General features: G+C 38.1%; 2 protein-coding genes across 11 annotated transcripts; both read right to left on the bottom strand.

The window, feature by feature from the left end:
• Positions 1-27,814: 27,814 nt before the first annotated feature.
• On the bottom strand, positions 27,815-112,330 carry MON2 (MON2 homolog, regulator of endosome-to-Golgi trafficking). 5 transcript variants are annotated; one of them, XM_065654254.1, is made up of 36 exons: positions 112,100-112,302; positions 96,388-96,451; positions 91,921-92,048; positions 90,914-91,045; positions 87,943-88,072; positions 87,293-87,390; positions 86,500-86,625; positions 85,553-85,747; positions 84,711-84,835; positions 84,177-84,316; positions 81,351-81,504; positions 77,765-77,997; positions 76,539-76,620; positions 75,636-75,817; positions 74,224-74,336; positions 73,521-73,625; positions 71,840-71,920; positions 71,678-71,751; positions 71,509-71,599; positions 70,115-70,216; positions 67,855-67,965; positions 66,875-67,050; positions 63,047-63,209; positions 62,243-62,536; positions 61,272-61,470; positions 58,802-59,430; positions 53,839-53,982; positions 53,285-53,302; positions 52,891-53,019; positions 50,713-50,903; positions 42,633-42,693; positions 41,329-41,452; positions 40,292-40,499; positions 39,386-39,468; positions 37,386-37,528; positions 27,815-28,025 (listed from the first exon to the last, which is right to left on the bottom strand). In XM_065654254.1, the coding sequence occupies exons 1-36, from the start codon at positions 112,208-112,210 to the stop codon at positions 28,014-28,016; spliced, it is 5,151 nt and encodes a 1,716-aa protein (XP_065510326.1). In that variant the 5' UTR covers positions 112,211-112,302; the 3' UTR covers positions 27,815-28,013. The 5 variants fall into 5 exon arrangements, with proteins under 5 accessions (XP_065510326.1, XP_065510566.1, XP_065510246.1 ...); XM_065654494.1 differs by lacking the exon at positions 27,815-28,025 and adding an exon at positions 32,554-33,659 and having other exon boundaries at positions 112,100-112,330; XM_065654412.1 differs by lacking the exon at positions 27,815-28,025 and adding an exon at positions 34,774-36,653.
• Positions 112,331-124,636: 12,306 nt separating this feature from the next.
• USP15 (ubiquitin specific peptidase 15) lies at positions 124,637-189,437 on the bottom strand. Of its 6 annotated transcripts, XM_065628108.1 has the most exons (22): positions 189,284-189,437; positions 172,312-172,439; positions 167,448-167,578; positions 164,641-164,767; positions 159,475-159,620; positions 157,037-157,098; positions 149,765-149,848; positions 143,091-143,235; positions 136,036-136,209; positions 135,556-135,714; positions 134,651-134,875; positions 132,925-133,008; positions 132,740-132,834; positions 132,392-132,580; positions 131,404-131,519; positions 131,005-131,280; positions 130,627-130,697; positions 130,146-130,261; positions 128,124-128,273; positions 127,577-127,680; positions 126,912-127,000; positions 124,637-126,523 (listed from the first exon to the last, which is right to left on the bottom strand). In XM_065628108.1, exons 1-22 carry the CDS (start codon positions 189,370-189,372, stop codon positions 126,338-126,340), a joined length of 2,946 nt encoding a protein of 981 aa, XP_065484180.1. In that variant the 5' UTR covers positions 189,373-189,437; the 3' UTR covers positions 124,637-126,337. The 6 variants fall into 6 exon arrangements, with proteins under 6 accessions (XP_065484180.1, XP_065484190.1, XP_065484198.1 ...); XM_065628118.1 differs by lacking the exon at positions 149,765-149,848; XM_065628126.1 differs by lacking the exons at positions 167,448-167,578; positions 172,312-172,439; positions 189,284-189,437 and adding an exon at positions 165,420-165,478.
• Positions 189,438-225,160: the final 35,723 nt, after the last annotated feature.

Raw genomic sequence — 225,160 nt, 5'->3', positions numbered from 1 at the left:
AGGATTAGTGAGGGAAAGAAGGCCTCCTGGTGACCAGTGGAGACAATGATTCTTGGGGACCTGCAAGGTTGAGCAGCGGCCAAACAACAGCAGGTCACACCATCACCAACTTTTGTAAACCTCTCAGCAGAGTCACTGCTCCTCCGCTCTGGAAAACAGAAAATAAACAGACTCGTCTGTCCTTCTGCCCTGGGAGCAGGCAAAGAGAAAAGCACAGCTTTGCTAGCAGGCAAGAACCTGCGCTCCTGCTGCGCTTAAGGTCACGGCTTGCCTCATCAGTGGCGCTTGGTGTCGAGCCTTGAGGTTTTGGGGTCTCCTCCTTGTTGTGCTGAGCTATAGTCGGCACTCAACAATGTCAGTAGCTGTCTCGCAACAGCTGAGGTAGATTTTGGTGCTTTTCACCAATTCTGTGTTGCTCCTAAAAACAAATACGCTGAGGTTTCCAAAGAAATAGTTATTATTTTTAGTTTTTTACATGCATCTGTGTCCACAACGTGATGGTTGCATGCCAGTCGCATCTCCCCCCTCCCAGCAACTGTTCATCCTCTCCTTTGCCCTCCCCCAGCAACATAACACACTATGTGCAACAAGCCACTTGCTCCCAGGAAGGTGATTCATTTCCAAGAGGCATATTTGTAGGAAAAAAACCAAACCAAACCAAAACGCTTTGAGGGTGTTGCTGTGGCACTGTGTGACCTGCATCGGGGATGAAGTAGAAACCTCAACACTGCAGACAGATCCCAGGGTCGCGTTCACAAGGCACAGGGAAGCAGTGGGGGAAGGACACAAGCGGAGCATCAGCAGCTCCATTGCTTCGCCTGAAAATAAACTTTAATAGCAATTAAGGGAAAGGAGTAGGAAATTAATAAGGCAGTAAAGATTTTTCCAAATTGGTCACAAACCATTGGTTTATCCCTTGAAAAGCTCAGCTGACAAGGATTCTCTCATCCCTTTGTCCCCCTATCTCTTTCAATAATCATCCTTCTTCATGCAAATATAGATGGAAAGGGGAGAACAGTGAAAGGTTAAAATGGAAGCAGGCTATCTTTCATCGACATGGTAATTTTGCTGCCTGGCTCGATGCCAAGCGCTCGCTGCAGCCACTAGCTGCCATTCCAACATGAGTGAAAGGATCTTTAATAAGAGTGTAAATAAAAGCCAGGCTGAGAAATGAGTTTTCCATCCCAGCAATCGCTGGCCTAACCTCTGCTGTAAATAGTCTCTCAGAGCAGCACAGATGGAGTACCAGCACCTGGGGATCAAGGCAATCTCTGCGCAGTGCAATTTAAACAGCTGGGTACAATTGAAACACGAATTAGCAGGGATAGACGGAGGGATTCCATTTTGTGCACTAGGTAAAAACAAATAATTCAGTCCTTTTTCCCCTAAAAAGAAAAAAGGGGGGAGGAACTTTTGACATGATCTTGTGGGAGGTGTTCTTCAATGCAGCTGTTAGATTAATTTAACCATGAGAATTTCCCACAAGGCGCTGTAAAAACAGAGCCCTAATTTATGATCATTGATTTAACAGCTTGAAAGTGATTTATCTGACCTCAGTAAAGATAGTGAGGACACCAGAAGAATGATCAGTCATTCTGGGCTTTGTGTGGCTGTGATTGGCCTTATTAATTTAGAGCAGAAGGTCTGTTTCAATGTCTTACTGAGACAGTCAAAAGCAGTTGGCAACTGAACCATTTTAAATACTTTTTTTTTTTTTTTTTTAAGCATTACTAATGCTGCTAAGTACTAAGAATTTATTCCACATGGAAAAGATCCTCATTAGTTAAGAAATGGTAAGGCCTATTTAGAACTGCACAAACAGATGCCGGGTCTCGGCTTTGCAAGTTGTTTTTTTCTTAAGTAATTGTTTGTTTGTTCTTGTTTCACACTGTGAAATAGAATTGTTAAGCATTACAGTAAATGAGAAATAGCTTTGGAAAAGATAAAAGAGGTTGGCATAAGGGATTGCTGGCTCTTGCTCTTTTTAAGAGTAGGTTCAGAAACACCTAAATGCTTCACATATTTTACTATTTGTTATCATTCAGTCCTCTTTATGGAAGTTGTAGAGCATATCTGTTGAAAAGAAAATATATATAGGCTTTTCTCGGAAGAATATGCTTGTGGTTAAAATGAGTGTAGCATCCACTACTGAAATGTCACAACTGAGTGATGCGATTTCTTCACACAAATAAGAGGAGAAAGGCTGAAAGGCGAAGGGAAAGGTGAGTGCTCTCTCTCCAGAAAGAACAACTGTTTTTAAAGAGTGTGAAATGAAATACGGATGCTTTAAAAGCTTACCTACACCAGAAAATTTGAATACAGTATTGTCTGTTTGCGCAAGCATGTGTACATGTATACAAATCATATATGAGGTGCCAAAACTGTTTCATGTATTTCAAGCGCTAACCAGGAAAATGGGCTGGAAACAGCTGAGCACCAATTTATCTTGTCACCTGGACTGACGTGTGACTGGGTTAAATGCTACTGATTTGGATGGGTCTGCATTTCATTCACGGCTGGATTATGCCCAGCTTTAAAGCCCATCTACAAGGATCTCAGTAATTGTCTTGCCACTTTTCAAGGTGGGAGACAGAAATGCTGCAGGGTAGGATTTCATCCGCGGGGATGAGCGCTTACAGTCATTTCGCTATCCTGATGAAACGCTATCTGACCTGAATCTAAGGTAGTCCACTTAATCTCCATACAACAGGGGGAAAAAGCAGAAAACAATATTTCAGCCCTCCAAAATATGAAATAATAACAGTTATTTTAAAAAGTGAAAAGACAACATCAGACAATGCAATGAATTATGAAATGCATAGAAAAGCCCCCACAAAAATCTCATACATGTTGTCAAGAGATTGAAGAATAAATACATAAACAGCTATCCATCTATCTCACTAAAAGGTTTGGGGGCACAATGGTAACCATAAAAACAACCCCAAAAACTGCATACAAATAAGACAAAGCCGAAGCCCAACTTATGGACCCAAAGATTACAGAAAGATATTTGTCAGACGGTGCATCTTCTTGCCATCATAGCACCGCTGTAGTGTTCCCTAAAGCACACTATAGAGACATTAGGAGAATCTGATAAATTATAGGCAGTATTACTTCGTTTAAATCCAAATTTATGGGGGGAAAAAAAATTATAAAGTGAGTAGCACACTAAAGTGTTTCTACACAGTTTTTAACCATGAAGAGAGTCTCTTAAATAAATAAAACAAAGCTGCTTTTTCAGAGTACTGAGCTGCATACCAACAAATCTTGGTTCCTCCAAAATAACACTAGATATTTCTTCCCACTTAAAGCCCATTCTGGATGGGTTCAGATTTAATTCTGGAAAATGGCAAATAAGCATCCTCAACAGCACAGGCATCGTGAACACTCCTAAAGGAATGACTGCTTTTTACCAAACGGATCGCCTCCTTTTTTTGGTCCATTTATTTACCACTGAGTTCATCCTAACACATGACACTATGGCACACACAGATGTAAATGAGTCTTACAGGTTAGTTTAAATGTACAACTATTTTTCATTTATCATCACTTAGAGCTGCTTTCCACATGATGTCCTGGAGCATCATTCATCTCAGTGTTCTCCTGTTTAAAATTCCTAAGGATTGCTTAGTTGGTATCTCAGGGTCCAAACTATGTGACTTATTTACTGCTGAAGCACCAGCAGTTCACACCAGGAATATACAGAATCACATTGGCTTTTTTTTTTTTTTTTTTTTAAAAGCTTCAGTTACTATGTTCACAAACATATACCTGCTTTATCAACAGAGAGGCCATTCGAGATATTACCAAAAATTTGAAAAATAATTCTAATAACCAGTAAGCCTGACAAGGTGATCTTTTGCACATCCTCCTCCTCCTTTTCTTTGAACTTCTAAGAACCATTTGCATGAAAAGATGTCTTTAATTATTGCAAAAGCAATCTGCAGACAACAGGCCGAAGTGCCAATGTGTTTACCATTAAAACAAGGTGAGAGACAGCCCCTTCCTCTGATGCTGCATTGCCCTTCCCAGCCCTGAATCCCAGCCACAACCCTCCCACTCCTGCTCATGGTGCGGCTGCTCCCCACAACAGGGACCAGACCCAGACTTCCCTTTGAATGCACCAGGAGGAAATCATCAACTGCCCAAGCATGCAATTAAAGCCACTCTTAGATATTTACATACAAAACACAACAAAATGGCATTGCAAGTCTCTTAAATATGCCCATAGCTTAAGAACCAACACTGCTTGGGGGGTTGCTGGACTCGGATTAAGTGGTGTGACCAGGAAAAACCCAGTTTTGCCTGAGGAGCGGACAGCATAAATGTAACAGGCTTCACGAGCACCTCGCTGCAATCCCCTCGTCAAAATGCTACACATCTTACAGCAAAGCATTATGTCCGCAGAAACTCATAGAATGCATGTGAGAGTTAAAAAAGTACGGCACTCGCTGACGTAGTGAGGGCGATGGGACCAAGACAGTGTTTGGAGCAAGGTTGGTGCCCACAAAGCGGGGCGCGTGCTCGGTGACACCCACGGCTGCAGGAGCACAAGTTCACCCAGCACCACGATGGCACAGGCGGAGGCGCGAGCAAGTGCCACTGCAGACCAGGCACTACCACGGGGACAAGGTGCTGGCAGGAGAGGAATCATAAACTATGCAAACCCCAAACAAAGCTGCCTGTTAGGGCAGGTTGGGGATGCACTGCTCTGCATACCAACCTCCGGAGATAACTCCAGCAGCTGAAATGAATGCTGTGTTTGTATTCCCTTCAACACCAGGAAAATCGCTAGAATAAAGATTATAGAAGTTGATTAAATAGGGGCTTTTTTTTGTTTGTTTACCTTTGCAGAAGAGAGATCTCCTCAAGAAAGGTTCGCTTCCAATAACTTCCCCAGCCTGACTCGGTCCTCACAAAAAAGCTGTTAATGATTAGTCAGGTGTTCAGCATTTTGCTAATAAATGCTGAGGTAAGAGAAAGCCTCCAAGTAGAGTCTTGAAGCTGCAGAACCACAATAAGGAAAGTCGTTTGCAAACCTCGATTTTGCTTCTACAAATGCATGACAAAGTCACTGGCAGTTCTGCTCAACATGGAGTGATGCCGTCAACAGAGCAATGAGACAACGGGAGGGGTTGCTGGGAGTTTTGTTGGAGAGAGTGTTTGTAAGTCATCAGTTGCCAGTGTGCAAATGCATGAGGTTGCAACAGGTAGGAAGCAGCGCACAACTGGCTAAGGATTAGCAAAGTGAGGGTTTGTGAGATCAAAGATGTATGATCGATCTTGTTTATATTTCAGATGAAGGTATTGACTCCACCTCGTATGCAAAGCACCATCCACTGGATTATAGCCCCTACCTACGGGTATAAATGTGTTGCGGAATTTATGCGCGAGTTACGCATAAAAGCATCTTTTAGATGGGAGGAAGGAAATAGATTGTTCACATGGAATGTATCCATGTAACAGAAGAATGTTGAATACTTTATTTCCTGCTTTCAGTCTCCTTCCTATGGAAAGGAACTAATTGCTGGTTATCATCAGTAGTAAATATAGTCAGAGTTATTTAACTTAAATGTCAGTCTTTAATGGAAACATGCTTCATCTGTCATGTTGTTATTCTTACCATCATTGCATCCACAGCCATTTCTTGTGGCTAGCATTAGGCCACCTTCCATCATCTGCATTGACAGGCAAAGGTAGACACACGGGTTTTCAAGAAACTACTCGGAAGAATAGAATTCCCAAAGTCATAAATTAAACATATTTACCCTATGTCCTTAAAAATTGCACCTCATGAAAGAAGCACCATGAAATATCCTTGTTCTCATCATGTTCTCTTTTCTACTAACAGCAGAATTTTTATTTTTGAACAGAAACTGTTTGGATATATGTTTGTCGTTTACTACGCTAGTTTTTAGCACGCTTTCTGTAGATATTGTCTTAGGTGGTGGGGAGCAGGTAAAACCAGGTCCAAGACTGATTCTTGCATGTATCCCATTAGTTTAGCAAAGCTTTTGAGCTTCATGTTTTTCTTACCTTGCTTTTTCTGTCTTCATCATGTTTTCTCCCCCATCAGTGTAATTAAATTGAAAACTACAGAACAGTGAAACCAGGATTTTCCAGGAAATAGAAGAACATTAAAAAAAAAAAAAAGTATTGTTATAGTAGCAACATTTCTGAAACCTGGAGATGAAAACCACCAGAAGCTGGGGGACAACAAGGACAGAAACCACAGAACAGATGAAGAAAGTCACAGACACTCAAAAGCACAATTGCAGAGACTTCATTTACACTGGTCATTTTCATTTAATATCCCACCACTGCACTGTATCTAGGCTGGCATTACCATAATAGTTCTTGGGCATCTGGCTGTCAGCTGAGGTTTCTCAACCATGTCTTCGGAACACCTGTTCTCCTAGGGTGAAGTCCTGTGGATGCCTCCACCAGGTGCCACCACATGGCAGGGGCTGGGAAGTCTGAAGGAGCTGAACCACTAAACCCTGGTTTCCTCTGGATTTATGTCGATAGGACGAATTCTCATGTGGATTTTAAGGTAACTGATAAATAGTCTTTCCAGCAGTAAGCTCTCCTTTTTATCCAGCTGCCTAGATAAAGGCATAATTTGGCACAATTTTTCCAGAAACTTAGTATTTTTGATTTCTCTTCATCTTGGTCAAATCTGGATGAAATAGGCCAATAAATTCAAGGTTCATAGGGAAGGATTAGCAGATTCACAATCATATAAACCTTGTTTTCTTAGAAAGCCAGATTAAAAGTGTTCAGCCATAGAAAAGTAACTGGTAAAAAAGCAAGTGAAATTACCTTATAAAGCAGAAAAGCTTTTGAGAATTAAGGAACAACAAAAAACCATGTGACTATGGATTTACCTTCCTCTTTCAAATGATGCAGGGAAGCCTGAAGTGCTTAAAAACTACTCAGATGCAATGTTAAGTGTGTAATAGTGGCATGACACTACGAAACGATGGTTTACAAAAAGAAGTTGTCATAAGACAGGATCAAGAGAAACAGTTGGAGAACATCTAAATAAACATTTAAGATCATACAATAGGAAGGGGCTCTTGGAAACCCAGATTTTATTCCTTGCTGGTTTTGCAACTGTCTCACATAAGCCTTCTCATGAGTTTACAAAATGCCTTCTTAAAACCAGCCTCTTTTTTTTTTTTCCCCCTGATCCCAGACATCTGTCTAGGATGACCATTGCTCTAACGGCACCACGTCTGTCTATCTCCATGCCATGCTCTGTGACAAGCCTTCATACTCGATGCCCTTCTTCCCTCTTTCTGTTCACATAGGCATGGATTGCATGTAAATAGAGCTCTGTCTCAATCACTCCCTGCATGGGTCTGGATTGAATCTCAGAAAGTATCCCTAATACTAGCACACCCATTAAGAAATATTCTCTTTCTGTACTGTTCTCGATGATCCATCAATCTTAGCACCAACTCTTGAGTCACCTGTTGATCATCATGCGTTTGCCCTTCCTTCTTCAGGGAATGGGGGAATTCCACGGAAGTTTCTAGGAAATCTCTACACTTCTGTTCACTGGATCATTATAGTTTTCAAATCCAAATCTATAATTTTTATATTAGCAAACATACTTGTGGATCCATTCTCTTGATAGCCTAACCACTTCTCTTCAGGAGGCAATATCAGTTACACACTCGTTCTGATGCTAGTTGCATCTTCCTTAGATTCCACAGGTTTTCTTTTTTCTGTCATCTGTTCTCTTTCACAATCCATTTATCATATTCACTGTTCCTTGTGTCCCTTACAATTTTTCCTCTTTTCTGCTGATGCTGCCTTCTCTCCTCTACTCATCTACTACTCTATTTTCTTCTTTCTTTCTTTCTTTTCTCTCCTACAGTAAAGGAAATTTGTTCCGCAACTTTATTTGTCCTTCACTAGCCATGCTTGTCAATTTGAATTGTGCATCATTTATTCAAAAGGTCACTTCCACAGTTTTCTTGCCTTTTTTCCAAGTATTTTCTTTGGCAAATACCTACAGAAAGTCACCCATCTAATCTTCTCCTCCTTCACTCTCATCTTGCTGTTGTCTTCAAGAATCCATCTAAACTTATGCTGCTGTCACAAGCTGTAGCTAGAATGTCTCTTAGAGGAGATCTGTGCTTATAGAGAAGTAAAGGAAATGGCAATATTTAACTGGAATTACTCACCATTATTTCTTTGTAATCACATTAGGTGAGGTGAGAGAGCTTTGGGAAGTGGCAAGTACATAAACTGCTTCAAAATGTATGTATAAGGACTATACAGTTCAGTATTTCTCTAGAAATACTAAACTTACTGCCAGCATTTCGAGCACCTGTAGGACAACAATTAAGTAATAACCAACTTGCACATCAGAACTCAAGTGCAACTCACTAAACTTGCTTTCTTTGATAGGGAAATAAATGTAATGGAGAGAAGAAATGCACTTGGTGTTAGTATTAACTGGAAGAAGATTTAGGAACGTGTTCTACTAGAATCCGTTCCTGCAAGACATTTCTCTCTGTATTCATTAACAGTTGTGGGCCAGTGTACAGAAAATAAGATTCTTACCAGCATTATTTGAAACAGAAAAGAGCAAAGGTCTAGTCACCATAAATTCAATGTCATGTTGATAAACAAAGAAATCACCTTAAATAAAAAAAGCATCACGAGAGATGCGAAGTAGTCCTGATAGGAAGAAGTAACCAAATTCAGAGAAGGAGGAAGGGATTAAATTACCAGAACATTGAATTAGGAGATATATTTTATGGTCATTACATAGTAAGGTAATACTGTTCCAACAAAAATTAAAAACATGTATTTAACGCGAGACAAATGAGGTCATTAGTTTAAGTTTGAAACTGGTCTGATTTCCGTCATAGACCTCGGATTCTCTCTAGTACAGTGCATCTTTTCAAAAGGCTAATGAAAATGGTCAGATGGGAATGGTCAAAATAATAATTTTTAAAAATGGAAAATAAGATCCATCAGGCAAAGTTGTGAGAAAGTGCTTGAATAGATGCGTTCATTTTAAGAAAATTATTTTCCGCATGTACGTAAAGATCTGTCCTTTTCAAACTGCAAAATCACTTGAAGGAGAATGGAAGTTACGTTGTGAACACAAAAAGAAAAAACACCAAAAATGGAAACTCAATAGAATTGGAATTATTGCTGGAGAAAGTGATTCTACTTTCATCTTACATTTGTGCAAATATTAAAGAATTGTTTATTTGCATACTTCTTGATATTAAATAGCATGTTCTTATATGAAGCAGTATTTATTCACTATCAAGTGAACCAGTGTAAGAACTCAACTTTCTTCCCATTGTTTGCACATATCAACATAAATGCAATGATTTACAACGCATCCTGCAGACTGCCCAAGTCAGGTTGTATTGGATAAAAAAGGGGAGATGAGAGGGGCAGACAATATTACCACATGTGTTGTTTTTCAGGCAGTTCCTTCTTTTGTTCTGTTTCTGATAACCTCAGGTCTGACAGTGAGACAGGGAGTTTGTTTGCTCCTTTATCTTTTTCCTGTAGGTTGCAATACAAGTAAAGCTTAACAAGCACTTACAAGAAATACAAAAACAGCTGAACAACTTGTATTACACAGCAACGCACCTGAACTACAAACAGGAAACCACATTCTGGGTCAGGCTCAATATCAGGATTGTTTTAAAATACCACCTAACAATAGAGGCATTGCACCAGGCTGTGCTTTAGGGGACAATACTGTGGCAGGTGGTTGCAGACTCCTCAAACAAGTACTTACAGGTTCAATAGGAAAGCTTAAGTCATTTTTGACATAGCTTCAGACTACCTCTCCCAAACCACCAGGCTCAGCTGTGCACCATCATGTACAAGTCTTAGTTCTGTCACTGATTCTCCAACTTCACTTGAGGAAGCTGAAAAATTTCGGTCTGTTTTTCCTGAAAATTCTGTAAATGGCTCCTTTCAAGCGCTGAACAGGACAGAGATTAAGTTTAACTGGTTTTGCTGCAGTAGACCACAGAGGAGTGTCCTTGGAGAGGAAGAGCAATTTCTCAGCACTAGCTTAAGAGAAAAAATCTGTTGGCACAAACGCAGATACTTAAAAATAAATATATCATCCATGTAGACAAGAATGAGGAATCTAAGGAAATTAGCCTATATCACAACTTTTCTCAGTTTCTTTTTTTTTTTGTGAGCAGCAGACCATAATGCAGACTGATCTGATGGCCTGATAGTTTCTTGCTGTAGCAGTAGCTCAGATGCTTCTGTAAATGGAGCATATGATCTGCACCACTTCAAAGGGATACTGGCCATACCCAGAAGTGGATCCAGCAATTCTCCACTTGCCTTCTATAGCCAAAAAAGACTTACGTGAAATACATGCTGTTGAATGAAGAATGTTTCTAACGCTTTCAATAATTTGGAAAACTAAACCTGCTGGAACTAAGATGAGAACAAGAAAAAAAATGTGTCTTAGGAGACTAACTTTCCTGGTGCCGAGATCTTGGTTTTGATTGCTCGGTTGTTTTTTTGTTGTTTATGTTGTTGTTTTCTGGTGGTGGCTCTTTTCAAACCAAAGTTTAAAAATTAAACAAAACCCTTTGCAGTAGTAGTACTTGAATAAGCACCCAAAGAGAAATGTGCTATTCACAACCAAAGCCACTGATGAGGGCAAAGGAAACAAGCTTCAGTGAAATGTAATCCATTTGCCAGAGCAACCCCACTGTCAGGCAAGCAAGTTTTTCTTACAGCATACAAACTCTCCATTTATAAGAAAGAAGTATTTTTAAATTATAACACCAACATGTATTTACAGTGGGTATTTGACACTATGCTTTAAAAAAAAAACTAACCAACCAAAAAAAAACCCCAAAACAACAAAATCAAACACAACTCCTCAAAAAAACCCACCCCTCCTACAGTCCAATTAGTGGTGCAAAGACTGTGACTTGCGGAGTTTTTCTGAGTAGCCCTTTTCCTTCAGGGTGGCACCTCCCGCGTCTCTTCACACTCCAATAGACAAAGTCAGGCAAGAAGAGCTGCAGGGTTGCTGTGTAAAAGTGCACAGGAGGGGTGGGCGCCTTTCAGCAACAGCCGCTGCTCTGCATCCTACCCAGGCCACCACAGCAGGAGTTATCTGACCTTTTGGGTAAGTTCGCAGCAGCTGGCCAAGCCTGGGGGATGGTGGGTTTCACTCACTACAACCCTATTAGTATGGGGTAAAGCCTGGCTTTTGGTGACAGGGAAAATTCGCTCAGTAGCTGCTCAAGGAAGGAAAAAAATACCTTTCTTTCATCTCTTTACAGGTCAGGAGGGGCAGGCAGTGCTACAGCTAGGAGGAAAAGAGACCAAAGGTGGGCTTCTGCAGACGAAGCTATGGCTGGGTGCTGCTGCCAGTTGGAGGGCAGAAGGCTGCCCAGATGCAGGGAAGGAAGACAGGACCCAAAAGTGGGTTTGGCGGCTGGACGGGTCTGGGCAAATTCCCTTATGAACATACCCGTCAGATACGTTTAGATGGCCATCAGAAGAGCTACCTCCAGCAGAAAAGATGATACTTAAGATGACTCATTATGGTCTCCAAAAAAAGCAACTCAGTCCAAAGGCCAAAAGAATGTCCTTAAGCCAGTGTGTACATGTGCCTTGTGAACCAGAATCAGGAACATGAGCTTAGCGTGATTTCTAGGAATGGTGAAGGCAACAGCATGTGAAGCCAAGGAAATACTAGTGACAGGCACACAATAACCGTATTTCATAGAGAATACTGTGGCATACAATACTGCAACAGTGCATTGTTAATGATTTTATTTTTCTGCACCACAGGAGAAGAGGAAGGAAAAGGCTGACTTTGACTTTTCAGTTAATAGCCTTAGGCATTCTGCAGATTTTTGCACTACAGAAAGAGAAGACAGCAGCCATTCCCAGGTACAGCTTTGGCCTAGCAGTACCACTGTCATCACTCACTATATACAATAACCATACAGTTTTTTCAAACATCTGGATCAGTGAATGGTGTTTAAAGAAACAGTTGTAAGACCTATAGCATGTTTCAGTTCTACCACTTTTCCCCATCAATTGTTCAAATGTTTAATTAGTCCTAGCACTCAAACTGTAGAAATTAATGGCATAAGATACAATTGGGTCCTCTGTGCCTCTATGAATTATTAAAAGCTCCCCATAATCAGTTGACTTCGCCATATATAAGTGTTGTGTTACCTTCCATCCTTTTCTTCGATCTGCTGAATACTTATATGGCTTGCGTCTTGAGACTTTTTCCCCAAACACTTCATTCTTTGAATTCTCTCCAACAGTCCCATTTTCTTTCTGAATTAAGATGACCAGTCCATCAATATACAATAATCAAGTGCAATATGAAGGGAAGATCACTTTATTTGGCTTAATAGCTTGCTTTCTGTATACTGAAGCACTATAGGAGAAGTCCACTCCAAGGGAACTACAATGACACCAGCCCCTTTTCTAAATCTTTGCTTAATGAGATGTAGTCTCTGTGTTGGCCGCCTCGGTCCATGTATATTGCCAAAATCAGTACAGAGTGGTTAACGTGATACTGTCTTGTACCGTATTAAATGTCAGGGTTATGAGTCCAGCAATCTCACCCTGCTTAATTCTATCACAGACAACCACAGTAGAAATGTGCAAGCCCACAAAGAATGTGGGGGAGGCAGCAGCAAATCCTACCCCTTTAAATCATTCAAAGGATAACCTAAATTTTCAGTTGTATCTCTTTCACACTATTTTAAATATACAAAATATAGAAAAGAAAAATATACTCCTGTTTTGACAGTCCTGAGAAACAAAAATCTTGATAATAGTGTTAACAGTGGTTTTGGTGATGAAAAACCAAATTGAAATAGCCTAGAGTTTCATGCTGTGAAGCCAAAAGGGAGGTATAAACATAACAAGCAAGAAAGGGAGAAAAAAATTCTAAATGCTAAACAAATAAAACGTCATTTAGTCCTGCTGGGTTCTTCCATACCAGCCACTACTAATGAAAAGATGTGGCATCTTTCAGTCACTTCAAGCTCTGCCAAAACTATTATCACATCAAAGACGCTGCTTTTTACCTGGCCACAATGTTGCAGAAGACAAGCTTTTTAAACAAGATTTGATTAGAATAAAAACAAAAATCAGCTTGGCTAGAAAAGAAAGAGGGAGAAACCAAAGCACAAAGGGGTAATCAAAAGTGGCCAAGTCTCAGTATTTCATATAATGGCTGGGACTAGGGCAGAGTCAGTAAAGATGGTGAGATCACCTCAGTCCTTGGCATCGTCAGAGAACTTTGGGATTTCAGTGTGTCACGCTTGAACCCAGAAGTCTGTAGTTGTGGTGACCCACACTAGTGTTGACTTTGCAGGTAAAAGCTGCACATTTTTTTACTCAAAGAATGAATTCCAAAGGAGATTAAGAGAGGGGAAGCCCTCCTCTTCTACCACTTATGCTTAATTTTCAAAACATTGCGTCCACTGCAATCATTCTCCTGTCAAACACTCCCATTGTCCGTCAGATATAGCCTCAATATGTTCTTTAAACCAGCAGGAATTTCTGACTGAATTAATTCTATTTTTATTTTTTTCCTGACGTTTACAAATAATTTTATATAACAGACCGAGAGCTGCCATCTGTTACCTCAAACTACTTTTAGGTCTCTATCCAACACATCCTGTGGATGTAGCCTACTTTTTTGCTAGTAGATTTGGTACTTCATGATTGACAGCATTAAATATGTTGGACTATGACTAACGAAACATTTTTTGATTGCTTTGTAACAGTAAACGCTCCACGTGTGCTGTCCTACCAATCACTGTGTCATTGGCAGCTATCATTATGGATGGTATTTCGCCACCTTGAGCACTGGTGACTGGATTGAACAATACTGGCATCCATATACAGAACTGCAAATTTTAGCCTTGGGATGCACCTGCCAGAGTAGACAGGCCCTGGGAAAATGCCCCATGCACAGCTCAGTTCCAGCATTCACACTCTGCCTCTGTTGACTCTTCTGAAGGTGGGCTCTGCTGTTCCACCGCTGCCTCCAGCCCCTCCTGCCACACTAGTCAATAGCAGGCTGTGGAGGGTACCACAAAGACCTCAAAATTACCATAAAGGGTTTTCTGGGCAAATGCCAAGTCCAGTCTTTGGCATGAGCTGGCCACAGCCATCTGGCCAGGCTTGCACACTGTCATCGCGCCCAGCTGAGCCACCTGCATTAGGGCTTCCTGAAGCAGAAGATCATAATGGCACCTGAACTCTTTGTGTGCTGTCTCCAAATTGAACTTGAAATTGAACTACCTGCAGCTCATGTGGTGGCTGCTGGGGGCTGTCAGGAGCCACAGGATGTCCCAAACACTCCACCATTACCTTGTTACAACAGCAGGGCCGTAGGTAGTACAAGGCTGAGAAAGGGAGGGGAGAACATATTGCATTAATATTTAAGAACCTCTGTTCCCAGTAGACCTTACACTGATAATTTTATTTGGGTTTTGACTAGCAGCACTACTGTATATTGACTTTCTTTAAGCCTTGCACGTTATTGCCCTCTTAGACCATTTTTACTTTTCAACCATTAAAAAAGGATTGGTGAAGTTAAGCACTTGCTTCCTCTGCCATCCTTCCCTATTTTCTTTTCTACTCTAGCCTATAACCACATACTGAAGGAGCAAGACAGCAGCTGGGTAGAGGATGCATGACAGACCATGTACGACATCAGGGACTAATATGACTAGAAAGCAATCTCTCAGGTGCTGGAAAAAAGACAGACACTCATGAGGCTGGGGAGCAGTGGAAAAGCTAAGTCATGAGAGAGAAGAAACCTGGGGGACCTGGAAAATAATGGCATCGTAGCTGGCAGACTGGCACACCTATAAACATTTAATGCATATAGCAGAGCTGGCTGTCACGTTGTACAATTGTATGTACCGTTTCAGACCTACCTTACATCTAAGCATTCTAGACAAACCCGCATGAGGTTGTACAAAAGTAAGCTACTGCATCCTTGCTGACAGAAGCATCTCTTTGGTACATATTCAGGTTTGGCAGCAGGAAAGGCCACCGTGATCCTGATGGCACCAGCAATGAGCCTAGATCAAAGGATTACTATTACACTACTACGACGGTTCTCTAGGCAGGCAAATCTCACCATCTGACTGAAATCACTCTGTAAATCAGATAGGGTTACATGACACAGAGCAGCACAAGACACATATGGACAGTGACATTGCATGTGTACATCCTGATAACGCTTACAATTATCACCTTGGGAAAGAAGACATCAGGAAGCACAGATATCACATATTCAGTACAGCCCAGTATATATATAGATACTGGCCCCTAATGAGGTAAAGGCAGGCAGGTAAGCAGAGGTAAGGAAGTGGTTAATTTTCTACTTAGCCTGAGAACTCTAGAGAAGACATCATATGGAAAAGTAGATCCTGTTTGTAATTCCAAACAAATCGTGAGTTTTTGCATCACCATGACACAAATAACTCAGTAACATGGATTCAGACATCGGATTTACCCATTCTAAAGTACAGGGTGGACCCAATTTCTAAGATGGACACAGTTTCACAGCAGTATATTTCACAATGGCGACATGTTACAATTACATAAAAATTTACAAACGGTTTAATAAGTTATCAAGGTTTAGTAACCTTTTTATAAAATGTTCTACATTCCCTCATTCATGGGTGGTTCATGGTTGCAGAGATACAGTGATTTCAAATTGTGTCCATCTTTTTGAAACACCCTGTAATTGTCCACAAGGTGACCAGAATTGGCTTCACGGAGGGTAGTTGCCCTCTGGACAAGAGGTGTATTGATGCAGTTGGGCAAGTGACAGCTCTTCACCCACAGGTGTGAAAACAGGCTTACTCATGCAGTTGTCCTGGGTCTGCTGGCAATTCCCCCTTTGTTCACCTAAGCCAAAACCTCTCTTTGATGAGGGATAAGTTGCAGTTTGACCTAGACCTGTAAGGAGGTGCAGGCAGCTTTCCAGACAGGAAAGCTTTTGACCGCTAGGATGGTAGAAAAATCTAAGATCCAAACTCCAACCAGATCATCGTAAATGTCCTTGTTCCACCCTGTGTAACACAGATGGCCTTGGAGCAGTCCTTGCTAGATGCAAGCGGCAAGAACTACACACAACACAGCCATGAAACGACTTTGCAGGATGTGCTGAAGGGCTGTTGTTTACATAAGACCCTTATATAAATTACGCATGCTGGTGCAGCCCTTAGGTATTGCAATAGATGAACAGTCCCCTCACTACAGCAGCCTGCATTGCCAAGAAATTTAGGAATAGGTTTCATACTGTAAAGCGCAGCTGCTGACTTGCAGCACAGAGGTGACCCATTAATCTGGAAGAAGCCCAGGGCCTCACAAGCAGGAGTCAGACCGCACCACTTAGCCTGTGCGTCTATTGCACAGACACAGCGTTTCAGAGAGGACTGTACTTTGGCCCTACATCTCCCTTAGCTTCTAATACATGTGATCAGTTTAGGAATAGAGAGAACAAGAATACCTGCCATTAAACATCTACCTCCTTGGCATCACCTTCCTCCCGGTATAACTCAGGGTTCAGCTACGACACATGTAAAAATCATTCAAGGAAACACATAATAGTGGGATCTGCCCTGTCAGCACAGGGGGAATGGAAAAATGGATCCAGGTGGTGGCTTTCGTACCTGAATTAGCGCCTATTACATAGGTCACTGACACAGCAATACTTTTTTCAGAAGGTTCTGAAGGTCCCATGCACAAATACCAGGAATGGAAACATCACAGAGGCTCTCAAAGAAGTGTCTCGAGTTCACTTTCGGCCCCTCTGTGTCACTTCTGTTAGGCACATCACCACACTTGCCACTCCATGAGAGGTGAACATGTCTGTAGCAGCCGCACACACGATGAATCCCAAGGTACTCTGCAGAAATACATTTCATCTCAAGTATCATTTTATTGGACAAGTGATACAGCTTTCACTTATACCTACCTAACAAAAAAAAAGGGGAACCACTTCATACTACAAATACTGAAATGTAATTCGCTATCATAACCAAAGCTTTTTTGTAAAGTCCTCAACTGGACCAATTTCTCCTTTAAGAGCATGGCATAGAAACTCTGGGAGCAAACAAGATCTGTTTTAGACTGAAAACTAAGCTTCAGCCTGAAACAAAACACCTCAGCTAAAACCACACACACAAACCACACTGATTTTACCAGATTAAGAAAAAAAAAAAGTAGATTTTAAAGCGGCTGGAAGTCTGTCACCATTCTTTTTGCTTTGCTTCCACACCCACTATTTTTCTTTGCAGGTGGATTCTTTTGCCTTTCTGGTCAAAAGTCTTGGTAAAGTAACATGCCCCTCCAGGAACATGTGCCACAGCTCATACTAGGTCACTGGTCTATCACTTGAACAGTCCCTCCTAATGTGGTCTTTAAAAAGTTAACCAACAGCAAAACTACCCCCTTTTCCCCCAACACACACACAAACCTTCACACAGAAGGTGGGATAAGTATGAACTCTCCTCACTCAATGCCAGCGCTTTCACACAAGTTCCTTCATCTGATTTTTTTTTTTTGTTGGATAAGACTTAAGTCATACAAGGCAAAATCCTTGCTTCTTGCAAAGGATGAAACAGAGGGCAGAAAAGGCATCCTTCAGAATGGGATGAGGCATACACTGAGCGTCTCCAGGTGAAAGGGAAAGTGGGAAATATCACACCACTTTAGCAACGAGATGTTTAAACATATTTTCATGTAAGTTAGAAGAACATAATTTTCTTTTAAAATTTCAACCTTCTTTCAAGTGGCTGAAGACAGTTCTTGGCTGCAAAAGTTACTGTGAAGGGAGTAGAAAGAAGGAATAGGGTGATCAGGGATTTTGAAGGGATCAGACAACCGGACATCATAGGTGCGATTTTCTCAGCTGGCTTGAAAAAAGAGACTTAGCAGCATTTAGAAAGATGGTGCAAGAATGGATTTTCTTCCATTTGTGTACTGACACAATGGCATCACTAAGTTCTGGATGCTGTTAATCTGTTGCACAAAGACAGACTTTTGCAGCCTTCACCAAAAGCCTACAAGAGGCAGGTAAACTTCTAAAGTTATTAAGTGCAAAGATACCAGCAGCTTTGCCTGAGTTGCAGATGTAATCAGGGTGCACAAACTAACAGGGCAAGAGAGAACACTTCAGGTACAAAGAAAACAGAAAGACAGCAGAAATAAGCAAAGCTGGGATAGGAAATTGGAAGGCCAGGTAAGAGTACCCATTCTGCACGTAAGGGGAAGAAACAGAAGTTCAGTCCCAGCCAAAGGCAGCAGCTTTCACGGTGATGGGGCACTTTACACACCTGAGGGCACACTCCAGCCCCTTCCCACTAAATATAAGCCTTTTGTTTCAGCAATTTCACTAAATCCACAGTAAAGGTAACTTTTTCTGTCTTTCCCCACCTTTAACACTTTCAGTGGCAGGACACATGGTCTTTTTTGACAGAAGTTCGGAAAGCAGCTGAGAGGCTGGAAGACACTCAGCTAAAGATTCGACTAGCTCAGCTAAAAAGGTTGCGGACATTCTCAAAAATAAATTTAAAAATTTGTATAAATTATGATCCAAATATATATTACAAGACTAATGTTCTAAAGTCTAGATATCTAAGTTTCCCAAATTTCACACTTTTGTTTTGAATGACACTTCTATTTCTGCTACAGAAAGAATAAGGCACATACCGCAAAAAATATGTATGTAAAACCTCCTGTAGAAGCAATGTTCTTGAACCAATTTCTATCATTTAATTGCGTAACACTCAAGCACAGGACAGCGGAAGATGCAAGTAAACTTATTTAAAGAACGCAGTCTGCTTTTGTTTATAATTACTAGTGTAAGCATTTCCTTATGTTAATGTAATACTCATTCTTACCGAGCAAAGAAAGCCCCAATGGGAAACCGCATGTATAACTTGTTAAATGCATTGATGTATTTTAAGTAAGTGCTTGTATATTTATAGACATAACTCTCTAGAAACCGGCATTTCCTCTTACTGTCTTAAGCTGCTTCCCGGTGTTAGCGCGAGGTCTCTCTCATCAAGCGCACGGGCCAGGATCTATTAAAGCAGAAGAACCAAGCTAGCGCCTAGTGAAGAAAAGTTCTCAAACAGCAGTTTTGCTGGCCTGGGAACATAGAACTCTCCTTGGTGACAGGGAGGGCAACTGCACCCTGCAGGGAAGCAACTATTTTGAATCTAAGATTTTAGGTTGATGTGTGCCAGTATCTTTAGAAGCAGCATTGACAGACAGTAGCTGGAGGGGTGAGCAGCTGGTGACTGTTCTTCACAAAATAGGTAAGACAATAGCACAAAAAGACATCAAACCAGGGAATAAGAGCATCTAAAGCTTAATTGACTATGCTGTGAGTCTCAATGCATTTTTATTATTCCACGAGTCAAAAGAAGTGCTCAGAAAAGCTACAGAGGAACATTTCTTGCAGTATTTTCTCACCCAGCACAGCAAACAATACACAATAGGGATACTATAAACTAAATAACTTTGCACAGAAATTCCATCAACTCAGCCATGTGCCTATTTTAATGTTTCCATAACAAATTGACACAAGAAGTTTGACTGAGTGAAACCTCTGAAGAATGAAGGGGAAAAAAAAAAATAAGCAAGAAACAATGCCATAGACAGTAACATGCCTGCAGTACAGCTTTTTTAGTGGCATGATGCAATTTTTCTTTCTAAACTAATTTATCAAATCACAGTAAAGCATCACTGAATTTTCAAGATATGAGCTGCTCTTTCAATTTTAAGTTTTCACAGTATTTTCAGAAATGCCAGCCTCAACTTTTACAACATCACCAAGATAGGGCTCTCCATTCCACTGAAGATTAATCTTTTTGCCTCAAAGCACGATGTCACAGCCTGTATATGTCAGACAGTTAAGCAGTAAGGACTGAGACTAGGACAATGCTAAGGATGGAACTTGTCTGGACTAATCTCTATACCCTGAATGCAAGACTGAGAAATGTTCTGAACTAAGAAATGTATGGATAACCCTAAAGCAAAGCTAAGCATCTTGAATGCAACCCTTCAAGGAAATAATTCACATGTATGCAGCTAAAACCTACCAAGCGACACGTAACCACGACCTATGTGGACATGAGAACAAACCACCTCATGCATTACACAACACCTCACCAGCAGTCCCCCTACCTGCATTATTTCAGCAGCACTATTTTATTTTAGCACAGCCTCTTAACCTGCTCCTGAACTCTGAAGTCACCACCCGGAGCACAAAGAACTGACTGCTCAGGTGGCAAGTGAAGCTTAAGGGAGCTATTTCACACAGAAGATAAACAACTAAGTGCTTGAAGTTACATCTACTTGAACGCATCTCCCTACAAAGGGAGCCAGGTTCTAGTTCTACCAAAGTTCCCTAAGCATAAGAAGGGAAAGCAACAGAGAGGACAATTTCACACCACCCACCCACGACCACTTAGCTTAGCTGGAGCTCCTTCACCTCCCTTACGATCAACAGAGACAAGCTTCTCGAAAGGATAATTCAGATCAAATAATGCTAAGGCACTTGAAAGTGCGATTTACATCAGGAATCTATCTCTGCCTTCTCCACTGAAGAGAGGGGGAATAGTGGATTAGCCAGCTAAAACAGATGCCTAAAGGTAGATGGTGAAAACGTCACCCTAACTTCTAGATCAAACCTCAAGGGGCTCCATTTGAGATGTGCTGTTTGTTAGGATGTGAAAAGCAGGCAGCTGTAGTATCCTTTTTGCCCCTTCCAATTAAGGTGGGGGGAAAAAAAAAGCCAGGTTATGCTTTAAATTTGTGTAGAGTCAATAACTATGACAGCTATTCTACTTCAAAGAAAAATGACTAGTAAGAACACTCAATGTGTTAGTTTATTAGTGAGCATGAGAACGTCTAGCTTTTAACAAGTTTAGTTTATGACAGAGCTTGAATTACCAAAATGCATTGCACAGTGTAGAAATGCAGTATCATCAGATTAAACTTGCCTGCAAGTACAATCTTCCATACGTTCTGCAAGGCACTTTACATTCAGTAGAGGTGCAAGAGCAACCTTTACATGTCTTATAAACACATTGAGTTCAAACAATTCAAAAAAAAGAGGCAAAGTTAAATATCTGTAAGTTTGCCCAACTCTTCCCACTATTATATTAGATGTGTGAATTAAAAGCAATACTAAAGCATCAACTTCTTTTCAAGTGTTTAGCTAGGGCTTTAACTTTCACTACAAACTCAAAAGATTAACCATGACCTGTTCATCATCAGGTCTTGTGAAGACTAAAAATTAACTCTCATTTTTAAAAACATAAGAGACAGTTATGCACATTTGTTGTAAATGCTTTAATATATTCCAAGTTTAAGCCATTGTAATAAGTGATCAACACATCAAGATTCATAGCAAAAAAGACACCCTTAGCCACCACTACAAATATATCAGCAATTTTAATTAATTCACAGTAGCAAATTCATGGGTTTGCTTTTCACAATAAGTCAAAATATACAGGAAAAATATCTCAGAAGTTCACCTTAGCTCCAATCAGTACAATTAGTCAACTAGACTGTAAAACTACTATCCTATCAATTTAAGCAAAGTGGTAATTACGTATTTTTCGCTTTTGTTAGATAAATATTTAGGATTTTTTTACCATTTAAACAAGAGCACTTAATTTCACACATACAAGTTTTGCATATGCAGGACACAGAAAACGCAAGTCAGTCATTGATCTCTGCCTTCACAAAATAGAAAATCCACCTCTTTCAAGGGTGCCATGTGAATAATAAGGTCTAAGCACGAGAAGAAATGCAGACACTTGCTCTTCAGCCCAAATTCAGGTACCCTCCAAGCACTGTGAAACTAACAGTTTTTCATCCAGCTCTGCAAAAGAAGCAGCATCCTACGGACAGGGTCGGAGCCCAGACACCTCAGCGGCCAAGGCTGGACTCCTTCTGCAGGAATAGGAGGAGAAGGAATTGTTGCCACCTCAGCAGCGTGCAATCCCGGGAAAACAAAGGGGATTCCCATTGTCATTGTCTTCATCTGCAGCTGATCATCACCAGCACTAGCAAGGCAGTAGCTTGCGCAGTTATCTCCACAGCGGGCAATGTCACAACCCGACCAACAGCACAAACTACTACCTCAGCCAGGGCCCTGGTGCACCCGGCCCCTTCTGCAGGGGGGGAACGAGCAGACAGACAGCACGGCAAGGACAAACGAAATTAGAGGGAAAACCGGCAGGAAGATAAAAGGGCTCTGGGGTCTTTTGATGATCCTCTTGTCTCCTTTATCTGCGGCAGACATCAACCAGACTCCTCTCGCCTGGCTGCGAAAAGCGGAGGGAAACCCCGCCCAGCTCCCTTCCCAGCTTTGCCCTTTTCCTTGCATGACCTGAAACCGACGGGAAGAGCTTCATTTATCAGATACATTACAGACCCCAGCTGGTACAGTACAGATCACGTTTAATTTCAAACAGCCACGGTTCCGCAAGCCTGTAACAGATGGGGCGGGGAGGGGAAGGAGGGAGGGAGGGAAGAAAGGAGAGAAACGGGGGGTTGGGGTGGGGGAAGACACAGCAGACAGACCCCCCCCTACACACACACACACCGGCCCCCCAGCCGCCCTCCTCGCCCACCCTCCGCAGGAGCCGCGGCGACACACGGACCTGCCCGCGCCGCCCCCCCTGCGGCACGGCCGCCCCGCCGGCCCCGGGCAGCCCGCGGCGAAACGGGGTGCGGGGCGGGGAGCGGAGGGAGGGAGAGAGGGAGGGAGGGAAGGAAGGATGCAGCCGCCGCGGCAGCCCGTCCTGCCCGCCCGCCGGGCCCCCGCAGGCCGGTCCGGCCCGCCCGCCCTCCGCAGGGGCGGAAGCCCCGCTCGCCCGAGGTCGCGCCGTGCCGCCGCCGCCGCCGCCCGGGGCGAAGGGGCCAGGGAAGGACCCCCCGCCCCAGCCGCCCCAGCCGGGAGCCCCCGCCGCCTCTCCCGGCGAGATAGAGGAAGCCGAGCCCTCGGGCGAGGGCGTCGGGGCGCAGCCCGGAGGGTCAGGGAAGGGGGAAGCGCTCGCCTTGCCGAGGCCGCAGACAAAGGAGGCGCCGGGCGGGCGCCGCAGCCCCGCTCCCGCCGCGGCTCCGTCCCTCGCCGCCGCCGCCGCCTGTGTGTCCGGCTGAACCATAGAGATCATTTAAGGCGGGGGGAGAGAGGGGCTCATCCGCTGCCCACGTGACTGGATATGTCACTCACCAGGCCGGCGCCATCTTGAAGAGGGAGGGGGAACGCGGCCCCCAGCGAGTGTTCAAGATGGCGCGGGGGGCGGGAGGCCGCTATTCACAGACGGGCGCTGCGCCACTCCGCCGCCGCTCTCCCCGCGGTTCCCGCCGGACTGCGCAGGGGGGAGTTACGCTCCGCCGGGGAATGCCGGGAAGGGCAGAATCTCCCGCTCTCGATCCGGGACTGCGCGACAGCCGCGGGAAACGCTGCGGCCGCAGCGGGGCCCACGGGAGGCGGGGCGGGGGGCAGCGGGCGCCCTGTGAAACGCCCCTGAGGGGAGCGCAGCGCCAGGGCCGGGCTGCTCACCCGGGCCGGGCTGCTCACCCCGGCCGGGCTGTGGCGCGGGGCCGCCGGGGCTGGGGAGGCTCCGCCGTGCGGCACCGGCACCTCATGACGCTTTCTGTTAGATGTGTTCTAGTCACAGGAGTAAAGATGGAGCTCGCAGCGGCTCTTCCGTGCGTGCCCCGCGGGGCGGCCGAGCGAGCGGGGCCCCGCAGCCGGGCAGGGGCGGGCGGCGGAGCTGAGGCGGCTCCGCACGGGGCGCCGGGCGGGGAACGGGGCGCTGGCTGCCCCGCACGAACCGAACCCGGCGTTCAGGGGCCCTGGCCTTCAACTTTGAATCCGCTTTGCGCTCTAAAGCCTTTTTTTTTTTTTTTTTTTTCCTCCTTCCTAATACAAGTAGCAAACCTGGAAACTCTTTTTATTTCTCACTGGAAATAGATCCCAGAACAATTACTCCGTGCCAGAACTGACCTCAAAGAAACAGACTGTGAACATCATTAAAAATTCACAAAAGTTACAAACACTCGACATTTTTAGCAAGTATGGTTTTGCATTCACCACCAACGCACTTTATGAACAAATCTGTGGAAAAAAACAGCTACCAATATACAAGAAGAATCAGACTGCGAGAGCTAAAAAAACCAAGTATCATTGAGTTTACAAAGACTGTATTAACACCGGCGATGCAGAATATGGAAATAACCCATCTTGCAGCCAGACCTCAAACGAAACACAATAGTCTTGGAGTTTCCAGTGCAAAACTATCTACAACATGTCTTGAGAATAAAATGCAATGTGTTTAGTGACAACTTGGGAAGAATGTGCAGTTGAGAAAGTCATGCTAAAAAGTGGCCAAAATATTGCCACCTTAAGAAAAAAAAAAAAAGGGGACAAAGACAAAATACTTTGTTACAATCTTGTAGTTCCCTGTTTAAAAGTTGCTACTTATGTTGGGCATCACATTCAATTAAATCACTGATTGCTTGTTTAAAAGATATTTAAGCCAATGACATTCTGTTGGGGAAAACATGCCGAGAGTTTCTGTATGCTTATAAAGTACATGTTTTTGATACCTACTGGGAAAGTTAAAGAACATTATACAGCTGAGAAAATGGAAGCATCCAGTAACTGAGTCCTTTGCTTCTGGCTCTGGAAGGGGTGGCTTGATCTCCTCCAGACCACTTTCTCGCAATTCCTGTTTTCCTCCATAAAACCTCGTGATGCTGTTTCTCACAGGGACAGTCAGACTTCATTGTTCTGCTATTTGAGGTCAACTCAGGAGAGGCAAAGCATGACGAAGACATCAATGCACCAAGGAATTGTATGCTCTGCTCCTACTCAGTTAAGTTTGTGTATTCATGAAAACCTAGTTATGAAAAAGAAACACAGTCTAAAATTGGGAAAGTTTAAGTGTTTATTAAAAAAATGGACAAAACAAAAAATAATTTCACACCTTTTTCCCTATTAAAAATCAAATTTATTTAATCTAAGCGTATATTACATGAAGTACTAATAGTGGAAGAAATTCTCCATACTTGGAATACTTAAGTTTTTCTGGGTTGATTTTTGCTTTTGCCCTTTTTTTTTTTTTTTTAATTTTTTAACTGTGCTCCCTACTGTTCTAAGACTGTTTCAACTATATAATGTAAAGCAACTTTTACACAGATTTCATGTCTCCATGACTTGTTTTTCTGAATTAAGGCCTCTTTTATATTCATTCGTTAGCAGACTGAAATCCATCTTAACATCATGAATACATTTAGAAAGTTTCTTGGACAAAGAGCTTTCAGTTTCTATATGAGGAAAATCAACACTTCTGGGTGAAAACAAAATTTAAATTTAAACCACATCACTGGGATGAATTTCTTTATAAGAAGGGGCAGAAAAACAACAGTAGAACACTGATCCCTCTTGGAAGTTTGGTGAGTTTATTAATTGAAATACTTGTAGTCTGTCACATATAGACAGGAATTGTTATTCTTGAAACCTTATCATATATCACTAAAAGCTAATGGCAGATATTCAGCATACATCACACATTTATTATATGGCTAATCAGAACGACTACACTGATATTTTCTTTTTGGATTTGTATTTATCTAAAACCTAGAAGTCCAAGAAGTTATTAAATACGTACTGGAAAGTAATGAAAAAGCAATGAAAAGGTGACAAAATGTGCAAAGCTGCAGATGGACGCAGGTACTTAATGTTTGTTAGAGCCGCCCACCTTGCTGCTTCCCTCATTCTGTCCCACACTCTGGAATGCAAAGCTCAGAAAGATTTAGAGGAGTGGTGCCTTAAGTCTTCTGTATGGAGAACGTTCAAAGACGCCACGTTTATGTTATTTTCTCTTTTGTCTGAGAAGTGAGGAATTCAAATGCTGAAAATAAGCATTGAGGCAGCAAATTACAGGTATCAGAAGCAACTGTAACCTCGCTGACCTGAAACAATTGAGTAGAAAGCAGCAGTTAAATGTTACATATATATATATATATATGTATAAAACAAACAAAAACCCCAAACAAACCAGAAAAATTCTCTGATAAGGAGTGTAAAAAAGTGTAGCAAGACTGGAAATGTTTAGTTCAGTTTACCGAGTTCATGAAGACAATAATGTCATGTATTCATACAAATTGGGGAACCTGTGGAAAACCAAGACAGATCAGTAGCAAGGAGAGTTTAAGGTTCAAAAAGGGCCATATTTTCAATGCTAACAGGAACTGTTGAGCTCGTAAGTTTTCGTTTGAGCATTTAGACTAATGCTATGACTGCAAGGAGTATTACCCTTGCAGATACAGGATACAACAAATACATACTTGAATATGATCACAAGGGAAAAAACCAAACCAAAACAAACAACCCCAACACACAGCCAAGCCTCAGAGTCAGCCCTGCAAAGGACATGTGAAAACAAAAAAACCCACCCTGACCCCCTCCTCCCCCATAAACAACAAAAAAAAAATCAGAAAATCCTCTTAGAAGAGGTCAAAAAACCTATAGTACCATCAGCACACTGCAATAGCTAAGTCAGTTGCATTTACCGTGGTTGTCTGAGCCACTGACCAAGATTCATCTTCCCCATTTTGAGACGACCAAAGTAAACTGGAAAAAAACCCCACAGAACGCCAGATGTCTACGGCTAAACTAGTTGTCCTGTGCACCTGCAGCAAGAACTGGGACTTCCATGTGATAGCTTACATGACCTCTTTTAGGATGGATTGGGCCCGCCTGTTTGTCTTCCCTGACGGCAGGTGAAAGCCAGGCTGGTTAATCTTGGGGGAGACCTCAACATTGTATTTACCTGAATCTCAGAAGAGGAATCCAACTTGTGCCTCTCCAAGCAAACACTCCATACTGCCTCTCCTAACTTTGATTACAGGAAGAATGATTTCTGTCAAAAGTGACTTGTTTTTAATAATGATTTAAATAAGCAGGGAACTATGTTTTAAACCTCATTTTGCATCTGTATTTCTCCCTTCTAAAAGATTATTACCTCATTTGCAATTATTTAAATGTTTGTTTGCAATTAAATAGTCACCGCACTAAGACTGGCTACCTTTTATAACTAGGTCATACATTTTACATAGTTAACAATGCTATAGCTGATTAGATGCTAAATGGTTACATTTTATCAGAAAATAGTTGAGTATATTTTTCTTGATTATTTAACACTTCATTAGTTTGCACAGAGCTTTATTTGGACGCAAAGTCAAATAGTACAAAAAATGGCATCCAAATTCTTTTAGGTTGATCTGTTTTAAATGTATTGGATACACCCATGAAATGCATCTTGTTAACAAACTGAGTAAAACTTGTACTATGTGCAGACTTTGTGGCTCATTTTAGTGGTAAGGTAGTACCATATTATGCTACAATGCCAAGCCCTGAGGCATGAACAGACGTTCACTAAGTAGATGTGCAAGTAACAGTTGTGAGGTACTGCAGAAACCAGTTCTTTGTAATGTACGTGCCAGCAGCACTACACACATAATGCTCCTGTCCTCTTCCACGTTTTCTCGTGAGAGAGGCTGATCAAAACCAGACTGCTCTCTGTGCCTTTTGAAGGTCCTCTGTTGGTTGGCAATCCAGTTCTGGTTGCCATTTTTGTATGGAGCCTCTCCATCCATCCCTCCCCTCATGGCCAGGCATTAGTCTGTGATGTGATGGGAGAAAGAAGTGCAAGTCTTCTGTCAAGGAAGTCAGAAACACAACCAATTCCATAGCAACTTTAATAGTTCCAAGTAAGCAATAGTTAACATTAAAAACAACAGACCAGGTGACATGGAGTTTCAAGTTTCCAACAGGCTCTCATCCTCACCAGCCTCTGCAAGTCTTGAAGCTGTCAACTTCGGAAATATCACTGGCCATGGAGACTCATGCCAAGCCTAAGGCAGATATGGTTCCAGTTTAAAGATCAGGATCTTCAGTAACAAAACTGTGAAGATGCCAAACAGATATCTGACTTACCAGGGATTTTCTTTCTTATTTATCTATTGGTAGTTCCTTCTAAAAACGAAACAGACCAAAAAACCCTCAATGACATTAAACTGACAGGCAGCATGGGCTGAGGCCTTTGAGTATGTTTCAACATTGCAGTATTTTTGATTGAGGAAAAAGCTGGCCACTGTATTTAACACGTCCTTTTCGTAAGGAACATGCTTCAGGGGAAAAGAGGATTATGGTGCTGACAAATGACATTCCTTTAGAAGTTCTTAAGGTTCTGGACCACTGGTGGGAATAAATATATTAACATGAACAGAGAAGCACATCATACTGATTTTAAAAATAAGCTTATCTGAGAACTCCTCTAAATGTAGATAATAAAGGAAATTTGAGCAATGAATCTCTTGGTAATGAAATGCTGCAGTTTGCATAGTAAACACACAGGTATTTTACCCTTTTTATCATATCTATTTCATAATCAAGACATAGATGCTAATAAGGACCTCAGAAGCAGAACAATCAGTTTTTAGCATGTTACTGTCTGATAGGACACAAGGACTATGACATTCTGAGTCAGAAAAGTGGATGATAACTAATGCATTGTAGTTTTTCTATGATATTTGATACATTCTACAATACAACACAAAGACCCTATTCTGTTGGTAATACCACTCAGTACTGTTTCTATTGCAAGAATTCCATCCTATTTTTAATATACACCTTAATTTGTTAAGATGTAACATACATTGTTAGTTGAAATGTTTTAAGACCATGTGAGTAGAGATCAGGTGTTTGATACAGAACTGAAAAATGAAGATTTATTTAAAGAAAAGTTTCGACTGGATGCTTTAAAGACAATTACACAATCATTGTACAGATTAAATGTTATAAAATTATGGATTATGCACAGAAATGTAACAGTTCAGAAAGTTGGTATAAAATTTTAGTTTTTAGTTTTAGTTTTATACTTCTATTATTAGAAACTGTTGCAAAATGTGTTCTCAGATCTAGTTCTTGATGGTGGTAATGACAGCTGTTTGCACTGACAGCCATCTTAACACTGGAGCGATTTTCTAAGGAAAATCACCAAAACTGTTTTGAAATTCAAGTCTCCTATACAAGAAAGCTGGCAAAATTAAATGGAAAAAGCTGACTGCTGCTTAACAGCAGCACCTTCCAGTCATCTTGATGAATTGCATCCTGGTTTTTGAGAGACCACTTCACCAGGTGAGATGTTATAATCTTATTTTCTAGCACAGTTGTAATACATCTGTCGATTTGCTACCAATTTACTAAGCACACTCTCTTATCCTTACATTGTATGCAGAGACACTACACGTAGAATCCCAATCTGCACACTCTGACCCTGATCAACTAATACTGACTTTTAGGGTCCTGCCTTCTTGGACAGACTTTGTTTCCCTGGTTTGCTTATGAAAGAGTCATGTGAAACAGTGTCCAAAGCCTTACTAAAATATTTAGCAACTAGTTCTCATCCCCATCCACAAGATCTGTCACTTTTTCATAGAAAGAAATGAGACTGGGTTTCTGTGACTTGATCATAGCAAATACCTATCAGTCGTTATGCACGTCATGGATACCTTTGTGATACTAACAGCAGATGCTCATTTTTACTTGCCAGGAAAAAAAGAATGAATGTCAGGCCAGTTGATCTATAATTTCCATCTCCTCCATTTTGTCCTTAAAAAGTTAAAGCACTGGCTTTTTGCCATTCTTTCAGTCATCTGCTACTTCTCTTGTCTTACATTAGTTTTCAAAGATGATTTTTAAAATGCTGACATTCCTCAGATTAGTTCTTTAAATACCAGGAAGAAATTCTTCGGGCCCAGTGAATTTGATAATATATCTATTTTCTGTCCTATTTTCCTTCTTCTAGGTAAGCTTATTCAGTCTTTGTCACTCAAATTGCATGAGTAATACACCCGCAGTTGATTTTTGACTTTTTGGATCGCTATAACAAATGAAAAAATTCAGCACACAAATTGTAAATCTGAACCAAACACAGGATCACTTGTGTCAATAGCTGTCCTCTTTTTAGTCAGCACTTTTGTTAGCACAAATCTTTTACTACTTATGTATATATCCTCTGTCAGTTGGCAGTTTTATCTCATGTACTTTCATCCCTATCTGTTAACACTGTTCTTTGATGGTAACCGAATTTCCACCTTCTGTAGGCCTCCTCGACTTGTGATTGAAGTCAATGAAATTCCTCATTTAACTGAGCTGGTCTCTTACGACAGCGAATCCTCGTCTCCTCCATGGGGATATACTTTCAGTCATGACCTTCGCATCTCCATGGAACTGTCTTATCTCCTCAGTTCCTCTCTTATCCAAGACATCTGTGAGATCTTACCTAGCAATTTTCTGAAGTCTGCCTTCTTGAAGTCCAGTGATCTTTATTTTGATGTTCTCCCTCTGCCCTAAGAATCACGAATATTTAATTTCACTGTCTTTCTTACCCAAGTTGTCTTAAACCATCCAATTTTTTCATAATCATAGCTGATTCCTTCACAATACTATACACATACTATGCAAACTGTAATGGTTTGTGATACACCTGCCTTGAAAAGTGACAGGGAGAACAATGACAGGATGAAAGATCAGACTAGCTGGACAGAAAATGCACATAGTATATTTTCTGAAATTTCTGCACCTCTGGAAACTAGGGGCATTTCTGCTAATGATAATTTCTATTGCAAATTTGGTTTTGGAGAAAGCCATCCTCATATAAGCAAAATTTTTAGCATGGGCTTTTCAGATTCCTTTCCAGGATCAGAGTTGTGCTCTTGGACAGAGCCTGGAAATTCTGAGTATTGCATTAGATTAGCCCACATTTAGATTCCTCAGCTTTTCATCCTCTAATTTTAGTTGCTTTATCTTTTTTTTTTTTTTAAAGGTAAATTTTTAATAAAACACTGTAGCTTCCAGTGAAGCATCTTTAATTATTCTTTTCCCAAAGAACAACCATATGTATTTGCAATCAATTCTTAGCACTCTCTGTGACAAGACTGCTTCAAAACTTGGCTTTCTGTATTGGTAACACTCAATAGTAACAGCCAAGTTCTTAATCAAATGTTTCTAATGAACATTAGATGTTAAAATAAACCTGAAAGCCCCCACTGGAATGAAAAAAAATGCACATTTGCAAAACAGTTTTCTACAATGGAAGATAAATATATTAATCCTTAAGTGACTTCAAAGGACAAAAAGAGGAAATAATTATTTTATCTTCTCTATGTCCCTTGAGGACTTTCTACTGTAACATACTGCACATTCGTGGTATAAGTGCGAAAAGCCACTGCTCAGTCATCCAGTTCTGATTCCATTTGAAGATTCATGTGATTTGCTTAGCTGATTTTAAGTTTCACCTATCATAAAAAGTTTCCTTCTTCCTGACCATTTCTATATTCATCTGGCACCACCGTCCTCTTCCTACTTTTCATACAATTTCACCACTTTGGGTGATAGACTTCTGTATAATTCAAAATCTAGAGAGATCCTTTCTTTGCACATCACTGCCATCATAATTATCTCTGTATTTTCAACTAAATAAAACTTAAAAGGCTGTAAGAAGCAAAGAAATTTTTGAGTTCTATTGTATTTCTTCACAAGGAATGAGCCACCTTGTCTGATACTTTCCAACATTCAAGAACATTCCAACATTACTGCAACTGTAATATGGTTATATCAGTACTGCAAAACACACATTTATAATAGAAACAAACTCATGAACCCTAAAGAGTATTTACTCCCTAAATGAAGTCTATGTTCCACACAGACTTTTACAGTCATTTTTATTGGTCTTGCTCTTGCCCTGATATGCAAAATACTGTCTAGACAAATAGTCCCTGCCCCCAAAACTTGAAGAAAAGCACACACAGAAAGGTATTGTCAGAAAACGTGTGGGAGATCCAGGGAGAAAGTAGGAGCACTGGCATATCTCATTATTCCTCAATAATGTGTCTTAAAGTAACAGATCAGATAGCAAAATAGTACGTGATAATGTAGTAAATGTTAGTAAGCGCTTACAGGTAAGTCACTTAAAGAGATCAGACAAATGTCCATTAAGAGTTTCCCATCTATAAGCTGGTTAGTAACTAGTTCGGAGGGAGCAAAAGGAAATGTCTACCAGATTGCTCCTGAGTGGTAAAAGCTCATAACACAGGTGTTAAGCTCTGCTTCAACAATAAATGTTTCGTCTTCCACCAGATAGGCAGTCAAACAGGATCAGTAACTGCTCCAGGAGCCTTTGCTGTGTGCATAAACAGAAGTGTAACTTTACGGACGTCATAACTTTCATGGCCCAACGCCTAAGCAAAATAGGAATTATGAAGAATTTACTTTTTATTTCACACAAATGTAGAGATGACTTTATAAATTGTAAACATTGTTAATATTTTTACGTGATTTATTCCTATATAGTTTATTTCACATATAGTAAATTTCCAAAATACTATTTTCAAGAAAAAGAAACTAGAATTTCTGTAGATGTACTCATAGATATATCTAGATAGACAACATTAAGAACAAGGTTGAACAGTATTCTACAATGCATGTTACAATTTCTTTAGGGTGAAGAAGACAGAAGAACCTTGACTAGAGTTGCTGGTTCACATTTTGCTACAATAAGCAAGGTCTTGATTGAATTTATATGAGTACCAGGGCATAGATAGTGAGCTATATATGTAGGTGTACATTCCTTTTTTCAGAACAAGTAATACTTCTTAAACCCTGAAAGAAGAAAGTTGTCAGTACAGTGGCATATAAAGGTACTATAGACAAATGCTTTTGTTCAACTCCAATATGAAATAATTCTGATTTTTTTTCTTGCATTATCATGAAGTAAAAAACAAAAGCCAACCAAACACGAAAAGACATGAGGATGCCAGCAGAACTCACTGCTGCATGTAAGGACACGACTGGAACTCCCTAGCATTGTCATCACGTAATCTGAAAATAACTTCTAAGAATTATCCATATACTCAAAGTTACTCAAGTGTGAGGCTACGTAACTGAGAAAATTCGAAAGAATTAGACACGGTGGACTGGAGTCTTTTGGGAGAGTGCTGATATTTTTTTCTCCTTGTGAAGTCAAACAGCAGAACCTCCACTGAATACAACGAAATATTAATGAAGCCAACTCACTGCTTCTGAAGACACTGTACAATACATTATCACATTTTTTTAAGCACAAAAAGTTACTGGAAGTTATTATCAGCCAGTGTGTTAGGAGGAAAGTCTTTTTACCTATGCAGAAGTCCAACTAAAATTTGTTTTTCTCAGGGAGCACAAATACTCTATCAATGTTTTGCTGAAGGAAACTAAATGCCGTACATGTACAGATGTAGGCCATGTCTGCGCACTAGTTGGGATCTCAATTTAAACACTCCTTGAACCCCAGCTGCCTTATTTGTAACATTCTGACACGCTTCACTGTGAGCAGCCATACAGCCATGCAGCACTATCTGCAGGCAGAATGTGCACCACTCGCAACGCAACTGTGCACAGCGATTCCTTCTTTCGCTTGTAGAACCTCACCTGACTCGGAAGCATTCAAGTTGAAGGTTGTAGAAGGTGCCTGCCCACGTAGGGAATGAGTGGCCAGCTGCAAATTTGAGGTGAACAAGTAGTGAAGGACACAGAACAGAGCTGTACCAAAACAGATAAGGAGAAAACATCCTTTTTCCCTCCTCCAAGAACTTCTAAATGAATTTCCGTAGAATACACTGATGGCTAGTATTGTGTTTGTCATGTGCTGAGGAAAAGAAAGGCATTAACCTCATTAAAAATATCCTGCCTGAAGAGTCCAAGGTCAGCTATGAGAAGATTTTCCATTTGACAAGAAGAAACAATTCATCCTGTTTGAAAACAAACAAACAAACAAAAAGCCCCTCCCAATCTGCAGAATATGATAATAAACTATTGAAGTTTCACAGAGGTACTCCTACTTGCTCTTGTAAAATAACTAACGGTGACCGTGTATTTTATGTGGCTTAATGTCCAGTAACATTCCACAGTTGACCAATAAAGCAGGTGAGGAAGTAAGCGCATGTACAAGGGAACAGAACTGTTAGATAAGCATCTCTGATGATAAGCAAATAACTACTGTAGGTTACTTCTAAGAACGAGATTTTTCGTAAGAAGTTCCCAGCTTCAGGCATCTGTTCCTTTTTTTTTTTTTTTTTTTTTAATCAGAGTTACTATGTGATCTTAAAACCTTGTGTACATTAAGGCAATGGTCATGGCAATGAGACATACAAGTTTTCCCAAGAAATCCAAAATCTTGATATGAACTTTCTAATAATCTGTAAGACCCTCACATGTTCTCTTTGGATTCCCAATCCATATATTTTTTAAAGTTGGGGAGAAGAAGAAAAAGGTGAAGATTGTAGTGACATTCAATAAGCAATTAATGCTTACCCTCTGACTTCCAGCTGACATACTTCTGTGCAGCCAGCTGTACCCCTTTTCTAGCTGATTTTGGTGACACAATGCAGACCCCAATCATGAAAATGTCCACGTGTTTTACTTTTCATGACTACGCAATCCTACAGACTTGAGAAGAACTCGGACATGGGTCTACTCAACAGGTAACATTTCTTCAGGAACAAGATTTACCTTGCTAGAAACATGTAAAAATGTGAAATTTAAATATTCAAAAATGCTGTTTGCATCAAAGAAGCCCTAAAAATATTTAGCAAAAAGTACAGGTAGAAAAAAGAAACTGATACTTCAAGTTCAAAGACATATTTGAGTGCTGGACAAGAAGGCACAGTAAAGCGAGTAATTCTTATTCACGGACAAAATTAGTCAAAAAATCCTCTTTTCTAAACTAAGAAGCTTTGTTTTTAGTTCTTAAACTATTTATACAAAATACGAGAAAGCGGTTTGAATACTGTCAGCCTCAGCTTGCATGTCTAAAATATGCTTCAAATAGCACAAATATTACTCATTTTGTAATTAAGAGGAAAGGAAAGAAGTTTACTCATTGGTAGTTTCTTTCAAAACCTTTTGAAGATGAATGTCCATAGGTGGTAAATTTTCTAAGCTCTAGAGTCAGGAAAATCTTACATGTCCCCTTTTAAAAATACAGATAAAGCTGAAGATTTGCTTCATTGGACAGAATGCTTCTGTGTTGTCACTGAAAAACCAATTAGAAACTAATTAGAAATAAACTCCCCCACAGTTTGGTCTGCACACCTTTTTCCAGAAATTCTGGTTAAGATAAATTCTAAACCAAATTAATACCCTTCTTTCCTGCTCCACACTTTATTTCTTTAATGACCTCATAGACCTTGACTTCCAGTAATTAGGAGAGCAGTTGCCACTTTCAGAGTATGGATGATGTTGTTATCTGTACGTGGGAGCCAGTTCTGCAGTATACTGGAACTGCTCCTCCAAAGAAGCTATTTTGACATAAATTCTATTAAAGGGAAGCATTTGTTTTCTTAATGTAAACCGTTTGTTCTCTAAAAACTATCCACGCTTGACGATTAAGTTCCATGCAACTTTGGCGACAGAGAAATCTGCAAGCTCTTGAAGCCTCTGCAATGTTTACTGTTCCTAGAAACAGAAAACTTTTTACAAGGACCATAAACTGCAGCCTTCTGGGACCAAGCTGTTCAAAGCGGTGCTTGGACAACATTGTTCATGCAGGGTTAGAAATCTAACCCTGACCCCTTCATCACACCTGCTACCTGAAGCTCCTACAACTTTTACTTCTACATATACCAGTCAATGTCCCTTTAGCCAGGAAGATGTAAAGCAAACAGATAAAATGCCATTTCTTATACATGATAATCTCTTTTAATATCTACAAAAGCCTTTAAGGAACAAAAACCTAAAGGAAAGCTCCGAAATTCTCAAATCCATAGAAAGGCACCTGTCTCTCTTTTTTTTCGTTTGTTTCTTTGTTTGTTTACATTTAGCCTTTGTGCTTTCACATCACAGGTTAAAAAATATGTGAATACAGGTGAAACATTATTGAAATCATAATTAAGTAAATAAGAGTTTAAGTGCTAAGTCACAAACTTTAAAAACAATACAGTTAAAAGTGTTTTGCTTCAATTGTGTATTATGTGAAAGTGAAACAAATTCACATTTTGTTAATGACAAATTTTACTGCACTTCTAAATGAGTAGCTACCTTCAAAAATACACTTCTCGTGGTTTTATATAAGACACAGTCGATAATTAAAAGATTAGAACAATTTGTTTGGGTTGTAAAGACATTATAAAACAAAGCACTTAAAATTATTGAACAAAATATTACAGCCAAATATTTCAGATATTTGAAATCACCTTTCTTGAGTCATGATTCAAAGACTGTGATACTTGTCAAGAAGGTCAAAAAAGGCTCACAACCCTCAAATATGCATTTTTTTAAAGCAAGGCTGCAACTACAAAAATTCATAGAGATGAGTAGAACAAGCATCTTGAAACAAATATTTTATGAAGTGAGGTATGGTAGTGTTGAAGTGCTACAGTGGATTTCTGCATATTCAAACTTATTTCAGGTCAACTACTTTGAAGTTGGAGATCAGCAGACTCCTGACTGCTTGCTGCAATCCTTTGTCATATGACCCTTTGTTAGATGTTCACTGGCCACAGAAAAGATACATTCAGTTAAGCAAAAACAACATGATCAGATATGAATGAGCATACCTGGCAGTTTAGAAGGCAAAGTGTAAGTAAAAACGCAAGCATACAACTTATTCATAATAAATACATTTTCAAGCATTTAACATTATCAATATTTTAAAAAGAATTTAAATAATAAATGCAACTATTTTATACAGAACTGTACCATTTATTATACACACAAGTGTATCAGTTCCCTTTGTTTACAAAGGCTGGTTACAGATATATGGAATGTTACAGTACCATCTTGCATAAAATTTTAGTACAATTCGTACTTCAAAAAAAGGGTGCAAAACACCAGCCTAATAAATCTGACTGAATTGAAATATTTTTAATTACATCATTAACACATACACAACAAGCTGTACATAAGCCCACTTTTCAACCACCACTTCAAGATACTGTAGCAAGTACATTAGATTATAAATGATTCCAACTATTTAGTTAAATGTATTAAAAGTTTGCACTGCTACTCACTCTGGAACTTCTGAGATATCACCTGTATTCATTAATTACTGAGCTCTTGTTAGTACAGTTAAAAGGCGGTCAGCACTGGTTGCCAAAGTACTAGTCACAAGAGATTTCCTCAGAGAAACTTCACCCAGGAACAAACATTTTTGGCTACTTTTTCTCCTTCAAAAATGAAAAAAAAAAAAAAAAGTCTTATGGGGTCAAGACTCTCCATTCTGTACCTTGGGTGCTGGTGGATGCATGAAGTCCTTGAAGGGAACCAGTGCCTCCTTCAGAGCAGAACACACTTCCGAGGAGGAGCAGGTGATACATTCTACTAAAGTCGGGTACAAGGCAATAACTTGTGCCCATGTGTTAGCATCAACTGCAATGAAGAACAGATTCAATCACTTAGAACTGTCCAAACTCCTACAATAGATTTTTTTCAATACTTATATAAATAAAGGCACATTCAGGTGCCTAAACACAAGTACCTAGTGCTACACAGACACTACAACATCTGTACAGGGCTCTCAGATACAATGGAGGATTTTTTACAGGAGAGCCATATGCTTTTTGCAGCAGCAGCAGCTGGAAGCCAGATGGGATATTCATAAAATGGTGCTACACACCTGTGTTTCTACACGTGAGTCATTCACTGTGTTTTGTGGATGAAGAACTGACAAATTTAAGATACTACTTTTATTAAATCCATAACCCACATACATTTTTTGCCCACTTTTCTCAGTTATTGACAGAAAATAGAACTGGACGCACATTTAACTTTTGGAAACTTGCCAGCAATGAGGCCTTCTATGAATCTCAAATCATTCCAGATTACTAGAGCTACAGAAAGCAGAGGGAGAAACACTGGACCAAGACACAAAAATATCCACAGTAAAGTTTGTTAGTCCAACAAATGAAATTAAACGTTGTGGCATGAATCTTACTTATTATGTCACTTCCTTTCTTATATCTGTTTTAGCTCTGTTTTCAAAAGGGAACAAAACCCAGATTTCAGACAATGTTGTTAATTTTCTTAAAGAAATAAAATTATTAAAAGCTAGAAGTGGGAGTAAAGTGATTCTGTAATTTGTCCAGTGGTTGTCTTGATAGGAAAGTACACAGCAGGTTTGGCAATCACTGCCACAGATGGACCAGGTGAAGAATCAGGAAGAGGGATGTGGGGAACAGTCCAGAGTTGGCTACTCTACCTTCTAAGAGAAAGGTCCACCAAAGTGGCATTTCGGTTGCCTTCAGGGCTCACCAAAAAGCTTTATGTATTCTGGCACAGCTCTGCCCTCAGCCTTGGAAACCACATTATCAGAAACGTGGCTGCTCACGGACACTGCCAGCGAGGCACGGCCTCTTTCAGAAAACCCTCTTTCAGAAAAAGTGGTTTGCTGGAAAGGCTGGTTTGGTTGTTTGTTTCAGGATTGAAATGTTTTTGCTGTTCCTGATAATGTCAAAAGCAAGGAGGTAGAGGGAAATGTTGCACAGGCAATTCTGTCAGAGTTTCAGAGTCCAATACAGCTGCTTTAACTAAGACTCCTAAGTCTTCTGGTGGGAACTCCCTATGCATATGGTAGGTGCAGCTTACAGGAGGAACAGGGTGCATGATTATAAATGAAGTTAAGGTTTTCCATTTAATTCAGACCTTTAAATACATCTGTCATTCATTTACTTGGGCATCAGTGAGCCGAGACATCTTTCCCAATATGGGAGACAGGAGGTACTAGAGCAGAAAGGGAGGGAAAGCAAGACCGCAAGGGCAGGTATCAAACAGCCTGGCCCTTCGTTTAACTTGTACAGCCCTGGAAGCGCAGAGAGCACCCACATGAGCCTGATCCACAGTGGCCTAAACAGGCATCATGAGAAGAAAAAGGATCTAGTTAGACTACCCATATCACAGAATTCTATTAACATTTTATGGAAGGTTTTTTGTTTCTTTGCTTTTAGAAGAGACCAAGCTCTATCTAATAAGACACCATAAATTGAAGTTTTCTATTTTATTAAACATATCTCAGGACCTTATAATTTTGGGTATATTGGAAAAATGCTGTCATTTTTTTTTCAGCCTACCTGCCACCTACATATACACAGAACTACAAAATACTGAATCTTACAGATTACACTTTTCTTTCAAATTTGTGTGAAAATTACTACAGGAAAGAATAAATATGTCTCTGTGGCAGATAAAATGTTACCTTGTTTAGAACCATATTGTTTAACAATAACTTACCATTTTCTGGTTGAGTTTTTTTCAGTGAATCTATGAGAGTACTGACAGCTTTTAAAACAAAGATGATTTCTGTTACTTGTTGCCTACAGAGGGAAAAATGCAAACAGTCAACTACTCATTTTGGTCTCAAGAATCTAAATTTTCTATGAAAAACTTACACAACTTTTAAAAAAACCCCACGTAATGGAAACAGCTGCAATGAAGACTACAAAAAAAGATATTTAGACATTAAGGATATCATCTGTCTTTAACTTTCCTACCATCATTGCTGCTGTCTCAGCCAGGATAGCTTTAGATTTGATACTGGAAACAGTAAGAGCATACACATCTCAATCTGAAAATACTCATGTACATCATTAACTGTAACATGAAAATAATCAATTTCATCATTCATGATCAAAACCTTCAAAAGTTAAGTGCAATTTAAACAAGTTCCGATGTAAAGAATTTCCTGGTACTTTGGTCAACTTTTCTGTTTCAAGAACAATTACTTGAGTAATGATTCAGAGTGTTGCTGTTTGGATACTTTATCTTATTTTTGAGGCGGCTCTACCTCTCAATTTATAAACTATACACAGCTGTACTAGGAATAAAGGGAAATCAGATTTCAGAAATATTACGTTATAGATATCAGAAACATTGTTTCAGTAACTGAAAATGTTAGTTACTGAGTCACATTCCTATTTCTATGTAACAGCACTGAATCTGACCATTATTATTTAAAGCTTTTTCAAAAAAACTTGGTATCAGTATTTTATTTGAAATGTCTCACCCATAAACATTTCCCTGGCTTTTAATTTCCACACACACACACAATACTTTTTTAATGACTGACTGATATTTTGAATGCAACCTTCTCATAAACTACTGGCAATACCTTTCATCTCCTAAAGACAATGTACTTACCGTGGAAGAGGACATTTGCCACTCAGTCTCTCATCTTCTATGTAGCGATGCAACACATCCTGTGACCTTTTCAAGAGCACAGAAAGTGCCATTCTAGAGATGTAGCCTTCCTGAGGAGTTGTGACTTTATTACTGAATGAAAACTGGAGCAGTGTTTCAAAACACACCTTAGAAAACTCCTCTCTCATTCGAATATCTATTTCAGCCTCTGTCAAATAAGATGACATATTTAATTGTGTAGTGTGCATGCCAATATGCTAAATGTTGCATTTCAATTAGTTCATTATATTTTGCAAAAATGTTATCACTTCCCTAGTATTAAAAAATAGTAACAGTGATATGAATAAATATGAAGAATACATTCTAAGAAAAAGTGACTGCAACAATCACAATTGTTCCAAAAATAAAAGATAAAATATGCAACACATTCAGTAACATGTCACCTACTTGACATTGCTCTAATAACAAAATATATCAAATCAATTAAGAAAAAAACCCAGCAACGGCAGTTCTACATCATAAATACTAACATTTGGTACTGTACAACCCAAATATTTTTCCCTGTAATGGCTTCTATGTCCATTTTTTTCACCTTTCCCAAAAAAACTGTAGATGTTTTTTCTTAAAGGCAAAGAAGATACTGGTTAGATACACCATATATTTACACTAAGGTCATTTAGTTTTTAAGAATGGGATATTACGCCTGTCTTACAATTACCTGAAACTATTCTTAGAACTATTTCTGCTGGCACAGTGCAAAACAAACTATGTAGAAAGTATAAAGTAATACAATACATATTATAGATAATACTGACCATGAAGTAAGGAAATAACTTTTTAAAACTTGCAAGGAATGCTTGGCAACTTCCATGAAATAGAATAGAGTTTATAAAAACAAGCTGGATAACAAACAGTCTATAATAAATACATGGCATCGAACTTCAAGTCTTTATCAGAGTAAGTACTCTCAACACTTCATTACTGTCTAGTAGATTTAAACCCCATTTTCTGTATATTTTGTCATTCGGGTACCATACCTGTAAAGGACGAGGACTGAGAATGTATCGAGCCTTTATTAAGCATAGTCATTATTTGACCAACAAAATCCTTGGGAATAAAATTGGCATATGGCAGTATCTCTGTGCTGATAAGCTGCACCACCTAAAATAAATTAAATATATTTATATTGGTTTTCTGAATATTAAAGTTGTAATTCTAGTACAAAGAAGACAGAAACATTAAACAAAAGAGACATGCTTAATGAAACTTCACAAAATCCTCCAATGCTAGCTTTTAAAATTCGCAGATATGTCAAGAAATTGAGTGTAACATTAAGCTTGACATAATAAACTTTTTTCCCCCCACTTTTATCAGAGTTTCTGAAGCAGTTATCACTCAGATTTCCACTGACATTCGAAGAATATTGTTCAAATTGAATTTACGGTTTCGAAAAGAGAAGATCTAAAATTAGGAGTCTCCCTCTCCCTCCACTCAATTCAATATCCTCACTATGACATTAAAACATATATCATATGCTTACAATGTGGCATCTGCAAGGCAGAACAAGTGAGTTAATTATCTAAACGAGCTTAAGGCAATGCACATTAACTCAAATGCTTTCTATCCTTGGTTTCGATGCTTGCGTTCAGGAACAAAATGGGTTGAGATCTCCATAAATTAATGCATTAGATCTCAGAGTTCTGCTCGCTGCACACAGAGCCGCTCCTGCTTTTCATCTAGCAGTCTTTGTGTCCCAGCTGCCACTCTGGAGCGATGACAGGAGATCAAACCCACAGATACTGCCATGCCTTCTCTGCAACCCCCTTTCCTTTGTACCCCTAATCCCTGGTCTGCCACATCTCTTTGTCTTGGTGTGAAAGGGGACCAGTCCCTCTTCCTTCCAAGTATCATCTTCTCTTAATTTTCCTCGGCCTCATCCAACCAACCATCATCTCTTTTATACTTACAGCCCCCCTGTACTGCACAAGCAATACATAATTTCTCCATTTACACACAAGGTTTTAAATATCGAGAACACATCTGGAGGGCAACAATGTCATTGCTGACTGAATGTCCACCCTCCACACAGAAAGCACTCACTTAGGTTTAATTGTCAGCTTCCTCCATGGTTTACAATTACCTGTGTAATCGCTTGGCAATAACATAGTAAGTAAGAGTCAGATAACGGGTTTGAGGGAGAAACACATTCTTGTTTAGCCACTCTGCGCTGGTGGGAACTTGAGTGGATAAGAAGCAAACTACTTCAGAACCAAACGCAATCTGTGAATGTCACTATCACATTATATTCAACAGTCTAATATATTTTTCATAGCCTCCTTACCTCAACATCAATACTCTCATTCTTCTGAAATTCTTGAATTGAGAGATTATCAGGAGGTGTACTAAAAATAAACATACTACATTATACTTTTAAATTCACAGCATGTATAAGGAGATAAGTATGGGAAAATGCATTACATAAAAAGTTATTATACGCATGAAGTTGGTACTACGATAAGGTAATGATTAACATCCGTGAATAAATCTTACGGATAATGAACGTAAGTATGGTTTAAAGGAAAAAAGTAGTAAAACACAAAAATTGAAGAGTTATGGCTGATGGACCTGATTAAGGACTTGCATCACCAACACGATTTTTCATATGCATCTCAAAGTAATCTCTTTTGTCTTATATTTGCAAAGGTCACAATATCTCTTTAGATGAGTCTGTGAAGGTATCATCGGGGTTCACGGTTTACTACTTTTAATCTCTCTATGCAAGATACTTTTGATTTTCAGCAGTACATTTGTAAAAAACCTCCATTTTTATTTTACATTTTCTTTCACATTAATGAAATATAGTTTTCATTAACGAGACATTACTTTGTCTCTTTCCTTAATAACTGAAATGGTATTTGTTCTCATCCTTAATGAATTTTATGAAGAGGCAAACCTATTTTACAAACAATAATTTTGAATAAATTCAGAACTGTATATAAGGAATTATTTACAGATTAAATGTCCAGAAGTGATTCAACCATAAAGATTACCCAATGCTTTATAAGATCTTACCTTACCTGTTTCTAAATTTGGAAAACTTGTATAATTTCACTGGAAATTTTATGCCAACCATTAGTCACGCAGTTTTCTCTGCCGAAGTTTTATTTAATTCACTGAGTCGTTCCTTGTACTTACTGGTCTACCTGTTAAGTGGATTCAAATTCCCTTTCCTTTACTGGATTGTGCTTCTGATGAAGTATTGGGCTGAGTTCCTCAGCAGGACAGAAAGGGTAAAGGTCTCCTACTTAGACAGCAATCATCTACTTCAGCTGATGTGCCTACATCAGTGTTTTAGTTTGCATCAGACATGGGCTTTTCAAGTTAATCCTTTAGACATTTCTGTTTATAAACCCTGGTTCACATCTGGTCTTAGAGTGCACAGAACAGGATTCCTTTTTTGATGAAACTAAACCAAAAGATGCACTCCAAGCATCTACGATCTTGCTCCTGTGGATGCTTGCAGAACAGGGATCCAGACCTGAACCCCTCTGAATTAAAACACCTAAAGCAAGCACTCTGTGGTTGACGGGTCCTCATCATTAACTGTTTTGCTTTACAGATCTCCTTCTGCTCTACTAACAGAAATGAAGTACCTTGTGTATAATTCCTGCCTATAAATAATGGTTTGAAGGCAGGGAACCAAGCAGCAGGTCCAAAGAAAAAATAATAATTAAAAAAAAAAAAATCAAACCTAAGAAGGTACTTCATACGATAACCTTTTAAATACCTTGCTTGTAATCCCGCACCATAAGGTTGCCTGATAAAATCTACATAGATTCAACATACAGTTGGCCAAATGATTAAAACAAAAAATGGATTATGAGCAAACGACAAACTGTGGCACAGGAACTTTCTAAGCTACATAAATTAGGAGCATATAATGAAAATAGCACTAGGTGTTCACCTTGCACCCTTCCTTGGGTACACCAGTGATCCAACAGAAATCAGCAGATAGGCTGAGCTATGTGTCTGTTCTGACCTAGTTACATTGTCCTTGTTTTTCTGACACAAAGCAGAAGTCGGAATACTCATACCTATGTCCTTCTGAAATTTAAAGACAGTTGCAAAACCCACTGGATTATGAGTTAAGTTTCTCCATACCATCTGATTTACATAGAAGGTAACATCTTATTAGAGCTAATGGAGTAACTAATAGCACTAACAACAAAAATCAGAAACAAGGCACTAATAAAAGGTCAATATAATCTCACATAGTAAATTCTCTCCTCATAATTTTACTTTTTGTCTTTTTAAAATAACTGAGGAACAGTTTGGAAATTTGACCACTTGAAAGGAATGGTTAGGAATACTGGAATTAAGATTGCCTTTGGTAATTCGACTTGCTGTTCCTGTGTATGTTTGTGTGTTACGATGCAGTTTAAATGAGACAATACTTTATTTTCTCCAGAGAAACCATCTGATTAAGTACACAGGATGGCCACTACAGAGAAGGAAGAAAAACGACAGGGTCAATCTGCCACATTCCCTGCCTAATTTATGGCAGAACAGGCAGATGCGTGGAAAACAGAGCTCTTGACTGAACAAAGATCCAAGCTGTTCTGTAAGCAGAGGAATCGGTGCAGCATTGCAGTGACAAGCAGACTGGCATTCTGTGGCTTATTTCCAAACTCTCTCCCCAGCCCTCAGCTTCTTCCTGCACCCCCATATCCCTCCCCGGGAAACAAGAGACATTTTGGGTAGTTCCGAGCTCAGCACGTGCTCACTGGCAGGGCAGCTGCCAAAGATGCCATCGTGGACCTGTGCCAGCCTTGGCCTCCTAAGGGTACTCGTCTGGGCCTGTCTTCTCCATCCCACTGCCAATTATAATGAAAAATTTAAGAACTTTGGAGGCTTCTAAATCTCATTCAAATCTGGCTAGTTTGGCTAACAGTGCTGATTTATTTTTTTTCCCCCCAGTGCGGCTACATGATGCTGACCAAGTCAAATAATACATTTTTCCAAGATAAGGGTTTGTTGGTTGTTTTTTTTTTTTTCCCATCTCGTAAGTGCTTAGCATGAGATACCAGAAATTCAGTCTTTACAGCTACAGATAATTTTCAGTTTTGACAATTATGACAGTATGTACCAATGTTCCTCCTTGAAAAACAAATGTATCTCCCTTCCTCAAAGGGATTTTATGTGGATAACTTCACCACCATCTCTAAAACATTCAGATGTTACATGTATGACTACAGACGTAAAGAAGCCAAAGAAGAAAATATGAAATGTATTTATTATTGGTTTGTGTGTTAGGCAGTCACAAAATCTGGAGTTGTATGTTGAAAACCAAGAATAAAATAATATATTAAGTAGTTGTTCAGTCAGTACCTTTTGTAACATATAGTTAGCTATGCAGAACCTTTAAATAGTAATGTAAACTGTTATGAGGTATACACATGCATGTCATGTTACAATACATGAGAAGGCTTCATTCTGACACTTCCTAATTTATGACTGGCCTGCTGAGCTGAGATTTACTTTAAAGAGGTTTTAAGACCTTTCTCTCCAGTTGTCCATATCCGCTCTGTCATATATGCTACAGATTCTGCTACCCACTTGTTCACGTAGCCAATTACTCCCAAATAAAGTCTTGCAAGTAAGGTGCCTGTAAGAAACATCTATCTAGGGGCCAAAAGCTTTATGGGTACGATGTAACACAGTCAAACTGCACCAGGAGGGTGCAGAGCTGGGGAAGAGAAGAGGCAGCGCGATGCTGCGTGTGGCTGCGCTGGTGCGGAGCTCCCGAGGGCTGCGGAGCCCCCAACACCCAGCAAACAGCCACCGCAGCAGCACTCTGCTCTCAAGCAGCTTTTTGGAGAGTATTGATTTAATTCCCTCATGTAAGCACAGCCTTCTGCTCTAGTAAATTATATATATGTACACGCATTTGTTGAATTTTATTTTCTATAATGGCTTGACACGCTTCCATGAAAGCCTCTGGGAGAGAAGAATGATATGAAATAATAAACAGACCAGCCTCTTACCAGAAGACAATTTTGTGTAAATTAAGTTACATGAAATGTATTAATTTTTAAATGTCACTTTGATTTATAATAAAAATCAAAACTATTGAGCCTCCTCAGCTACAGCCTGCTTAAAAAAAATAAAAGCTGAAGCTTATTGCTCAGAAGCTGTTAATTCTCTCTGACAGTAACATTTTCCTTTTTCATTTACCTGGGCTCTTTGGGCCAAATTTGAAATTTCTTGGTGTAAAAAGCTGCAGAGACCATTTCTGCTGTGCTTTGTACTTTTGAAACATCAATGAATGTCTCCTCTCATTCAGCCCCATAGCTGCCTTGAAAACCGGTTCCCGTCCAAAAGACAAAGGCAAGACCATGCAGAGGAGGTTCAACATTTTTAAACACAGAGGTTCACAGAGCTTTAATTTAAATGTTCTAACCACGATGACCTCTTGCTTAACCAACGCCAACTCAGTTTCACTGGTGGAAGCAATATTATGTTATCTACACATGTGATTTCTAGCACTACAGTGATACCAAAAATTACGAGTTAGATTAGAAAAATGTTTAAAATGTTGATTACAAATTTAGAACATCAGTGAAATAGAAAGAGTTTTATCTTTCTACTCCATCCTCAGCCAGGTAGAGACTCGGAGAAAAATGAGACAATGAGACAATAATGCACTGAGATATTTTAATGAACAAAGATAAAGGGAAAAACTAGCCAAATCTGTTTTGCTAGGAGGACTGTCTCACTGATAGCCTCTCGGGGTGTCTACCTGAATTGTATTTTCCAAATTCTTTGTGCTCCAGAACCTTTTCTGGAGGTTCTGGCCTTCAGCAGCGCAGCCAGATTTGTCACTTCTCCACCTGACTTGGACTCCCTGTCCTGCATGGTATATTTGCAGCTGGAAAGCCACCAGGGACGCCTGCCTCACGGTTGCAGTAAGGCACAGTCATGACCAGCAGGGTCACTCAAACCAAGTTTCCAAGTCACTAATCTATTTAAGAGCACAGGGTGCTCTCATCTTTTCATCTATAGCTTGGTTAATTGATTTTAGTGATGCAGACAAAAATCCAAGTACTACCAAAAGTTTTAAAAAAACCACAACTCATTGCTAATATAAATAAATCAGGGAACGCACTGAAAAACAGCTTTTATACCACCTATCTGGCCTAAAATAATGGACCGACATGGACAGCTGGAAAGGAAAGTACACTCCCATTGCCTTCTCCTATAATCTGAAGGCTGAAATGTACCTCAACTCAGCAATAAATTTTAGCTGTTATTTTCAAAACAGTGAATAGGTTCTCCCACATTACTCTGGAATAAGACACCACTATGATTAATATATATTTTCTATTAGAACTGTATAAAGAATTGAAAGAATACAATAAATTTGAAAATTCTGGATTCGATTTACTTAGAAATGGAACAACTACAAATATAAGAGACTGACTATACTCCAATTACAATCCACCAAAAGACACAACTTAGAAAATTCTAACATGAAAGGGACTGGTTGCCCTATTTGCCAAAGCTTGTTTCACAGCATCTTGCACAGAAGTGTGCAAGGACTTAACCAAAGGAAATCAGAAGAGAATTACGTCAACGTGAGGAACTTCCATAGCTATCTCTAGAGCCCTCCTTGCATTACAGGGAGAGAGGTACACTTCAGGAGCATTGTGGGGAAGAGGATGAAGAAAAGGAGAAGTGACTGCTATTACTAATTGTCCTGACTACTGGCATGAGACAGATGTAGTCCCTTCTTAGCTTTAACTTTTTTTAGGACCACAAGGCTTGGGCTGATAAAGGGAACGGAAAGGCTCTCTACCCTAAAGCTACTAAGGGATAGAGATCTAACTGCAAATAGAAGAACCATCCACTTGGGAAGACAAACTGCTATTTAGAAAAAGATGGACATTAAGGGGGCAAAAAACCCCAACCCAAACCAGACGTTCAACAGCTATACAACATACAACTATATAAGCAAAAATCACCTACTCATAATAAGCCAGGAAAGAGTAATGATAATTGCCATTAATCATAATAACAGGCAAAATTATCCTGCTGTAGCCATATGGTTCTATAAACCACCAGCCTATTTTTAGTATTTTAAATTCTTTCAAATTTTAAAGCTTCTAAGTGAGAGAACAGAAAAGTTTCATCTAACTTTTCTGAGAACATCTTTAATTCTGATGAAAATGCTGATCCCTAAACCACATTTGCCTTCAAAGAGGTGAAACCAGACTAAAGTGAAGACAGACAAGTTTTAGGGGCATCACAAATATTCACAGAAGTACTATTTTTCCTTTACCTCCAGAGAATATTTGCCTATGTATGATCCCTGGCAAAAGCTATCAGAATTAATGCCATCAGTGATTGTTTCTAGCAAGCATCATATTAAGATGGAATTTCTATGGTTGGAACAACTTTCAAGAAAAGTATAAATCGCTCACTGTAAATTAAGAAAAACAGACAACATATTTGGCCAAAATGTAATGCAAATGATAGTGGATTATCTTGAACTACATTGAAGGTCTGTGATAATCTTACTTCTCTGGATTTATGAATGATTAATACCCTAAAATTTTAACAGTGGCAGCCTGGGTCAGCTAACAACACGCAAAATGGATATGTTTCATCTGTTTTGCAGATATTTAGGAATAATTCATTTACAGCAAATAGTAGTACATATTCCCAAAGCAACTTCTAAATGAACATACATTCTTCTACAATTCTCCATTCTAATTTTCTGAACCCAACATTGGTATTGATGATGAGGTGTTAACTGGTCTGGACTGCCTGTCTTAGAATGGAAGCATGGCTACTAACCACAGCTGAAAACAAAACCAAACAAGATACCGCAAGATTATTTTAAATTAAAGAAATAGTGAAGCATCAAAACAAAAGTTGGATGATTAAAGTGTCTCCTATGGAGTCTTGATGAGCTTTTTTATTTTAAGGTCTTCCAATTTAATAATATTTCTCTGAAGTAAATACAGAACCAGAAGTATTTAACTCAATTGTCACATAACCCTATTCATGAAATTCCAAACCCATTCATTATTACAAACATTTTCACTAACGGATGTGTCTCTAAAATTAATTTTCATTGGTATTTATTTTTTGTCTGGTTTGGGCAAGCTGCTATTTACTCATCATTAGTAAGTACAGCTGTGTTTGGTTTCTGATTTTTTGTTTGTTTGAAATCTGTATGCGCACAAATACACAGCATATTAGTGTTAGGTACAGAAGAACAGTACTGTTTTCTGTTAAAAGGATTCACTTGTTACTGAAATCAGCATACACACAGAAAACCAGGGAATTAATTTTTTCATATTCAACATTGTCCTTCAATCTGAGATACTATTAGATATACTCAAACTACTCCTAAAAGATGCTTACCCACAGTTGTTCACAGAAGATGGACATTCCACACTGCTCCTAAGTGACCTTCTACAATACCTACCCTTCCTTACAGTGAAAGGTTTCCTTGACAGCAAACCTGGATAATCTTCACTGTACTGAAATCTATTGTTACCCATTCTCATGGGACAATTAAAATTCTTCTCTGGAGCAATCTTTTACCATATTCTGAAGATTTATCGTGTCTTCCTAATGACATATTCTTTTGATTGAACAAACTAATAGATCAGATTGTCTAAGTCTCTGCTCATTACGATTCTTCACTTCTGGACTTTCTCAGTATGCCCACAACTACAGTGTGCCATTCTTGAGAGATTACGCATGTACTTATACATCTGCCTATCTGTCTAGTTATAAATCCACCTATTTAACTACACTTTTCACAAAGTGTTCTAAATAAAGTGTGGTTAATTATTATGGTGCAGTCAATTTATCTCGGGTAGAAACAAATGCAAGATAACTACGGGCTTCTAAGTGAATAGCAACGTAAGAAACTATTTTCCAAAATTTGTAGTAAGCTGAATATTTCAAGATGGAACTCAAGAGAAATACATACAGTTAATAGTGCTCACCTTCACTAAAAAAAATTATTGCAATTCTGTTCAAAGTGAAAAAAGGAACAAATTGAGTACACATCACTAACTCTTCAGCAAATCTATCCTTGGGAGTCAACACGGAATTCCTTGGACTGGTCAGAAAGGTTATGCCTTATATTCAGAGGTCAGTTGAGCTCACTCTGGCTCTGCTGACATATCACCTTTTAACTGAAGTTTTTTCAACTACTGTCTTTTTTGAAGTTGACAGGCTGGTTACCTTTTATCCTTCAATCATTGAAGTAAATTTCAGATTTAAAATATCTCTAAAGATAGGGCTATTTTTACAGAACTCTACTGACACATTTAGTGAACAAATTACTGAGAAATATTTTCCAGTTATAAAAAGAAAAACAAAAAAAAGGAAATTGTGTTTACCTTTTGGTGAATAAAAAGTCTTCAAAAGTATTTGCTAGCTCTGGCCACATACTGTCAAATTTTCCAGAAGATGCATGTTGCCTTGCAACAGGTAGTCCAATGGAGAGAACTTTGAGAAGAGCGGAAACAGCGAGCTTCCACGTGCTTTCAGAAGGACAGGAATATTTCAGACTAAGAGGTATTCTTAGTGTCTGCAAAATGAAAGTTGAAACAAAATCTATAGTTGCTCAGACAAATCTAAGAATATGACTAGTTTCTGCAGAAGATCTTGTCAGACGCTGTCATAGATGACAGTACACATCCCCACCTTTTCTGCTGGTATATGAGATGGTCTTCCAAAACGTAATTATAAAGATGATTTACCATATACCAGCTGGCTAAAGCACTGGTCTGTTGCCAAGCACAAGGGTAGAAGTCAGAGTTGACCCATTACCAATTACTCTACGAAATTACATACTAACTTTCATTTTCTGTATTGCCATCCACCATTCCTGCTAAGCCTCACAAATCAGCTTGCCTAACATCAAATCATAGAATTGTTTAGGTTGGAAAAGCCCTTTAAGACTGGCAAGTCCAACTATTAGCCTAGTACTGCCAAGTCCACCACTGAACCATGTCCCTAAGCACCACATCTAACAGATTGCAGGCAGTTTGTTATCATGAGTGTATTCTGGAGAGTTTAGTCCCGTTCCTAAAAAGCTATGCCAGGTGCTTCCACAGTAAAGAAAACAAGTCTAATTAAATTTAAACTTTTCCTAATATGCAAAAGTCAAACTGTGTACATAACCACTGCAAGATACCTGCTCATCATTGACTGTTAAACCACACGAAGTTCAAAAGCAAAAAGAGTTAACGAAATTCTAAGATAAAGGCTGCAATACAACTCAAAGGTATAGCAGATGAAAACACAGCAAAATTTAAGTATCTTAGAAAGACTATCTAGAAAATAAAGTAATTAATGGGTTTAAAAACATAAAGCATATGTACTATTTACACTATATGTATTCCTTTTAACATTGTTAGGCAAACTACCTACAACCTGATACCAAGTTATCTTGGAAAACTAATTATTTGATTTACATTCACATACATAATGATGAAATTTGGGTATTACACATATGTTTCCAATGCTTTTAGTGAAGTGTCTGATTTGGTGAAAGCAAAAGGAGGAAAGAGGAAAGACTCACTCTTGCTCAAGAGAGTTTATTGTCAAAAATTAAGAGAGCTAGGATCTAATCCTAGAGGTAAACAGAATATTTTCTTCTGCTGCTATTGTTCACATGGGTCAAATCTAATTCCAATATCAACATGGGCTTTAGAAACATGAAAAATAATTTAAAACTCATTATCATCTACTACAATAGATCACATTATCAATTGAGAACATTAATGAAAAGTGGTGCTTTTATCAGTTTCACTTATCCCATTAAAACAGAAGTGGAAAACAACTGCATTAACTTCAAAATACAAATATTTAATTCCTAACAGATGCCAAATAATACCACGTAACTATTTTAAACACATTCAGGTTTCTAAATTTCTATACAGGAACAATCTGATGTCAGCCAAGTCATTACAAACAAGCCTAAGTCGCAAACGTTTTTCTTCCAGACATTTACTACTACTTCTATTATTTACCAAAATTATTTGTCAAAATGGAAACAAGGTAAAAAAATATTGAAAGTTTGGCAATTTCACCTTAAAGGCACAACTGTGCACCTGTAACTTTTCATAGCTACATCAGTGACACACGAAGTCTTCAAAAACAAATGTAAGCAACAGGTAAAGCACACATCGCCCAGGTATATATGCCAGTCTACAGAGATCTGTCTTTGGCCTTCATTGCCGTATTTACTAAGAGGCCTGCTTATTAGAATCAGCTGCGTAATACTTTCAAAGATCAATATTTTATGGCCTGATACATTTGTTAGTTTTTATCTTAACACTGAAACACTGAGGCTGACATTGTCCAGCTAAAGAACAATACATATAGCCTAATCAACAGCCTTGCAGCTTCGAAAGAAATTAGTACCTGCTGCTCACCTTCATAAAATAACGATTTGTTAACTAAAGCTTTAAGCTTCCCAGAAAGTGCTTATCAACACTAGTGCAAAATAAAACTCATGATTTTCAATATGAACTCATCAAATTCAGAGCATGCACAAGACAAACTTTTACCTTAATAATGTTCTGAAGAACCTTCTCTGTTACCACAGCTTTATGGCAAGCTGTCTTTTGGTATAAGTCCACAACAACTTCCAATGATCTCTCAGCAAATGGTACGTAATTCAATGCTACCCATTCCGCCTAGGAAAAGAAATTAGTAAATTACTGAACTATAGTGAAAACATATTAATTAAGGAACAGAAAATGTATATTTTGCATTGAACTCTCAGTTTAATGCATGCAAGGTTTGCTAAAAATATGGTCCAAGCAACAAAACTGTAAATACAACATGGTCTGACTATGAATATGTACTCTACACTGAAGTAAAGTACATTCAAGTAGGAGAAATGTTGCAGTCTAGGCAAGACAACTACATTAGGACAATCTTTAAGGAAATTTAACTCACCGGTGCAAATAGTTGTATCTAGTGATTCCATTGTGTTGCAGGACAAATAGAATAAGAAAAATTAATACATACATAATAGTTACCTCTTCGATTACACTGATTCAGATGTTCATGCTTAGTGAACAGCAGAGCACACAGATAAAAAGAATTATTGAATATGTCCTACTTCTCTACAGCGCGTGCAATTAAAAAATTTGCAGCTTGAGGGAATTTTCTCCATTCAAAATTATTGTGTCTCTCCATTAAATTTATTATCACATGTAGGACAAGTTATTTGAGATTAGTCGCTGGACACATTCAGACACATTCACTATGTCTGGTGTCCAGACAAGACCTTTCGTACATGGAAAAATAGAAAATATAAAAGCAAAGCAGAATTCAAAGGGAGAAAATGAAGATAAGAAAAGCATGTAAAAAATACTAATAAATTATTACACAACATGCCCAGTGAAGCTTTAACAGATGGAATAAATGCACCTTGCTAAACAACCTATATCTGAAGCTGAATTGGGTTCACGTGCCAAGTGGAACAAGCAAGATTTCTAATTAATTACCTGATTATACTTTGCATTTGCAATGTGCTTTGTTTCCAGCTGTCCATACTGTGGAGGTTTGCAGGAAAATTCTACGAAGGCCAACAGCTGGTCAAAGATTGCAGGATACATTATCTGCATACTTTCTGAGCCCACACATATAGCCTGTATCAAAAGAAAATACAAAAGCTTAACAGGTATCTTGAGCTTCCACATTCAAAAATCTGCATCAGTACAAGGAGCTCCTGAAGAAAAACTGCCAGATAAGACTATGGAAAAGTCACACTGTATAAAAAATTGTGTATAGTCCTAACAGTTTAAGGAAAGTAAGTTTCGTTATTTTATTGAAGTAAATTAAGTGCCAAGATACCTGGGCATATATAGTTTAGTAAATACTCCTATCTTATTTCATCCAATAAAAGATAGCTTTTCTTTACAAACTTTGCTCTAACATGACGGCAAAATGTAAGTCCTGTAAGTCTTGTCTGTTGATCTCAGCCACAACTTCTTTAAGTTCTACTTCAAGGAACACTTAAATCTCAGAAGTAATTCATACAAGGATTTCATAAGTAGTTATATTTGTGTCTTACAGAAAGGAACATAAATAAAATGAGAATGATATGATTTCGGTATAGCTGAAACTCATAACCTTGTTTTAAAATGGAAAACATTTCAGAGAGAGTATACTTAGAAGATGTCAATGAAATATCATGTTGTCATAGGCTAATGATTTCCTGTTGCAATATAAATCCCAAGGCAATCTTAGGGCATTTCTTTTCAAAGCCAGACACAATGATTCTATGAAGTTACTCCAATTATTTTCTGTCATTTTATATGTCTTACTTTTCCTCCCAAAGTATCTCCTCTCAAGGCTTCAAGAAACAGTCTTATTTATTGCTCCACAAAAAGACCTTGTGCTTGAATTGTCATTTTTCTCTGGGGAGGAATCAAATCCCCTTTTCATTAACCACAGATCACCCGTGATGAGTTGCAGCTGAAGACGCTGGAGGTGCCAGCAGCTTCAAAGCTGTTGGAGTGCAGCCTCCATGCTGGGGCTGTGTCGTGAGTGGTGGCAGTCGATGGGCTCCCTGAGAGGGAGCAAGCCAACCAGGGCCACGGGTGCTGTCATCACTAGGTCACTCTAAGACCTGGCTGCACTTTCAGGCAACCTACAGCAGAGCACTCCATGAACCATCAATGGCCTTTCCCTCTCCCTCAGCCTCCTGCAATTCCAAACACAAGTCTAATGCTCAAAAGGCTTAATCAACATTATGAATATAGTGCAGCACTCCTAAAGAGCTGTACTGCTTTTCTGGTGCTCAAGTTCAAGACTGTACTGAACTCCGAAAAAGATGCTTTGATGCTAGATACTCACCTGGTGTGGCAGAAGACTAAAAGGTTAATTGCTGATCTGAAAGTATTCAACACCCTGTAAAGCAATTTCAGCTGATATGCTGCTGCACTAAATTTTAACAGGTTAATGCAAGATTACACACCTATTAGAAAAGGTATAAAAAAATGTTTCATGTACCAACACATGGATTAGAAAGAGAGCATCCACAACCTCCTGGATAAGTTTTGTACAGATGGAACTTACTTGCACAGATGCAACTTACATTACCTACAGAAGACTATCTTAACATCTATAATGGCAAAACTTCAAAATACATTAGTCATTCATTCCATATTGTTATATTTTTATTATTATTCTTCATTTCAGGATCAGTGGAAAATAACTTCAGATGCTACTTTTTCTGTACTGGTGAATAAAAGCAATAACTGCTTCCTATTTGAAGTTCATAAATGAGTAGCTTCTTATTTTCCATTTGTGAAACTCTTGTAGAATTTCTATTTTACAAATAGAAGTGTTTTCTATCCATTCTACTGGGCTATTTTCAGATCTAAAAATTATCCATATAATATTAAGAAAAGGGAGGATTAGGTCAGTTAGCTTTGAAAAGTCATCTAACTAGACTTGCTTTTCAAAGAGGTTTAAGCTTCTGACTGACACCAGGTAACTTCTATCTAAGCATATAAAAAACTCAAAAATAGCCTAGCAAGTGTGTGATGAAGGATGCTGAAAGCATCTTTAAGACCTGCTTATAAATCAGAGTAGTATTTACTGCGTTAAGTGCACTTATTTACATACTTAAGTAAAGGAGACATATAAATCAAAATGTAATGGTCAGGCAACAACAGAACACAATCAAACGCTAAAATAAAATACTCTGAGGATCATTGTTTGTTGTAAAAATTGACACAGTATTTCAGTTCCAGAAATTTATCCTTTAAAGCATTCTGCTACTAACCTTTGTATTTTTTTAATAGTTCAGATTTATTTAACAACTCCTATTGCAACTATTGTCAAGGACTCCCGTTTTTGGTTTTCGGCTCTCTGTAGTTAAATCTCTACCATCTCTGCCAGTGTATGTAAATACAGCCTTGAATTTACCACGCTCAGAGCTCAAGAGGTTTGCCTCCATGCTGCCTGCAGAGGCAGAATTCAAATGTATCTGATCCCAGGTATGTATCTGTGTTCCTCTGATGAGCCAGCTGGCTCACTGTAGAGTTGACCTAGAGTGAATGCAGGGAGGCAGTGAGAATAATCAGATTTTGGGCTTGAGTACAAATTTCAGCTGAGCTACAGTGATGAAGCAGGCACTTATACTACAGCAATGAAAGACTAGAAAACAAGTTCTAATGAGGAATAAAAAGGAAATGAAGAACAAAACAAAGAGCTCAACACATGGAAGTCTGAAAGGAGAACCAAGGTTCCTTTCCAATCCTATGTTCTTGTGTTGCAATGTCCTTTGTTAGTGCAATCACATCATAAAATGGCTTTATTAAACAAGTCAAGGGCTTGGTCTTAAACATGTCAGGGTTTTTTCATGCTATTCCGACTGCAAAGTTGTTTCAGAACTTCTCAGAAAATCAGAGCTGACCCAAATCTTCCTGTATCAGCAAAGATCTGACCCCACATGCAAAAATGTAAGAAACATGTTGTTTAAAAGGCAGCAGCAAATATTTACATACTATTCCTTAACTGTTCTGCTACCTCCTGTGAGTAGGCCTGAGAGTACTAATCCATTTCAACAGAGGAAGAAGATTCTGTGGCCTCCAGCAAAACCATCTGACAGGTGGCCTTTGCCCCACATAGCGCTGGCTGGCTGCCTCGTCATGTGAATGGTACTGTCTTACATAGCGGAGAGAAGCAATCACGCAACTTCACAGAACTTACTAATGTCCAAATATACTTTTACTTCTTTTTTTAGTGATTTTAGTACTGTTCCGTTAGTAATATAAATACAGATGGGGTGAAAGGTACTGTATAAATTGAGGTACCTTCCTATGTAAGCCTGTATTTGCAAAGGCTTGTAACTGCCATGTAGTTTGGGAGGGGGAAGGCGGGATGTCTCTGCTTCTCATGGGGAGTTATTGCTTTTGTTATTGTTTAAGAAAACTTCAGCTAAAATGTTTTACACCAAGAACAAGACTATAAAAAACATGTGCAGCTTTTCCTCATGTTAAAAACTGGTAACTCCTCCTTTGAAACACACTCATGCCTGCAGCCTTTGGGAGCTAAGAACATCTGGATAAGTGAACCAGCAAAGAAATAGAAAAATCTGACAGATTAATATATGGAGTGATTAGGTGGGAAAAACAGGACTTGGGCAGGGCTGAGCTGCTGCAAATGGAAGGGTATGAAAGGGTCAAGCCTGACTGGAAAAGCATTAAAGTGCACTGGATACGACTGATGTTAAAACTTGGTGGTATTTATATCCCCACATACAAAACTGAGATTTAATACCAACTTCTAATCTCATACCTCTGTTCTCAAAATACATTCACGGGTATTTGTTAAACTCATAAACTAAAGGAATGACTACAAGATGATGATTCTGCCTTGCTTGTAGGGTTTAAATAAGTATAAGTCAATACACGCTAAACAGGAAAAAAATACTAAATTGCTGCTCATTAAGTAGGTACTATGTATTCTATGAGCTAAATGAGGTGGTGGGAGAGGTATGACTACATTGTTAAGCAAAGTAGTCATAACATGGAAGGCCAAAAGGAATGAAATCAAGTCACATGGATAGTTTTAATAGTGACATCTCCCAAGTAGGTCTTAGGTTTTGGGTTGTTTTTAAAGGTGTACTTAATATAAATACATTATCTCATTCATGATGAGTTTTGCTTCTTTTGAATAAATAAGTCTTCTAAATGAACAATGTATTTTGTGAGGAGATTTTGTATAACTCCAGAAAGAAAGAAGCAATACCTTCTTTTTTTTTTTTTTAACTCTCCAGTAAAAGGGCACCCTAATTTGCTGTTTATGGATTCACTTACACAAAGGGTGCAGTGAACTCTGAGTTCTACAGTAAGAATTTCTCAAGCAGAGATGCAGCATTGTCCTTAAACAACTGATTAACGACAGGTAAGAAGGTGGTCTGCATGAACGCAAAGTTTGCATGATCACCATTCTTCTAGACCTTGTTTATGGCAGCACCTGGGCAACATAAGGAATATCGTTTCTGGGGCTATTCCCCCACCTCCATGTACAGACCTTCATAACAGTATAATAATTTAATATTAGATGGACAAGTAAATCATAGACTCATAGAATACCCTGAGTTGGAAGGGACCCACAAGGATCATAGAGTCCAACTCCTGTCCCTGCATAGGACAACCCCAAAATTCCCACCATGTGTCTGAGGGCGCTGTCCAATAGCTACAAACAGAGCACTGCACTTAAAGTATTTCAGCAATCAAGCAAAAATGTGTTTCATAAAGATTACACCATTCCTTTCAATGCAGAGCACCTGGGACGCACTAGGAATGGAGATCTGATTGTTCTAAGATAGTGCACTGTGCAATTATAACTAATTAAAAGAATAATGTTTAAGTCAACACACTATAGTTCTGAGAAGAAAGGAGATAACAGTGTAGTTTACCATTCACCATGCATTTGAAGTCACATTATTACCTTTTGTAAAACATCTAAAGCTGTGAGCACCGCTTCCTGTAAACTTGTCAAGACTGCTTCAGTGTAAGATGGAAGGATGAAAGGGGAAGCATCAGAACTGATTGGAACTGAGACAGCACCGTGCAAAATGACACCCAGCTTTTGGAGATCATCCATGCTGAAACCAGTTTTGATGTGTTGGTAAAGAGCCGGGAATATTTGAATCAAAGCTGTAAGAAAAGGCTGGCTGGGAATAAAAGTCAATTTATCACAAGTAATTGGAGGCCTTGTACTTTCTGAACCAATCCTGTACCAGCTGTTCCAGGCTGCCCACCAAAGATTCAAATCTTCAATCTCATCTGTTATTACAGGTGGCTCAGATCCGTTGTATCTTCCTATTCTTTCTCCTATGGAGTCAGTTCTCATGAATGATCTGCCCAGACTAGTGGCTGTTGTTGTTCCTACCACCACAGGTACAGAAACATTGATAGCAGGTGGTGTCTCAGGCTTCTCTGAGTCTCGGGCAGGAGAAACAATTTGTAAGATCTCCTGGAAGCTTTTCAGAGCAGCCAAGGAAACTTCATTATTTTTGCTGAGTGCTGCTGATTGGATGTGATCAAGAAGAACATCCCAGGCTTGGGAAAAGTCTCCTATTTAAACAAAAAGAGGGGGGAAAAAAAAAAAAAAATCAACTTGCAACTGGCCTCCTATTCCCCTTCCCACCCAACCTGTCTCTAAAAGGCTGTTCATGTAGTTGTTATGCTAATACAGAGGAATTTCATGAGGTTACGTGATGGCTTGAATGACTTTCAGAATGTATCTGTTCAACCGTAACCAGAAAGAATGAATGTGATAGAGAAACAAACAAATATGAAGAATGAAACAATATATCAATGTTTATGTCAAATTTGCTACTGAAAAATTACATACCACATCCCATACCACAAAAATATGTTTTCTTTGTTCAGGATAGTGAAACAGATTTGTTCTTACATATATCAGATGCCTGTTGATTTCAAAAGTGTTAAGCACACACAAGGAATTAAGGGTCAAATCTATAGTCATGCAATGCATTTATAAAGAATTTATTTTAAAATGCTCTGATACTTGTACTGTGAAGAAAGATTTCATTTTTGGAGTTTGAATTTTTCATTAAACTTAGCCTTAATCTTCAATTTTCTATGTTACTAATTACTGGGTTTGAATAATTAAAATAGCCTTGTAATGTTTTAATTTTTTTTAAGTTTTAACTGAAGATTAAGATAGTTTAAAATCCACTACATTTCTGCAAATACCCTTAATAGCTATTAATATGTTGATATCCATATCACAAATAACCAAAATAAAACAAAACACAACTTATTTCTAGTTAGATTTATTAATTGCATACTATGGGATGGTGAAGATAAATTAATGTACTGGGGAATTTTCTTTGCAAGGTATACACTCTTTATACCACATTTTCGTTTTTTGAAGTAATGTATTTAAGCAATACTAGTTAACCAAACTAGAAATTAAAGCTGTTTTGAAATGGTATCAGAATATCTCTGTTTAGAAGCCTAAACTGAAACATTTTTTGCACAAAACAGGCACGAATGCTGAATTATATTATCCAGTTCAATACATTTACACATTTCAATTATATGTAGCAATATTTTATATTTTACGACAGCTTGGTAAATGACCTAATGTTTAATTTGTGTAAGGAGAAAGTGAAAAAGAACTAGGGAAAAATCAGAGCCTAAATAAAAGTAAGAGAAAGAAATAAAGATACCAAGAAGTTATAGAAGAGAAATAAAAAACTTCAAAATGAGAAAGGTAAGATTTTTAAGGACGGAGAGGAAATGGGGAACTCACTTCAGTCAGCTGCATTAGGGACAACATTAAAGTAACTCAGACTGACACTTCTGCACAAGACAAACAGTGGAGGAGTATCATGAGGAGAGAAAAAGAATCACTTGAAACAGTGCATAATCTCAGCATTTTTCACGTTATAAGTAGTCCAATCTTTTCATTAAAAAACTCTCTTCTTCTCTAAGCTATGTATTTCACTGACTTTACAAGCAAGTTCTCTTTACATTGTAGGAGCACTGCTAGACTTGACACACTGATGCCACAGAAGAGTTCTAGACAAGTGTTACATAACCTTAGAAAGTCAAGAGGAAAAAAAAAATGTTCTGACAACCAAAAGAACAGAAAAATTATTACTGTTATCAGGCTACTAAAAATTAAAGCTATTTATCACCCGGAACTGTGATGACTGAGATTTAATCTGAAGTACTGTGATACGGAATATGAAACTGGTACTTAAAATTCTTGGCTCTAAGGAGCATGAATTAAAAACTCCATAATATTCATCACACTTGAGGTGAGACGCAACAGGAGACACTTGTAAGCTAAGATTCTTGCCCATTACTTTACTTGAAAAAAATATACGGAAGCCGAAAGTTTATTACTGTATCTTTCAATAACTTTAAACTACAAATTTTACCTAAAGGCTGCAGTAAGTATCTCCTGGTGTTAAATATTCTTGCAACTCCAGCCAGTGTCAATACCCATGTCTCAGCCCACTGTTTCTCAGCTGTATCCCTTGAATGATGGATGAGAATGTTGCCTCCTCCTGATTCAATCTTCTCTTTATCGGCTGTGGTAGAAGCTTCTCGAACCCTATCCAACAGGTGAAATAATACCTGTAATAGTCAGAAAAAGAGGAAAAACCCCAATTTTTCAAATAACATAGTTGTATTCATGGTAAAACAACAAAAAATAGTAATTTTTCCATTATCCTTTCTTGTGACTGTGTCACCTTGAAAATTTTCTTATTCTAAACAGTCTCTGCAACAGCTAAGAGTAAGATTCGGCCAACTGAGAAGGGTTAGAAACACCATGATCCAAAACCACTGAGAACAGTGTCGGCATTTACAGGAGGCTAAAAACGATTGATCTTAGATACCTCATGGGTACAAGAGGCAACAGACTCAGCTACAGCCTGATGTTTTCCATAAGGCTCAACCAACGTGACTGTGATTTAACCTGGGGCATTTGACAGATCCTCTCAAATAAGAGTGCCAAAGCAGAGCGCAAAGTAAAGCTTGATCTAATATCAGATCCATCCAATCAGGTGACTCTCAGACATCATCATATTTTTGCACAAAGAAAGGAGTCAGTTACCTTCATAGGAAGGCAGCCACCTTTTTATACAACTCCTGAGTAAGAACGAAATAGTCAAGACACAAACATTACATTTAAAAGAACTTTAAGGGCCAGAGAAAAGAAAGCATGAAAACAAGCAAACAAAAAAAGCCAACACAAAACAAAAGATGATGTCAGACTTCTGCCACCATATCTGATCTTTAGAAAGTCTTAATAAACTAGTTAACCAATATTAAAATAGCACGTCAATGGTTACCAAAACATGAATGCAATTTAAAAAAACCTTCAGTGGAAGCCTACACGTCGTACCTTCCATATTACTGTGTGCCACGTTGAATGTTGCAATAAAGTTCCATGAGCACCAATAGTGGAAAACAATGTCTGCCCAGCACTCTTTCTAACTGCAGGTCGGGGATCCACGCACAGTTCTCCGAGTTTGGCATAAAGGCATAACCAAAGACAGTCAAATGGTGGTGCAGGATGAAAGGGTCTATTCAGCATCACTCCCTTTTCTTCTGCCTGTTTCTGCAACACTGCTTCTTCTTTGTTTAATTCCTTTTCAATAATTTCACCTCTTTGAAAAAAATAATCTGAAATATTCCACTACAAAATAAATAAGACATATGCTGTTGTACAATAAAAGTATTATAATGTTCTTAATGATCATGAAATAGATTGTTTCTCATTTTCACATTTAGAACTATTTTGCAAAGTATATCAAGATATTAATTTCCCTACACTGAGGGAAGAAGATCAGCACATAAATACGGCAAGGTGCAGAAAGTATTTTTCTTAGCCTCAGCTTTTAGGCCCCAGTTTTACATGAAGTACTACAAAGGGAAACAATGTATTAAAAGTAAGATACCGATGAACACGGTTACAACACAATACTATTTCTTTACCTAACCCTGGAGTCATGCAGGTTAAAGATAAATTCTGCTCACTCAATTTATATACTATTCCAAATGACAGCATGGCATTTCAGTAAGAACTCAAAAAATAGGTTTTGGCTTTTATTTGTAAAATTGACTACAGACTAATTTTCATGTTAAAAAAAAAAAAAGGAAAATGAAAGCCAGAAGCAGCATTACTGTAGGTTAATATAAAACTCACCAACAAACCAATGGAAGTTAAGCTAATATTTAGCTCTTGATTGTGAAGTCCAAAGCTTCCTGCAACTTCAACAACTATTTGAAGACAAGTACATGGCATTGTTGGAAGAAAGTCTGTCACAACCAACTGAAGACACTGGAATGCAGTCCGTATTAAGGACTCTCTTAAAAAAAACCACAAAACAAAATCAAAACACACACATATTTCAAATTTCTTCAAAGCCACAGGAATATTTTGAATACAATACCTCAGGAGATAGTATTATTACCAAAAAAAAAAAAAAAAAAGAAAATAAGCAAAAATCCATATCCATTTAATGCTTTTGAGATGATATTGGAACATTAAAAATGTTTCAGCTAAAGGGGTTTTTTTAAGATATGACATGAAGTTGAAGTTTCAAATTCTGATGAAGTATTTTAGTCCACTTTAAGTAGCTAGTGAAGTTGAAGTTTAGACACCCCAGTGATTCTCAGTTAGTTTTATATAGTAAAGTCTACCTCTCTCTTCTAGAGTTCTAGGAATTGTTAGTTCAAATGTGTCAGCTAAAACATTCTAAAAAAGTCACAATGGACAAAACAAAGCTTAAGTTTAAGCATGATAATCTTCCAAAGAGTAAGCCGTTCTGAACAATTTCTTGTAGGAGCAGTTACAAACTACTTAAACTATGCCAAAGAGGTGAGCAAAATGTATTTTTATTAGGAAAGATGCAGGCTAATGTATCACAGAATCACAGAATGTTAGGGATTGGAAGGAACCTCAAAGGATCATCCAGTCCAATCCCCCTGCCAGGGCAGGAACACCCAGGTAAGGTTACACAGGAAGGCGTCCAGGCAGGTTTTGAATGTCTCCAGAGAAGGAGAATCCACAACCTCCCCGGGCAGCCTGTTCCAGTGTTCCGTCACCCTCACTGAGAAGAAGTTTCTTCTCAAATTTAAGTGGAACCTCTTGTGTTCCAGCTTGAACCCATTACCCCTTGTCTTACTGTTGGTCGTCACCGAGAAGAGCCTGGCTCCATCCTCGTGACACCCACCCTTTATATATTTATAAACATTGATGAGGTCACCCCTCAGTCTCCTCTTCTCCAAGCTAAAGAGACCCAGCTCCCTCAGCCTTCCCTCAAAAGGGAGATGCTCCACTCCCTTAATCATCTTTGTGGCCCTGCGCTGGACTCTCTCCAGCAGTTCCCTGTCCTTCTTGACCTGAGGGGCCCAGAACTGGACACAATATTCCAGATGAGGTCTCACCAGGGCAGAGTAGAGGGGAAGGAGAACCTCTCTCGACCTACTAACCACCCCCCTTCTAATACACCCCAGGATGCCATTGGCCTTCTTGGCCACGAGGGCACAGTGCTGGCTCCTGGTCATCCTGCTGTCCACCAGGACCCCCAGGTCCCTTTCCCCTACACTGCTCTCTAATAGGTCATTCCCCAACCTATACTGGAACCTGGGGTTGTTCCTGCCCAGGTGTAAGAGTCTACATTTTCCCTTGTTATATTTCATTAAATTTTCCCCCGCCCAACTCTCCAGCCTGTCCAGATCTCGCTGGATGGCAGCACAGCCCTCTGGCGTGTCAGCCACTCCTCCCAGCTTGGTGTCATCAGCAAACTTGCTGATTGTACACTCAATTCCCTCATCCAAGTCATTGATGAATATATTGAATAGTATTGGTCCCAGAACTGACCCTTGAGGCACTCCACTAGATACAGGCCTCCAACCAGACTCCGCCCCATTGACCATGACTCTCTGGCTTCTCTCCTTCAGCCAGTTTGCAGTCCACCTCACTACCCGATCATCCAGTCCACACTTCCTCAGTTTTGCCGTGAGGATGCTGTGGGAGACGGTGTCAAATGCTTTGCTGAAGTCAAGGAAGACCACATCCACCGCTCTGCCATCCTCAATCCACCTTGTTACATCTTCATAAAAGGCTATGAGGTTGGTCAAACACGACTTCCCCTTGGTGAAGCCATGTTGACTGTCCCTGATGACCCTCTTATCCTTGATATGTCTTAAGATGGCACCAAGGATAAGGTGTTCCAATGTAGTGTCCATGTGAAGTTCCTTGTCCATTCCTCTGGCCTCCGTATTATGTCAGCTGTTATGATACAGTGAAAATGGTGTTCTAATGTAGTGGTAGTATTACTTGCTTTAATAAAATATTATGTTAGACAAAATCTTTTCAAAATATGTGCCATTAAATAGACCTTTAATAAATACTTTGCCTTCAGAATAAAATTCTGAAAACAAACACAAAATAAAAATGTAGTATGGAAAAGGTTTGTGAGAAGGTCTCAGAAGTAGCATGGTCATCTACAACTAAAACCTTGTTCAGTGAGAGACAAAATGAAGGAATCAAAAGGATAGGTGGAATGTAGATAATATAAAATAGGGAAACTGCATTTAAACATCACTATAGTGGTTTTGTTTGTTTGTTTTAATGCTTAATGTTGACTGTACAAAATGAAAAATTCAAAAGGTTTGTAACACAGAAACTTAGTTTCCTTCAGAATATATATCCCAGGAAAAAAATTCAGGATACAAATATGTCAGTTACATATTTCAGAATCCTAAATAAAATAATGATTTTTTCAGTTAATTCAAAATGAAAATCAGAGGTGGGCCATTTTCACTGTATCATAACAGCGACATAATATGGAAGCCAGAGGAATGGACAAGGAACTTCACATGGACAATAATAGTATAACTAATAATTCTCTACTATGATGCATGCTGCAGACAGACATCCATGCTACCACGTAAGATCAAAGGATTTATCATTGCTGTACTCATGGAGGAAATGCTCACACATGACTTTCCCTCATATTTGTTACATATTTGTTTATAAAGTGAAAACCACCCAAAACTGCTGCAGTTCCCTCTCCACTACAAAGTTTGAGAGGTATGTGACCTTTGAGGACTCTAAGAGAGAAGGGAACGAGCCCGGAAAATATAGTTACACTACTCATTTTGAAGAGCTGAGTTAATCAGAAAGTAACCTCTCTTTCCAGTCTTCAAATGCAAGGCCGCTAGAACAAATTCAAAACAGTTAATTTCTCTTCTAGTGCCTCACACTACTATGTGTTTGGAGAAAGGTTTCAAACTCCTTCATGTAAGTGGCAACAGTAATACGGCTCTTCAAAAAGTAAAATTGTCCTTAATGTTATAGGTGGCCACCAAAAAAGGTAAATATAAATGCAAGATATTTAAGTGTAGCTGAAAAACTTAAGATCATATAGAGCTTTATCAATCCTTCAAATAAACAGGGGCATCTCATTGAAAAATTCTTCAGAGACAGACTTCCTTTTGTTTGGCAGGCTGGTACTGTACAATCAAGAAGTGACCACGTATCACTGGCTCTCAAAATATCATCTTCTGTATTTATAACAGCCTGGCAAGAAGTTCTCCTGGAAGGTAAATGGTTTTCTGTCGTGGAATCCAGGATGTTCACTGACCAGAGGAAAGACACTTGAGAAGAAAGTGTCATGGTCAGCAAGTATGATAATATTGGCCACATCTTGTGCTCACAGCTAGAAGTGAGGTAAGAAACACAGTGGCTTCCCAAGCAAAAGGAGGCTTGCTTAATTTTTCTTCTGCTCTAGTTGATATGATATAGGCAAATAGTGCTATGTTGAAGAAATGGAGATTATTCTATGTGCTTTGTAGGAAGAAACTAAGATATAACACGAGATTTCAGCAACACCTTGTTCGTAAGATAAAAATGACAATGAAAATTATGGCTATTTAAGTGGCTATTAAAGTAGTTCTAACAAAAGTAGATTCTTTCTACTGTTCTTATCTTACATAATTTCAAAATTTTATTTCCACTACTCACCCCTGATCACTTCGGATTGCCCCCATGACTCCAAGCACCAATGGCCAACCAGGTCCTAAGCTGTCACCCTGACTTTGCAAAATCTGTAGGACACACTCCAACTGCTTGATCCTGATATCAGGATGACTGATGTTTGACAGTTCCTTTAGCGGATTCAATAAAAGCAGCTGCAGTCTCTAAAAGTAAACAACAAAGCATATTAAGGATGCTAAAATTTAACTGATCCTTAATTATTTTTATGTATAATAAATGAAAACATACAGTAGCAAATGAAGATGAATTAAATGAATTCTGTAACTCCTTCATTAAATGCTCAAATTCAGTGTCAGACTGGCCTTTTTAAGAAACTGTTTATAAAGGATCCCAGCAGAAAATCTGCATTTTTTTTTCTTCCCCCAAGCCCCCACCCCTCTCATTCTCCAGGTCCCTCAGGAAGCAGCTACAACATGCTGTCACAGTTGCATAAAAAAAGTCATGCAACTTCATGCTCACCCTGCGAGGCGAGACTCAGCTTCCTACTAAATAGACCTTGAAAAAATTATCCATTGAACCTCAGTAAAAATATTAGCGTGTTTTATTAATAATGGATTGAGTAGCTGTGATTTAGAATGTCAGGCAATGTATTTTTTACCTGCCATCACATCACATATATACTTCTAAACATTCTGGAATTGTTTTGCACTCATGAGGGTGATCCATAATTTGTTCCAACAAATGGACACAATATGCAAGCATCACCACTCTCTGTTATGTATATTTGAAAGGGAAGGGGGATAGTTCATTAGAATTTATGAGGTGATTCTCATTAGTTACATCTGAATGTTACAGCTGTAGGCTTTATAAACTCAACAGTAAAGTTGGTTCAGGAGTGCCTCCTGTTCAGAGAATTCTAGAAAACTTCCTCTAGGGAAGATTTTGATTTGATGTTCATTTTAAGTTCCAGAAAAGGAGGGAAGTGGCTGCTCTTAAACTTACTTTACCTGATTTTGAGATAATGGAGGATCATGGCTGAATGTCAGTCCTGCTTTAATAAGAGAAGTTAAAGCTTCTGCTCCCCATTCTCTCATTCTGGAGTTTGGATGCTGACAGACCTGAAAACACAGCAATAGTTTGTTTAAAGTCACTTTTATTTAATCAAGATTTGAATATATGTAATATATAAAAATTGGATATTTTAATTATATTAGAATTTGTGTAAAATATTATAACATTTTTACAACAATACAGTAAAGCTCTAGATGATAAAGTTAGGTTTAAAAGTAAAAAAAAAAAAAAAAATCTTTTGGACAGACATACCTTCTGAATTAGGAAGCAATAGGAAGCAGTGAAAGACAGAGAAGGAAATGTAATGAAAACCACCACAGTTCAAGCCAATACATTTTCCAAAATGAATATACTAACTATTAATTCAGATAACAATTGATTAAAAAAGCACCAAACAGCTCTTCAATGAATGCCTCAAACTCGCAGGTTTATCCTAGCCTTAAACTACTATAAAATTCAAAATTTCATCTTTCATGCACAGCTTAACATAATCAAGTGAGGAAGTATGACAGTAGCCAACATAACAAGTGCCTGCTCTTCTATAGTCTCAAATACAAAAAAAAAAAACAACCACCCTACATGGTGAATGTAAAATAAGCCTTATATTCCATTATTTCAAAAACTTGACAAAATGATAGTGAACACTATTTCAAGCTTAATTTTCAAATGTGTGTCTTCATTTCTCTTTGACTGTTAATTATCTAAACCTAACAGTTTTGCTAATTGCTTTTTTAGAACAGAAAAATTAAAAACATTGTGCAAATCCTTTGCATAGATACTTAGCATGAACTGTACTACCATATCCGATACATTACCCTGAAAGAAATAGGATAAGTCTACAATTTCATTAATCTCTGCATAATTATTTCCACCCACACTTCCAGCCCTAGATCAGGTGGTGTGAGAATCCAAAATCAAACTCCAAGGCAGGATCGTAAGGAAGGCTGATGTTTTTGTTTGGTAGACCATTCCCTTGTCAGCCACTAGCCAAACTGAAAAGGAAGATGATGTAGAAGAGCTAGCTTAATGTTAAAAAATGCAGACATTCCTGAATTACTGACATTTTTGTTACCATATATAAAAAAAGGAGATAATTAGAACTACTTCATGATGCTCTGAATCTGACCAGATAATCAGTTCCAGAGACAGGGAACAAATTCTTCCCTCAGGTTGTGTTTAATTGAATTTGCAACTGGTATTTTCTCCTTCCTTATTGTACCTTAATGTTAGGAAATAAGGCAGTACTTTAAAAGAAGCTGAAATAGGCTCACAAAGTCTTAAGATATGGACGGTGAACCGTATTGTCTTGGAGGGTAAAAAAAGACAAGAGATGCCTATGCTTTAAGTCTTTAAAACCTAAGTATCCAAATCTGTTTCCCTAGATAAAAGATTATGTGGAGAAGATCTCAATAAATAGGGTTAGAAATAACCAATCGTTAACATTGTTTGAAATAATGCACTGGTTCTAAAGAAGCATCTGGTACTTCCCGAAAAATGAGCAAGAAAAGCTTTGTACTTTACTCACTTTAAATCAAACCTTGTTTTTGAATTTCACTGTTCTACATATCCGTGTAGAGAATTAAAACTTCACAATTATATTCCATCACCTGATTTTAGTTTCAAATTCAAAACTTAAGATTTCTTTTTTTTCCTGGATAGACCATGTTTTCACATTGAAGTTAAAATGCTTAAGAAATTGAAACAGAATTATGGACACCTATTTTTATATTTGTACAGTATTATCTTAAAGAGACCATTCCAAATGTTAGCTTTGTTAGTAAATCTAATGGCTTCAATCGATCTGGTAAGGACACAAAAACATATCTTAACACCTTCCTAGATATTTGTACTATGTGAATCCAAGGTGAAACCTGCTGTGTTACCTCAATTTTAACACATAAATGAAGTACAATAAATTGATCATTTTAAACATTGCTGTGTTTAAAATATATAAAGACTGATGGTACCATAAAGACAAAGTCAATAAGAGATATTAAACTACTGTAATTTAAATATATAAATTCATTTTTAAACACAAATAATAACGTGTTCAAGCTGCAAAAACGAAGTGCATAAACTAAACCACGTACATACAATTTAGATTTTTTTTTAAATTATGCTTTAAAAATGCATTTCCATAGATCATTCATTAATACAAAGTAAGTTCTAGTACAACTGATAAAAGCAATTAGCTACCTCCAGAAGATGACCGGTCAGAGGTCTCCAAAGAATCTCGATCCTGTGCATGTTAACTAGTCCTGTTTCCAGTAATTTAGCAACAGCAAAAAGTGATGGTTCCTTAATAAAACGGGATTTGAACACATGACAATGAGGTAACTCAGATAATTTCAAAGCCTTTTTCTACATTATAATGTAGAAATTAAAGTGCAATTAATCTCACTGAAGTATGTTTCATAGGCTGTGAACAGTAACACCAACTTAGATGGCTGGGAAGTTTCCGCAGCATCTGCAGTACTTCAGGAGAAGCCACAAGGGGGTAGCACCAGCACACCATGAAGAACACTTCCTTCAGAATTTTTCATACAGTTTTCTCCAAGTTTGATAATAACCAGAGCACTGATATTCCTTTTAAAACTCTCGTTTTCACACAGTCCTCCCTCCAACCAGTTTTATAACGTTCTACTAGCAAAACAGCCTTTTTCCCATCACAACTTTTAAAGTTAAAATTATATATGAACAAACAATATAGAGTAATTCATTTAAGAATCCCCTTTTACTTCCTTCAGCTTCATAAATGCCCTGCAGGAATGTGATAAATTTTCCATTCACCAAATACATATGCAAATATTTGTGATAGTTTGTCGTTTGGTTTTTTTTTAAATCAACATATATTCAAAATGACTGTTGTGCTGGAATTATTCTCTGTTCCCATTTCTGCTGATTTTTTTATTCTCATTTTCAACTGATTTTAAAGACAAACTTTGCCTATTTTAATTCACTCTTTGTTGCTGTAATTGTCATATAATATAAAGCATATTTTCTGTCATCATTATTTCTAGCATAATAGATCAAAGAAAAACTTTGAGAAACTCTCCTCTGGGATTATAAGTAGAAGAATATATACTAAATCTTATTCAATCACAGGGTGTTTAAACTTTCTTGGCTAAAGGTTGTTTACTGAAGCTGACAGGAATACTATCATTTCCCCAAGTAAATATGAATTATCAGGGGGTTTTTTAATACCTAAATTGTCAGGCTTTTGCTGAAATATATTATTTTTTTAAAAATGAAATTAAAATAAGCACCTTGCAGGACATACTGTGCTATTCAGAATCCCTAATCTCTGAAATCACAAGGGCATTTAAAAGTTTTATCCGCCCACAATCTTGACATTCCTTAGCTAACAAAAAAACACAGCAGGAACACAATGAGAATTTTCAGAGAATTTAGTAACCGTATGAACCATTATAAATAAGACATTCTCTGGTTTGTAATTTATTTTTTACTCTAAAGTATCAAATGTATTACTGCCTCAATATTAGAAATAGTTAGCTTAAAGGACAAATGTACAAGCCTTCTGCCTGTTTCACAAACATACCTAAAAAGAAAATAAAGAACTCTTTTTATACCTTATTGTTTCCATAGGCCATATCCATGGCTTCCAAAGATAAGGAGCAAAGGGCGTTTATTAAGTGATGTAAAGACACATCATCAAGGTATCTGAAAAATAACAGCTATCAAAACACTGCCAAGTTTGATATACACACATTATTTTAACTATAAGATAAGGTTTCTTACTGTGAGCTTTCAAAAAGCCTTGAAAGTATGTTGGATATAACTGGCAGATCAGTCATAACTGCTGTAGTCAGAACCTTGAAAAAGAAACAGAAATGTGTCTTACATATTGCAATAGAAAAATATCGCATAATCATTAACTGTAAAATGAACAGTTGTGCTTACTGTGCTGGGCCCTTCTGCAGCTCTGCCAGGTTTTAATGCACCCCCAACACCAGGCTTCAGCCCCAAAATCCACACAAGATGCTGAAATACAAAAGGATCATTTTCAGAAAAAAAGCCTTTTAAAGCAGAGAGGAAACATTGTACTGGAAGGCCCAGGCCAGTCAGTCTCACCTCTGTGCCCAGCAAGATCATGGAGAAAAACCTCCTGGAAACTGTGCTAAAGCACATGGAAAATAACGAGGCGATTGGTGACACCCAACATGACTTCACTAATTGCAAATCATGTCTGACAAATTTGGTGGCCTTCTAGAGTGAGGTTACAGTGTTGGTGGATAAGGGAAGAGCAGCTGATGTCATCTACCTGGACTTGTGCAAAGCATCTGACACTGTCCCATGTGACATCCTTGTATCTAAATTGAAGACAGATGGACTTGATGGATGGACCACTCGGTGGATAAGCAATTGGCTGGGTGGTCACACTCATAGAGTTGCCATCAACAGCTTGATGTACTAGTAGAAATCAGTGATGAGTGGCATTCCTTGGGTGTCAGTATCAGGACCAGCGTTGTTTCACACCTTTGTTGGCGACATCGACAGTGGGACTGAGTGCACTCTCAGCAAGTATGCCGATAACACGAGGCTCTGTGGTGCAGTCAACACACTGGAGGGGATGCCATGCAGAGGGACTCTGACAGGCTTGAGAGGTGGGACCGTGCAAACCTCATGAAGTTCAACAAGAATCAAGCGCAAGGTCCTGCACATTGGCGAGAGCAATCCCAAGCACAAATACAGGCTGGGAGGAGAATGGATTGAGAGCAGCCCTGAGGAGAAGGACTTGAGGGTGCTGGTGAATGAGAAACTCAACGTGACCCGGCAATGTGCACTCGCAGCCCAGAAAGCCAACTGGATCCTGGGCTGTATCAAAAGAAGCGTGACCAGTAGGGCGAGGGAGATGACTCTCCCCATCTACTCTGCTCTTGCGAGACCCCACCTGGAGTACTGCATTCAGCTCTGGGGCCCCAACATAAGAAAGGCATGGACCTGTTGAAGCAAGTCCAGAGGAGGGCCACGGAGATGATCCGAGGGCTGTCTCCTATGAAGACAGGCTGAGAGAGTTGGGGTTGTTCAGCCTGCAGAAGAGAAGGCTTCAGGGAGACTTTATAGCAGCCTTCCAGTAGCCAAAGGGGACCTACAAGAAAGCTGGAGAGGGACTTTTTACAAGGGTATGTAGCTATAGGACATGGGCTAACTGCTTTAAACTGAAAGAGGGTAGATTTAGATTAGATAGAAGGAAGAAATTCTTCACCATGAGGGTGGTGAGGCACTGAAACAGGCTGCCCAGAGAAGCTGTGGATGCCCCATCCCTGGGAGCGTTCAAGGCCAAGTTGGATGGGCCTGTGAGCAACCTGGTGGAAGGTGTCCCTGCCATGGCAGCAGAGGTGGAACTAGATGATCTTTAAAATCCCTTCCAACGCAAACCATTCTACAATAAACTTGAGCTAGCCAGTAGCCTTCCAGCCAAACAGAATTCAACGGAAATGCTACAGTATTTACTCAAGGCAATTCAAAGTACACCATGCGTAGAATCAAAGCTTCTTCTATTGCTCACATAAAAACTCAAAACCAAATTATGTCAAAAAACCAAGGCATAAAAGCAAGGCATAAGCATTTCCTATTATACCTGAAGAGTAGCCAGGACAAGTTGCCATGATGTACCAAGAACGGCCCCGTGGCAGTGCGCTAAATTAAGTAATGTCCTCATACACTGGATATTTTTAGAAGTCAGCTGAAAAAAAACCAAACAAACAAATGACCACAAATTTTTTACTATTCTACAATAGGAGTGTTTCTAGGAAACTTGCAATTTTTTATTAAATAGCTTAAATATTACATTTTATTTGCAGTGATGGAATGTATCTTTTTTAGAGTAGTAGTTCAGTATCTCCTCTTCTCTCAGTCTTATCTTGCTCTGGTTGAACACAATTTGATCACTGCCCTCTCCTCCTAGTTTCACATTATTATCAAAGACACAAGTTCAAATACTCCAGCTTTAAGGGCATCTTCTCCATAAAATCAGAGTCTATCTTAAAAAAAAACAAGTGAACCTTCACATAGAGGCACATAACAGAGCTGAGACCAAGGGTTTTTCAAACAGAACGGATGGAAGCTGCTGAGCTATAAGTCAGGTAAAAAACAAGAGTAAGTCGTCTTTACAGTTAGAGAACTTTTCTGTCTAGTACTGTTCCAAATTAAAAGCTTGGGATAATATTTCAGATAACCAGTATTTGTAAGAATGCTGTTTATCTGTTGCTTGGTTTTGAGGCACACTGAGATACAGAAATAAGCAGTTAAGCAGGATGAGATCACTTACAAGTTGTACTTACCATTACTGTTCCCTGTGGCTGAAGAGCTAAGGGCTGCCCTACTGCTACAACTTGCTGATGAGACTCGCTTGAGGGACTGATCATTTGAACATTCTGTCCCTGAATGGAATATGCTAGAGGAAAATTGAAAAGGAAAAAAAAAAAATCTAAATTTAAAACCCAGGACTTACCTGTAGTAACGACCACTTTCTGGCAAACATACTCCAGAGAAATTTTTCACAGTATTAGTTTTACTAACTTTGAGACCTTTAGTTACATTTAGATAATTATGTCATTGCCTTTCAGAATTAAAGGAGCCAGTAATTACTCCCTCGCACTATTAGATATTGCTTGCAATACATTAATACATTTTATATAGAGACTGAAATATTTGCACTAAGATACGAGCATTAGACTGTCTCAACTCAGTTATCTGTAGTAATTGTGTGTAAATGGTATCACTGTGTGCTACCACTGTACTAGAGCACTCAGAAAATGAAGGTGTCATAAATGCTGTGTCATGATTTTTTTCCAATACAGGACTTTGGGACACCCTTTTTGTAACTCACCTGTAAAAAGAAGAGTAACCTATATAACATAACTGCACTTCGCTGCTTCATTTCCATAAAGATTCGTGTAAATCAGTCATGCTTACCACTTCACAGACTTATGATCTAATAATACAGTTAGCTTGTGCACTGGAGTAAAGGTGCTAATCATTGTTCCCAGACTAAGGTATTTTTGTTTTTTATTAAGAGGTCTAATGTTAGATCCATCTGCATATTCTCCAGGTAGTTGCACTTCTCGGTACATAGTAATTCATTTTCAAAATTAGAAACAGAGTACACCCTCAACTGGTATATCCCATGAACTACAACATTCTCTCAGGATGTGGGAAGCATCAATTCAACTTCTTGTAAGCTGAAGAGAGCCCAGAACTTAAAACCTTCCATCTACACAGTAAGTATTGCCATCACTAGACAATTGTAGAAAAGACTGCAGTACACCAAAAATGCAGGACGTTCTAGCCAACTCTTGAGTATTTGAGTTGCCCAGAGACCTTTTCAGAATTTGAATGCCTTAATTACATGTTCCAACAGATCCTTAGGATGATAGATAGATAGATAGATAGATAGATAGATAGACAGACAGACAGATAGATAGATCTCCTTAGAATATGAAATTCTGACATATGCTAAGCATTCAGGAAGTCTTAGATTTCCTAGAATGATACTCAACAGATGCTGCAAGACTAAGCAGTTCTGGAAAGCAGGCCATCTAGATCCTTGCCTGAGGATTCTAACATAATTTAGTATAGCCAAATACTACAGTTGCATACTTTAGAATCGCATCCTGAGAAATTCAGGCAAGAGGACAATACATGGAACAAATTTAAACACACTTTAACAATTAAGGAAAACTTATATACTTACATTTGCTGGACAGAGCTGCAGTTGTGCTGTTCAATACAGTAAGAGCATAGTGAGGAGGCAAGGATCCTTTGCAAATAGCAGTGATAAAGGCATCTCTTGATGTTACAAGACCCAATTTTCCACAAAGTGCAGCCATGGTCAATTCTGCTTTTAGAATATTTTCAGTGGCAGCTTCATCAGTGCTGAAAGAGTACACAGCTTTTAGTAAGAATTAACCCATGGCAGAGAAGCAGGCAGCTAAGCAAAACTGAAAGCAATGAGAATATACACTTTAAGCCTGTCAACACTATAAATACTGAAGAGCAAGCACAACCATTCAACAAAATTCTTCAGAACCATTTCCTACAAAACTGGTCTTTAATTCTCAATGACTTGGCAAAAGAGACTACCAGGAGGTATTTAACACTAATTTCAGAAAATGGTGTTTGACAACAAAAGTGTCTTTGAAAGAAACAATTAAGTAACCAAAGTTACTACCTAGTGAACAGCTTTTCCACTTCAAAAAATGCATAGTACTAACATGTACTGCGATATTATTTACTCTCTTATCAACAGTAATGAAGTGACGTGTAGAATCACTTCAATGCGTTGAAACATTGAGTCAAAGTAAAAAGTAATATAATTAATTTAAACAGTTTAAATCCAAACCTTTGAAAATGTAATTAATTGTTCTATACTGAAATACATTAAAGTTTGATGCTAGACTTCTGGAGACTTCCGTGTTGTTTATGCTTAACAGACCCTCACTCCATCTAGCCACCACTAACGTACAAACCTGTCTGGTCAGGTGCTATGAACAACACTCTCTCATTTAATTGTCAACCTGACCAGTATCAAAAGTCACTTCAAAATATAGCTGGGAATCTAATCATCAAAAGTCAAGAGAAATGAAAGACTAAATACCTTGCATCAAGTAGGAGGGATAAAGCAGCCAGAAGACCACACCAACAAGCATTCACCATCTCTTCCCAGACAGCTCTGCTAACTTGAAAGAAATATATATATTTATTTATTGCAGAAAGAAAATATTTTACTTAATGACTTTCAATTATATCACAAACAAAATGCTTGCATACTGCACCTTTTAAAGTGTGTTTTTGTATGTATGTTTACAAAGACACACATGTATATAGACAAACACACACTAGTACCATTTAAACAGTCACATTTAAAGTAACACTGCTAAACTAAAAAATGTCGCCAAGGCAATGCTTATTCTGAATTACATCAAAAATCATACAAAGGTACATACAATTATTTTTAGTCTTTGTAAAAATAAACATTCAGAAGTGTGCAAATGTGAGACAAAAAACTCACTGAAATTTTGCAGTGAAGGAAAAGCACTCTCCCTTGGTATTTATAATTCTCCATATTTTTTAATTTATTAGGAAAAATAAAAATATAGGTCTATAAGACCTATAACCTGCCCGTACGGTTTCCACACCTGACATCCTGTCCCCCGCCACGCCAGGAGCGCGGGCCAGCCGGTGTTCCCTGCAGCACCATGGAGAGTTCCCGCTTCCGCAGCTACTGCACGGGCCACATTCACCACCCAGAGCCAAGGCTTCCGTACATACACATACACACTCTGCATATGTTGCACAAACACAAGCCTCAGTTCATATTAGTTCTGCTTTTAAAGAAGTTCTTCCACAAACACTTCAGTCTTACTCAATCTCTCCATTAAAACGTCCATCTTTTTATCTTGTTACTAGAAAAAACGTTTTTTCTTTTAATATGGTCTTAACTGCCACATTTCTCTCAGTCACGTTGTCTCTTGTGAGTTTGGATCTCAGTGTTAAGTAGAATTAAGGACGCAGGAAGGCAGAGTAGTAGTTCTGGAGAACCAAATGCCTGTTCTCTCTCCCTCATATCCCACGTACGTACGTAAAACAGTTTAATAGAGCATAAGGAGCCTATGGCTAAGGTGGACAGAGGCAGTACATCAAGTATTTTTTTTAGAGACCATTGCTGTTCTGTTACAAAACAAAATCCCCCCAAAACACCTAATTAAAAGTTTTTATATACAATTTAGAAACAATAAATTTAAGCAACAAAGCATGAAGTATTTTAAATCCTGATTTATGTAACACTGCTGTATTTTATACAGTGTTTGCATTTTCAAATACCTAGTTCTTTCTCTGACTGGTCAGATACAGACTGCAAGTCTTGCTGCTCTGAAGACTGTGCTGGTAATGAAGTTGTCTCTGTTGAGGTTTGACTGACTGTTTCTGCCTCTCCCAACTCTCCTTCAATCATGGTAGTGATACCACGGACAAGATCCAGTAAACAGTGAAATGCCACTGACATGGCATAGCCTTCAGGAATCGTAGGTGGCTCTACTTTGTCCAGCATTTCCAAACTAAAAACCAGAAAACACAACAAGTAAGTGTGTAACAGTACCACAGTGATTCAAAACAATAATTAGACAAAATTCCAAATGAATGTTAAATACGAACGGGCCCCAAATACCATCCTTCAAGATTTATAGCAACTCAAGATTAATTAAGTCTTTAAGTAAAAGAGTAAATGAGTCACTAAATAAAATAGTAAATGAAAGAATACAAACCCTGAGTACAATATTTAGATCTGCAAATAAATGTTATAAAAAATTAGCACACAGAAGCAAGCATCACTGAATGAATTATTCTACTTTTATTATTAATTTACCTAAAGCCACTGCCACAGAACATATTCAGAAGAACACAAGTACATAAGAACAACAGAGGAAATATGTCAGAAAGTCATGATACTATGAATATAACAAATGGAGAACAAGTTAGACATTCCATTATCATTATCTTTGAGTCCATGTGACCGGAAAAGCCTGTCAGAGGTAGAAAATATATGACCAAATATTCATCACAGGTAAACAATGGAAATTATTTGTACAAAGAGGAAATGTCTACATGATTCACTGCTGAAAACCACGCAATTAAAACATCACTATTCTGGAACTGCAGCCTTGTTGCCACTTTTCTTCATATTTTACCTTAAAAGAACATTAAGAAATGCTGAGTTACAAATCCATCAGGAAACAGAGTGTAGTTGCCACAGCAGTAGTGTCTACACAAGGACAGACAGTCTGTTACAAAAACTACCTGCTACTCCAACAACCACTATTTCATCATTTGCTCTACAAACTACTCTTAAAAAGGCTATGCATTGCAGCTACAATACACCAAAGACACTTTTATACTGTAGTGCCATCATTCTTTTCTGCACAATGGATTTTCCTTCTCTCAAACATGTAACACTTCAGTTATTATCTCTCACTTCCTGAGAATGACTGCCTTAGATATCTGGGGGCACAGGCAGTATAGGTATATCAAACAGTCAACATTTCACCCTCTATCTACAACTAAGTGTGTGTGTGTGTGTACACACACATATATATATATGGCTCCAACTAAAATTATTAATGGTTTTTACAGGTACAACATACCTCTGAGGTAGAGGTCATGTACTCTTACTTTCGAAGATGGGAAAGCAAACTACTGAATAAATGGAGTGAATTGGTACAGTTAAATAGGAATGAAAAATCTAGAAGAGTTGGTACTGGGGCCAGTACTATTCAATATATTCATCAGTGACTTGGATGAGGGAATAGAGTGCACTGTCAGCAAGTTTGCTGATGATACCAAACTGGGAGGAGTGGCTGACACACCAGAGGGCTATGCTGCCATCCAGCGAGACCTGGACAGGCTGGAGAGTTGGGCAGGGAAAAATTTGATGAAATATAACAAGAGCAAGCATAGAGTCTTGCATCACTGGGGAACAACCCCAGGTTGCAGTATAAGTTGGGGAATGACCGGTTGGAGAGCAGTGTAGGAGAAAGGGACCTGGGGGTCCTGGTGGACAGCAGGATGACCAGGAGCCAGCACTGTGCCCTCGTGGCCAAGAAGGCCAATGGCATCCTGGGGTGTACTAGAAGCGGGGTGGTTAGTAGGTCGAGAGAGGTTCTCCTTCCCCTCTACTCTGCCCTGGTGAGACCGCATCTGGAATATTGTGTCCAGTTCTGGGCCCCTCAGGTCAAGAAGGACAGGGAACTGCTGGAGAGAGTCCAGCATAGAGCCACAAAGATGATTAAGGGAGTGGAGCATCTCTCTTATGAGGAAAGGCTGAGGGAGCTGGGTCTCTTTAGCTTGGAGAAGAGGAGACTGAGGGGTGACCTCATTAATGTTTAGAAATATGTAAAGGGTGGGTGTCACGAGGATGGAGCCAGGCTCTTCTCAGTGACAACCAATGATAGGTCAAGGGGCAATGGGTATAAACTGGAACACAGGAGGTTCCATTTAAATATGAGAAGAAACTTCTTCACAGTGAAGGTGACGGAGCACTGGAACAGGCTGCCCAAGGAGGTTGTGGAGCCTCCTTCTCTGGAGACATTCAAAACCCACCTGGACGCCTCCTGTGTAACCTCATCTGGGTGTTCCTGCTCTGGCAGGGGGATTGGACTAGATGATCTTTCGAGGTCACTTCCAACCCCTAACATTCTGTGACTCTGTGAAAAGTCTTTGTCTATTCATCTTAAAAACACATACTTACTGTATGTGTTCCATGTAAAGAGAAAGACAAAGCATAGTGGTCTAGGAAGAGACAGGCCCACACTGGCAAGAAGACCTCTGCTAGCTCTGTTCACAATTCATATCTCCAATTAGGTCATTGTGTAAAAGTATAAGATGTGGCCATTGTACGAAAATCTAATGGTAGCAGTAGGAGAGAATCAATGCTATGATGTGACCCAAATCCACAGTTAGTCATCTCCTTACATGCAGGGACTACAGACAGAAGTACAAGACAGAAGAAAAACTGCTGACAAGACACACTAGCAACTATTCTGTGATCTTACACAGAATAACATTCATGGCCGCTGCTGGAACAAACAGTCATGTCAACACATACATGTTAAACTATTGAAATCTGAGGATGAATTTGTCCTTCTGTATCTCAAAGGCACATAAAGGAGTTTCTGCCTTAAAAAAGTATTAAGATCCAGGCTACGTGTTGATTTCACTGAGTATTAGTATGCCAAAATTTCACGGGCCGTACAAATAACATCCAATACGCAAGAGATTGACCCTCAATGGTCATGACTGACATGAAAAAACTTCCACTATTTGAAAGTAATGTACTATTCGCAGCTCTAAATTGAGAACATGATCTCCATTACACAAAGTAATGACAAAATAATTGGTCATTCTATGAAGCACATACAGTCTAGCCTTCATATACAGGTCAATACATTTTTTGGAATGACAACCTGGCCAATATCTGCCACAATATACTGTTAAATCAAAACTGTAAATACAGCAAAGCTGGTGTAAGAAAGCTATTTTTAACTCCCACTGATGTCTCATTTGCTTAACGCTCCCTAATGTTTGCCATTACACGAGACAGAAAAAGATATTCTAAAATTGTTACGTATTATAGTAAGGCCTAAAAGTGAAGAGTTTACACAGCAACAGTATGGCCGTAAAAAAATCCAACAGATGCTAAAGCCATAGGGGATATTTGGATCACAATCCAGAGCATTCAGACAAAATAGCAAAAAATCAGAACACCTCAAGGCACTGACAAAAAGGAAATGCACAATATCCCTCAAGGCCAGTGAAATGAAGACCTCAACACTCACTAATAAAAAAATCCTTAAACAATCAAGTTGGAAATAAAATTATTTGTTATATCCATTTTCAAAAAGGTAGAAGTACTTACTAGGTAGCTTTAGCGCTGCCTTGTACAGTTACATTCAGGATGGGTATCCAAGTGCCTCTGTACTCAAAGGCAGGTAATACAGTTGCTCCTCCTCCCATTCCAAGCACCCCTGGATTAGTTTGTGCTGCGCCAGTATTCCCCGATGCATTGCTTCCTGTTCAGAAAAACAGCGTGATAAAATCAACCAATCTAATTTTAATGATCAGTAAACATCCTTTTTCTGTATTTATGAATAATTTTTAAGTTGAGATACATGCATTAATCTGATAATAATAATAATAAACCCTGCTTGATAATAAAAACCACCACCAACAGTAACAACTATTTCTGAGCTCCCTCAGCTGTCTAAAATATGATTTTATGTGCAAAGTAATTAGTTTAAAAGGTGCAGTTAATTGATACCAACTGCCTTGTTTTCAGTCAAAATAAAATGTTTCTGTGAAAGGTATAGCAGCCTTCATAACATTATGTGAATTAAGTGAACCTATGTGGTCTCGATAAAACAATACGTATTTTAGTGAAGATATTTAAAGATGTTTATGATAGATATTTAAAAGTTATGAATTATTTGAATAGTTGTATCTAGAACTCAGTAGCAGGAAAGAGAGGTTAATCATTTCAAGAACAAATATCACCACGAACTTTGAAGGTTTCAGAAATTCAGAAGTCACAAGAAGAAACTCAAAGAGAACTGCAACGTTTGAATCTGTTCCACGCCAAGGTAGGAAAAAAAACCAAAAAAACAAAAAAAACCCAAAAAAACCCACTCCATCAGGGAAGAGATGACAATGTGCCAACCAACAGTTAGGAAGGAACAAATTTGGTTCCAAGATAAGAAGTCAAAAAAAGCAGATAAAAGGACAAAGAATTCTGTATGTATGTATATATATACATACACACACTTCCTACATATAGAAGTAGGTCTATACATACTCCTAGTACGTATATACCTACTATAGATCTATAGACCTACAGACCTACTATACAAACCTACTATAGATCTACTAGGAGTAGAAACTACAAGTTTAGACTCTCAGTACAGACAATGGGGAGGGAAGGGCAGAGTCCCCAGGGTGGTGACTCTCAGCACCTAATACATCAGTGTAACAACTGGCATTTTGTTGTGCTTGCTTTTAATATGTAGAGAGACTAAACTACTAATTTTGGCAATATGAATACACAGAACCTTATACATATACTTTAACGCAGTGAAGTGTAACAGATTGAAATAAAATCATACTGCTAAAGTGAAATGGTTAACCAAGCACTGCCACTAACACACACACAGTAACATGGTGTCATTTTCTGTCATCCCACTGAGCAGTCAGACATATACAACTATTTTTATATCAACATAACTCCTTAAAGTGGTAAAAAGGCTTATATTACACCGGAATAATAGAAGCGCCACCCAACTTAGCTAGATGTAGGTTTCAATTTCTCTTATGGAACAGCGACCTTGATGCAAAACTGACGCTCAAAAGCCATCTAGAGGTAAGAGCCTGCTACGGGAGGACTATCATTATAATCAGAAGACTCAGTTTGAAAATTAGGTTGCATTGATCTGCTCTTCGCATGTTTGACATGGGCACAGGAGGAAAAGAGGCAGAAAGAAATCCATGAGAGAGAGACCTGAGAAACGCTCAGGCAGAAAGTGACAAGGTAAAGGAGAAAACAAACTGGAACGATAAGCCAGAGAAACAGTAACAGCACTAAGGGTATGACCCTCCTGCAGTGCTGTTTCGCATGAGGGCAAAATTTAAGTTTTCAAGAGAATGAGTATTTCAGAATGGCTTTTCATATGTGTGTGTTACACAATGAAAAGTACTTTTCTGATTTGCCTCAAGTGGATTAAACTAATGCAGAAATGCTACTAATAGAAGTGGTCTGTCAGTTTTCATACAGACAGCTGTTGAACTCTAACTGAAGCAGATTTCTTAATGTTATCAACGCTAACACCAACTTTGGAATTCAGATTTCATAAGTCAACCCTGGAAGGTGTGAGTCTAAAACCAAACTTTTAAATGTTTACTATTTAATAGTAGGTATGATAATAATACTTTTATTATCTGTTTATTATCTCTTTTAAGAAGGTAGGTCGAAAAACACCCTTAGAAATTACTTTTATGTTGTGTGCTGCTGAGGCCTCTGCTTCCAGAACCATGAGAAGAAGCAGAGAGTCTTAACTTGGATGTAAACACCTGCAAAGGCTTTGAGAGGAGGCCCATTTCTTCTTACAGAAATAAAAATGTGCATAGTGAAATGCTAAAACCCTGGCTGCAAGAAAACACAAGTTTTCAGTAAGTGACTGTTTTCAGCTTACAGAAAAAGCAAAGATCATCCGTAAAACACAGATCTATCTTTCTATCTTTCTTTCTTTCACTCTTTCTACCTCTTGGCTTCCTCAGTCCACTTTTGTCCCTGAACACCCAGAAGAATTAGCTCTTGCCTCCCGGGAGGAAGCACACACACACTCTGCCTTACTTCTTCAGTTGCACACTGCCATAAACGAGACTCCCGCACAAGGAGACAGAAATCAGATAAACATGTGATAGTCAGAAATCAGAAATAATTCCCTTGGAAAAGTTGTGAACCAAGGAGTTTAGTTGCTGTAGAAGCAGATCACAAATGCGGGAACACAAGATGATAAAATCACCTGTTGTGCCAGACCTGAAAACATGAGCTTGTCTCATGCTACCTTTTCACTTCAATGAACACGGAAATACAGAACTGTATCAAGCCAAATGTATATACTGAATCAAATCAGAATTTATTATTACAAGAAAATGCTGGGAAATTAAAATTATAGTAAGGACAAGGCTTTACCAGTTTGGTTTGGTGTCACTGATGTGTTCCCTGTGCTTGGTACAAGAAATAGTGACTGGATGAAGGACCCCAGTGCATTCACAATATCACGGAAAACTTTAGTGGAATGTTGCTTCATATCATATGATTGACAAAAGGACCTGGAAAGTATTTTATAGTAAGTATTCGAAGAAATATGGTTTTAGTCTCTAATTTAACAGCAACTTTCCGCCCCACCCCACCCATCCCCCTTCAAACTCTAAACTGAAAGCATATTTTAACTGTAAAGATTTAGGTGAATAATCTACTGTAGCTTTAGGTAAATGCTCCTTTGGTACTGGTAAGATAGAGAGGGTTCGTAATACTCAAATAACTATAATTCAGCCCTTCCTGGATAATAAACATTGCCTAATACTTTATAAAAAAATATCTTGAAGAGTTTATTGTATCTAAGTTTCCACATATTTATAATGTTTTAGGAAGCATTTTCCACCAAAGAAAAATAAAAATATTTATTAAATTTTATGCAAAAGTGAAACTCAATATCTTTAATACCTTAATAGCTGAGGTTGCACACAAAGCCTGTGAATAGATTCTACTGCAACAGCTCTTAGCCATTGTGGTTTGTCTGCATCCAGAAACTTAACCAGCAATGACAGAAAGATTTCACATTCTGTTACCTAAAAGATATAGTTTATAGCCATTAAATTAAAAGAAAAAGCCTCCTACAAAATATTTTCTCAAAAAAACTTGTTTCATCTTAGAGGAGTCCTATCCCAGCAAGTTTTGCACAGGATCTAAAAAACCCCTTGAACAAGCATTTATTCAAAGTTATATTAAAAACATACCTAATAATCATAATATTTTTGCCAAGCTAACTCCACATATGTAATTGTATTGAAGGAGTTAAATTCCTCACAGGTGTTGCAGTAAAGTTCTTACACGTACAACAGTAAACAAATGAAATGGAAAAAAATCTTTTTTAGCAAATATCTAGAATTCAGGAGATAACAACAGCTGAACATGTGTTTTTTATGCACATTCTGTCAACAGCTTTAGCAACACAAGTCAAAAGCCCCTTAGCAATTATTAACAAGGCATGGCAATAAACATTAAAGCCAAACAAGACCAAAAGGTTCCCAAAACCTCTGCTGACAGTCAAGTAAAGACAAAAGCTAATTATTCTAAGAGTTTATACAAGCCCATGTTTAATTATACCATACATGTAGTACATATATAAACACAAATACACATAAGAGGAAAAGAATATTTAAACTTTTCTTCCCTCAGTATATGTCAACAGTTCCCAAGGACTACTTAATACTATTACTGATCACAGTACTGGCATACACATGGAAAACCAGAATTGCATAAAGAAAATTTGAACATATTCTTACCAGCAAACTGTAAAACTGCTTAATTAAAACAGAAACTACTCTCAGCAAACGCATACAGATGGGAAAGTATGGTTTTTCCACGGGTGCTGGGGAAGATGACGTGCTGGAACCTTGCCTGAATTTGATATTTGGAGAGAAGAGCTTTATAACAAGAGGGCATACCCTCTCTTTAAGAAGAAAACTGAATTCCTGATGCTGAAAAAGAAAACAGAACAAATTACAGGCAGATAGTCTTTAATTGCTACCAGTAGCTCTGATTACGCATCTTATTTACATTTACTGTTATGATCTAGCACTCTGAAGTTGTGTAAATCTTGGTATAAATTATACGTGCAGGAAATTAAAGAGAAGAATGGCAGACGTCATTGTAAAGCTACCAAAAAGCACGATGAAATGACACCGTGAGGTTCATACCACGCACCCCTCTTCTATTTTGCAAATTGAAATAGGCTGCTAATACATTGTTTATTCTATATTTAATTTCTTAATTAAGCTACTGGCTGCTAAAATGTGTTACTGTAGGATCACAGTGCATTTATATGCAGTAGACCCACAAAATTCATAGTCGTGATTCCCGCTGCTTTGCAAGTGGGGTGAAGTTAATGTTTTTTTAGAAATAGCGATGACACAAACTAAGTTACAGAGCTGTCATAAATCATGCAGTATAAGAAAATGCATCTTTGGAGGAGACATAATGGCAAAACAAAAACTGAAACAGAGTACAACATGCTCTACAAAATAAACAAATACAAATAAAGTGTATGGGATTAGAAGAAAGTGGACAAAAAGCACAGAGTACATTTCTGTCACAAAAACCCAATGTATAAGCACTACTAGTCCTTCTGAAAAGCAGTACTTACGCTAAATTAAAGAGGAGTTAATGAAGTGCAAATTTTACTACACATGTGAACAAAAGCCTTCCTATTTTCCCTTGGAGAACTACTCACTTGTAAAAACACTTGTGGAAAGTCATTCAGGACTGACTCAAGAAGTTCAAGGCCAAATGTCCGGGTCATCTCTGTCATACCCACGAGCCAGTAGGGAGCATCAGCATTAACTAACTGACAAAGATCCTTGAAAAGAAATACAATAACATTTACGTTCTTTGCACAGTCCTGTACCAGCTGAGTTTTCTGAGTCTACAACAAAATCTACACTCTCTCCCTCCTTTGTAATAAGTAATTTTCCAATTCCAACATAATTTTTCCTCAAATCCTTCCTTTATATAAATTATTAAGTAAAATACTTTTAAAAGACATTTTAAACTTTGCTGGTATCCTTGTAGCAATTGTGTTAATTCCTGCCCTCAAAAATATCTCAATACCAGTGAATATGCTAAGTCAAGAAGATTTTTATTGGAGTGATGAATACAACTCCTACTTCTCATTATATAGTCAACATTAATATACAATACCAAGCACCAGAAACAAGGCTGAACTATAGTAGCAGTGTTTGGCTCATGGTAAAAAAGACTCTTGAATTTAATGCTGACATGCATGCTTAGCTATTATTTAAGATTTATAGTAAAACATTTTCCTAGGCTACTTCGTCTTCATTTTCCAATTATCCCCCTGGGATACAGCATATCATTGCCAATTACAATAAATGTGCATAAGAAAGCCTGAGGCTCTGATTAAGGACCTTGTCAACATGCCAACAGCAAATTTTTGGAATTTCTTACAGGGATGTAGAAGCACACAATGGTAACTGCAAATGTATAAATATATGCTCCGTAACTACCTGAAAAAGCATGTATGCATCTTTAGCACATGGCTTCAGCGTACTGACAGATCTTCTGTTACTATTTCCTTGAACTGTAATTGGCTGGTCAATAGTATCTGCATAAAGACAAAAACCAGTTTTGTGAACAACGGAACTGTAGAAAATCAAGTACGCATTAAGCATTCTTAGAAAAATATTATAGGAGAATGGCCAGGTAATTCTTCTGCAACTTATCATGTCTAGAGAAATAAATGTGAGATTAAATACCAAAGATTATCAATACCAAGCAGTTCTCTCCAATAAGTGTTCTCTTCAAAACTACTACTGCCACGTATTTCACACACAGTAATCTAAGTTATCTTCACCTTAAATGACACTATCACTTCAAATTCCTGCATAACGCTAACCTGAAGACCAGTTATCACAGCCTGAAAAAAACCTACATTTTATATATTGCTGTACCGACTTGGACTGACACAATGGCTAAGGATTCCATCTCCTTTGAATACAACTAGATGTATAAAAGACAGTAAAAACTATTAACATCTGTATTTTTTAAATTACATTTATGGACTTTTTACTACTACTTTATCTGAAAAAATATAAACATTAGATGTGTGTCCAAAAAACAGGTTAATACAAGCAAGCAGAGTAGGAAGTATGCCCACCTTTGTATCGTTCATCTTCAGCAACCACTCTCTCAAATACTACAGTAACCACCTGCCGTACTGTAGCTGCCGCAGTGTTATTTGTGATGTTATCTTTTGTGAAGTGCAATCGAAAACAAAGTACAATTGCCTGAAGAGAAAAAAAAAAATAAAAATCACCTTACAAGAATATATTTTCCCCTTTTAGCTTAGAGTCAAGACAGCCGACTGAGGAATGCTTTCCACTACAGCTTGTCAAAAGGTTACCTGAAAAAAAAAAAAAAGTTTAAGCATTTTAAATTTGAAGAACCAGAATAAGTTTTATGGATTACCCAAGCCAAAAACTTCTGTAGTAATCCTCCAAAAAGGTAATCTAGAAATGGTATTAACTGAAGGCACTACAATGTGCCAATAAAACTACAATCATCATACAGAGAACACATAGCAATCAGCCACATAAAAGAACTTGTATGAATCTTAATGTTAAAAGAACATTAGGATTATATGGTTAACCACAGAAAGGTCAGTCAACTCCAAAGTTAAAATGCCACTCCTCTCTTACATTAAATCACAATCCTTTCACAATCATGTTGCCTCAACTGCTATTATTCCTCTCTAAGGCACGTACTTTCATGTGTCATTGTGCTGGCAGTGACCTGAATACTGTTTTCCATTGGATTTCACATTAACTCTAACACATAATTTAATATGTATTTATCGTATAATAAAACTTGAAAATTAACATCCATACGCATAGTGAAACCTGTCTGTCCTGTTCATGTGTCCTTATGCTGTGCTCTTGCACTTGCATGAACCTCAAGCACACCCAGTCACAGGGCTACAAGCTCTAAGTCATACAAGATTTGGAATTTTTTGCTTCTTTTTCTTGTAAATGATTTATGGACTCCGCTCAGATGGCATCCCCATGTTAGTTTGAAATTTTACAACACAATCATGCGCTTCTGGACTTTCAGTAGACACTGCATGATTCTCTAGGCTGATCTAACAGCAATGCCTGTATTAGGGGCTTTTCAGGATGGTTTACCACTAATTTTCTTAATTTAAGAAACATGAATATGCAATACATGCCTGACTCAAACTGACTAAGAACTTTTCAACATGGAAAAAACCCCAAACTTTCAGATATTTCTTGAAATAATCTTGAGGGGAAAAAAAATGCACCATTTTACCCATGCCAATTGATTCTTATATTTGGTTAACTGAGAAACGCCTTTATTTCAGGCTTTGAACACCAGGATATTGCTCTGTCAGAAATGTTTTTTCTCACCCCTGTCAGAGCCTGCCCAAATTTGACTGCACATTTCTAAATGGACTAGATTTTAATGTGCACTGAGGAAACTGTTAGAAGTATAGCAATGAGCTACTCCAGTAATTGTGTTATGTGAGCATGCTTCTGGATCAGGATACCGGGCAGGAGAAAGATGTGCTGGGAAAGACCTTCCCTGCTTATTTGACACTGCTGTGCCCACATGCTCTTGTGGTTGGTGTCCAAAAGGAGAAAGCTTCTAGACGTTAGAGAGGTGAAAAAATAAAGGATGTTGAAAAATATGTTTGGAAGACACATAAAAAAGCTAAGTGAAATGTAGATACCGAGAACCTAAGAATAAGGGGGGAAGAGAAAGAGAGGATACATGGAGGCAGAGGAAGAAGAACAAATGAGGGAAGTGATGAGAGGCAGATATAAGATATGCAGAAGGGAAAAGTATGGTGGACTTTAACAGGGACTGTTTCCTTCCAGAGCCTAGATTAAAACTTGATAAAACAACAACATTGCAGGTTGTTAAAGAACATCTGCTAGCCTGATAATGAGTGATAATCCTTCTTTTGAAAGTTTTTCAATTTTCTTCAAAAATAATGCTTCTGCCCAAGAACATAGCACCTCATTTGGAAAATAAGCGTTACTTGGAACAAAAGAAACAAGATAGTGCTGAAGAGCCTTTGACAATTTGTACTAAAGTCGAAAAAGAACCTACCGACAAACCACTCAATCTGTAGCAAGTTTCTGTTCTGCCATTTATGGGTTTCATAAATTTTCCATTATTTTCCTGCCTTCAGCAGACCTTTGTAACTTAGCTTTGTTTTCATTTCATGTTTTCCCTTTCTTTGATTAAGTAGATCAATAATGATTTTAATATCCACACATTTAAGCAGCTAGGAAGCTATTTCATTAAAACCTTACACTAGAACAGAATGCCTTGAAAAATATTCTTCAATTCTATTCTCTCTCTCTCCCTTAAGGAAAAAAAAATTGCTCTGATATTAAACCAATACACTGAAGGCAGAGCATAATAAAGACAGCAATTTAGAACAATTTGTTTAAAAACAAAAAAAAAAAATCTTTCTTAAGTTAAAGAGAAAACAATATAAAACGTAATGCAGAAAAAGGACTTACTTTAAACAGAGTTTCACAATTAACAGATGGGTAAACGATGCTGCTCCTTGAAAGAGAATTATCTTATAATTTAAGATTAAAATGGATAGGAATAGAGTTTCTTTGTCTTAGTTGAAATTTAATATCCAAAATGGTCCAATAAAGTTATTTCAGTTATGACTGAAAAAGCAATAACTGGACTGCTTTCAAAAGACATTTAAGGCAGGGTGGCAGGCAGCTTATTCTAATATTTGCTTTATTAGTGAGAACTAACACTGCACTATGTGCTCTGATTTCAGCTTGAAAACATACATACAATGAATTTAGCAGATGAGAGGGATAGGCATCAGGCCAGAGTTTTTATTTTAAGTTCCCATTAAGTCAGAAATTTATTATTGTGGAAGAATTAAAAAACAGAATGAAAAGGAAGCTAAAAGAAATCCTGTTTTCAGAATCCGGCTATAAAAACAATAAGGACACAACAGAATCAAGAAAGCCCCCTCCTCTTCCATTACTCCCAAATGTTTAATATTTAAGATTTCTCCCTGGTTTGCCTCCTGGATATTGTAAGTACTATAGTTGGCACGGACAAATTCTTACCTTGGACAGTGCTTCATCATGCACAACTGTATTGGTTGTTAAAAGTACGAGAACTGTCTGGAGCAATTTAAGTTCTTCAAGACTATTTTCCATCAGTTGCCAAAGCATATTAATAATGTTTCCTGCTGCAGCCTACAAAGAAATAATTTTTTGCCAAGAGTTAAGATGTTTACATTCTGGTATATCATGTGTACGCATCTAAGAATAACACTCTCATAAAAGCATATCATAACTGAATTTGTCTGTTTGTCTGTACCATAGGACTGCATTGAGAATATAAACCCAATTTCATTGCCACAGGCTTCCCAAAATATTTTTAAAGAACTGACTGCAGAAATCTCTTACTGTGTAGTCCAAATTAAAGTGCACCCTACATTTTCTACTCAGAAATATAGAAAAGACAGTAAGAAGATATTTTACCTTCAAAATTAATTCATATCAGAGCAAAAACAGTGTAATTTTACATTATGCAAGCAGGATTGAAGGTATATTTTTAAAATACTATTTTCACCAGCTTCTTAACATACTATATATGCAGTACCATAATATATCATGACATTTACAGTTGCAGGAAATGTGCATCCATTTTATCTTATTTTTAAAAGTAACAGGTAGCAAAACCATAATACATAATTATAACACACAGAGTAAATTTTGTGGATGCCATCTTAAGAATGATATTTATCAAGGACCATTACATGTTCTGTGCCTGCAGTGTAAGAATGCAAACTAAATGATCTGGTTTGAATTTTCATGAATTTTCTTCTAGAAGTTACTAAAGGTTCCTCACCTTGTGGGGTTTTTTTGTTTGTTTTTTTTTTTTTTTAATGTGGTCAAAAAGGTTTTCTTTTAAATTACAATTTTTTAAACCCAGATATGAGTAAAATATTTTGCAGACTATGCTCATTATAATATAAACAGCCTCCTAAAAAAGCATTCACCTTCGGTTTGAGGCCTGTATGTCTCACACTGAAATATTTATATGTTTCTATAAAGATTGATCTTACCTCTGAAACAACTTCATGGGACATGAGCCTCTGGATGGCTGCTAGACACAGCTGAGTGATCTTTGGTTCCTTTGTTCCACAACCCATTAAAAAAGGCTGAACTACCTCCGAGCTGTTCTCTTTCAATGCTTTCAAAAAGAGATATGGAAGCAGTCAATGTTTAACACTTTGAAGAATACTATGCAAAATTTGCTTTTTGTTAATAGGGATAATTAACAATATCCAGTCTTGGAAACTTGGGATTTACTTTTGCACCACAGGGAAAAGACTAGTGGAGACACACTGGGCTGCCACAACTCACTGCCACAGGTCCCCTGGCTGAGGCTCAAACCCCAGGCACCTTCTCCTTCACACACTCAAGTGACTTTCTCTTTCCAAATCCAAAACATCCACGTAGAGCACATGTGCTTGGCAAGAGGCTGTAGGGTTCTGCCCACCCCAGAGCTTTCTCTGGCCTTGCAGCAGTGACCAGCCTCAGGCTGGGAAGTCGTCTCCTCCTGCTCTGCTTCACCTCAGCACCCAATTCAAAAGCAACACAAAGTACAGCACGGAAACACAAATCAAAGCACACAGCAAATGTCACTGACAAAACAGCAGCAGAAAGAGACTGGACTGTTCGTATCCTGGCCACGTACACCTGGCTGTGAATTCTTCAATCAGTGTTTTAGTGAGAAAGGGTGGATTCTTAACATGAAGCTTTGTCAGGAGAAAACACAAGTTTCATTAACTTCTCTTGGTTTTTTGTTAGGAGAGAAAACTTCACAATGAATACAACATTCCGCATCGATATTTTAGAAAATTTTTCCCCATGAAAGTAATTCAAGACATCTGAGACAAACTCCACAAAGTGAAAAAAGTAGAAAATATTTCTGAGAGAGAAAAGGAAAGAATGACTGATCAATGAGTGCTGTTCTGTTTGCAGGTGTGGTTGTTGATTCATGCAAACTTTTAAGGTTTTAGCTGCTCATCGTCCTTTCAGATAATAAAAATTTCCTCACAGTTGAATGGTCAATGTGTGTTCTTACACTGCGTCTCACATACCATGTTTTAGCCTATGTGTAGTAAGAGAAATGTGTTCATGAAAAAGTTTCATACACATTTTTTGGAGCACAAATCTTGCCACAAATAAAAAATACATTTTCATATAAAAATACAAACATGATCTATTTTATCTTTTCTATTGAGCAATGTGAAGTTTGGCTCTCAAGAGGGTTTATTATTAAGTATCTCTACAACTAATTTGGAGAAAAAAAAAGAAACATCAAGGTAAAAGCTACAAAAATATATTTTAGTGGTATTTTCCAACTGAAGCAGTAACTAACATGCCTAACAAGATTCTATGAAAAGAGTAGGCTAGCATAAATTCTAGATGCCAACTTTCTATAAGGTAGTAGTTCTTACAAGGTGATATTAATACATACACAGTACTTAGTTTCATCAGCCTCTTCAGAGCCAGTACAAGCTCTGTGTCCAGTTGACAGAGGCTGACCTTGCACCAAATACCTCATCAAAAACAATTAAAATGCCACCATAAATGTGAATGAATACACGGGTTCACTGCCTGTTTAACAATCTGCTTGGATTTCAACAGGTTTTTTAACTTAACTACAAAGCAAATAAACTTGCTTTTAAAATATACAGTACAAACCATACCCACCAATACCATTCTCTTACGATTTTCACTCCATGATTTTCAAATTATAACCAAAACATTGGCTATTTCATCAAAAATGGAAGTTTGTTCCCTGTTAAGACAAATAATTCGGGCATCTGATTATCAGTGTCTACATGTGAGCTACATGTCTAACTTGCCTTTAAAGTCTCTGAACACCTACAACACACGGCCAGCAGAGCCTTGAGAGCTCACTCTAACATGGGCACAAATGCTTCTTCACTCATATATGTTTCTGAATTTCCATTAAATACTAACCATCAAGCAGAGAGAAGAAAGCAAAATTTTTAAAAGGATAACATAAACCAGTTACCCTTAACATAAGACTTCTGAATGGAAAAAAAATGGCATGAGAGTTAATAAATAACAAGACAAAAATTTAAACTTCTTACAGTATTTTTCCTATACTCCACTAAAAACAATAATTTAACAGTGGGATTTTTACTTCATTAAGCTGAAAAATTAATGTTTCATAGATCTGGTTTAGTATTGACCATTATATTAGCTTAAGTCTTAAAATACAGAAAAATTTTCTTATATTCAGATCTGCTTCCATTTTGCTACCAAAATTATGTAAGAATATATTAAAAAGAATTCTATCATAATGAACCACATCAAAAGAGGTTTTAGGAAAGTAAAACTTACACCTTCATTCCCTCACCAAGATAACAATTCTAGTTTTTTAAAAGAACTTCTAAAATGAAAGTGTGAATTGCACATCTCAGAGCCACATGGAAATAATTTCTCACATAATTTACCTCCTGTGATGTAAAGCACAAAATGACTTCTCTTTAAGACCTACTCAAATCCTCATAAATAAATTATACAGCACGTACAGATTGCCAAGAACAGACTTTGAAACTGCTCAGCTTAACTTTTCCAAGAGAAAGAAAGAAGTTAGATCAATGCCTTCAGAGTTCTAGCAAGTTAAACACATCTCACCAGATGTAATATAACCTCTGTGTATTTGTCATTTTAAGATTGCATCTCTTTTTGTAACAATTATAATCCTACACAGTGTAATGTTTCAATAAAGCATCAAGTCAGCTTATTCAAAACAATCTGATAGAGTTGTTCTCATCTATTTTAGTGAAATGACAGTTTACATCAAAATGTAACGAAAAATCATATCCTGATCAAAATATTTATTTAGATTACTAGAATGTCTAGTAGATGTTCTCAACTAGCAGTCCAAGAGTATCTACTTCACTAGATTTCACAATTACAATAGCCTTTTGCAGCTTTGTTATTACTAAAGTACATGTGCTATCTTCCTCCAAAAAAATTACAAGTATCAGATAGGAGACAAGAGATCTTGATATTCACTTATCTACAAGAGTAGGTTACAGCTGACACCTCAAAAAATACAAGAGTCCATAAAAAACTGGGACTGTTTAATGGCATATTTAAACTGTGGAATGTTATATTAATGTACAGGCAAAATCATGTTCCCCTCTGTTCCGCAGTTTCTTACCAGGAAAGAGGTTATTATCCTATTAGCAAAGGTTAACTAATCTAAATAACTTGTAGGACCTGCTGGTTTTCCAAACCTCATAACAACAAATCTGCACTTTTTTTTTATTAATGAAATAAGTACTAGCTACATTCTACTTTAAACCTTCCAAAGGAAAAAAATTTACAAAATTTGACCAACTACCATAAAGGGTTCCCTCAAAAAGATAAAAGACTGTCTATTCATGCCCAAAATCAACGATCTTTCACATCTCTTCACTTTGAAATGAAGATTAAGAAACAAATAATTTTGCAGGATTACAAACTAGCTTTCTAAAATATAAAGTTGTTTGCACAGTAATATGCCAAAGAACGTTGACAGTTTCCCAAAAAGGCTAACTAGAGATTTCTCTTGTTCATTTGTGTATTTTGATATAGCTGACATTACCTGGCATTGTTTTCCCACTTATGTCAGCATTCATGACAGCAGTAAAAAACAAAGAAAATAAACAAATAAAAAAAGAGGCATTAAAGTGAAATATTGAGGGGTGGGACTGCTACTTCAAAAAATTCTTCAAAGTGCCTCCTTACCAATATCTGATTTACATACCTCAAAACAAGAAATAGTTTTACACCTGTTTCATTTGGACCTTTCAAATCATTTAGCATTTGAAGAATTTTGACTATAGCTGGAGTAGACACTAGAGTATTAATACATGGCCATTCAAATCTGGACAAAGGATTTACTGGCAATTGTTGGGAAGCCATCAATTTACATACTATTTAATAAAGCTGAAGAAAGTCATGAGATGCTGTTTTAAGCGCTTACAAACCTGCAATTCACAAGACATTTCCTGTCCCTCACAGCAATGGTACACCTTAAATTGAATGACCTTGTCTCAGATTAAGATGAATTTTTGCCTGCCAGGTACAAGGCTCCAAAGGTTAGACTCTCATACTAAACATACAGGTGAGGATCACACTGCAGAACTCCACACCAAGAACTCAACAACAGCTGTGGTGAACGTAGACAGTGAAAAAAATAATGAGAATTTGGAGTCTAAGCATTTAATGCTATTTTTCTAAGGGAATTATTACTTTTGTAAAGCCACAACTGAAAATGGAGACCTTCCTCAGCATCAGTATAGCACTAACATGAAAAAGCAGTAGTATTAAAAAATTCTCATGCTACTGGTTTTTTTGCTAGGTGCCCAAAGGTAAAGCATCACTGATACAGCACACACTAAAAGACATGTAGGATTATTACACATATCCAAGACATCTTCTTAATATTTTGATCTGTAACACCAGTTTATTTTTCCCATTGTACTGCAAATAATTACCTGCCAAAATATCACTGTTTCGTGCAGCTATGGTTTTCACTTTTATTATTCCTGATTCAGCAGCCTGGAAGAGAAGAAAATAAGTAGTTTAGATGCTATTTCATACATCAATATGTAGAAAGCAATAAGAAAATGGAAGATAAATTAGCATTTATAGTCTCAGAGCAAAAATGCTTTTGTAGTGTTTTCAGTAAGCAGAGCTAACACAGAAGTGAAATCCTTTTAGCTTCTGGAATTCCTTTGCAGAACTCCACAGGAAGGGGTATATTCTGTGGTTCAGAATTTTTAGAAATCACAATTCTCATTGTATTACTTTCCAGTCCTATGAATGCAAAGAAAAATCACTAGTAAACAAAAAACCTGTTAATTAGTCTCTGTACATTTTCAAACTGTGAAACAATTACCATGATGTCACATTCATCCGGTTGAAGTGCTTAAGAAACTGAGAACATCAGTAATTATGTGAATGCTTAATACTTAACACTTAAGCAATGAAATCCAGTTAATAAACTGGATGTGGTACACAACACTTGAATTTTATCACCGATCTGATCTTCCAGTTGGGTAGCAGCATTTTCCATTTGAAAGGTAACACTTTCACTAACGAGTACCAGAACCCTATTTTCCCAGGGATTTGTTTCCCGAATGCCCTACACAAATTACCCCAGTGCAGCACCATGACTCTCTGTTCTTCCCAACACACACAATCCACACCAGCAGTTCCCCCGTCATCCCCGTAACCATGACCTGACAGACCAGCAGCCCCCTCCTCTCCCTCACACCCCTTCGGCGGGACTGGAGGCTGTGGGGACACGGGGGCACAGGGTGGCCGGACCCCGGCCAGGCGCTGCGGAGCTGAGCATCTCACCGAAGGGTCACAAACCGCTGCAGGGAACAGTGGTTCTCTCCTCAGCTGCCCACAAACGCTCCCCAGCGTGAATCACTGAAGTCACATTCTCTAATGAAATCAAGCCAAACTGAAAAAATAACATTGAAGCTTTGCCTTTCAAAATTACAATTTCTGACAAGTTTTGTGTACAAAACACAAGAATACATTGCAAATGGCGTCTCTTCATTTTCTAGTTCCATTATATGCTATAAACCTCTGGAAACAACTAAAGAAATAATGTCCAATACACTGTGCACCAAAATAAATGCAACAGGTTTTCCTAAATGATAGGACAGATTGCTGGAAAATATTGTCCTGCCAAATTTGAAAGTACATTTCCCCTTTTATTTGAGCTTTGTATTTCTGTGTACTTCCCACACTAAACATTACCATTTTCCTCTGATACTACTATTTAAAGAAGAGTGCCATCACTATATAAAACAATTAGACAAGCAGACAAGCTGTGGTAGCAGAAATAAGAAAGCGACAGTAGATGAAGTTCTACCAAGTAGTAATATTCCTCCTCCAGCACAACACTACTCCAACAAAATTTCCCAGAAAGTCAGGTTAAGATGACTGTATAAATTAATAATCAAATATTTTTATTAAGAGTTGATATAAATATTTTTCAAAATAGCTAAATCAAATGCCAAATTGAAAATTTCAAATTTCTTTTTTTTTTGATTCCCCAAAGCAACACAGAAAAGCTAAACACTGCTTAAAGATCATTGAAGAGATCTGTGAAATTCTAGATAATTAAGCTTTGCTGAACACAGTGTTTCTGCTTCAAAAATACAGACAGACTAATATCCACAGTGCCTGAACTAACATACAACATGTTCAAATGAGCACAAAGTGACATACAAATATATCCTTCGCATAATTAAAATGAGGAGTGCCAAATGCAGTCCTCATTTATTTTAATTACACTAACTCAATGTGTTGAAGTGTCTTAAGTTTAAAGTCAATCCCCATTCTTCTTCAGTTATAAAGTGTCAGCTAATTAGAGAGGGTGTCTTGTCACAACAAGTTGTTCCTATTAATTAATATCAAGGATTTGTCACAGTCCAGCTTCAATTATCTTCCAACTAAACCTCATCACACCTAGTGGCAATCGATTTCTTTCTTGCCAGGAGTGACAAACTCACTCTGAGTCAAAGAAATATTAAGCCCGCCCATGGGCATGACATTCACAGACACCGTGCACTCTGCACAAAGAAGGAAAAAATACACCCAAGATAAGGTCTCCCAGTTAGTTGTCTCCATGCTAGCTTTATACAAAATAGCATATATTTTTAAAAACTAAGGTAAAACAAAACAGCTATTAGACTTTCTACTACCGCTTTGAATTTAACAGACAGTTTTTCTCCATGAGATACAGGAAGTTCTATGATTATCTGCATTATGTTATGGTTTCTGTTTACAATCCTAATTCAAAATGTTTACAGTTAAAAACTAATTACACTGCACACATCCCACAAAGAAAAGGAAAAAGAAAAAAGAAAACACACACTCCACTACATATGTAAAAAACCACCACATATTAACATCTACAAAAAATTACCTCAGCTGATCACAAATAACCAGTAGAAAAAATGAGACTATAAACAACCATCTGGCTATTCTGTATACACCAACATAAGTGTATTTGGATTGCATCAATTTCATGAATTTAACTTCGCAAATTAAAAGGGACATTAACAGATTTTAAGTTTACAAATTGACATCAATTACCACAGCACTCTTCAGGACAATGCCCCATTACAGAAGGATCTTATAAAAAGACTAAAAAAGGAGATGGCCAGCATCATACTGTGTATTTATGGCTACAAATATGATAATTGACTTTCACAAAAACATTAGGCAAGATTTTTTTAAAGAAGTTACCACTTTTTAAAGTATAATAACATCATCAGTTTCCCCTAGCACCACAGTTAAAAGTAATCTAATGAGCAAGTCAGTTATGTCTTTAATTTTAAAAAGAAACAAATACACCTAATTCCTGTAACACAACAAAGCTCAAGTGTACCTGAAACCTTCAGTTAATTAGATTTCTTATTCTGCTATTTTAATAACTGTGAAATAAACTGAAATAAAATGTCTCAAACACACAGTTGCCGTTACTGAGTTTTGTTTCATGTTTCTGCTGAAGCAACTACAGCACCCAGTGTGGGCAGGGGAAATACTGATGAAGAACAGTACATATTCAAGTCAATCTCCTCCAGTACTTTGACTTTGTTTTAATCAAATAATCTCATAGCAAAATTCAACAGGACTCTCTGAGCTCAAACACTTGCCCATCATCTTCCTGCTTCCTTGGAACTTACCAAGTATTTGCTGATTACATGGAAATCACCCTTCACAGAAATCAAAGTAAGGAAAATGGAGAATTTACATTTAAAAAAAAAAAAAAAAATCAGGACACACATAGTGCAGTTCCACATAGACTGAAAAGGTGCCTGTGCATAATATCTACCTCCTGGCCTCAGAGTTCCTCTCCCAAGGTACGGTCTGACAACAGCATTCACAGCTCCCCGAGAACCTCACCCTGAGGCTGCCTTATAGCCAGAGGCACTCTACACAAGAGAGACCAGGATGCAGAAAGTCATAGAGGCTTTCAAACCAAGCTTTAAGAGTTTCTCAGATCCAAAACTCTTCATCTCTTCACAGATTTGTCAGTCCTCAGTTCAAACAGGGAAGAACTTCAGCCTTCCTGTCATTAGATGTGCTGTGGCCCTTGTGTAGGGCCAAAAGCACCAACCAGGTAACAGAAACAGGTAATTTTCGCTCAGGCACTCAGCAAGCAAAGACTTGACCCATCCTCAAGCAGAATCAACTTTTTCCAATATCCAGGTGACATTCAAGAGCTAAATTTGTCCACATTACAGTCTGCGTGCACATATTTAAAGATCTATAACTCATAAATAGCATATGGAGGTATCAGGATAACTGAGGTATGCAGTTCTACTGTTCAGGATGACATAAAGGCAAGCCACCCCATCAGCACCAGAGTGGTAAGTGCATCTGAAAGGCACCGGCTCCTCAAATCTGTCTTCCATGGACCCTGTGGACACTCAAATCCAGCTGCAGCGGACAGACTACATTACCAAAGGATACCACTATAGCTAACTCCATGATCGTCATAATGTTAGCTGGGAGCCCAAGAACGGCCACAAGGAATAATGGCATGGCATATGCTTGAACACATACCTGTGTAACTATTTAGCAGTTTACTTCTCCCAGGCAAAGACATCACGGACCTCTATTGCAAAGCAAACGGACAGGCAAGCAAGGTACCAGAGGGGTCAGCTGGGATGTGATCCAACCGCACATCGGTTGATCCACAGTAATCCCTACGGATTTGCCCTTACTCTGGAGTACACATGAGAGAGCTACCCTTCTTTCATTGAAGAATAACAACATAGCTAACAACTTTTCATAAAGGAAAGATGACACAAAATTCTAATCTTGAATCTCTCTCTTAACCAGTGACCCTTTTCAGAATGTGAAAAAAAAATCCACCACCTCTGCCATATCAGCAATTTTTTAAAAGTTTCCAAAAAGGATTTTCAAAAACATTTTTAAAAGGATGAACTTGTTGATCTTCAAAGAAACTGGTATCTTACAATTATGACCAGAAGCCACCATCCGTGGTTTTTTAAACCAAAAATTATATATACACATAAAGATATTTAATGTAACAACCAGGCATGTGCTAATTTCTACTATGGATTGATCTAAAGTTAAATATATTTTTGTATGAATTTCTAAATGTGATACTATTGTTACCAAAAATTAATGAAATAATTTCCACTGCCAGTGCTTTGAATGACCACTTGTGTTTTGATTACATGTTCAGAGCAAATTGCTATCTCCAGAGACACCAAAATTGCTGTAAGGTTTGCAGCTCTTGCTACGCAAGCTTTTGATTTCTCTCTTCTAAAAATAAAACCATTCAGGAACGCTTTTGGGAATTATGCTCTGTATTGGTATCTACATCACATCATTTGCCAACCTTTTACTAAGACTGGATGAGGGTAATCTATGTCATCTGTGGTCACTTTGATATCTATTACATGAAATAAAAGAGCAATTTTTTTCTATTCATCATTATCTGCTTTTCCAACTGGAACACTAACCCTACACCCAATCGTTTAGATAAGAGATCTTCCTGTCTAAAGTACAGGTTCACTTCATTGTTATTCTGACTTGCTTTGCAAAAGCACATTCTGGACCATGACTGTACTGCTAAACTATCATTTGGAAACGGACACACAAAAAGCTCCACACTAAATCACCATGATGAAAGCACTCGAGTATACCACATTTGTGCGAAAAAGCACTGTACTTGCCTTCTGTAATTTCATCTTCCTCCCCAGGAGTACAATCCCTACTCAGACCCTTTTCTTTTATATATGTTCATTCTACCTGTGATTTAAACTCGTGAAACGCCAGTTCTGATATGACAGCACTGCATACTCATGGGGATTTATTACATTGAATGATTGAATGTATTTGGATTAGAGCTTGCTCACATTCTACTGGCTTGAAGCAAAGTCTACCAGCAGAGTCTCTGGGAATGGAACACCACCTGCCGTAAAGGCAGGTACAGGCAGGGAATACACAAATACACAAACCAAATACTTATGTCAACTGGACACATACAAGCCCATGCACCCAAACGCCAATGTCATTGAAAGGACACCCTCTATCAGGGTCATAATGAGTGGGGAAGGTTATTGGTGACTGGGGAGAGGGAAGCACCACACACATTTGAGGGAGGGCATGGAAGAGCATTCAGGGCACTACAGGCCAGTCAGCTTCACGTCACTCCCTGGGAAGGTTGTGGAACAAATCCTCCTGGAAGCCATTTCTAGGCACAGGCAGGACAAGAAGATGACTACAAACACCCAACATGAATTTAGCATGAGTTTCACCAACCCAGTTGCCTTCTACAATGAGATGATGGGCTGTATGGATAAGGGGAGGGCACTACATACTTCATATCTTCACTATAGCAAAGCCTTTGATTCCATCTCCAATTGTATCCTTATAGTAAAATTGGTGAGACATGGACAAGTGGACAGTAAAGTGGGAGGAAGACTGGCTGAAAGGGTCATTACAAATCGTGTAAAGTCCAGCTGGTAATCAGTTACTAGTGGTGCTCCTCAGGGATGGATACTGGGGCTAATACCATTTAACATCCTTTATTAGCAGCCTGGATAAAGGCATAGAATCTGCAGACAAGTATAAAATTTAGGGTACTGTTCAACATTCCAGGGCCAGGTAAGGTGTATTCAGAGAAATGAGCTGGTACAAACCTCATGAAGTTCAACAAAGGCCAATACAAAGTCCAGTCCCATGCACAAGTACAGGCTGGGGGCTGCGGCTTTGCAGCAAATGACCCAGGGTCTTGGTGGACAACAAAGTGGAAACAAGAGCCAGCAGTGAGCCCTTGCAATAAAGGTGGTCAGCTGCATGCTGGGCAGTATTAGCAAGAACACAGGCAGCAGGTGGAGGTAAGGGAGTCCTTCCCTCTCTTTGGCTCTTGTAGGACTGTTGCTGGACTAATATGACCAGTTTTAGCCTCCCCAATGCAAGGAAGACATTGACATGATGGAGCAAGTTCATTGGAGGTCTGCCAAGACAGTTGGGGGATGGACAAAAACAGATGAGGAGATGCTGCAAGAGCTGCACTTGTTTAGCCTGAAGAAGACAAGACTAAGGGGAGGTCTTGTTAAAGTCCATGGCTTCCTAACAGGAGGCTATAGTGAACATGATGCAGTTTGTAACTGCTGTTCAGATGTGTGTGCCCTCCTTGTATATGTACAAGCACAGAAATAAAGTAGGGAACACTGAAAGCAATAATGTTCTTTTCAAATCACTTCGTATTCTACAATTCCTGCACAAGTTTTTCACTGTAATTTTTCTTCCACAGAATCTTACAATCATGGTAAAATAGTATCAATTTTCCTATAAACTGAAAATCGTATTTTGGTAAACCACTTCCAGTGTCACACAATCTTCAATACAAAACCAGCTACAGTTTTCTAGTTTTTTAAGCTTGGAATGTGTGATTCATGTGAACTGTTGAACAGCCTGATGAACCTTTTTGGTTTTTTTGTTTGTTTTTAAATCAAGGAATTAATATATTTGCTGGGTTTGCTTGTATTACCTTTATTTAGCAAATAAAGACAAGAAATTGCAAACGAACCATCAGTCTCTATTCATATACAAAGTAGTTTCTTCAGCTGTCCACACTTTACCTGAGACAGAAGCAAAATTGCTCTGGTTTATTCTACATCATTATCTATTTATGCACAATGTAGGAAATAAATCTTGTACATTTCTGATCCAAATCACAGGCACAACAACAGCTGAAGATACCAAACTGTAATTCCTGCTAGACTTGACTCAAGGGTGGTGCCATTCTCAATTACCAGAGCTCCAATGCTGTGAGAAAAAATAAGAAGGATTAACTGGCTCTATTATACACTTTCTCCACCAATTCAAGATTTATGACATTATAGTTTGGGGTTTTTTTTTTGTTTTTTAAAAACAACCAACCTCATTCATTTCCAGTTTTAGTGCAAACTATATTAGTTGCCCTCATATTAAAAGTGCTCTTTCACATGACAGGAATGACTGCTCCCCTGGTCCATTAATCTTCCGAAATTGCCTTTGCAGCATCAGCAGCCAAATCAGAATCCTGAAGGTGAATTGTCAATAATGCCAGGAGAGGTGCCAGTGTTACCTAAATTGCTTCAGAGCTGTTGCCTCTAGAGGTACTTCATCTGATGTGAGTGTGGAGCTAAAGATAATGAAATACAAATATTTAATATCAGGAGTTCTCATTTGACAATCAAAATATTACACCTCAGCTGGAAAAAACACCACATATAAATCAACAGAAGAAATCAGAATGAACAACATAAAACAACTCATTACTGAACAGCACTGATGTAGACACAAAGAAATAAAGCTAACCAAGTCTTGGTACAGAAGAAACACAGCCAATTAGCAGTAAACTCTTAAGTTACACCTCTCTTCTACAGTCAGAATCAGGATACCCTGTATTTTGAATTATATATAAATTATGTATATTATATTATACATATATATGTGTGTGTGTATATATATATATAGTGCTGGTTTAACTGAAAATGGGTTAATTTTCTTCATACAGTTAGAAACCTTTCTTTTTCATAGCCAGCACGCTCATTATTTGGACTTAGTTTGAGAACAAGTAGATAATACCCCAGCACAAAGCCAATGTTTTTAATTGCTCTGGCCTGAGAGCCAAGGACACTCTGAGTGCTCTGCCCACAGGTGTGAGGCATCAAGGAAGGGGGACATGGATGGGGCAGAGTTTGACTGACATCCAGACTGATCAATAAGAGTATTCCATCCCATTAGCGCCATGTTTCATATATAAGGAGTCAGGGCCTTTCGGTCAGCTCTGCTCTTCCGCTCTTCTCGTCAGAGCCGGGGGAGTTTTTGGTGCGGGACATTTAGTCTGCCTTTTGCCATTTTTAAGAGGCCTCTGGGCTCTTCTGCCTTTTTCCTCCCTTTTCTCTTTCTGGGATTGGCTTTGGGACCAGGTGCCATTTCCTGGGGCTGGCTGCTCAGCGTGTTCATGAGGAATTGCCTCGAGTATCTTTTATTCCTTTTTTTTTTAATATATATATATTTACTAGTAGTGTATTAGTATTTTGTTATTTTATTAAACTGTGTTTCTCTCAATCCAAGTTTCTCCTTTCCCTTTTGATTCTCTCCCCTACTGGAGGAGACATGAGGGGTGCGGGAGGGGGTGAGTGAGTGGCTATCATGGTTGTATTGCTAGCTCAGGTTAAACTGCAACATTTATATATACTTAGTGTATAGATATCTTGAGAGCTCATGTCTACTACTAATGGATTTCTGAGTGGTCTGTCAAGTACTACACAACTGATTATAAATCACTGAAACAGAGCACTTGACTTTTCATGACATACTTTTGTCACAACAACCATCATTCTACATAAAAAAACAACCGAACAAAAAATTCAACAAACAAAAAAACCCCACCACAAACCAAACACCACCATGTTTCAGAGTTTTAGGAGATTTACACTTGAAGTGCAAACTGATTTTGCCTTCGGTTTGTTGATTAGAACAAATGGGACCAGGAAACTCCTGAGGCTTTGCCACAAGTACTAAATTCAGAGTCACCCAGTCAGGTTCAGCAGTGCCCATTTGCCTGGCACCTGGTAAAAAGAAATAGCAGTCAACAGTCTGGGTACTACTTGAGAACTGGAGTCACCAACAATTTCCAGCTTCTGCTTAAAGTTTCCAGTATAATCTTCAGGAAGACACAGGAGGCAGACGAGGATTCAATCAGAGATTAAGATGCACGAATTTAAATATTTAGACTCCCATTACAATGGAGATTTAGTCTCTACTGAATGCTCCTTAATTCTTAAAGCCTCTCCTTAAGCTAATTCAGCTGACCTGCTAGTAGGGGCCCAATGCAGAGCTCTAAGCTTAAACCTCTGTATGTGAGACAACTACACGCAGAGAGCAGAAGACCCCATGCTCTTTTGGACCAGCCGGTGGAAGCCAAGGAAGAAACAATAACCTATCTCAAGTGGCAAAGATACCTACTGTGTAGGTGACAGACTGAATCATTTTTGAACATATGACATTTCTTACCAAAGACTAAAATGATGACATGAAATTTAGGATTTATAATAAATCTTGAAGCTTAGAACACATTTTAATAGATGACAGTCCCTTAGAAATGTAACAGTACACTTTTAAAAATATAATTTTGAAAAAATACTACCGTACATAGATCAATATTAAATTAAAAACACTGTAAAATTAATGGAGTCCAGGCATGAATCTAGCAAACACAGCAATTCATAAAGATCAGGAATTATAAAAAGAATTGTAGGAAATATTACAAATCACCTGTTTCAAGTTACCAGCCCAGCTACTGGCTGGCAACTCGAGAATGCAAGAGAATAATCTCCAGTCACATGCACAAAACACATGCTTGAGTGCAAGCTGCCTAACTGTGGCAATATGGATTTTACAGACCATAGTTTCTACATTTCAAAAGAACCTTCAAATTACTATTTAAGTGAATATCCACTAAAGAAAACAAAAAACTTTAGTTCAGAAGGATGCAAATACTGTAATGTTGTAAAGACCTGAAAATCAACCAACCTGGAAAGTTCAGTGTAGGTTAAGTTCCCTGCAGACTATAGTATCAGAATTATTTAAACCTTTTTAATAAAAAAATTAAGCAGAAACCCCCAAAACTTGCTTCCTCCTACAGAAAATGGTCTACGTACAAAAGTTTGTTCTTTGCCAGGCCACTTGGCTCATCTTTTTACTCTCCAAAACCAATCAATGTTAGCAATATATCAAGCAACTCAAACACTCAAATCACAAGGCATTTCAGAAAGCTGTTTTCTTTCTTAGCCTTCTGTGATTTGTGTACTGCACTACATTCAACAGATTTTCAGAAATATAGCTATTGTTACAGAACAAACAGCTAATATTCACACATTTTTTTAACTGTTCCTTCCAGTTGCATCACTTTGACATTTTAAACCTAATTAACTGACCTGTATCTTTTTAACTTAAGTTTAAATTTTGGAATACATCCTCATATTTAGTTTCATACAGCTACCCAATGACATCAGAGATATTCCCTAAAATAACAAGCTTCCCAACTAATTTTTTGGCATTAGGCCTACGATGTGTTCAGGATCAGTATATCACTGCAAAACAAGAATGATTTAACCCAAGGGATAAAACTGTCACATATGTCACTCACTGCAGACAGGAGTGGACTCCAAAGGAAGAAATGGATGAATAAAACCTGTGTTTAGGGAACCCAACAGAAAGGGTAAATCCAATCTTTTAGCTCAGCTGGCCCACATCACTTCTACTGTAATCAAATAATTTAAAAGTTTGGTTTAGCTGAAAGTCAGTCAAATCTGGATTCTTTAACTTTTGCCAAAAAAAAAAAAAGTAAGGCTACTTGCCTGCAAATAGAGTGGTTTATTAAAAAAAAAAAAGTAAAATTGGATTCTATTATTTTTTCCTAGATACAACAAATTAATTTACAACAGCTTCACAAACAAGTCTGTATGCCAAAGGCACACACAACTCAATAAATAGTTAATCAAAAGCAATGCTGCATTTCAACCGAAGGTCTGGAAAAGAAGCGGTACAGAGAGGCTACCCAAGCCATCTTTCAGGAGTACCAAGAGAGCACTTTATCTGACCAAAGTTCTCAAAGCTAAAACTGTGCTGCTCTTCTAGGTTGAGGGAAGTTGATCTTTTCCAGCCCTACAGTTCCAAGTTACCGCAGCAGTGAACAACCTAAAACACACAGACCCCTGCAATCTGTCACACAGCTGCTGAGCAGAGAGCACGGCCTGTCCCACGGAGGGTCTGAGCCAGGCCCAGCCGCTCCTGCCAAAGGGGGACGCAGCCCCCGCCCGCCCCAAACCCGCAGCAGCTTTTCCTGCTATTTAAAAGTAAAGCAAAATCCTGGGTCAGCGTAGAGACTACCAGCCTACTAGAAAGCTGAGACTGTTGGACTGGATCTGTGTAAACAAGGAGTTACGTGCCACTGGAAATCAGGCTGAGCATAATTTTTTATGTACACTTATTTTCCCTTTTAACTCCATTATTTCTGCTAATTATAAATATTTTCCCCATGTATTTCTAACGTTTCTTACACAATGAAATTGTCTAACCAAATCAGATGCAACACTTTCATTCAGTAATAAGAAACGGCAGGTAACCTGTTTAGCACACTGAACTACTTTCAGTTTTGTGATAAGAAAATTCCTACTCCAGTTCACTAAAGAGAGCACACACCCAGCACAGGACATCGCAACTCCAGGCACCAGCAGGTTAAAATAGTTTATAAGGCTTTATGCATTTGCCACACAACTCAGTCCAGAGTTAGAAGCATCACGATGCTCTCGTACACAGCAAAGTCAGAGCCCACGATATTAAAGCCAACAGAATAATGATCAAGTGGCATTGTTTTCTAGGAGAAATGCCAGATTACTTAAGATATCATGAGCATAACTGATGTCTGTACCAAAGACTGCTTCATCCTCTGTAATTTCAGTCTCCAAAGATACTGTTTACTCTTACCCTGAGAGTTTCTATCACATCCCTGGTTAGTGTTTATTTTTCTAACTGTGAAAATACAAATACATTTTTTTCTCAATGTCATTACGTGTATGTCTGCCAATATAAACGGTTTTGGCATAGCACAGATGTAATCACCAAATAACTCCTTGATCACAGTATATCGTTTTCATGCTTAGTACAATTCCATAGTCAGTGCTGATCTGAGCAAGAATCAAACAGAAAAAACACCTAACAACAAACAGGCATGGGTTTGAAGTCTTATGGTAACTGGTGTTCCCCACACCCTTAAGGAAAATAAATCCAGCACATTAGTTAATCCCGAAACACCATCAGCAACACTGTTTCAAACCCAGAGATTCTTTCTGCAACTCCCATTCTCAATTTATTAAGCAGCACCACCTAGGAAAATCCTACTCAGATATTATTCGTCACACAGAGCAAAAAAGAGGTGTGGATTGCTTTGGGGACAAAAACACATTGTTATTTCTTAGTTAAAAGCCCTAAGTGAGGGGAAGGAAACTTGCCACCTATTTGTCAGAAGTTTACATTGGGAGAAACCCAGTAATTTCAATGCTTCTTAACAGATTATCAGAGTTGGCAAAAACTTCAAAATCCACTGTTATGAGTGACTGGACTTAAAAATACATGATTTCCACATAAATGTGACCTACTAAGAAAACTTTACAGACTCAGAAGTAATAGAAAAATATGAAAGTGCTTAAAACAATGAAGAGTTCAAGTTCCGTTTCAAACAAGAGTTTAAGATCTTACTTCCAGCACCTGAGGTAAGGTCTAAATCCCACAGCCTGTGGGATCCCCCAGCCAGCTGTCCCCTCTTCTGCTGCAGTTCCCCCCCATCAAAAAAAAAAAAATCATCCAATAAAGCTCTTCAGCTCTGTTATCTACCTGCCTGTTGAAATAATCATTTAATATTGTTTTGGTCGCTCCATACCTCATAGATACAATATTAGTTTGTAATAGCATACGCACTAGAAAGATCTTTTAAAAGTGAAAAATAAAACCCTATTTAATTTTTAAAAAGGGCTCTATTTTTCTGATCATACCACTTTTTAACTCCTTACTGTATTGATTAAAAAAAGGATTTGCTCTAATTAATTATTTGAGCAACAAGCAGATTTTTTTTGCAAAATTTTACCAGTATTAATATAAAAATTTAAAAAAATAATAAATATTTTAGAAATGGCTGATGATAACAAATAGCTGTGAGTAAAACTTCAGATTACGTCAGAAACTGAAAAGATTATTAGAAGCAGTTTGCCTTCATAAAGTACATACCAAACCTAACAACTACGATACAGCTCATAACCATTAATTTTGGACTAGGAATGTTTCAATAGCATATCACAGCATGATAAGTTTATTAAGTGACATGGAAGCATACACATCGCTGCAATATAAACTCATAAATTACCTAGCACGTGGTAGTGATGAGAACAACCTAGTTACATTGCAGGTTAAAAAGTGAGATGATAAATAGTGGGAACTTGTTTTAAAAAGCTTATGTTTAAACGTGGTTTAAAAACCTGGTGCTGTTCCAAATCAGTTAAGAAGAACATGCTATTTCTCTGATCACTCTAGCCAACTCCAATCATGATCAGACCAAACATGCCATAGAAATATCTCTTTAGCAGTTGAAATTTGACAGAGAAGGATACTCACTTCCTTTAAAACTAGAACAAAAAAATGGCTTCCAGAAGTGAGGAAGAAAGATCGTTTCCTGCAACTATATCATACATCCTACTATAGGGCTGCTCTCCCCTCAGACCTCTGCAAAAGCCCACAACTCACAGCAGAAAAAGTCCCACCTACTACTCCACAAATTTACCCAAACTCCACACAACTGTGAAAAACTGTTTTCAATGAAGTCATGCAAATTGCTGTCGAGATGTAAAAGTAAACAACACAAACATGCTGAACAAGTACCAAGAACTGCACATGCAGTGGTTACTGTAACCTCCAGCACGGTAAACATAATGAAGCCTCACTAAAAGTACTAGCTTAGGAATTACACTGCCCATCTCCGTCATAGATCTTGAAGAAAGTGAACATGAACGCAGCAGGGAAACTTGTTCAGTGACCAAACAATTTTCTCAGTCACACAGTAATACACAGGAAAAAGTGGAAGCGGCACCCTCACCTCCCTCCAAAACACATACACAGATTTCTATTCCGTAGACCACAACTTTTTCTTATTTACATGTGACCACACACAACTTCTCAGAACCGATCACAACTTTCTCCTGTTTTTCTGTGACCACACACAGTTTCTCAAACACACGGGCATTTCTCTACAACCTATAATCGTAAATATTATAACATGCTCTGCTACAGTGTGTCATTTCATGCCTTTCAAAACAAGCACACCCATAGCTTCAATTCATCTGCTAAAGCATATAATGCTTTATACAACATTAAACATGCCATACTTAATTTGAACTAAAGTCACACTACATACCTAATTCCTTCCTTCCAAAATGACAGAGTCTTTATTTTCCCAGACACCCTTCAGGTTCTGCAGGTTAATCTGAGTTAATACATCGGTATTTTTCCTCCCAGTATTGCATAGAAAAAAATATTTTTTTAATGGTGACAAACTAATGATAAGGAAAAAGTTAAACTGACTGTGTAAAAACACTAGAGAAACACATGTATAATATGTATGTTTGAAATTAGAGAGAAAAATTCTGATGTCTCTTCAGTTAAACCTGCTTATCAAGATTAGTGAAGGCTCAAGCAGAGCACAGAGTAAACTGAGGTTTGAAAAAATAAAACATACAGTCCTACTGGCATAAGCTTATTAAATGGAATTTTTAGAAAGGGAGAAAAAAAAGTAACCTGAAGTTCTGCGTCTCCCGAGCCTCCTCGGTTGTAACCATACCACTGGAGAGCCACGTAACCCCAAAACGACAGATCACGCTGGCGATCACCAGCGATCCCCCCAGTTACCACCGGCGGACACAGACGTGCGCCAGTAAGAGAGAACGCCCGCCGAGTGGGCAGCCCCGCTTGGGAACGCGTGTGCGCTCCCCACACGGTCGCACAGACACCCCGGAACGAGACTCGCGGGGCCCCGCTCCCCCGGGCGCTCCCGCCGGGACCGCGCAGCGCCCGCCGGCGGGGCTGCCCCCCAGCCCCGGCCGTGGCTACCAGAGGGCCGCCCGCTGGGCACCGGCTCGGTGCCTGCCCGCCGTGAGCCCGAACCCTCAGCACCGAGCCCGCCTGGGGGGAGTTTGGTGAGGAGACGCCGAGACAGCCAAGCCGAACTTTGTCTCTTCCCCCGGGCGGGCGCTGAGGGTGGAGCGGGGCTGCCCCCATGTTGCCCCTGTCAACAGCGGATCCCTCTCCCCAGCCCCGCTCCCGGAGCTGACCCAGCCCGGCCCGCGTCACCCCGCGTCTCGGTAACGTATCGCAAACAACCACCCGCAAGCAAACACGCCGGGCAAAGCCGGGGCTGGGCGCAGGCAGCGCTCGGCGACCCGCGGCCACGCAGGACGGACCGCAGCGGAGCGGCACCGGGCGGAGGGCGCACGGGCACGCCGGCAGCCTCCGCTCCGGCCGGGCCCCGCGCCCAGGGAGGCCGCTCCGGAGCGGCGCCCACCGGCCGGCCCGGCCCGGCCCGGCTCAGCCCGCTCTCACCTCCTTGACGGGGGGAAATTTCTTCCGGCACTCCAGGCTCAGGCTCCGCAGGTCTCCCTGCATGTTTTCCAGCAGCTTCTTCACGGCTTCGGGGCTGCTGGTCCCGGCCATGGCGCTGCCTGGCCGGCCCCGGGCCGGGCGCTGTTCCGAGCGGGCAGGGACAGCGCCTCTCGCCCCGCGGCCCCGGCCGACACGTCTGCGCCCGACACCGGAACCCGTCGGCTCCGGCCCCGGCCCCTTCCCCGCCGCTCGGCCCCCCCGCTCCCACAATCCCGGGCGCCGCCAGCGCCGCGCGTCGGGCCGCTTCCGCACACACGGCCCGGGGGCGGGGAGAGCGGCGGCTGCCGGGGGGCGGCACCCGGCCCCGGCCTCCTGCGCCCGCTGCGCCCGCCCTGCCCTGCCCTGCCGTGTCGCTGGCAGCGCGCCGGGCCGGGGCGGGCGGCGGTGGCCCGGAGTGAGGGGAGCCCCCACCAGCGGCGAGCAGCCGCCTTGGTGAAGAGTACCTGGGGAGGGGGTGGTGGCGACCCTTGGCCTCCCCGCAGGTCACCTGCAGGTCGTCTGCGAGGTGGGCGCTGAATGCGGCTTAAAAAAAAAAAAACAACAACCACCAAAACAACAAACCCACAACAGCAACAACAAACACACACACCAAAAAACCCCGAAACAAAACACGCGAGGCACAATGTCGTGTTTTCCCTACAAATCGTGAAGTTCTTCGCGTTCTCCTGCAGGAGCGAAGGTTTGTGGCCATCGCCAGCCGTGTGTGCGTGTACGCAGCGTTCTGTGGTTTTCTCCAGGCAGAGCCAGACTGAACTCTTGGGTGAGAAGATAAACACAGGGCGAAAAGGAGGAGACGGGGACAGTCAGCTCTCGGTACCGTCCTTGTTGCCAGCAGTGTCCCTCTGAAATCCAGTAGCTTTCCAGCCAGCTGGCTTTAACCCGTTCCAAAAGCAGGCACCCGAAGAACGAGCATGAGATCTACCAGTACCTGGTACTTGGAGTGATGCTCCCCGTGAAACTGCAGGCCAGCCTGAACGCTGCCTGGCACTTTCCTTCTGGAGAACAAACACTACTCATCATGGAACATTTCTCAGAGGTTTTGGTCCCTGTTGCAATAATTATTTCTCCATATTCTGGTTGCTCTAAATCCTGTACTGCCGTGGCTGCCTACGCGTAACAGCGTGGTTCTGTTGCCCTGCCATAAACACAGGGAGTTAGAAAACATTCTGGAGTTTCTGCAGTCTGTAGTGTTTAAACTTGGGAGTCTTGAAAAAAAAGTTATGAATAATCATAACAGAGAATAAATTTTTGCTGTCTTACTATTTAAAATAATTTTAAATAATGGCTTTTCTTCACTTTCCTGAAAGTCTTCAGTCTTCTTCAGAGGATGTTCTAAGATTTCTTTTCATCTTTTTCCTTGTGTGTCTTGTAATGAAAAAGAGAAAAGAACTTCTTGTAAATTTCAGCATCCCTACTTGTATGTTTGGGTTCATTTACGGTGGGTTACATTGCAAACCCTATAGTAAACAGGCTCCCACTGGTACAGCATTGTACACGGTACCTGTAGACACGAATCTTTAGGTGTGCTTTATAAGGTGAAAAGTGCAGGATTGCTTTCTCAGTAATTTATTATTTTAAGGTCTTTATTTTTATGTTTTCAAGTTACTGGCTGTTAACTTGACAGAACCGGATAAATGGATGTGAGTTTTTAAAACTGCATGTAGTACTGGCACAACTGAATTAGGTGGTCAAAATTTGTGTGCCTTTAGACAAAGAATTAGGATTTCACCCTTCAGTCAAATCAAACCCATGATTCTATAACATGGTTATGCTTTCACAATGCATTGGTCTGTACATTCTCAGAAGCTCTATACATGCTAAACTATTTACCTGCTTAACCAATAAGCATTTTGCGAAGGATTTTCCTAAGTGCTTACATTCTGGGCTTCGATCCCAATGGCAATTCACAAACCAATCCAATTATCTTCATAAGAAACACGGATGATTTCCTGGGACAATGAGTCAATTAATTATTGACTATGCTTAGGTATTTCTTAGGTAAGCTTTAATGATTTACTTCCTTTTTGCCATTTGGATGTTTCCAGCTGTTTACATGGTGAGCTATGGGCATATTGGTATTCCCTGGGTCCCCCTGTCTGCCTAAACTGAAACTATTGAAGTAGATTGTGGAATAAGGGTCAGTAAGCTTGTATAACACTGCCTTTCTTACGAAAAGGGAGGAAGTAATTTGGATAGAATTTGTCTGAATTTGACATCTTAAGTGAAAGCATCCCACTGTCATTATCCCTGCAATCAAAATGAGCAAGGTGAGGAAAACTGTCATATGGCCATATTTCCTTGATAACAATGTTGAGACAAGTAAGAAGAATTGAGATTAGTCACATTTTAAACCAGCAAATTGGTATGTATGTGCACACTAATTCCCTGCAAATCTTATTGTTTTGTTTAACCGAACAAGATTACTGCAAAGTTTGGACGGGTGGCTACTCCAACATTGTGAATGCCTGATAAGTTAACTTGTATGAAAGACAGATGATGTTTTCTTCAATCAAAGCCATAGCAGTAAATTTGTCCACCCTTCCTCAGGGAGTAATGCCAGCTTCTGAAGTAAAAGTACTGAGGGCACAGATGATTTGAGCAAAACTGACAACTTGTAGCTGTATTATTTTTTTGGTTAAGGATTGTGTAAAAAAATCGTAAAAATAATTAAGAGCCGTAGTGGTAAATATTTTGGAATATAAACTGTTACACCTCTTAGGAAGAAATGTTTTGTGTATTGTTTGTGTTATAATTTATACTATTTGTGTAAAATGGTGGTTTCTTCAGAAAGAGCAGCTTATTTCATGATGTTAATTTTTTTATCTTATTAGCTTTTACCTGCTGGTTATCAGTCTTTTCTTATTCCAGGTGTGTAGTGGCACAGAACTGGGAGCATGCTATAGGCTTGCCATGTTTCTAACAGCTTGATAGCAACCCTGCCACCTCTATCATGTGTAACATATAAAATGTTTTTTAAAGCTGTTTCTGGTTGACGTTCCACCCTTTTCATTAATCTCAGTTTGCTCAGTGCTCTGTTTTGTAGATCAGGAAAAAAAGGGCCAAAAGGACCCTATGCTACTCCTCCCATAAGCAAAAAACATTAACGTTCTTGATTCTTCAAATAATTTTCTCTTATTACATCACAGAGTCATAGATTTATTTGACTGCTGAGATCCATGAAAAAATTTCTACTGCAGCTTTTTAGTTGTCTGTTACAGTACACGATATTTAGCTTTCAGTCACCCACTATCCTCTCTGCAGATTAATAGCACCCTTCTTTAAGTCAGTCAGACAAAAATTGGACATACAGTTGTACTAGTACCCAACTCACGGTACCGGAATGCAAAATTATTTTAGAACACTATAACAATGTATTCTGGGGAATTACATCTGCTTCTAAAACTCAGATCACGATAACTTTTTAGTATAAGGTATTTTCTGTTTATACATTATGATGGTTTTTGAACCAAGTGGAACACTTGTGAATTTGGTGAGACCTGCTGTCAGGATCTTAGGAAATTTGGTATAAAATTACTTCTATAAGCAACATTTCTACTATACAGAAGAGGTTTTTGAGATCAAATGCAGTTTCCTGTGTGTCTTATCTGAAGGCCAATCTGTGTTTGATATTTAAATCTCAGTGACTTAGTTTAAAATATGTTCTGTTTGCTTATTTCACTTTTTATCATTTACATTTATCACACGTACCTTTTCAGGTACCAGAATTGACACTCAGTCTGCTCAGCATTGCCAACCAAATACAGCAAGGTTGTTCATGGGTTCAGAAAGTAGTCATACAAGGGGTTGCAGAATTGAAGGTTTTCAGATCTGCTGAATACCAGAATTTGGAACTATACATGTGCCTGTATCTCAGGAGTGTCCCTTAACATCACATAACATGATCTTTTTCGTTGTTTTGATGTACGCCTTTTGTAAATGCAGAAGATCTAATAGTTAAGCTAAACCAGAGCAGTTAAACTATTTAAACTAGCCAGGATCCTTTTAAGTGGCACTTATTTGGTTGTGAATGTGACTCAACTGTAGTTGCATTTCATTGCAATAGATACTATTGCACATATTCGTATCCTTGAGTAAAAGTGCTTGCCTATTTTTTGGTATGTTTTAAATGCCTCAGTTTCAATTCAAGTTGCTTTTGGGTCAGAAGGTGGAGCAGCGTTTGTGGACATCTCTGAGGGCATGTTTTTGACTAGCAAGCTAAAAGTACTAGTTAGCTGTTAAGCTAACTTTGTATTATGCTGCAATTATTGTAGTTTGCTTTGTTATTAAATTATTTTATTTTGTGATGGGCAGTGAGTGACCGAAATATTTCCCTGTAGCTTTATGGCCCTAATTGCCAACTAAAATGCTCATGAGACCTATTGTGATTCATTAAATTACCTCTAGGAAGCAGCGTTCATGTCCATTCCAAATGATGTGCATCAGTCCTTTTGATTCAATTGAACATGGGATAGTGCTCGGCTGTGGTAATTTCAGGTGTTTCAGTCCGTCCTGGTAGATGTGTGCAGATGCAGGTTCTGAATATGAGAACAGGGTTCTGTCGCTGCGTTTTACAGAGGCAGAACTGTCAGATTTCACTGTGGCAGTGAATTGGTTTCATGCTGATGGGAAGAATCATGGCTTTTCCTCTGAGTTCACTTTTCTAATGATCCTTTATACTTTCGTAACTGATTTGACATAGTACATATTATAACATAGTACCAGTACCAAACAAACATCAGGTTATGAAACACCATCAACTATGTGGTCAAAAGCAGAGGTAATAGCCTTCTGTCTAGTACCTGGTGTTCTTTTAATGGAATAGAAGCAAAACCCTTCTTCCTTTAAGATGTGGTTGTATGAGGAAGTTAGATCTACCAGCAAATTCAAAAATACTTGGTTTTCCAGCATGAACTTACTTTTTGCATAGGTGTGAGTGTTTATTTACATGTTAGTGCACATTTTGTTTGTATATTTGCATGTTAATACATATTTTATTTTGTTTAGTCAACTAAAAGAGCAATCCCAGCTGCTGACTGTCAGTGAATCATCCTCTTTGTCATTAGCAAACTATCAGTAATTATATCACATTACCTTTAATGTGACTGACAAAAATGTTAAGTAGCAATGCCCAAAATGTCAGACCTATGATACGTACTAAATACTCAGCAATGATTCCCTATAGAGTTACAGTGTGATCACTTCAGGGCCTACACACGAATCTCTCAACCAGAGGCTTAGATGCTTCCATGGCTCCTGTATAACCAGCCAGCAAAGCTGTTTTTTCCATTTTTTCCTATTGGACTTTTGTCCAGACAGATTCTCAGAGCAATGGCGTTTGTTTTGTTTTGTTTTCTTTTATTTTTTTGCACTGCCCTTTTGAATACTGGTAATTGAATCAGCTGAGCCCGCTAACGTATTTTCTGAGAAAGAACTGCTGTCCAGTGCTTGAATTAATTTATTTCTGTCTTAGAGCTAGCAGTGTAACAACAGACAAAGAGATACATGATATTCACAAATCTTATCAGCAGCTCTCATACCCTTCATGCTTAAAACCGAGCATTAGCCAGGACATATTAAATGGCTTTTCCAGCTCACACAGGAAATGTGTGACTGGTCTGGGGAATAAACCTTACTCTGTGCATTAAATTGAATGTGTCTTTCATTCCCTTACACAATAAATAGTATTTGTTAGATAATGGAATTATTATCTATTCAGGCTGCACCTGTGAATTTTCCCTGCATGGTAACACAGTCCATTCATATGGGTTTTTTTTCTGCCAAGTGCAGGAAATACCAAAACCATGATGGAGATTTTACTTGACAGTTGTTTACATTGAAAAACCCGAGGCTGGCCGTCCGTGCTGCCCTCTGAACAATCAGCACAGCCTGAGGTCATGGTCAGAGGACAGAGAAACTTCAGCGATGTTGCACTTCTGATCAGAATTTACTGCAATCTTCATGTCCGCTATTAAGAATTCTTGGTTTAGAAATAAAGGCATAGATGTCTCGACGCCAAATAATTTGGATTCTAGACAGTGTTATTTGATCCAGAGCAGACAGTGGATCAGCTGCACTCTGGGGACAAGTCTTTTCCTGAGTATCTCCTTCTCACTGCAGGATGCATAACGTAAAAATGCCCATCAAGAATGTCAGAAATACGCATTGTGCTACAGTCTGTTTGTTTTACTGCTCTCTCATCTATTTGCCAAAAGCCTCCTTGCATCTTTCTAATAATTTCTTTTTTATCTCTTCTTCAGCTTGTATGAAAATTATAGAAATACTTCCCAACACCTAGCAGCCTACAGACAATCTACTGATCACAATGCAACACTAGAGAGGAGAAGTGTGTTCCTCTGTGTAAAAATAATTCTTTTTGGCTGCTGCAGCAGAGAGGAGAATCTGCTGGATGCTTTCCTCAGGCTCTGGTGAATCCTTCTGCAAGATAATAATTCCAGATTGCAGCCTTGGGGCTGCTGAGTGATACTATTACTACAAGAGAGTTTCCACCCACTGAATAGATGTTAGGCCCTGTGCAATAGAGGTGGCCTCTGTCTACCTAGCCAACATTGCAGTAATATCTATAAAATATGGAAGATAACTATAAATACTCACTGTACTTACATAGGTAGCGTGGACACCAGCACACTACCTAGGTATTCTTTTTTCTCACTGCCACAGCTACACTGCCAGCATGACCAACTTAAGTTGTGGCTAACTCTGACCAGCCTAGAAAAGACTCAGTATGGCCATGTACTTCTGAGAGCCTCCAGCATGACTTCACAAAGGTAACTGAAGTGTTACCATTCAGTTATTTTACAGGCAGTTCTTTCTATACACTATAAGGGTCAGAGCTTTCTTATGGAAGAGATCTTGACGAAGAGCTCTTTCCTGTAGAGACCTTGATTTACCTAACATGGGGGCTCTGAGCAAGCTGATCTAGTTGAAGATGTCCCTGCTCATTGCAGGGGAGGTTGGACTAGATGACCTTTGAAGGTCCCTTCCAACCCAAACTATTCTATGATTCTCTGTTGCACTTATCTTTGCTGCTTTATGAAGAGAAAAGACCTCTTCCTATTTCATTCAAAGGACTTTGCCCGTTATATAGATATTTGTATGGCTGCATGTGTGGCTGTGTTTATAAACAGCAGTCTGAAAGAAATTTTGTTACTTGAGTCAAAACAGATAAACAGAATGAACATACTTCGCAGGGGATTTGGAAGGTGTCCAAAGAAATCCAATCATAAAGAGCCAAATGCTTTCCTTTGTAGTAAAGCGACTATACGGCTCACCTCCACATGCAAATATGTATTCCAGATACAGCAGGGCTATAAGATAGTATGTATCTGAGTCCTGGATCGTGTGTAAGCAGGTATGTCCATATCCAAGGATGCATGCCCGTGGCAATTTCATAGTTATTACTGGCATTTCGGGACCATTTCTAGGTGTTGTATTTGGTATTTCACAAATGGGAGCCCCTTTCTAGAACCCGCTCCCAGGGCACAGTGGATGAGCCTGTCCACCTCCTCTTGCTGGTGTGGACGTGATAGGAAATTCCAGGTCTGAACACACACTGTTCCAGCTGAGAGCCAAGCCCTGGAGCTACTGGATGGATCATTAAGTGAGATGTGTAAGAAGCTCATGTGAAACTTGTTCAGCCAGTCTGAGACTTCATTTCCTTTTGGCAGTATGGTCATCAGTAGATTCCTATGGCTGTTTATTTCTAGGGGCCTTACTTCCCTGATCCAGTCTTAACTAACAAAACCATGCCATGGCCTAAGATGATCTGGTACACAATTTAATTATAAAATTAGCAGTTAACATTTACTAAGTATTGACAAATTCTTTAGCAAATAACTGGGCTCCTGACCAGCTCAGCCACACTTTGGTATGGGGGATACAAAAGTCTGGTGGGCTTGAGTGTCTTATTTTGTTGGAGGCAAGATCAGAGAAAGCCAGGACCAGCCTTATGGATGGAGTTACAGCAGGGTTTCAAAGAACTTGACACTTTGGTCTTTTTTTGCCCTTCAGGACATTTGGAGCCCTCCTTTGTAAATCTGTTCCTTAACATTATTAACACATCTACTGCTCTTGATGTTTTCCAATACATGGACACATAAGCTGCAGTTTTCTAGATAATGACTAGATGAGGACTCATGTCAAAATTAGTTTGGTTCTTCTATTACTGCCTTATTTAAAAATGTCCTAATAAGCTGTAGATTGTTTCCTTTCTAGTGGTTTTCTTTATCTTTCACTAAGAAAATAAATCCATTGCTAAGAACCAAGTTACTTTTGTTTTTTTCCCCACAAGGCAACCGACATCTATAAAAGATTTTAATTCTTGGTCGCCTGTTAGTGACTTTTGCAGTATTTGCCTTTTTAAAAATTTTGTATTTTTTTTTTTAATTGTAGGACTCCGCTTTTTTGCCTTTTTTTCTTCTTCTTTTTTTTTTTTTAATAGAATGTATTTGAAAACCCATACCACCTCCTTATTAGTATTCTACAGCTACTTCTTCGTAACATTCATCTGCCTATTGGTGCAGTATAGGCTTTTCCATACTCCTGCCAGTTTTCTTTGCTGTGATTCATCATTTTTACATACATTCACATTCTGCACAATTTCTTCCTCTTTGCCATCAGTTCTCTTGCTTTTGTCTCCTACTGGTGTAGAATCACATTGGATTACTTGATATAGTTGTTCTGGACAGGGTGTGGACATTTAAATCTTAAATCTGGTTTCTTTCCTTTTATTTCTAACTGCATATTTGTTCACAGAAGTTTTGGGAAAATTTTTATTGGTTAGATAAACTAAGTATGTCTATGTGGGCTTTTTATTTCAAGGAAAGAATATCATGTCTATCAAATTCTAATAGTATTGTCAAATGCTACTGGGAAAATGGAGACATTATAATCCATCACACTTGATGTTAAGGGAGCAATTTACATTAAAAAAATGAGCTCTTTAAATGACAGCCTCAGACTGAGCATGGTGTTAACCAAACAAAATCCAAAGATTATAGACAGAAAATGACCAAATTCTTCCCATAGTAAGTAGTTCTACAAACTTCTTTCTTTTCTCTCTTAATCTTTGCCACCTTATCTGAAAAATATTACAGGAATGTCTGAGGGTACATTTCCTTAAGACAACTTCTAAGGCATTATTCCCTATACCAAAAATCAACATATACATCTAATTTCCTCAAATTGTGCAAAAAATAAGTTAATTCAACAATTCAGAATCTCTTAGGAAGAAAGTTCTGTTGTCTCCATCCCATCAGCTGGTTGTGATTATTGTGTATTACCAGCATCAGAAATCCAAATATTTTTATTATGCTTGAGTAAAACTTTTCCATTGGCTTTATTGCCCAGTTGTATTTGATTAATCTAAAATGTTCACAGCATTTTTTTAAATTAAGAATTTGGAAAACAAAACATTTTTAGTATATAAATGATTTTATTTTACAGTAAAACTCAAAACCATTCACCTAGTGTCAGTAGCCAGGAACTCATTGGTGGTAAAGAATTATTTACAGGAAAAGATGTGAAAATCGAACTGCTGTTACTGACAGTCCTAGTACACTTTTGAAAAATGTGTCTGAGCCTAGGTCTCAGCTCTACAAGTTGTATTTAGGATCATGTCATAAATGTCAAAATTATACAGGACATCATTCTCACCAAATAAATAGGTTAATTAGACACTGCATTTAATTCATTGAGCAGCTATTAGGTCACGCAAAATTAGTCAACATGTCTAACAGGTTTTATTTGATTTTGCAAATGTAGCTATAGAGTAGCAGTGCTGTGTAACTTTGATTGAGCTATTTGCTTGTAGCCAAATTATGTTAGGGTTTATGGAAGCTGCTGTTTCCCCACTGGAATGGGGGGAGGACAAGTCAAATAGGATCCAAATACCTCGCCCTCTTATTCAGCAAATTGCACAAGGAAACACATCCTTCCTGAGCAGTCCTAAATTGTGTGTTCCTTGAATACCACTGAGAAACATCCATCTGAGTTGACAGAAGGGATGTTCTCTGTATTTGCTTTTAATAAGTGTGGATGAAATAGAGTTAGTAACTACTGTCCCTTCTGTTTGCAGACTTTCTCCTCAGCTGAGAGACACACATTTACACAACACCCACGGCACAGTACATATTTTATAACATTGACAGATGTTGAAAACAAGCGCAGCTCATCTGAATTCTTTCCAGACACCCTTCATTGAGTTCTGGAAAACGCCTTTGTGCCCCCAGAGCTGGCTGCAGAACTTGTTTCAATTGCACGATGTGTAGGTTTTAATTTTCCATTTTTCAAGAACCGTGTTTTTCAACACGGTCACATCTGAACCAGTCATTGTGCTTTAACAGAAATTGTCATGGCAAAGCAGGGATGCTCTTCCAGTATCGCAAAGAAAGAAGGAAAAGGGGGATGCATTTCAATTTAGGCTGTAACTGGGGGAAGAGACATTTTGAGGAAATGACAATAAATTGAAGAGGTCATTTGAACAGGATTTGGTGCAGCTTCATGAGTTTGCTCTAATTTAGTAGCAATGGTGCAGGAAGGGAAGAAAAATCATACAGTTTTCTACCCTGAGAGCATGGGTTTTACTCCCATATTAGCAAATTCTTACAACACCAGCAAGTGAAGGCCTTCCCTCAAACCACGCTGAGCTCAGAGGAAACGTCTACACATTCAGGCCTCCATTCAAAACTTGTGACTTTTAAGTGGTGCCATTTGGTCTATAGAGGCAGGAACAGCCCTCTGAAAACACCAGGCTATACAGAGATTAATATATCTCAAAGGCAAGGCAGATGGCTCAGACCAGGTCTCAATCCCGGCAGGGGACCGGCCGTGGCACCTCCTGGATCCTCCCGCCTTATCCCAGGGCTGACATCGCACCCACCGCTTGTCCCCACTGGTTCTTCTGCCAGCATCATCCTACTCCTTGTTAAAAAGTACGGGCACGAAGGACTCCCGCGCTTATCTCAGTTTTCAGATCGTCTGGTTTCAATTTTGAACCATTAGTTCTTTGAATGTTTCTTTCCAGTCCAATACCCCCTGCATGCAGTTGTTTCCTGCCCCATAAGGTGCCACACACAAATTGAGGCACTTGCGAGTAGTCTTCTGATAAAAACACCTCCTTACATCTGTTAGTACAAAATTATTTACTCTTGGCTTTAACTTTTATTTTTCTATGTCTCCCAGGCTACAATCTGAACTTCCAAAAGGTAGTAACTCAAATGGTGTATTTCCCCAGGAGCCTTACCACAGACCTAGGAAGATTAAATGAACTTTTTATTTCTGCTTGTGCATTTTAGGGTAGACAGGTAATAAAAGCTCTCAGAGCAAAAAGGCCTCATTAAATTTCTGTCTTCTCTCCCAAAGTATCAAAGTGGCATTCTGGAGAACTCTTACCGGGAACAGGCTCCAAAAGGAAGTTTTGAATAAGATAACACTGTCCAAAGAAGAAAGTCATTTAAAAAGCAACAACAAACCATCTTGGTCAGGAATCGTGCTGGTTTTGCTTTTTGAGATTCTTTGGTTTTTTAACATACTGAATTACCACTACACAAATGTAGATGGTCTAAGCCAGGGGTGTCCAACTCATTTTCACCAGGGGCCACATCGGCCTCGTGGCTGCCTTCAAAGGGCCAAATGTAATTTTAGGACTGTATAACTGTAACTACTCCTATGCTCATACAGTCCTAAAATTACATTTGGCCCTTTGAAGGCAGCCACGAGGCCGATGTGGCCCCTGGTGAAAATGAGTTGGACACCCCTGGTCTAAGCAGTCTCATCAGTCTCCATTTCAGACAAGGCACAGACTCTGCCAGGTTAACTAAGTGTTATGTTGTACAATACCCTTTTAAACTCTAAAGCGCTAGGCTAATGTGACATGGGACAACCCACGGGAGTATGAACATAGGGGAGCCTTTTGTGTGTGCTGTTCAAAGAGATGATTGCTTCTCTAGGATTACTTCCTCTACTCCACAGATGGATCTCATCTCTCAAGCGCTCTGATTAAAATAAGCAAGTTAAACTCCCAAGCTATTATATTTAGTACACAGCTTTGCATTGGGTTACTGTATTCTACACCTAAATACAAGATTTTAAGCCAAAAGCTTGTATCATTTTCCCCCCACCATATGAGTTTGTCTAATCTTAAATATATTGTCTCATTTCACCAACCACCCTGGAATTTCTATATTTCCATTTGATTAATTATTGCTACAGTATTACTTCTAAAACCCAAATTTTATTACTTTTTTTGGTTTTTTTTTTCAGCCTTACAAATTTTAGAGTCAGAGAATGACAGGAGAGAATTCTTTTTATATATACTATCTGTTGGAAATACTATTAATCTTATTCCGTGTTGGTCATTAAATAGCCATTTTGTAATTGATAATACAAGCCTTAGACAAAAAGACTATCCACTACACAAACACTGTGGGAAATGAATTTGTAAGAAAATGGAAGACTAAGTAAGGCCTTGAATAGCTTTATTGAAATCTGTATAAATAAACATGCGCATTTCAAATGTAAACCCAAGTGAACTCAAGTGCAGACAAAATTTTAACCTCTGTCATGCAGGAGGTTAGTTTACATTTAAAGAAAAAAAAAAAAACCTCAAAGCAGCTTTAAAATACCAGGATGGAACACCAGTTTTAATATCAAGGTATAAAGCAAAGCCATGTCCAACATACCTCATTTATATCCTGGTCAAATGCAATTTTTTAAACTTTTTAATGCTAACATAAATAAATAATTTACCAAAATGTGCACTCACAGAGTGAACTTCTATTTACAATACACAATTTATAACCTATTGTATTTGATTAGTTCAAGTGAAGAACATCATACTTTTTGCTTTTTCTTTTTTAAATTATTTGTTTAAACAGTGGGACACGAAGCAATTCTCCAGGTAGTAGATATGTGAAATGTGCCCCCGCACTTAAGAGCCCCTCTCAAAGGCAGTATTGTATACCAATCAACAATACATTCTTCCAACTAGATTAAAGGGAAAGCAGCAAATTAAAAAACTGTCACACTTATTTTGGCATCCTGGACCCCTGAACAGAGTTAACTAAAATCCAATTCAAAGTTTGTATGCCTTATATACTGTACAGGTTCTGACTCAAACATGCAAATGCCAATTCTCTTATAATGAGTTACCTTTTCAGATATGCTGTAAGGCTATGGTGAATTCCATCAGGAACACACGAAGAAAATTAACAGGCCCACCTTTAAAGTAATTCTGTTCATTAACAGTTTAAAGGCAGGTTATATTGAAAAAATTCTCATCTAAGCCCGATACACAGTCATTACTATGGATACAGAATACTATTAACTCTGACCCTATTACAGAGTAGTTTGCAAGCTGTCAAACTACAAAACCTGGGAGGAGAGAACTTACAGCACAATTTTAAAATTTGGACTGACATCAGATTAAAATTATGCATGTCTTATAAGCAAGATAACAGGAATTATGTCTGCAGAGTAGATTCCAACAAGCAACAAAGGATACTTACATTTACTTGAAAAAACTTTTTGTTAATGCAGCATGAAATCCAGAACCTGTTCCACAGCAGCAGGAAGATGAACATAATATTCTGGATGCTCAACTATACCACAAAAGGTTAAAACACCTTTTCAAGCTACTTCTTCTACTGTGACCGAATTTAAAAAAAAAAAGGGAGAAAAATTTGCTGTTTCAAGAAAACTACTGCTTATGTATTTATGACATTTTTACTTGTAGCCTGTGTGACAGCCTAAGGAACATGTATATATCCATTCAGAAACTAGACTTGGCAGTAGTATTCTTGCAGTACTAAGAAAATAAATGTCAGAAATCCACAGATTTAACATTTTAGTTATTAACTCACATCCAAAACAAAAGAAAACATAATCCATCAAAACAGCAGCAGAAAACTTAAAAGGGGTTTATTTGTGATTTCCTATATATAGCTTGTGAATACAAGACTGTAAATGCATTAGAGAGAATTTCTGTTTAAGTTTTTATTGTTTCACTTCAAGTACTGCACATGTTAAAATGTAACAAAGATTTACATTCTGTTATCTGAAACTCCCCATCTCAGATTTTTATTCTTAATTTGGTGGGCAATTTCACTCTTTCGATAGGTATCCCCAGCAGGAAAGTCTCTTTTATGGCTTCTAGTTCTTCCATTAGTTAGTGTGCATACAATTTTCATTTTCTATATCATTATCATTTTCATTGCTGTCTTCGTCACTTTCTAGTGGGATGCCCGTGGCAGCTGAAGCACCTTGTTTAGTTTCCCGGTCAAGAGGGAAAAAGCCAGTTCCACTGATCGTGTCCTGCCTCTGGTAGAAGAGCACATATGCTGCTTTGGACTGTAAAAGACAAGTGTAATATGCTCATGAGACTCCAGACAGAACATTTACAATCCAAGTTTTTTTTGGTTTTGTTTTTGTTTTGGTTTTTTTTGGGGTTTTTGTTTTGTTTTTTTTTTTTTTTTTTGTGTTGTTGTGGTTTTTTTGTTTGTTTGTTTGTTTTTTCTTCCAACTCTATAAGGTAAAATTACAAAGAAATCCAAAGCTTTCATTTAAGTTATTTTTGCATGTTGGAACAGACCATTTTTGTTTCGTACTGCCCTTTGAAAGAAAACAAACAACTACCTGCAAATTTACTGCAAGGTTCATGATTTACTTTTCATTTTTCTTCCCTCAAGAAGAAAACATCATCAACAGTCCCAATTTTAGAAAGACAAAAGGTACTTGCCACTATTTGGTCCTCACATGCAGTGGACACACTACTGTCATCAAAGTAGTACCATTTTCCGTCATCCTTATTTTTTGCAAAAGCAGTATCTAGGACAAAAAAGTACAATGTCTAAGGACTTAGTGTCTTCACAAATGTAATACAGAAAATTGCTAGAGTCTGTTACTGTCAAATACTTGACATTTAACTAACTAAAAGCTATTATTGATATTCGACCCATAATTTAATACTTTTTTAAGCAAAGAAAGCTTAACCAATAACATTCCCCTTCTAGAGAGAATGTATAGTGAGAAAGGACAGTCAAAATAAAATCCCTCAGCCACGCTTTAATTTTTCTCTCTTCTTCCAAGCAGATGCACAATGTAGCAAAATACAGAGAAGTAAGACAAAATCAGTTATCAGACTACAGTAGCTCTTACAGAGCTCTTACATTTTCTCTTTTCACAATATGCATAGCTGGAAGTATAAAACAACCTACAATTATCCTTGAAAACTCATTTCATATAGATTGTGTTAGAATATTTGTGAATGCATTTCAAGGTAATGAAAAAAACATCCCTCAACCATTAAAAAATTCCATTGATTCAAAGTGATCAGTACTTAAATCAAAATAAACATGGAAAGTAAGCAGATGTGGAGAATGATGATATTTGAAATCAACTTACAATGCCCTCCTCCCATTCCTCCATAGTGGTTTGAGACAGCAATCAAGTTGTAGCGGCAAGGCCCTGCATTGGGATTAATAAGGAACTCTGACATGTCCAAGTCACTGTTTAAAAACAAAAAAACCAACAAAACAAAACACACACAAAAAACCAAAACACAAAAAAAAAAAACAACCAAAAGAAGGCCATGTTAATAATAACATTTTTAACCATTTCACATTTTGGTGGTCTTTGAGCCATTTCGATTACTTTATATTCCCCACAAAAACACATAGAGCAGACTACACTGACAGGGCATCTCTCACTCTGTGAGGAGCAGAACAGGAACCAGGAATCTTAACCAGAACTATTGATAAGAGTTCCCCCATACTTATCTACTATTATTTTTCCAAGTTCATACTTTTCACCTACAACCATTTTGTCATCAGTGTTTACTGGATCCACACATGGAAGCTGAGAACAAAACCATTTTACATAATTGCTGGATTAAACATGTGCCCTGGTCATGCTTTTACACTTCTAGCAGCAAAATATTTAGGTTTCTTACTTTATTGGAAAGCCAACCAACGTATCCAACTTGTCCCTCATATATCTGCTGTAGGAAAAGCGCTTTAGATGAACTACCAGTACAGGGGGCAGTGACCACAAGTCTAACTTCTTGGTAGCTTGCTGATGTTCTTTACAGTTTGGACAATACCTAGAAAAAAAAAATCAATTAAAAATAACTGCAGTCTGTATGTATGTTAAAGTACATTTCCACAGAGAAAGCCAGTAACATGGGACAACTGAACGAGCAAAAGCTGAAACAAACACATGTATTCCATCTTCTGTTACTAATGCCATTGATATCCCTTCCAGTTTAAAACGTGAGGTGCTAGTGTGCAAGTGCGCTCACAGTGAAGCTCAACAGTATTTTAAACACAAAATTAACACCCTGCAGTACAGGATTCTTGTCTCCTATAGTAGTCCCTGTATCTTTAGTTAAAACACGGCTTCTTCTCATTTTATAATAAAAAAGACAAAGCGTTATGAAAATACTTCAGGACAACTGACTATATGAAAAGCTATAAATAACAAGAGAACTGTCATTCTTCCAAGTTTCAATTTTCAAATTCATCTACCTCCCAACCCATCCCACCTACCACTAAAAGCAGGTAACAGTGGCTACTGGAACCTGAAAAACCCCTTACTAAAAAATACTTGCCTCCCTAGTAAGCAAGTATTACACAGGCTGTGACTTATAAATTTCTGTTCCCTGCAATGCATACTTGAGTCTTTCAAGAACTATGGCTCAAGGGAGAAAGGTAAGAACAATGCATAAAAGCAAGTCTTCTCTGAAGTAGCCTACACATATTCTACATCTTGGTATCTAGCAAGTAAACATCTACGAAAAAAAGAGATGAGCCCTAATTAAAAAAGACTGCATAAGTGTCTTTGCATAGCAACGTCAGATAAAGACAAGAAATTAGGAGAACTGCAAAGGCAGGCTGTAACTGAAGAACTGTTTTCCCAATTGCCTTAGAATAATTGGAACACAAATAGCACCAGGCTAGGAATGAACTCTCATAGATTAGACCTGTGAAGACCTGACAAATGAACAAAGAATGTGGTTAATGACCTCTGGAGATCTGTCTAGTAGCAACTGCTTGAGTGCAGCAGTAGTTGTATTTTGTAGTTTAAATACTCTACTTAAAATGTGCTGCAAAAAATGGAAGCACTTCACCATACTTGAGTTATATGGTATCTCAAATAGTCTAGCCAGTGTTGCACAATCTGGCCGACCCAGGAAAAAAAAAAAAACATAATTTGGAAGTCAGCCCCCCTGCCTTGCCCAAATAAAGGAAAGTCTCTGGTGACAAAGTCTGGAAGTCTCCAAAAGACTTCACAAAAGTGGCAGACCCTCTTTTCAAACTTAATTCTGAGCTTCAGGTGTTGATGAAGGATTTTTATCTGCTAGAAAATCCCTGGAGAAGAAGGATCTTAAAGGAACATCCTATAATAGTGAATATTCAGATATGATTCTAAATCATAGTTTGGAAGAACTATCAATCAGAATAAAATCTCTGCCAAAAACTTAATGTTTGGAACATGAACTTGGGAGGTTCTACTGACAACAGACATCCCTCATCTCACCAACCCTCTTGTGTAAGCACATATCTATTTGACATAACAATGCAAGGCAACTTACGTATTTGCATAAAAATTCTTCAGTATGCACCAACCTTCCTCATGTGAGAAAGGAGTATTTGTTTAAACCACTGCACTGGATTTGGCACAATATTATTTATTCACTGTGGATCACAGCTCACAGACTAGAATATCTTATGGATCAGCCCTTCCTCCTAATTCTATATGCATTAATTGTCTCCCATACAAACAAAACCATCTGTATATGGTAACAATTTTAGTTAAGCAACAGATCAAAATAGAAAACACTTTGAGAATTTTCAACTATGCTTTTAAGTACAAGATTCAAAATACTGTTAAGAGATCAATTAGGTTCAAGTCTGGTTTTGATTACATTTTGAGAAACACACCATAGAACATAGTTTTAATTTTTTGTCCTTACCATGGGTCTTCAGCACCTAGTTTTTCCTTTGTTGTGAACAGCTCAATGCAATCTTTTAATTTCACAAAAGGCTTTTTGGGAGGCTTATATTCCACACTTTCATGTTTTTCAAAATCCTAAAGAGAAGTATTTCTTGAGTTAAGAGAACAAATGAAATAAAACTCATTTTAGTGATGTCGTCTTACTATAAACAGTAACTACAAAGCTCCTATATATGGAAAAACTGATCAGAAACCATTCAAGCAAAAAGCTTTCACAGCTTCAGATTTACTTCCAAGTTAGTAAGCCTAAAATTTGCTAATTACTTAGATGTGTAAATGAAATTTATTTATGACAACATATTTACGACGAACAATGTGAAAAAAGATATATAGCTTCTTCTTTTGAAGACTTACAGTCTCTTACATCACATTAATGAAGTTGCATTTTTCACATTTAAGTTTTATTGGTGCTGGAAAGGGGAGCAACATAAACAGCTTACCTCTGCTGCACTATCATCAAAATATCTCTTCTTCAATTCAGGATCCCAATCCAAAGCAAGGAAAGATCTTTCTAAGATTAAAAACATGTTTTTTCTTAATACTATTTCTTGCTTTACATGAAACTATTAACTTTGGGCAAACACTCTTCAAAATTAATTACACAATGTTAGCATGAATTTAAGATGAAAAATTGCAGCACACACAATTTCGGCATTTCTAATAATTAATTACAACAACAAACTAGTTATTTATACAGAATTTACTATTGGAAAAAAAAGATATATCAAATAGTACACAGAGAGAATGAAACACGATTCTATGTAAGTGGAGTCAGAAAAAAGAATCAAATGTTGTCCAAGCTGTTCCCCATGACTTACCGTCAAGCCTAGGTTGCCTATCATCAAATCTAATATGCCTGGTATCATCTTTGATGTAGTTTATGTCAGTATTGCCTAAATTATTGAACTGGAATGTAAACAATCGCTTTTTGTGTCCCGTGAGTGGTTGACCTTTGCAAGTATCCTCAGTACATAATCCATTTTCAGAGTCATTGTCACCTCCAACTGAGTCTTCTGACTGGCTGTTTTCATTCTCTGAAGGAAGTTCCTGATCCTGGCTGGATTCGTCATCTTGTTCATCTGTTTCCATTTCACCTGAAACAATTGGAAGAAGGAGGAAGAAATGAGGTAGAAAAAAAATTGAAAGACACTACAAAACTGACTTCAGTTTCAAATCGAACACAAAATACTGAACAAGTCTAGATATTCCAGTCTTACTTGGAGATCCTTCTTCATGTATTCCATTTGGGCCATTACCATTGATACCATGGTCCTTACAGCAATGCAGGGATCCCTCAGTGTCTTCACTTTCAGTACATGTTTTTACATATCGGCTAAATATAACAAATGAAAGCAACAGTTAGAATCAATGGATGATTTTAAAATATTTACATTGTTCAAAGCAGATAATTAAATGGTTACAGCAAATCCATTCTAATGTACTGTATTCCTGCACTCCTTTCTGATTTATTCTGAATGAAAAGTTTTATTGACTAACATGTCTACTGTTACAGACACATCTGAAATTCTGCTTGTCTATGATCTTGTGTTTTCGGCAGTTCTTGATTTTATGCAACGTAAATCTTGGTATTAGTCTCTGTCCAGAAATCACTTATTTATCTGTTCATTAACCATATTTTTTTTTTTTTTACACAGAAAAAAATATGGGTTCACTTACTGAGAAAGTTACAGCAACAGAAAATGAAGGATAAATTTTAACTGGAGGTTGTACGATTCTAATTTCTTACACATAATGACACTTATTCCAGTCTAGTTTCAGAAAGTTTCTACCATGTATTTTTACAACATAAATTAGTATATAAACTTGTATAGTAGAGACAGGAGGTATAACCACAGCAGAAGAATTGGTAAAACATTTCCATCTTACCAAGCCCTAATGAACAGCTTTGTATACAGCAGAATTAATTCCCCTAAACTGACAATACAGATTTACTCTCTATGATCTTCTGGAATAATTTTTCCATGAGGTCATGCTACCAAAAAAATTCAAAATTAAAATCCAGAATAGTTCACATCAAAAAGTGGCTAAAATTTTAGATTTAATATATTTAACAGAAAGCAAATACAAGACTAAATACTCAAATCTAACTGGCTGTTAGCAATGCATGTAAAAAAAAGTGCCTAGTGATTCCAACTGGTAGGATTATTCATAACAAACGTGTTTTTCTTTAAACAATAACCTTACCACATTCGTAGCAGCAGCAGATTATACAGTTTATCTTCAGTATTGTTTCTAGGCACTGCTATGAGAAAAGGTTGACCAAACAGTGAAGAACCACTATGGCTGTAGCTAGTGTGCCTGCACTTTTCTCTTAAACAAACAGGAATTATAACTTGTTCTGTATCTTCTGTTCTATTGATTGGAATTTCAAATCTAAAAGAAAAACAATCAGAAATGCAAAGGACAAATGTCACTTAAAAGGTTACAAAGAGGAAAAATTAAAAAATAATACAACCCCCAAGATTTGTCTTTACATCTAGATTTTGAACTTTTGCAAATAACTAAACAGGCTGCAAAGAGACATGTACTTACACATAAATGTCATCACGTTCCATAATATTACTTAGATTTTCATCCATGCCAAATATCCTGTGGAACCTGTGATTGTATATATCAGTAACAATCATCTAAAAAGAAAATGGAGTATACATCATTAAACCAGGTTAATACGTGTCAAAATATTTGTTGTTGTGCTTCATATAAGAAATCACTCTTACCTTATCTGCAGGAACACCAGACAAAGCAGACAATGCTGTGCAAAGATCCAATATATTTCCAATTTTGGGAACAACTACTTTGTACTAAAAAAAATAAAATGCCATGTTAATTTCTTAAGAGAACAAATATGCATGACGAAAAAAACCCAAATGACTTATCACATGTTCAACATACTTCACGTACTTCTTTCAGATTCTTGAACTTAAGGTGCAAAGTACGTAAATCAACTAACACAAATTCTGAGAGCTGCTGAAGATGTAGTAGTTACATTCACAACTTTACTCACACAAACGCACACATTTTGAATGCTGCATTTATTAGTTTATACAATGCTTTTTTAAATGTTATTTTACTTTTTCCGTAAGAAGACTAACAGCACCAACTACTTAGATTTATATTTCAACAGCACCTACTTATTTAAGCATTTAAATAGTATGCATGCTATGTGCTAGGTTCTTAAATTCGGAATACAACACAAGTAGTTTACAAAGTGTTACTGGGGAAAAAAGCAATGGCAGGCAACGGGTAAAGACTAAATTCTAATTTCACATGCAGAGAGAGAACCTGATGATTAACAAATAAAACCTCTCTGTGGCTTCCCTTAGTGCTGTACACCTGCAGTTTGTAATGAAACTCCACACAGGACTCTTACCTGTTATTTGCATAATAAATAAAGACAGGATTAATTAGAAATGAGGTATTTTAACTTTGTAATGAATTGCCAAGTACAGCATGTGTTTGGTATCTCCTTAAGTCTTAGAGTTATTTAGACTCACAAAAGCTCTCCTGAACTCGCGCTCTTCCCAAACTCTATTCATCCCTGCAGAACCATCTCACACGTCATACATGGTCACCTTTAACTACTGTGTGTCCCTTGTGCAAACCTGTTCTCACAAATAATTAAATTTCTAGCAGGCTCATCTCCCACTAGTTACTACATGTCCATTTATCTTTGGCTTCCCTAACTCATATTGCCTTTACGAACACCTCCTTTTCCACATTCCTTCTGATAATACTCTGATTTCAGGAGTTAAAGCCTTTTTGCAAGTCTGCCTAACTGCTTGCATCTTTCTTATTTAACCTATCCTTGCTTACCCCATAATGTACAGCTAGAACCATTTCATCCTTATTTTGTTACCATAACTTATGTACATTGTTTCATGCCATTCTAGGGTCTATAATACCATCCTTCCTAAAAAAAGGCAAAAGAGATAGCCTTTACAAAGAAATCTCATCTGAAATTTTTTCTTTTTACTATTATGTACTATTAGCACAGAATAATTCAGGACTACATAATATACTTAGAATGCTGCTTGCCTTTTTTTTTTTTTGCACACCTTTTTAACAATATTTGCCTTTTGAGGGTAAGAAACTGAGGAATTCAGTTTGGATTAAGTGTATAAACATTGTTTTTATAACCATACAAATTCATGATAGAAACACTAAGATAAAAAATGAGGACAGCATACATTTTAAAGATTAAGAAGCATCATTAATACAACCATAAAGAAATTACCAATATCTTCCTTGAAACTCATAGAAATATAAGAAGGTATGTACAATCTTCTTCAGGCTTTCTAAGTGGGACTTTAGAACACATACCAGGAAACCAAAGCTTGTTGGATTTGTTTATTGTACTTCTAAATTTAAAAAATGTAAAGGAACTCAGGTTCATTGTTAATGAGACATGAATCAGCAGTTTTGTACATTAACTGAGAGGCTTACCTGCATAGGCTTTGCAAGTGGATCCATTCTAACTAAATACACTTCCAAAGTGCGTTCTTTTTTCATGGGCAATGGAAGCGTCAAGTAACAAAAGGGATCAAAGGTTACAGATATCTTAGCACATTCAGGACAAACTAGGGTGGATTTAAAAAGGCCATGAAATATATCTACAATGATGGAATCATTTCTTTTTAAATGGTTTTCCCAGGCTTCTTCAGCAACCACCTGTAATTAAAGCATGAGCTGGGTTATGACAAAGTAGTAGGAAATGAACAGAGAGAATTACTAGTAATAGTACTTGAGAAAACATTCTCAGCTACCACCTAAACATAGAAATCTCCCTCCAAAGGACTCTGTAAGATATGTTACTACCAGGATCGCAGGTTAAAAGGTGTAAGCTTTTCCTAGGACAGAGATTCTGTCAGTGGTATTACATAGTCTGAGAGAGACTTGAAGTGGCTTGAGGCAAGACAAAAGCTAAAACTAAAAATTCCATCTGAAGTAACATACTCGTTACAAAAGAAGTTATCTATAATATGCTTGTAGCTCAATGCTAGAGGAATTTCCCTAAAGTAATACTGAAGAGAGACAGAACCTTGCCTACTGTAGGTGTAAGAGCAAAAGAACAGAATGGAAAAGGTTTTTCCAGCTGAACTCAGTGTTGAACAAAAAGGTCTTAACAAAGCCTTAACACCCTCTCACCCCTACAATTATCTTCCAAATAAACAGGAATTTACACAGGTACCTGAACAAGATCTCAATTTTGAAGTCTTTGCTTATTTTCTGAAATCTCTTCCAGAAAAAGCAACACATGACTAATATCCCAACCTTTCAGTGAACGATCATGTAGAAGTATCTTGCAACGTGGAGCCTTGACTAAAATGAAGATCAACACCAAAAACTACCTTGTCTGGTCTCCCGTCTGCATCCTTTAACTGAATGTAAGGCTTTTTCCTAATTCGATTCAAATCCTCGTGTAATCCATCCAAGAGAAAAGCCAGTAGCTCTTGACAATCTTGTTGCTGATAACCAGAAAATTGTGGTGCAAATCGTCCCACTTGTGTCTAAAAAAAATAAATACAAATACTTCTGGTACCTTAATTGTTATAAAGAACAGATACTTCTGAGATGCTACAACAGAAAGTTGAAAGGGCAAAACTTATAAAGTTATAAAAGATAAGCTTTTCAATGGAGACAGGAAGCCAAAACAGGAAACCAAAGACCAAAGCACAAGGACAGTTGACACTTACTTAAATATCCAAGCGTTTTAACAGTTAAACGAATGGACTGCATTCAAATTCCTATTGCATACTTCTGTAAGTTTTGTATACTTAAACCGCAAAACCAAATTAATAATGTATATTCAGGTTAAATTCCTTACTGACCTTAAATGCTCTCGGGGTGACGTAGCTGTATTTTCCTGACCACATTTGCTTGATAAGCTCTGCATAAGATTTTGCTATTTCACCTCGCATTCCTAAAGGATTGTCAAAATTCAGCTCTTCTTGGTATTTATCATTGAGGAAGTATTCTGTAAGAGGAGGTGTGTTGCTCAGACACTGTAACAGAAATACAGAATTTTTAGAACAGTGATTTGAATTACTTCTAGACAAAGAATGTTTGAACTTTGTTAAAGGAGCCACGAACAATACTTTAAACTGCAATGCCTCATGCCCACACACACACAGACACACAAAAAAAAGCAGCAAAAGTCTTTCCCAGAAACAAATAATGGTTTTAAACCAAGACTGGCTGCAGCTATCACTACAAGGTATGCAGAGAGAGTATTTTTCAAAAGCTTTATGTCAGAATTTATTAAACATAACAGTCCAGCCAACCACAATGGGACAACACAACTTCTATCAATGTTCCAAACAAACAAAAGAAGGTGGTTCTTGATACATGAATAATAGCCTTATGACACTCCTTGCTCAAAGTTGTTATAGATGCACAAAGTTTACAGGGCCTCAAGGACAGACTACATACGTACTTGGAAAAGAGAGCCGATAGAGCTTCTTAAATCAAATTACACCATATTCAGAACAACATGTGAGCGGAAAACAGCTGAAAACAGAGATTTTTTTTTTTTTTGCAGGGGTAGAATGGAAGGGAAAGTGAAAGGGAAAAAAGTTTTCACTGTAAGAACAGTCCAGTAGTGGAGCTGAGAGGCTGCGCAGCCTTCCTGGAGGTTTTCAAAACCCAGCTGGATCAAGCCACAGGCAACCCCATCTGACCTCAGAGCAGGTTGCACTAGAAACCTCCTGAAGTTCCTTCTAACCCGAATTATCCTATGATCTTAAGGTAATGAGGAAACATTTATTCACATCCCATAAGGGATATTACACAGAAATAATGATAAAAATAAAATTTCAAAGCAAACATCATTACCTATTATGCCAGTGAACTGGAGAAATGAGATGCAGACAATAAGATCATGAAATTAAGCTAAAAATTGAGCATTCCTATAAGTATCATGGTTCTTCAGCTATTCTACTTAACAATTGCATGCAAGGCACATAGAAATTTTGCATTTCGACCTTCTAATAAAAGACGAAGAGCTGACTGACTGAAAGAACGATCCAAGTAATAGGAGAATAAGTGAATTACTTTACACCTGTCTATCTGACTTTTGTCTGAAGTGCTTAGTGTCAGACGTGGTAAAAAGCGCTCAGCTAATACACCTCTTAACCCAAACTCCGTATGCCTACAGTAACTGAAACAGAGCACTAAAAACCAAATCATTTCAGGTTCTCATGAAACATGTTTTGTCTGGATAAACTCATAGCCGTAAGTAACCCAATAGAGAATGTTAATCAGCTTTATGAAGAAAGAAAATTGCTGAAATACCCCATTTCAAAGCTCTGAACAGCTGTTGTTCAAAAGTCAAATCTATATAATCACACTGATGAGAATTTTGAATCACAAAATAAAAACTTTGTGAACTCTCAGGTTTTCACTGCAAAAGAAAAAAACCCCAACATTTCCCACAGAGCTCTAATCACTGCTATCTCACCAAAATGGCAAAGCAATACTTAGGAAACATCCACAGGTGGCAGCACAGCAATGCTTCAGGAGATTCATATTTTTCCAATTTTTTCAGCTTAGAACATAGCCATGTACATAAGTGAATATGAGTAAAACATCTATCTGCCAAATACTTTTTTTGGCTTGATATGTGTTCAAGCATTCGCAACAATATGTTTAGAAAAAGTTCACAAGCTCCCTTATGTCTTTCCCATTTTATTTAATGTTCAGATCTGCAAAAGCAGACATTTAGACCTTAATAATAAAAATCAAGCCTTAGGTGTTAGCACTGAATTAAAAACATGCATGGGATGCACTTTCAGAAGAATCTGAAAAAATCTATACAAAAGTTCCAATACAACCAAAATATGAAATAACACTGAGTTACTGCTTTTTTTTAATAAGAAACAATGAGGAGTCAACAGCACTTGGCAGAAATGGTATCTTGGCCTTACTCCTGCTCAGCTTGCAGCTGTTTGTGGTAACATAAAAGACCTTACCCATCTTTTCACCATCTCTCCTGTAGTTGTCTTGAGCTTTGTAACACTGAAAGCGCCCACTTGGAAAAGCAAAGGTCTCTTTACAATTATCACTTAAAAGGATGAAGGGCCAAGCCTAACCTTACAACAGACTGAAGAACTATTAATGAACTTGCAACAAAATTTAAGGAACTGCCAGGAATATCACATTTCTAGCTAGTGTGGTTACAGAGCAAAAACCTTCAGACTCTGGAGAGCAACATGTGCAAGGAACTGGCCCTCTTCTTCGAGGAACACTGGTAACAGTTCTGATGCAAACGAACTTCACTGTACATGAGATGAGAGCAAAGAGCAGCTGAGAAATGAAGTGGTTTCTGAAGCAGAAATGGCTTTTATGTGAACACTAAGGTGCTTCAATGATGTCTGGGAAGAATGAAGATGCAAGAAAAGCAGTAATCAGCAGGAGAGTGGATAAACTAAACCCTGCTTCTGTTGAAGGAAGTTACATTGATTATACTCAGCACTGACAGAAGGGAAGAGATCAAAGTAGAGCTTTTGGAATAGAACAGGAATAGAATTCGAAACTATTTAAGAGTCCAAAACTCTGCAGCAAACTATTTTGTTTAGAGAAAACCGTGATAACTGTGAAGGAAGACACCTTAGGAAAGCAAATAAACTAGAGTAGGTAACCAAAGCAGATCAGAGAGTCACAGAATAGTTGAGGTTGGAAGTCACCTCTGGAGCTTGTCTAGTCCAACCCACCTGCTCAAAGAAGGATCACCTAGAGCAGGTTGCTTGGGACTGTGTCCTAACAGGTTTTGAGCACCTCCAAGGATGGAGACTCCACAAACTCCCTGCAAAACCTATTCCAGTGTTTCATAACCCTCACTGTAAAACAAAATTTCTTACATTTCAACGGAAGTGCCTGTGCTTTGGTTTATACCCATTGCCTTTTGTCCTTTCAGTGGGCACCACTGAGAAAGAGTTTGGCTCAGTTTTCTTTCCTCTCCTCCATCAGGTATTTATACACATAAATGATTGCTCTGGAACCTTCTCCAGGCTGAGCAGTCCCAGCTCTCTCAGCCTCTCCACGTAGCTCAGATGCTGCAACCCCTTGATCATCTTTGTGGCCTCTCAACTGGCCTTGCTCCAGTACGTCCCTGTCTCTCTTGTACTGGGGAGCCCAGAAGTGAACCCAGCACTCCAGGGGTGTCTCGCCGGTGCTGAGTGGAGGGGAAGGATCATCTCCCTTCACCTGCTGGCCCTGCTTTTCCCAGTGCCGCCCACAAGGTGTTTGGCCCAAGGGCACATTGCGGGCTCATGTCCAGCTTTTTGTGCACCAGGACCCCAGGTGCTTCTCTGCCAAGCTGCTTTCCATGCTCTGCCCCAGTGTGTACTGGTGCCTGGGCTTATTCCTCCCCAGGGGCAGGTCTTTGCACTTCCTCTGACTGAACTTCATGAGGTGCTTGTCTGCCCTTTTCTCCAGCCTGTTGAGGTGCCTGAGAATGGCAGCACACCCTCCTGGTGTATCCATCCTCCTTCAAAATTTGTGTAATCTCCAATCTTGGTGAGGGTGCACTCTGTTCCATCATTCAGGTCGAAGCCCAAAGCACCCAATATTCCCAAGCAGAATTCCTTAGTTTGCCATCCACATACTATCCCGGCCCATCCTTTCATCGCTTCCAAGATTAGACAAGATCAAATGTGTTCAGACTGCTTCAGCCACACACATTACACCTCTAGCCAGAATAATACAGTGTTACTCCAATAACAGCAAGAGGTGAAATTAATGGCAAATAAGTGCAGTGAAATGCATGCTTTCAGTGTCATTGGAAAAAACAGAAGTGGCAGCAAGAAGATGATGACAGGAGAAGTCTGCAAGACCTCCCTGTGTTAAGAATGTCATACTTTTACTAAAGAGCACTTCCATGGATCATCTTAGATAACACTGAACTCTGAACAATACTTTCCTTGAGATATAGTAGGTGGAACTGAAAGGTACTTTACACTTACTTGCTAAGAAAGCTGCCAAATAATGCATTTGAAAAAACAAGGACGTACTAAAGGTACTATGCCAAACTAAAAGCTGCCCTGCTCAATAAACACCTAATTTTCTTACACAGAGCATTGTCTTGTGAATCAGCAAAACTGTGTTTATTACTTTACAAATTTTCAGAACATATTTGAAAATTCGATTCCCTAGATACAACTGAAAACCAATTAAGTCAATGCTGACATGATTTAGAATGCAAACCTCAGAATTAAATCCAATTGCTAAAGTGGGATCCTGATGCAAAATGTAGTAAGTTTGTTAAGATGTATAAGATTCCTAAAGGTACTACACCATGCTTAAAACTCTCACATAAAGGGTTACTTTTAAATCTACATACATGCAAATTCATGTATGCCAGTTTAACAAAGGTTTGAATAAGTAATCAAAATTATCCCAGTTTTTAATCAGTCTAGCCTGATGAACAGTGTAGAATCATGAAATATTTCATTATGTACAAAGAATATTATTTTAATTCAACTTTTGGAAGACAATTCTGGTTCACACACTAGACACAAAAATATTATTTTTCTTTTCCTTTACAATAGCATAATTATGAAATTCAGTAATCAAGAGAAGTTACATTTAGCATTTTCACTCAGAATGGACGCTGCAAAATGTGTGTCCCTCTCCCTTTCAGTTTAGTCATCTTTGGTGCAGCATGCTAAAATAACATTTGAATTACTTCCTGTACTGTTCGACTTCAAGTATCCTCAAGAAAACATTTTTAGAAACAAGAGTAAATTGAATTTTATGGATGCCTTATACATGGAAAAACCTTAGAATAATCCCATATACCACTAAAGACTGGAGACTGACTGGCCAGAAAGCAGCTTTGCATAATATGACCCAGTGATCCTTTTGTAAGGAAACATGGAAGAGCCCGTAGGGCATCCTTGTGGGAAAGGTGGCCACTTGTAAGCTGGGCTGTATGAGCAGTAGCAGTCAGAAGCCATGGGAAGCAAGTCTTCCCCGCGATTTGGCACTTGTGATTGCTGTTGCTGGAGCACTGTCCTGTTTAGGTCTCTCCAGCGCAAGAGTGCAAAAGGGCCGCCACCATGGTCGGAGTCTGGAGAACAACAAACAAGGAGAGGCTGAGAACTCAGAGAATCATAGAATGTCCTGAGTTGGAAGGGACCCACAAGGATCATCGAGTCATATGCAGAGACAGGAGTTGGACAACCCCACAGTTCACACCATGTTTTCTGAGGGCATTGTCCAGTCTCTTCTTGAACACTGCCAGGCTTGGAGCTGTGACACCTCCCTGGGGGGCCTGTTCCAGTGCTCCACCACCCTCTGGGTGAAGAACCTTTTCCTAATGTCCAACCTAAACCTCCCCTGACACATCTTCCTGCCGTTCCCTTGGGTTCTGTCATTGGTTGCTAAAGAGCAGAGTCTGGCACCTGCCCCTCCTCCTCCCCTTGTGAGGAGGCTGTAGACCGTCATGAGGTCTCCTCCAGGCTGAACAAACCAAGTGACTTTAGCTTCTCTTCATATGGCTTCCTCTCCAAACCCTTCATCATCTTGGTAGCCCTCTTCTGGACACTCTCCAGTAGCTTTATATCATTTTTATCCTGTGGCACCCAGAACTGCACACAGTGCTCCAGGTTAGGCTGCATCAGTGCAGAGCAGAGTGGGACACATTAGTTCAATCTGAAGATGACAAGGCTAAGGGGGAGAGCTCACTGCTGTCTCTGCAGCCACCTAATGGGACGCTACAGAGAAGTGGAGCCAGACCCTTCTCAGAAGTGAACAGTGACAGGACTAGTGTCAATGGACACAAATAGAAAGGTGGGATCCATGATCATCCTGGGGTCCCTTCAACCCAAATTATTCCCTGATTCTATATACAAAGGAGGGATAGAAGATCTGCACAGACTAAGAAACTCTGGAATATTTCTTCTTTTGAACAATTTTCAAAAACTTCATAAATTTTGCTTACAAATGTGTCTGAAATCCCTTTTTTTCCTGAAGAGGTAGAGAAGGAATTCAACTTTTTTTTTTTTTAATTTCACCTGAAGAAAATCACAAACATAAGTCAGGAACCCTTGTGATGACAAAAAAGGAGACTGGCTCTGAAGTATGCTTTGTTAGGATCTAGTATCTTTATGGACAGCAGGAAAAAAATGTGAACAAGAACTTAAACGCACTTTACAGTTTTTTTGACATAAGACCACTTTGACGACAAAACATGAGTTCCAGAACTAAACAAAACCAAATCAAACTATTGGTTCTTTCTGATCATTAATTAATATACTACTGCACCTTCCACTTAAAAGGACTAAGCTTTTTTTGTCTTGGTAAGAGTAATGCTAGGTATACTAGTATTTCTCTTTCAATCGTAGCAAAGCAACAAGATATAACATTCATGTAAAATATCTTAACCATGAAATAGCAGCTATTCAAAAGGGAAAGGTCAAAGGGAAATATATTCCAAGGTTCCCTGTGTGTCAACCTGTGCACTAAAAGTACATAAGAATTAGTTAGAAAAAAAAGCCTAATAATCCACTGGTCATCTACTTTTTGACATTTCAGCACTACAATCTGTACTCAAGGGCATTTCAAAATGACAAAGTATTTTTCATGACATGAATGCATGGCAATCATTACAAAAAGCAAGAAATCACACTTAAAGGTTCACTCATGTAGAATGCTGGTCAAATCTCTTTCTGACATCGATCACCATGCAAAAACAGGGGAAACAATGAATGCGGCTATGTAAACCAGCTTTTCTAGTATACCAGTACAGATGTATTATTTCCTCACTTTCAAACCTATCATGCTACTTAATGGAGTCTGTTAATATTAGTTACTAAACATGACAAAATATAACAAAATATTAGTTTCCAAATTAGAACAAAATGAGCTTGTCTTCTTAAGTACATACCTGAATTGCTGAATTCATGAAACACGTATTCCCCAAGTTACTCAGGCCACACAGGCCTGGCTGCTCATTGTGTCTTCCTGGTTCTGAATAATCGTAATTCTTATAAGCAGTATACGATGGGAGACAATAGTTTGAATTTTTCACACTGTAAAAAAAACAAAACATCTTTTACAATGTAAACATGTACTCTATAGTTCTTTAATACATACAAGTACTTTATAAACTTAAATGATTAAAAATGTTAAAGTAACTTCTGTGAACAAGAAAGGATTTTAAAGAAGTATTTAACTTTTGTAATAACATTAATTTCAAATTAAAAATCACCTGTGCAAACAATCAAAATCTAATGTACTGCAGTAACTGTAATTATATCCCTACCCCTTTTTGATAGGAGCAGCTTCACAGCTTACTCTATTCTTCATTGCTCCATCAAATTTAATACACTCAGATTTTAGACACCACCAGCAGCAATCAATCATTTACATCCCTTTTGCATCCTGCTACTGCAAGGGTGAGGTCGGTGGGAATGGGAATGCAGAGTTACAGGTGAAAGCTGAGATTTCCAAGGCCACTGTGGCATAGCTGCCTCACTGCATCAGAAAGTCTATTTATAGCTGCCCTGCTAGGACAGCACAATCCAGCATGTGAATGCAGGAAAGCCTTGAGAGCTAAAAGAATGCGCAAAATGCCTTGAAACAACTTCATTATAAATCTCTATGATGCATCTGTTTGGAGAAACTGGAGAAGACTGAAATAGGTAAAATGGTAAGATTTAAAGCAATTTGTTTCCAGCTGAAATCATGCAAATACTAAATATAGAATGACTCTCAAAACAGTAAAGTAAGCATATCTGAGAACACCAGAAAGGCAAGAACCTTGTAAAAGAATGCTCTGTAATACTACAGATGTTAGAAAAAACAACCAACCAGAAAGGTTAAAGTCCTTCTTAAACTATTTCAGGCATTGATCATAATGAAATCTGTGTGATAGTAGCTTTGGCTAAAGTTCAAGAGTATTTCTGCAGTCACTAAACATTATTCACATTAGAAGCAACTCGAACAAAAATTTGAAAGTCAATTGCTAAGAACGACATGGAAAAATGCACAGTGCAAAGAAACTATTCTGATAAATAACTGAGATTTATAATTGTAAAAGTCTGAGGATGCAAGTGCGCAATGGTACGCTCCAGCCATTATTCCTGAATGGTATCACACACTTTACATCCAACTGAATTCCAACCGTCTCCTCAATGCACAAATACTCACTTTTCATGAATAAGTTGTTTTGTTTTAATCACAAGATTTATAGAAAGTTTCAAACAGAAGAGGAAGAAGATTTCTTCATCTTCTGTCAGCCTCAGAAATCTGTGTAGTTTATAGTTCCACTGTCCATAAAGCTCCTGATCTCAAACTTTTACATCTGATCATTTCTTTTTAATATTTGACCTTCCTATCAGTCCTTCCCTTTTCCATACACGTACATTTTCTCTGCTCTCTGGCTTGCCCCTGAACCAGCTAAGTGGCATTGTGATTACTGGTCATTCTCCATGAAAAATCCCTGTAAAGTTGGTTTTGCCCATTCAGCTTAATCCTATCTTAAATGCTTCACCCTAGTTTACACAAGATACTTTTTGAACTCCAGGGCCCACATACCCATCCAATCTTGCTTCTGTGGTCAACTCTTCTCTATGATTAGTCCCTCCTTCAACCATGCATGAGATCTCTAGGGAAAATCACCTTCCATCTCCCTTTGCAGCTGCAGTCCAGTTACTGCAATCAATCCGAATTCCCTTAAATCAGGAAACCTTAGTTCTCCCGGGAAAAAAAGCACAAGCTTGCCACTGGTGCTTAATGCAACCTCCACAATTCTCCAGCCCAGCTCAACCGTGCGCAGCAGCAATCGAAACACACACGGACAGGACACACAATAAGCTTCGACTTCCAGCCCTGCTTTCTTCCTACTGCTTTCCTCTCCTGACTCAATGATTACACTTTTCACATGGTGAACAGAAATCTCTTTTGCAAATGTAGGAGTTGTAGGAGTACTAAACAGACTGAATGTAATTTTTCTGGAGATTTTCACTCCCCTTCTTTTTCCTTCTCTGCAGCTTTCCCCCCTTCACAAACTGCCCCCTCAGCAGGGACACTAGAAAGCCAGGAAATGCAATTGGTGTCTCTTGGATATAGCGCATTCATGTGAAAGATTTCCTCAAATTAGGTAACACCGTGATAATTTAATTCAAGATAACTGTAATGCAGATAGATCCCCAATGTTGGTTTGCTCTAAGGGACAAACTGTCGAGAGTTTACTTCTCAAGAGGGAAAGCCATTTCTGAGCTCTTTTAACTTCCATACTGCCTCACAGAAGTACATTTGAGGGGTTTAGAGATATGGTTACCACACACGTTGTGTGAGTCATGTCTATTCATCCATTTTTCTTGCAGGTTTCTGTGATATTTTATTAAAATGTATCAGGCAAAATACAGAGCCTACTATGTGCAAAAGACTAGGAGATGTCTCCTTACAGCTTTATCAGTCTGCAAACTTGATTTTTTACTGGAAGAATTATTTTTATTTAAATTACATCGTGCCTCTGCTTTTCATGCTCTGGAGACCAGACAAAAAAATAAAGTATTATTAACTGTCAGTAGTAAATGGTTAACAATGGAAAGTGAGTAAAGATGCAAGCCAAGTCTACAGAAATGCCCTAGAAAAAGTAACTTGTGATAGCGTGTCTCCAGCCTCCATCTGCTTTTCCTGCAAAACCTTTAGAAAGTTGCCTTTAACAAAGGAACAACGCATGGAAAAGCAGAGTGATAGTATTAGAATGGGGCAGCCAAATCAGGGCAATAACAGAAAGAGAACACTGATGGCTCTTAGAAGAAATTGCTGCTCAAAAACTAAGGCAAGGCTTGAAAAAGCAAAACCATCTTCAGACCCTTCCTGAAGTAGTGAAAATGGTAAAAGGAGGTTTCCAAATCAGATTTTATTATCTGTAAATCTATAATTTTTGAGTTGCATGTGCCATATTTGAAACGACTTACATGTACTCTCTGTATCCTGCCTTTAAACCTCAGAGCAGCTTTTAGATGATGATGAATCCAGAGCACTCACTGTGTAGTTGGAGTTCTGGGAAGCATGGATTTGGAACAGAGAAGTTTGGAAAAGCATCACTAGCTTTGGAAAGGACACCATTTGACAGTGGAGTGCCATATACCAACAACAGGTGCTGCAAAAGGAATTTGAGTTGCAAGAATGACCCCAGAAAATTAAAAGTTTGGAACACTTCCTGAGCTCTGTAGTATTTCAACCACTTTAATGCACTGCCAACCTGTTTTTGTGACTGGCCACTTTAACAAACACGTAATTGGGTTCCATCAAGTTTTAGAGATGCTTGAAACAGCAGGGGAGGCCTATGTCACTACACAAAGAGTAGTGTCTTTGTTATTGTTCATGATCACCATCAAATAAAGTAAAAAAAAAAAAAAAATCACCTTCCTGATAATATTTGCCTATGTGTCAGGTGCAACATGAAGAAACTGTTTCTACAGGTGATATAATTAACATTTATACTTCTTGAAGTAAGCGTATTGAGATATACCAAGCATGTGAACAAAGCTGCCAACTGACTGTCTTCTGACAAGCTGACACTACTGAATGATGAAGCAAGTTATTTTAGAAGCCTGAAACAATTGTTACAAATGATGAAAACAAAACAACTTTTCTCTTAAATCCCCAAACAAAACCCCTATTCAACTGTTTTTAATCCTCTCTGCACATAATTTAAAAAATACCATATGTGACATGAAATGTATTGCTTTGTAACAGCAATAAACAGAAATTCCGGTAAGACCTAAGTGGTGCGTTTCTCTCCCTGCTCTTCTGAATCCACTAACATATTATATGCTAATTCTCCTATGTTATTCTTTCAACAAGATCACCTGTAAAGGCAAAAGAACATCAATGATCAATTATTTGGAACCCTCTATTTCATCAAATGCAAACTCACATTTACAGAAATAAAGGCTTTGGACCTGATAAAATTTGCACTGGCTTTTTCTATTATCTAATGTACGACTAGCTCAAAACACAAATATTTACCACTTTGAGGATTACTATTACTCAGAACAGTTCCCAGATTGGATAAGTATTACAGAAATGTGTACCATACAAAGAAACATGATACTTTCCAGAGTTTTAACATAATTTGTATTCTATAGCTGAGCTATAATAATTGCAAAAACAGCCTTGCAGTGACTACCATTTATGACTATTACTACACACAACCTGTTTGCTTTTTCTGCCTTACAAATCAGCTTTGTCAGCTAAATTATCTTCAAAACAGATCTTAGTATTTCTTTCAGAGTCACAGCATCTCATGTCCATGTGGAGGAGCCAATGGATTCTGGAAAGCCACAAATGTATAATTTCGCTACTGTGCTAAAGATAACATGCAATGTAAGAGACAGTAAGACAGAAATACAAAAATAAATTCCAGGCAAAGCTGACATAAGTAGTTAATTAAGTAATGAAAAAAAGATAGCATTAATTAATGGAAAACAAGTGCTTTCTTAGACAAGCAGATATTTGTGACAAGAGTAGAACATGGGAAGAAACCAATAACCCAGAATTATATAATACAATTAAAACCAGATATCTTTCCATTTAGCTTTTGAAGACAAAAATTCTTAATGCAACAGTATGTACTTTAAAGTACATAGTGTATTAACAGATATGACTTATCTATTCCTGAACTAGTTCATCTTGAACATGTATTCTGACAGAAATGCTGCTAAAGATTCTACCGTATTACATATTGTAGTGAATTGTACATTTGTGATTTTTAAAATATTTGTGTTAAACTCACTGTAACTGTATTATTGCATTGTAAGAAAAACTATATACTTCTGCACTGAGTATCTGCCTTACTAAACATCCAGATACACAGTGATTTCAGTTACGAGAGAAAAATGGCTGTTATTTTGTAACACTACAGAGAACATGTACCTGTTATCTGATTTACAGATGCCTAAGTTATAGTTAAGACTATTGGTCCTTTGGGACCAATTCCTTATCAAATGTGACTTTTATATAATTTCCTTTTAAACACATAATTCTGTTCAAAATCCTCAAATTAAAAAAGAAACAAAAATCCCAGAATTTTACCTTAAGTTCTAAAAGCTCCCACTTTAGATCCAAAACAAACCAAAAAATAAAACCAGCTAAAGCCAGTGAAGAAACTATCTTTAGATCTGAAAGAGCTGGCAGGAGGTTTCATAAGTACTTCCTAAAAATAACTCCAGCATCACTAGGGAAAAGCTAACATTAAAAAAAAAAAAAAAGAAAAAAAAGAAAAAAAAGAAAAAAAAAAGAAAGCCTTGCTGTCTTGATTTAAAATGATGGCTCTCTAGGAAAACATAACTCTTAAGCTCTAGTTTTGGTGCTACAACTGTCTTCTGTATAAGCAATGGGGGAAGGAGAGATTAGTTCCCAGCCAGAAGCTCAGCTCTGGTCAAATTATTTTTCACACAATCATAGATACAATATACTTTTTATTGACTACACATTCACAGACAGAGTACGATACACTGCAGTTAAATACATGGATTTCAACTGTGTAACAGTGAGAGTTGGGGCTACTCACAATTAGTAGAAGCACAAGTGACACTTCACCCCTTAGGAAAAATCACTTCTGATAAATGCAGTATTTAACTGGAAGATATTGTATAAGATATTTAATATTTATGTCATCTTTTTAATATTTCACATCTTCACTTTTGATCACAAAATGCATATTTGGAAAAATATTTTAAATTTGAATGAATTGTAAGAATAAGCCTCTTCAATTTCCCCCAGCTTGCATTGAAGATGAGCGCTCTCTGGTTTCAAGCATTTGAAAGATGCTCCATTTTCTGTTAAAGTGAAATAATTCCATGTTTTTCTACATTCACCAACTTTTTTTCACAGTTGTGTACAACAAAAAAGGGTTACACACAAAGTTGGCCACTGGAATATAAAAGCTCTTATTTTACAGTTTTATCGCATTCTTTTTTAAACTTCTGGTTTAGAATATAAAGGAGAAAACCCTTAAAAGAGAGAGGCCTCTTTTCCTAAGCCTCTGCTCATTGTAATATTCAAGCACACCTATCAGACTGATCTCCCTCAAATCTTCTAGCACTAAAACACAGAAGTTGTTGATAATAACCAATGGCTAGAATCACTATGAAAACCATTATAGTTCAACCAATTCAGCTGTAGTGGTCTCAAATCAAGGTGCAATATCACATATGCTGCTATAATACCTTAGCATCAATAAATAAGGGAAAACCTGATTAAGTAGTTTATTTTTTTTTTTGTTCTCCATCTAAATTCAGGTGGGATAACAACAACGACAATGCATTTTTAGCATGATAAACTCTAAATAAAGTATTTATATATTTTCTTACAATGCTCAACACCCTTTTTAGTGTCTGTTCTACTGAGGACTAAGAGTTACCAAACACCTTTAACTGTGTTTAATTTCCTGATATATGAAATAGTGACCAATAACAATTCACAATCCAAATACTGTAAAACAAATAAAAATCCTTAAGTTAGGAGTTATAAAATACCAAAATTTGTTTATGTCACACTGGGGCAATTAAATTAAATAATGTTTTAAGGTATATTGCTTACTTTCTGTTGTTCATGTTGTTATAATTATTTGATAGAGATGGAGAGATCTTTGGTAAAGTTGAAAAATTGGATGCACCTGGGGACCTTTAAAAACATGAAAATTATCAATTAGATAAAAATGCCAAGATACTAAAAACCGTGAAAGTAAGCTAACAAATGAACAATGCCTATAAACAAGCATGGAAAATAAAGATTTTTTTAAGTGAGCAAAGCACTAAAAATACCCCGGACATGCAGACCTCAGAATCCATCTTTTGAACCTTGAAATGCTTCACAGTACTTTAAACTTTCATATCATGTTGAAGCAACAGAGCTATTAAAAAAGTAAACAAACAAACAAATCAGAGGCCCTTGCACTAAAAAAATTGTTTTCCGTATGACTACAGATAGTCTGATGTTCTGAAACCTACAACGTAAGGTTTCTAACATGGAAATTTTATGAATTTTTCACTTAACCATAAACAGATGTTGAGATGACATACATAAATGATTAAGATACAAACTTCAAGGTTAGTTTAATAGCAGTATGAAAGAACTGAATTAAAAGTCTTATTAATACTATTAAGAAATTCTAGGATGTTATGCACAACACCACATAACCTTCAAAGAACATTTTTACCCAAAAGTAACAGTATTATCACTCAGCCCCATTGTTTAAGAGTATTTTAAACCATCAGAACACTGATAATTTTTATCACAAAGACCCTCTGAATGTAACAATTAAACACAATATACAACTATTTTGCAGTGTATTTTTCTGATCAAATCTTACAGATAACCACGGAAAAGTCTCTCAATACCCAAAGGAATTTAGGCACCTCCATGTTTTTGTGGGAGCAATGCAACTCCGATTGGTTTGCAAAAAGCTCCATATGCCCTTGGAAAGCTTTGAAATATATATCCCAATATTAAGAGAATTCTGCATGCTCAGGATTTTTTAAAGCACCTTTCAAGAACCGAACTCTGCAAGGAGACAGGGAATTTCCCCAAGCATATTTCACATTTATTTTCAACTTTTTATTAGTAAATCTTTTCCAAAAGAGAATATATATTGCCATGTGAAGAAAATGTTAATTTTTAAAATATTCTGACCAACATTCATAAAGCTTTCCTGTAGATTTCCTTTATCAATCTAAATCCTCTTATTTGAACATTATCTTCAAAGAAATAAAATGTACAGACTGTGTCCACAAGAAAGATATAAAATTGAAGTCAGTTTAACCCTACTTAAACTCAAGACAAAAGTTAAATTATGCACATTCATACATGTAATTATTTTAGAAGAAGCTATTTGAACTGAGTCACTTTTATCTGAAATGAAACTTTTCAAAACAAATTTCAAACTTTTATATAATTTAAACCAAATTCAAATGCAATACAGTTTTAAATTTTAAAACTCGATGTAGATTTGTTGTCCAAAAAATTAAAAGAAACCAGAATAAGCTAAGTAAATAAAGGTCTGGTTTTCACCAAAACCTAAAAATAAGTTAATTTGTTTCTTAGAGAAGATGACAATCATTAGTAATAATAATAACACGTAAACCAGTAAGAGATTCCCCCTACTCTGAGGTGTGCAGCCTCACATAGAAGGTGGAGCAAGACCCTTCTCAGTGGTGCCCACTGAAAGGACAAAAGACCATGGGTCTAAGTCAAAAGATATTAAATTCTATCCAAACATGAGATGGTGTTCACAAAAAAAAAAAAAAAAGTGATAAACTGTCACCTTTTTTAAAGTGAGGGAGGTCAAAAACTGGAACAGGTTAATGGGAGTGGCTGTGCAGTCTCCATTCCTAGTGATATTAGAACTGTACCTGGACATGGTCCTAGGCAACCTGCTCCAGCTGCCCCTGCTTTTAGCAGGGCGATTGGATGAGGTTATCTTGAGAGGTCCTTTCATCCTCAAAGGACTCTGATCTATGAAGGTGTGATTATAATCAGGCTACTGTAAAACTGAGTCTTTTAAAGCAAGCTTAGAATGTTTAATCTACTTCAGTTTAGACTATTCTTACAAAAAAAGAATTAATTTGGTTAATCATACTTGTTTGGGGGGTGTGCATGAAAGGATGATATTTAAACATCCAGCAATCAAAAAAACTTTAATGTTCAGGTCAAGAGTTTCTCAACCCTGCATTAACTGCTATTAGTGAACATGTTTGTTAAACTAACTTGAAAACACCTTTTGTACATTACCAATGTGTGGTGTTTACCCACAGGAGCTCAGACACATGGTTGCTACAGTCTAACAAGTTATCTTGCACCAGCAAATGGCAGTTCAGCTCTTAACTGGCAGTCAAGCTCTGACAGCTCTTGCTTTTACAATTTAAGACACCAGAGTAAGGCCACAGTTAGTTCTATTCTCCATAGCAAAGTCAGTATAAAGGCACACCTGTCTGCATATCAACTGCTTCAGGATAAAAAAACCTAATTCTAAATCTCTTGGTTAAAGATGATACTTTTAACTACAATAGACAAACACTTTTTCTTTTGAAGATCCATGTATATTTTTTCCTAAAAAACTTGGATACACAAACATTAAATTATTTCAAAAATGATAGCTAAGCATCTTTTATTCAATTATTTTGTTTTCTCTTAAAAATATTATGAGATCCAGCTCAGAAACAAAGAAGAATCACATAAGAGCCTTTAGCGTTTTTCCAGGATAAAAAGGCATTCAGTTTTGAACTAGAAAAAATTATGAAAAAACTTACTATATGACAAATATTGTAAGAAAACATTCATTATTACAAGGAGAAAAAACTATGAATGTGTACAATCTCCAATATTTGTATGGTCAAAAAAATTTTCCATGTATACCTTTTTATCATACCAAAAAATGTTAAAGTTAACAGCAGATAATTTGTAAATTATGCAAAGTAGTCAACTGTTTGAATAGGATGATTTATTCCACAGTGAAATCTAAAAAAAAAGGGATCAGAATGAAATATGTTATTTTTAATACATACACAGATGTATATTCACAGATTAAACAAAAATTCTTAGTTTTTTACCATATAAGAAGTGTTTTTGAAGAATATTATGGATCAATAGATTTAATACTTTTAATCAAGTTTCCCAAGAAAACAGCAATCAATACCTTTCTAAAATTAGTAGGAAATAAGTTTCTAGTTAATAGCTTCTTTGTATGCTTCTCTAACTTGCTTTTATATTTGCACATAAACACGTAACATCTTCTTAATAGAAAACTTGTCCCTGCTATTCATTTGGTAATTCGTGGAACTTCAAAACTTAAGACCCTTCCTTCCCCTTAAGTTTTATGATCACAGATTGGATGAAAGGTTTTAATTGTTTTAGTTTTTTCCTGAATACAAGTAATTTAATTTCGTAGTAAAGTTGCTTCATTTACATGAACTATAACCTTAGATTTTTTTATATCTTAGTTTAAAACATCCTCTTGATGACAACAAACCATTTGAATAGGGTTGGTTGGTTGGTTTTCTGCCTGCAGAATAATCTCCCACAAAAGGATACAAATATGAATAAAAAAATAGGCTGCACAGAGGTCACAAGTCTTCATTCAAGGTCTGGGATCAGCGGTAAATAAGCCACCAACGCAAATGGGATCTCTATGTTTGAGTTTGTCACATGTATGACATTGAGGAGACATTCACAGAAAAGTTAGTATAACACAACTTTTTGCAGTTCTGTCCAATAATGCGGAGTAATATCTATTTTGGGAGCAGATGACATTAAAGACATTCCAGGATAAGTCACTACGAGCTCCCTAGAAAACGTTTCATAGAAGCCAAGCTTTCGGAGCAACAAACCATTAGCTGATATAAACAGTTGATATAAACAGAACCTCTAGGAGAGAGTGAAACATCCAGCTATTCCTAAGCCTGACTGACCCTGTGCACTTTTTAAGAATGTACCCCATGTTCAGATACTTCCAGACAAAAAAAACCCCACCAACAAACTTTTGAAGTAGCATTAAAATATGAGACAATAGTACATATCAGTAAACTTTAAAGGGGTTTTTACAGCAGATCTTGCAATTACTTCCAAAATTAAGTAAATTCAGACATTAGAAGGACAGTACACTTCAAAGAAAATAAGACACTGACAAGATTGGACATCGAGCTGAAAATCTAATTTGCACAGCAGGGTGTCTAGTCCTATATAAAAATTATCTCAAACCTGAGATAATTTCTCCCTACTTTCTTCAGAAGAGACAATTATTTTGATAATCTTTTCACTGATACCAATTCATTAGATATTTAAGAGAAACAGAACTATAATATTCAAAAGTGTTCCTATCCTGAGCTGAGGTCTCAATTTGGCCACTTTCAAAGTAAATATTTTCTCTTCTTGCAGTACAGTAAGATGCTCACACCATTAATATGTTTCTCATAAAAAAACCTGCCAATGGTAATCACCTGCAGTAGGAAGAAAGAAACACTCCAAAACAAGCAATCAATACAAAGATTGCTGCTATGGTCTGCTAACAATAAAGAGGCAGGGAAAATGTGCAGAACATCTTACTTGCTCTCATTTTCAAATGTTGCAACACAGGTTGTGCTGCCATTCTCAGGCACCTCAACAGGCTGGAGAAAAGGGCAGACAAGCACCTCATGAAGTTCAGTCAGAGGAAGTGCAAAGACCTGCCCCTGGGGAGGAATAAGCCCAGGCACCAGTACACACTGGGGCAGGGCATGGAAAGCAGCTTGGCAGAGAAGCACCTGGGGTCCTGGTGCACAAAAAGCTGGACATGAGCCCGCAATGTGCCCTTGGGCCAAACACCTTGTGGGTGGCACTGGGAAAAGCAGGGCCAGCAGGTGAAGGGAGATGATCCTTCCCCTCCACTCAGCACTGGCGAGACACCCCTGGAGTGCTGGGTTCACTTCTGGGCTCCCCAGTACAAGAGAGACAGGGACATACTGGAGCAAGGCCAGTTGAGAGGCCACAAAGATGATCAAGGGGTTGCAGCATCTGAGCTACGTGGAGAGGCTGAGAGAGCTGGGACTGCTCAGCCTGGAGAAGGTTCCAGAGCAATCATTTATGTGTATAAATACCTGATGGAGGAGAGGAAAGAAAACTGAGCCAAACTCTTTCTCAGTGGTGCCCACTGAAAGGACAAAAGGCAATGGGTATAAACCAAAGCACAGGCACTTCCGTTGAAATGTAAGAAATTTTGTTTTACAGTGAGGGTTATGAAACACTGGAATAGGTTTTGCAGGGAGTTTGTGGAGTCTCCATCCTTGGAGGTGCTCAAAACCTGTTAGGACACAGTCCCAAGCAACCTGCTCTAGGTGATCCTTCTTTGAGCAGGTGGGTTGGACTAGACAAGCTCCAGAGGTGCCTTCCAACCTCAACTGTTCTGCGATTCTGTGAAAATCTTAGCTGATTTTCTGAAATGATCCTGCCCATTTCGAACACTGTAAGCTTTTCATAGTTTCCAATATTCTGCATTTTGACCTCCTAAACTACATAATTTTATTCTCTGGCCTCACAATTTACATTTACAATTTGTACTTTTCTTAAACAAGCACTATAAAGAGGTAGTCTCAGCAGGAACTGGTGCAAGACCAGTGTGTGACCAATGACAGGACTGTAGGTAGGTATGTTGATGTATACTGTTAATATATGTGATGACAAACTAATACTAATGCATCTCACACAGAAGACTTAAAAGCAAGTGTTTAATATTTCTGTCCCTTTAAACATTTATTAGGTTTTTCATAAAGTTTTAAACAGATGTAAAAACCTGCCCCCATTACTGTTTGTTGATAGTTTCTATTTGAATCCTCTAAATTTTGCAAACCTTCCAGTATTACAATGCATTTGAATACCAAATTTCATTTATCTTTCTGATAGCTGCCAAACCTCAAAAACACACCCCAGCTTCACAGTAAAACTATTCATCCTCATTTGCTGGTTTACTTGTAGCCTCTTCTGACACCAGCATTTTCAATTACCATTTTTCTTGTCCTCAGATCAAACATTCCAGGAGATGTTCTTTAATTTATATACCGCTCCTGAATGCTTTTCATAAAGTGGAATAGAATTTCGCAGAATAAAATCACGTACCATCACCAAGAATATCTTCCTACCAAAACTTCCAAAACAACCTGTGACATTGAGTCATCTAAATTCTTTTAACCTTCAAAATCTACATTTAAAATTTGACTAAGAATTTACATTTCTACTAGATGTTTTTTGAGGTCAGAGATTAAACTTCTAGTATTTTGCATCCCATTCTTTCTGCTGCTCTACATTCTCGTTCTTTGTGCCATAACATCTTGCTAAGCAAGGTTACACTGTTCACGCTAATCTTAAATTTAAATTAGACTGCCTTAAGAAACTTCATAGAAACTAGTGTTCCTAATTAAAGTGCTTGAGATAAAACACCAAAGATAAAGAATTTCTGTCATTCAAATGATAAGCGATGATACTATAAAAATGGTGTTAAAACAGTGAACCTCAATTACATGAATGCAGACTACCAAAAGAAATAGAAGGAAATTAAAAGAACTTTTAATGAAAGATCTGCTCAAGAACCAGCCAACAAAGGGAAAAAACACAGTTAACAACTTATAAGGCTGACATCATGGTAGTTTACTAGTAACTAGTTCCAACTGTTCTTCAAAACAAATAGAACCTGATGTAGATTCTGGAAGCAATATTTTAAAAAGTTTATCCATCTAGATGAGAAAAAACACCCTCAAGTCTTTCTACTCACTTGCCATTATCAAGGTGTTGTTGATAATGGCAGCAGGAAGAACAGAAAAGAAAAAGAACATTGTACTCTGTTAACTGAGTATGGCTCAGCAAAGAACAAAAGCAACATGCTGATAATGTAGACTGCAATTTAAATAATGTTTATGTGTAAATATTGTGCTCTGGAGATAAAAGGACAAACTATCCACAAAAACATTTACATATAACAAAAACACTGATAAAAGACATATCTGTTCACCTAACAGATACACTATGCTTTGAAACAGAAATAAATAAGGTAAGTTTAACAGTTCTCTACTATGGATTTTTTTTTCTCTTTTTAAGCAGTATAATGTATATCATTGGCTGAAATCAACAAAATTAAACAACATCTGTGCTGGAATTCAATATTATTATGTCACGTTCTGCAATGTGCAGCACATAGCAAGTACACTATTAGATATATTTTCAGGTAAAACATATGAAAGCTTATTTTCAAAATAAAATGTCACTTTTAAGAACAGTTTTTTTTCAAAGATAAATAACATGAAAATAGTTAGGCTATAGTGAATAACATGACTTGAATTCAGGACTTACTTAGGAGTTGAAGGACCTCTTGGCCATGTTCCATCTTCATTCTTCTGTTCTATCACCAGTACCTACCACAAAAAGTATAAGAAAACTAAAATAGAAGTATCAGTAGATTGCTTTCTGTTCCACTTTTTAATGGATTTGCTGACATGTGACTGAGACAGAGAAGACTGATGTTTAAGTTACTATTCCCTGAGATTCAAGAATATTCCACTCAATTACACTGCACCTTCCTCTTCCTCTATTTTTCTCCCCACACCTCAATTTGTGTAACTTTGGGCAAGCCACTTAATATTTCTATGTCTCAAAAATCCATGGAATAAATGGCAAGACCTTATATCTCAAAGACGTCAGAAGACAACTTGCAATGTCTACACAGCATCTATGAATCTATAGGAATGACATGTCTATACAACAGCCCTGCTGAGGAAGGTATATTTCCCTCTCACACAACGCAGATCGGCAAGAAAAAAAATCCAAACCGTACCATTTTCTGCCTTGAAATCTTTAAAATCACATCAGTCTGGTTACTCCTGTATTTTCTGCAAAAGCATTATTCCAGTATCAATTTTCCAATGTGAGAGTCGGCTAATGAAATTAATTTCATTCAAGTTGTTATTGGTACAAAAGGGAGTACAGAACACTCAGTCCTAACACGGGCATCAAGTGCCATTTGAAACCCCTTTGGGTATTTCAGATATCTGCCCTACACTGGCAGATATGACAGAGGATCCACAAAAAGCTCATGCCTTTCTGGACTGACAGCTGGGATAGCCTAGATCATCTGAAATGGCAACTAAACTCCAATATTTAAACTGAATCTAACTCTTCATTTCCAATGCAACTGATTCTGCATAATTGTACACTGATGTGTCATGATCCTAATTAACTGCCATGATATGCCTGTATGTGTCTACGGTGACGTACACTCACAAGTACTTATGTTCAAAACTTTACATGTAAGTCGCACTGTCACTTGAAGTTGTAATCATGTTTTCAGTCTGAATACACATTGAAAACCAGCTTTCTATCATGACCTGCTTTCTGTCTGGAAAAGGGTAGTCTGCTATCTTTGGTCACAAATGGCTGTAAGACAGATTCTGCCTTAATTCTTTCCACTGCTCTAAGAGACTACTAAATAAAAGGAACATTTAGACTTCGAAGTTCAATGGAACCCCTAAAGGCTCACTTCAGAAACCAACTAATAAATTGAAAACATTAATTTACTCAATCACATACATAGTTTAGAATTACACAGTAAAAAATTACTATTAGGTTAGATAGACTGTAATAGTCAGAACAACAACTATTAGATTAGGAGGTTCAGCAAGAAAAATAACAACCTTGTGTGTCAGCAAGTGCACCTGACCAAACACACATGGTCTACCATGACATTTCACATTTTCAGAAACCACAGTTAAGCTCAGCTTTGAACAATATTTGTTTTGCTGAAAGTACAGATGTCACCTAGACACTTTTCATAGCTACATTAGACCACACTTGCTTCATAGTTAATGTTTCACTGGGATAGAGGCGCTCTGCAAGCTACATCTTTGATGCAAATCTTTTATGGGAGATGTGGGCTCTTCCAGCAGGACATCTGCATCGTTCAAATTACCTTTCTGAGGGTTTAGGTGTGTGCAGCATGAAGATAAAGGGCACAATAGTTCAAGCTGTTATTTTGGTGCACAGATTACTTACCTTGCATGCCATAAAAGAAAACCGAAGCACAACATAAATACTGCTGGTAAGTAAGTTAGAGTCAAGTACTTCAAAGCAAAAGGAAATACTTTAATATAATCTTGCTTACAACTACTGCCATCAAATTTCATCCATTCGTATTTGTAGCACAACAGCATGAACTACAGCTGCTGAAAAAACATCCAATTCTATTTGAAGACTGAAGAATCCACATAATAATCTGAAAAGTTATTCTAAAGAAATCCTCCCACAAAGTGATTTTAAAGTGATGATACAGTCTCGCACTAAAGCAGGTTTTCAAGCTCTTTTGTCTCTATAGTTTTTATCTGAAATAATTTCATTTTTTCTTTATTTCCTTCAAAAATCTGGACAGTAGAATTTGAGAGGAAGATATTATTATTTTAGAGTACCTAAAAAGATCTTCAGATCTGGGCTTTCATTATGTGAACATATCCCAGGTCCTAGGAACATTTTTTAATTTCAGGTTTTACCAAATTCAAGTCAGCAATGTTACGCTCATTTACGTTTAATTCACCAGGAGAGTTAAACTCATCTTTAATCCTGAAAATATACTCAAAGACTACTTTTATTTTGATTAATTTGTTTATAAAATCCTCTATTATTAACACAATCTATTAGGAAGTAATTTTCATTTAAAAAGAAGGAAAATTTATTCAGTACAGCTACATTTTCATTAGCAAAACCATAAATGTATTAAAAAAAGAAATAATATTACACTGTACCTGTCCCTGGTATAAACCAGCATCCTGTATGGTACTGTCTGGTTTATTCAAAGGTTCAAAAGTATTACTCATGTATTTGTTCCACAATCTGGTTTCTTTTTCACCCGGAATATTGAAGATTTTCCTTATCTCTTTTTCAATTGTATCTGTTTGAAAGGAAGAGAACACAAGTTTAGTATTTGACTACACAAATAGTATAAGGCTGAATAAAGCATCAGAATCACTTACTCTTTTCTTATAGTCAAAATATGAATGGAACTGTAGAAACAGTCATGCAACCACATCACACTGTAGGACGAGCAGGAAGTTGCTAGTTCACTTGCCTTTAAAATGGAAACACTCAGAGGACTATTTTGTTCCCTCCTGTATCTCTTAGCAAAGCAGACCAAATAAAGACAAGTTGATAAATAACACATGACAGGAGCTACCCAGGTACCCATCTACTCATTTCTCAGTGAGGGTAGGGAATGATTAGAAGCAAGACTGGCAGCAAAAACAGGTGCAGGAAGGGAAAAATCATTATGTTCTTCTCCCTAAACCAAGACGTTTTTGGTTTTCACTCTTCTACTACCCATATCCCAGTGCAATTAGCACTAACCACAATATACATGCATGAAGTTTATTTACATTCTCACGGAAATTAAAGACTACTCTATTAAACTGAAATGCATAAATTTGTTTTGAAAGGACAATGGAAGATTTTATGTCCCTGAAAGATTCAACATAAAAAGGTCTACCAGCTCCTAATCTACCTGACAGAAAATACAACCAGTGTTACATAATTTTAAGGTAGTATAACCACTGTGTACAACTGCAATTTAAGGAGTTCATAATTAACTCCATTCTCCTTATACAAAAGTAGAGTTTATTAAAGAGTTCTTTAATTGGAACTAATATGTGCAATGCTTTACCATAGCAACCTCAGTTAGATTTTTTTTTTTTAATTGGTACACTAATAAAGCCCCACGGCAACCAAGCCTCCTAACAGCTAACACAGAAAAATAGAAAAAGGAGTCAAGAAATGTGCAGTTTATTCCTGATGATCACTGAAAATACAATTATAAAAACAGGCACTCTAAGCTCTTTGAGAGACATTCCCCTGAAGTCTCAGGATAAAATACCAGTGTTTCAGCTCCTTTAGAATTCACCTAGCTGCCTTTTACTTAAGCTTATTATTTTCTCTTCTAACACCAAGCATTATGTTAAATATGAAGAGCCAAAATGAGACCTGAAGCTTAGAAGTACATTGTAAAAATCCATCCATGTGCTTGTGAAATGCATGGCAATATTCGTAGATATTGCGGGCAACTGAATACGATTTCCTTCTCTACTAGTTAACACACATTTTATTAGGAAAGCAAGTGTTAGACTGGATCATGCTTCTGTAATAGAGATGATATGAAGGCAAGGTAGGTGCCATAAAGAAGGCAATAGGCTGTTACTTGATTTGTTGACTTTTTTTAAAAAAATAATGTACTGTCAGATTCAATTCTCAACCAATGATTTCATGTAACTATATTTGAACGTGAGAATGAACCTCATCAGCAATGACCTTTAAAAAAAAAAAATCAAGATTTATCAATGACTTTCGCTAAAAGAATTTACAAAAGATAATTTTTCATTATCTTATTAATACCATGACAATCAATTATTTGAGCATTGCAGCTCATATTCTTTGGAATTATTAAATTAATATTATGTACATTTTTAACATATTCCCGTTTCACTAACAGAACTGCTACGACTACACAAGATGTCCAAGACTCTGGGAAGAGTATGTTTCACTTTACCATTATGCTAATTTTGAGACTGTAAAACTAAGGTTCTTTCACATACTTCCATTAATGTAACCAATAAACACTTTATAATTCTTCCTCCCAGCCCCTGGCAAGTATCACTGAAATGCTGGCTTATGATTTTAAGTGAAAGTGCCTGTTCCAGTATAAATGAAAACACTACACTCAAATATGTACAGTCTGAGGCATATTGTATATGGGGTTCTCCTCTAGCAGTGTTATACACATCCCTTGTATGAGACAATTAGTACTAGGATGACATCTAAAAGAGACAGGAATGACTGCCCTTTAAAGATGCCTCTCACTCCGACAGCTGTAGAGCCACAATTTGAGATAGTTCAATTTGAGAGTTAAATATTTTGGATCTCATGTAGGATATATCCTGTATTGTTAAAAATCAGGTAATACTCAAAAAAAACCAGCTGCATGATTTAAGTACTATTTTGCAAGACTATGTGGAAGAGTCTTGAGATGGTGGAGAAGATCAGTGGATCCTAAAACAAGTAAACCCTGGCTCCTAAAGGCTGGTGTTATCACAAATACTGGCCTAAAGGAAACTGTAGTAAGGTGTTAATCTGTACTATGAAACAGTAATCCAGCTTCCTCAGGAAGGGACAGGCTAGTCAGAGTCTCAGAATAAACTGTTCTCAAGCATGACAAGTTTCACATTCTTTTATTCTGCAGCAAATTAAAGGGGAAGATGGATCAAAGCCATTTGCCAAGATAATTTACCAGTAAAAGTCCAAAAGCCCATTAGATGCAGAGCCACTGGTGTAATCTTCTACAAAGTTTATCAGTTCAGTTTTGGAACTGTTTCATGGCATTGCAAATACAACCTGATTCTTATTCATCCATAATAGAGGCTACAGACAGCCTCTGTCATTTTGTGGTTTGTAAAAATCTTGAATAAAGGTAGAAAAGGCCTACACATTAGCTGAGGACCTAGTTTTATCATACTTTCATATGATCAAGATTCTTGAATAGATCATTGACTCGTTTTCACTCAGAAGCCCTGATGTTCTCTAGGATCAGCAACAATAACTAGACTGAAATGCTGTCTGAACTTAACTACTGTCTAGCTCATTTTCTTTTTAGAATGAAAAAGCCACACCCCCAAAGTAATCAATCAGTCTCAAAGTTAATATGTGCTGCCTCCAAGGTGACAGTCCTCAATTGTAGGAGATTCCCAAGAAAGTCCAAAGAACACATTAGATGTTTCCAGTACTACCCCAAGAAAATCATTGTCATTGTTAGGTCTGCCTTTCATAACTAATTTTTCCTACCTTGTACTAACTTACTGACAAACAGCTTATCTTAGTTTCTATTTGAATGGAGAAGCAAAGGTATTCTAGGAATAACACACGTTGGAAGACTGGTAGTTGAATATTATATTGTGCTCACAGTACTTCGCGTGCTCTGAAACTTTTTCTGTTTATGTGAATTAAGGATGGTCTTGTCCTGATCTTTTGTACGCAGTAAATAATAGAATCAATGATAGTGGGCAGGAAAATTAAAACTTCTTGAAAAGACCATAGTACCTTATGCTCGCTCACTCACTTCAGTGGGGCTGATATTGACTCTTTTGTACTTCAAGTCTTCTGCAACCATAATGAAAATTTATCCCTTCTTGGCATATGCAAGGAAGGGTGAAAAATAATCACGATTCTGTCAGATTCCTCTTGCATATTATTTATTGATATAATGAGCATCTCTGCTATGTGTCTGATGAATTCCAGAAATAGCTTAAACATACTTCAGGTAAGGGAAAAAAAAAGCAGCAAAAAATCACCATCTTTATTAATGGATAAGAGAAAACCTCAGGGGTTAGTTATTATTTCCTTCTTAAAAGTGGTTTTAAGTTTCTTTAGCTCTTTTTCTAAGATACAAATTCTCTTGGATGTTGTGGCTAGGATGGCCCTGTTTGGTGCTCTGCATAAGAAGATTCAGCTTCAGAAAGGGCATGTTCTTAACACTTCGAAGAGCATCATCCACACCTTAGGAAAGCAAGTAAGGCCAGTATCTGAAAAAGTGTTGCCAGCGAGTCTGTCTCTCATTACTCTTTATGACAATTTTGTCATAATTGTAATTCTCTCTGCTAAGAAAAAATGAATACACCTCCAAGTAAGTAATTCCAAAATGCTCTGCTTTTGATTAGAGAAAGAAAATATCAGAAATTCATCCATTACCTGTAATTCCAACGATACAATTAAAATCCAGTATAGCTGCAAAAGAGTTTGTATTTGGTCCTCAGGGAAGGATAATGTTAAATTGTTTTTTCTAAGTTTCTGGGTTTGCTTAGAGAATAATGAAGTACATCTTCCCAAGTTAAAACAGATCTCAAAGAGGACAACTAATATACAACACTGAAGGCTCGTCTCAAGGACAAATTTAATAATTTTTAAGTTTTTATTCCGATACAAGCAGATGATTACTTGTTTAACTTAAATATTAAAATTTAACAAAGTAAAATGATTATTTTTTTAAAGCAAGTAATCTGTAAAGAATTAAAGGGTGGAAAGTATAAGTCAGTACCCATAATGTAAAGAGAAGCAAAACCTGAAAAAACTACACTGTTGTCAAAGAACGTAAACAAAGAGTAATGGCTGGGCAAAAAGTGCCAAGGGCATGAAGTACAATTCTAATTGCACAAGCACAGCTGATTGAAATACTCTTATCTCAGATACTTATGCACAAATACACCAAAAATTGAGTTTATGAGATCAGCAATATCTTTGCTATGTTCTGATTATTTTCAGAGACAAATATGTATCAAAATATGGTTTCAAACAATGACACAATGCTCAAAGAGCAGGCAAAATAACTACGGATAAAGATAAGTTAAAGATATAATACAGGACTTAGTTACTGTAAAAGATTGTGCCTGGCCTGCCACTTCACAGCCCAAAGAATACTGCCTTTGTAGGTCACCTTTAGCCACCAATTTATAAATTCAATTAATTCTTGTGTTTTGTAATATACCATTCTGTTTATATATATGACTTAAAAGTGTTGTCTAACAAAAGACACAAATAGAAACACATGAAAAAATATATTTCTTATATCCCAAAAGCCAAGAAAAAGCACTATGGAGAATCCAGTAAAGATAACGAAAAACATAACACTGTTCGCTTCCTAAAAAGTGCAAACCTCTAGAGTTAACACAGATGCCTAGATAATAAAAAACACCTTTTAAAAAAATATTCCAAATAATTTAACTTTTAATTTTGACCCAAACAAGACCAGTCCCATCCTTTTTAATGGTTACAATACCCACCTATCATTTTATCTAGAGACTTATTTATTCAGAACTTGCTACCAAGTACTAGTTAAACACAAGAAACAATTATATTGTTAAAAATATTGGGCATACCTATTGTATCAGCTTTACTAAATCTTCGTGTGACAACATTGTTCATATTTCCATTTTCACAAAGCTTTAATTCTGTTAGATATACTTCTACTTTGCAGTGCTTTACAAACATACCCTGTTCAACGACCTGAAAAACAGATTAGGATCAGGTATCAGTCCACATACGTTTTCAAATACATGCTTCAAAATATTTTTGAGAACTCTTCAAGAAACTGAAGTTCAGGGAATGCAAGACACTTAATAAATTACAAAAATTAGAACTAAAATTCTCCTATAACTTTTAGAAATACAGTAAACTAAAAAAGTTTTTTTTTCTTCCATGATGATGATGTCTTACCTGTGTATAACAACATCACCATGACTTTCAAAGTGTTCAGTACATTGGAAATCACAAATATGCATACTTAACCAAAAGATAAGATACTTGATCAAAAGATAAAAACCACCAAAAGTTATTTTTTATTTCAAAACACGTTAGTTGTATGCTACTTCCTCAAAATATGAAGAACTAGTGTACACAGTTATAGAATACTTATCAAAACCAGAATACACACTACTAAAAACTGGATATCACATTTTTAAACAAACCCTGTATTTTAAAAAGACCTAAATATCTTCCACTTACATCCTGACAATGAATACATTAATTTGAAATTTCACCTACTCAATACAGTTGCTTATCATATGTTCATTTTTGTAACACCTATTACAAAATAGTTAAGCATACAGGAATTTTTTTAATATAAAAGTAAAATGTAGAAAAAAGTATTCAGGGTCACCTCTTAAATGTTTTTCCCTTGGATCTTCCAAAGTGTAACTGCAGTACTTAGTCATGTAGACTGTTCCAAAAATAACCATTGGCCTGATATGTGATACATCTGACAAATACGGTAAAAAAAAAATGCCACCAGCTAATTGCTGGGAGAGATCTGCTATCTGCTGTACAAATATAACTTGTATGCATGAGCCACAGGAAAAAAAAGAAGTGAGTGATTTCATTGCTTTTCAGTAGTTTTTCCTAGCTTTAATGACCACGAACCACGACATTTCAATAAAAATGCATCTTAATTTAAGCAGCTTAGTAGGGTTTTCAGAGTTACTAGAGTAACAACAACATAGTTACAGTAAACAAAACCGTGCAGCATGGCTAAGACATTTCTGAGAATAAAACTGACACTGTAGTGGTAGCATTACCACATCCTACTACATAAATTCATAACGTTATTTGACATGGATAAAGTACAACATTGTATCAGTTTAAAATCCGGATCCACATTTCAAAAAAAGTTGATGCAACAAAGTGCATGAAAGGAAAGTATCATCCCACCTCCATGGAAAAACATTAAGGCAGATGGGAGAAAGAATCATGAATGAACGACAAAAACATTCAAAAGAAAAAGTCTGAACCGGAATATGCATCTCAGAGGATAACTACTGTTCATATTAGCAGAAAATAATGAAGCTATGCCAGTTTATCTGGCCACTCATTGCACTCCATGCATTTTTCCAGTTAGTTCCTTCCAAGCAGAACTTACTCGAATTCCCCTTCTCTCTCCTTCCATCTTCCCCCCAAACTGAAAAAATTACAGAACTTTTACTTTACCATGATGATGGAAGAGCATTCAGTTTGCTGAAATCCATCTTAAAGAAAAACAGTAACAAGTTGATAACAGCTCTATCTTTTAAAGAGGGAGAGCCATTTTAATGGATTTCAGCTCTTACAGAACTAGAGACACACAAAGAGACATTCCAGGGATGTCTCTTTAAAAAAAGATCTCTTTTATTGAATTAACTAGAATGCTTAAAAAAAGCCAAGCTACTTCTATTCCTGACCAAATGAATCTTGAAGATACAAAATTTCTTCTGTAGCTAAACCTGGCATTTGTTTGAAAGGAATGCACTTCAAGTAAGCAGCGAGAATGTGCATAGTTAGACCGTACTTGTGTCATAGGAGGGAAAAAAAGTTTTATTACACCAGAAATCATATCACACTAAATTCTAATAACATTATTTCAGCACTTTTTCAGGAATTCAAGTAAAGATCCCTTTAACTGACAGAATACGCCCTAATGGTCAATTTAGAAATGGCAAACATACCAAAATGTATTTTAAACTTAAGTAATTCAGTCCAGAGGATGCAACTGTAATCACTAACCTGAAAATCTTAAGAAACAATAAAAACGAAAAAGACTATCTGATCAATAAACTGGTAAAATGTCATATTACCTTAATAATAAGGATGGATATGTGCTGGAACAAACAAAAATTAACATCAAGTAAGTTAATTTTTAAGTATCACAAACTGATGGAGGGCCACAGTGTCCACCATACCATGGACTGCTACTTGTGTGAAGCTTTTTGCTTAAAGAAAAAACTCCCTTAGCAAGCTGCTGAACACAGAAGACTCCGCTTATCAAAGGAACTACCAATTACTCTGCCAGTGTTAAATTATTAGAGCTAGGCTTTTCACTAATATAGTCAATACAGTCTCAGGGTTTTATAATTAATTACAAAATCATTTGCATTAATAGACTTACAAGCTTCTAAATTCTTCTTGAAATAGTAGAGGGCTTATTTCTAGAAAAATAGTATTATATCCTTTGCATCCTCATCTCTCAATATTAAAAACTTAAGCCTCTAAAATCTGAATAAAAAATAGATATCTATAAGCAACTAAAGCAGGAATTGTCTATATGGTTATCATAGGCCAGGACTTAACAATGTTCTAGTAAATTTCTGTGCAATTCCTGAATATTTGCAGGACCATATCTGAATGGTGTTCATCCCCGTGGGTAATTTAAGAGTACCTTGCGTGCAATTGGCTCTTGACCTTCCATCAGTGTGTACCAGCTAACTAGCCTATTCCAGCCTTCAGTTGGCAAAAGGATGTAATCCAGCTCATCAATGAGATGTTCCTTGAGAGACTGAGAATCGCCATCTGTAAAAGAAAGATATTTGTACTTGAATACTGTAATTCTGCTACTTGAGTTTCTAATGTAACACTTTTCATACAAATAGCAAACAAAACATTTTTGGAGTCACAGTTACGCTGTAAGTATTACAGTGTCCACAGCAAAACTCTTCTGAAGCTATTTAGACAAGCTATCCAGTTCACACATATCACACCTATTACAGGTAGTATTCCTACACTCAGGAATCTAAGTGACAACCCCATATCCTCACGCAATCATAAGCACCTAACTTGCTATCACACACCATCATAGCCTTCAGAGAAACCAATCCTTTTCTCCACCCACTTCACACTTATTCCCACATCACCATGGATACTTCCATTTCATGCTACAGTTGCATTTTTAATTGAAAATGCAGGAATGGGTAGTTACAGTAGATCCAAGACAAATTTCAAAGTCATTCACTCCATGTCAGATTGGGAAAATAACATGGTACAACCCTCCTACTTAAAGAATCCTACATGCTCTGGAAACACAGTCCCCACAAAATTCTTCACAGGGACAGAGAGATGCAACACTTGAAAGAAGTACCACTTGGCAACCTCTTTACATAAGTAGCACGTTTTTAGCTTTGGTGCAATCCTTGTTACAGTTGTAAGAGAGCAGCGATTTTATATGTGTAAGAGGTGATTGGAGATCTGAGCCACTGTGAGCCTCAGACAATTAGGGCAGCTGTCCTTCCGTTTGGAAGGACCCAACTACAGGCCAGCAAACATCCCTCTGTACAGAGGGAGATCGAACAAGGAAATCTTGTTTGGGAAACCATATTCGGCTCCAAATAATGAATCAGGATGACAAACTTAATGAAGTTTGAAAATAAATAGACAATGTATAAAGAATAAACAGACTGTAGTAAATATACAGTCTATTGATTTTCACTGTCCTATGTGAATGAACTGTAGAATTACACAGTACACAATTAAAACTGAGCATAAAAGTAACCTTAAATAATCTCAAATTTCTTCAAGTATTGGTCTTTCTCTTGGATTATTTAAGTAATACTTATAGGCAAAATTAAGTACCTACAATTATCTACATTTTTCTACAAGGACAAAAATAACTGCATACTATGAGCATAGGAAAAGCACCAAGGTCCTCTCATTTGATCACACTTCCGTACTTCTCTTGTTTCTCCTTTGTACAGATATAGCAAACACAGCATAATGTGACTTCAATTTAAAAAAAAAAAATCCTGAGCATTAAAAAAGACATACTTAAAAATAAAAGGTCCTTTAATAATAACAACTATTCCTTTTTTTTGTATAAGAATTTCACAAAACATGCTTCAACATGACCTTCTCTGTAGGAGAGCAACGCTACTGAGAACTTTTTACGAGATGTTTGAGATGTGTTCACTTCCTGGTGGAAAAAGTATGCAAGATTCAGCTTACTAGGGCTCTAGAAATCTCCCTACTCTATCTGCACTTACTACACCCTCAGTTGGTTTAAAGGGTTTGTGATTTTAAGGGAAAATACGGGAAGAAAACCAGTGCTTTTTGCTTTAATCACCCAAATGTTGAAAATATGGGCAAAGAAGGATGCACAGCTTTCTTCTGCTCCTATTATCACTGGTGCTCATTCCCTCTTTCCTTCTTCAGCTAAGTACCTTGATGTGTGAGCAAAACATGGGAGACGTGTACCATTCTCAGTTCATGTATTTTAAATGTGCAATATTTGTTACTACCCAGAGCTGCTCAGAGCTGGCAAAAAGATATTATTTCAATAATATGTAATCTGTGCAGTTGAGAGCTGACTTCATGCAGTCAAGAAGGTACAATACGGCTTGCATTCATTTTCTCCAATGAGAATCATCAGTGTGGGAAGAGCTGAAGAAAAAAAATCCTAATGACGACAAAAACCCCAAGAGAGAGCCAGGTAAGTACTAGAATTATGAAGTTATTTTAGAAAAGGGGATAATCAAGTTCAGAAATAGCCAAAGTATTTGTTGCAATTTTATCAAGAAAAAACACAAAGGCAACATGGAAGGCAACAAAGAAAAGTGGAAGAAAACCTCAGACTTTGGATTCCACTTTGGCAGCCATAGTACATAAATTCCTCAAGCAAAAGTAAAATGGAATTTCACATTATTATCCTTGTGAACACACAGGTAAATATAAATTCAGCTACTCATTGAGATAAATACAATTAATATGACCTAATTAATGAGACTTCAATCAATACACCTATTTTAAAGGTACTTTCTTTTTTTTTACCTCAGTCTTTTTCATCCTATCTGTAAAAGTAACACTTCTCGAGACTCAAACTTTGGTTCAGACCTGTCTTGCGCAATTAGGAAGAAATCTACATGCAAGAACAACATCCAAGAAATATATGCTGAAACAATTAATGACTTGCACTATCAATTCTTACTTGGCCCACCCAACACTATGCATACGGTGGTTCCATTGTAACTGGGAGCAACGTGAGGGGAGAAATCCATAAACACATCTTCAGGTCCACATGTCTCTAAAAAATTCATACTGTATTTCTGCACTGATCTGATACTGCTATAGGAGTTTATAGTGAGAAGATATAATTTGGATTCCATTCTGTCTTTCTAAAACTCCCAACGTATTTGCAAATATTATTTTTTCAGAACCTTATTCCATCAAAGAAGTCCCCTGACTCAGACAATTCAGTCCCTCATATGCGACACTGTTTTCTACAATAAGCTATCAGCTATTCTAAATAACTACTTCCTTGTGCTAGCTCTGCTAATCTAAACATATCTCTTCTTCTGAAGACAGCACACGTGAATTCCATTACATACAACAACATTTTTGCATATGCTAAGAAATCTGAAACTCTGAAAACTGAAATCTCTGCCTGTTACTCTTCGCTGCTTTCACTTCATCCAAGTATTTTGAAAATAAGGGAGCAATATTTAAGTCATATAAGTACAACATACTGCCTCAGTTTCCTGGAATCAGTCTTGAATTCAACAGTAGTTTTCCTTATCACTGCATTACACTGCAGAATATCTGAGAAAGCATGTTCACTTTAGATTAATTTATATTCTTCAAATCAGATGCAAATTTTCAGATTTAACACTTAAGGAGAGCAGTCTGAGAGTAACTACTGCAACCTATGTGCCAAAGATGGGATTAAAACCTAAGCATTTTCAGGTTCAATTTATGCTACACAGGAAATCTCATACGGAGGATTGCTGCTTTGCAGCAGGTGAAAGAGATAGCTACTACTTGCTGAACATGAATGCCCTTAATTTTAAAATGGCCTTCACACAGGAGGAGTACATGTCATGCAGTAATTGGATGCATGGTATCACTGCCAATGCAGAACCATAGTTTTAGAACCACAAATGAACAAAAAGTGAAGGTCATACAACCCAATGCTGTGTTTATTTTGAAAAGTGTATGGACAGTGTCAAAACGATAGTAAGAATACAGGTTTTCAAGAGCTTTTAGCAAAATGGCTAACATGACTTTCAATTTGGACAGCTAACCCTAACACAGACTTCATATTCATGAACATGTATGTAGATTAAGTTATAAATCATACAGATCAACTAAAACAGTGCTTTGTACAAATCAAATCACCTGTGATACAAATCACCTTTTTCTAAAACAAGTAGACACAGAAGAGATAATAAGCTGATGCAGTGTCACCGAGGATAAAAAGGATCTTGCTACATCTGATTTCAACTGAGAAGAAAAGTATCACCTGAACATGCCCACCTCACTGCAAGATTTACTACAAGAATGTACACAAGATCTAGATCCTCACATTTCAGAAAACATAACATGTCACTCACCTGGAGCAACAAGACCTTTAAGTTTGTGGATGGAAGAGAACATACAGATGCATATGACAACATAGCACCTTCTTCAAAGGCACCAGTGCTAGTCCCTGTCAGACATGCACACATACTGACAACTAGTGCAACGTGGTATGACAAGTTCTATGAAAGAGGCAATCGTCTTTAACATTTATCTTGTAAAATAATGAGATAGTAAATAGAGTTGAGAAGTTTTGAATGAAGAAATCAGAGTTCATCATAAACCCCATGAAGTTGTAAAAATTCGTATTACTATGTGCAAAGAAATTATGCAGTACTATTACATTACCTGTAACTGCAAAGAAAGAAACCCATTACCCACTAGATTTTGTACCCACTAGATTTTGCAACTTAAATATTAACAGCTCTAATGACATTTCAATACTGGACATTAAATATAGAAGACTACTTAGAAGACCACAAAAAATTAGGAAATTATCCTCTATCATTTCATGCCACTTCATATTATGACTGAACTGCAAAATACCTCTTCGAGTGTTCCAGAATCAAAGTAAGGCCTTGGGACTCATTTAAAAAAAATTTAAAGTTCAACTTAAAAACATTATTTTAAATGAACCAAGTTAGTTAAGCTAAAGAAGTTCTACTGAATTCAGGCTAGCTATTTGTCAACTTGACTAAAGTTTGATTCCCAAAGTATCCCAAACTATCATCACAAATCAGTAATTTGTATATTATGACATATTCTGTTACAATTGCAAAGAAGTTCCAATCATTTTATTTATAAAATTGCAATTCGTTATGGAAATCTATTCCAGTTCCCTTGTCATGGTCTGAAAACAAACAAACAAGAAGTTTTATCTTCATAAATGCTGAGATTCACACTATGAACTACAGAAGATGAACAATATGTGACAGATTAATTACACAATGAGAAGCAGTTACCTTTGAGAAGTCCAGAATTATCAATAGGACCAGGGTACACATTCTGATCTCCCATCTGGTATTTGTCCCAGCTGTCAAAACCAACATATTTTTTCCACTGTTTGAACCAGCGACTATCCACTAGATACCTGAAATGGAAGACGACATACAAGTTAATTATTGGCATGCTATACTTCCTACAGTACCAATTAATTCATATTAATGCACTTGTATCCATCAGCCTTGCAAAACAGAGGATGTTTTTCTGTCTGGTCTGCTAACCATTATCAGCATGTCCTACCAACAAGGACTTCAATTGTGGGCAATTAAAGATCCCAGTAATCACAGTGGGCGAGTATAGTTTCGCAAGACTGCCAATACAGCATATCAGAAGTTGAAAAATAGCAAGTTCAAAAAACATTGCCATTTTTAGCATGAAATATCATCAGGTTTAATTCCTGTTCTCAATTGATAAATTCAGGAGATTCACATTAAACCTTTATAATTATCCACCCCTTTAAAAAATGAGAGAAAACTTTTAGTGAAATATTTTTTCCTGCTGGAGTTTTATTTATAACATTCATATGCAAGTTGAAAAACTTTAGAACTCTGATGTCTTGTCAAGAACCAGAGTCTAAGTGTTTTCTTCCTTTGAGTCAGCATCAACACATAGAGTAAATGTTCTGCTCTTGAGGCAGTACTAGATGTTCCTCCTATGTATAATTATCAACTTCACACTTCCCTATAAAGGGATATCTCTGAACTCAGCTACACAGTATTTCTACCCAGATTAAACTGTTGCCAGTCTGGCTTTTGCTAAGTCCAGTGATAACCTACATTTTATATATTTTTGTCCAGAATTTTTTTTTAAGATGAATATACCAAATTTGTTCCGTGATCCTCAGATTTTATTATATATTTCTTTAAAGACATTGTCTTCATTATTTCTCTTTCCTAAAAGTATCCATCTCCTTCTGCCTGGTCTGTACTAACCTTTTTGCTACTACCCTAGTACATGTCAGAATATCCCTATCAGGATAAAATGCTTGGTCAAACTAAAGATCATGGGTAATCCTCATTCTTTTCTCCAGTATTTGACTGCTGACCTCCTATTTGTAGCATACCAATAATATGCTACTGAACCTTTAAGACATCTCAAAACTTCCTGGTGATTCAAATACTAGTCTGCTAATACATATAGCTTTATTAGGCAATCATTCTATAGGAGTTACTTGTGAACAGCACAGAAAAACACAGAACAAAAATATTAACACCCCCGATTCTTGTAACCAAAGAAGTACAAAAACATTGCTTGAGTATTGTCACCATTTATTGCTGGGCAACAATAAACTTCTAACTGAATAAGTTTTAAAAAATATATTAGCAGGACCTTACGTTTGTGCTTCTGGATGATTTAACTACAATAAGAATTAACAAACCTAAGATGCATAAGTTTTAATTATTTCTTCTTCTCAAGTCCAGTTTTTCTCTCTTACACACACAGATCAAGCCTGGAGTCAACCTCCGAAGTACTGCTAGCAAACCTCTGGTAAAGCAGGAATTACTACTGAGTAGTACTCAATAAGCTGGATGCTTTTTAGTCAACTTATCAGATTCTCTTCTCTAAGAAGCCCCAATTTTTGTTTCTACAGAATGTACTTTTAAACTTGTTAATCTATAGGTAAAAGTCCTTTGGAAACTGAGAGGAAAACAGCATTAGAAAGCTATACATAAGATCACCACAAGCTTTCGGATGCTTACTTCCCCTACATTCCTTCAAAGACATCAAAGACTCTGGTCTCGAAGGCAGCTTTACAACCTCTATGACAAGACCATCCTAATTCACGTGGTAAACAGTCTTGATTTGAAATATGATTAAATCAACAGTAACAATGAGTTCATGAAAAAATTACTCCCATCCCTAGCTTGTAACTACCCTAAGCAAACAACATAAATAGCAAAGGTAGAGCTGCGTCTCAGCTGCTACAGACATGGTTCTGCCAAGAACTCTGGGTAGGGACCCAATTTCTCCCTCACTGCACACCAATGGCAGCCGTACTCTGAAGCATGTACCTTGACCACCTCCCAGTCTAACACTTGGTCTCGTATCTATTCTACTGTCACAACCTGTAATGTCTGCTTAAGAGTCATCACTGCTACGAGTTGCTATCTCTTCTGAAATTGTTCTGTACACAACTTTGTCTTTGAACTCGCAACACAATTTCTTTCTGGAATTTTAAACACTTAATAAAGCAGTCAGAAAACAGCCTCAAACTGCTTTTTGAACCAAAACTATATAGAAAAAAGTTCAGTTTTAAACACTGTTAAGGAAATTTATATGTATTTTGCTGCAAAAATGCCCCCTTCCACTACTACCAGACTCAGAAACAGTGACTTAACAGGGTGTTTTGGGCACAATGTATCCCCCCCAAATGCATAATGAAACGGCATGGTTGAAGTCCTATTCCAGAAAGATGAGATACTTAACATCACTACGATGTTACAATATTGAATCATTCTAAAGTAGCCTGGCGCAGCACTAATTATTTCAGTCTTGTGGAAGAACTCCCTTGACATACTTTGTTTTCTTTAGAGCATGTTTAGAATGTAACAGGAAACCAGACAAGGCTAAGCTGCATTAAAGATGGTGAAATCTGGGATAAGACACAGTAACAAGATAAAAATGCAGGCTATTACAAACATAAACAGATTTAAACTTTATTAATGCTGACAAAAGGTAAAACTTATCTAGTTCAAATCTAAGTCCCAGTCCCACACACATTTCACACTTCAAAAATCATTCATTTAGAATACATTCATTTCTTGACCACTTTCAATTGTCTGTACTGTTATAAACCCTACCTAACAAAGCAACGAGCATCACAAATTCAGACCTCTGCATACAGAAAACCTCATTTTGTAACACAAGAAAGTATCCAAGTAAAGCTTTACTGTCCTTTGTAAAAGCCCTTTCTGAAATTTACTTTTCACTGTTCTACTAACGCAGTAGACAATTTAATGATCACTGCAGCAAAACCTATGAAACCATAAATCTCAAACTGTTGGGAAATTAAATGAGAAACATCTTGAACTATCAAAAACGACCACCTTGTGAAAACAGGTATAAAATGTGACTATCGACATGTAATTTAAAATTTGGTGTTATCACCCGTTTAAAACAAGCATTCCATTAAAAAAAAAAAAGAGACAACAAAATCCCGTAACTATATTTTTTTAAAATAGCAGACAAAAGCAAAGATTGAAACTTTAAAACTTGAATAGTCGCTGCAAAACACCATTTTGCCATCAGGAAATACACAGAGGAAGTGAAGCAATGTCATAACAGCTTCTCAGCATGCTTTAAAATACTTAGTATGTTTGTTACTAGAAGCTTTCAATTATAATTTTTACTATCGTAAAGGCCTCCTAAGCAATACTACAACAGAAGGATTGAAAACACTTAAATTAGGTTTAAATTTTAGAGGTAACATGTGCGTCCTTTTCTACAATCAATAGTCAGCTGCAGATGTCTTTAGATATGATCTGGTTCAACAAAGGCAAGAATGTTTTTGAAGGCACAGAATAAACAGTGGATGCAGAAAGGTCTTGAAGAGTTTCCTCTAACAGATTGTCTACCCAATTCATGCCCAAGTTAGGCCACATTCATCTATCACCTAGAAATGGGACGGGGAAACAGAATACAGCAGACAGAAGCCTGCAATATGCAATTTAGCCTATTTAATTTAAAGATCACATGAGTAAGAATTTAAGAATTCAGGGAACACCACTGAGATAGTCCCCTTGAAAATTAAGAAAGAAAAATCAGATCTCTACACATTTTCACTAAACGATAATAAATTGTTCTAATTAAATGAGTGTTAACTTCCACTCCCGGGAAGAGAAAAACAGACACTAGACTCTACCGTGGAAGTTTGAATTGGTATCACCATGTTAAATGGAGTGACTTTATTCTACACAGTGCATATATAATTGAATACAGAGTCTGATATTAAAGATAATTTTTGCTTTAGCCTGAGTCTGCCAGAACAAACCTGATGTTACTATGACTGAATCATTGGTATTTGTCTTTTTAAAGTACAAGTAGCGGCAGTTCTTTCCACATTTGAAAAAAATCCAGTTCTTTCACTCTGCCTCTACAAATCCCAATTCTTCTTACAACAGTCTCTTAATATTAGACTCATTTTTCTTTAATAAATGGAAAAAGGGATATCGAACTTGATTAATCTGACATGCCATTGCCTTTTGCTTTATACACAAAGTTTTCAGTCTTATGAACACACTCAAAGCCAACAGCATTCTCATATTTCTTGTCTGCTGTGGCCATCCCACTATTCCATGACAGCCACAACTGTGTGTTGTTACAAATGCCGTCACCCTCAGGTATCCATTCTACTGCCAAATCTGCCAGCCTTGGCCCCTACTCCATCCCATGGTCTCTACTTTCTTGATCTAAATTTGAATGAACTATGAAGCTTTAATAAGAAAAGCTATAATTTTACACAGAAGGGAAATCATCATATAGGGAAACTGCCCATCATTTTAATTAATGCTTAACAAATTACTGCTCCTGTAGAACCATATTACTTTTCAAATATTTTGTGTTAAATGTCTGATCATACACCAGTAACATAGTGATGAATAGAAAATTTTGATAATTGGACTTATCAGTGCAAGAAAGCACTGTTCCAGATTTTAAATGTTCACCATTACCTATTTCAATACTTCATCAAGTTTGTTTTTCCACATCCAATTCATTTTGCCACCAACCAAATTTTGCTCTGCAATGTCTCTTTACAGTTCTCCCTAACTGAAAAGTTGTAACATTTCTGTTTCCTAACAAAAAGTGCAAAAACTTACATAACTTTCTTAAAATTTAGGAATTTGTACTTACAGACTCAAATAAGAGATTAATATTCCTACCATAAAAAGTTGAAAGGCCATCTATAAATCATGCAAGTATGTGTGGTAAGAATTAAACAGCACAGACAAGTTCCTTCCCTGGAAAAAAAAAATGCTGAATGACAACTAAATTCACGTGAAGTTTGAGACCCTCTGAGCAAAGTATGTCCAGTAGTAAAATGGAGAAAAGCAACATGAAGAATAAAGAAACACAAAAAATTTGAAAGCTAGTCAAATTACTTTGTCTTCATATCTTCTCTTTTCCTGTATTCTTCCTTGAATTCACTGAGTAATACTTTGTTAGACTAGTGTATTTTGGACATAGCTGTGGGGAACAATTAAAAAAAGAAGCTAAATAGGTGCAAACCACTATTCTAAGATTGAATTCTGCAACTGTAAAGAAATAAGTTAATATATGTAAAGCATAATTAAAACGGATTACTTTCAGACAAATAAGAGCCTATATGCATTTTCTGCAAGATGCATCGTACTGAAGATTAATGAAAAGACTGAAAAGAGAACATAATGAAATCTGTGTCTAACCAATGGCAAAGCTTAATACTTTCGTGAATACCGGTTGTAATACGAAGCACTATATATCTATCTCTGTGTACTAATTTTTAAACAGAGTGAACCAGGAAGATCAGTTTATTAGGATGAGCAAATGGACCACTGCCAGTTCTCAGGATTTCTTACAGACCACATCATACTCTTAATGACCAAACTTGAAACAAAAATAGTATAGATTTGATAGAGCACTGCATGCCTGAGCAGAGACTAGCAAACTACCTGCTGACCACAGGCGATAGCTTAGAAAGTACTGCCTTACTCACTATCCCAATACTCAGTTCTTAACATCCTTTATAAACAAAGGTAATCAGGATACTTACGTAAGTCTGGTAATGCATTTATTTTCTATTTAGATATAACTGCTTTTAAGTGACTCAGGATCTACCAACATTCTTTAGATTTCTTAATTTAAAGAAGTATGGAAGTCTTTCTGCTCAGACAGATATCCTTAAGAGCAAACTCTGTAGACCACAATGTTGAGGTGACATGCATTACATGCAAAAGAAGGATTTAGTTAATTTATATAGCAAAATAAATAAATAAACAAATAAACAGGTATAGATTTTGAAAAATGTTAACAGACACTGTAGTTGTGAATTCTTCCAGTGAAATATGTGTATATATGTGTGCACATATGCACATGTATATATACATTTTATACTTCTTAAGAATTTTAGTGAGCATTCTGCTACTTTTACTTCAAAAGAAACCTGATACAGGTGAGAGAAGTTATTTTGATTTTTATGGAATACAGTCACAGTAGCCGTAATCTTCCCCCTTTACAAGAACTTGTTCTTAATCAATAAATGTAATACTACTTTTGCACTAAGATTAGGGAAAATGGAAATTTGCATTCATATGCCATACACTTCCCTCATTTTTATGCAAGAAGGATATACCATGTTAAAGATTATGCTGCACAAAAAAAAAATAATGCAATTACACCACACTCAGCTTAGGGGATCAAACTGCTAAAGCACTTAAAGTACACAGCTAAAATCAAGACTTTTTAGTATTCAGGGGAAAAGTTAAAATCAGAAATTTATAGCCTACAGTTTTTGATCTTATGAACGCATTCAGTGTAGCATTCTCACCAAAATCAACAAGACTACTCATCTACACAAAACAGAGAAGGCAAACTGTAAAAACACAATTTATCTTTCCATCAATGTTATAGTATCCATGGTACAATCGAACACCTTAAAACTAAGTATTACTTCTGAGGGACATTCAGTAATTTAAGAGCAAAAGACATACCTCAAGTAAACAGAACTGTATCTGTGAAAACCTCATGTCTTAAGTAAGATTTGATCACTTTTTAGGAGAAGGCTATTAAAAACTTGTAGCATGCACCTGAGATCAGATACGCCTCACTGAATCTGTGCTGTCCCAGATACAAAAATAGCATACTATGCTTTAGTAGTACAGAGACATAAAATTACCATTGTACATTAAACTTAGTACAATGTTTTGCTTTCATTTTTGTCACTATTACCTAATACAAGAAAGAGTTCCAAACCAGTCTAATGTTACAGTAGTTTTTGAATCATGGACTTGACTGAGAAAGCTACCCCAGGACACTTCAGCCAAGTTAAAAAATACATCCTATCAATTTTTTTAAACTATGACTAAGAAATGTTTGCTACTTAACTCTGATGGAATCAAGATTTCACTCAAGCAGGAAACAGAAATTTTGCTCTCAGATGTCATCTGTCAATCTAGTGAGCAGGATAACCAACCCATCTTCAGTGGTAAAACACACCTGAAGGATTTGTAGCAGAGACTGCAGGAGAGAACTGCCTCAAATTTCTAGGTATGCTGTTTTGAGGGGCAACCCTTAAAAAGTAAGAAAACTTCACAAGAAGGTGAACTGACTAACTCCAAGTCAGTAAATGCTTGACATTTATAGGCATTTCAAACAAATCAGTGTCCTCAAATTGCTTGATGTATATGGTACAACCAAGTTTGATTTATACTAAAGTCACTTAGAATCAACAAGCTGATAAAAGAAATACATAAATGTTGGAATAGCCTCAAACCTTTACCTAAAAACAAGCAAAAATATGCATGTATGATTTGCTGAAAATTATACTCAAATATGATACTTTAGGTATTAATAATATTGGAAATATTCACACAGTTTAATTACCTTAAGGTGTTTTCAGTTTGTTGTATTAAGCATCCTTAAAGAGACCTAAATTTTCTTTGAGAAAGTAGAATAAGAAAACTACAGAAAATATTCATGAACATGTTTCCAGTTCAAGTTTGGCCTTCTTTAGTTCTCAGTGTTTACTTCTGAGTGGAGCTTCAGATCCCTTCATAAGATATGTCTGCTCTCATCTGTAAAATGTTTCCTGCTTGTCTGAAGAAGACTGTAATATACAAGGCACAATTTATACTCAAGTCCCCTGAAATGCCAGATATGAAATAAAACGTGAAAAAATGGAATGAAGCTGCATCAGGGGAAATTCAGATTGGACATAAGGAAAAGGTTCTTCCCCAGGGCTGCAGTCACAACACCAAGCCTGCCAGAGTTCAAGGAGTGTCCAGATGATGCTCTTAGTCGTATGGTTTAGCTTTAGGTGGTCCTGCCAGGAGCAGGGAGTTGGACTCAATGATCCTTGTAGGTCCCTTGAAATATTCCATTATTCCATAAAAACCTAATATCCCTCTAGAGCTTGTAGCCTGTGTAACCAAGATCTATGCTACATCTGCAGACACGCAACATATCACAATTTGCAGAATATCTTTAGAACATTCCACAACACTGGAATTTGTTCTGATAATTACGACATGGAAAACCCATGCAATGACAAGTGGAACACATAACACGTTTTAGCAGAGTGTATGTTCTCCCTTTGACACACAATAGGTTTTGCTGTCATAAGGATTCAGTGTTATCACTGCAGAGGATGAAATAAAAGATCAAATTCTGAACCTTGTAAATATAAACAACAACATTCTCCTTCCAGATGACAAAAGGCTTTATTTGAGGTCTGCGGGTCCTCACTGATTGCATTTGCTCATCTTTCAATCCTAATTCAGGCTAATCTGAGTCTGTTGATCACGCAAAGGGGTTGAAAAATAGAATCAGAATGTTCCTTCATATCTTCTGATATTACATGTCACTTCATTTCATTGAAAAACAAATGACAACTGTTGGTCATACCTAGCTCATTCCATACAGAAGCTATTTGCCAATACTATATTCTCATTTTGGCACAACTTTTCATTAAATAATTATTTTATTTCTTGGCATGTATTGACAATTACAAAGCACAATGCATAACATTTCAACCTACTTCCCTCTGTTTTCCTCTGCTCAGGTTGTTTTCAATGCACAGATTACTTTTGACCTTAAACTATTTTTAGTTAGTATTATTTTATTGCAAAAGAATATATTCCTCAAAGCTATAAAAATGCAATCTTTTACTTCATTCTCATGGTTAGAAGCAAACAAGCTTTGTTTAGAAATATTGTAAACAAAGATTAAAAAGTTAAAGTCATAGCTATTTTAAACTTGCTTTAGCAGAAGACACTAAACAGACCAAACCTATATTTAGGATGAGTTTAGATCAGGTATTCCACCTTCATATAGCCCCTACAGTCAACACCACTGAGAAAAAAGTTTACTGCAGATGTTATTATTCTTTGGGTCCCATTGAAGGGGAATTAAATCGTGATTTTTTTCTGGCGTTTACATTTACTGCTCATCTCTGTGATTATGGGCCCTTAGTCTGGTTCCTGGTTGTGTTCTCATCAATTAGTGGATTTAGAGTTCCTCCAATATAATTTACAAATTACAGAGTACTTATTTTATCTTTCCCAATATATGCATACCAGCAACAAATATTTTGGTTCTTTTACTCCTATACAAAATATTCAAAATATTAAAACACAATGACCAGTTGACAGCCATGCCTTATATCCAAATACATGTTCACATTAGGTCAGTCAATTAAATTTATTGATAAAAGACTGTATCCTTATGAATGATCAAGTGTAGAGCCTTTGGGAAGCCCCAAATGGGATTACTTATAGCCTTTGTACAGTAACTTACAAGAACAAAAGAATGAAGCTATTACAACACATGTAAACGCACTTTCATTTCAAAACAAAAATTCAAGAAATAATAAAAATCAGTAATAAATTTATATAAGTTTTAAAATTTTGCAGCTGTATGACCACATATGGACATTGTTCACTCAACAAAGGAAAATAATAGTACTAACAGGAAAGCTGCTAATTGATTTCTAAAGTTCTCTCATGGTTTGTAACTTTTTCACGTAATTTAACTTCACCTGTAGTTTATTGCACATTTTGATTTAATAAACCTTATTAACATAGTATAAACATTACAGATGTACAAAGGCATTCATTCTTTACCTTAACGCCCAGGTTGAGAGAAAAATATTTGAACAGTATGACTATGATCTTGGTATTTCCCATTGCTGTCAAATGCATTCTGAATGCATTCCTTGGTTATATATAGACGGAATTAAACAACATGTAACCTAGATTTATTTATATTGACTGAGAGGTCAGCCCTTTGACTTCAAAGTCAAAATAGTTAACTTTAACACGCAATAAAGGCACTTCACAGAGAGACACTCATTCCATCACTGTGTACTGCTGGGACATCGTATCTTCTGAACACAAGCTATTTCACTTTTAACAGCAAAACTGTGCAAATTGTCCAGAGAGACAGGTGAGGATTTTTTTTTACCCTCCTTGCTGTACATGAGTACAGATTAAGCAATACTGAGGACAAACTGGAACAACTGTGTTGCTGAAAGCAAATTAGGACTCCTGTTTAAAGACACAGCATCCAATTTTAGTTATTGCACAACCGCAACTATAAAAATAAGGAAGGTAAGAATGGGTTTGCACCTGTAATTCTACTTTGATTAGGCTAGCCAAAATTGCTTAACTAAGTACACTCATGATCAATAGATGCCTTCAAAATTAAATTCTTTCAGAATTACAAATTCTTGAAAGTTCCGAGATCATGATAATTATTCTACTCTACCACACAGAAACCAAACCATCATTTTACTCAAAATGTGGGTAAATACATAAGAAAAAAAAAATGAGTTGTCAAACATAGAAAAAAATGTATCACTTATCTCCCATTTTTAAGAAATCTTAGTCTAAATATTTCACGTTCCTCTTCAGAAATAAAAGCTTTGTTCAACTATATGCACAGAGATAATTTCAAATCAACTAAAGTAATCAATCCAGTTCTCCCCACAGCTCCCCATGCTCAGTTCCCACAATGTGCGGCAATAGCCTAAGTAGCACTTCACACGTACCAAGATGTTGACCAAAAAGCCTGACTGGGCCAAAATTCATGGACTGCACTTTTATTTTAAAATTTCAGTGTGAACATTAGAATAATAACCATGTAAGTATTTTGTATACACTTCTAAATTTTCCATTTAAGGAAAGACTTCTCATTAAAAAATAATCTAAGTCCTAAATCAATGTTTCACTTCCAATTTTCAGGCAAAAGCCTGACACAAACATGATTTTTCATTTAACATGCTCTCAGGCTGCCTAATCAACTAAAAGGAGAAAATGGCACCTACATATTTCCATTGTAATTATACTCCCAGAAAAATTTAAAAATATGTTGGTGAAAATGCTGCACCATTCCACACGCAGTGAGACAAATGATCTGGACAAGGAGATTGAGTGCACTCTCAGTAAGTTTGCAAACGACACTAAATTGGGTGGGAGTGTTGATCTACTGGAGGGTAGGAAGGCCATACAGAGGGATCTGGACCGGCTGGATCGTTGGGCTGAGGCCAATTGTATGAGGTTTAACAAAGCCAAGTGCCGGGTCCTGCACTTGGGTCACAACAACCCCAGGCAGCACTACAGGCTTGGGGAAGAGTGGCTGGAAAGCTGCATGGCAGAGAGGGATCTGGGGGTGTTGATTGACAGCCGGCTGAACATGAGCCAGCAGTGTGCCCAGGTGGCCAAAAAGGCCAACAGCATCCTCGCTTGTATCAGGAACAGTGTGGCCAGCAGGACTAGAGAAGTGATTGTCCCACTGTACTTGGCGCTGGTGAGGCCCCACCTTGAATCTAGTGTTCAGTTTTGGGCCCCTCACTATAGGAAAGACATTGAGGTGCTGGAGAGAGTTCAGAGAAGGGCAATGAAGCTGGTGAGGGGCTTGGAGCACAAATCTGATGAGAAGCGGCTGAGGGAGCTGGGGCTGTTTAGCCTGGAGAAAAGGAGGCTGAGGAGAGACCTTATTGCTGTCTACAACTACCTGAAAGGAGGTTGTAGCATGGAGGGTGTTGGTCTCTTCTCCCAAGTAGCAAGTGACAGGACAAGAGAAACGGCCTCAAGTTGCGCCGGGGAGGTTTAGATCAGATATCAGGAAACATTTCTTCACCTAAAGGGTTGTCAGGCATTGGAACAGGCTGCCCAGGGAAGTGGCTGAGTCACCATCCCTGGAGGTGTTTAAAAGGTGCATAGATGAGGTTCCTACAGACATGGTTTGGTGCCAGAGTTAGGTTATGGTTGGACTCGATGATCTTAAGCATCTCTTCCAACCAAAATGATTTTATGATTCTGTGAGTCTAAATCTAATGTAAAGCTTCAATCACAAGGTTTTAAAGTAAAAAATCATCAACTTAAACCTCATTTGGAAGAAAAAGTAGCCAATTCTCAATTCTATCCTTTGAACGCCGAAATAGTATTCCTTGTTTCTCAATATATGAAGCCATCAGAACAGTTTAGGACATTATTCCAAAAGTTACTGAGGTGTAGGTCCATAACATGTCATCATGCTCTCAGTGAAATCAAATGAAATCTTCCATTAGTGTTCAATCTAGATTCTGTTCGTGTACTGCACAATGATGGATGATCAAATGTGGAAAACACTGAGAAGACCACAGTGTAAAATGCTATTAAAGCTATGCACTTCAGCATCAAGGCTATCATCAATGATGGGCACTGCAGGGTTTTCAAGTAGGGCTTCATATGCCTTTTCATCAAGATTCCTAAGTTTTCATTGCAACCAGAATTAAAATGCTTGTACATTTTTGGTGGGGAAATTCTTTAAATACACTTCTGGAAGGGAAATACTTTAAGGTTGAACTTTTCATATCTAGTGATCATGCATTGGGAAGGATTTTTACCCCACTTAAATTTTTATTTGTTATCTTCTGTGACCAAGTTTTACAACTAAACAGCAAATAAAATTCTCACAGTGCAAAAATCAGTATTTTCTTCACCTCCAAAGAAATGCCCTCTATGGATAACAACAGTACTCCTTCTGGACTCACCAGAACTTCAGAAGTGATACGCATCGGAGACATATCTGAAAGAACACAAAATACTACACTTCTGTAGTTTTCACAATTTGCAAGTCTTAAAAATCAAGAACAGATTAAGAATGTATGTCATCACTCTGTAAAGTGATGTCTGGTACCAAAATTCATTTGCTATCAGGGCTAGAAAACAATATCTTCAGTCTGGTCTAATCCTGAGCAGCTTCAGTTTACAGAGAGTGTCTTAAATCTTTATCTGCTTGTCTAAAATCCTTATACTAGAAGGCATCTAAGTATTTCAGCACAGGACTCAACATTCTATCAAAACACAAAGGCTCTTAAAGCTGTTCTCTGAAAGGCAAGGCTTCTCTGCCTTCCCTATTAAATGTTGAGATTTTTTAACTCATTCCAAATGAGCACCTTCTGTGAAATGTGGACAGTATGAATGCTTCCACTAATATATTATTGTATACAGTACATCTTTGTGCTGCTACTCAGTATTCTCTAGTCAAACATCTAAAGATTGCATTTGTTCCCTTAGCCACCAAATACATTTCTTGTGATAGTCATTTGTCCACCGTAACTGCCTAATTCTTTCCCAAGTTACTGCTTTTAAAAATACAAATAACATCTATGTTCTTATCTGCTCACAAATTGCTATGGCAAGAAATAGATGAAAGAAGCACAGTGGGGAAATTCTAGAAGAAAGGGAGAGAAAAAGTGGTGAAGCTAACGGCTAAAGCCATCGTAATGGCTGTTAGCCATTATTAGCCACTATAAGTGAACCATTTATTGGCAGGTGATACTCAACGGCGAGAAACGTGGTCTCACATCCTAGACCACAGAGAGCCAACATGTGTAAGTGGTAGCAAAGTAAACAGTATGAAATAATTTCTAATGTCATACTTAAGTAACTGAGTCAACATCTCTGACCAAGATAGTCACGGAAGAACAGGAACTACAGGGAAAGCAGGGCTAGAAGTTGTCTTAAAGACAAGAAACTATACCTCGATATGGGAAAGAAATTACAGAGAGATTCACACAAGAAATCACACACAAGAACTGTCTTCATCATCTCTTCAAGAAAACTGTTCCAAGATCAATAACTTTCAGTACTGAAAACTGTACCTTGGTGACACTGTAAAAACCAAAAAAATTGGCAAGGTTCTTCAGAATATCACTGCAGCTCCAAAGGCATTAAATAACATCACCAAGACCACTTGGTCATGCAAATTATACCGTGGCTAAAAAATTGATGAACAGTAACAGCTCTTCAATTTCTGAGAGCAGATACAAGAAGACAATGATTGAGATCAAATTTGTCTGCGGCTGTAACAACCAATATTTTTCGTCTTTTTAAATGAGAGGTTAAAATCTCCACAAACAATAAAAATTCTCCTCATTTATCAAGCATCAGTAGAATTTCAAAATGCTGAGTAGTAATCATATCAGATCCTAAAACTGTAAGATATACAATGAAATACAGCATTTCTTTTCTTCCAAAACAGAATTCCAGGTCTTTCAACCACAGAACTTGATGGTCCTTTGTATGATATTGCAAGAAAAAAGACATATATAATGCAAGTTCTGTGGAATGTCGGTGTGGTTTTTCTGCTGAATTCACTAACAGCAGTCAACATTATTTAAAACAACTGATAAGTTAAGGAGGTTCTTACTTGGTTCTTACTTTAAATTTTGTGTTAATCTAAGGTATGTTTAGGAAAATAAGATAAATGGAGAGATGGAAGAATCCTCAGTCTCTCCTAGTTTACTAATTTATTAACGGACCATTGGGACAAACTAGCCCAAAACCTTGTCCCTAAGGACAGAACAGTCAAAAGATACTAACCTTGTCTGTCCACTGAAGCAATATATTTTAACCCATACTCACTGAAGCAATATATTTTAACCCATACTATCACCAAGCTACTCTTAAAAGCATCCAATGAAACCAACCCTACAGCTTACTAAACGGCCTGTTCAAACATTTCCTGATTCTTTTGCAATACCTAACTCTAAAAACGTTGCATTTCAAGTCAGTTTCATTTCTTTCTCTCTGCATTGCACATGAAAAACTAATGAAGAAATTCAATGCCCTCTTTATAGATACTGCAAGACTTGCCTCTCTTTGTCCTATTCTTTATTTCCTTTTTTTTCTTAGAGGAAAGCCCCAAAGCCTTATACTTTATATAGCTTATTGTTCTCTACATTCTAAATCCTGAAGACCATGGGCAAGATTTTCAGTATAAGCCAGTAATTTTAAAAGGACTGTAGTTGAGTGCTTTAAAGCTCAAACAGAACAGGCTGATTTGGCATTGCTCAAATTTTTTCAGCAATATTTACTACTGAATAAATGAAAATTGCAATTCTGAATCATGACTTAGAGCACTTTATCTGTTCTGTTTCCTTACTGATGCCCCCAAAGATCAAAAAGCTATTGAAAAAACACCTCTGAAAAAGACATTTGGATTAAACACATCCCTTAATTTGTGAAGTTAAATACCTAAAGCTCAAAGTATTAATCCTTTGAACAAACATGTATATGCACTTATGTAGCTAGATTTAATAGTTCATGAGACAAAGTTAATAGGACTTTGCCATAGCTTATTCAGTCTTTAAACACTTGATTAATATCTGTGTCATAATCGCAGCTAGATACAATTTTCAGAGAACATTTAGAAGCTTTTTCTACTTAACTGATTTTTTCATGTTACAATACTTAATATACTAAAAAAAATTACGGCACAGTAAACTTGCTGTTTTAGTCACCATGTAAACTTGTCATAAAGTTACTTTCACTTTGAACAATATTAACTGCTAGAGACATTTTTTAGTACTTGGGAAGTACCTAACAGAACCATAAAAAAATTTCTCAGAAGATTACAAGGTTGAGCAGCCTTTTACTACTGCTGGTCATTATCAACACTACCATGTGAATTGATTTTCTTTTTCTAGTCACTTTTACTTTTTCAGCTTAAGAGCAGTCTGTTCGTATACCAAAACTGAATATATACTCAGCAGTATTTGAATAATGCATCAGAATGTATGCTTCTGACACATGCTGCAGTATCAACACTGTTAAATATAGTCTTTTATAGAACTGGAACAGTGAGTGATGACAGCTGAAATGAGGTGGGCAAGTTCTACTTTTGTGTATTCATACTCAGTTTTCAGTAAGTTAATGCTTCAGCCTTTGTCTCTGGGCGACAGTTTCACACAGGAAGAGATGAAGAGGTTGAGTGGTGGAAGAAGTGTCAGTTCCTTTTTTCTTCCCCCTCTTAAAAAAAAAGTCCCATTTCCTCGCCTCAGAGCACTGCCGCTACAAAAGCTCAATTACCAAAAACATGCTAGAAAGAGGTATTTATTTAACCTAATTCTTTTCAACCATGGATTATTCTGTTGACAATCTGTATGGCACACTAAGAAATATTTTCAGATAAACCGTATATTTGTAAACGTTTATTGTGGAACAGGTATCATAAGGTGCTGTTTGCACCTTGGGGGGCTGTTTCTTAGGCAGTTTTAACACGTTCGCAGTCAAAATAAAATTTAAATTTCAGGCTTATCACTGCCGCGGAAGGCCTTCAGGGCACCCCCACCCAGGGTACAGATATAATTTCTGACAACTTGAAAGTGACGCCGGGTCCGTTTCGTCCTTTCAGCCCGGATAATGGAAGAAACGCCCGGGAGGGGAGCGGAGCCGCCCGTCTGCCGCCTCAATCCCCGCTTCAGCACTTCTCCCCGCGCCGCACAACAAGCCCCCCGCGGCCTCCGGGCCCCCAGTCGTCAGCGGCCGCCATCCGGCCCCGCGCCCCGCCAGTCACGCCGCTCCCTCCCGTCCCCTCCCCCGCCGCCCGGCAGGGAGCTGACCTCGGTGCCTGCCCCCGCCGGGCGCCTCCGCGGCGCGGCCCTGCCCTGCCGGCCGCCAGCAGCCCCAGCCAAGGCGGGACCCGCCGCAACGAGGGGGCCGGTCCTCTCCTGACGGGGCTGAGGGACCCGGGCGGCGGGAAGCGGAGGGAACGGTGCTGCCTCCTCCTCCCTCTGCCGCCCGCCCGGCCTCCCCTCTCCCGGCAGCCCCCCGCGCACGCGGGCGGCCGAGCCGCCCTCAGGAGCGGGGAGGGCTGAGGGAAAGGAGGTCGGTCCCTCCGCCAGCCAAGCGGCGCCGGGGGCGGAGGGAGCCGTCCGCGCCCATCGGCCCGGGCCCCCCGCCCTTCCCTCACCAGGTGTCGCCCTTGCGGAGGGCGGTTTTGAGCAGCGCCGCGACGTCCGTGCGCTGAGTCTCCAGATCCGCCGCGCCTCCCTCCGCCATCTTCTCCCCCCGGCAGCAGCGGCGGCGGCAGCAGGGGCAGGAGCGGGCAACGCTGCATGCTGGGAGTGACGCCACCGGGAGACGCCCTCGCCCCCCCTCCCTTCCCAGAATCCGCAGGGGGGGACCGCGGAGAACCAGGCGAGGCGCCGCAGTGCGGCGCCCCCTCGCGGCCCGGAGGTCTAACGCCCCGCCCCGCTCCCCGGGGGAGGAGCGGCGCGCATGCGCGCAGAGCCGGCTGGGGCGTGGCGGAGCCGCCTTGTCCGCCCGGCGGGGCCGCTCGGGACGCGTGTCCGGGCTGTGCCGTGCGAGGCCGTGGTTTGACGTGTGTCAGCGGAGATTGTATTTATAGAATAAGGAACCGGCTGCTTCCGTGTTAGTGCTTTAATTTAAGCGTGTGCATAATTAGAAGCTGTATGCCTTGCTAACAAATGAATGGTTCAGCTTCCCATAATTCATATAATGATATAGTCTGCATTATTGTGTAAATGCTGCTGGGAATTTAAATAAGCTGCGTGACTCACATTAACTTTCCCAGACCTTTGCAGAAACCAACGGATAATTTGCTGCGTTTGTTTCAATCACTCTTATCTGAACTTTGTACAGACAGTGCAACCTGTCATTTGGCATTTCACCAGAAAAATGGGTCCACGTGTTAGATGGCATTAACAGCGTTCTCTCTGTCTTCACACTTGTATATAGGTTTCATGAAATATAAATTGCATAGAAATTTTTGGCTGGAGGGTGGGAAATGCCGATTACAAGCATCTGAAAAGAAGGTTTGTTCTTGCAGATCTAGCTGGTGTATCCCTAATGCATGCGATTGTATATCTAGTCCCCCTTTCTCCATCCAAGTCCTTATAGCATGACTAACACTAGAAATATATCATAGGCTGCCAGTCATATATTAAATGCTATTAGGCATAATTAGCTATTAGCTAATTAGCACTCACAAGCTAATAGTGTGTTGCTGTTATAAATAGCACTAAAGATTGCTCTTTAGATATGCACATAGCAAAAAAGAGAATGGAAGTAAGGCTCTCGATGGTTCAAAGCTAAGTAAATATTTCGCTGGGATTATCAGTAAAGATGATGATGTTGAAATAAAGACAAAATTGGGATTTGTGGCTGGAAAGGGAATACGGAAGTTCTACTGAATGTGTAAGTAAAACTCCCAAGGGCTCTGAGGGACTGCTGGTGGTATTTGTGGCTTCTCTAAGAGCTGGAATATGAAATTCCAGGAGGAGGCGTAAGAAAGTTAAAGATTAATGTTATAGGAGAGTTATATTGACAGCTGTGGATCTAATGGCTACATTTAATGAGAGGAGAGAAAACTGAACTGGACAACAAGAAGAGGGTTTCCAGCCATTTGAAGAATAAATGTCTATATTAGAAACTCAGTGTTTGGAAAGAAGAACTGTGAAACTTTCCCACCTCCCGCACACCAGGTCTTGACAAATAATGACAGTGTTTTAAACCTTGAAAGTTACCTGTGTGCCAAACTTAAATTTTTACAAGAAAGATATTTTCATGGAAATTTGAGAGACAATCTTTCTCGATCTACCATACAGGTAAACAGCTTCATTGTCCAGCAGTCTGTAGTAAAAACATCAACTGTTTACTTTGCCAAAATGTTCACCTGGAGCTACCTGTGCCTCTACTTTTTGGGTTGCATACCTGCTCTCCTATACCTGAATTCAGCCTATTCATGGACGCTAGACAGATACTATGTGCTACAAATACTAGACAGAAAAGCGTATAACATGCCATCTGAAGCAGAGCTTTTTTTAAGAATTGCAGAGGAGAGACAAGAGTAACTTAAGGGTCTTTCTGGGATTGCAAGTGCTTCACGAGAAGCCATTGTGTCCTTCACATTAGAACAGCGTCCTAAGCTTGAGAAAAACTTTTCCCTACACAAAATTATTGAAAAATGCCAGTTGGTGTTAAATCTGTATTTTTAGAAAAACCTTCTGAGCTAGCAAGGAATTGTTTCTAAGTACTGCTGACTTAGACAGTGCCTGAGGATTTTCAGATTTTAAACTACCTGGTAAAAAGAAACAGCACTGGCCTACCTTCTCTGGTGAAAAACAAGCATTTGTAATATGGATTTATATCTTGCTGCTTTTGATACAACTGAATGCAGGATATTGTAAAGCTAGCTGAGGCCGTAGGCTTTCCAGTAATCTTTTGGCTTCCATTCTTACCTCATTACTATCAGATGAATTGTTATAAACATGTTTTTTGTGGTTCTAAACATTGATCCTAAAAAAAGGATGCAATTAATACAGCATATAGCAGCTCAGACATTCAGCAAATGGGCTGCAGATAACAAGCTGTGTACACTGATTATTTTATTGATTCCCAATACAACATAAAAGTTTAAGCTCTCAGTTCTTGTTTTCAAGTCAATTAGTGGACTTGGCTAAAGAAACTTAAAACACGACTTGATTTGGGGGGATATGAGAAGCTCTTCTCAGTGGTGGAAACTTGTGTACACAATAGATTTTATAGAAATTACAGACAACTGTAAGTCTCACAGGTACTACATAAAAAATCACCACTTTTTATTTTCTTCCTGAACATTCTACACCACATCTATAAATTTATGGAGGGGGAAAATAGGGCTTCGGACTCCCTTTCCCAGTGGCCTGGCAAGTGCTTTTGTATGTGGTGGGCTTACAACTGCTGGTGACTGTGTGAATTTCCTTTTCAGTTTGGAGCTGCATCAGACGCAGAATCCGACATACCAGAATGGATATAATGAGTGTGTTATTTTACATTTAGTGTTCATACATGCCGTCAAGAAAGCATATGTAATTTCATTTTTGCTTGAGAAATCTGATGGAAACTTTTTTAGAGCTAATTTTACTAGCCTAATACGTTTTTACTAATTCAAAGTGGAGCAAAAGGTCAATTCCCAGTGCCACCACTGTTGATTTTTTTCCATATCTTTTGGATGTATGGAAGTTGGTTGTTTTAAAGTAGTGCTAGAATTCTAAGCCGCTTTGAAACAGTTGAGTAACGAAAGCAAGAAAGCAGAAATCACAGTGGACTAGAGTTATCCAATGGCAAGATAAAGCAGAGCTTCTGTAAGGTAAACGTAAGAGGGGAAGACATAGGGACAAAGATTCAGTACTAAACGAAAAAGGGGGAACCCAAGGAATCATGGGATGAATGATGGATAGAAGCAGATAATACACATTTTTTTAAAGAGTGAAAGAAACAGGATGAATTTGAAAGAGAGATGGGGAAGTAGCCTGTAATTGAAATACCCATTTCGGTCCTGGACACAAAGCCATGACTGCACTGTAGTTTTTGAATGAAGTTCCTCCTCACCAGTCTGTGCATGACTTGCCTCATTCACATAGGCTGAACATGTTAAATTCTTGTTTCAGCTAGATGGAATTGCAATTACTAGGTATTATTGCAATAACACACTTTCGTTGAGATAAGAAAGGAACCAAACATTTTAAAATTTGATATTTTTTTAATTTAGTTGATTTAATCAGACTGCAACATTTTTTCTACATTTTTAGTAATTAGTATTACCAAGAAGATCTTTCAAATGAGAGAACAAGGGTATAGACTCTTGGAGATGGGACTGTTATTTTTTAAGTGTGCGTAACATGGTGTGCTCAGTCTTCTTTAGCTTCTTACTATCATGTATTAAATCTAGGACCAGGCATCCTTGGACAAGTAAAGTCAGAAAGTTCATCGATCCAAAAATAGGGGAATGATGATAGAGAAAAGTTCAGTGGAATGAATGACTGGTGTCCCAGAAGTCTTCCTAATTTAATGACAATGGAAGAAAAGCCAGTGTTTTCCGATTACTTCAATTTAGACTTTTTAAATCACAGAATCACAGAATGGTTGGGATTGGAAGGGACCTCTGGAGATCATCTAGTCCAACCCACCTGCTAAAGCAGGTACACCTAGAGTAGATTGCACAGGAATGTGTCCAGGCGGGTTTGAATGTCTCCAGAGAAGGAGACTCCATATCGTCTTTGGGCAGCCTGTTCCAGTGCTCTGTTGGGAAGTGCTTTATTTTTTTTTTAAATTTTCTGAAGGATGGATTTTTAATAAACCATGCAAACAATTAAAATAATAAGCTAAATATGCTACGTAGAAATATTAAAATAATGTTTGAATCTAACAAATGTTAATAAATGTTACTTTTATTGATTAACTATTTGTTTAACGTACACTGAAAACTTCTAATAATCTAGGACTTGAAAAAAAACATTTGAAAAATAAGCTTTTTCTATGATCTGATTTTAATAATATATTCATTTAAGCAATAATTACCTATTTTCAACAAGATAAAATTACTTTCCACGCCTTTAACTTGATGGTTTTATCTACACAACTAAATCTATTTTTAAATGATTACAAATTAATTAACCTTTGTATATCTCTTTCAAAAATGTTTTTCCTTCAAGAATTTTAAATGCAGAATGTAATTTAAAAGATATGATGGCAATAGGTTTTGGCCATGGTTGGCAGATATGTCAAAACTGTTATCAATTTCTATATTTGATTTACACACCAGAATGGATCCAGGTTTTCTCCTGTATGCTTGCTAAATGAACTGTGCAGTTTTGAAGGCAAGAGCTAAAATTAAATATATTAGCTATGCACAAAACATGTCAGCTAATATAATTCAAGAGACACGAGTTTTAAAAGGATGATTCATAATGTAGGGTTTAAGCAATAGCAGCTGAAGATGTATGAAATCTAAACATAATGTGCAAGTTGGGTTTGGTAAGGTTTGCACTTTGTGTGCTAATAATTGGTTGCTGTTCAATAAAAAGAGTTGGTGCTTAAGTGGAAGGAGATAATAGTGAGATTTATAGCAAGATCTGATACAGACAACAGACAAGTTGCAGAAATCAATGTTGTTGGCGCAAGTACACTCATGTCAGCATATTCTTATTGTTTGGCTATCTAAAGTATGAATGAATTTGCATTCATTTCATTAAGTATCACTGAAATCCAACATAACATTCAACAATATACCGATACAGGATGTACTAGAACAACTTCATATTTTACGTGCACAAACGTGCATATATGGATAAGAACCATTAAGGAAATAAGAATCTTTTTATACATGGTGTTTAAAATTACATAAAGGCATATTTTAATACTATACATTTTTAGATATGTGGTTTCTGCTTTCCTAGTATAAACATCCCTTAGAGTAAAACATTGATGTTACTGTGGAATCTGGTAAAACTTACTCAAACCTGAAAAATATGTGAAAACCATCTTGACCAAGCAAAAATCTTTCAGAGGTTACTGTCAGTTGATCTATAAAAGGAAGATAAATATTTTGACTGAAACATCTCAGGCACAGAAAAGTTTTATGAGTTCTAAAAGTCTCAAGTTGCTGCTCTGACAATACAGAAAAAGCTGCAGGAGGTTTTGGTGGTTGAGATTTTTTAGCAGAATAAGTGAAAAAGTAGAGTCGTGTTTGTAAATGTCAGTGTTGTGCCTTGCTGGGTACATACAGGAATCAGTGAGAAGAAACAATTCACGTCAAGTTGTGGTACACAAGATCCAGTCATCCTGGAACCCGTTGAACAAAGAGTCTTTTTAACTTACTGCAGTGGGATCGAAGTGCCTCTGGTAATAGTACGAGGGAAAGTGATTTCCACTTCCAGGCCGGTGTGAAGTGGAACAGTCAGCAATGGTGCTGAAAAGGGTTTGATCAGCTGATGAGTGAGCGGAGTTCGGTCTCTCCCGCGCTTTAGGGAAAATGATAAAGAAACTGCTTAAAACCATCTCTCCTTCCTGTGAGAGCAAGACAACTTTTTACTACTCCATTCTCCCATACAGGCAATAGGGTTACTTTATTTAGTAGTTCAACATCTGAAAAGCATTTTCCTTAAAAATGATAGTATCTGGTCCTCATAAGGGTATATTATATACTTCAACATGATTTTAAGCACGAAAATTTGAAAGTGTATAATAGTTTGTCTGAAGAAGTATGATGCTACATTTTAAATACATTTAAATAATAGGCAATATATAAAAAAGAAGGAAAATGAGGAATAAAGAAAGCCTTTTCTTGATGATTTGTGAGATGTCTATGTCTAGACCTGGGTGTAAATCTCCTTCCAGTGGCCCCAGTGGGTTTCCTCGCCAGCTGGTTTGTATCCTCAGCCGAGGTCCTTCCTCTGCTAAGAGGAAGGAGAAGAGTCATCCTGCACAGTGAAGAGTGAAGGGATGTTTCTGTCACCTCACCTGGGGAAGACTGCGTGAGTTACGAGAGGCGTTTTCAGTGAGTGATACAAACAACCCCTAAGGGAACACATCTGTATGCGTAGCAGGTCTTATTCTTTGTGTTTGTGCCTGGGAACAAGAACAGTATCTTTATAGTATTTGAGCTGAGGCAAAAATACAGTGAAAATATTAAGTGTTAGCCGTTCTAGATACAAAATATTCTTGAGACTTTTAAAACTGTGTTGACAATTCCTTTTTAAGTCTTCTTGAACGGCATGTATGTGTTAATTAAATGTTTTACATTGCAAATAAAATAAATAGGAGCTTGGATTGAAAAAGAATCTGGATTACACTTAAAAAAAAAATATCTCTAATATTGCCAAAAGCTATGTTGTGCTAAGGAAAGAAAGTACCAGACTGACACAAAAAAGGATGTAAACTGTTACAAACAACTTCAGAGTTTTTAAGATTTCCTCGAATTCTTTAGTGTAAATTACTAGCAATTACCTATTTATACCTCTTTATGTATGTCTATGCTAGAGGTTTGGTCTGGCATATTTTTGTAACCTATACGTGATGCTAATTCATATACGATTTAAGCACTCCTGGAGTACTCATTGAGCTTTAAGTTAAATTATGATGCCAATTCTCTGTAATCTTGGACAAGCTTGAATAACTTTTCTCATGATCAGTTCACTACTTGGCAGGAACTCAGTGAAGCTTAACTACATGATGATACCTATATATATAGAGAGATATATATAGATATAGGTGTGGATAGTTGTTCAAATTTCTTCTACATAGATGCGTTTAAGGGTGAAAATATGGTTGTATGACAGATAACAAAAACCCACTTATTTTGTGTTCATGGAACAGAAACTTGTTAAGCAGTACCTTTTCTGTACCACACGGAGGTGTGGCAGACTGTCTGAAATGGTGATTGAATCTTCTGTTCCATTCTACAAGCAGACAATATAACCCAGAAGTTAGAAGAATCCACAATAAGATTTTGAGTCAATGGGAACTGTAGGTGTTTGGTACCTCTGGAAGCTGGCATGTAGCTGTAGGTTGTAACTGATTTCTTGATTCCTTTCTCTACAAGTTTTCAGTTGATTTAAAGGGCTATGAATGACTGGACATACCATGAAAAACACCTGTCCCCCCATGTATTGGTATGAGAAAAAAAAGTATATTTTTTCTTAGTTCACTGTGTATGGGATTCATCTGATCTCACTTTAATATCTAAAGGTTACTGTCTCAGTTAATGGGATATGGTTCTTCATTAGCAGAGAGAGATGGCCTCTTCTAAAGGATGATTCCCCTCTGTGTTACGGTGAGATAAAATGCTGTCTGGAGGTGTCTTTCTCTTGTTTACAAAGATAACCTAGAGAATTAATGAGTTGTTAGGCAGCTAATGCTTGGTGAAGTGAATCCTGCTTCAAGTGCCTTCTGCATTTTGAGATCTAAATTTGAGACTGAAAAGTATCAAGCACTGTCAGGGTAATTTGGGAGTTACTAAGTAGTGATAGCTTCGTGATGGCATGCTGGTTTGGATTCATTCTGACATAAACTCATTGTTTATTTAAAAAAGCAAGAACAATGTATTATTTTCCTATTAATCATTAAGTATCCTCTCAGAAGAATGAAACGTCTCTTTTCTATATTTGAACACCTAAGCACCCTGGATGAAATGCTATTTTCTGGGAAAAATCCTATTGCCATGAAGACTGAGGTGGTGGCTTCACTTCTTAATAGAACTGGCTTATGTGCCTGCATTTTTCACCAGAGTTATTCATTCAGAATTGCAGTGCTTTTGATTTTATAAGGGGTGAAAGCTACATTAATGTCCATTTGTAATTAACTTCAGAGAAATTAGAAACTAATAACTATATATCCACTTGGAAGCTGTTTCTAGGTGAAGGTGATTTAAATTTGCAAATAAGTTATTTCTGAAGGACAAAGGAAACAGTGACATTAAGCAGCTGCCTGATACGTTGAGGTCAAAGCTTCTAACTAAAAAAGTGTTAGGTATCTCTTTGGCTAGAAATAAAAATTGTATAGAACATCCAAAGCTACCTCACATAAACATTTGGAAAACCTGAAAAGTTAAGCTTAAGTTACAGACTAACTTGTGAAGTCTGGAAAATAAATGCATTTGCACACTTTGATAATTTAGTTACTTTTAGCAGCTACAAGCTGAACTTCAAATATGATATAGATAACTTTTGTTTGTACAGTTATCCACTGGGAAAAAGAATGAATAACTTTCATAATAACTTTTTTGACCTCTGTTCTCTCTCAGGTAGTATTTTCAACCCTCAAAATTATGAAAAGCACTGGAGAGAGTTCTCAAGGACACATCTAGTGGCAAATTGAAGACAGAGGCTACTTCCAATGCGGGGCATGAAACCTTTTCTGTAGCGTCATCTGTGTCTGGAAAAGAACATGTATCCACTGCCCATGCAGAAAAATCCAGTTAAATGGTGAATTAATGAAATATTTTGAAAAATAATTCCACCCTTTTTCTCAGGGCTTTTTTTTTCCCAGCATTATATCTTGCCAACTATGTAAAGTGCTAATTATTTTAACTGATAAATTGAAATTGTGCAAGGTGCCATTCCTAGGTCTTGTTCATAACATGCACTTACAAATGTGCAGTTATTGAAAGGTTTAAAATATAAAGGTATTAAGGGTTAGATTTTTGGGAAGTGTGGGAATCTCAAGGTACCTTGAATGGGCTTAGCATCAAGGTTAGTTCCATGGCCTCTTAAAAATATCTGTGGAGAATTAGCACCCAAGAAAAGGGGCATCAGAAACCCACGGCATGGGAAGCACCTAAAATACCCTGGAATTAAACATGCAAAATTGTGATCTAAGTAGGAATGAAATGTGGAAAATATGAGATGCTTTGACATAACCATTTCAGGTTTCCTTTCCTGAGAATCCTGAGCGTGAACATTCTCCTGGAGTTACGTGCTGAAACTAGATCATCTTCTTAGGCAGATATTCTTTTGGTAAAAAAAGAAAAAAAATCAGGGAGAATGAGACAGACAAGCTATACAATAACCAGGACACTTACCTTGAATATTAGATCTCTTTTTATGTCCCTGTCCTGCCCAAATATGGCAGGGACTTGAACTTACACATCCTTGGTCCCAGGAATCATGGAAACATGGAAGGAGAATAAGGGAGGAGTCAAAACACTGAGTTAGACTCAGCACTGGGGACTTGGCAGGCTCTTTCAGCTTTGGGTGTCCTGCGTTTTGGCCTATTTTAAGCCTCTCGACAGCTGGTTAGCTGTGGTGATATCATTAGCCATGTCACTTCCCAATTGCTGAGTGGCGAAATGATAAATGTCTAGGGGTTTAGACATCCAGGAGTGTTAGCTCTGCCTAAATGACAGATTTAGTAGAGCAAATCCAGCTGAAAATGAGAATGTGCATTGTGGTCCTCATGTACTGATGTATGCCTACACTGAGGAGCAGACCTACGTGTACCAAGTGAAGCCCCCAACTTACTTCTTGGGGTGGCCTAGCAGGGGCTTGGGCTCAGATTGCCACAGTGTGCTCAGAACTAAATCTCAGGTATTTCTTACAAGGCATATGGCTGATCCAGACTGAAAGCAGGTCCCAGGCACAGGACTTAGGATTTATGGGGGGAAGAGGAGCTGGGAATGGGAAAGTCTGACTTTGACAATGTGATTACCTTATAAGAAAGGTGGATATTAGTGGACACTGAGATGAAAGCTGTCCTTGCTCCACAGTTACCTGCAATATTGATGATACAGGAGAGGAGTAAAAATGAAGAACATGCTTACCATGACAGAGAGAACTTGTGCTGGGACAGGGATGTCAGGGTGGAGGTGAGATAAGTAAGGATATGCTGTGCCAGTGTGGAGAGGGTGAAGGGAAGGCTTGTATTGGGTTGTATTATGTTGATATTACATTATTAAAACAAAACAAAACAAAAAGCAAACAAGCAAAACAAAAATAAAAACCACACCAACAAACCCAAAACTAAACCAAACCAAACCAACAAATAAAAACCCCCACAAAAATGACCAAACAACCCCCCCCAAATGACGAAGCAAAACAACAATACCAACACACCCAAATCTAACTCCAGGAGATTGTGTGTATGGACTTTGTTTCTGGACAAGTGTCATCATCCTTTCTCAAACTTGTTTACATGAGGAGTAAACTGGCTTATGCTTATCCATGCGTGCAATTTCTAGGTATACCATTAAAAAGTTTTGCTGGCTATGACTCCCACAACTGATTTACTAATTGTATAGTTGTGTTATCAGACATTGAAATGATTCTGAATCTGTCTGCTGTGGATGATATTTTAAATGTGAAGCTGCTAAAGTTTGTTTAATATGTCAGTCATGTCAAAGTCTGTTCAGATACATTCTAAGTTTTCATAGAATTGACCCATTTTTGTAAAAATAGCTCAAAAGGGGTCATTATTATGGATTCATATAGATAAGCCTGCATGCCTATCATTCATGCTTCATAAAAATTCAATTTAATTTTTAAAATCTGTTGCTGAATTTTTATGATGCAATATAATCTTGGGTCAGAAAGGACAAGTAACCATTGTAATGCAACAAAAACAGCTTCACAATACAAAGGGACTAATATAAGCAGGATCATTTAAATAATAGCTAATAAAATCAAACTAATTTTATGTAAATTTTAAGAGCTAGACTAATCAAAGCTTAAAATGTGATAGGATAATAAAGCAAAGCTCATTAATTTGGCATAGTGAAAATATATACCATCAAAAAGAGCTGGAATAAGCACCAGCTCATGATAAGAGAAAAGTGCTGAGCATTGAATCTTATTATCACTGAAATAACTGTAGAAATTCCGAGCAACTTCAGCTGGAGTCAGCGCACACAGGTAGAAGGGCAGTCTGCTCCTCTCTCACTGTTATCAGCGCTGCCTGTTTGGCTGTGCTGAAGGGATGTGACAACTTGATGTAAAGGATAGAATTTCATGCTATAATCTGCTTTCTGTTTTGGAAAGAAGGGAGAAAAAAGAGGGGAGATGTAACCCACTAACGTGCAGTCATAGGAGCTAGGGTTTCATCAACAAAGACTAATGGTCAGTCAGGCACATTTCTGCATACTCCATAAATTCATAATCTGGTAGAAAAGTGAGGAATCATCAGAATATTTAATGGAACATTTAAATTGCCGGTGCAAGTTCAAGTGTTTAAGTAATTCTAGCAGAGTTATACTATGAAATAAATGGCCTCATCAATCTGAATCTGTAATAGATTAAGCTGTCCTTGCATTTTCTTTCACCGGGTTTCCTGTAGAAGCAAGCCTTGTGCATTTTGGAGCCCCATCTGATTTTTCAACAAAATTTGAGAGATGGGTAGTAGTCTCAAAGCTATTCAGTTACAATAAGAAAAGGTGCCTGGGAAGAAGAGAAAAAAGCCACAAGTGCACCTCTCTGAAAAGCTGTCCCTCGGGATCACCCATACACAAGAAAAGAGAAAATTTGAAGTTCCCCAGCACAGGAAAAGCTTCAATCAACCGTGAGGTAAAATCTATAGGTAACGAGACTTCATTAGTGCCAGAGCTCACAGAACTCGTTATTATTCAACTTGTTTAGCAACTCCAAATTTTAGACAACTCTTTTTCTTTGATATGTCACCTGAAGCTTAACAGGGTATTAGATCTCCTGGTTTTTATCTGTGTAAGGCTACAATGAAAAAAAACCCCACAAAGCCAACCCAGTGTTTCCTATGTGTTTTTATTTCTGTGTGTATATGCATATATGTGACAGGAGAGGAGGGGAGAAGGAAGGGGAAGCATAAAAGAACTGGAATGTCCTTTTTCAAGATTTGTTAAGGTGGTGTATTATCCAGTGCGCATTCTGCCTTCTGACATCTGGTGGCAAAATCTCTCCATTACAGTGCTTGCTCTGAATTTTTCAGAAATCCTCCCCACCCACAACTCTACAGGCTTCTCTGACATTTGTGGGTGCTCAACGCCAGTGAAAACCAGGGTGTTTGTGGAAAAGAAGGTAATTCTTGTGTCTGGCAGAGAGCAGGAGTTATGCCATGAAACTCAAAGTGGGAGGAAAACAAAGAAGATTTATGTAGCAGGTTTATCACTGTAGCAGCAGCAACGGCAGCATCTCTCTGCATCCCAAGCTATGCCTTCTGTACGGAGCGGAGATGTCTGAGATAATTCTGAACTGCTGGGAAAAGCAAATTTTTCCATGCTGAGCTCTGAGCACTGAGCTTGCTTCCAGTTGCCAAAACCCAGCACACCTGCCTGACACTGCAGCTGCACCCCGATCACAAGTAAAAATGCTCATTGTGCATGCTGGGTTTCGGGGCTGCAAGCACATACAGAAATGATTGGTCCTATAATGTATTTTTAGAAGAAAACTATAAGCAATTAAGCATTGGTCAGAATGAAAATGTCAAAATTATTCTTATGACCATATGAGATACATCCCCAAGGACTTAGGGCTCCCCCAGTTATTGCTCACCATCCTTACATTATATTTGGGCTGGGTTTCAGAAAATAAGTGTTACTCGCATCCAAGATGAAGCCAATATGTTTATGTTATGTTTACTGTGCCCCGTGGGTGAGAAAGAGATGGAAATTTGAGCTGACTTGCTATGAGAGGCAATCTGGCAGGTGGTGAAGCTCTTCAGGTTGGCCAGAGCTGAGGCAGTCGGTCCCTCAGGGCAAATGTTTTGGCAGGATGACAGATGCCAGGCGGAGGCATGTGGGGTGCAGGGAGTCAGGTGGTGACATTTTCGTCCATCCACATGTGGCTGTTCAGCATGGGTAACTAAATGCTCATTTCGCCTCAGTGAGGTGAGGGTAGACTGGGCTGTAACACCGTAGAGAGCCGCACATGAACCGAGCAGGACCAGGGCACCCCAGTACCCTGGCATCGTGCAGGCAAACCTCTGAACAGGACAAGGGTAATCTGAAGGACTGCCAACCACAAATTTGCTCCCTTCAAAGGAATCAGACGACGACAGCCACAAAAGCAGAAAAGTGCAAAGGCACACATCCTTCAGCATCTCCTAGTATGCATGTGATGAAGGAGGAAAGGCTTGAGAAGGAAGGCAGAGTTCAGTCAGCCTGGCTTCCCAGCCCTGCAGATCCTGAGATCTAAGTGGCAGTAATCCTCTCCAGGTACATATAGTTTTCTTTCATATTTGTACAAAGGAAATTACTTATATTCAGAGTTAACTGTGTAATCCATTAGTTCCACATCTGTAATCTCATTGAAAGATACAGCTAGTCTAAGTAGAAATGTAACTTTTTACATATATAGAGTGGATTTTTTTTATTCTGCATTAGTCAGAGGCATTTTTTTCATGCTGCATTAGTAACTCCTTGTCCTCAGCCAAGCCAAAATACTCTTTGGTTCTCTTTTCTAAAAAAAAAAAAAAAAAAAAAAAGAAAAAAAAAGTAAGGAAAAAAAAGGAAAGGAAAAAAAAAGGTGTTTCCTTGTCTTCTTTTGGTCTTATTTTTGAAAATATCTTGAAATCTGCAATTCAGAATGCTTAAAAATAGGCATATTCTGTTCTTGTTTTGGTTTCCCTCCTCCCCTCCACCCCCAGTTTCAGGCTGTTTTGGAATAAATATGGTAGATAATATTCTAAATAATAGTACTTATTCTGCTCTTGACTCTTGGAAAGCTCAACTTTTGCCCTCACTCAATATGCAGAAAGATAATATGAAAATACACCTTTTTGCCTTACTATTAAAATGCTGTGAAATGCAAAGTCTGAAACACCATTTAAGGGATCTTTTAATGTTTTTAATGCACGTACAGAAGCCCAGTACATTCTTGAGTGTAACGCTCTTTTATTTTTCCTTCCTTTATTAAAACAGAGGTGGTTAAAATTCAGAGGAAGACTTAAAATCAGAAAGAAATATTGAGGGACAGAGCAACTTATTCCTATTTAATGCACTGTATGCTTCACTAAACTTACTGAACTTTGGATGATATTATTTGAAGCAGTGTGTTGTAACTATAAAACAGGCATAGTATTATTTCTCTAGAAAAAATAACCCAAGTAAGTTCACAGTAACTTTTTTTTTCTTCAGTAAACAACACATCTGACAGTCCCCTAATTTATCTCCCACTGTGAGAGAACTGAGTTACTGGGCTAATAAGCTTTGACACCTTTTTAACCAGAATTTGTGATGCCTGTTTTTAAAATGACAGTATACAGATTAGAAGATGCTATATCATGAAATAATAAATGGCACCATGAATCTCTACAGTGAAGTCTAATCCTTCTTGTAGATGAGTTCTTAAGTCTGCCAACACATGTTGCCCTCAGTAAAGAGGTTTCAGAAAAAAATAAGTATAATTTGTTTTGTGAAATTGGCTTGATCCTTACTTACCTTTACCACTCTTGCTCTGCCGAGCCTCCTGTTTTCACAAGATCTCCTTTTCTGTAATATAATTTAATTGTATAAACATAATTAATTCATGACAATAATTCAAGGCATAATTTTGGAAATAATTATATTTATTTAAAAATTAGATTAAAATCTCATTAAGTAGGGAGGTCTGCTTTTTTCCATTTTGTCTATAATGCAACCTTTAATGTAAACATGAAACAAAAAGTACATACACTTAATCGAGGATAAAACATTTATTCATTTTAGAGTTCTTTGTAGCATGACTGCAAGAGCTGATGCTGTTTGATATCCAAGAAAATAGGAACTACCAGATTGTATCAGATTAAGAGAAATGCATGCATGAATGAGTTCTATAACATCATAACCCAAATTTAGGCCAGATGTGTATGACTACTTTTTCTCCTGTTTTTGTTTTTCCTGCTGTTTTTTTTCTCTGGAATCCTGATTTACTGATTGTTTCTGTTTCCTGCCCTGAGTGTCACAGATGCAGGTAGAGGCATAAGTTTTGGGTTTTGGTGGTTTGTTTTGGTGTTTGTTTGTTTGTTTGGGTTTTTTTTTTGTGTTTTTTTTTTTTTTTTTAAGGAAGAATGTCTAATATTTTTTCCTGGATATGGTTTGGGGTTTTCCCAAGCTCATGAATAGTACTTACTGTACCACCTGTAAGAAACCAGCATGACACTTAATATTCTTGTAATTTACACCTTAGTTGTGCGATAGAACCCTGTAGTCACCCCAAAATGTTTGGCCCATATACTCTTCCTTTTGATGTAATAAAGCACTGACCTGTTAATTATTAAATGTATAATATAACAAAGACAATTACTTGTTAAAAAGAAAATTCGAGATTTATTTGCGGAAGGTAGGGAGGCCAAGTATTGTTCTACTTTTGATCTGAATTTTTCTGGTGGTTTTTTCTGCTTTTCACATGGGTTACAGCATTGATTCAAAAAGAAATATAAGAGCCACAGGACGAAATATTGCAAGACCTAACTTTTTGGTATGTGCTTCACCCGGAGCAAGACTCAGAAGCTATGCCTGGCAGCTTAGGGTCTCTAATGCACAGAGAAAGTAAGGTGCCTTATGATGATATATAAAAGATCTAAAAAACTCAGTAGTGACTTGTCAAGAGGTAGCAAATGAGAAATGAGGAGTGCAGGTTTTTAAATCTTTCCGCTTTAGGGAGCTTAGGTGCTTTGTGAAGTATTAGAAAGAAGCATCTTTATATTTCAAAATAGCTACAGTTCTCGCAGCCTAGGGGATTTTGCTCTTTTTGATGAAATAGCATAAGTAGAAAGATTAGTTCGTATGATATTTTATGGGGTAGGTCAGACAAACAGCATTCATCACAGGATTTCTTCATCTTTGTTTAACTTTGCTTTTGCGGAGGAGTTTGGGAGAGTCAAGTACCAGCCCTGATAGGGGAAGATCAATAGGGACCACTTAGGCAAAATGGACATACAGTAGTCTGTGGGACCAGGTGCATCCACGTGCACTGATGGAGTGGGCTGATAGCACTGTGAGACTGCTCTTAATCATCTCCAGGCATTCATGGTGACAGGAGAAGGTCCTGAATAATTGGAAAATGGTAAATATGCCCATTTTCAAGAAGGTAAGAAGAGAGATATGGGGAACTACAGGTCAGTCTGCAGGAAGATTGTGGAGAAAATTCTCCTGGAAGCCATTTTCCCACACATGAAAGAAAAGAAGGAAATTTGGAAGAGTCAGCATGGATTTATCCAAGTCAGATTTTGTCTGACCAACCTGACTGCCTTCTACAATGAAATGACTGGCTGTGTCAGGAAGGAGAGAGCAGTGAGTGTTGTTTGTCTTTATTCTGGTCAGTCTTTTGAACTGGTCTACCACCACATCCTTGTAGCCCAGCTGGGCAGATATGGACTGGATGGGTGGTTTATAAAATGGATGCAAACTGGTTGAACTGAAAGGCTTCAAGATCAGTGGCTGGTCACAAGGGGCATTCCTCAGTGTTGGGTTCTGGAGCCCGTGCTGCTTACAGTCTTCATGAACAATCTGGATGACAGCGGCAAACACTCCAAGCAGTTAACACCAAAATATGGGGAACAGTCAATAGACTTGAGGGCAGAGCTGCCACTCAGAAGGATGAGAACAAGCCAGAGAAGTGAACTGACAGAAATTTCATGAAGTTCAACAAAGACAAATGCAAGTCCAGCACCTGGGACAGAACAACCCTGTGCAAGAGTACAGGCTTGGCACTGTATAGAATGAATATTTGCAGAAAAATGCCTGTAGATGCTGGTGGACAAGTTGAACATGAATCATCTGTGTGTCCTAGCAGTGAAGGTACGAAATACCAAAAAAATTAAAGCCGTTTGTTCAGCCCCTTCAAAGAAGGGAAACAGAGATCTAACTGCTGTATTCAACTACTCATGGATGGTTACAGGGAAAGTGGAGCCAGTGGCTTCTTGGAAGTGCACAGCAAATGGATGAGAGGCAATGCACACAAAAGACAGAAAGAAAAATTCTGAGAAATTTGTTTGGGCGTAAGGAAGAAAATCCTTCATGATGAGGGTGGTCAAATGCTGGAAAAGGGTCAGAGAGGCTGGTAGGTGGAACCTTTGTCCTTGGAGATACCTGAAACCTCAGGATACAGCCCTCAGCAACCTGATCTAACTTGGAGTCAGCCCACCCATGGCTAGGGTTTGGATCCTCCGCCCAACCAGACCTCCAGAGATCTCTTCCAAACCAACTTTTTCTCTGATCCCCAGCTTTCTCTCCTCCTAAATGAAAGCAACAAAGTCTTCCTCCCAAAATGATACTGAATATGTATATGTATCAGTTTTTTTCATCCTGGAAGATGTCATTACTCTGAGCACCATTTATGTTAGCATGCATAAGCAAACCATGTCATTTCTTATCTTAGGAGAATAGTTTTAAATGGTAAAAAAATATCATCATAGTGTTTATCTGTATCACTTATGTGTTGTAGAAAAGGAAGAATGCTTACTTCTGCTATTTTTTGCAGTCAGTTTTTCCATTTTACGTGGAAGCTTTGAAAGATCAGTGACGATTTCAGTATGCTGGTTAAAAAACCTATTTCCTTCAGAATCCAATAACCAGCATGATTTTAATAAATGCCTGTGGGAGACTTATTAAAAAAACCCAGAATAACTTTGGTCCATTGCCTTTTCATTTTCGATCAGCTTTTCAGGAGTCAATTATGTTTATTTTTGTCTGTGAATGTTGGGACTGTATCAGAGCTTGTACAGAACTTCAAATGTGGTGGGCCAGATTCTCACCTGCAATAAAAATGTGAGTATCTGTATACACATTGTAAAGGGGATTTTTAGGCACTCTTGGACTGTCCCAGCTCCGGGGCCACGGAGTATCAGGATGATAACCACAAATAATTTAGAGCAGCTGGCTTTTTGAATCCATGCTTCCTCTTCCCCAGCTTTAGGGGATGTCAACAGAGGGATATTGCAGGGTGATGCTGCACTGCAGGCTCTAAGCCACTATAGGTCTCCTTACACGGAGGTATTCCTGATGAGAGCTGTGGTCTGTATCCCTGCTTATTTTCATGCCTGAAGCTCAATATAAAGAGAGGTGGGAGACCTGAGGGAAAGCCTAAATTTTATGACCAAAATGAGAAACCAAGAACCTAACTGCTAAACCGAAGAATTGTTCTGTAACTGGCACTTTTACTTAGTCTAAGTTAGTAGCATGGTGGGTGGTGGGAGGGGAGGGTCTCTTAGGAAATATAAAGAAACAAAATTGTTGGTTGACATTAGTGAACTCATCAGTTCTTAGAGACAAAATCTACATGTGGCTACCCAAATATAAATTTTCTTCTTCTCTGTTTAACAGCTCAGAACATGCATGCCTTTGAGTAAAATCCGTGTTTGAAAAAAATACATACCAGATCCACATATATGCAACTATTCAGAAACAAATTTTTATCTTCCTGATTTTTATGCTGTGCTTTTCACCTTGAAATAGAAATTCTGAAGTTATTCCAAACACTATACCTGTTGCGAGTGCCAATACTCATTTTCATGTTTTATGCTTTTCTTTTAGTGTGTTGAAGAGCCCTGCAAATTGATGAGAAGTAAGAAATAGTGACGGTAACTCAAAATAAGAAACAAGCTGAAGAAAGAAAGAGAACATTTGTATAATAATTGTTTCATCACTGTATTGTGTTCTAAGGCCACAGTATTCAGCTGGGGATTTGCCAGTTAGAAAGATATAAATACAGGCTGTGTGGGACAAAGACTGCCAATCTGGTATTTCCAGAAAATGGTAAATTTATGGTATCATGCATGTGCAGCATGTACAACTGCACCTTTGGAGATGAGTCAGGCTTACTAAGTAAGCATCTGTAAAACCAGCTGCACTCTACGGGTGCAATGGATCATTGAAGTTCTTCCCAGGAGTGTTGGCCATACTGTGAAAGCACATAGAAAAGCTTCTGGAAAGCATGTCTTTCTGCATGGTGTCACACAACCTGTGTGTGGGTACTGTGGATTTGTTCAGATTTTCAGACGTCAGACATAGTGATCTAGAACAACTGCTCATGTACAGCAGCATCACGCCATAAATGATGATCACATTTTCCAAGATGTGCACAGATGATATTCCTGGGTTTCAAAACAGCTCAGCTTCTCTGTTGCTTTGTATACTGCTTTTTATTCTGCTATTTGCCTGAGACTTGTTTGTATTGTTTTAACAGGGTGATAATAGCTCTGTGTCTTCAGATACGTTTGCCTGATTTCTGTAACAGCAGGACACCAATAGGAAACTACTCAGCATCCTCTGGCCTTACAATACACAGTCAACTTGAGTGTAATGATACATGCAGCTAATACAGGTATACATGCTCCTGTAATTACAAGGTGTTTGCTACTTCTAAAGTGCAACAGCTGCTGTAGTTGCATTTTTGCTGTACTTTTACTGCTTTTAATCCAGTAATAATAGTCCTACACTGACCCACACAACAGGAAAGGTTACCTGTTCCAGTATATATTCAGGATCCCTGGCCATTTTGCATTGCTGGGACAGAAGCATCCAGCCCCTGTGGATCCACATTAGTTTGAATCTACCTCAATGTACTGAAATTACGCTGCTGATAGCAGGATGATCTTGGTTGTTTCCGTTGCCTCTGCATTATTTTTAGCTGCCTGCAAATGTAGAAACACAGTTACCAACTAGGGAAATCGTGATGTTATTGTATCAGCTTCCAATGAATAAGACCGCATTTGTCTTTACAACCAGCAGCCTTTTAATTTGGCTGCAGTCAACATCCAGGCATGTATGTGTACTGCAGAGCTCGCTGCAACAGCAATTGTGACAACCGCATACCAGGCTACCTCTAACTTGTCCTTTCTATATCAGCCGCTTTGTATTTCATCCTACAGCTGCATCACTGTGTGCGGCGTAGTCGACACTAAACCTTCATTTTGCCTTTTCTTTTTTGATTCTGTGGACCATCAGGTCTGTATGTGCTTTCAAAAAAATAATTCAAACATCCTACAAATCCTTACTTACACAGAAAAACTCTAACAAGGAATAACAAATGAGGAAGTGTTTCACTTTCCTCTTGTGTTTCTCACAGAGTTGACCATCAACGTCATATAAGATGTGATAAGTTAAGGGCTAAAGAAGAGTTTCTTTGCAGGAAACTTGCTAGTATACTAGCTGGTACAAATTGAAAGCCAGACAACAGATGATTAAGTAAACCAGTACTTAATGCTGTGTGCACTCATCCCCATTTAACCTAAGAGCGGACAAGGATTCCCAGAGAAAACTGAGAATTTGACCCTCTATTTGATATTACTGTAATGAATGAGTGCTCTTGCTTTCCTCATCTCCTTTGGCTCCCTCCACTTCTCTGCATCGCCTTTTGAACAACACAAAACACACTGAAATAAATGAGCAAGCTATGCTTTCACTTATGCTCACACACCATTTCCCTCTGTTAATCAATAGTAGTGGCAGACGACTGCGACCCACCGCCCGTCGTCAAGCAGAGGAAGAAGAAGCCTCCAGGATCTGACCCATGCTTCGTTCCCCTGCCACCTCCCAAGCGCAGCTGCACTGCCCAAGCCCGCAACACCACCACTCGGGCACCACCCGGAGAAGAGGAATTCGGCCCACGCCGCGGCTTTCCCGCCGCCGGAGCTGCCGTGCGTGACTCCCTTCTCCCTCTGGAGGGAGACACAGTCCAGCTTTTGGCTGCCGGCACCGCCGCGTCTCTCCTGCCCCCGCTACAGCCACCGCCGACCAAGACCCATTCCCCCGCGGGAGCTGCTCAACCGTGCCCGGCGCCCCCGCGGTAGCTGCTCAACCGTGCCCGGCGCCCGGCCTCCCGCGGGAGAGAAAGGGGGGTCCCAGGGGAGCAGCGACGGTGTCTCCCGACGCCGCGGCAGGGTCGCCGGGGCTCCGCGAGGATCTCCTCCTCTCCCCGACCACGTGCGCCTGTGCGCAAACTTCGCGCCCCCCCCCACCTCGCCGCTCGGGAGGGGAGCGGAGCAGAGGGGAGGGGGAGCAGCGCCGTGCGGCGCCGCGGGGGCGGGAGGCGGCCCAGCCCCGGCGTGCGCGGACCGCCGCGGGGGAGTGGAGGGCGCTGCAGGCAGAGCCCCCATTCCTCGGTTAGAGCGGGGGCCGCGGGGACCTGCTGCCTCGTAAAGGGGCTGGGGAGGAGAGCAACGAGGAGTCGGATAAATACCGGGGAGGAGAAAGGCGTCCTTCCCGCTCCCGCCTCCCGGCAGGGCGCGTTTGGAGCTGCCTCTGCTTGTCCGGCCGCCCAGGGCGGTCCCGCGCCCCTCCGCGGTGCGGTGCAGTGCGCGCAGGCCGGGCGCGGAGCGGCTGCCGCTGCTACTGCTGAAGGTGAAGCTCTCGCTCTCCAATTACTTTTCCCAAGAGGGAAAAGGAGGCAGCGGGAGGGGGATGTCGTGCTGTGTGTGCAAGGCAAACCAATCAGAGATGCTCTAACGGAGGGATTGCTGCAGGACGCGCCGGCTTTTCCTCCTTTCCTCTGCCGGCGGGGCTGACTCGGGACCGCACGCAGCTGGCAGAGAGGCCGGAGCCGCACCGGGCTGCAGGACTTCCTCACCCTCTGCTTTAAATCTATACTTCGTCCTCTTTTTAAAAAAATATATTTGTGTTTTTTTTTTTTTTTTTTTTAATACTCTGAAATCGTGCACTTCAAGTCTTCCCTCCCTTCTTACTTACTTCACCTTTCCTCTAGCATCTCGAAGCCGGATTCCTGGTGCATTCCCAGAGAGGCGGGGGAGACCCGGGCCCGGGTGGGCGGCTGCCTGTCCCAGCCCGGCCGAGCCGAGGGGAGCCGAGCCGAGCGCGGCGCCGCTCCATGCCCCCGGGCGCTGGCGGGGCGCGGGGCGTGTGCCGGCGATGCCCGGGCGGTGAGGCTGGAGCTCCCCTCCGACGGGAGGCGGCCGATCGCTAGGTGTTTCCAGCAGAAAGCGGGGCTGCAGGTAGGTGAGCGGAGCGCTCCAGGGACATGTGTCTGTGTGTCTGTCTAGGCGCGGGATGCAGGGCGAAAGATGCCCTCCGCGGCTGGCGGAGACCCCGCGGGGCGGCGGGCAGAAAGCGGCGGGACCGCGCAGGGCGTGCGGGGCGGCTGCTGCCCTCCCGCTGCCCAAAAGTTGCAGAAAGGCGGGTGTGAAGGGGAGCTGCTTTGCCGCCTTCCGCGGCTTTCGCCGGGCGCCTGGGGCAGCCTGCCCCAGCCCTGCGCTGGGGGATCCCCAAGGCTTTTCTTTTAATTTTATTTTATTCAAAGGAACAGGTCAGCTCTTCAGCAGCGCCGTGAGGGACCAGGGGAACTCACTCGTTTTTCAGCCCAACTACTGATATAGGAAGGGTGGCCGCTAACTCGCACCACCCCCGGGCACTTGGGGATTTACTCAGTTCTGAAGCGCGGGCCCTTTATCGGCCGCCTTCAGAGAGCGGCTCAAGAGCGAGGAGTCGCTTTATGAATCCTTTGAGAAAAAAAAAAGAAAAAAAAAAACATAAAGAGACGGTTCGTGGCTTAATTTCTTTCTGTGTGCAACGCTCCCCAAGTTGTGGTGTATATAGTATGAAACGTACCTTGTCCAACCTCGTTGCTTTCTTTCCATTTCAGTGAACTCATGTACGTACTATGTCCTGCATGCCACAGGCTCTTCCCTTACTCCACCCCATTTATAGCTTTGCAAATGGAAGTGTTAAAATAACATGCTTTGTTCCTGTGGAACTGTAGGATCGGACAGCAGGTTATCTATGCAAAGAATAAAGAGCAGTAGCTTGCACTGCCCTGTTAGGAGCAGCCATGCATGGCTCTTCTGTATGTTTCGTTCTTACCGGGAACTAAAACAATCATCGCTTGAAGCATTTTAAATTATATGTGTAGTTAACAGTCGTCTCTTTCCAGCTTTTGCTTGGAGGTTATCACTTTTTTTTTTTTAGAGCCCTAAGTACCTCACTTCTACCACGCACCCCCAGTAGACATGGCTCAGTGTTTAAAGAACTGTGCTTTGACTCCTGCAGAACTGTCAATTTAAATAATAAACATACTCAACCCCTATCCCCGAAAGCCCCGTAAAGCATTCAGGGTCTTAGGGTCTCCGAACAGCAGCGGATACATTTAAATTACTATTGACTAAATGATAATTGTTATCTGGTTTCTGTGTCTTGCCAACTAGTTTCAGACATTAGCATTCAGCTTGCTAGATGTTTAACACTTTAAAGCTACTTTATGGGCTGGACTAAGTGAAGTCAAACTGATTCATTTCTGTAGCATACGGTAAACACTAGAAAAATAGTTCGGTGGTACTAGGAATATACCTTAGCTGAAGTTGGGAAAGAGCGTACTAAGGCATTTTTATTGGGGGGTGGCAAAGGTTACGTCTTTCATTATACTTTTTCATGGTAATTGTGCAGTCATTTCATACTGATGCCTAAATTGTTCTGTGAGTGTATAATTAACAGTAGTAAAGTAATTCTCATAAATTTCATTATTAACATTTTATTTCAGAAAGCTGATACTGCTGAGACAATATTGAAAGCTATGTGGTTTTTGGTCCCAATTTCCAAAACTATGGTACTGTTATTTCTATCAATGTAGACTACCTAAGTGCCATGATTTCAGTGGAAAGCCTTGCTCAGTTAGTTGAAAGCAAATCAGGATTACTATGCACTGGTTCAACATGTTGTTTGAACATAAGGAGGCTTTCAAAAATGTGGTATTAATTTTAGGCATGCTACTGGCAGTGGGTGACTTTGGGATAAAATCTTGATTCCTGTCATGCTGTTTTAATCAGAGAATGATGACTTATCTGGCAGAATCTTTTATCATACTGGACTTACAAGGTAACCTGTTAACCTGTCTCTTCTTATGATCTGAGAGATCTCAGTTTTACATGTAGATGCTTGTAACACACTTGATAATTCTGGTGGGGAATACATGAAAACCTCATTCTGTGTGGAAATAAATAGATGTGTGTACAGACGGATATTGGACATTGCTTGGCTGGGAAGTTGCAAAGTGATGATTCATTGAGCTCTGTCTAGATTTACATAAAGTAAATAATACTTTTCATTGAATTGTGGTGGCAGAGAAATGTGTAGCAGCGAAGTTTTGTAATTTCATCACAGGTGATGACAGACTTGATAAAAGACATCTTTACAAATGCAGGCTATGTATTTTTGGTGAGCAAAACATACTATGGAATTTTTCAGATCTGAGCATCTTCACACTTAAATTTATTGCTGTCTGTATTACTATTTACCAACCTGTGTAAAGCCTAAATAGTGTTTTAGAAACATGTTGCATTAATTATGTTGCATGTTTTACTTATTATAAATAAGTAATAGAACAATGCTCACTACTTATCACACTAAAGGAGGTCACTGACTTTGGAAGGCAAAAAATCACATTACCTAATACTCATCTACACCAAAATATGATCACCATCTTGCAAAATTATTCTGAATGATACGACTATCTGTTAGCAAGCAGTTCTATGCCCCTGTTTTAACTTCTGCGGGATTTTATTAGAAATGCTTCATTAAGTCACATTATTCTGCAGCTGTTTGTTCACTGAAAATTAAAATAAAAATCAGGAAGTTTATTCAGCAAAGCAGTATTATTTCCTTTGTTAAGTACTGAAAGTTCAAACAAAAAAAATCCTTTAGCATCAGTGTGCCAGAAACACTGAGTACATTCTATTTTTGTGATATATGGATGGCATTTACTGATGCAATTCATCAATGTATTTATTAGTCAAATGTCATCAAAGAAAGAAAATAAATGGAAGTAAAAAAGACTGCATGATGATCAGACACTAAAGCAAGGGAAGACCCTACAAATCTAATTAATAATGTTCAGTCTCATATTTACAGTCTATATTTAAACATCTCTTTTAAATGATGTTTGTTGTCTTTCTCCCATCGATTTGCTACTACAGCTCCAAATAATTAAGGTAGCAATAGCTTTTTGTTTGAAAATGCATTTTCCATTTACCTTTTGAAACGCTGAATTTTAAAAGCATTGAGGCAAAAGTTGTGTCTGGAGGAATAGAACAGAAGGGTCCTACGCCAGCAGAGCCGAATACTGACCTGTCCCTGTTCACAACCATTTTTTTGTGTTAAGAGGGCCATCACCTACTGATGTAGACTTTCATTGCTCCATTGAAGTAGTTGAAGCTTTGACATTTTAAACCAGCTGGAGATTTGCTCTGTTATGTTTTGATCACTGAATTTAAGTGTGCACTTTAAAAGGATTTTGCTTGCTTTTTTTTTTTTAGGATGAGAAAACATTTACATAGTATACAGAGTTTCACAAAATCCATTGCAAGTGCACACCTTCACATTTGAAATACTTTTTAAAAACAGAGGCCCACTCTTGGAGCTATTTTAACAGGAAATTTGGCCCAGGGATTTGATTTTGTAAGCTGTTAATATATTCTCCAAAACACTCCTCCTCATAACTCAGTTCAGATTTATAAAACTCATCAGACATAAGAATGAATGTGGAAACATCAACAGGAATATCATTCATTTTTTCCTGGCTACAAAGCTATCTCCTTTTTCATTGCTAGAACTAGGGAAGATAGTGATTTTTGTGCTTTGGTTCTTTATACACCCTTGCAAGCTACTCTTGCTTACCATATATAGCCAGTTATTTATCAAAAGAGAAGACAAAATAATAAAGGCCACCTAATATACTTTTTTATATTGCTAGTGCAAAATAGTCACATTTTTAAGACAAACAATTCAAGGCATTTTTATAGAGCTTCTTTCATGCAGTGTTTTGAAAAATGCTTTGGAGATAGAAGAGAGAAAATAATAAAGACATTGTGTGTTGCTGTACTAGTTATGGCAGGACACTACGTACTTACATAAAATGGGACAGTCACTAAAAAAAGCTTTCTTAGCTTTTTCTTCTGTTCTGATACATCAGGACACTGATCTGTAGAATGCATTGCAGCTGTAGCTATTGCTTGAAGTAGACCTAGAAAATGCTTTGTATGGATTTCATCCTTAGTCCTTGAGTGAGTAAGCACTTACAGGAGTAGCTCCTGTCTCTTTTGTAGTATGGCAGAATCACTTATATAATTGAATGTGTAAAAGGTGAGAAATTGAGTTTTTCCCTTGTTTAAAGCTTATCAGACTGCATAATCTGTGCTATGTGAATAGCTTATATTTTCCAGTAACCTCACTTTACATCTTGCTGGTCTTGTAAAATGAAACTTGAAAACAGGTCTCTCGGCACCAGGGCAGCATTCAATACAGCCGCATCTACCGTGAGCATCCCTTTAACAATGCCAATGGGAGAGCCATGGTACAGAGTAGAACACAGATGAAAGCATGCAGAGGTTTTTTTGACTTGTGGATGTTTGGTCATCTTCTATGCTTAAATCACAAACTGGAATTAAGGCTGTGTAAGGTGCTTTAGTCGCTAAACTTCACAGGTAAATAAATGTGCAAGCACAGTTCAACAGACCTGTTCAGTTGTATAAGTAACAAAATATTAAGAAATGTGTTGGTAAGTATGAAACATTTTTGAAACAGATAACCAAGTGTCTCCTCTTGGTTGCATGCTGGCCTCTCTCTGTGTGGAAGATTTCTTGCCTTATGTGGAGATGAGGTACTGGACTAGACAGGCCACTGGCTTGATCCAATAAAGCAATTTCCTTCTTGAAATGCAAAAAGGCGATATTGCAGTACTGTAGATTTTAACTGACTTACAAGAACTAAACTGCAATTGTTTCATGTACTGCTTTTGCTTTATTTTTCCCTTTTAAAAGCAGGATATAATACATTTCTAAAACAAACTTCTCAGTAACATGCTGTCTCACACCAGCTCTTTCAGAGACAGGAGCACAGACCTGACAAGTCTCTCACATTTGCAGTGATACTCTCGTATTGGATTTTTTCCACTCCCCCAATGCAGTTTCTGCATCACATATTGATAATGCAGAGCTGTGGCCTCCGGTCCATCTTGCCACAAGTCAGTTAGCTATGCGGTACGTGGCCCTCCACTCGTCTCTGTCTGACATGTCATGTCATGGAACTGGGGAGAGGATACGGTGCAGCCCCTGGATCACCAAATGGCTTTTCATGCTCATCCAAGCATCTTTATGTAGAACACTCTTCCTGGCTACAGTCTCTCCCTGTGGCTTCTCTCTCACAATGTGAAACTACATGTATGACAGAACGTGTCCCAAAGCCTCTGATGAGTAGTCTCAGGCTAGGTGCTGCCTTCTGGCTCAGACTGTGCAAATGGGAGATCTGTGAGCACTGTGTTAAAACTATGTGCTCTACATCCCCCTTCAGTTGAGACTTTCTCAGTGTTCATGTGTAAGATATCTGTTTGGCTTTGTGAGTTCTCAACCATAATTCATCGTTGGCTATTGTATCATTGCACTTAACGACACTGCAAAGTACAGCAGAACAGGTTGATGGCTCTGAGGAAAGATAATGGCTTTTTGTGCCGTTTGTATGTAGAAAACTCCTTGAAATTTGGATCTTTTCCAGTAAGGGATGAGATTCGGTACCATCTGAAGCTTGTCTCATGGTTTATCTAAAATGAGTTATTAGTCTTCAGGTCTTACTGTAGAAGTGTCCAAGTCACAAAAATCACCACTAGCAAAAATTAGGATGTGTGCCTGCTGTGTGCACAGAGAGGCAAAACCTGAGGTCTGAGCATGCAAGGCATTTCAGCTGTAAGCATGTGGCTTCAGTGGGACTAGTCAAATTAATTATGTTCTTGAAGACTTTTTTGAAGTGAGCCTGAATAAACATTGCCAACTGCTTAGAGTGATCCATGCTGAAGGCATGTGGGTGGGGTGCTGTTGAGATGACTATATTTGTGTCTGTATTCTGGGTATAAATTTAAGACTTGAGCTTTGTTTCGATGGCTTGACAGTCCTACACCTTTTATAAACATTCGATTCCCTTAAATTCAGAACAGAAACTATGTGGCAGCAAGTAATTTTCAGAAAGATGCTACAAGTAGCTACACAGTATTAGAAAATACAATTAAGGTCATGTAAATCTTCAAATGTGATATTACTGGTGTGACACTAAAGTAAAATATCACTTTCTGACAAAGTATATCAGCCTATGGTATTCTTGCAAGAAATGAGGTCATGTTAAAAGATTAATTGCAGAACAAAGATCTGTTTCAGCACCATGACAGGAGAACAATAGCCTTTCTGGACTGTGTTACCTGTGTTTATTTAGCTTTGATTTTTTTTTTTTTTTTTTAAAATCTATATATTGTAACAAATAAGCTACACTTAAATAAGATGGGAAATTTTATCTTGAGATTGGGTAATGGAAACAAATAAAGTGAGGTGAGTTCTGATTTATAAACTTACTGGAAGGAAGACAGAAGAAATATAGTATTTGTATGCTAACATAACGTACTATAAATTCAGATATGATATTATCAGCCAATACGTTTAATGTTGCCTGACAGTTCTCATTATATGATCCCGCTTTTTTCTCTCCAATCTAGAATCATGAGGGATATTCCTTGCGTTGGAATTAAGCTAATACTTAGAACACATTACTGCCAAAGTGACCAGACCTTCTTAATCAAGGCATTACACTGGTATTTGTGCAATGGATGTTCAAAGAAAGAAGTGGCCATGAATCCAGGTGCTGGTTGAGCTTCTGACTTAGGAAATGCGTGTTGTTGTATTTTATTTTATTTTATTTTATTTTATTTTATTTTATTTTATTTTATTTTATTTTATTTTATTTTATTTTATTTTATTTTATTTTATTTTATTTTATTTTTATATTTTATTTTATTTTTATATTTTATTATTTTATTTTTTATATATATATATATATATATTTTTTAAATTTTCTCTTCCCTTCCCTCCCATTTTCCTTCATGGCAGTGAGATTGTATTATTTTCTGTTTATAAACATTATAATTTGATTGCTCTGGTTTAACTATGGTAGGCGGCTCAGCACCATCCAGCCGTTAAATCGCTCCCCTGCAGTGGGATGGGGAAGAGAATCAGAATGGCAAAAGTGAGAAAACTCGTGAGTTGAGATAAAGACAGTTTAATAGGTGAAGGAAAAGCTGCATGCACAAGCAAAGCAAAATAAAGAATATATTAACAGCTATCCATTGGCAGGCAGGTGTTAAGCCATTTCCATGAAAGCAGGGGTCCATCACATGTAGCAATTAGTTGTGAAGACAAACACCGTTAACTCCACACATCGCCCCTTTGCCCTTCTTCCCTGCAGCTTTTACTGTTGAGCATGATGTCATATGGTATGGAAATACCCCTTTGGTCAGCTGTGGTCAGCCGTCCTGCACCTCCAATCTTCTCACTGGTGGGGCCATGTGAGAAACAAAAAAAATGTGTTGACTCTACATAAGCATTACTCAGCAATAACAGAACTATCCCTGTATTATCACCACTGTTTCCAGCACAAATCCAAAACATGGCAATTTACAAACTACTATGAGAGAGTCCAGCATAGGGCAATGAAGATGATGAAGGGAGTGGAGCATCTCCCTTATGAGGAAAGGCTGAGGGAACTGGGTCTCTTTAGCTTGGAAAAGAGGAGACTGAGGGGTGACCTCATCAATGTTTATAAATATGTAAAGGGTGAGTGTCACGAGGATGGAGCCAGGCTCTTCTTGGTGACAACCAATGATAGGACAAAGGGTAATGGATTCAAACCGGAACACAAGAGGTTCCACTTAAATTTGAGAAGAAACTTCTTCTCAGTGAGGGTAACAGAACACCCAGGGAGGTTGTGGAGTCTCCTTCTCTGGAGACATTGAAAACCCACCTGGACGCCTTCCTGTGTAACCTCATCTGGGTGTTCCTGCTCCAGCAGGGGGATTGGACTGGATGATCTTTTGAGGTCACTTCCAATTCCTAACATTCTGTGATTCTGTGTGATAAGGAAAATTAACTCTATCTCAGCCAAAACCAGTACAGCCTCCACCCCTTGTTCTTTACCAATTAATTCATGCTCAGTTCTCAAACTATCCAATACATCCTCCTTAATCAACCCTCTCCCCTTCCTGCCCTTTGATACATACACAGATGTCACTCCCTTAGTCTATGGACCACCCCTGTATAATGTCCATAAAATGTCCATTGCGTTCATTTAGTCCATGACTTGGGTTCTATCTGTTATGGTGGTCACTCAGGACAGGAAATGTGGTATGTTGTGTGGAGTTATTGGGCACCAAAGTCAGTTCAGTTTGAGTCACAGCTGCACTTGCAGTGCTTCTTGTGAGGCTTATCTTCCATTGGTTCGACTGGTTCCTGCTATAGTACTTCCTATAACATGCAAATCGAACCATGGGTTACAACAATTTAAATGTATATCCATTACAATCTCCATCCCTGGTCCCTTTGGACCAGGCCATAGGGTTTAACATTGCAATGAGCTCCTCCCCTTGCCCCTGCTTGGGCATGGACTTATCCACAGACCTCAATCTTTTCAGGGGTATACCTGCTGTAGTGTAGACTTGTCCACATCCACCGTCACTTTGAGGTGTACCTGGTCCAGTGTGCCGTTACCCATGGACCACAATTCCTTTAGGGATGCACCTGCTTTGGCTGGCCCTATCCATAGGCCACAGTCTCTTAAGGGTGTATCTGCTCCAGTGTGGCCTTATCCATGGGCCACGGTCCCTTCAGGGTTGTACCTGCTGTGTTGTGGCCTTATCCACAGCCACTGACACTTGAAGGTCACAAAGCCAAAACACAGAGCCTTACAAGATACTATTAAGAAAATTAACTCTATTCCCACCAAAACCAGTACCCTGACAGATGTATTTTTGGTGTTCATAACCCAGATTTTGTTTTACCACATAGATCACCTTGTGGTCAAATCCTAACAAATAAAATAATGTAACTCTGGGTAACTTTCTTCCCCTTTTAAGCTGCTTGTGCTTCATCTGGGAATCTGAGCTTGCATGCTGCAGTATTTTGTATGTCATTTTGTGCTTTTAGATGACTGTATGAGGTTTTAAGGGGCTGTAGATTGTGCAGGCTGGTGTGACATGCATTTAGTTGTGACCATGCAAATGCACAGCTGCCTTCTCCCATTCTGATCATGTTTGTGTCCTCTCATGTAATTGTTGGGGTCACAGCTTATGTGAAAATGTACTAGGAGAAAGTTTAAGCTTAGCTCAGCTGTTTTGAGCTTCTTTCACTTTGAGGCTATAGTGTAATGTTTCAGCTTTTTTTTTTTTTTTAAACAGTATAATTATTCTTAAATGTTTCAGAATTACTTTGGAGTTGCTTTGATTTGTTGCATTATTATAAATGTCTATTTGACATCTGGTAAATGCATACTTTGTGCTTTTAAAAATGTTTTGTACTTTTAAAATCACTCAGAGTAATGGGTACATAACAGTTACTATGTTTTCTCATTGTAAGAGAAATTACAAAATTGCTAATTATTCACCTATATGAATTCTACATAAACCCCCTCTGTGAGAAAAGTGCTGATACAGCTCTTACTATAGCTGCATGAAAACACTGAGTCTCTTTAATATAACACCTTGTTTCCATTCCTGCTTTAAAAGCTGAACTCCCAATAATGACACTCTTCCTCATCATCCTCCCAGCCACTCATAACCTAACTTTTTCTCCTCTAGTTCTCCTTGCCTTTCCTTTTCTCTTCACTGTTCACCTCATCTGCATTGGTGTCATATGATCTTTCCGAATGTCAAGTAAATGCAGACTGCAGTCAGCATTACCAAATTGCTTTCCTGCTAAAAAAGTCTCTTTTCATATGCCATGACCCATCATCTCACAGTTAGCTGCAAGTCATTCGGATTCCCAAATTTACAATATATTTTCTATTTAATGAACTATTAAACATTATGCACTTTTAAACTTCATTTTTTCTGACTAGCTGCATTCCTCATGATAATTATAGCTTTAGAAAGAAACAATTAATTTGAAACCAATTCTGCAACAGAAGTGACATTATTTAGATAGCATTCCTCTATATCCATGCTCTAGGGATTATCTCATTAGAATATATTTATATTTGGAAACTCCTTGAGACCATTGTGTCAGTCCAATAGCCACTATGTTGTCATCAATAATAGAAAGAAGACTACTGCATATGCTATTTTAACAAAACACAAAATGAACATAGATACATGGATAGATGAATAGTTTGAATAGTTAATTTTTGCTTTGACTAAATAAAATAAATCAGTTTATACTCTTTCTGCACACCAGGAGAATGTTTTGGGTAAACTCAATTTAAGCACAAACCCAAATAATATTCCATATGTATTGCACAGATGTAGACATTTTGGAATTGGTATGTTATTCTCCCATATTCTTTTGGTAATGGCAATATTCAATTTGTTAGAATAATTCTTCAAATTAGGTGGCTGTCTAATAAAAAGTTTGCAAAAAGTGCATATGACTCAGTAATGATGAGTTTGTTCAATCTTCTTTGCTCACAGGTTTCATTACATCTGTGTATTTATTAAATCAAATAATGTCTACTAGCTCAGGCTATATTATCCTGGTTCTGCCATTGTGGTTAATGATATCTAGTTCATGGATGCAAACTAAATGCCATAAATGTGCATGCATTCTGCCAATAGCTTAGCTTGTGGCAAATCCCAATAAGCTTTCCATGAATTCTATTTTTTTTTCTCTGCTACTCAGAGTTCCACTTTAGCAAAATATGGAAATGATTGACAGAAGGAAGCTTTGTCTGTGACCCTGCCATGGCAGAAGGTAGAAATGTACATTTAAAAAAGTCTTCATCTTTCAGGTTTGAACCTTATGTTCAAGCTGTAGTAGAAGTAAATCTCTAATAGACTTTCTTCATTCATTGTGTATTGGTGCTTGTGCCTAATTCTCGCAGGAACTTTGTGGGAACAATATTGAAAATGTTCCTGGGGGAAAATTTCCTTTCTCTGAATCAATGATGTTAAATGCTGATTTAAAATGAGTGCAATATATGTATGTTTGAAAAATGTGCTGAGAGGTTTTCGAGCTACCTAAAATTCTCATCACCCTCATAGCTGAGGGGTGTGATGTGTATCCTCTGCTCTGTTGGATACTGTAAGTTCACAAGTACTTACTTGTACCTTACGCACCTTTGCACCCCCTTTTGAGTAAATAGTGAAGTATACAGATGAGTAAGTAGTTGAGCAGATAGCTTCACTTCTTCCCTTGTTTCTCTTGAAGCTGGAACTTTTTGGTTCAGCACTGCTTCAGTTCAGTTGCAATCTTTTCTGGTTTCTTGGCATGGTAACATGACAGACCTAATTCTGTCACCTGAAATAAAATATTTCTTTCTAGTGAATGATTAAGGTGATTCAAACCCAGATTTTTAAAGCAAACTATATTTTGTTCTCCCAAACTTCCTACCCATTAAACACAGAGATAAAAGTCTCTGTATACTCAACCCTACCTAAATTTCACTATTTTTTTTGAAAAAGTAAGAAGCTATGATTTAATGCTTATGTCCACAGCTGTTCAGAGTTGCATATTTCAGTCTCTCTGTGTCTTTCAGTATCTTAAATCAAGCAGTTGTTGGAAATTCATGGCTTCCTTCCTGGAGAGACAATTTGTCGCTGTCTGGTTCTTTTAATTTCTGTGTGTATTCTGGTCTTTCCCAGAAGATCTGTATGACTTTTATCTAGCACCTCAAAAGAACATATTTCCAATTACTGGCCAAGCTATTGTGACTTCAAAGTTATTGTCTCAACACAGTTCTATTTATTCTTTTTATTTACAGCTGGTACTTCCACTTGTATATGAAATATATTTATGTCCCAGTAAGTATAATAATCCTAAAAAAGTTATGAGCTGGTGTTGGTCTCTTCTCCCAAGTAGCAAGCAATAGGACAAGAGAAAATGGCCTCAAGTTGCCGCAGGGGAGGTTTAGATTGGGTATTGGGAAAAATTGGGGTTGTCAGGCATTGGAACAGGCTGCCCAGGGAAGTGGTGGAGTCACTATCCCTGGAGGTGTTTAAAAGACACACAGATGAGGTTCTTAGGGACATGGTTTAGTGCTAGTGTCAGTTTAACACTTGGACTCGATGATCTTGAGAGTCTCTTCCAACCAAAATGATTCTATGACTCTATGATATATGAATAACTATGTGACAATCAGAAAATGAGTGTATATCAGTCTACATTATTAACAAAAACTGTGAGATAAATGTGCATAATTTTGCTGTATATACAATACATTCCTGGTCCAGCAGTGGGATGTGGAGTTCAGATCATAGTAATGACAGATTGTAAAGATTAAAAGGCACATATTTCTCCGTTTTACCACTTTCAGGGTTGTTGTTTATTGGCTAGTTATAACTTTTCCAGTTGGTCTTTGCCAAAGGATAAGTCAGACCTACTAAAATGGTTTCAGGTATTAGATGATGGGTAGTTTTGGAGGTAGAGGGAATGTTGGAGCTCTGTACATAATGATATGTTGTCTCCCCCAATGTGATTGTTTCTAGCAGAAATTATTATTTGAAAATTCTTGTTTTCTTTAGTCTTTCACGTCAGGAGAATTTTTGAACTTAAGTCATTGTCCCTGAAATAAGAAGTCTGCAGTTGGAGCCCCCTGGGAGAGGAAATGGACAATTTCTTTGTTTTGTTCTCATCAGCTGCTGCTGAGGTTCTCCAGTGACTATGGCCTTGACAAAGACATTTAGTTTTTAACCAGTAGTTCTCTTTTGTGAAGGAGAACTGAATTTGCTCTGTCAAGGAACTTCAGTAATGGACGGAGACTGACAACATTTGGGACTAGACTTTTCACAAAAGAAGTAAATGAGAATGTGAGAAAAATACTGCTTCGTAATTTTACGAATGCTTTGTCATATTGTTTCTGTTTAGTGGCAGCCAACGTTTCACATAACATTGTTACAGGAGGACATATGTAATGCTAATTATGCAGGTATTGAAGAGTCATTCCTGTTTTGGAGGAAAGAAGCAGTATTTGACCTCTACTTTTTGTTTTATTTTTATTTTGTGGTCTTTCCTCATTTGTGGAAGACATTTCATTAGTGTTTCCCAGAAATGTCTAATCATACATTGGAGAAAAGCATGTCTGCCTATGACTTTCTATGGAACCCTGCTTTGTAAGGCCTTTTCTTTCTTAACTATTGTAAATACTTTCTAGCATTGAAGAAGACAAGACCATAATTGAAGAAGAGGAGAATGATGATGAGATTGTGCATGTCCTTCCTTTGTTAATTTAAACAATCTTTAACTTAGGCTTCTGTCCAGGAAACATGTTCGTTGAAAAATGAAACCTAATCTATTGTTCCATTAGACTTTTTTCTTTTTTTTTTTTTTTTTTTAATTGTGACTGAATGAAATAATGCCTTTGCTTAGTAACTACATAGTAACAATCAATAACTTGTATATATATAAAAAATATATATATATACTTACTTCTACAAAAATTAGATTTCTAAGTTAAATGTCCCTCTCCTCAGTGAATAGCAATGTCAGTTACTTTAGTATTGGTGTAATAAGAGAGCACAACTCCTTGCTTTTTACCAGCATAATAATTTATGGTAGTAATTTTCTATGAGAGTTTTAGTTTACCAGTTAAATTTCCAATGAGCTTGTCATGATTCCTGAACTAGGCCTACTTTTTTTCCATTTCTTTGCCATTTGAGGGCACTTCCTC

The sequence above is a fragment of the Caloenas nicobarica genome, chromosome 1 (genome assembly GCF_036013445.1).
Source record: "Caloenas nicobarica isolate bCalNic1 chromosome 1, bCalNic1.hap1, whole genome shotgun sequence".
Taxonomy (NCBI): domain Eukaryota; kingdom Metazoa; phylum Chordata; class Aves; order Columbiformes; family Columbidae; genus Caloenas; species Caloenas nicobarica.
Note: the sequence above shows the minus strand (reverse complement) of the source record. Positions and strands in the feature narration are given on the sequence as shown.

Bases quoted from the DNA above. Each gene is read 5' to 3' on its own strand.
- MON2 (XM_065654494.1), bottom strand. From the start codon at position 112,210: ATGGCCGGGACCAGCAGCCCCGAAGCCGTGAAGAAGCTGCTGGAAAAC. The intron at 77,998-81,350 runs GTAAGTACTTCT...TCTGGTTTTTAG, and splicing joins GGCAGCGCTAAAGCTACCTA to TTTGGAAATGCTGGACAAAG. The intron at 71,752-71,839 runs GTAAGCACAACT...TTCTTTTTCAAG, and splicing joins CTGCAGAAGGGCCCAGCACA to GTTCTGACTACAGCAGTTAT.
- USP15 (XM_065628108.1), bottom strand. From the start codon at position 189,372: ATGGCGGAGGGAGGCGCGGCGGATCTGGAGACTCAGCGCACGGACGTC. The intron at 132,581-132,739 runs GTAAGTACATGT...TTTTTCTTTTAG, and splicing joins GAACGTGATGACATTTATGT to ATTTGAAATTCCAATCAATA. The intron at 126,524-126,911 runs GCAAGTACCTTT...TGTCTTTTACAG, and splicing joins CATGTGAGGACCAAATAGTG to TCCAAAGCAGCATATGTGCT.